This window comes from Schistocerca americana, chromosome 4 (genome assembly GCF_021461395.2).
Source record: "Schistocerca americana isolate TAMUIC-IGC-003095 chromosome 4, iqSchAmer2.1, whole genome shotgun sequence".
Taxonomy (NCBI): Eukaryota; Metazoa; Arthropoda; class Insecta; order Orthoptera; family Acrididae; genus Schistocerca; species Schistocerca americana.
The window spans coordinates 387,613,154-387,901,511 of NC_060122.1; the positions used below are offsets into that span (position 1 = coordinate 387,613,154).

Consider the following 288,358-nt stretch of genomic DNA (forward strand, 5'->3'; position numbering starts at 1 on the left):
TGATGCAAGGTAAAATGATATACATAATTTATGTGTTGCAGTTTGCCTTCTGCTCTTCTATTGCGAAATAAGAGGAAACTAGATTTTGTAAGTTGGCTGACTGTCAATCGCCCCAGTAAGAAAAATAATTGTTCATCTATTCTGCTATCCCACAAAACTCTATTAGTGTTAAATGCTATGGTGAAAGCAATATTAAACTTTCTGATAGCAGAGTTATTCTGGTTTGAAGGATATCTTCATGGTGTACAACGTACCATATTCTAAAATGATTGAAAATTTTAACCATCACTCCATATGTCTAAAACTGATGACTTATTGTCAGTGACAATGACCATGGAAACCTGCATTCAAATTCATTGTTTAATTATCCAGAGAATTCTTTGCAAATGAACTTTTACATATTGAACAAGAAATAACTTTTGTTTGAGAATATCTTGTTATAGCTTAGTTGATGCTGCATATCTCAGCACAGCAACTTTGTGTTGTGTTGTATATCCATTGTGACATGGGGTGTTGCGATTCAGTTTGATTTTGGTATCTGTCCTTGTACATCAGTCTGCCAGGTTAATCGCTAGAAATGAGTTTCTGTTTGCAGCATGTGAAGTTTTCCAGCTACTGCTTTTTACTTAAAGAAATTTACACGGTGTAAGAACTTGTGATACACTGTGGTAATCCCAAAGTATACATTTAGCTAGTACTGCATAATCATTACCGTAATAGAATACTATGGCAATCAGATGTTAGCGACATTTCTCTTCACAGGACATCCACAACTGTTATTCATTATCAGTGATAAAACTGGCTACAGTTGTAAAAATTATTTATTTCTAAAAAGGAAAGCACTATCCGATTTCAGGACACATGTCTCATCTTTAGGTGCATCTGCAAAATTCTTAAACAGTTTTGAAATCAAATTAGAAGTGTACATTTTATTGTATGGATATTCTTATTGTGATCAATAGTGCTCTAACTTAGCTGCTTCTGCTTAATTGCTGGTAGGCTATAAGTGCTTTATTGGTTTCCTTCCATTTGTGTTATTGTTCCACAACTTTGTGTATGTGCAAATTAGTGGCAATTTGAGACTGTACTCTCTAAGCATTGTGTATGAATTCTTTTATTCTTCAGTGACCCCATTTGTTGGTTTTGCAATCTATACACGAGCAGATAATATTTAATTAATGCCTCGTTGGTATATGAGAGAAGTTAGCTTCACAGCAGCAGATTAGAGTTTATGGTTTCTTAGTCCTGTTCTGGGCTGGTACATTAATCTAAATTTTGCCCATGAGATGGCGTGAGCAGTCCGTTACTAATACACAGCCGCTTCCACTGGCATTTCAACTTTGGGTTGTGCTCCAGACTAGTCTGATGTGTGTCTATGAAGCATTGGTGAGTCTCAAATGTTACTCAGGGGATTGCATTGTTTTTCTCACATACCTGCAGGTACACATTCTATAGAAACCCTTTTTGGACGTTTCAGTGTTTGAAACTCAGCCCACCTGTCTTCATGTGGATGCATGTCAGGCCCCTAATTCTGGACCATTGTAAGTTTCGTAATGGGACATTTAGGATGACAGGTCGATAATTCTTCATAGTGTTGATATTGTACAGAAGCCAACCACAAATTTGTTTTAGGTTATTTTATTCAAAAAGTACCATTACCTGTTTCTCACTTTTCAAAATTCATCATCAGACGGCTTTTTCATGCTTACATCAAAAGAAATTATACATTCACTTCCTGTGAGGTTCCCTACGATAAAAAATAATTCATAATTACTAATGTGTAACTACAATGGTTGCGCTAATATTTGTGTTGGAATGCAACATGCTTGAATGTTCATCTGCCACATTGTTTTTCAGTTTTATTGCAATGAAACAAATTCACAAGGATGTTTGTGTTTTCGCAGTCACAAACATTGGTCTGCATTGTAAACCGCTTTCGTTCGATTACAAAATAAATTTTCAATGTACACCACAGAAATTGATTTGCAACATACGGAAACAAATACACAGTTCACAAGATAAATCAAAACATGTGAAGCACACTGAAAATTCTCTTGTGATCGAACGAAAGTGTTTACAATGTAGTGTAGGTTTTGGAACTATGGAAATACAAAAATCCTTGAGAACGTATTTCATTGCAATAAGAATGCAAAAACAAATGTGCCAGATGTACATTTCATGTAAATTACATTCCAACACAAATTTAAGGCCATCATTTTGATTACACATTCGTAAATGTGAATTATTGTTTATCCTAGGGCAACCAACTGGAAGCAAATGAATAATTTGTTTTGATGAAAGCACCAACAGTTTTTTCATATAACAGCCGCAGTCTCCAACCATGTCTTTATTTGACAAAATTACAATTCTCTCCATACCTTATTCTAGGTAACGGAGATTTCCGCTCTTCTAATTGGAAATCTTTGCCCTTTTATGTATGTCTTCCTCTGTGAGGGGTTTTCTGGCAGACCTAAGATTGATGAGGATATCCTGTTTCATGTCTTCTACCAGGGATGCACTACTTTAACATTCTGTAAACTATTTTAACTTAAGTTATACATTCTTTCTTGAGTCAAATTGTAGTGTCGGTATAGAGTTTTTTCGATGAGTTTCTGTTTGTTTTGTTTACCTATGATTATCTTAACCAGGTGCATAGGTATTATTATTCATTTTAAAAATTTTGTAGATGCACCTGGAGATGGGACTTATGTCCTGAAAGTGGGTATGCTTTCCTTTTTAGAAATAAATACTTTTTACAACTATAGCGGAATTTATGATCGACAAATTGTTACTGAGACTGACATATATAATTCGGTTTACTTACTTGAGTGTAGATACACATAATTAAAATGTTAAGTACGTTACTGAATGGATTTAAAAAAGCCAAATTAAATTCTAATCGTTAGATGACACCTATAGTTTACATATTGATACCAGGAAATATGTAAACACTCCCCTTATTGTTCGCATATAACAAGTTTTTAGCAACCTTATATCCACTTTTCATCTTTCCTTTGAACACTGTTGTGCGATTTCACAAACTTAAAAAAAAAAGGTTTGGTATGCAACTAAGTTAATGAAATTTAATTTCACTGAGAATTGTCAGCCTAATTTACATATATATATTCGTCTATTAGTTGTTGTTGCAGTAATGAAAGTAATAATACTTTTCAATTGTTGCAATGTTATCGAAGTTTGAAAATAATGTCATAAGGTTTTGGTGCAAGATTAATGCCCTCAACATTAGAGTGCTTCAGTCCAGTACCATTAGCAGGAACAAGACGAAATTTTTGCAAGACTCCAGCAAACATCTGGAATAAACAAAACTTTGCCAATTGCTCCCCCAAACACCGACGTCGACCTGAAAGTCAAATTGAAGCTGTCAGATATCAGTTACAATTTATGTTACCATTACTTATTCAATTAGCAACAACTCACCAAGACCAAATGGTAAGAATGCATCATCCTCTCTAAGCTTTCCAGTTTCAGTAATGAAACGTTCTGGTCGATACACTTCAGGATCGCCCCAGTGGTCTTTATCCATATGCAATGACCAAATGTTTGTCAGGACAACTGTATTCTGCATATAAAAAAATGCATCAGTTACTTCATGTTAACATCTCTAAATTTAGAAAGCATAAGAAATAGTTCTATTCTGGTACACTTTAGAGATAGCACTATTATTTTTATTGATCTTATTTCTCAGGTTGTAAGTAGCAACATACATGAAATGGTTTGATCTTAGGAATTTCTATTTGCAATATGCATTGCGATAATGGTAATAAAACACAGAGGATTTGCCATCACTCTTGTCATATTTTTGTAGATTTCCTGCTTTTGTCAAATTTACTTACTGTATTAAAAAGATTAATGTTTCAACTCCATGAAACCGTGGGATTCTTCTTTTTCGTGGCTTGCGTGCTATTTCTTCACCATTTGGACATGTTAATTACTGGAATTTGCAGTGTTACTAGAAGAGGGTGGCTCAATGTCCATTCAGTCCCATAGCTTTCCCGCCTAGTACGTAACTTGTGCAACCAACCTTTGTGTCTATTGTTATCCCAAGTGTACAATAAATGCTTCTAAATGTTTGTGAATCGCATAGGTGACTACCAGTCCGGTTTTCACTTACCAGGAAGGTACTTGGGCTCGAACAAATAGATCTGTATGAACGTTTGGTTACAGGACCATTATGTACCTCTGAATGTGCTAGTGGGTGTAGTTTTTCTGCGAAACTCTGCAGTCATGCTATAGATATCACTGTAGATGTAATTCTAGACGCCATACGCAATGCAGTAATCTTAACTATAAATGTAAATGGCGAATGTCAATAAAATGCTCCGAGCAATACGAATGACTGCAAAACGCACAGTGAAAAAATGCTAGTTGATCGCATGGAGTATTTGCACATTCTATAATACCAGTGTTGAACGCCACGTCAATGACACTTTTGAAGTTGTTCACTGGTTCACCAATATCGTAGCCAGCGTTCTGCCACGCGTAACGAAGCATTGGTCTGTATACTCCCGCAGATAACTGATTGTAAATGACAGAATGCATATTCATGATAAAGAATCTGTGGTGCAATTTCGGCTGCATTTTACTGGAACGTAGTTTAATGAAGTCTGTTATTCTCTTGGCGTATATTTTATATGTTGCTGCTGTTGTGGTCTTCAGTCCTGAGACTGGTTTGATGCAGCTCTCCACGCTACTATATCCTGTGCAAGCTTCTTCATCTCCCAGTACCTACTGAAGCCTACATCCTCTGAATCTGCTTAGTGTATTCATCTCTTGGTCTCCCTCTACGATTTTTACCCTCCACGCTGCCCTCCAATACTAAATTGGTGATCCCTTGATGCCTCAGAACATGTCCCACCAACCGATCCCTTCTTCTAGTCAAGTTGTGCCACAAACTCCTCTTCTCCCCAATCCTATTCAATACCTCCTCGTAAGTTATGTGATCTATCCATCTAATTTCAGCATTCTTCTGTAGCACCACATTTCGAAAGCTTCTGTTCTCTTCTTGGCTGGTTCAAATGGCTCTGAGCACTATGGGACTTAACAGCTGTGGTCATCAGTCCCCTAGAACTTAGAACTACTTAACCTAATTAACCTAAGGACATCACACACATCCATGCCCGAGGCAGGATTCGAACCTTCGACCGTAGCAGTCACACGGTTCCGGACTGCGCGCCTAGAAGCTCGAGACCACCGCGCCCGGCTTTCTCTTCTTGTCTAAACTATTTATCGTCCATGTTTCACTTCCATACATGGCTACACTCCATTCAAATACTATCAGAAACGACTTCCTGACACTTAAATCTATACTCGATGTTAACAAATTTCTCTTCTTCAGAAATGCTTTCCTTGCCATTGCCAGTCTACATTTTATATCCTCTCTACTTCGACCATCATCAGTTATTTTGCTCCCCAAATAGCAAAACTCCTTTACTACTTTAAGTGTCTCATTTCCTAATCTAATTCCCTCAGCATCACCCGACTTAATTCGACTACATTCCATTATCCTCGTTTTGCTTTTGTTGATGTTCATCTTATATCCTCCTTTCAAGACACTGCCTATTCCGTTCAACTGCTCTTCCAAGTCCTTTGCTGTCTCTGACAGAATTACAGTGTCATCAGTGAACCTCTAAGTTTTATGTTTTATATTTTATGTTGCCTGAAGAAATACACATCCAGAGGTTGTGCATATTTTGTAGTTTTAGGCGGAATGATTGTTAAATCTACATGTTTTCCGCCAGATGCTTCCAGTAGTACTCGTTCATCCTTATGTCCAGACCAGGAGTCACAATGTACTAATGACTTTCTCGACAAATGTGGATTCTAAACTGACAGAAAAAACGTCTTCAGATGTTGTTTCGACATCTTCCCACTCACACTTGCATCGACGACGACATTTGGAGGGCACCGCGTTTCTATTTCTGGGAAACAAATACAGAGTTTGTCTGCCAATCGTCCGTCCATTGATATAGCAACATCGATCGTGTAACTACGTGTTGCACAGTTAACTGATTGCAATATCGCGACAGTTTTACTCTCCCCTTTCATGGATAGTGTTCTGTCACAAGAAAGTTCATAGTTGAACTGACTCTGATCACAGTTCCATACAGAACTAATATCGATGTTTTCTCTCGTGATATGCTCATTAACGTGAGCATCAAATGCTTGAGCTCTTTCAATCAGCTCTTCTTCGTCATCCTTATCTTTTCGTGCTTGGAGCATAGTGATACGGCGTAATGTTATCCTAAACTCCCTTTTCAAATTAGTAATAAATCCTATTGAAGCTGTAAAGTTTGTACACCCGAGATTTCTGGCTACGTCCAAAGCCCAATGTTGTAAATGCCAATAATGAACGGCGGAACCAAATTCTCGCGCTTCATCGAATTTCGCCATTACACGCTCCTTGATGGTCTTGAACAGCAGTGTACGATTTCCTTTGAAAACTGTATTTCCTTCTCTTTTCTTTGCCACGTAATCCTGTATGTTTTTAATATTGCTTTTAGACTTCAGTTTAGGGTATCTGTTCAGTAGCTTGTCGTACGTGTCGAAACCTCTTACGTAATAATCATCGTACATGTTCTCCAGTGTGTTGTCATCAAACGCCGTGATGATACTTGCAACTTTAACCTTCTTCCTGGGAGACGGTTGGTGTTCACTGTCACTGCTTCCATCGCCTCTTCCCGCACTTGCCGTAGCACTACCGTTTGCAATGAGTTGTTCGTCGTTATCATCCCTATCATCATCATTATGTGTTAGTGTTACAACAGTATCTGTTTCTAACTTATACTCATATTTCTACACTATAAGAGATACCAGAAAACACGCGAATGATTTGTCTTCTACACGAATACCATCTTTAAGAAGAAGGGTCCTTCGTAACTTCGTCTCAACCAATCGCAATACATTAGCAGGATTGATTACCAATCGCCGAGCCAATACACAAATATAGTCACAAAACGCAACTTCAGAGGCACACTGCACCGTCCCTACTGGTCCCGACTGGCGTACCGGCAGGTCTTTGTGCAATGCGGCATGGCATACGCAAAGGCCTCTAACGGACGACTGCAGAGTTTTGCAGATGCTGGAGTATCACTAGTGCAATAAGAGACCTTTACATTATTTCTCACACGATTTTGGTGTATTTATGTTTGTTCGAGCCCAAGTACTTTCCTGGTTAGTTGGATGTGGGAAACCACCTAAAAGTCACATCCAAACTGGCTGGCACACTGGCCCTTGGCGTTAATCTGCATGCTGGCTTCGATCTGGGGCCGAATCCTGGGAGCGAATATCCAGACGTGACGCCTAAGAAACCACAGTAATATAGTAAAAGTCATAAAAGTATTTGTAAATAATAACATCAATAAAATAAGACTGGACACTTTGCTGACGAACTAGTTGCTATGCAGCAGTGAACTATTGATAATGATTACCTTAACATGCATATGAGCTTGTTTCTGACGGACCATACTCTTTAAATATGCAATGCTAACCTGTTTCTTGAATAGAAACCTGTGGAACAATTCTGACATATGAGCTTGGAACTTCAATAGTGGCATTACACTTATTTACAACATATAAAAAACAGATACAAGTTTCAAAGTTTTAGTGTCCTTCGGATTAGTATCCAGTATTGTGTACAACCCCTTACCAGCGATGTGTTAGTCGTAAGATACCCTTAGTACAGCCGGTTGTGTTGATAGTGCGAGTGGAGCGGTCTATTACCCGAAGAATATCTGTAACGGTTCTAAAGCGAATGCTTTCTTCAATCTGGTTATCAAGTTGAAGTCACAAGGGATTAAGTCCAGAGAATGCGGTGGATGGTACAGCTCTTCCCTGCTCAATCGACAATACAAATTAGTCACAACTTGTGCCTCACCATTGTCATGCAAAATGAAGTCTGGGTACAGCAGCAAGCGTCGACGCTTCTTTCTCTAAAGCTGTTATTTTTTGTGACACAGCCTAGGCCATGACTCCAGCTTGAACTCTAAGCTGAAGGAGAATTTCATGGTATTCGCTTGAGAATCGTCAGAGATTCTTCGAGTAATAGACAGCTCCACTCACATTAGCAACACAACTGGTGCTGCTAAGGATTTCCTACAACTTCCACATTGGTGACGACGGATTATACATAACGACGGTGACTATTTTGAAGTTCAGTAAAACTTTCAAACATTTATTTTGCGTCTCCTCAATGCGTATAGTGAGTCAGTCAGAGGGAAAGGTACATACTTTGAGTGGTGTTAGAATAAGTCATTCTGGACAAAAAGTGTCCTCTGAACATATGTCCTGTTCTTAACAGTTTCAGGAGAAACTAATGAAAACAATGGGGAATAGAACAAATGCAGATGCCGGTTAATGAGACATTTTGATATAATGTTATGTTTAATTGTGTATATTTACGCACAAAAGATGTTAAAAATGTCCACTGTCAACTACAACACATTTTGCAAATCTTGTAGGAAGCAACTTTCATACTGATATGAGCTCGTTCATGAAGTCCATTATTTGAACACATGCACGTAAAATACTAACGAAGAGTTCAATGAGTAAAGAATGTCTTGGCCATTGTTTGCGTCGAAATATCTGCAATTGGAGATGCATCAGCCCAACTGGTGTACAAGTCAGTTGCTGTGAAGATACATCGGAAGACAATTGATGGAAGCAGTGGGCTCGCTAAATCAATGTGTGTGTGTGTGTGGAAAAAGAGGTTCGGATTCAGAAAAATGACCTATGAAAAGTAAAAACAACGCTATGTGGCCTTTTGTCGCTTTGGTTGTTTTTACATGTGAGCGTCGGTGAAGGACATGACATGCGGCTAACACCCACGATTTTCAAACTGCTGTATCTTGGACGTAGTTAAGAAAAGCGCATACGTTCATTTAAAGTTTTTTGTTCGGAATCACTAGCACTATCACCCTCAAAGCATATGCCTTTCCTCCTGACTCACGCCGTATAAAGTGAAGTCGCCTGCTCGCTTCCTTCTAAACGGTTCAAATGGCTCAGAGCACTATGAGACTCAACTGCTGAGGTCGTTAGTCCCCTAGAACTCAGAACTAGTTAAACCTAACTAACCTAAGGACATCACAAACATCCATGCCCGAGGCAGGATTCGAACCTGCGACCGTAGCGGTCTTGCGGTTCCAGACTGCAGCGCCTTTAACCGCTTCCTTCTATATATGAAGGCTAATCACAGGAAGTGGCGTACGGCTTTTGATCTAGGTTTGACTACTCGATAAACCGATTCATCAAGAAGGTATCTGTATACAATTTATAAATATTTCGTAGAAATTGACTGAATTATGTGAATTAAAGTATCTCGCCATTGCGAAAACGATGACGATGCCAAATCCACCTAGCGATCAGCCGTCACAACTCGAGGGAAAAGCAGTGACTCGAGAAAGCAGCAAGCGCAAATAAATATGTATATGGCGTTGTGTCCTAGCACCAGATTCTGCAGCTAGTTGCCGAAAAGTTGTGGGATCGAATCCCAGTATGAGCACTTTTTACTTTGCGCTTAAACCTGTCATTCACCCGTCAAGGAAGTGGGGATACAGCACAATTAGACTGTGGTTCGGATTCCACAGTTCATAGTAGCTCCCCTTTCCTTGTTTGGTTTATATAAACGAAATTTTGCAGCATCGCAGCCGAGACTCAACTTTCAGCTACCGGTATCTGCTTTCCTTCAATCAAGCATGTGATTACGATTCTTCGGATGGAGGGGCGAAAAAGTCTGCCGTAAAGCGTCTGCGACACAAAATTGCTGCAATGAGTTTCAACAATGAATCTGTCCATACTAAGCTTTACAACAGGAGTGCCATCAGGCACTACACATCTACATCAAGTGCGTTTTTCTGTTTTCTTTTTAATTTTATTTGAGTTTTGGTATTCGAACATGATCCACTCAGCCAACACATTATATCCTACAAATCTTCTCTGCCACATATGAATTTAAATCTCTTGCTCTTATCTCAAAGGTAGCCAGAACCACCTAGGGAATTGCAAGGCTGTGATCACGTGCTCAGTGTAGTAGTAGATACATTGCAGTTTGTAAGGCTCGAGCTACTCCAGCTATAGATGCAGGCATCTCTCTGTAACAAATGTTTATACCATGATAACCATACAGCCTTTAGTTTTCTCGACTAGTTTGGAGGTTGGAGTATTTTGTCAGGAATATACACTACTGGCCATTAAAATTGCTACACCACGAAGATGACGTGCTACAGACGCAAAATTTAACCAACAAGAAGAAGATGCCGTGATATGCAAATGATTAGCTTTTCAGAGCATTCACACAAGGTTGGCGCCGGTGGCGACACCTACAACGTGCTGACATAAGGAAAGTTTCCAACCGATTTCTCATACACAAACAGCAGTTGACCGGCGTCGCCTGGTGCAACGTTGTTGTGATGCCTCGTGTAAGGAGGAGAAATGCGTACCATCACGTTTCCGACTTTGATAAAGGTCAGATTGTAGCCTATCGCGATTGCAGTTTATCGTATCGCGACACTGCTGCTCGCGTTGGTCGAGATCCAATGACTGTTAGCAGAATATGGAATCGGTGGGTTCAAGAGGGTAATACGGAACGCCGTGCTAGATCCCAACGGCCTCGTATCACTAGCAGTCGAGATGACAGGCATCTTATTCGCATGGCTGTAACGGATCGTCCAGCCACGCCTCGATCCCTGAGTCAAAAAGTGGGGGCGTTTGCAAGTCAACAACCATCTGCACGAACAGTTCGACGACGTTGGCAGCAGCATGGACTATCAGCTCGAAGACCATGGCTGCGGTTAGCCTTGAAGCTGCATCACAGACAGGAGCGCCTGCGATTGTGTACTCAACGATAAACCTGAGTGCACGAATGGCAAAACGTCATTTTTTCAGATGAATCCAGGTTCTGTTTACAGCATCATGATGGTTGCATCTGTGTTTAGCAACATCGCGGTGAACGCACATTGGAAGCGTGTATTCGTCATCGCCATACTGGCGTATCACCTGGCGTGATGGTATGGGGTGCCATTGGTTACACGTCTCGGTCACCTCTTGTTCGCATTGACGGCACTTTGAACGGTGGACGTTACATTTGACATGTGTTACAACCCGTAGCTCTACCCTTCATTCCATCCCTGCAAAATCCTACATTTCAGCAGGTTAATGCACGACCGCTGATTGCAGGTCCTGTACGGGCCTTTCTGGATACAAAAAATATTCGACTGCTGTCCTGGTCAGCATATTCTCCAGATCTCTCACCAATTGAAAACGTCTGGTCAATGGTGGCTGAGCAACTGGCTCTTGATGAACTGTGGTGTCGTGTTGAAGCTGCATGGGCAGCTGTACCTGTACACGCCATCCAAGCTCTGTTTGACTCAATACCCAGGCGTATCAAGGCCGTTATTACGGCCAGAGGTGGTTGTTCTGGGTACTGATTTCTCAGGATCTACGCACCCAAATTGCGTGAAAATGTAATCACATGTCAGTTCTAGTATAATATGTTTGTCCACTGAATACCCGTTTATCATCTGCATTTCTTCTCGATGTAGCAATTTTAATGGCCAGTAGCGTACATTAATATCTTTGTGTACAGCTGCTCTCTGTTTTAAAGGACCCCCACCTCCATACTCGTCGAGAAAACTGCAGACTGCATGGGTATCGTGGTATAAACGTACTGTACATTACAGGTAGATGCCTTCATCTGTGTCTCAAGCCTTATGAACCGCAGTGTATCTTTAACTACACTGATCACATGACCATTGACTTCAAATTCTCTAGTTCGATCTGCCTACCTGTGAGTTACATTGGATGCCTTGCTTCTATGCCTGATTTATACCTGTGTTAATGCTACAATGGTTATAATGTGGAATCTTGGCATGTATTGTCATGACAGGATGAGGTGTTCCCTATTACCAGAATGCCGCTGTTCCACTTCAGACAATCTAGGTTCGGAATACTAATCTGAATAGGTAGATAACTATGGTGTCACCGCCAGACACCACACTTGCTAAGTGGTAGCCTTTAAATCGGCCGCGGTCCATTAGTATACGTCGGACCCGCGTGTCGCCACTGTCAGTAATTGCAGACCGAGCGCCACCACACGGCAGGTCTAGAGAGACGTACTAGCACTCGCCCCAGTTGTACAGCCGACTTTGCAAGGAACGGTTCACTGACAACTACGCTCTCATTTGCCGAGACGATAGTTAGCATAGCCTTCAGCTACATTTGCTACGACCTAGCAAGGCGCCGTATTCAATTGATATTGAGATTCTATTAATGTATCATCAAGAGCGATGTTCTACAAATGTGGATTAAAGTTAAGTATTCCAGAAGCTACGTACTTTTCTTTATAGCATTCATTACGTATCCTGTTTCAGACCTCACGCCAGCCTGCGTGAGTTTAAGCGCGTGCCTTTCGGCTTCCTCTCATTGTGTCTAGGCTGTCTTGTCTAGACACAACAATAACCTGCTGTGTATAGCCCCAGTACAAACTGATTTTCGCTGATGTCAGCTTAACACTTTCCTGAGAGGGATCTAACTATTGCAGCAGCTGTGTGTAGATGACTTTCAGAGGCATGTATTCTGTATAAGTGTCATTATATATTGTAACAAGTAAAACGGCTTCTGACATCAAATGTAACAACTACAACGGCTTATGACACTAAATGTAACATTTGTGTCACTAAATGTGACACTTCTGTCACTCAATGTAACTGTGTTTTCTCTTTTGATGCTGTCAATTGTCAGGATGAGCATTCTAAAGCATTCTGTCAGGGTGAAAATATTAAATAAATTAACTTTTCTCTCTTAACAACATGTGGGCAGGGTGGGTTCTTCCTTGGCTCGGGTATGAGGTCGAATGAAACATCATTCTTACATAAGTTAACTTTTATTGAAAGTTTCGTACAACTGTATCTTACTGGGACGTTCTGGTTCGGAGAGCGGCAGCCGTGTCGTTTGCGTAGCCTTCTGCTGCGACAGCGGCGGCGGCGGCGGCGGCGGCGTCTGATTACGCGTAGCGGTGTGTATCTCGTGTCGCCGTCTCGCCCAGCTGACCGGAGACGCGCAGCGCGAGGTGGCCCGTTTAATTATTGCGAGCGACGTCGTGCATCGGATGGTGATACCTTGAATGTGGCGTCCCAGTGTTTCTCTTCTCTAAGCGGCCGCGTGTGTTGTGCGTCGACCAGCGGAGCGGCGCGGCGGTGGAAGGCCAGTGTCCCGAACTCGAACCACGGACTCCCGCTTGCCAGTCTTCGGCTGTCAGGTCTTCATCCCAGCTCACAGGTAACTACTGATGTGAGGCCGTCTCCTTCCCGTCCTCACGAGTCACCCGGGTATGTAAAAACCAGACTTCCAATACCTTTTAACTTCTGTCTTCTGGCGCCGCGGCTGCTGCTTGCTATTCCATTACAGCGGCGGACTTGGTGCGTCTGTGCATGATGCAGTCTCTTCTTGCATGACGGTCTTCAGCACCGAAACTGACTGAAAACTACTGCTACTCTTCTTTTCTTCCTTCGTCTCTCGTCTTCGTCTCCGTCTGTCTTCATCTGTCTTCAATTGTCTTCCTCTGTCGGGCCCACCGCGTCTCGCGTATTTATTCACTTCAGTTCACTGGGGGTGAACGACTTCACGGCCATTGCCTCTTCTGTCACGTTGAAAAGCTTCTCGAAGAATCTTCTTGACCTCGGTCATTGGCTCTTGGAATGTAGGCGGGGGCCTCTGATCGCATGTGACGACTGAGAAACACGTGAGCCGGTCATTGCTTCTTCCGTCACGTTGAAAGGCTTCTCGAAGAATCTTCTTAACGTCGGTCATTGCCTCTTGGAATGTAGGCGAGGGCCTTTGCTCACGCGACAACTTAGAAACACGTGAGCCGGTCGGGCGATGCCCTGACGGCTGAATCGACAGCGCCCGCTTATGTGGAACTCGCTGACTCCACGGTCATTGTTTCTTCTGTTCTGCCCGCTGAATGCCAGTATGTAACTCTCTAAACTAAACCAAGTTTTCCATTTATATTCTAATTTCTTAGTTCACTTTGATTTCACTAATTTATTTACTTAATTAACACTCAACAATATATTATTTAGTGGCTAGCGAGCATCTATCTGCACCTTATGGTTTTAATGTTAAACGCAGTTATCGTGTTATGCTACTCGTTTTAGTGTGTGTTAGCGGTGTATTTGTGGTAAAACATCGAACAGTGCTACAACATTGCACTGTGCTATTTGTTACTCATTTCATGTCTTCCCTCATGTATCTTAGAATGGAGATATGGAGTATTTGGAGAAAAAAAAGGCCGGAAATGTTATGAATAGCGATGGAAGGAGTGTGTGCTTATAGAAAATAGATCATATCATGTCTATGTTACACATCATTTTAATACAAGCTGCGTGTGTTGTGTAACATTTAAAGCACTGGACGTTGGTCATATAACGGTGCATTTACGGACAATATACTGTGTCAGGAATTAGGCGTTAGGCATTAAGCATCAGGCATTATGTTTTAGGTATCAGGGGTTAGGTGTCAAATGTTAGGCGTTAGCTGTTAAGTGTGTTGTGCTTAGTGCGAGTGCGAAGGCTGAATGTGACCATATGAAACTGCATGTGGTCGGCTGTGGTGTAGTTGCTTCTGCAAAGTATCATCACATAGTCCGCCAATAAATAAATTGCCCTCTTATAAACAAAACTGTATTTTTCATTTAAAGAGTAGAAGACTTCAACAGAAGCGCTGGGGGCCCTCTGGCGTTCAAGTCTGCAGTAAATGCTATGCAGCTGCAGCTGCTAACCATGAGTCCTGCCTGCTCTTCGGTTGCAGCAGAAAGTGCAACCACGCACAATGCCAAGTCTACAGTTAAAGGTTCTCAGCCTTGGCTGATACCAAGAGGAGTCTTGCAGCACTGGCGCTGTGCACTGTCAATCCGGATCACAACAGTTGCAGAACAATGGATAACAGAGTCATGGTCATGGGAGTGAGCGTAGCTTCTCGTCACACCATGTGTGTTATTTCCACAGAAATACACCATACGTTTCTGCGTGATAACATTGTTCTGTTCTTCATGACAGCTATTGGTCACACCTGAATAAGTGATATCCACAGAAATTCACGTGTCAGTATGCATTCTGAGAAAAAGATGATATCCTTGCTGCACAGTCCCCTTGCATGCGCCCTATAAATAGTGGGGCACCCGAAAGAGAGATTATTATAAAAGTGTATAGCCACATGCTGACAAGAATTCGTCGGTGCTAGGACTGGCTCTCTGAGACTCCCTGCAAAGCATATGACGTTACTGGTAGATGTGTGGTTCCCTGTTATAAAGGCTGCTATTGTGGATATGTGAGACAAAATGGTTTTCCTCCCCTCAAAGAGACTATGAGGTACTGATGTATTTGGAAACACACATTAACAAACAATCTTTATGTCACCACTGGTATATGCTACTATTGAGTTGTAAGGTGGTAGGTTCTTTACAGTGTTCTTAGAGGATGAGCATTAACAAAACCGACAAACTTCAGGGACAGACTCCGAACGGAAAAGTGAAGAAAAAATGTCCTATGAACATTTGTCCAGAAATGCGCCATTGCCATGATAGGAGGAGCTGACAAGTGAAATTTCCTGTGATCATGTGCTGTTTAGTCCTTGTGGGTTGCAGGCTGTATAACAGATGCAGCGTACTGTAAGCAGCGCAAATGGTCTGGTATTTATATTGGGAATAAGCTGAGATGGTGTTTGCATATGGCCAAGCAGATGGAATTGGTCGAGAGGCAGCACGGCTATACCAAAACAAGTATCCTCACAGACATAAACCACATCACACAACATTCGAAGCCATTTTTGCGAGTTTGTGTGAAAATGAGTCCTTTCAGCAGACGATGCTAGGTGGCAGACTGTGCATACACCAGATCTGGAGGATTGCGTTCTGCAGGATATTGAAATAAACCTTAGTATAAGTACAAGGCAAGTGGCCTGCCCACACATTCGTCTCTCTGAAAGGACCAATGATCACACGAACGCCCAAAAAAGGCTTTAAATGTTGTCTGATGTGGTTGGTTTCTGTGAGCGTATTAGTTCTGGTATAGCCGTGCTGCCTATCGACTGTATATTAAAAAATGGAGAAATATTGCTCCTCACAATACTGTCAGTGGGGGAGTCTGACTGTCGCGATTTGGCACTCTTTCATAAACAAATCGCAGAGTTTACCATTAAATTATTCTGTTACATTACTATTAATCCCCACTTTTTGTGGAATATGCTATCAACGGATTCATTTACTATCCTGTCTCAGGACACTGCATTATGAATCTATATTAGCAGAACCAGCCTGATTTGGTGGGCCTATAAAGCTTCCTAGGTGGAGAGTGATGTGCACTTGGGCACTTGGAGGTGATATCTTTCATATACAGTGACACATAGGGATATGTTATATGATGACACAATTGGAGTTGAGTGTTTAATTTGAATGACCTCCAGTTTTATAGTAAACCCTATATTATACATTTATATGTCAAATCATAAGAGCAGGAATGAACAAAGTTATTGTTAACCTACTTATAGAGTTTATAAAGCATCCAGACATGCAGCTACAGAAAACTTTTACACCTCCCTTGGCTAAAGAACGTGGTAATACTAGGCTGGAGACCACTACAGAATGGATCATGTGTTTGATCCCTTTGTAAGACTGTTATTGGAGACCCTAACATGTACGATATGGTTGAGGACTTGATGTTGTGTGTGTATTGCAGCTGAGGCGGCGTCAAGGTTTGGTAGAATTTCTGATATAATTTCTGTTTATGACCCACTAAATTTTAGAACCCAAATAATTCTGAATCTACATTTACATATCTGTACGTTACAGCCAATAACCTCTCTTCGATATGGGTTTCGGAATTGAGTTATATTGACGCATTAGATGTAGCAGTATTTAAGTTTTGGAGCTTATTTGGGCTTGAAAAGTGTGAAACATCTCATAATAAATGATAAGTATTTTACTTTATCTCAGAGGTATTAACTCTGAGATTATCTCTGGAAATGTCGCATCTCTTACTGTTACCACTTTTGGTCGAGTGTTTATAAACTGTTCCTTTTGTTCTGTAGTGTAACGGCTATATTGTAATAAAGCAATTTATTTCTTCCTTCTATTGGTAGACAATTGTATTGTATTTAGATACTCCTACAACGTAAATAGTACATTTTTCCAGCACATTTTAGAATATTGTGCCATCATAGACGTCGAGATACTCGATGCAAACATCACACATTTTGTGTTGCTGAAACATTTTGCAGAATTTTTGGAATATTGTGACTTCATACTTGCAGAAAATAATACAGCCTACAAAGCTTTCAGAGACCCTCGCCACCATGGATCTGACTGCAAATTGCTGTTATTATACGTAGTTTTTAGTAAACGTTGTTTCATCTAGAATAATAGCAATAACTGGCAATCAATAGCATCAATTATATTTTTTTAGTGAATAACATGATGCATTATCTTTGTCCCTCCTAAACTGGTGCTTGCGAACAATTTTAATACGGAAATATTTAATCTGGGGGTTTAACATGATTTACATCAAAAATAGGTCTAATTAGTTACACTCAGGCTGTGAGTTTTTTTACATGTTTGCTTGCTTAGCATAGTGTTTAGCTAACACACATTTTCCTGCAGTTGTAAGTTTGGTCAGGTTACTTTTATGACACAGAATCCTTAGGCTTGCCTTCTAAAATGTCAGTTGTTAAGTATGGATATCTAGCATTGGAGTACACAATTTTCGGCACTAAATGGTCAAATATGTGCGTATATGGAATTAACTTGCACTTTCTTTCACATTGACATATTTTCGCAATATTGTGTACATTAATTGTGTTTCATGTACTGGACCTCAATTGGGCTCTGGATAATTTGTGTAAACATCGCACTTTGTTCACTCCCTATGTAATTTGCAGACATTTTAGAATATTTCAACATCTTAGATATTGAAAATAATTAATTTTCGACTCTGTTGCGTTTTAACAGTTGAAACTTCTGTTGGTGATAGTGAAAACTACCTATTGTACAAAACAACGAACTATCCACATTTATACAGTTCTGCCACCTACTGGTGGCAGTATTAACCTCAAAGAAATTGTGCTTCAAAGATTGAACTGTGCTATATTGTCGCAGTGTAGCCACCTGCTGGTGACAAGAGAAACTGCGATGTGATACACGACTTGATTTTTTTTTGCATTTCCATTATTTATGGGATAGAATTAAAGATGAAACTCATTTTAACAAACCTGAATTCCTAATTTATTACTTGTATTTTATAAGCAAATGTTGTTTTTTAATTATTTATAGAGAAGTATGCTATCTAATCATTCCAATTTTCCATGGCGAATAATATACAGCTTCTCATGAATTTTACTAATGTGACTCATGAGCCAGGAATTTTGGAAGACAATAATGGAAACCTTGTTGACAAAATTTTTCTGTACTTTAGGCAATTCAGATTCCTTATCATATCTGGCTGTCACATAGGTACAGGGCACGAGGCAGAGGGGAGGGGGCAGGTTGTGGAGGTCTCCCCCTTCCCTCCCACTACATGCCATTCACACATAGCTAGATGTGCTTCTACTGAAGTCTTGATTCCTGGTATGGGCTTGGAGATAAGGTACTGTTGATGCTGATACGACACAATTACCAGTCCCATACCCCCTCCCCTTCTCCACCCCCTCTCCTTCTTGGCCTTGGTGTGTAGTTACCTTCAAGATGAGGAAGTGCTGGTGCTGCTGTAAGCGGAATATTACATATATAATTGCCTCAGCTGTCTGATTGATGCTGACTAAGCGATTTTTTGCCAGAATGGCCAGTGCCCTACTTATCCCCCTCCTCCCTCTCCATGATTCACTTTACCTGAAATTGATCGAGTGAATCCGAAATGCTGCATAAAGTGGTTATTTTGTACACAGATCTTCATCGAATACTCTCACCTGAGTGTGGCCAGTGAAACAATTAGTCAAGGGTCAGTTCACTATTTGGGACATAGCTTCAAAACGCTTTCAGTATAAACTCGTGAATGTAATAGATATTCTCAGAAAACACAAAATGTCGTCTATGTACGATAATACACATCTTTGGGTGTTCCATTGTAACTCTGGAATGCCTGAAACGATTTGAAACAGTCTTGGTACATGTGTGAATTATTATACGGGAAGAAGTACTAATGGACTTGGAACACATAGCGAAATAGTATACACTACCACAGTCAAAACAACGAAACGATAGGATCAAAGCAAAGTACCTACACAAAGTACACGACGTGAATGTGGATGTATACAAAAATGTAAACGAGAAAATATTGTATGTAATCCCAGTGTAGTGTGCTAGAAATTAAACAAACGCCTGTGGATAGAAGATCACGTGAAAATAATGCGGGAGACAAAACTGACCGCTGATGATGCTTTATATAAAGTTCAGAATGTCTTGTACAAATAAGACTTTATAGACAAGACAGTGCAGCTCTCACATTAGTTGCAATGAATTTGTACGAGATTTTGCTTTTTAATTTGTATACTGTGTATAACTTTAATTTATAGGTCTTAAATAGAATAAATTTATTTACACACTGTGAGCATATTTAATTCAGTTTGCTAAGGTGTGCTGCAACATGTCGTGAAAATAAACTTAAAAATGTGATCCTGCAAGAAGCCGATCTCTGTTAATTATTACTTTCTGCGAGCATAGGAACACAACGTAAAACCAAGGAGATTGTCACTATGAAAAAAAGGTTTTTATCATGTGTTGTTTGGGTGTGGTAATGCTGCCTCCTTGTCCTTGCGAGAATGCTTTTGTAATTCTTTTAAAAAGGTTTGCTAGACAAACGAAAAAGGCCTTCAATGACTTTTGGGTGTTCTTCTAGGCGTAATTGCAGAAAGGGATCTCCTGCAAATGGCTGAAATATCACTTAGTACGATGATTCGTGTAATCCTCCTTGGCACAATACCTAGGAACAACGGGTCAGGCTTTTATTTTGCATGGAACGGATACATACAAGAAAAATCAAATGAGCCAAATCAGTTACTTAGTATCCTCACACTCGGATCCAAAGTATCAAGATACTTAATGCAGGTCAAAAACCACTTTCTCCATCATAGGCTGTACAATTTATTATGAAAGCTGAACTATGTCATCAACATTCGTTTAGTATATAACCCAGTTTCGTTTCTTGACCATGTTGAAGTGTAGCTGTAACAATCAACAACAATAAACGTCAGTGTTTTATATTACACCCGCATTTGAAATCGCAGCAGACCGAGACTGGCTAATGTGCAAAACAAATACTGCAATAAAAGTTCATTTTGTTCTGAGAAACTAAATACCCAGCGATGGATCGACAACATGGTTCCAACCTTCAAATCAGTTACACTGATCAGCCAAAACATTATAACCATCTACCTGATAGCCAGTATGTTCATCTTTGGCACAGATAACAGCAACGACGCCTCGTGGCTTGGAAACACTGAGGCCTTGGTAAGTCGCTGGAGGGAGTTGGTACCACATCTGCACACACACACAAGTCACCTAATTCCCGTTAATTCCAGGGAGGGAGGGGGGGGGGGCGATGAACTCTAACGCCATCTTCAATCACATCCCAGATGTGTTTGATCGGGTTCAAATCTGTTGAGCAAGGGGGGATGGGGTCAACACATAAATTGGAACTCGCCCCTGTGTTCCTCGAAAAACCCAATCATACTCTTGGCCTTGTGACATGGCGTATTGTCTTGTTGAGAAATGCAACTATTGTCAGGTAACATGATTGTTATAAAGGGGTGTACGTAGTCTGCAACAAGTGTACGTTACTCATTGGCCCTATTGGCGCCTTGCACGAGCTCCACTGGACCTATGTGTACCTATGTGAATATTCCCCAGAACATAATGGAGCCGCCGCCAGCTTGTCTCTGTCCTGCAGGACAGGTGTCAAGGAGCTGTTCCCATGGGAGTCGACGAATTAGTGCCCTCCCATTGGCATGATGAAGAAGGTATCGAGATTTGTCAGATCATGGAAAGCTCTGCCACTGTGTCGACATCCAGCGCCAATGGTCACGAAGTGGCCGAGCGGTTCTAGGAGCTAGAGTCTGGAGCCGCGCGAACGCTACGGTCGCAGGTTCGACTCCTGCCTTGGGCATGGATGTGTGTGATGTCCTTAGGTTAGTTAGGTTTAATAGTTCATCCGACATCTTTGACGTGGGGTGGTTGTCCAGCCACGCGACGTCTGGTCTTGGTTACACCTAGATTTAGCCACGTGTTGAAGACACTCATCACAGCATTCCTCGAACACCCGACAAGTCGAGCAGTTCCCGAAATGCTCGTGCCGAGCCTGCGGACCATGATAAGCTGTCCTCAGTCAAATTCAGATAAATCATATGCCTTCCCCATTATACACATGGCAGCATGCTCACTAATACTACATGCACAGTGCGTGTGTCCGACTAGCAGTCATCCCTCACCACGTGACGATGCTATCGTCGGGTTTGTATCGATAGTAGGTCGGTAGTCATAATGTTCTGGCTGACCAGTGTATATTTTAAGAGAAATCGAATGGTAATTCGTTACTTGATTACCGTATGAACTACTTCTATCTCTTTCAGCTCACCAATTCTACTTTTCTTAGCACACTTCGTTCCGCTGTTTGCTACTAATGTATCATTAATAGCTTCTTTGGTTTGTGTTCTTGCGGCATTACGTTTTAGGTAGATCTGAGCTCCATTTGAGGTTGAAAGAAGGTGTTAATTTGTTATAATCTCTGTTTGTGCCCCTGCTCTGTGTGCTGTGACAAATGAAGTACATGAAAAAGAAACCTTGTTACTTCTTTGAGAAGGACTATAGGAATATAGTTATTATGACAACATGTTTACTCCAATTCAGTTTCTATCTTTCGCTACTCTACGACGTCAGGGTAACTTGCGAGTGTAGAACACATATGTGTCGCATCTCAGTTAGTTGTCAACGCGTGAGCTGCCAACGCAAGGACACCTGCTCATTAAATGCCGCCCATAGCTTCTGAAGATGGCCTTTGAAGGCCGAAACCTGATGTGATTGTATCACAAGAAAGTGATTGTGTCAAAAAAAAAAAAAAAAAAATACGGTACAATAAGTAAATTACCATCCCCGCAAACGAGATGTCGTTTTGCCCAAGATGTTGATCATCGCCGTAACCCTGTAATACAGTCAACGCTAGACTATCGTTGGCTAGCCAGACCATATACGTCTACTGAAACAGATGTCACAATAACTATCTGAACGTAAAAAGTCAACTATTGAAATCCTGGAATTTTGTATGGAAGAAATTGATACTCTGAGAAAATTTCTCAGCAATAAGATTTTCACCCATGTTTGCGTTATATTTTTTTCAATGCGACACATTGTTATACTAACCTTTGGAAGTTTACAGCCGTGTAGGGTGGTGTCTTCTAGCACCCGTCGAATTCCACGTGTTGGTATGACGTAACACATTCTCTGTGATTCCATAATAGCAGCTCTGGTGTAAACCAATCTACAAATAACAAATGTTCCTGTTATTATTTCATAGACATTGATTTTCATACAACACTTTTATGTGAATTATATAAAACATGTGACAATGGTCAAGGTCTTGTTTATTTATGAATCATATTCACATAAATTCTTCTTATAAAAGAATGTATCGAAACGTTGTTTTAAAAATGCCAGAGCGGAAATGATTCAAACTTCAGGACGATTACGTCTCTTAGTTTGCGTTCTCGTTTGAGTCGTACACATCAAAAGAATAACACTACTCTCAAAACGCATATTCGTCATGGCCTGAAACGAAAGTAATGATACTCAGTCTGCAATATTCGATTCTGTTGACCGATATTGCTTCATCAAAGATGATAAAACATGGTTCCTACTTTCGATCCTCGCATGGATGCAGAAATGACAGAATGATGCATTACATTTTGTATCAAAAATTCGGAAGAACAAGCACCTCTTTCAGCAATAGCCTACTGTAGGTCGCTGAAACAATGCAACACTCCGCGTAACAGAATATGACCCATAAGTGACACAGACTTTGCAATATGTCATTATCCTAAAAAACGACAATAAGTCACGTGAATAGGGACAGATGGGCAAGTTTTTATTAATACGTGCTATATTGAGTGGAAATGACAGTTACAGTTTTTCTCATTATCTGAAATCAAGCAATGACTTTAAGAACAAAATGAATTCTCGTATTGCTTTTACACAAGTAATAAATAGTACAATCAATCTCATTTCACTGAAATTCCTAATATTAATGCAATGGTTATCGATTTCACAAATGAGCAGATGAAACATTTTGACAGTTCTTTTCATAAGCAACAAAATTACACTTTTTCAGTGAATATCTGTTCTTGATGCGCTGTCTTGTAGTTCACCGCTTCCACAGGGATAGGAGACAAAATGTCATTTGCCAGGCAGCATTACTTTTCTGGTAAATTCATCAACAATACGTCTGAACTATTTTGTTAGGTTTTTACACAAAATGAAATCCAGTTATATCCATAAGTCCGGTTTTTACACAAAATTAACGCTTATAGTTTTTGGCTTTTGCCATTTACACTGATACTGATACGCAAAGCAAGCAATTAATTGAATATTTACATTAAAAGATGCTGCTGGTGGAACGTTACTAGTGCACTGAAAAACAAGAACCGGTTTTGTAGGTATAATTAATAGCCGATATTCATCTTTACCTGTGAGTCAAGATCAACTGAAAGTGTTCTTACTGCTGTAAGGAGTCGTGGCTGGCAGAGCAACAAGCAAGGATTCTCAGACGATTTAGTGATAGTAATACTTGGCAAAATTGGTATTACCGTTAAAACAATGGTCCTGATCATTGTGCAAAACTGCTTCAGAAAACAGTATCTAAGCGTCAGTCCCAAGAAAACTGATGTAGTTGTAGTTACGAGAGAAGTCCAGGAGTTTGAAACTGCTTGGCATAGATTTTTAGAAACATTCAGATTTGAAGAGCTACTAGTGCTAATTGCACTGCCATTGTAAAAACTATGATGTGCTTGCTTACTTCATCCAGTTTCTTTCATTCTGTATTTGGCTAGCAAACGGAACAAAATGATGAAGTGCCACTTTCGCAAAATTTCATTATGTTCTAGTATGTCAAGTTCATGTATCTTGAACAGAAAAAACAAAGGTAGCTTGTCCATTATATTCAACGATGATGTTTTCTGGGCAAAATATGCCAGCAAGTACTAGACAAATGTCGGTTTTTAATGTGAAAAACCCTTTGAAAAATTAGTTATCTCAGCTTTGTGGGACGTTTTTCTTCAGCTTAATGAACATGTTTCACATGGCCATCCCCTCAATAGCCACATTTCTCATTTGAGAAAAGCTGTACTTAGTGAGTATTTCAAAACAAGACTGCGTTACGGAGTAAGACTCCACAGTGAGAAGCTACACAATGCTCAGATAAGGAGTTTCTACACAAAAATAATTATATTCAAAAACTAAGGATTATATTCTTGTTTTTAAAATGGAATTATATACATATGTGGTGACACCCACAGGCACAGATGTCAAGTCACCTATAGCTGAACTATAATTTTGTGTCTGGTTGTGTGAAGTAAAATACTAAATTTTGCTACCATTGTTTAAATTCTCTTGTATATCTGTTGCTAGCAAATGGTAAATTAACGCCTTATGCTGGTTTCACCATGTAACACATAATTGCAGTTTCCAAGATTTGTTTTCCTTAAAACTGTGTTATGATTTAAATTTTTAAGCTGACTGAACTTCTTTTCCTCCCTCCCCCATTACACAGTAATCCATAGCAAAGAATTACTTTAAATAAAGTTGATTCTGAAAGATTTGTGATAAGTGGTATAGTAATAAATTTCCACAGTGCAACATTATAAGTTCTGTTTAAATGATGGTGCTTCTATTATTACCATCAATTCTTTCATTTTCCTGTTGCTTTCATTGTTGTCCAGAGGAATCTGTTGAACTTTTGTGTGGCAGGCCAGGAAAAGTTTCAGTCACCAGAAATCTTTTCTCTCTAACAGTCTAGCAAAATAGGCAGCTGCCTTTATTCTCTAACATATATCTTATGGCCTCCTACATATCATCAAGAAGCTAATGCATTTTTGTGTGAAATTCAGAATGATCGTGTTAAATAGAGCCTGTTTACCTAAGAACGAATTACCTTATGAGGCAGGGAATTCAAAGTAAACAAAGTGTTTATTCACCCAAAGTGAACAGCAAGATTATCGTGTAAAGTACATAAACATCAATTGTGTACAATGCTTTCTACAGCTCTTGGATTTCTTCACTCGTTTCGCAATACATGTGCTCTGAATAGTTTTTGTTAGGGATGATAAAAACAAGTTTCAGGTGAACTGCGATGTACGCTATCACAATACAAGATATTCAAAATAATTTTCATATTATAAGACGGTTGTTTGTGTTGTTACCCCCAGATGATAATTACACGAAATATTTGTCAGGATTCGTAAGCAGTGGGTCCCTGAGGTATAGAATACGTGAACACCGAGAAGTAAGTTTAAACAGATTATTCACAAAAGACTGACCATAAAACACGCACACTACACGTACCCGTCATCACTGTGTCTGACATTCTAACACCGGCTAATTACAGTCGTATCGAAAGGCTCTATGGTGAGCTAAGAAAAGAGACATATTCACGCGCGAGGCCGCGCTAGTTATACGGCGCGCTGCGGATGGCGGCCAGTGGCTTACTCTCTTGTGGCGCACTGCATCCGGACGCACGTCTACTGACCAAGCAAATTGTCAGCATTCCAAGATAGGTCGGCTGTCGAGCGCTAGTTACATACTGTATGGCTACGTGCAAATCTGTAGACCCTTACATCACTCTCCCCAGAGAAAAAGAGCGACCATAGGTGACTCAAAACGACCTCCTGGGCGTTATGAATTTATTTCGCCATTCATGGCATCAGAAGACATTGCAACATGTATTTTATTTACAGACACAGTAACTTTCGGTACTGAGAAGCGAGCTTTCAGGATGACAATTTCATACAAGACAAATGCTGTTGACAAAATACAAATTAATAAAAGCAAAAAAACACAGTACTGACAATCAAGTATGTGTTAACATTAGTGGATGAATCAAAGGAGTTAATTCTATTTGCTGCTTCAATGAAGTTTAACTCATTATTGGAAGAAATTACATTTTCATGGATATCCTTAATTACATTATTGTCTTCAGAAAAACTTGATAAGGAATGCTCTCCATATGTTAACATGTATCAATATTTGTAATAAGCAGATAAAATTCTCAGTAATGGCAAATGTACAGTTGCATGAAATGTAGTTGGCAATACACTAGGCATATCAAATAGTTCACATGATAAATCACAATGTGTGGCATTCAAGATTAATCCACTATTATTCTTTTTGAGTGTAAAGGGTAGCTCAGGTGTATCATAATTTTTACATGTAAATGTGACATCAAGGGTGGAGTTAAATGAGAAAACTATACCCTCAGAACATCATTTAAGAAATTGATGATAAAAATGTGTTAAAATTCTAGGGCAATCATCTCTTAGCGGATGATTCATAAATAAGTCTTTCTCACAGCTGTGCACTCTACTACCTAAGAATACTGCCGATTCAGAGCAAATTAACTTATGACTACGTTTTTACATATGCAAATCGTTTTCATTTAGGGACACAAAATATCCTCGATCCTTGCTGATCAGTAGATAATCATTTAGTATGTACTTTACACAAATACCTGCCTGTCTCCGTTTCACAGGGTAAGTATAAATCTTATACATTTCAAATCTTATCCAACACAGAATTTGCAAGTGTGATGCACCTATTGAACTTAATCAAAAACGAGTGCTGCATAGATAACAGTTTTTATCATTAGTGGCCATAAGCCAACTCTATTAATTTTAATAAATGATACAGCAAATTTAAATTTGAAAATTTTTTATTTACTAGCAAGTGTCTGAAATCTTATTTATAACGCAGTAAATGATGATAATTTTATTTTTTTCTAGATATCGACTCTGACATTGTCTGTAGAGATATGCCAACACTCTGTTACAACCCTTGCTCGTCTCATCACTGTGTATAAGTAAAGCATGTCGTTCTGCATTTTAAGTGATATATCGCAATAAAACAACTTCTTCCTTCCTCAAATTGAATATCCTCTACCATCCCTCATTCCTGATATGGTGTTTTCTCATTTTTTTGTCATTTGGCTATATTGTATGTGTGTAAGAATGCATAGTGTTATGACGATACGAAATAATTAAACCTTGTTTTGTGTGTGGTGTAATTTCAGTAGATGATGGTGTTATTTAATAGTTGATTATAGGAAATACACTCTATAAGCCTTTTAGAGGGCTGTGACACCATAGTTCTGATTGGTAAATATTGCAAACTGCAGCAAGAATTTTTAGTGCACATGTAACCTCTAATAGGCCTGCATCATTTGCAATAAAAGCAGTAATTGTCATCGATTGTGTGTTTTTATAGTGATACATTACCTTTATCCCTTCTAAAATGGTGCTTGAGATCAATTTAGATATGTGTGTAATTCATTTGAGGGTGTATTGTGACTTATATCAAAAGTAGGCTTAATTAATTACACTCAGATTGTCTATTTGTTCGTATACTTCCGTGATTAGGATAGTACTGTAGCTACCACGTATTTTCTGAGGTTACAAACATGGTCAGGATAATTTTCGGTATCGACCACTTGGGTGTAACTTCTAGAAAGTCAACTGCTAGTTGATCACATTCTTTGTAAGTACCCTTTGGGTATGGAAATAGCATTGGAGTACTTAATTTAGAGTTGACAACCCCGTTCTAGGCACTATTGTGATAACTATGTGTGTATGTGGAAAATAATGTTACGTTATCTTACACAAATGATGCACTTTTTTGTGTTTCAGTTGTATTTTTGCAGCTAGTTAGACTTCTAAGGAATGTTGCAACACCTGACAAGCATCATAAATGTAAAAAAAGAAATTAATTTGAGACTCTGTTGTGTGGTGCAAGGATAGTTTATGTAGTGTTTTCAGCGGTGCTGTCATCTGTCAGTGACAGTAAGCAACTTGTGGTCCTCAGATCCAAGTTTAAATGCTTTACCAGTGCAGCCATCTGTTAGTGACAGTAAGTAATGGAAACATCAATTAGCTGTTTTATTTCGAGTTCTCAGGATTTGGGGAATGGAATTTAAAGTAACACTCTTCCTCACAAACTAAGTAGTACTAATTTGTTAATTACATTCAATTAACAAACGTTGGTTTTTAAACTACATATTACTAATTGGTTAATTACATTGAATAAGCAAACATTGGTTTTTAATTATTTATGGAGAATTTGTTGTGTACTCCTAGCAATATTTCGTAGTGAATGATATATAGATTTGAACGAAATTTAGTGATACGGTTTGTAAGCTAGTCCATTAAAGATTTTTTGAAGTCAGTAATGCAAACACAGCTCATTATTTTATGCAATTCAGATACTTTGATGTATTTTTTGGTAATTATTTTGAATATTTTTGAGCACATCCTGGATGAGGATAAACTGTAACTGACCCTTTCATTTTAATCGTATCTAAAATACTGTTTGGAGGAGGAGAAGGGTAGTGTGTGAGGTATTTCTCTTACAAATAGTTGAGGTCATTTTGATGCTTCTGAGCACAGCTCAGATGGGGCTGCGTTGTAATTGCTCTAAATGCAGGAAAGCAAAACGAAGTGTGTGACACATTTTTGGCAAATAATTCAGATCATTTGGATACTTCTGAGCACAGTGCAGATGGGACTTCAATGTAACTGGATCTTTCGTTTTAATGATGATTTATTCCAATGTGAAGCATCATTTTAATACAATGCTGATTAAAAACAGAGTTGTGTATGTGTACATAAGTATATTTGCTTTTATAGCGAATTAATGGAACTTGACGCCTTTTTCACATTCCATTTTAACACTACAGTGTGACTGTTTGGAGATAGGTAGTAGGGAAGTACCATAGAAAGTAAACAATTGCTCTGTATCGAAATAATGTTGCTTGATTTTTATCCCAGAAATGATGAATATTTTTGACTTTCAAGAACATTTGTTTACATGATTTTTTTTACTGCATATCTGACACAATTTTTAATGCTATGCTCTGATTGGTTGCAAAGAGGTGGGGGAGGGGTGTAAAGCACAAGAGACATAGTAGAAATTTTGTGGATTCGTTGGTGTTACGGAAGAGGGGAAGGGGAATGGATATGGCTTAAAATGTCTTTTGGAAATAATATAACTGGACGCCATTTTATACATATTTTAATAATATGCTCTTATTGGTTCCAAAGAGGAGGAGCTGTGGTATAAAGAACGATTGGTTTATTTCTATCATCCTGGACTTTGTTCATTTCAATACTGCGTTATGATTGGTTAGAATAGGAGAATAGAGGTGAACTGGAGACAGTTTATAATTTCCCACCAATAAAATTGGGCTCTTTCCTCCATGTTGGATTTTTGATTTGTTATTTCATTTTTAATACTGTGCTATGATTGGTTGATGATAGGGAGAGGGAGAAGAGACCATGACTTTCCACTGATAGTGGCATGACGTTTTAGTTTATTACTTCCTTACTACTAACTCTTTTCACAAAACATTTTTCGGACAGAATCCACCTATGTCAGTGAATGTATAATCAATATTAAATCATTGTACAACATGTAGTTCTTGGCATGTGATGTGATTGTGATTAAGATATGTGAAAACTCACTGATAGAGAGTAGTGGGGCTACGCCAGTTCTAGGTAGACATGAATGGTTATACCATTACTGCTCCCATTTACAGGTTGCATACAAAATAGTCTCGAGGGTAACAGAGATTTGAGTTTCTGTGTGTCATAAACTTACTGACTAATTTAAAAATTTACAATGCTGTAATAATTGGTTCAGTAAGATATATAATCTTGTGTTAAAGGTTTGATGCAGTGAGTCAAGTATTATAATTTGAAACTGTATATATGTCTTGGGACAATGTATTTCACCGCATACTAGTATCCAGACTATATTCATTGAGTATTAGAGAAAGAAAGCACTTATGCATTTGCAACAAATTTTATATAAAAGTTGAAACCTTCCATTTCTTTTTCTAGCTGACACTTCTCACCAGATGATGAAAGGAAAAACGTTTATTGTGTACAACATTTTCGCTGTTCATGAAGTAAAACTACCATATCAGGCATGATGTTTTAGTTTATTACTTCCTTACTACTAACTCTTTTCACAAAACATTTTTCGGACAGTATCCACCAATGTCAGTGAATGTATGATCAATATTATATCATTGTACAACACATAGTTCTCGGGATGTGATGTCATTGTGATTAAGAGATGTGAAAAACCAGTCTTTGCTGACTATACAGGTATACTGGCCATGTGAACCTATAGAGATATTGTCCAAAAAAACCTCACCTACCTTAACAGCACCAGGGAACTTAACCTTGACCATTCACTAAGCTGAATGTTGGCAGCTCAGGAGGGTCACATCACTCCAGAACAATTGTTGCAGCACGCAAAACAGTACCAGGATGGTAAATGTCAAGAAATCGTGACTTTGAGCACGGCACTTCCTAGTGCTGTGGTGACTCCGATTTAGATGTGCCTAGTTCTCACGTATTTGAAATGACAGGCCATGCAGAAAGGTGACTTCAACCTAATTCCAAATCCTATAGACTGGATGCCACAAACAACGAATGAAAGGGAAATTTATGAAGTCATGGATGAGCACACTAATTTGCATAGTGGTTAAGCGTATCCAGTTTAGTTTTAGGCACTAGTTTTATGGATTACGAGTGGATGTAATTACAGTAGAGTTCTTGGGCTGGGATAAGACCCAGAGGACAGGGTCTTCTCAGTATGGGAGGGCAGTGTAGCAGTGTACCGCCACAACTCAGTATTTGGTCAGAAAATTGTTAATCTTAAACAAATAGTAAGAAAAAGTAGAATGTAAGCATCACGGTGCACTGCTTCAACAGTTGTGGGTCATTTGCTGAAAATGTGGCGCCATGTGTGTTACAGTAACAGATGTGTCAGTGGACTGCACAGAGAGGATACCAGAGCTTAGTGGTAAATGGCATTGCACCATTATAACGGTGTAAGCAAGTGAAGTGGTGTCACCACATGAGGTCACATCTCCTGTTTTGGAAACATGACTAAGTGCTGGGTTTTAACAAAACAAATTGGCAGAAGCATTTAAATTAGTCTTGATCTTAAGGCAGGGATCGCTCGTTATTGCCAGAAACCAGCAGTGCCTCTATGACAATAGAACAATGCCAGACAGCAAGACGAGTAGGCTCCACGATCTGCAGCCATTGGTTCGAGACCAGGCTGTGCTTTCTGTTTGTATTAAGTCCTTCACGGGACTTGGTGTCACAGTCGTGCCGATCTCCTGTCCACACCTCCTACCTCCTATGCTGAGTTTCTTGTGGATCTCGACGCAACAACACCAGCTACCAGCGGACAGCTATCCGAGGCAGAAATTTGTACCACATGCACAGCCACCTTCCTGTTTCATCGCAGTGACACGAGCAAGTTTACAAGTAGTGTATGCACTGTCACCGTGGTCGCCTGCAGAGCAGAGGACCCATCGCAGCAAAAGTCAGTGTGCTACTGATGTCAACGTTTGTGGTCTACATGCAAAAAATCCCGTTGGGCTAGGATGTGGTGTAGAGATCAAGTGTAGTTTAATTCCTTTTTGTTTTGTTTTAGCCTGTAGTGTGTGCAGTATCCTTGTTTTCAAGTAGAACGGCGGATGGGGTTTACACAAGTGTCAGAAACACGAGAAGCAACACTGAATGAAACAGTAGAAGATTTGAGTGGACAGATATCCGCGTTCTTACAAATTACAACGCAACAGGGCAACATAATGAAGCATTGCATAGGCGAAAAGAGCAATGGGTAGCCGTTGGGAGCCAATGACTCCCCGATTCAGGAACAAATAACACCCGGTTGAGTGTACCTACCGATTCCATCGATACAGAGGTAGGCAAACGAGTATGTATCTGTCTTTATTGGTAATGTAAAAACTGCTACAAAATTGGGAAAATCGTCGGAAGAAACATAATCGAACATGGCCAAATTAAGGTTCCTGGATGACGCAATGGCGTACGTAATGTAGCACGAGACCCTCAGTAAGGCCCAAACATGTGATGAACTGGCTAACGGTGTAACACAGCGCTATCGGAAACAGAACAGCGCGACTTTCTTTAGGGAAAAGCCCAACGGACTATCGAAGAAGCACGGCAAATCAGTGGAATCATTCTCTGACAGGATTAGGAAAGTGAACTCGCAAACGTATGAACTAACGCAGAACACAGAAGCCGATAGAATGATAGCGTGTTTCTAAGAGGTATTCTTGCTGATATGTCAAGGCCGGTCAGAAGGGAGAACCCAAGTGTCTTATTTGCTGCCATTAGGATTGCTACACAATTAGAGGAGGAGAGAGTGATCGTGGTGCGTTTTCTTCTGAAGCGAAGTGTTTTAAATAAGGGCGCACGGGCCACATCAGGAAACAATGTCGTCAGCCTCAATGTAATGAATGTGGGGAGGAGGGTCAGAAAGCTCGTGCTTGTCAGAAGAAAGCACGGGATAAGCAGCGTCCTAATAATCGGTCGTTAAACGGGAATGGAGTGCCTCATTCGTCGGACGGCAGTCCCAATTGAGCACGAGATTGCAGAAACGTATGCAGAGACAGAGCGTTGATTCCTAGGCAAAGTAAGTAGGTGATAATCACCTGAAATGATTGAGAACAACGCTGTACAGTTTTAACATGGGAAAAAGCCTTTTCGAGAGCTTGTAGATTACTGTTTCGTGTTGGCGAGGGGTAGTGTGCGGCCCTGAGACTCTACTTTCTTGTTAGACCTCACGCAAATTTTGACATTTTGAAGCGAAGAACTCAACTTGATGAGACATGTTTTTCCTCTAGGGGCAATAGCTACAAGTGTTACACTGTCGCAAGGTTCACTGATCATGAAGGACACAGATTCTAAACATCAATTCGTTGGACTACGATACTGGAAGGTACAGGGGAGTTGATCTGGGTGAGCTTAGGTATGGACCTACCTAAGGATTTATTGTATGTTGAAGAACCTTGGGAAAATAATGAATAATTAGGTAAGTCACACTATTTTCTAGGCAGAAGTATAGAACACATCAGTGACGTAGACGGAGGTTTTATGATTCCAATCAGTCTTGATAAATTTGGTATGGACGAAGTGAGTCTGCAAAGGGTTTACTAACTGCTAATCTAGATGTTTTGAAGAAAGATGACATAGATAGGTCAAGTGAGGACCTCTGCCGCAAGTAAACCATCTGCATTAGCTGAGAAAGTGAAACGCTTACAGGGGGATGATAGAGAAGCAAAGGAAGGTTCATTACTGCAGTTCATGGATGTGTTTGATCCGAATGGTCAGTTAGCTGCAACGGCACTCACGCAACAGAGAATACCATCGTGGAATAATGTTCCACTGCGCAAGAATCTATATCAAGTTCCAAAGTGTATGCAACCAGTAATAGATGATTTATCGACCAGCAGCTAGCTCATGGTATTATTGAGTATAGTGGTAGTCCCTGAGGGCACCCGTAATTTTAGTCTTGAAAAAGTCACCAGATGACCCCAAAAGACAAAGATTTAACTGTGACTGCTGATACCTCAACACATGAAAGATAATCAATGCATATCAAATACCAAACAGGGACTCTCGATAACTTGGTTGGGTCAGTGTAACTATTTCGCCACAATAGATTCAAAGAGTGGGTATCATCAGACCGAAGTCTGATCTATCTGTGTGACATAATAGTGTTTTCAAAGGACGTGGGAGAGCATGAACAGTGGTTGGAGGAGGTATTTAAAAGACTGAGAACAGCTCAACTAACGCTAAGTATCGACAAATATAATTTTGCAGCAACGGAGTTAAATTATCTTGGGCTTATAACTAGCAAGGAAGGTACGAAAACAATTCCACCCTCGGTCTCAGCAGATCAGGAAAGGAAATGACTAGTAGTGGTACAGGATACACTCTGCCACGCAGTGTGCAGTGGAGTGCGGAATATCTATGTACATGCAGATGAAGAATTTTTCGCCACAGAAGATAGTTAAAAAGTTGTCGAGTTTCATCAGCCTCTTTAATAATTATCATCGATGCATAAACGACTTTGCTGAAACTGAGATCTCTCGACTGTTTACTATAGAGAGGTGCAAATTTGAATGGTCTACTGAATGCCAGTACTTTAATGTGTGGAATGATATTGGACCCAGATCTAATATTCCCCGACTTTGAAAAAGGATTTATTCTGTTTTGTGATGCAAGCAATTTGGCTCTGGAGGTTGTCCTGGGAGAGAATACTGTCAAAGAGCTTCCTGTAGCATGTACATCCAGACACTTGAACAAAGTAGAGCAACGTTATTCTACAAATGAGAAGGAGATGCAGGCAGTAATCTATGGTAGTATGCACTTCCACTGCTATTTATATGGGCAAAAATTTATGGTCGTGTTGCGTCAAACTGCTCTTACATGGTTATTACAACTGCAGGACTCTTGAAGTGGATTACCACACATTGTATGTTTTACCACCATACAGCGAGACCTTCAAATGTTGGTGCGGATTACTGTACATACCAGTACCTCTAATACCCAGTAGCATGTTCTCTTGTATTAATGCATGCCTGTATTCGTCAAGGCATACTATCCACAACTCCATCAAGGCACTGTTGGTCCCGACTGTCCCACACCTCAATGGCGATTCGGTATAGATCCCTCAGAGTGGTTGGTGGGTCACGTCATCCATAAACAGCCCTTTGCAATCTATACCAGGCATGTACGATAGCGTTCATGACTGGAGAACATGCTGGCCACTCTAGTCGAGCGATGTTGTTATCCAGAAGGAAGTCATTCACAAGATGTGCACGATGGGAGGGCGAATTGTCGTCCATGAAGACGAATGATTCGCCAATGTGCTGCCGATGTGGTTGCATTGTCGCTCGGAGGATGGCATACACGTGTGTTACAGCCGTTACGGCGCCTTCCATGACCACCAGCGGCGTACGTTGGCCCAACATAATGCCACCCGAAAACGTCAGGGAACCTTGCTGCACTCACTGGACGGTGTGTTTAAGGGCGTTCAGCCTGACTGGGTTGCCTCCGAACACGTCTCCAACGATTTTCTGGTTGAAGCCATATGCGACACTCATTGGTGAAGAGATCGTGATGCCAGTCCTGAGCGGTCCTTTCGGCACGCTGTTGGGCCCATCTGTACCGCGCTGCATGGTGTCGTGGTTGCAAAGATGGACCTCGCCATGGACGTTCGGAGTGAAGTTGCGCATCGTGCAGCCTACTGCGCACAGTGAGTCATAACACGACGTTCTGTGGCTGCAGGAAAAGCATTATTCAACATGGTGGCGTTGCTGTCAGGGTTCATCCGAGCCACAATTAGTAGGTAGCGGTCTTCCACCTCAGTAACAGCCCTTGGGCGGCCTGAGCGATGCATGTCATCGACAGTTCCTGTCTCTCTGTACCTCCTCTATGCCCGATCAACATTTCTCTGGTTCACTCCGAGACTTCTGAACACTTCCCTTGTTGAGAGCCCTTCCTAGCACAAAGCAGCAATGCGTACGCGACTGAATCGCGGTTTTCACCGTCTAGGTATGGTTGAACTACAGACGAGCTGTGTACCTCCTTCCTGGTGGCATAACTGGAACTGATCGGTTGTCGGACCCCCTCCATTTAATAGGTGCTTCTCATGCTTGGTTGTTTTTCTTTGAGAGGGTTTAGTGACATTTCTGAACAGTCAAAGGGACGGTGTCTGTGGACCGAGCGAGGTGGCGCAGTGGTTAGCACACTGGACTCGCATTCGGGAGGACGACGGTTCAATCCCGTCTCCAGCCATCCTGATTTAGGTTTTGCGTGATTTCCCTAAATCGTTTCAGGCAAATGCCGGGATGGTTCCTTTGAAAGGGCACGGCCGATTTCCTTCCCAATCCTTCCCTAACCTGAGCTTGCGCTCCGTCTCTAATGACCTCGATGTCGACGGGACGTTAAACACTAACCACCACCACCACCACGGTGTCTGTGACACAATATCCACAGTTCATGTCTACCTTCAGGAGTTCTGGGAACCAGGGTGATGCAAAACTTTTTTTGATACTTGTAGTATCTCTTCACCGGTCACTGAGGTTCAGTTCTCATCACCAAAGACAAATCTTCTCCAGTCACTGAGATTCCTGGCCGAAGCTGTGTCTGTTGGCGCCCTGTACAATGGTAGGATACCTGAAACGAAGGAGAGCTTCTGTAAAAGTTTGGAAGGTAGGAGACGAGGTACTGGCAGAAGTAAAGCTGTGAGTACCGGGCGTGAGTCGTGCTTCGGTAGCTCAGTTGGTAGAGCACTTGCCCGCGAAAGGCAAAGGTCCCGAGTTCGAGTCTCGGTCGGGCACACAGTTTTAATCTGCCAGGAAGTTTCATATCAGCGCACACTCCGCTGCAGAGTGAAAATCTCATTCTGGAAAATCTCATTCTGGTAGGATACCTACCTGACTGTCGCCGACCATACTGCATGACAGCCAGAAGCGATGGTCTGCCCTGCCAGTTCATTTCATAGCAGAACCCCTTCGGTTGTCATCCGTGGCACAGTGACACGTCGACGATATTCTGTTAATTTTGGTTGTCTTTCATGGCAAGCCATCCTGGGCTTATATTTCAGCAGGATAAGGTCCACTGGATGAGGCGAGGGTTTGTATTGCTTGTCTTAGCTCTTCCAAATCCTATCTTGACCAATAAGGTCGTCGGACCTCTGCCCAACTGAGAACGTTTGGAGCATTATGGCCATGTATCTCAAAGCAGCTCGAGATTTTGACAATCTAAAGCACCAGTTTGACAAAATTCGGCACGATATCCCTCAACAGAACATCCAACAACTCTGTCAATCCATGCCAAGCCGAACAACTGCTTGCATAAGAGCCAGAGGTGGGCCAACGCATTGCTGAGTTGCTCAGTTTGTAAAGTTCCTTCTCATGAATAACTCCCCAGTTTGTGTGAAACTGTAATCAGTTGTTTGTCTGTGGAAGTTCATCATACCTACCGATTTCTGTTCCTCGTATATATATACGAGGGCTGTTTTTTTTTTCAACCTCCGATCGTCCATCTACACAAGTAAGAGGTAAGGAGGGGCCGGACCTGTGCGTCATGCGATTGCGCAGCTGCCCCACCACAACCTCTGCCATTTTCAGCTGCAGTTTGTCAGTTGTAGCCGAGCTACGTCCTTGTAAACATGGCCACTACGCTCGATGCTCCCGCCAAATGTGAGTTACGAAGTGTTGTCCGTTCCCTGCAAGCAGAAGGATGTAGTGCTGCGGAAATCCATCGCAGAATGAGCAACGTGTATGGTAACAACGTTACAAGTGGAATGATGGTAGTGTTCGGGAATGGTGTCGAAAATTTAAAGAGGGACGAACAGACGTCCATGATGAAGGTGGACAAGGTCGCAAGTCTGTCGCCACTGTAGGCCTCATTGAGCATGTTGATCAGGCGGTGAGATGCAAACGATGGTGTACAATTAGCGAACTGTCTGATGAATTTCCAGACATTTCAAGATCTGCTTTGTACACAATTGTGACTCAAGACCTAGGTTATCGGAAATTGTGTGCACATTGAATCCCAAAAATGCTGAGTACCGACCACAAAACGCAAAGGATGGCGTCAGCATTATCGTTCCACACACGTTATGCCAATGAGGGAAACGTTTTTTTGAAGTTGATTGTTACTGGTGATGAAACGTGGGTCCTCTATGACAATCCTGGAACAAAGGAACAATCAAAGCAGTGGATGCACACAGCTTCCCGAAGCAAGCCCAAAAAGTTTAAACATTCACACTGACGAAAATAAAAACAATGGCCACTGTGTTTTGGGACCATAAAGGAGTGCTGCTGGTGGACTTTATGGAGCAAGCTACGACGATAACCAAGGAAGTTTATTCTGAAACTTTACGTCATCTCCGCAGAGCCATTCAAAACAAACGCAGAGGAATGCTTTCGTCTGGCGTTGTTTTGATCCATGACAACGCCCGACCACACAGTGCCAACATCACAAAAGACCTCCTCAAAAAGTTTAAATGGGAAGTTTTTGAACATCCACCATACAGCCCAGACCTAGCACCAAGTGATTATCACCTGTTCCGATACACCCTTCGTCAAGTTCGGATACTGATGCTAGCAACTTCATAGTTGACATTGTCTATCGGTTTCTGTATTGGGTGTGGATCTGTTTCACAGGTCTTGCTCTTCAAGTGTCCCCAGAGGAAAAAATCACATGTTGTTCTATCCGGTGAATTTGGAGGCCATAAATATTTGTTGACAGTTCGTTTTTAAGTGAAGACATTATAGACTCGTTCCAGTGATACCTAGATGCGTGGCACGTTGCCCCATATTGCTGGAATAAGCAGTATTGTCATTCATGTTCAGTGAGTTAGGCATAAAATGTACCAACAATTTAGCGCATGCACCAACTCCCCTTCCCTTCCTCCCCCTCCCCCAGAATGCAGGCAACTGCCTCCCGTGACGTCACGAGGACGGTACTATGGGCAGGCGTAGAACTGGAACTCATAAATCATGGTCCAAAACCTCTGTAGATTTACTACTTTCACCGATTCCAGTTGTGATACGTTGATGTCATGTTGTGAAGTGCGACAGAATACACGAGCAGCTTTTTTCAGACATTACTTCATTACAGATTACCACACCATCCATAAAAAGTCTGATGTTAATGTTAACGTCGTATACAAAGCTATTGGTATTCAACATTAACAGGAAGGGTCACAACACACTTCCCTGGAGTACACCCGAAGCGGTTTTTTTTAGGTTAGAGGGTCTCAGGGAACCACAGAAGGGAAGTCCGTCTAAAAGTGGGCAGGTAAAACACAGTAAGGTAGTTGTAGAAACGAACGGTATTGTAGTTGTAAATTGTCGTAGCTGTATTGGGAAAGAACCAGAGCTCCAATCCCTAATAGAAAGCACTGAAGCTCAAATAGTCGTAGGTACAGAGAGCTGGCTAAAGCCGGAAATAAGTTCAGCCGAAATTTTTTCAAACGATCTGACAGTGTTCAGAAAGGATAGATTAAATACAGTTGCTGGTGGAGTATTTATTGCTGTCAGAGGCAGTTTGCCTCGTAGCGAAATTGAAGTAGATAGTTCGTGTGAAATACTATGGGTAGAGGTTATACCTGACAATCGGAATAAACTATAATTGGATCCGTTTTACCGACCCCCCGACTCATCAGATATAATTACTGAACAGTTCAAAGAAAACTTGAGTCTCATTTCAAATAAGTACCCTGCTCATACAATTACAGTCGGTGATGACTAAAAAAAATGGTTCAAATGGCTCTCACCACTATGGGACTTGACATCTATGGTCATCAGTCCCCTAGAACTATGAACTACTTAAACCTAACTAACCTAAGGACATCACACAACACCCAGTCATCGCGAGGGAGGGAAAATCCCTGACCCCGCCGGGAATCGAACCCGGGAACCCGGGCGCGGGAAGCGAGAACGCTACCGCACGACCACGAGCTGCGGAAGTGGTGACTTCAGTCTACCGTCGACATGCTGGAAAAATTATGCGTTCAAAGCCGGCGGCAGGCATAAAACGTCATCGAAATTGTACTGAATGCTTTTTCAGAAAATTATTTTGAACAATTAGTTCATGAGCCCACTCGAAGCGTAAATGGTTGCGAAAGCATACTTGACCTTTTAGCAACAAATAATCCTGGACAAATAGTGAGTATTGTGACGAATACAGGATTAGCGACCACAGGGCAGTTGCTGCTAGGCCGAATACCATAACACCTACTGCAATCAAAAAGAAACGCGAAGTACATCTATTCAAGAAAACTGATAAAAATGCTCTTAACGCCTTTTTAAGGGACAATCTTCACTCCTTCCGATTTGATCATGTAAGTGTAGAAAAGTTGTGGAACGTTTTCAAAGAGATAGAATCGACAGCAATAGAGACATATATACCACATAAATTAATAAGTGATGGTACTGATCCCCCATGGTACACAAAACGGGTCAGATCGTTGTTGCAGAAGCAACGAAAAAAGCATGCCAAATTTAAAAGAACGCAAAATCCCCAAGATTGGCAAAGTTTTACAGAAGTTCGAAATATGGCGCGTACCTCAATGCGAGAGGCTTTTAATAATTTCCACAACGAAATTCTGTCTCGAAATCCCGATGAGATTATGGTCATATAGAAAGCACACCAGTGGCAAGACGCAATCAATACCTTCACTGCGCGATAACAACAGTGAAGTCACTGATTACAGTGCCACTAAAGCACAGTAATTAAACGCGGTTTTCCGAAACTCATTCACCAAAGAAGTCGAAGTAAATATTCCTGAATTCCAATCAAAAACAACTGCCAAGATGCGAAACATTGAAGTAAATATCCTCGGTGTAACGAAGCAGCTTAAATCACTTAATAAAGGCAAGGCCTCCGGTCCAGATTGGTTACCAGTCAGTTTCCTCTCGGAGTATGCTGATAAAATAGCTCCATATTTAGCAGTTATATACAACCACTCGCTCACAGAAAAATCCGTACCTAAAGACTGGAAAATTGCTCAAGTCACACCAATACCCAAAAAGGGAAGTAGGACTAATCCGCTGAATTACAGGCCTATATCACTAACGTCGATTTGCAGTAGGGTTTTGGAACATATACTGTATTCGAACATTATGAAGTACCTCGAAGAAAACGATATATTGACACATAGTCAGCACGGTTTCAGAAAAAATCGTTCTTGTGAAACACAACTAGCTCTTTATATTCTTGAAGTAATAAGTGCTATCGACAGGGGATGCCAAATTGATTCCATATTTTTAGATTTTCAGAAGGCTTTCGACACCGTTCCTCACAAGCGTCTTCTAACCAAACTACTTGCCTACGGAGTATCGCCTCAGTTGTGCGACTGGATTCGTTATTTCCTGTCAGAAATGTATGGAGTATTCGTAGTAATGGACGGAAAGTCATCGCGTATAACAGAAGTAATATCCAGCGTTCCCCAAGGAATTGTTATAGGCCCTCTATTGTTCCTCATCTATATTAACGACATACGAGACAATCTAAGTAGCCGTCTTAGATTGTTTACAGATGATGCTTTCATTTACCGTCTTGTAAAGTAATCAGATGATCAAAACGAATTGCAAAATGATTTAGATAAGATATCTGTATGGTGCGGAAAGTGGAAATTGACAATGAATAAGGAAAATGTGAAGTTATTACATGAGTACTAAAAGAAATCAGCTAAATTTCGATTACGCGATAAGTCACACAAATCTGAAGGCTGTAAATTCAACTAAATGCTTAGGGATTACAATTACAAATAACCTAACTTTGAACGATCACATAGATAATATTGTGGGTATAGCAAACCAAAGACTGCGATTTATTGGCAGAACACTTAGAAGGTACAACAGGTCTACTAAAGAAACTGCTTACACCACGCTTGTCCGCCATATTCCGGAGTATTGCTGTGCAGTGTGGGATCCGCTTCAGATGGGACTGAAGGATGACATCGAAAAAGTACAAAGAAGGGCAGCTCGTTTTGTATTATCGCGAAATAGGGGAGATAGTGTTACAGACAAGATACATGAATTGGAATGGCAATCATTAAAACAAAGGCGTTTTTTGTTGCGACGGGGTCTTCTCACGAAATTTCAATCACCAGTTTTCTCCTCCGATTGTGAAAACATTATGTTGGCATCCACCTACATAGAGAGAATTGATCACCACGATAAAATAAGAGAAATCAGGGCTCGCACAGAAATATTTAAGTGCTCGTTTTTCCAGTGTGCCGTTCGAGAATGGAACGATAGAGAGACAGCTTGAAGGTGGTTCATTGAACCCTCTGCCAGGCACTTTATTGTGAATAGCAGAGTAATCACGTAGATGTGGATGTAGATCTGTCGACGACTCTCCATTCGAGATAATATGTTTTGTCCTCACTACCGAGGAATCCTCAACCTCTCGTGACACCTCATACGATCGTACTTTCGATAATAAGTGTATGTGTAGTGTTGAATCGAATCCTTTATGGAAATGAAGAAATGCTGTTTCTACCTAACTGCCTTGGTTAAAAGTTTCAGTATGTCACGTGAGAATAGTGCGAGTTAGGTTTCGTACTACCGATAGTTTCGGAATCCGTACTATATGGAACGGAGGAGTCATTGTGTTGGAGGTACCTCGGAATATGTTTTAAGATTCTACAACAGACGGATGTCAAGGGTATTGGACAGTAGTTGTTTTGTGGACCGCTTCCGGTACCCTTTTGGCTCGTGTGCCGGCCTGTACTTTTTTCCATCCACAGTTAAATTGCAGTAGTACTCCTGGAATTTCCTTTGTAAAAAGAAAACAAAATATATTTTAAAACGAATTTCATTATATCTGCTCTTGCTTCGTTGTACTCAGTTTCGATTCCCGTGTCGTAAATGGGCGTCTGGACACTAACTCTGATGTCAGTGATAGCTTTTATATACGACAAGAATTTCTGTGTGTTTTGCGAGACAACTTTCGAAACGTTTCTGCTACGGTACTCATTGAAGGCTTTACTCGTTGCCTTTACGGCAGCCAAACGATTTTCATTTAGCATTTCTCTGTCTATGGTCCTATACTTTGTTTCAGAGCTGTTGGCCAGTTGTTACTGTTTCTTCTATGCTCCTTTACAGAGACTGAATAACACAGAATATCATTCCCATCACGAACTCGTTTACTAGGTGCTTGACCAACTATTTGTCTAAAGGTAAGTCCAAGCTCTTCTATATGTTCCCGCCCAGAGTTTCTTCTTCAGATATGACACTATTGCCTGATTATCTAATTTTCTGAACAAGCACTTCTTTCTGCTTGTTTTAGTAGACTTTTGTCCTTGGATAATTATCTTCACTGGAACCCCTTAATGGTCACTACTACTAGTTTCAACGCGGAAGCCCTCAAACAGATTAAGTCTATTTGTTACCATCGAATTCAATATAATTCGATCCAACTTTGCAGAATGTTAGGGGTGAGGTCCTACTAGTGATAGACATTTTGAATCTAGGACTTACGTAAGGTATTCAGTCTACTCCTCACACACATATTTACACATCTATTAAAATTAGGCACGTGCAGGTGCTACCCAGCTCAGTATTTTGTTTTTTAGCGTAGTGGCTGTCAGCAAGTCATAGCCGGTAGATGACTGCTTACATCCTCTTCTCGCCATTGCTGCAAGACATGCTCCATTCGGTACTTCCACGCTACTGCCCGCCCACATGTTGCCAACATTGTCCCAACTATGCAGCACAAGTTTCGTTTGGAATCCCTTACACATCTTCCATAAAGTTCAAGCCTCACTCGCCGCCCAAACCCCCTCCCCCCTCTTCCCCACCCCATGCAATTTACATGTTTTTGGAGCCCTGAAGGAAGACATTCGTGGCCATCGATCTGCTTCCTGTGAAGACGTAAACGCCTGGGTACAATTATAGTTCTGTAGACAACCGCAAACACTTTTCCTGACGATATTAACCATCTTGTCTCACAGTGAGATAAATGTATTAACAGTTATAGTGATTGCTTTTTAAATAGTAAACAGTTAAGATAACATTTTCCCGTTGGTTTCGTTTTTCATTTGACTGCCCCTTGTACAGGGTGAATCAGCTGCCCCTTCTGACTGGGGTTATGCAATCTACAATGCCCTCAAATACCGTCCGCAAGATTTTTATATTTTCTCGCTCGCCAAGTGCGAAATATTAGCCCTAAATAAAAAATGAACAGGACGTTTTTGTAAGAAATTTAATGTAGTTGAATTTTGTACTGGGATACGTTTTCCCTGGAGGTTGTAGTTCTCGAATTATTCCAGAAAAACGAAAGAGAGTTACCCTCAAACGCTTTTTTCTTGATTAACTCCAAAACCGTAGCCTCCAGCGAAAACTACATTAAATTTCCAGCAGAAATGTTCTGTTCATGTTTTACTGTAGGACTAATAGCTTGTGCCTAGCAAGTGAGAGAATGTGAGAATCTTGCACGTGATATTCGAAGGCGTTGTGGGTTAAATAAAATGATCGATAGAGACAGCTGAATCATTCTCGATAATGGAACAAAACAGGAGAACAATGGTACTGATTGCAGACAATAGAAATTTGAGATAATATACGAAAATGAATTTTTTAACAGGTAACTGTACAGATAAAGCAAAATATACAACAAAGACGTTATAAATTTGAAAACAAATGATTGAAAAGCAAGACGACGTTTTGAAATTAAATTTGTAAATGGTCAATACTAGCTAATTAGTTTCACAGCTTAAACAAAGTATATGATAATATTAGTGTCTGATAAATTGTGAAGTAAATCAATTCTAGATATTAGGACTAATTGTTTAGATATACCACAAAATTACGAATGGTTTGCAGTTACCAAGTTTTAAAAATGTTCTCTTATACTTTCAGCAGTGTATAAACGATCTAATTACCTGTCTTTGTCCTCAAGAGTTGGAAGTTTATCATTACCAACTGCTTCTTTTATCTCTTTGTACACTCGTTCCTGGACATCAGGATACCGTAACATCATAAGAAAAGCAAATCGAAGAGAGTTGCTTGTCGTTTCTGAGCCAGCGACAAACATGTCATATAACAGCATGAGAAGCTGGTTCTCTGGAAAACAAAGAACAATACACCAAACTGGTCTTGAAGAGCTTATGTAACTAAACTAAAACACTGTGAAATGAAAGCAGAAAACTGATAAAACGAACACAGACTGGTCAAAAGTGCACGTATTTGCACGTCTGCTAAAATGAGGCACATTCGAGTACTCTATAGCTACAACTACATTGGTACATTGTTGGAGACATTGCTGCTCAATCCTATCTCAATCCTTGAAAGTGGTCATCCAGGTAGTATTCTGTGATGACGCACTGTTAGTTTCAGTTGTTCCTTCAGACGGTTTGTTCTGTCATGGTCATTGCATTTGAATTGCAATATCTGACAAGGATTTATGACTTCTTCTCGTAGATTACTCTAAAAGTTTATTCTTAGAGTTTATCACTAAGGATGTGGTTTCATTTAGCCCTGTTCTGACGTTTTTACTTCACAGTATCATAGATCTGAGTATATGTACGTTATATATCTCTCATGAGATGCTTAACCTTCTATCCCTCCCTGATCCTGCCAGTTCGATCTCACTCATTTTCCCGCTTTACATTTTGACATAGAAAATCAGTTAATCATATTATCTCATTATTTGTTTACCCGGCTTTGCTCGAAACATGTTCAAAAGTGCACCTTCTGGAAGATTAAAATTGTATGCCAGCCTGGAAATCGAACCAAAGACCGTTGTCTTTTGCAGATAATCACTCTACCTACCAAGCTCTCCAAGCGCAGGTTTTCGTAGCTTCACAGTTGCCGGTACCTTTCTCCTCTTTACAAACTTCGCAGCAGGATTAACACTCCTGGAGGAAAAGACTTTCAGAGAAATGTCTTAGCTACAGCCTATAGTAGAGTCGGTGTAAGAAGCTCCCTGACACAATGGGCTGGGCATGGGTGCTTTGTGTGTCTACCTCAAACAGTCACGTAATGCGATTTTTTGAAGGTCTGTATGGCTACGTCTCAGTGTTACTGCGGCTCAACAGACAGCTATTGTTTTGCCTGCAGCTTTTAGCGCTTTACAGTCGAAAGTTGACAACAGTGCTGCCATCTGTCAGGGATCATCTTATTCCATCTGGACTATAGGCGTTTATTTCCAGAGTGAATGTAGCTCAGTCAGCAGAAGACCCGCTCACAAAAGGCACACCTCCAAAGTTGGAGTTTAATCTGAGTAAGTTTCAAATCATTGAACATTCTACTGCAGCATGAAAATTCATTCTGGGAACAATTAAGAGTGTTTCTGAGGTCTTTGGTTGCTGCAGTGGTGAGCGGCAAGTGAGCTGGGTCTTTATTGGAAAAGGTGAGTAATTTTCTCCACTGATGAAATATAGTCTGCGATTTCATCAATGGAAGGAAAGTTGAAGGTAAATGTCCTGTTGATGTAATTAGTGACAGAGCACATGCTTGGGCGGCTAAGAATGTGGGAATTATTGATAACCTGATTGAAAGTATGAACTATTTAGAGGAACAACGGAGAATTTTGACATTTCATTTACACAATATGAATCCACTGTATCTCCCACAGTGTCATCTCACATTGGCGACTATATTATGTGTGAAAGAACTGTTTGCGCAGTCCAAGTTGAGACTCAGTGCTCTAGCTGATGGGAACGACGGTAAACTGGAAATGACTTTATGGACGTTCCCATCAGCCACTGTGCCGAGTATCAGCTTGGAATGCATGAATAGTAGTGCACCAAACGATAAAAATTACATAATTTCAAAACTTATAGGGAACGTTGAACGCTGTCACAGCTACTTCCGTGAAAACGCCAAATGTATAGAGTAGATCGAAATTAAATCATTTTCAACTGCCAGCTACAGCTAATATTTGGTTCCCCACCACCATATTGGAAATATCAAATGGGGCTCATGGGTTTGGGAAGCCGAGGTGCCTGAATCGTCAGGGTTGAGCTTATGTTGCCTGTATTTGCCGCAAAACTTCACGTTGTTAATGGGTTTAGGTACAGTACAATTTTGGCAAACACTTTTGGAATACAGTGATCAATAGATTAATATATTTTGACTAAAGTTCAGTCTTGATCACACCATTTATGTTTCAATGACATAGGCAACCGGTTTCGGTTATTTTTACATAACCATCATCAGACCCATGGCTCCCTTAGGATGGTAGGCGGAGCTCTCCTCAGCTGCTACATCAGTTGACTTCGTAGCAGCTGAGGAGAGCTCCGCCTACCATCCTAAGGGAGCCATGGGTCTGATGATGGTTATGTAAAAATAACCGAAACCGGTTACCTATGTCATTGAAACATAAATGGTGTGATCAAGACTGAACTTTAGTCAAAATATTAGGTACAGTAGTTTATCAATCATTCTCTTTGGTATTTTGTGGAATGTACAGTCACGATTGATATTTGTGATTCTGGTTGTACTTTTCCCCTGTATTTGTGACATTTGAAGAAAATCAGGATATTTACACTTTTTCAAATTTAAAGCTTCATATTGTGTAATACACTCCTGGAGCGCAGGGGAGTTGTAATAAATAGAATCATCCTCAAAATAATGCTTGGATTACTCACAATGGATAATAAATCTGTGAGACAATATCCCATTTCTGTTAAATCTATGGAGCCAAAAATCGTGGGTTCAGGGTGGGCATGCTCAGCTATGCAAAAAATTTATGGATCAACTGGTTAATGGTTTTTTCTAGTATCATATTAAATACTGAAGGATGTAGAAGATTAAACATGTGAGTAGTATGCAAACAACTGCAGTTATTTAGCGTAATTCAAAATAAGTGTCAGTGTAAATGTTTGGACAATAACAGTGGCACACAGCAGACTGCTGCACATGATGCGTTTGAAGTAATTTATCTGGAAAAATAACTAGTCACCATCTGCACATTATCAACTAGAACACGTCATGATCCATTATTTAATTAGCTATGATGATAAGGAGAAAGAAACCTGATGTGATGAATGGATGACTGTAGGTGACGATTAGTAGTTTGTAGCCGAACTATAAACAAAATAAATTATAAACTCGATCATTATCTGAAGAATTTATTACATGACAATATATGGGGATACTACCAGATGGAATAATACTGCTGTATAAGAATGTAAGAGAGAGGCAAAGGTGTCTTACAATACATAAACATCTATGCACAGTCTCCCCCTCCCCCCTCTGACATTACAGACATGTTCCCATCCCCTCCAACTACTCCTCACTCGCCAGACCACATGAATCCAGCATCAGTAGGATTGTGCTAAGATGTGTAAGTATGCTTAATCAGCAAGCTCTCAGGCGCCTGGAGATTTGTTCTAAATTTAAGATGTGTAACCAACAGTGACATCACGATTAGAATGGCCGACATCTGCATATTCACAATGAAGCAATCTCAAAGGATGTCCTATTTTACTGAGTCAATGTAAATGTGTGTGCACTTCCTCAGACAAGCTGAGACTGGTTGACAGTTGCACACACACACACACACACACACACACACACACACACACACACACACACGCACACACATTTAAGGTTTTATAATTTCATTGGGGCTAGATTTTGTTAAATAATACACACATTTCTATTTATTTATTTATTTTATTTTGTTGTATTTTTTTAATCAGCTTGTGCAATGTGCACTGTCAGCTTATGGTGTTATAGTATCATTTGAGATCTAGTAGCTGACCCCAACTCTTAACATATGGCACACACACTGTCAAGGATGTAGTGTTATAATAGAGTTGTAAGATCCAGCAGCTGACACCTACTTTCAAATCATGACACATACACTGGGTGGTGTTAGAATACTACTTCATTTCCTGATGCCTATTTTTTGTTTAAACTGTCACTTCCTTGTCTACTTATCAATGACGTTTCCACTGTGTGACAGTATATGTTGGCGTTATCCTCAGAGGATGGCATACATTTTGTACATGGGGGAACTTGTTACTATTTTAGTGTAACGTGGTGATTTAGGGAGCAATTTGTTACAGTCTCATTTAATGCTCATCTGTAACTGAATATAAAATGGGAACCATTTGCTACAATTTCGTTGTATAATGATGATGTATGGGGAAAAGTATTACGTAGTCTCCACTAAGTAATAGCATAACTTAGCATTACCAGCCACAAACCATGGACCTTGCCGTTGGTGGGGAGGCTTGCTTGCCTCAAAGATACTGATAGCCATACCGTATGTGCAATCACAATGGAGGAGTATTTGTTGGGAGGCCAGACAAACGTGTGGTTCCTGAAGAGGGACAGCAGCCTTTTCAGTAGTTGCCAGGGCAACACTCTTAATGATTGAATGACCTAGGCTTGTAACATCAACTAAAATGGCCTTGCTGTGCTGATATTGTGAATGGCTGAAAGAAAGGGGAAACTACAGCTGTATATTTTTCTCGAGAATGCAGCCCTGCTGTATGATTAAATGACAATGGCATCCTCTTGGGTAAAATATTCTGTAGATGAAACAGTCCCCCATCCAGATCTCCGGAGTGAGAACTACTCAAGAGGATGTTGTCATCAGGAAAAATAAAACCACCTAATCGGGCAGGTAGCATAGAAAATTTAAAAAGGGGAATGGATAGGTTGAAGTTATGTGTACTGGGAGTTAGTGAAGTTCGGTGGTAGGAGGAACAAGACTTCTGGTCATGTGAACAGACTGTTACAAATACAAAATCGAATAGAGGTAATGCAGGAGTAGGTTTAAGAATGAATAAGAAAATAGGAATGCAAGTAAGCTACTATGAACAGCTTAGTGAACGCATTATTGACGCCAAGATAGACACAAAATCAACACTTACCCCACCAGTGCATGTTTATATGCCAGCTAGCTCCACAAATGATGAAGAGATTGAAGAAATGTTTCATGCACAACAGATCATTCCACGAAAGACCATTACCCAATGACTGGAAAGTTGCGCAGGTCACACCAATATTCAAGAAAGGCAGTAGGAGTAATCCGCCAAATTACAGGTCCATGTCATTAACGTTAAATGCGCAACGGGATTTTGGAACATTGGTACGTTTGAACATTACGAATTACCTCGAAAAGAACGGTCTATTGACACACAGTCAACACGGATTTAGTAAACGTCGTTCTCGTGAAACACAACTAGCTCTTTACTTATACAAAGTGTTGAGAGCTCGACAAATGTTTTCAAATTGCATCAGTATTTCTAAATTTCCAGAACGCTTTTGATACCGTTCCTCACAAGCAGCTTGGAATCAGAATGCTTGCTTGAGGAATATTGTCTCAGTTATGTGATTACATTCGTGATTTCCTGTGAGAGGTCACAGTTCATAGCACTGACGGAAAGTCATCGAGTAAAACAGAAGTGATAACTAGCGTTCCCCAAGATAATGTTATAGGCCCTTTGCCGTTCCGTATCTACATAAACGATTTAGGTGGCTACCTGAGCAGCCGACTTCGGTTATTTGCAGATGATGCTATCGTTTATGGTCTAGTGAAGTCATCAGAACATCGAAACCAATTGCAAAACGGTTTAATTAAGATATTTGCATGGCGCGAAAATTGGCAATTGACACTAAATAACGAAATGAGTGAGTTCATCCACTTGAGTGCTAAAACGAAACCGTTAAACTTCGTTTACACGATAAATCTATCAAATCTAAAGGACATAAACTCTACTAAATACCTAGGAATTACAATGACAAACAACAGAAACTGGGAAGATCACATAGAAAATATTATAGAAAATATTGTGGGTAAGGTGAACCAAAGACTGAATTGTATTGGCAGAACACGTAGAAGATGCAATAAATATACTAAAGAGACTGCCTACAATACGCTTGCCCGCCCTCTTTAGGGGCACTGCTATGTGGTGTGGGAAACTCACAGATAGGATTGATAGGGTATGTCGAGAAAGTTCAAAGAAGGGCAGAATTAGAGAGAGAGTTTCACGCAAATGATGCAGGATTTGGGGCGGATATCAATAAAAGAAAGAGGTTTCTCGTTGCGACAGGATCTTCTCACGAAATCGCAATCGCCACATTTCTTCTCCGAATGCGAAAATATTTTATTGACGCCAGCTTATTAGGGAGAAACCATCATCATATTAAAATAAGGGAAGTCAGAGCTCACACGGAAAGATATAGGTGTTCGTTTTTTCAAAATGGTTCAATGGCTCTGAGCACTATGGGACTTAACTTCTGAGGTCATCAGTCCCCAAGAACTTAGAACTACTTAAACCTAACTAACCTAAGGACATCACACACATCGATACCCGAGGCAGGATTCGAACCTGCGACCGGCCGGCGTGTTGGTTTTTTCCGTGCGCTGTTAGAGAGTGGAATAACAGAGAATTGAGGTAAAGGTATTTAACTGTGCTTTGTAGAGCAGCCATGTAGATGCAAATGTAGGTGCAGACATGATCCAGATAGTTAACGAAGACGAAAATTCAAATGTGATGGTCGACTGGAATTCGATAGCAGGAAAAGACAGAGAAGGAAAAATGGTAAATGAAAATTGACTGAGGGGGAATGAATGAAAGAGGAAGTCATCTGGTACAATTTTGCACAGAGCATAATTTAATCATCGCTAATACTTCGTTTAAGAATCACGAAAGAAAGTTGTACACATGGAAAGACCTGGAGACACTGGAAGGTTTCGGAATGATTATATAATGGTAAGGCAGATACTTCGGGACCAGATTTTAAATTTTAAGACATTTTCAGGTGCAGATATGGACTCTGACCACAATTTATTGGTTATGAACCATAGAATAAAACTGAAGAAATTGCAAAAAGTTAGGAAATTAAGGAGATGGGACATAGATACGTTGAAAAAAAGCGATCGTTGAGAATTTCAGAGAGAGTATTAGGCAATGGTTGAGAAATACAGGAGGAAGGAATACAGCAGAAGCGGAATTGGTAGCATTAAGATATAAAATAGTGGCGGCAGCAGTGGATGAAGTAGGTGAAAAGACAAGGCCTAGTAGAAACCCTTGGATAACATAGGAAATATTGAATTTAATTGATGAAAGGAGAAAATAAAAAAATGCAGCAAATGAAGCAGGTGAAAGGGTATACAAAATTATAATTAATGAATTGATGGGGACGTAGATGTATACCGCCCACAGGAAAATTAAAGAAGCCTTTGGGGAAAAGAGAAGCAGCTTTACGAATATCATGAGCTCAGATGGAAAACCAGTCCCAAGCAAAACAGGGAAAGCTGAAATATTGAAGGAGTATATAAAGGGTTTTTACAAGGGAGGTCAGCTTGAAGGGAATATTAGAGAAATGGAAGAGGATATAGATGAAGATGGAGATATCATAGTGTGAGAATAATTTGACAAAGCACTGAAAGTCAAGTCAAAACAACGCCCCAGGAGTAGACATTCTGTCAGAAACAAGTCGTAAGGGAAACAGGGAAAGCTGAAGTATTGAAGAAGTATATAAAGGGCCTATACAAGGCAGATGAGCTTGAAGGTAATAGTATAGAAATGGAAGAGGATGTAGATGAAGAAGGGATGGGAGATATGATAATTTGAGAACAATTTCACATCAGGGACTGTTTGGCTGCTCCCGGCGGAAGTTGGAGTCCTCCCTCGGGCATGGGTGTGTGTGTTTGTCCTTAGGATAATTTAGGTTAAGTAGTGTGTAAGCTTAGGGACTGATCACCTTAGCAGTTAAGTCCCATAAGAAAAAAATAATAATAATTTGAAAGAGCAATGAAAGACATAAGTCGACACGAGGCACCAGGCGCAGGCATTCCGTCAGAGCTACAGATAGCCTTGGGAGAACCATTCATGACAAAACTCTCCAATTGGTGTGCAAGATGTATAATACTGGTGAGAAATCCTCATACTTCAAGAACAATGTAATAATTCCAATTCCAAAGAAAGCAGTTTCTGAGAGGAGTGAAAATTTTCGAACTGTCAGTTGAATAAGTCGTAAATGGAAAACGCTAACATGAATTCCTTACAGAAGAATGGAAAACTAGTAGAACCGGGTCTCGGTGAAGGCCAGTTTAAAGTTCGGAGAAATGCTTTCACATGAGGCAATACTGACCGTACGACTTATCTTAGAAGATAGGTCACGGAAAGAGAAACCTACATTTATAGCATTTGTAGACTTAGAGAAAGCTTTTGACGATGTAGACTGGAATATGCTCATTGATATTCTAATGTTATTAGCGGTAAAATACGGGGAGCGAAAGGTTAGTCACAACTTGTATAGAAACCAGACGACATTATAAGAGTCGACGGTCATGGACAGGAAGCAGTGGTTGAGAAGGGAGCGAGACAATTTTGAAGCCTACACCGATGTTATTCAGTCAGTGCACTGAGAAGGCAAGTAAAGGAAACCAAAGAAAAATTTGGAGTAGGAATTAAAGTCCAGCAAGAAGAAATAAAAACTTTGAGGTTTGCCAATGATACTGTAATTCTGTCAGAGACAGCAAAGGATATGGAAGACCAGTTGAGCGGAATGGACATTTTCTTGAAATGACGATGTAAGCTTAACGTCAGCAAAAGTAAAGCAAGAATAATGGAATTAGTCGAATTAAGTCAGGTGATGGCGAGGAAATTAGATTAGGAAATGAGACACTGAAAATAGCAGCTGCGTTTTGCTATTTGGATAGCAAAGTAACTGATGACAGGTAAAGTATAGAGGATATAAAATGCAGACTGGCAATGGCAAGAAAAGCGTTTTTAAAGAAGAGAGATTTGTTAACATCAAATACAGGCCGGCCGGTGTGGCCGAGCGGTTGTAGGCGCTTCAGTCTGGAACCACGAGATCGTTAAGGTCGCAGGTTCGAATCCTGCTTCGGTTATGGATGTATGTGATGTCCTTAGGTTAGTTAGGTTTAAGTGGTTCTAAGTTCTAGGGGACTTATGACCTAAGATGTTGAGTCCCATAGTGCTCAGAGCCATCAAATACAGACTGAAATGCTAGAAAGTATTTTCTGAAGGTATTTGTCTAGATTGTAGGCATGTACACTAGTGAAGCATGGACGATAAACAGTTTAGACACGAAGAGAATATAAGCTTTTGCAATGTGGTGCTACAGAAGAATGCTGAAGATTAGGCGGGTAAACCACGTAGCTAATGAGGAGGTACTGATCAGAACTGAGGAGACAAGAACTTTGTGGCACAACTTGAGTAAAAGAAGGGATAGATAATAGGACACATTCTGAGACATCAAGAGATCACCAACTTAGCATTGGAGGGAAGTGTGGAATGGGGGTAAAAATCTTAGAGGGAGACCAATAGATACATACAATAAGCGGATTCGGAAGGCTGTAGCTCGTAGTAGTTATTCATAGATGAAGAGGCGTGCAAAGGACAGAGTAGCGTGGTGGGCTGCATCAAACCAGTCTCCGGAGAAAACCAGCACCATCTAACAAAACCACCACTTGCAAAGTAGATTAGAAATCAAATTAATAATGTTGCTCACACAGCATATGTTTGCTTTATCGGGCAACAACAAAGTTATTGACTGTGGATGGTATCGTCAGAATGGAAATAATGAGGTCACTGTAAGAAAGTCATTAATTTGGCATTTATCTTGAAGGGATTATCACATAGATTTCGTCGAAGTCGTTACGGCTCATCTTGTTGATTCTAGGATGATTCCACTTCGACAGCTAGAAGGTCTAGATCTGTATTTTAGCAATATTTGAAGACCTAACAAATGCGTTTTACAGGAAATTCTTAATGATCAAACAATCCCAGATCAGAACAATAGTATGGTAGAAGTAATTTTTGACTTGGTGTTCACGATCCACATTTTTATTAAACTTCTTGCAAATTCAAATATACCTCTTCTCAATTGTCACATCATCAAGAAAACAGTTTTGTATCAATCTTTATACATTTGATTTCTACTTTAACCAAACACAAGACTTGACTGTTCTTTTACTAAGCGAAATAACAACTTAACTTCTGCCAAAGTGAAACAAAGACTGCTCAGTGCGCATTCGCGCCAAAACGGTTACAAGTAAGTCGAAGATAATGACAGTCTCACAGAAATGAATAAACACAAGAACCATATCACTGTAGTATATCGATACATCGGAGTACCTATACATTAATAAAACCAAATGTGAACATTGTCACAAAAATATGTCTGTTACTTCGCAGAAAAGTAGTACGATATTACTGGTTTCGAAAACTGGGGTTGGAGTGCCGTAATGGTCACGTAAATAAAGAACCACTACAACCACCACCACCACCACAACAACAACAACAACAACAACAGCATTACCAGGAGAAGATGACAAACAAATCGTACTCCAAGTAAAAGTTAACACACTATCATGGAGGCACTATAATCTTTGGGTGACTTTGAAAAGTAGCTGAAAGTGGAAACTTGAAAACATAGCAACTCTTCTGTCTTTCCTATGTGTATATGATTCTGTTTCATCAAAGAACCGTGTTTTTTGGACTGTGTGACAGCATAAGGCAGTCCTAACCAAGTGCAGTTTAGCGTGAAAGTTAGACCGGTAGTGTCATTACACGAGCTCGTCTTTTTCACTGCTGTAGAACAATTCAGTTGCAACTGTAATGTCACGATTGAATTGTACTCGAAATCCTTGCGTAATAATGTAGACAGTTTTATTTTGGTACAATGAAGAATTTTTGCTGACGAGTCTGTGTATCAGGTTACTGCTGACACAGGATATTTCTAAAAATGGTTATATGGCTCTGAGCACTATGGAACTCAACATCTTAGGTCATAAGTCCCCTAGAACTTAGAACCACTTAAACCTAACTAACCTAAGGACATCACACACACCCATGCCCGAGGCAGGATTCGAACCTGCGACCGTAGCAGCCCCGCGGTTCCGGATATTTCTCTTTCAGGCCCATAGACGTAGCATAAACAGTCACACTTGCGGAGTTTCTCGTCCACGATCTTCAGAATCTTTTGCAATCGCTCTGACGTGTTAAACTGAATGTAGTCTCAGAATTCGGGCACAGAGGTCACTCGTGGCCGCAGAAAGATATACCAGTACGGCGAGTAGCTTGTGCTGTGGGGACGCATGCCTGCCAGGTACGCTACATCAGTGTCTATGTTTTGCCGCTGTGCGGAGGAGAGCAATGTGCTGAGACATGTAATTGGCCTCCATGCACGAGGATGTTGGTTCGGCCCTTTTTGTGCATTTCGGTAACGGGCTATATGGTGAAGTGACTAAGGTCTGTATTCCAGCAATGTTCTGCCAATGATACCATTTCCTTTTACCGCAGGACATGGCCGCAACCATCGTCACGGACATGGAGAAACGACGTAATTTTCCGTCAAGAGTGTGACAACCAAAGAAATCTAAGTCATCAGATATTGGTACAGCTACAGCATTTCTCGCCGCAGCAGAGCTAAATCCGCGGAGTAATGCAATAGCAGTCATTTCTAGAAATGCGTAATGAATTAAAAGTCTGTCGCTAGATTCCAGGAGGCGGCAAGTATCAAGACTACTTGACTACCTCTCGGACGCCTGAGGGCATAGGCGAAAAGTCCGAAAGCACTGCGTGTCATGCAGCACGGCGATGAAAGACTAGATACAAATTTTTATTCACTCAGCCCTCTTTCATTACAGTGCAACACAAATCTCATATGGCAGGAAAGTTACCACTCACCAGTAAAAGTTGTATTTTCATTTTGTGGCCGCAGCAGAGCTAAATCTGCGGAGTAATGCAATAGCAGTCATTTCTAGAAATGCGTAATGAATTAAAAGTCTGTCGCTAGATTCCAGGAGGCGGCAAGTATCAAGACTACTTGACTACCTCTCGGACGCCTGAGGGCATAGGCGAAAAGTCCGAAAGCACTGCATGTCATGCAGCACGGCGATGAAAAACTAGATACAACTTTTTATTCACTCAGCCCTCTTTTATTACAGTGCAACACAAATCTCATATTGCAGGAAAATTATCACTCTCCAGTAAAAGTTGTATTTTCATTTTGTGGCCGCAGCAGAGCTAAATCTGCGGAGTAATGCAATAGCAGTCATTTCTAGAAATGCGTAATGAATTAAAAGTCTGTCACTAGATTCCAGGAGGCGGCAAGTATCAAGACTACTTGACTACCTCTCGGACGCCTGAGGGCATAGGCGAAAAGTCCGAAAGCACTGCATGTCATTTAGCACGGCGATGAAAGACTAGATACAACTTTTTATTCACTCAGCCCTCTTTTATTACAGTGCAACACAAATCTCATATCGCAGGAAAGTTATCACTCACCAGTAAAAGTTGTATTTTCATTTTGTGGCTGCAGCAGAGCTAAATCTGAGGAGTAATGCAATAGCAGTCATTTCTAGAAATGCGTAATGAATTAAATGTCTGTCGCTAGATTCCAGGAGGCGGCAAGTATCAAGACTACTTGACTACCTCTCGGACGCCTGAGGGCATAGGCGAAAAGTCCGAAAGCACTGCATGTCATTTAGCACGGCGATGAAAGACTAGATACAACTTTTTATTCACTCAGCCCTCTTTTATTACAGTGCAACACAAATCTCATATCGCAGGAAAGTTATCACTCACCAGTAAAAGTTGTATTTTCATTTTGTGGCCGCAGCAGAGCTAAATCTGAGGAGTAATGCAATAGTAGTCATTTCTAGAAATGCGTAATGAATTAAAAGTCTGTCGCTAGATTCCAGGAGGCGGCAAGTATCAAGACTACTTGACTACCTCTCGGACGCCTGAGGGCATAGGCGAAAAGTCCGAAAGCACTGCATGTCATTTAGCACGGCGATGAAAGACTAGATACAACTTTTTATTCACTCAGCCCTCTTTTATTACAGTGCAACAAAAAATCTCATATCGCAGGAAAGTTATCACTCACCAGTAAAAGTTGTATTTTCATTTTGTGGCCGCAGCAGAGCTAAATCTACGGAGTATTGGGATAGCAGTCATTTCTAGAAACGCGTAATGAATTAAAAGCCTGTCGCTAGATTCCAGGAGGCGGCAAGTATCAAGACTACTTGACTACCTCTCGGACGCCTGAGGGCATAGTCGAAAAATCCGAAAGGACTGTGTGTCATGAAGCACGGCGATGAAAGACTAGATACAACTTTTTATTCACTCAGCCCTCTTTTATTACAGTGCAACACAAATCTCATATCGCAGGAAAGTTACCACTCACCAGTAAAAGTTGTATTTTCATTTTGTGTCCGCGGCAGAGCTAAATCTACGGAGTAATGCAATAGCAGTCACTTCTAGAAATGCGTAACGAATTAAAAGTCTGTCACTAGATTCCAGGAGGCGGCAAGTATCAAGACTACTTGACTACCTCTCGGACGCCTGAGGGCATAGGCGAAAAGTCCGAAAGCACTGCATGTCATGCAGCACGGCGATGAAGGACTAGATACAACTTTTTATTCACTCAGCCCTCTTTTATTACAGTGCAACACAAATCTCATATTGCAGGAAAGTTATCACTCTCCAGTAAAAGTTGTATTTTCATTTTGTGGCCGCAGCAAAGCTAAATCTGCGGAGTAATGCAATAGCAGTCATTTCTAGAAATGCGTAATGAATTAAAAGTCTGTCACTAGATTCCAGGAGGCGGCAAGTATCAAGACTACTTGACTACCTCTCGGACGCCTGAGGGCATAGGCGAAAAGTCCGAAAGCACTGCATGTCATTTAGCACGGCGATGAAAGACTAGATACAACTTTTTATTCACTCAGCCCTCTTTTATTACAGTGCAACACAAATCTCATATCGCAGGAAAGTTATCACTCACCAGTAAAAGTTGTATTTTCATTTTGTGGCTGCAGCAGAGCTAAATCTGAGGAGTAATGCAATAGCAGTCATTTCTAGAAATGCGTAATGAATTAAAAGTCTGTCGCTAGATTCCAGGAGGCGGCAAGTATCAAGACTACTTGACTACCTCTCGGACGCCTGAGGGCATAGGCGAAAAGTCCGAAAGCACTGCATGTGATTTAGCACGGCGATGAAAGACTAGATACAACTTTTTATTCACTCAGCCCTCTTTTATTACAGTGCAACACAAATCTCATATCGCAGGAAAGTTATCACTCACCAGTAAAACTTGTATTTTCATTTTGTGGCTGCAGCAGAGCTAAATCTGAGGAGTAATGCAATAGCAGTCATTTCTAGAAATGCGTAATGAATTAAAAGTCTGTCGCTAGATTCCAGGAGGCGGCAAGTATCAAGACTACTTGACTACCTCTCGGACGCCTGAGGGCATAGGCGAAAAGACCGAAAGCACTGCATGTCATGCAGCACGGCGATGAAGGACTAGATACAAATTTTTATTCACTCAGCCCTCTTTTATTACAGTGCAACACAAATCTCATATCGCAGGAAAGTTATCACTCACCAGTAAAAGTTGTATTTTCATTTTGTGGCTGCAGCAGAGCTAAATCTGAGGAGTAATGCAATAGCAGTCATTTCTAGGAATGCGTAATGAATTAAAAGTCTGTCACTAGATTCCAGGAGGCGGCAAGTATCAAGACTACTTGACTACCTCTCGGACGCCTGAGGGCATAGGCGAAAAGTCCGAAAGCACTGCATGTCATTTAGCACGGCGATGAAAGACTAGATACAACTTTTTATTCACTCAGCCCTCTTTTATTACAGTGCAACACAAATCTCATATCGCAGGAAAGTTATCACTCACCAGTAAAAGTTGTATTTTCATTTTGTGGCTGCAGCAGAGCTAAATCTGAGGAGTAATGCAATAGTAGTCATTTCTAGAAATGCGTAATGAATTAAAAGTCTGTCGCTAGATTCCAGGAGGCGGCAACTATCAAGACTACTTGACTACCTCTCGGACGCCTGAGGGCATAGGCGAAAAGTCCGAAAGCACTGCATGTCATTTAGTACGGCGATGAAAGACTAGATACAACTTTTTATTCACTCAGCCCTCTTTTATTACAGTGCAACAAAAAATCTCATATCGCAGGAAAGTTATCACTCACCAGTAAAAGTTGTATTTTCATTTTGTGGCCGCAGCAGAGCTAAATCTACGGAGTAATGGGATAGCAGTCATTTCTAGAAATGCGTAATGAATTAAAAGCCTGTCGCTAGATTCCAGGAGGCGGCAACTATCAAGACTACTTGACTACCTCTCGGACGCCTGAGGGCATAGTCGAAAAATCCGAAAGGACTGTGTGTCATGCAGCACGGCGATGAAAGACTAGATACAACTTTTTATTCACTCAGCCCTCTTTTATTACAGTGCAACACAAATCTCATATCGCAGGAAAGTTATCACTCACCAGTAAAAGTTGTATTTTCATTTTGTGGCCGCAGCAGAGCTAAATCTGAGGAGTAATGCAATAGTAGTCATTTCTAGAAATGCGTAATGAATTAAAAGTCTGTCGCTAGATTCCAGGAGGCGGCAACTATCAAGACTACTTGACTACCTCTCGGACGCCTGAGGGCATAGGCGAAAAGTCCGAAAGCACTGCATGTCATTTAGTACGGCGATGAAAGACTAGATACAACTTTTTATTCACTCAGCCCTCTTTTATTACAGTGCAACACAAATCTCATATCGCAGGAAAGTTATCACTCACCAGTAAAACTTGTATTTTCATTTTGTGGCTGCAGCAGAGCTAAATCTGAGGAGTAATGCAATAGCAGTCATTTCTAGAAATGCGTAATGAATTAAAAGTCTGTCGCTAGATTCCAGGAGGCGGCAAGTATCAAGACTACTTGACTACCTCTCGGACGCCTGAGGGCATAGGCGAAAAGTCCGAAAGCACTGCATGTCATGCAGCACGGCGATGAAGGACTAGATACAAATTTTTATTCACTCAGCCCTCTTTTATTACAGTGCAACACAAATCTCATATCGCAGGAAAGTTATCACTCACCAGTAAAAGTTGTATTTTCATTTTGTGGCTGCAGCAGAGCTAAATCTGAGGAGTAATGCAATAGCAGTCATTTCTAGAAATGCGTAATGAATTAAAAGTCTGTCACTAGATTCCAGGAGGCGGCAAGTATCAAGACTACTTGACTACCTCTCGGACGCCTGAGGGCATAGGCGAAAAGTCCGAAAGCACTGCATGTCATTTAGCACGGCGATGAAAGACTAGATACAACTTTTTATTCACTCAGCCCTCTCTTATTACAGTGCAACAAAAAATCTCATATCGCAGGAAAGTTATCACTCACCAGTAAAAGTTGTATTTTCATTTTGTGGCCGCAGCAGAGCTAAATCTACGGAGTAATGGGATAGCAGTCATTTCTAGAAATGCGTAATGAATTAAAAGCCTGTCGCTAGATTCCAGGAGGCGGCAAGTATCAAGACTACTTGACTACCTCTCGGACGCCTGAGGGCATAGTCGAAAAATCCGAAAGGACTGTGTGTCATGCAGCACGGCGATGAAAGACTAGATACAACTTTTTATTCACTCAGCCCTCTTTTATTACAGTGCAACACAAATCTCATATCGCAGGAAAGTTATCACTCACCAGTAAAAGTTGTATTTTCATTTTGTGGCCGCGGCAGAGCTAAATCTACGGAGTAATGCAATAGCAGTCATTTCTAGAAATGCGTAACGAATTAAAAGTCTGTCGCTAGATTCCAGGAGGCGGCAAGTATCAAGACTACTTGACTACCTCTCGGACGCCTGAGGGCATAGGCGAAAAGTCCGAAAGCACTGCATGTCATTTAGCACGGCGATGAAAGACTAGATACAACTTTTTATTCACTCAGCCCTCTTTTATTACAGTGCAACACAAATCTCATATCGCGGGAAAGTTATCACTCACCAGTAAAAGTTGTATTTTTATTTTGTGGCCGCAGCAGAGCTAAATCTGAGGAGTAATGCAATAGTAGTCATTTCTAGAAATGCGTAATGAATTAAAAGTCTGTCGCTAGATTCCAGGAGGCGGCAACTATCAAGACTACTTGACTACCTCTCGGACGCCTGAGGGCATAGGCGAAAAGTCCGAAAGCACTGCATGTCATTTAGTACGGCGATGAAAGACTAGATACAACTTTTTATTCACTCAGCCCTCTTTTATTACAGTGCAACAAAAAATCTCATATCGCAGGAAAGTTATCACTCACCAGTAAAAGTTGTATTTTCATTTTGTGGCCGCAGCAGAGCTAAATCTACGGAGTAATGGGATAGCAGTCATTTCTAAAAATGCGTAATGAATTAAAAGCCTGTCGCTACATTCCAGGAGGCGGCAACTATCAAGACTACTTGACTACCTCTCGGACGCCTGAGGGCATAGTCGAAAAATCCGAAAGGACTGTGTGTCATGCAGCACGGCGATGAAAGACTAGATACAACTTTTTATTCACTCAGCCCTCTTTTATTACAGTGCAACACAAATCTCATATCGCAGGAAAGTTATCACTCACCAGTAAAAGTTGTATTTTCATTTTGTGGCCGCAGCAGAGCTAAATCTGAGGAGTAATGCAATAGTAGTCATTTCTAGAAACGCGTAATGAATTAAAAGTCTGTCGCTAGATTCCAGGAGGCGGCAACTATCAAGACTACTTGACTACCTCTCGGACGCCTGAGGGCATAGGCGAAAAGTCCGAAAGCACTGCATGTCATTTAGTACGGCGATGAAAGACTAGATACAACTTTTTATTCACTCAGCCCTCTTTTATTACAGTGCAACACAAATCTCATATCGCAGGAAAGTTATCACTCACCAGTAAAACTTGTATTTTCATTTTGTGGCTGCAGCAGAGCTAAATCTGAGGAGTAATGCAATAGCAGTCATTTCTAGAAATGCGTAATGAATTAAAAGTCTGTCGCTAGATTCCAGGAGGCGGCAAGTATCAAGACTACTTGACTACCTCTCGGACGCCTGAAGGCATAGGCGAAAAGTCCGAAAGCACTGCATGTCATTTAGCACGGCGATGAAAGACTAGATACAAATATTTATTCACTCAGCCCTCTTTCATTACAGTGCAACACAAATCTCATATTGCAGGAAAGTTATCACTCACCAGTAAAAGTTGTATTTTCATTTTGTGGCCGCAGCAGAGCTAAATCTGCGGAGTAATGCAATAGCAGTCATTTCTAGAAATGCGTAATGAATTAAAAGTCTGTCGCTAGATTCCAGGAGGCGGCAAGTATCATGACTACTTGACTACCTCTCGGACGCCTGAGGGCATAGGCGAAAAGTCCGAAAGCACTGCATGTCATGCAGCACGGCGATGAAAGACTAGATACAACTTTTTATTCACTCAGCCCTCTTTTATTACAGTGCAACACAAATCTCATATCGCAGGAAAGTTATCACTCACCAGTAAAAGTTGTATTTTCATTTTGTGGCCGCAGCAGAGCTAAATCTACGGAGTAATGCAATAGCAGTCATTTCTAGAAATGCGTAACGAATTAAAAGTCTGTCACTAGATTCCAGGAGGCGGCAAGTATCAAGACTACTTGACTACCTCTCGGACGCCTGAGGGCATAGGCGAAAAGTCCGAAAGCACTGCATGTCATTTAGCACGGCGATGAAAGACTAGATACAACTTTTTATTCACTCAGCCCTCTTTTATTACAGTGCAACACAAATCTCATATTGCAGGAAAGTTATCACTCTCCAGTAAAAGTTGTATTTTCATTTTGTGGCCGCAGCAGAGCTAAATCTGCGGAGTAATGCAATAGAAGTCATTTCTAGAAATGCGTAATGAATTAAAAGTCTGTCACTAGATTCCAGGAGGCGGCAAGTATCAAGACTACTTGACTACCTCTCGGACGCCTGAGGGCATAGGCGAAAAGTCCGAAAGCACTGCATGTCATGCAGCACGGCGATGAAGGACTAGATACAACTTTTTATTCACTCAGCCCTCTTTTATTACAGTGCAACACAAATCTCATATTGCAGGAAAGTTATCACTCTCCAGTAAAAGTTGTATTTTCATTTTGTGGCCGCAGCAGAGCTAAATCTGCGGAGTAATGCAATAGCAGTCATTTCTAGAAATGCGTAATGAATTAAAAGTCTGTCACTAGATTCCAGGAGGCGGCAAGTATCAAGACTACTTGACTACCTCTCGGACGCCTGAGGGCATAGGCGAAAAGTCCGAAAGCACTGCATGTCATGCAGCACGGCGATGAAGGACTAGATACAACTTTTTATTCACTCAGCCCTCTTTTATTACAGTGCAACACAAATCTCATATTGCAGGAAAGTTATCACTCTCCAGTAAAAGTTGTATTTTCATTTTGTGGCCGCAGCAGAGCTAAATCTGCGGAGTAATGCAATAGCAGTCATTTCTAGAAATGCGTAATGAATTAAAAGTCTGTCACTAGATTCCAGGAGGCGGCAAGTATCAAGACTACTTGACTACCTCTCGGACGCCTGAGGGCATAGGCGAAAAGTCCGAAAGCACTGCATGTCATGCAGCACGGCGATGAAGGACTAGATACAACTTTTTATTCACTCAGCCCTCTTTTATTACAGTGCAACACAAATCTCATATTGCAGGAAAGTTATCACTCTCCAGTAAAAGTTGTATTTTCATTTTGTGGCCGCAGCAGAGCTAAATCTGCGGAGTAATGCAATAGCAGTCATTTCTAGAAATGCGTAATGAATTAAAAGTCTGCCACTAGATTCCAGGAGGCGGCAAGTATCAAGACTACTTGACTACCTCTCGGACGCCTGAGGGCATAGGCGAAAAGTCCGAAAGCACTGCATGTCATGCAGCACGGCGATGAAGGACTAGATACAACTTTTTATTCACTCAGCCCTCTTTTATTACAGTGCAACACAAATCTCATATTGCAGGAAAGTTATCACTCTCCAGTAAAAGTTGTATTTTCATTTTGTGGCCGCAGCAGAGCTAAATCTGCGGAGTAATGCAATAGCAGTCATTTCTAGAAATGCGTAATGAATTAAAAGTCTGTCACTAGATTCCAGGAGGCGGCAAGTATCAAGACTACTTGACTACCTCTCGGACGCCTGAGGGCATAGGCGAAAAGTCCGAAAGCACTGCATGTCATTTAGCACGGCGATGAAAGACTAGATACAACTTTTTATTCACTCAGCCCTCTTTTATTACAGTGCAACACAAATCTCATATTGCAGGAAAGTTATCACTCTCCAGTAAAAGTTGTATTTTCATTTTGTGGCCGCAGCAGAGCTAAATCTGCGGAGTAATGCAATAGCAGTCATTTCTAGAAATGCGTAATGAATTAAAAGTCTGTCACTAGATTCCAGGAGGCGGCAAGTATCAAGACTACTTGACTACCTCTCGGACGCCTGAGGGCATAGGCGAAAAGTCCGAAAGCACTGCATGTCATTTAGCACGGCGATGAAAGACTAGATACAACTTTTTATTCACTCAGCCCTCTTTTATTACAGTGCAACACAAATCTCATATCGCAGGAAAGTTATCACTCACCAGTAAAAGATGTATTTTCATTTTGTGGCCGCAGCAGAGCTAAATCTGAGGAGTAATGCAATAGTAGTCATTTCTAGAAATGCGTAATGAATTAAAAGCCTGTCGCTAGATTCCAGGAGGCGGCAAGTATCAAGACTACTTGACTACCTCTCGGACGCCTGAGGGCATAGTCGAAAAATCCGAAAGGACTGTGTGTCATGCAGCACGGCGGTGAAAGGCTAGATACAACTTTTTATTCACTCAGCCCTCTTTTATTACAGTGCAACACAAATCCCATATCGCAGGAAATTTATCACTCACCAGTAAAAGTTGTATTTTCATTTTGTGGCCGCAGCAGAGCTAAATCTGCGGAGTAATGCAATAGCAGTCATTTCTAGAAATGCGTAATGAATTAAAAGTCTGTCGCTAGATTCCAGGAGGCGGCAAGTATCAAGACTACTTGACTACCTCTTGGACGCCTGAGGGCATAGGCGATAAGTCCGAAAGCACTGCATGTCATGCAGCATGGCGATGAAAGACTAGATACAACTTTTTATTCACTCAGCCCTCTTTTATTACAGTGCAACACAAATCTCATATCGCAGGAAAGTTATCACTCACCAGTAAAAGTTGTATTTTCTTTTTGTGGCCGCAGCAGATCTAAATCTACGGAGTAATGCAATAGCAGTCATTTCTAGAAATGCGTAATGAATTAAAAGCCTGTCGCTAGATTCCAGGAGGCGGCATGTATCAAGACTACTTGACTACCTCTCGGACGCCTGAGGGCATAGGCGAAAAGTCCGAAAGCACTGCATGTCATGCAGCACGGCGATGAAAGACTAGATACAACTTTTTATTCACTCAGCCCTCTTTTATTACAGTGCAACACAAATCTCATATCGCAGGAAAGTTATCACTCACCAGTAAAAGTTGTATTTTCATTTTGTGGCCGCAGCAGATCTAAATCTGAGGAGTAATGCAATAGCAGTCATTTCCAGAAATGCGTAATGAATTAAAAGTCTGTCACTAGATTCCAGGAGGCGGCAAGTATCAAGACCACTTGACTACCTTTCGGACGCCTGAGGGCATAGGCGAAAAGTCCGAAAGCACTGCATGTCATTCAGCACGGCGATGAAAGACTAGATACAACTTTTTATTCACTCAGCCCTCTTTTATTACAGTGCAACACAAATCTCATATCGCAGGAAAGTTATCACTCACCAGTAAAAGTTGTATTTTCATTTTGTGGCCGCAGCAGAGCTAAATCTGCGGAGTAATGCAATAGCAGTCATTTCTAGAAATGCGTAATGAATTAAAAGTCTGCCACTAGATTCCAGGAGGCGGCAAGTATCAAGACTACTTGACTACCTCTCGGACGCCTGAGGGCATAGGCGAAAAGTCCGAAAGCACTGCATGTCATTTAGCACGGCGATGAAAGACTAGATACAACTTTTTATTCACTCAGCCCTCTTTTATTACAGTGCAACACAAATCTCATATCGCAGGTAAGTTATCACTCACCAGTAAAAGTTGTATTTCCATTTTGTGCCCGCGGCAAAGCTAAATCTGCGGAGTAATGCAATAGCAGTCATTTCTCGAAATGCGTAATGAATTAAAAGTCTGTCACTAGATTCCAGGAGGCAGCAAGTATCAAGACTACTTGACTACCTCTCGGACGCCTGAGGGCATAGGCGAAAAGTCCGAAAGCAGTGCATGTCGTTTAGCACGGCGATGAAAGGCTAGATGCAACTTTTTATTCACTCAGCCCTCTTTTATTACAGTGCAACACTAATCTCATATCGCAGGAAAGTTATCACACACCAGTAAAAGTTGTATTTTCATTTTGTGGCCGCAGCAGAGCTAAATCTGAGGAGTAATGCAATAGCAGTCATTTCTAGAAATGCGTAATGAATTAAAAGTCTGTCGCTAGGTTCCAGGAGGCGGCAAGTATCAAGACTACTCGACTACCTCTCGGACGCCTGAGGGCATAGGCGAAAAGTCCGAAAGCACTGCATGTCATTTAGCACGGCGATGAAAGACTAGATACAACTTTTTATTCACTCAGCCCTCTTTTATTACAGTGCAACACAAATCCCATATCGCAGGAAAGTTATCACTCACCAGTAAAAAGTTGTATTTTCATTTTGTGGCCGCAGCAGAGCTAAATCTGCGGAGTAATGCAATAGCAGTCATTTCTAGAAATGCGTAATGAATTAAAAGTCTGTCGCTAGATTCCAGGAGGCGGCAAGTATCAAGACTACTTGACTGCCTCTTGGACGCCTGAGGGCATAGGCGAAAAGCCCGAAAGCACTGCGTGTCATGCAGCACGGCGATGAAAGACTAGATACAACTTTTTATTCACTCAGCCCTCTTTTATTACAGTGCAACACAAATCTCATATCGCAGGAAAGTTATCACTCACCAGTAAAAGTTGTATTTTCATTTTGTGGCCGCAGCAGATATAAATCTACGGAGTAATGCAATAGCAGTCATTTCGAGAAATGCGTAATGAATTAAAAGCCTGTCGCTAGATTCCAGGAGGCGGCAAGTATCAAGACTACTTGACTACCTCTCGGACGCCTGAGGGAATAGGCGAGAAGTCCGAGAGCACTGCGTGTCATTTAGCACAGCGATGAAAGACTAGATGCAACTTTTTATTCACTCAGCCCTCTTTTATTACAGTGCAACACAAATCTCATATCGCAGGAAAGTTATCACACACCAGTAAAAGTTGTATTTTCATTTTGTGGCCGCAGCAGAGCTAAATCTGAGGAGTAATGCAATAGCAGTCATTTCTAGAAATGCGTAATGAATTAAAAGTCTGACGCTAGTTTCCAGGAGGCGGCAAGTATCAAGACTATTTGACTACCTCTTGGACGCCTGAGGGCATAGGCGAAAAGTCCGAAAGCACTGCATGTCATTTAGCACGGCGATGAAAGAATAGATACAACTTTTCTTTCACTCAGCCCTCTTTTATTACAGTGCAACACAAATCCCATATCGCAGGAAAGTTATCACTCACCAGTAAAAAGTTGTATTTTCATTTTGTGGCCGCAGCAGAGCTAAATCTGCGGAGTAATGCAATAGCAGCCATTTCTAGAAATGCGTAATGAATTAAAAGCCTGTCGCTAGATTCCAGGAGGCGGCAAGTATCAAGACTACTGGACTACCTCTCGGACGCCTGAGGGCATAGGCGAAAAGTCCGAAAGCACTGCATGTCATTTAGCACGGCGATGAAAGACTAGATACAACTTTTTATTCACTCAGCCTTCTTTTGTTACAGTGCAACACAAATCTCATATCGCAGGAAAGTTATCACTCACCAGTAAAAGTTGTATTTTCATTTTTGGCCGCAGCAGAGCTAAATCTGCGGAGTAATGCAATAGCAGTCATTTCTAGAAACGAGTAATGAATTAAAAGTCTGTCGCTAGATTCCAGGAGGCGGCAAGTATCAAGACTACTTGACTGCCTCTTGGACGCCTGAGGGCATAGGCGAAAAGTCCGAGAGCACTGCGTGTCATGCAGCACGGCGATGAAAGACTAGATACAACTTTTTATTCACTCAGCCCTCTTTTATTACAGTGCAACACAAATCTCATATCGCAGGAAAGTTATCACTCACCAGTAAAAATTGTATTTTCATTTTGTGGCCGCAGCAGATCTAAATCTACGGAATAATGCAATAGCAGTCATTTCTAGAAATGCGTAATGAATTAAAAGCCTGTCGCTAGATTCCAGGAGGCGGCAAGTATCAAGACTACTTGACTACCTCTCGGACGCCTGAGGGAATAGGCGAGAAGTCCGAGAGCACTGCGTGTCATGCAGCACGGCGATGAAAGACTAGATACAACTTTTTAATTACTCAGCCCTCTTTTATTACAGAGCAACACAAATCCCATATCGCAGGAAAGTTATCACTCACCAGTAAAAGTTGTATTTTCATTTTGTGGTCGCGGCAGAGCTAAATCTGCGGAGTAATGCAATAGCAGTCATTTCTAGAAATGCGTAATGAATTAAAAGTCTGTCGCTAGATTCCAGGAGGCGGCAAGTATCACGACTACTTGACTACATCTCGGACGCCTGAGGGCATAGGCGAAAAGTCCGAAAGCACTGCGTGTCATGCAGCACGGCGATGAAAGACTAGATACAACTTTTTATTCACTCAGCCCTCTTTTATTACAGTGCAACACAAATCTCATATCGCAGGAAAGTTATCACTCACCAGTAAAAGTTGTATTTTCATTTTGTGGCCGCAGCAGAGCTAAATCTGAGGAGTAATACAATAGCAGTCATTTCTAGAAATGCGTAAAGCATTAAAAGTCTGTCGCTAGATTCCAGGAGGCGGCAAGTATCAAGACTATTTGACTACCTCTCGGACGCCTGAGGGCATAGGCGAAAAGTCCGAAAGCACTGCATGTCATTTAGCACGGCGATGAAAGACTAGATACAACTTTTTATTCACTCAGCCCTCTTTTATTACAGTGCAACACAAATCTCATATCGCAGGAAAGTTATCTCTCACCATTAAAAATTGTATTTTCATTTTGTGGCCGCAGCAGAGCTAAATCTGCGGAGTAATGCAATAGCAGTCATTTCTAGAAATGCGTAATGAATTAAAAGCCTGTCGCTAGATTCCAGGAGGCGGCAAGCATCAAGACTACTTGACTACCTCTCGGACGCCTGAGGGCATAGGCGAAAAGTCCGAAAGCACTGCATGTCATTTAGCACGGCGATTAAAGACTAGATACAACTTTTTATTCACTCAGCCCTCTTTTATTACAGTGCAACACAAATCCCATATCGCAGGAAAGTTGTCACTCAGCAGTAAAAAGTTGTATTTTCATTTTGTGGCCGCAGCAGAGCTAAATCTGCGGAGTAATGGAATAGCAGTCATTTCTAGAAATGCGTAATGAATTAAAAGCCTGTCGCTAGATTCCAGGAGGCAGCAAGTATCAAGACTACTTGACTACCTCTCGGACGCCTGAGGGCAAAGGCGAAAAGTCCGAGAGCACTGCGTGTTTTGCAGCACGGCGATGAGAGACTAGATACAACTTTTTAATTACTCAGCCCTCTTTTATTACAGAGCAACACAAATCTCATATCGCAGGAAAGTTATCACTCACCAGTAAAAGTTGTATTATCATTTTGTGGCCGCAGCAGAGCTAAATCTGAGGAGTAATGCAATAGCAATCATTTCGAGAAATGCGTAATGAATTAAAAGCCTGTCGCTAGATTCCAGGAGGCGGCAAGTATCAAGACTACTTGACTACCTCTCGGACGCCTGAGGGCATAGGCGAAAAGTCCGAAAGCACTGCGTGTCATGCAGCCCTCTTTTATTACAGTGCAACTCAAATCTCATATCGCAGGAAAGTTATCACTCACCAGTAAAAGTTGTATTTTCATTTTGTGGCCGCAGCAGAGCTAAATCTGAGGAGTAATACAATAGCAGTCATTTCTAGAAATGCGTAAAGCATTAAAAGCCTGTCGCTAGATTCCAGGAGGCGGCAAGTATCAAGACTATTTGACTACCTCTCGGACGCCTGAGGGCATAGGCGAAAAGTCCGAAAGCACTGCATGTCATTTAGCACGGCGATGAAAGACTAGATACAACTTTTTATTCACTCAGCCCTCTTTTATTACAGTGCAACACAAATCTCATATCGCAGGAAAGTTATCTCTCACCATTAAAAATTGTATTTTCATTTTGTGGCCGCAGCAGAGCTAAATCTGCGGAGTAATGCAATAGCAGTCATTTCTAGAAATGCGTAATGAATTAAAAGCCTGTCGCTAGATTCCAGGAGGCGGCAAGCATCAAGACTACTTGACTACCTCTCGGACGCCTGAGGGCATAGGCGAAAAGTCCGAAAGCACTGCATGTCATTTAGCACGGCGATTAAAGACTAGATACAACTTTTTATTCACTCAGCCCTCTTTTATTACAGTGCAACACAAATCCCATATCGCAGGAAAGTTGTCACTCAGCAGTAAAAAGTTGTATTTTCATTTTGTGGCCGCAGCAGAGCTAAATCTGCGGAGTAATGGAATAGCAGTCATTTCTAGAAATGCGTAATGAATTAAAATCCTGTCGCTAGATTCCAGGAGGCGGCAAGTATCAAGACTACTTGACTACCTCTCGGACGCCTGAGGGCAAAGGCGAAAAGTCCGAAAGCACTGCATGTCATGCAGCACGGCGATGAAAGACTAGATACAACTTTTTATTCACTCAGCCCTCTTTTATTACAGTGCAACACAAATCTCATATCGCAGGAAAGTTATCACTCACCAGTAAAAGTTGTATTTTCATTTTGTGGCCGCAGCAGAGCTAAATCTGCGGAGTAATGCAATAGCAGTCATTTCTAGAAATGCGTAATGAATTAAAAGTCTGTCACTAGATTCCAGGAGGCGGCAAGTATCAAGACTACTTGACTACCTCTCGGACGCCTGAGGGCATAGGCGAAAAGTCCGAAAGCACTGCATGTCATTTAGCACGGCGATGAAAGACTGGATACAACTTTTTATTCACTCAGCCCTCTTTTATTACAGTGCAACACAAATCTCATATCGCAGGAGAGTTATCACACACCAGTAAAAGTTGTATTTTCATTTTGTGGCCGCAGCAGATTTAAGTCTACGGAGTAATGCAATAGCAGTCATTTCTAGAAATGCGTAATGAATTAAAAGTCTGTCGCTAGATTCCAGGAGGCGGCAAGTATCAAGACTACTTGACTACCTCTCGGACGCCTGAGGGAATAGGCGAAAAGTCCGAGAGCACTGCGTGTTTTGCAGCACGGCGATGAGAGACTAGATACAACTTTTTAATTACTCGGCCCTCTTTTATTACAGAGCAACACAAATCTCATATCGCAGGAAAGTTATCACTCACCAGTAAAAGTTGTATTATCATTTTGTGGCCGCAGCAGAGCTAAATCTGAGGAGTAATGCAATAGCAATCATTTCGAGAAATGCGTAATGAATTAAAAGCCTGTCGCTAGATTCCAGGAGGCGGCAAGTATCAAGACTACTTGACTACCTCTCGGACGCCTGAGGGCATAGGCGAAAAGTCCGAAAGCACTGCGTGTCATGCAGCCCTCTTTTATTACAGTGCAACTCAAATCTCATATCGCAGGAAAGTTATCACTCACCAATAAAAGTTGTATTTTCATTTTGTGGCCGCAGCAGAGCTAAATCTGCGGAGTAATGCAATAGCAGTCATTTCTAGAAATGCGTAATGAATTAAAAGTCTGTCGCTAGATTCCAGGAGGCGGCATGTATCAAGACTACTTGACTACCTCTCGGACGCCTGAGGGCATAGGCGAAAAGTCCGAAAGCACTGCATGTCATGCAGCACGGCGATGAAAGACTAGATACAACTTTTTATTCACTCAGCCCTCTTTTATTACAGTGCAACACAAATCTCATATCGCAGGAAAGTTATCACTCACCAGTAAAAGTTGTATTTTCATTTTGTGGCCGCGGCAGAGCTAAATCTGCGGAGTAATGCAATAGCAGTCATTTCTAGAAATGCGTAATGAATTAAAAGTCTGTCTCTAGATTCCAGGAGGCGGCAAGTATCAAGACTACTTGACTACCTCTCGGACGCCTGAGGGCATAGGCGAAAAGTCCGAAAGCACTGCATGTCATGCAGCACGGCGATGAAAGACTAGATACAACTTTTTATTCACTCAGCCCTCTTTTATTACAGTGCAACACAAATCTCATATCGCAGGAAAGTTATCACTCACCAGTAAAAGTTGTATTTTCATTTTGTGGCCGCAGCAGAGCTAAATCTGCGGAGTAATGCAATAGCAGTCATTTCTAGAAATGCGTAATGAATTAAAAGTCTGCCACTAGATTCCAGGAGGCGGCAAGTATCAAGACTACTTGACTACCTCTCGGACGCCTGAGGGCATAGGCGAAAAGTCCGAAAGCACTGCATGTCATTTAGCACGGCGATGAAAGACTAGATACAACTTTTTATTCACTCAGCCCTCTTTTATTACAGTGCAACACAAATCTCATATCGCAGGAAAGTTATCACACACCAGTAAAAGTTGTATTTTCATTTTGTGGCCGCAGCAGATCTAAATCTGAGGAGTAATGCAATAGCAGTCATTTCTAGAAATGCATAATGAATTAAAAGTCTGTCGCTAGATTCCAGGAGGCGGCAAGTATCAAGACTATTTGACTACCTCTCGGAAGCCTGAGGGCATAGGCGAAAAGTCCGAAAGCACTGCATGTCATTTAGCACGGCGATGAAAGACTAGATACAACTTTTTATTCACTCAGCCCTCTTTTATTACAGTGCAACACAAATCTCATGTCGCAGGAAAGTTATCACTCACCAGTAAAAGTTGTATTTTCATTTTGTGGCCGCAGCAGAGCTAATTGTGAGGAGTAATGCAATAGCAGTCATTTCTAGAAATGCGTAATGAATTAAAAGTCTGTCGCTAGATTCCAGGAGGCGGCAAGTATCAAGACTACTGGACTACCTCTCGGACGCCTGAGGGCATAGGCGAAAAGTCCGAAAGCACTGCGTGTCATGCAGCACGGCGATGAAAGACTAGATACAACTTTTTATTCACTCAGCCCTCTTTTATTACAGTGCAACACAAATCTCATATCGCAGGAAAGTTATCACTCACCAGTAAAAGTTGTATTTTCATTTTGTGGCCGCAGCAGAGCTAAATCTGATTAGTAATGCAATAGCAGTCATTTCTAGAAATGCGTAATGAATTAAAAGCCTGTCGCTAGATTCCAGGAGGCGGCAAAAATCAAGACTACTTGACTACCTCTCGGATGCCTGAGGGCATAGGCGAAAGGTCCGAAAGCACTGCGTGTCATGCAGCACGGCGATGAAAGACTAGATACAACTTTTTATTCACTCAGCCCTCTTTTATTACAGTGCAACACAAATCTCATATCGCAGGAAAGTTATCACTCACCAGTAAAAGTTGTATTTTCATTTTGTGGCCGCAGCAGAGCTAAATCTGCGGAGTAATGCAATAGGAGTCATTTCTAGTAATGCATAATGAATTAAAAGTCTGTCGCTAGATTCCAGGAGGTGGCAAGTATCAAGACTACTTGACTACCTCTCGGACGCCTGAGGGCATAGGCGAAAAGTCCGAAAGCACTGTGTGTCATTTAGCACGGCGATGAAAGACTAGATACAACTTTTTATTCACTCAGCCCTCTTTTACTACAGTGCAACACAAATGTCATATCGCAGGATAGTTATCACTAGACCTGTAAAAGGTTTATTTTCATTTTGTGGCCGCAGCAGAGCTAAATCTACGGAGTAATGCAATAGCAGTCATTTCTAGAAATGCGTAATGAATTAAAAGCCTGTCGCTAGATTCCAGGAGGCGGCAAGTATCAAGACTACTTGACTACCTCTCGGTCGCCTGAGGGCATAGTCGAAAAGTCTGAAAGCACTGTGTGTCATTTAGCACGGCGATGAAAGACTAGATACAACTTTTTATTCACTCAGCCCTCTTTTATTACAGTGCAACACAAATCCCATATCGCAGGAAAGTTATCTCTCACCAGTAAAAATTGTATTTTCATTTTGTGGCCGCAGCAGAGCTAAATCTGCGGAGTAATGCAATAGCAGTCATTTCTAGAAATGCGTAATGAATTAAAAGCCTGTCGCTAGATTCCAGGAGGCGGCAAGCATCAAGACTACTTGACTACCTCTCGGACGCCTGAGGGCATAGGCGAAAAGTCCGAAAGCACTGCATGTCATTTAGCACGGCGATGAAAGACTAGATACAACTTTTTATTCACTCTGCCCTCTTTTATTACAGTGCAACACAAATCCCATATCGCAGGAAAGTTATCACTCAGCAGTAAAAAGTTGTATTTTCATTTTGTGGCCGCAGCAGAGCTAAATCTGCGGAGTAATGGAATAGCAGTCATTTCTAGAAATGCGTAATGAATTAAAAGCCTGTCGCTAGATTCCAGGAGGCGGCAAGTATCAAGACTACTTGACTACCTATCGGACACCTGAGGGTTTAGGCGAAAAGTCCGAAAGCACTGCATGTCATTTAGCACGGCGATGAAAGACTAGATACAACTTTTTATTCACTCAGCCCTCTTTTATTACAGTGCAACACAAATCTCATATCGCAGGAAAGTTATCACTCACCAGTAAAAGTTGTATTTTCATTTTGTGGCCGCAGCAGATCTAAGTCTACGGAGTAATGCAATAGCAGTAATTTCTAGAAATGCGTAATGAATTAAAAGTCTGTCGCTAGATTCCAGGAGGCGGCAAGTATCAAGACTACTTGACTACCTCTCGGACGCCTGAGGGAATAGGCGAAAAGTCCGAGAGCACTGCGTGTTTTGCAGCACGGCGATGAAAGACTAGATACAACTTTTTAATTACTCAGCCCTCTTTTATTACAGAGCAACACAAATCTCATATCGCAGGAAAGTTATCACTCACCAGTAAAAGTTGTATTATCATTTTGTGGCCGCAGCAGAGCTAAATCTGAGGAGTAATGCAATAGCAATCATTTCTAGAAATGCGTAATGAATTAAAAGCCAGTCGCTAGATTCCAGGAGGCGGCAAGTATCAAGACTACTTGACTACCTCTCGGACGCCTGAGGGCATAGGCGAAAAGTCCGAAAGCACTGCATGTCATGCAGCCCTCTTTTATTACAGTGCAACTCAAATCTCATATCGCAGGAAAGTTATCACTCACCAGTAAAAGTTGTATTTTCATTTTGTGGCCCTAGCAGAGCTAAATCTGCGGAGTAATGCAATAGCAGTCATTTCTAGAAATGCGTAATGAATTAAAAGTCTGTCGCTAGATTCCAGGAGGCGGCATGTATCAAGACTACTTGACTACCTCTCGGACGCCTGAGGGCATAGGCGAAAAGTCCGAAAGCACTGCATGTCATGCAGCACGGCGATGAAAGACTAGATACAACTTTTTATTCACTCAGCCCTCTTTTATTACAGTGCAACACAAATCTCATATCGCAGGAAAGTTACCACTCACCAGTAAAAGTTGTATTTTCATTTTGTGGCCGCGGCAGAGCTAAATCTGCGGAGTAATGCAATAGCAGTCATTTCTAGAAATGCGTAATGAATTAAAAGTCTGTCTCTAGATTCCAGGAGGCGGCAAGTATCAAGACTACTTGACTACCTCTCGGACGCCTGAGGGCATAGGCGAAAAGTCCGAAAGCACTGCGTGTCATGCAGCACTGCGATGAAAGACTAGATACAACTTTTTATTCACTCAGCCCTCTTTTATTACAGTGCAACACAAATCTCATATCGCAGGAAAGTTATCACTCACCAGTAAAAGTTGTATTTTCATTTTGTGGCCGCAGCAGAGCTAAATCTGAAGAGTTATGCAATAGCAGTCATTTCTAGAAATGCGTAATGAATTAAAAGTCTGCCACTAGATTCCAGGAGGCGGCAAGTATCAAGACTACTTGACTACCTCTCGGACGCCTGAGGGCAAAGGCGAAAAGTCCGAAAGCACTGCATGTCATGCAGCATGGCGATGAAAGACTAGATACAACTTTTTATTCACTCAGCCCTCTTTTATTACAGTGCAACACAAATCTCATATCGCAGGAAAGTTATCACTCACCAGTAAAAGTTGTATTTTCATTTTGTGGCCGCAGCAGAGCTAAATCTGCGGAGTAATGCAATAGCAGTCATTTCTAGAAATGCGTAATGAATTAAAAGTCTGTCACTAGATTCCAGGAGGCGGCAAGTATCAAGACTACTTGACTACCTCTCGGACGCCTGAGGGCATAGGCGAAAAGTCCGAAAGCACTGCATGTCATTTAGCACGGCGATGAAAGACTGGATACAACTTTTTATTCACTCAGCCTTCTTTTATTACAGTGCAACACAAATCTCATATCGCAGGAAAGTTATCACACACCAGTAAAAGTTGTATTTTCATTTTGTGGCCGCAGCAGATCTAAATCTGAGGAGTAATGCAATAGCAGTCATTTCTAGAAATGCATAATGAATTAAAAGTCTGTCGCTAGATTCCAGGAGGCGGCAAGTATCAAGACTATTTGACTACCTCTCGGACGCCTGAGGGCATAGGCGACAAGTCCGAAAGCACTGCATGTCATTTAGCACGGCGATGAAAGGCTGGATACAACTTTTTATTCACTCAGCCCTCTCTTATTACAGTGCAACACAAATGTCATATCGCAGGTTAGTTATCACTCACCAGTAAAAGTTATATTTTCATTTTGTGGCCGCAGCAGAGCTAAATCTACGGAGTAATGCAATAGCAGTCATTTCTAGAAATGCGTAATGAATTAGAAGCCTGTCGCTAGATTCTAGGAGGCGGCAAGTATCAAGACTACTCGACTACCTCTCGGACGCCTGAGGGCATAGGCGAAAAGTCCGAAAGCACTGCGTGTCATGCAGCACGGCGATGAAAGACTAGATACAACTTTTTATTCACTCAGCCCTCTTTTATTACAGTGCAACACAAATCTCATATCGCAGGAAAGTTATCACTCACCAGTAAAAGTTGTATTATCATTTTGTGGCCGCAGCAGAGCTAAATCTGCGGAGTAATGCAATAGCAGTCATTTCTAGAAATGCGTAATGAATTAAAAGTCTGTCGCTAGATTCCAGGAGGCGGCAAGTATCAAGACTACTTGACTACCTCTCGGTCGCCTGAGGGCATAGTCGAAAAGTCTGAAAGCACTGTGTGTCATTTAGCACGGCGATGAAAGACTAGATACAACTTTTTATTCACTGAGCCCTCTTTTATTACAGTGCAACAGAAATCCCATATCGCAGGAAAGTTATCACTCACCAGTAAAAGTTGTATTTTCATTTTGTGGCCACAGCAGAGCTAAATCTGCGGAGTAATGCAATAGCAGTCATTTCTAGAAATGCGTAATGAATTAAAAGCCTGTCGCTAGATTCCAGGAGGCGGCAAGTATCAAGACTACTTGACTACCTCTCGGACGCCTGAGAGCATAGGCGAAAAGTCCGAAAGCACTGCATGTCATTTAGCACGGCGATGAAAGACTAGATACAACTTTTTATTCACTCAGCCCTCTTTTATTACAGTGCAACACAAATCTCATATCGCAGGAAAGTTATCACTCACCAGTAAAAGTTGTATTTTCATTTTGTGGCCGCAGCAGAGCTAAATCTGCGGAGTAATGCAATAGCAGTCATTTCTAGAAATGCGTAATGAATTAAAAGTCTGTCGCTAGATTCCAGGAGGCGGCAACTATCAAGACTACTTGACTGCCTCTTGGACGCCTGAGGGCATTGGCGAAAAGTCCGAAAGCACTGCGTGTCATGCAGCACGGCGATGAAAGACTAGATACAACTTTTTATTCACTCAGCCCTCTTTTATTACAGTGCAACACAAATCCCATATCGCAGGAAAGTTATCACTCACCAGTAAAAGTTGTATTATCATTTTGTGGCCGCAGCAGAGCTAAATCTGCGGAGTAAAGCAATAGCAATCATTTCTAGAAATGCGTAATGAATTAAAAGTCTGTCGCTAGATTCCAGGAGGCGGCAACTATCAAGACTACTTGACTACCTCTCGGACGCCTGAGGGCATAGGCGAAAAGTCCGAAAGCACTGCATGTCATTTAGCACGGCGATGAAAGACTAGATACAACTTTTTATTCACTCAGACCTCTTTTATTACAGTGCAACACAAATCTCATATCGCAGGAAAGTTATCACTCACCAGTAAAAGTTGTATTTTCATTTTGTGGCCGCAGCAGAGCTAAATCTGCGGAGTAATGCAATAGCAGTCATTTCTAGAAATGCGTAATGAATTAAAAGTCTGTCGCTAGATTCCAGGAGGCGGCAAGTATCAAGACTACTTGACTGCCTCTTGGACGCCTGAGGGCATAGGCGAAAAGTCCGAAAGCACTGCGTGTCATGCAGCACGGCGATGAAAGACTAGATACAACTTTTTATTCACTCAGCCCTCTTTTATTACAGTGCAACACAAATCCCATATCGCAGGAAAGTTATCACTCACCAGTAAAAGTTGTATTATCATTTTGTGGCCGCAGCAGAGCTAAATCTGCGGAGTAAAGCAATAGCAATCATTTCTAGAAATGCGTAATGAATTAAAAGTCTGTCGCTAGATTCCAGGAGGCGGCAACTATCAAGACTACTTGACTATCTCTCGGACGCCTGAGGGCATAGGCGAAAAGTCCGAAAGCACTGCATGTCATTTAGCACGGCGATGAAAGACTAGATACAACTTTTTATTCACTCAGCCCTCTTTTATTACAGTGCAACACAAATCTCATATCGCAGGAAAGTTATCACTCACCAGTAAAAGTTGTATTTTCATTTTGTGGCCGCAGCAGAGCTAAATCTGCGGAGTAATGCAATAGCAGTCATTTCTAGAAATGCGTAATGAATTAAAAGTCTGTCGCTAGATTCCAGGAGGCGGCAAGTATCAAGACTACTTGACTGCCTCTTGGACGCCTGAGGGCATAGGCGAAAAGTCCGAAAGCACTGCGTGTCATGCAGCACGGCGATGAAAGACTAGATACAACTTTTTATTCACTCAGCCCTCTTTTATTACAGTGCAACACAAATCCCATATCGCAGGAAAGTTATCACTCACCAGTAAAAGTTGTATTATCATTTTGTGGCCGCAGCAGAGCTAAATCTGCGGAGTAAAGCAATAGCAATCATTTCTAGAAATGCGTAATGAATTAAAAGCCTGTCGCTAGATTCCAGGAGGCGGCAAGTATCAAGACTACCTGACTACCTCTCGGACGCCTAAGGGCATAGGCGAAAAGTCCGAAAGCACTGCGTGTCATGCAGCACGGCGATGAAAGGCTAGATACAACTTTTTAATTACTCAGCCCTCTTTTATTACAGTACAACACAAATCTCATATCGCAGGAAAGTTATCACTCACCAGTAAAAGTTGTATTTTCATTTTGCTGCTCTTCTGCTTTCGCCATTTCATAGACAAATGCATCTATGAGATCTCTCCTTTTCCCTGGCGTATATGTTGCCTTATGGTCTTCGATAATTGTCTGAAAAAGAAAAAGGTTTTTGTTATAACACTGAGAAGAAATTGTAACCTAAAAGTATATCCAGACCAATAAGAACAAGAGAGATAATAAAAGAAAATGTTGTTTCAAATAAAGCAAACAGGCAATAACAGCCTAGTATTTTAGAGGCCACAAAAACTAAGCAGCCCATTATTTTATCACTCATTAAGATGGAAGAGCCAGTCATAGCCATTAAAACGGAACAGCCAACCAATATGTAGCCACTTGTTCAAAAGTATCCGAATGGCCTTAATTCTGCGCCGTATTCAGAAGTATCCGAATGACCTGTATTATTTATAAAAAGATAATGCCTTATTGGTGTAATTTTCAGTATTTCCACGACAAAAATATGTAAACAAACTTGCACACTGAAACGCGAGCACACACACACACACACACACACACACATATATATATATATATATATATATATATATATATATATATATATATATGTAGACAGGGTGAGTCACCTAACGTTACCGCTGGATATATTTCGTAAACCACTGACGAACCGATTCCACAGACCGAACGTGAGGAGAGGGGCTAATGTAATTGTTTAATACAAACCATAAAAAAATGCACGGAAGTATGTCTTTAACACAAACCTACGTTTTTTTAAAATGGAACCACGTTAGTTTTGTTAGCACATCTGAACATGAAAACAAATACGTAATCAGTGCCGTTTGTTGCATTGTAAAATGTTAATTACATCCGGAGACATGGTAACCTAAAATTGACGCTTGAAACCTCCGTCTTTCAGTTGCGTGTTGTAACAAACACGGGCCACGGTCGACGAGCAGCATCTGCAGGGACATGTTTACGATGACGACCGTGTTTACGAGTGTGGCTGTAGTGCACTGTTGTGGTTTGGTCTAGGTGTCGCAGTGTCCGCATGTAGCGCTTGCTGCTATTGTTATTCTGCATTCGTCTCCGCACGCAGACCAATTGTAGTACACCTTGTTATCAGACGTCTGTGATAGTGTAGTGTTGTAGGAACTGTGACCATAGTGTATTCGAACTCTGAAAAGGCGGAGATGATACTCATCTACGGCGAGTGTCGGCGAAATGCAGCTGAAGCCTGCAGGGTGTATACAGAACGGTACCCGGACAGAGAGCATCCAACGTGCCACACATTGCAAAACATCTACCGCCAACTGTATGCAGCAGGTATGGTCGTAGCACGCAAACGGGTCCGTAACAGGCCCGTCACAGGAGTAGCGGGTGCAGTTGGTGTGATAGCTGCTGCTGCCATGAACCCACACATGAGTACACGGGACATTGCGAGAGCCGGTGGACTGAGTCAAAGTAGTGTCATGCGCATAACCGCTTTCACCCGTTTCATGTGTCGCTACATGAGCAATTACATGGTGATGACTTTAATCATCGAGTGCAATTCTGTCAATGGGCATTAACAGAGAATGCGTTGCAGTTCTACCTGTTTACCGATGAAGCGGGTTTCACAAACCACGGGGCAGTGAATCTACGGAACATGTATTACTGTTCCGTGGACAATCCTCGCTGGCTCAGACAGGTAGAGCGACAGCGACCGTGGACTGTAAATGTATGGTGCGGAATCATTGGCGACCACCTCATTGGTCCTCACTTCATTGCAGGGGCCCAAACAGCTGCAACATACATCGCGTTTCTACAGAATGATCTGCCAACGTTGCTCGAAAATGTCCCACTGGAAACGCGTCGACGTATGTGGTATCAGCATGATGGTGCACCTGCACATTCCGCAATTAACACTAGGCTGACTCTTTACAGGATGTTCGACGGGCGTTTCATAGGACGTGGAGGACGCATAAATTGGCCAGCCCGTTCTCCCGATCTTAAACCTCTGGACTTCTTTCTGTGGGGTACGTTAAAGGACAATGAGTACCGTGATGTGCCTACAACCCCAGAGGATATGAAACAACGTATTGTGGCAGCCTGCGGCGACATTACACCAGATGTACTGCGGCGTGTACGACATTCATTACGCCACAGATTGCAATTGTGTGCAGCAAATGATGGCCACCACATCGAACATCTATCGGCCTGACATGTCGGGACACACTCTATTCCACTCCGTAATTGAAAACGGAAACCACGTGTACCTCACCCCTCATGGTAATGTACATGTGCGTCAGTGAAAAAGACCAATAAAAAGGTGTTAGCATGTGGACGTAATGTGCTGTTCCAGTCTCTTCTGTACCTAAGGTCCATCACCGTTCCCTTTGGATCCCTACGTAATTCGATGCTCTCCGATACACACGATCGAACAGCGGAGAAGTGGTACTCAAGCGTCAACTTTAGGTTACAATATCTCCGGATGTAATTAACATTTTACAATGCAACAAACTGCACTGATTACGTATTTGTTTATATGTTCAGATGTGCTAACAAAACTAACGGGGTTCCATTTAAAAAAAAGCTAGGTTCGTGTTAAAAAACATACTTCCGTGCATTTTTTATGGTCTGTATTAACCAATTACACCAGCCCCTCTCCTCACGTTCGGTCTGTGGAAACGATTTGTCAGTATTTGATGTGGTTTACGAAATATATCCAGCAGTAATGTTAGGTGACTCACCCTATATACAGGGTGTTTCAAAAATGACCGGTATATTTGAAACGGCAATAAAAACTAAACGAGCAGCGATAGGAATACACCGTTTGTTGCAATATGCTTCGGACAACAGTACATTTTCAGGCGGACAAACTTTCGAAATTACAGTAGTTACAATTTTCAACAACAGATGGCGCTGCAAGTGATGTGAAAGAGATAGAAGACAACGCAGTCTGTGGGTGCGCCATTCTGTACGTCGTCTTTCTGCTGTAAGCGTGTGCTGTTCACAACGTGCAAGTGTGCTGTAGACAACATGGTTTATTCCTTAGAACAGAGGATTTTTCTGGTGTTGGAATTCCACCACCTAGAACACAGTGTTGTTGCAACAAGACGAAGTTTTCAACGGAGGTTTAATGTAACCAAAGGACCGAAAAGCGATACAATAAAGGATCTGTTTGAAAAATTTTAACGGACTGGGAACGTGACGGATGAACGTGCTGGAAAGGTAGGGCGACCGCGTACGGCAACCACAGAGGGCAACGCGCAGCTAGTGCAGCAGGTGATCCAACAGCGGCCTCGGGTTTCCGTTCGCCGTGTTGCAGCTGCAGTCCAAATGACGCCAACGTCCACGTATCGTCTCATGCGCCAGAGTTTACACCTCTATCCATACAAAATTCAAACGCGGCAACCCCTCAGCGCCGCTACCATTGCTGCACGAGAGACATTCGCTTACGATGTAGTGCACAGGGTTGATTACGGCGATATGCATGTGGGCAGCATTTGGTTTACTGACGAAGCTTATTTTTACCTGGACGGCTTCGTCAATAAACAGAACTGGCGCATATGGGGAACCGAAAAGCCCCATGTTGCAGTCCCATCGTCCCTGCATCCTCAAAAAGTACTGGTCTGGGCCGCCATTTCTTCCAAAGGAATCATTGGCCCATTTTTCAGATCCGAAACGATTACTGCATCACGCTATCTGGACATTCTTCGTGAATTTGTGGCGGTACAAACTGCCTTAGACGACACTGCGAACACCTCGTGGTTTATGCAAGATGGTGCCCGGCCACATCGCACGGCCGACGTCTTTAATTTCCTGAATGAATATTTCGATGATCGCGTGATTGCTTTGGGCTATCCGAAACATACAGGAGGCGGCGTCGATTGGCCTCCCTATTCGCCAGACATGAACCCCTGTGACTTCTTTCTGTGGGGACACTTGAAAGACCAGGTGTACCGCCAGAATCCAGAAACAATTGAACAGCTGAAGCAGTACATCTCATCTGCATGTGAAGCCATTCCGCCAGACACGTTGTCAAAGATTTCGGGTAATTTCATTCAGAGACTACGCCATATTATTGCTACGCATGGTGGACATTTGGAAAATATCGTACTACAGAGTTTCCCAGACCGCAGCGCCATCTGTTGTTGAAAATTGTAACTACTGTAATTTCGAAAGTTTGTCTGCCTGAAAATGTACTGTTGTCCCAAGCATATTGCAACAAACGGTGTATTTCTATCGCTGCTCGTTTAGTTTCCATTTCCGTTTCAAATATACCGGTCATTTTTGAAACACCCTGTATATACAAACGGGTGCTTGCAATGGCTACATCAAGTGTCACAATGTTGCATGGAAAAATTCTAAATCGTTAGCAGTTAGTATTACTATTAATTAAGTCCATAAATATTTTTGTTATAGACAAATGCAGTAATTGCAATAAAGTTCTTAAAACCTAATGTGATTATGTGGGATATTAGGAAGACTATTTTAAATTATAAAACTGATTGTTTGGTTGCATAAAAATTATTATAGGCTGAGACCGAATGGGCACTGACAATTTATTCAAGATTCTTCGTAGATTTATTTTATGAGTTTCTCGTACTTTCTAACCTGTATTTTGGTATATCCAGATTTGCTTTATTTCTGGAATCAAAATGGCGAATTTATTCCCAGACTCCACGTTGTTATTGCCTTTGATGTAAACTCCGCAAACATATAGACACAGTAATCTCAACTTTGAAAAAAGAGGTGACAGTGCTCCATAGGACACTCCTCGCACATTACACAAATATCTTCTTCTACTTTTTAAAATGTAAGGTCTTCTGTCAACATTTCATTTGTAGGGTTCATGAATTCTGCTGTTACTAGCGACGCATATATAGATGTATACACTAAGTATAAGGTAGGAGCCGGCCGAGGTGGTCTCGCGGTTAAGGCGCTCAGTCCGGAACCGCGCGACTGCTACGGTCGCAGGTTCGAATCCTGCCTCGGGCATGGATGTGTGTGATGTCCTTAGGTTAGTTAGGTTTAAGTAGTTCTAAGTTCTAGGGGACTGATGACCACAGAAGTTAAGTCCCATAGTGCTCAGAGCCATTTGCACCATTTGTAAGGTAGGTGTAAGGGTATAAGTGCAAATATTTTTACATGCGGTGCCTTAACATGTACACAAATCAGTCTGCTTATTGTTCCTTCTCTGTATCGAAGTCATCCAAAAAAAAAATCACAAACTCTAGGGCCAGATGTTTTCTGCAGAGTCATTGCTAGACCACTATGCAGACTACGGCTGTCAGCATAGACTAACCGTTTTCCGTCAACGTGTCCACATTTCAACACATGACGTGCAGCCAGGAGAAAGTAAACATTAATGGCTTGATCTGCCACACATATTTGGAGGTACTAACCAACCTAAAAACATACAGCTTGTAATAGCTATAATTATAGCTTGTAATAGCTACCATTATTATTCTGTAAATCACGTAAATACTGATGTAATGTTGTTCCGTACACCGCACTCAGTCACCAGTAGAAATAGCTAAGTAACTGCGCTTATACTGGTTACACCCTTGTATATTTGTGAAGCACTGCTAGCACATGAAAATTTTGTCAAAAAATAAGCAACTTTTGTACTGCTTCCTGTTGAAAGCTGGCAACAGAGGGTTTTCTCTCTTGGTACAAAATGTAGCAGGCTTACTGAAAAAAGTTCGACGTCAGTGAACTTGTATGCAAAGGTATTTCGACACTGGGAAAACTGACCGATCGTAAGTGCCAGTAGTTTCTTTCTCCTCAGATTACATTCTCTAGTGCCTCATACGAGGGTAATCCTAAAAGTAGGGTCTCCTATTTTTTATAAGTGCATAGACCTGTTTATTTCTACAATGGTTTACATCAGTTTACAGCTTGAACATTTAGCTATTTTAGACATAATAACCATTTCTGTCGATGCATTTTTGTAGACGCTGTGGCAGTTTTTGTACGTTCATGTCATACCAGCTCGCCGCCATGCTGTTCAGAAAGTTATGAATCGCTTTCCGGCCAAATGTTCTTTTAACCTAGGGAACAAGTGATAGTCACTGGGCGCCAAGTCAGGACTGTAGGGCGGGTGGGTGATTATAATCCGCTGAAACTGTTGCAGGAGAGCAACGGCTTGCCGAGCGATGTTTGGGCGAGCTTTGTCATGGAGAATGTGTACGCCCTTGCTCAACATTTGTCTTCTCCGGTTCCGAATTGCCCGTTTGAGTTTTTTCAGAGGCTCACAGTACCTGCCAGCGTTAATTGTGGTCCCACCGATTCAGCTCCGACAACGAGGTGAAAGAAGAGGTTCATAGCTTTCTGAACAGCATGGCGGCGAGCTAGTATGACATGGGCATACAAAAACTGTCACAGCGTCTAAAAACAAAATGCATCGACAGAAATGGTGATTATGTCGGTATATACTGATTGGAGCACTGAGCGACAAAGTGTAGAGACCTCAAAAGGAACTACCTCGAATAATAAGTTATTTTTAACTTACAAATACTATCTTTCGCTGTCAGGCTGAGAAATTTTTCTGCTGAAACCAGTTGTGCATATGTATACTTAAATTTAGTGAGCCTTGACTTGTAGTGCTTACCATAAAATATGCGCGCGCCATCTCGTTGAACTTGATGAGTGCGTTGTATCCCGTTGCCTCGGGCTGGATGAATCGCAGCCACGGCATGGCGCTGAGTTTGCCTCCAGCCATGTCGAAGGCGCGCGAACGAGTTTCTACTAGATTGAGCAGCGTCTGCAGGCGCTGGTCGCCGCGGGGGAAGCGGTATCCTGCACAGTTCGACGGCCAAACCTCAGCCCACCTTGTACTCAGCCTTCATAGCAGTACTGTTTTCACGTTTTGTTTGTAGAGCTGAGGAGAACGTGTGCTCCTTTTATGTTCCTACGTAAAACGTCATTGGTAGAGTTAGGGAGTGTACTTTACACGTTGAAGAACTAGCTGTACCCAGCCATACTTTGTGGTTGCTGAGTCTGCTTAAATGAAAACAAAGAAACGAGAAAGTATCGCCGCGAATATGCTCAATCCCGTTGGTAGTGACCACCTCCTCATGCTTCTCACCCCCATCTTCTCAACCTGTGGCCCTCCGCATGCCCCCCACCCATGTCCCTCGAAGTTCATCCATGACTACCGCTGCCCCGACTGAGATACCGACCGGGACTCCATTGCCTCACAGGTCGAAAGCCACCCACTTACCTTTCACCATCCGGCTGACATCACCCATGCCTCTTTCTTCCTCCAGAAGACCATCACTCCCGCTGTGTAGGCTCACGCTCCTACCAAATTCATCCACCCTCACCACCCTACACTTTCCCCATATGCCATCCTCCTTCTTCATGAGCCCCGGAGGCTCTACTGCTCTTTCCTCCGCACCCGTGAATGGGATACACTCCTCCGCCACTGGCAATGACAACGACACACCATGAACCTCCTTAAAGCAAAGAAACACAGGACTGGCGCCAGACATGTACAAGCCTCAACTCCACCCACCCTCTCAACTCCTGGACGTACTGGTCAGCCTCCCACTGCCTTACTGGTAGCCATCCCACTCCACATTACCCTCTTCTCCATGACAACTGCCCCATCCATGACAATCTCAATATGACTAGTCATTTTGCTTCCCTCCTAACCGAGATCTTCTCCATTCCTGATGATCCTCATTTTCATTACTCACTCTTCCCCACCATCCTTGAATGCACTGATACCTCTGTCCCACTGCTCGCCCCCAGTTTCCAGCACTTGGATCAGTTACCCCTCTCAGACATAAACACACCCATCATTGCACATGGCATCACACTCATCCTCCACTCCAAACGCAACACTGCCCCTGGTCACTAGAGTGTCACATGCTGCCACCTCGAGGAATCCCCTCAACCGTTCCTGGCTACCCTTGATACTGTGTACAACGTCCTCCTCTCCACTGTCATCTACCCCAACCCGTGGAAGACTTCCCATGTCCTGCTGTTCTTTAAGTGCAATAAAGCCCCTCTGACACCTCTTTCTATCATCTCATCTGCTCACCTCCATGTTCAGTAAGATATTCAAATCCATCCTCTCCCATTGTATTCATATCCAACGTAACCTGCACCACCCCCTTACCCACTGTGGCTTCTGGCCCTCCTTGTCAGCTGACGACCAGCTCCTTAACCTTAACAGTCTTCTTCCCCTCCAACTTCCGTCACTCCGCTATCTTTGTTTCCCTCGACTCCAGAACGCCTGCGACCGTGTCTGGCATCCTGGGCTCCTCTTCAAACTCAAGACATATGCTCTCCCTATCAATTTCGTCTATCTCGTTGCTTCCTTCCTCTCCCATCGTCCCTCCTATGTCACTATCCACAATTCCAACTCCCATACTTTCTATTCCACTGCTGATGTGCCCCAAGGCTCCATCCCTTCCCCTCTCTTCTATCTCCTGTAGACTGCTGATATACCCAACTGCCCCCACCCCCTCCCCCACCTATTTCTCTCCTCCAATTTGCTGATGACACCACCTTTCTGGCTCTTTATCCTACCTTTCAACAGTCCCAATGTACCCTCCAAACTCATCTTGACCAGTTCAACACTTGGTGCAACCAGTGTTCCTTTGTATCAACCCCTCCAAGAACCGGGTAATCATCATAGGCCACACCACTCGCTCCTTCTGTGTCCATCATCTCTACCTAACCATTTATGGTTGTCCTATTCACTACACTCTCACCCTAAAACACCTAGGCCTCACTCTTGACCGCCACTTCACCTGGACTCTCCATCTCCTTATGATACAACACACAGCTCACAATGGACTCTGCCTCCTGAAACTCCTGTCCAGCTGGACATAGGGACTGCATCCTTCCACCATCCTTCACACCTCCAAATCCTGTACCCACCACATCTTTTACCGGCTGGAGTGGCCGAGCGGTTCTAGGCGCTACAGTCTGGAATCGCGCGACCGCTACGGTCGCAGGTTCGAATCCTGCCTTGGGCATGGATGTGTGTGATGTCCTTAGGTTACTTAGGTTTAAGTAGTTCTAAGTTTTAGGGGACTGATGACCTCAGAAGTTAAGTCCCATAGTGCTCAGAGCCATTTGAACCAAGCCACATCCTTTGTTATGCCAGTTATGCCTGGATTTCGCCGTTCCCAGATTCTATAAGGCTCTCCACCTTGCCTTCTACATCCACCTTCCGACCCCATGTGCATCCTCTACGACATCATCCCCTTCCCCCACCTTCTTCTTTTCCTTGAACACTTCTGCACCCTGTGTATCATCTGCTGACACCGTACCCCCCACCCCCTGGTGTCCCCCTTCCTCTCAAGCCCCAGCCTGTTGCCATGCCTTTACCATTGTGTCCCACCCTCTCCATCTGCACATCCTCCACCTCTGTTGCGGGTTGATATTTGTAATTATAGACACTCTGGAAATATTGATTATCCTTGAATTAATGTTTTGTATTCCATGATGTACGTTCCTTAGAGAGAAATATAATTAATGTTGTATTGGAATCAAGGTGTTGTGTGTCCGTAATATTTTGGTGTCGAAACACGGGAAGAAATTGCGATTTCATGCGTGATTTCAACAATTAACGGCTTACTTCACGCTGTAGGAAACAAGAGACGACGTCGGACCGCATCACAAGCTAAGTTCATTCCAATATAATATGATCGCATGAGCTGGTTGCTTCAAACAATTTTTGCGGCTTTGTATTGCAAGCCTGAAACTTGCACTCAGAGTAGCTAGTTTTGTTAAAAGGTTTTCCTTCACTTACGTTTGCGCATACGCTGCTTGTTAAACGTTTAAGCTATTCACAAGCGCACTCCTAAACAATCTTACAACAGCCGTCTTTAGTAAGACATAATGCAGGACGAATCAGAGATAGAGTTAGCAAACTTCAAAAGAAAGCGAACTAGGGAGAGGACTAATGCTACGCGGTTTCTGCGGCTGTTGATGCTCTTACCATAGAAAGCCCGTTTGATGATTTTGAACATTACAGGGAACGTCTTCAAGAAACTCTAGAGAAGCTCGTTTCATTAGATGACGCTATTCATAATATATAGACAAAGTCAACGCGCTATAAAGAGGGCTACAAAAGCAACTGATTACAAGCTTTCAGCCACAACGTCGCAGATGAATATCACGTCACCACCAGTGCTCACACAACCAGCTGTGTTCCACTCTGTCAAGCTACCAGCAATTAAGCTTGAGTCATTTTGTGGGGATGTCGAAATGTGGTCCCGCTTCTGGGAACAATTTGAATCGACCATTGATAAAGACCCATCCCTTTCTACAGTAAACAAACATGTTTTCCTACGAGGGTATCTGTCAGGCGAACCGAAGTTGGCCAGCCGGAGTGGCCGTGCGGTTCTAGGCGCTACAGTCTGGAGCCTAGCGACCGCTATGGTTGCAGGTTCGAATCCTGCCTCGGGCATGGATGTGTGTGATGTCCTTAGGTTAGTTAGGTTTAATTAGTTCTAAGTTCTAGGCGACTGATGACCTCGGAAGTTAAGTCGCATAGTACTCAGAGCCATTTTTGAACCGAAGTTGCTAGTAGATGGAATACTTATAACGGCTAACACGTACGCAGAAACAAAGAAAATTTTATTGAATAGATACGGAGATAGCAATCGCATTATACAGGCGCACCTCGGTTATTTGGATGCGCTAAAGCCTGCACAGTCAGCGACACCTGAAACGCTGAACAGTACATTCCTGGAATGTAACCGTCGTATTCAAGCACTGCGTGCCTTAGGAGAAGACGTCGTGGCATACGGTAAAATTCTCACTCAGAAAATTCTGCGTGCATTTCCCGCTGAAATGTGCCAGAAATGGGTCATTCATGCTAGAAGAACCGAAGTAGCGGAAGGAGATGTACTGAAACTACTTAACTTTTTGGAAGAAGAAGTTCGTGGTGCTCTCACTGCACAAAAGATTCGTACAGAATATCAGTCATCTCCTTGCTTCAGGCCCACTGCAGCAGCGCTTCACAAAAATTCAATGCAAGCGAAAAATCCCCGTAAGCCTAAACGAGAACATCGCCATTCTCTCATGCAGTGAAACATCTTGTAGTAACATCGGTAGAACATAACGTAGGAAATCAGCATACATTGCACCATTTAGATTGCCATCGATAAAGTGGGGGCCAATTATCCTTCCTCCCATAATGCCGCACCATACATCAACCCGCCAAGGTCGCTGATGATCCACTCGTCGCAGCCATCGTGGATTTTCCGTCGCCCAGTTGTGCATATTATGCCGGTTTACGTTACCGCTGTTGGTCAATGACGCTTCGTTGCTAAATAGAGCGCGTGCAAATATCTGTCGTCGTCCGCAATTTCTCTTGTGCCCAGTGCAGAACTGTACACGACGTTCAAAGTCGGCGCCATGCAATTCCTGGTGCATAGAAATATGGTACGGGAGCAATCGATGTTGATGTAGCATTCTCAACACCAACGTTTTTGAGATTCCCGATTCTCGCGCAACTTGTCTGCTACTAATGTGCGGATTATCCGCGACAGCAGTTAAAACACCTACTTGTGCATTATCATTTGTTGCAGGTCGTGGTTGACGTTCCACATGTGGCTGAACACTTCCTTAAATAACATAACTATCCGGCGAACGGTCCGGACACTTGGATTATGTCGTCCAGGATACCGAGCACCATACATAGCACACGCCCGTTGGGCATTTTGATGACAATAACCACACATCAACACGATATCGACCTTTTCCGCAATTGGTAAACGGTCCATTTTAACACTGGTAATGTATCACGAAGCAAATACCGTCCGTACTGGCGGAATGTTACGTCATACAACGCACTTCTACGTTTGTGACTATTACAGCACCATCTATCACAAAGCGAAAAAAGTGGTCCAACTAAAACATTCATATTTCTTTACGTATTACACGAATATGTAATAAAAATGGGGGTTCCTATTTTTAAAAAAACGCAGTTGATATCCGTTTGACCTATGGTAGCACCATCTAGCGGGCCAACCATAGCGGTATCCTGTTTCGCCCTTCAAGCTAGACGAGTTCGATCTTTGTAGTTTTTTCGTTTGATGCATATTTCGTGAGATATTTGGCCCAGTAACTATCAATGGACCACCCTGTATATATACACTCCTGGAAATTGAAATAAGAACACCGTGAATTCATTGTCCCAGGAAGGGGAAACTTTATTGACACATTCCTGGGGTCAGATACATCACATGATCACACTGACAGAACCACAGGCACATAGACACAGGCAACAGAGCATGCACAATGTCGGCACTAGTACAGTGTATATCCACCTTTCGCAGCAATGCAGGCTGCTATTCTCCCATGGAGACGATCGTAGAGATGCTGGATGTAGTCCTGTGGAACGGCTTGCCATGCCATTTCCACCTGGCGCCTCAGTTGGACCAGCGTTCGTGCTGGACGTGCAGACCGCGTGAGACGACGCTTCATCCAGTCCCAAACATGCTCAATGGGGGACAGATCCGGAGATCTTGCTGGCCAGGGTAGTTGACTTACACCTTCTAGAGCAAGTTGGGTGGCACGGGATACATGCGGACGTGCATTGTCCTGTTGGAACAGCAAGTTCCCTTGCCGGTCTAGGAATGGTAGAACGATGGGTTCGATGACGGTTTGGATGTACCGTGCACTATTCAGTGTCCCCTCGACGATCACCAGTGGTGTACGGCCAGTGTAGGAGATCGCTTCCCACACCATGATGCCGGGTGTTGGCCCTGTGTGCCTCGGTCGTATGCAGTCCTGATTGTGGCGCTCACGTGCAAGGCGCCAAACACGCATACGACCATCATTGGCACCAAGGCAGAAGCGACTCTCATCGCTGAAGACGACACGTCTCCATTCGTCCCTCCATTCACGCCTGTCGCGGCACCACTGGAGGCGGGCTGCACGATGTTGGGGCGTGAGCGGAAGACGGCCTAACGGTGTGCGGGACCGTAGCCCAGCTTCATGGAGACGGTTGCGAATGGTCCTCGCCGATACCCCAGGAGCAACAGTGTCCCTAATTTGCTGGGAAGTGGCGGTGCGGTCCCCTACGGCACTGCGTAGGATCCTACGGTCTTGGCGTGCATCCGTGCGTCGCTGCGGTCCGGTCCCAGGTCGACGGGCACGTGCACCTTCCGCCGACCACTGGCGACAACATCGATGTACTGTGGAGACCTCACGCCCCACGTGTTGAGCAATTCGGCGGTACGTCCACCCGGCCTCCCGCATGCCCACTATACGCCCTCGCTCAAAGTCCGTCAACTGCACATACGGTTCACGTCCACGCTGTCGCGGCATGCTACCAGTGTTAAAGACTGCGATGGAGCTTCGTATGCCACGGCAAACTGGCTGACACTGACGGCGGCGGTGCACAAATGCTGCGCAGCTAGCGCCATTCGACGGCCAACACCGCGGTTCCTGGTGTGTCCGCTGTGCCGTGCGTGTGATCATTGCTTGTACAGCCCTCTCGCAGTGTCCGGAGCAAGTATGGTGGGTCTGACACACCGGTGTCAATGTGTTCTTTTTTCCATTTCCAGGAGTGTAGAAACAAGCCTGTATTAGAATGCAGTTTTGTGTGAAAATTTCAGATCAATCAGTCAAGAACTTTTGGTGATTCGTGATTTTGAACAAATAGAATATTTTTTTAAACTGCAATTTAATACAGCACTGAAGATGTTTCTCGCATCCTAGCGTCCAAAGCCTCCTGTGTTCTCAATATTCCCTCTCAAAATTCCTCTGGCAAATAGCTCTTCTGACTCCCTCTTCACATGATGTTTTCAGGCATCCTAATCTCCTTCTCTAAGTCGAAATCCCTTCCATCATCTTCTTAGGCCTTCTGTCCTCACCAAAGCAGTATACGTGGCTAAAGCTTTTCAAGATATTTACTTTGATTATATTCATTACTTTGGTGCTCTGGTTAATCCTCTTATCAATGCCTTCGTTTTTAATTTTATATCGTATAGCGGCTGGGGTGGATGAAATTAAGTCAGAACTCATCAAATACAGTGGAATGTCAGGTCTTAAATGGCTACACAGGATAATTGAAATGGCCTGGGAGTTGGGACAGGTTCCATCAGACTGGACAAAAGCAGTAATCACACCAATCTTTAAACATGGAAACAGAAAAGATTGTAACAACTACAGAGGTATCTCTTTAATCAGCGTTGTGGGTAAAATCTTCTCAGGTATTGTTGAAAGGAAAGTGCGAGTATTAGTTGAGGACCAATTGGATGAAAATCAGTGTGGGTTTAGGCCTCTTAGAGGTTGTCAGGACCAGATCTTTAGCTTACGGCAAATAATGGAGAAGTGTTATGAGTGGAACAGGGAATTGTATCTATGCTTTATAGATCTAGAAAAGGCATATGACCGGGTTCCTAGGAGGAAGTTATTGTCTGTTCTACAAGATTATGGAATAGGAGGCAAACTTTTGCAAGCAATTAAAGGTCTTTACATGGATAGTCAGGCAGCAGTTAGAGTTGACGGTAAATTGAGTTCATGGTTCAGAGTAGTTTCAGGGGTAAGACAAGGCTGCAACCTGTCTCCACAGTTGTTCATATTATTTATGGATCGTATGTTGAAAACAATAGACTGGCTGGGTGAGATTAGGATATGTGAACACAAAATAAGCAGTCTTGCATATCCGAATGACTTAGTTGTGATGGCAGATTCGATTGAAAGTTTGCAAAGTAATATTTCAGAGCTAGATCAGAAATGTAAGGACCGTGGTATGAAGATTAGCATCTCCAAAACGAATGTAATGTCAGTGGGAAAGAAATATAAACGGATTGAGTGCCAAATAGGAGGAACAAAGTTAGAACAGGTGGACGGTTTCAAGTACTTAGGATGCATATTCTCACAGAATGGCAACATAGTGAAAGAACTGCAAGCGAGGTGTAGCAAAGCTAATGCAGTGAGCGCTCAGCTACGATCTACTCTCTTCTGCAAGAAGGAAGTCAGTTCCAAGACTAAGTTATCTGTGCACCGTTCAATCTTTCGACCAACTTTGTTGTATGGGAGCGAAAGCTGGGTGGATTCAGGTTACCTTATCAACAAGGTTGAGGTTACGGATATGAAAGTAGCTAGGATGATTGCAGGTACTAGTAGATGGGATCAATGGCAGAAGGGTGTCCACAATGAGGAAATCAAAGAAAAACTGGGAATGAACTCTATAGATGTAGCAGTCAGGGCGAACAGGCTTAGACGGTGGGGTCATGTTACACGCAGGGGAGAAGCAAGGTTACCCAAGAGACTCATGGATTTAGCAGTAGATGGTAGGAGGAGTCGGGGCAGACCGAGGAGAAGGGTCCTGGATTCGGTTAAGAATGATTTTGAAGTAATAGGTTTAACATCAGAAGAGGCACCAATGTTAGCACTGAATAGGGGATCATGGAGGAACTGTATAAGGGGGGCTATGCCCCAGACTGAACGCTGAAAGGCATAATCAGTCTTAAATGATGATGATGATGATGATGATCGTAGTGTCAACCTACAGCAATATCTCCGAAATCCCATCTCCATTCACCAGAAGTTCCTCCTAATTCTACCAGTTATTTTCCTTGTTTCTACTCCACCCATTGCTATTCTTTCTACAACAGTTTTAAATATCCTAATCTTCGTTTCTGATCTAATACGTATGGTTCTCGAGACGGAGATATTTTTTTTTTTTTTTATAATGTCAGAGCGGCAGTTTGAGCAAAATGAATGTACATGATTAGCTCATGCCTATGTAGAGAATTTAAAATAAGTCTAAACAAATATCAGCAAGCGTGAGCCTCCGCCGAACACCACCAGAAGTATAGACTAATTCTGAGTGCGGATCCCTTATGTAGACGGTAGGTGGAAAACTGCAGATTGGCTAGTCTGCATTCATAGCTGTCCGCAAATATTTTAGCAAGAGGGGCCCAGATTCCAAAACAGCCATTCTAATTACCTGATTCAGTGCGAAGAACACATCATGCACCAGTAAATATGTCTGACATGAGATACACAAAATACATTATCTACGACGTCTGATAGTTACCTAGTCGTCATTTGCTGAAGGTAGATTATATTTTTTTAACAACCTGCAATTAAGAGTCATGTAAGTTAATCCAGTTTATCAAACGAGTTAGGAAATAAAGATAGAAAGTGTTCACAAAAGTTATTTTTATTCGCATACGAATAATAAAAATTCGATTGTCGTGTTGTCCCCTTGTGAGTTACTACGGGTAAAGGCTATACTCGACAACCGAAATAAATTATTAGTTCCTTTTGCCGATTCCCTGACTCAGACAACGCAATCGCTGGAAAGTTCAGGGGATATTTAAGCCTTATTTCCCGTAGGTACCTGACTCACGGTATTGTCGTTGATGGGAACTTCAATCATCCGTCGATTTGTTGGCGAAAAGATACTTTTATAGTCGGTGGTAGGTGTGAAACAACGTCCGACATTATACTGCAAGCTGTCTCCTAAATTACACTGACATATTAATTTAGGAGTAGAGACGAAGTGTAAACAATTGCAATGGCACACGAGGCATACTAGTGACAAACAATTCTGAGGAACTAGAGAGCTACATAACGGATAAAGGAATTAATGAACACAAGATCGTGGTAACGAGAAGGAATACTGAACCATCCAAATCCACCAAAAATGAATGAAAAACATATATATCTGTTTAAAAAATCAGAGACAGATTGGTGCTTTCCCAGAGTCAGTCACCATTTCTTCCACACTAATTATATAAGCGTGGACAAATATTGGGTCAACTTCAATGAAATAGTATTGACGGCAGTTGAGAGTTTAATATCAAATAAATTAATAACAGACAGAACAGATCCCTCTTAGTAAGCAGAACGGGTCAGGGTGCTGTTACAGAAGCAACCACTTTTATAAGATCGCACCATCTCCATGATTCACAACCGTTTACAGAAGCTGGAAACAGTGAAAAATTCATTACGAGGTGCCTTTAACAATGTTCTATAACGAAATATTGCATCAAAAACTTGCAAAAAATTCAAAGATTTTTCTGGTTGTATGGAAAGTACACCAGCAACATGACGTATTTACTACCTTCGTTGTGTAATAGCAGTGGTAATGTAGCCCACAAGAACTTCACTAAACCGCAGTTACCAAACACAGCTTTCCATGATATGGACAGGTGAGGCGGTTATACGTTATACAGAGGTGTGGAAGTGAGATTTGTGTGTTGCAGAAGCCGGCCGATGTGACCGAGCGGTTCTAGACACTTCAGTCTGGAACAGCGCGACCGCTACGGTCGCAGGTTCGAATCCTGCCACGGGCATGGATGAGTGTGATGTCCTTAGGTTAGTTAGGTTTAAGTAGTTCTAAGTTCTAGAGGACTGATGACCTCAGATGTTACGTCCCATAGCGCACAGAGCCGTTTGTGTTGGAATAATGTGTGGACTGGATTTGGATGTTACGATGGTACTGATAGACGTGTTATGCGAGAGATCGGTAGTGGCTCATATACAGGGAAAGTGTGGGCAATGAAGTTGTTGTAATGAGGAAACGATATAGTGTGAAATAAAAAATAAATAAAACTTCTTAGCAACAAACCTGATAGCTCACGCTTGAAAATTGCTGACCAGAACACAGAAAAAAATGGGAAATTGCTTTAAGACCCATTTAGTTGCAGAAAAACATACCACGGAAAAATTAATTACCATCTCTGTAGTGAAAGCAAAGAAATACACGTATAAAATTTCTTACCTTGGAGGAACATCAGTTTTTAAAGTGGAATAATGAGTTTTAAGCTGTGTTAAAAATTGGCTTGAAGTCCAGAAACGGATTACATTATCGACAAAATTCATGAGGGAATGAAATAAGCGGAAGATCAAGATTATTTTGCGTTTAGGTCCCATAGATGATGTCATTAGAGATGGAACACAAGCTCGAGTAGGGGAAAAGGGGGGAGAGAGGGGGATGAATATCAGCCAAGCCTTTTAAAAGGAGTCATCCCGATATTTGCCTTGAGTGATTTAGCTCAACCATGAAATAAGTAAACCAGGATAACGAGATGGAGATTTTGCAATTTTCTAACATCGCAACTTCCGTTTGTAGTACAACATGATCACCTCCCAGCACCCAATAGGATTCCTTTTTTATTTTTTTATTTTATTTTATTTATTTCTTTAGAGTCATTAGTCATGCAAATGTTTTGTTACGGTGTGCCACGAATTCCTTTCCTGTGTCATCCTTTTCGTCTCAAAGTGCCAATTGCAAATTACAGCCTCAATTATTTACTGGATGTATTCCAATCTCTATCTTTCTCTACAGTTTTTACCCTCTACAGTTTCCTCTGGTACCATGGAAGGTATTCCCTGATGTCTTAACACATATCCTACCACTCTACCCTTCTTCTTGTCCGTGTTTTCCTTATATTCCTTTCCTCTCCGATTCAGTGGAGAACCTAAACATGCTTTATCTTATCAGTTTGTAGCACCATACTGTAATGCTTGGAAATGGACTTAAAAATTTCTCTACAAAATCATGGCTTATGAATACTGCAATGCACAATGATAATTGTGAATTTTATCATTTTTCCCAAACATGGACTGTAGTTCTATGAAAATCAAAGGACGAATATAACTGGTCTAGAATCAGTGAGTGAACTCTACAGTGTCTTTGATGGTTGATGAAAATCTACCATTGCGTTTTTCCCTTCGCTATCTTGACGATAACTAGTTTGGACAAGAAGAGAATAGAAGCTTTTGAAATGTGGTGCTACAGAAGAATGCTGAAGATAAGGTGGGTAGATCACGTAACTAATGAGGAGGTACTGAATAGGATTGGGGAGAAGAGAAGTTTGTGGCACAACTTGAATAGAAGAAGGGATCGGTTGGTAGGACATGTTTTGAGGCATCAAGGGATCACAAATTTAGCATTGGAGGGCAGCGTGGAGGGTAAAAATCGTAGAGGGAGACCAAGAGATCAATACACTAAGCAGATTCAGAAGGATGTAGGTTGCAGTAGGTACTGGGAGATGAAGAAGCTTGCACAAGATAGAGTAGCATGGAGAGCTGCATCAAACCAGTCTCAGGACTGAAGACCACAACAACAACAACATCTTGAGCGAAGTATGTAAGCATCTGTTTTTATCCAATAGTATAATTTCATTAGTTGAATAATAATTATTTCGTATAACAATTTGTTTTATTCCAAGGAGTATGACACAGCACCCTCTTGATAAATGTTGACAAGAACTCTTTGTAGCTCATCAATATTTGGTAGCATTACGCTGACTAGAACATTCGATCTGACGGCGATAGCCACAGATCGAATCTTCTTAAAGTATAAATCTTGTTCAATCAGTAACTTTACTTTTTATTCAACAGATAATAATCTGATCTTTTCTAAGTTAATGTCCGTTCAACGCTGCAGTTTAAATTTCCCGCTTGTAGTCAATTATTGACGTACTGACAAGTTAGTATTTTACGCCTGGGCAGGCGTAGCCGGATAAATAGCATACAGTGTTTTCATTCTAACTTCCTATGAAAATAATCATTTGAAGAATCATTTTAAATTTTAGCTGTTCTGTATCTAACTAAAGCCGAATTAGATTAGCACACTGGACTCGCATTCGGGAGGACGACGGTTCAATCCCGTCTCCGGCCATCCTGATTTAGGTTTTCCGTGATTTCCCTAAATCGCTTCAGGCAAATGCCGGGATGATTCCTTTGAAAGGGCACGGCCGATTTCCTTCCCCATCCTTCCCTCACCCGAGCTTGCGCTCCGTCTCTAATGACCTCATTGTCGACGGGACGTTAAACACTAATATCCTCCTCCTTCTCCGAATTAGATACTTTGAACTTATGCAACGGTACTGCTAATTATAACGTTTCCGCCCTCCCATATTTTAAATACAAACACGTTACTTGAAAAGTTTGTTTCCTTAGTCTCCTTCTTCCGAAAACGTTACTGGTGGATCCTAGCGCAGGACTCGATCCACATAGGTAACTTCATGTAATTAAGCGTGTATAAAATTTTATCTTGTCTTAGTACTAAAACATGCTCTCGTTTTTCATGCTCTGCGACTCTAACCATTGTCAGGGATGTGATTCACAGTATTATTGCAAGAATTGAGAGACTAAAAAGCTGAGCAACTGGCATATTTTTGACGATTGTTAAGAGTTTGACTCGAACAGAAAATTTATCTGGCTAAAACGTCGCGGCTCAGAGCGATGGTAAAAATAACTACTAGTATGGATTTTCTTTGCTGTTCGCGTGTGGCGCTTTACCCGTCAGGAGAAAGCGCTAGGGAAATAATTTGTCAGTGCCCACATTGACTGTGTACAAAATTTTAATATTTCAAAATTTATATGTTTGTTTTTCACAATGTGGCGGAAATAGTAATGTGTGGAGAGTGTTCACAGATATTCTTGCTGTGTCCAGCTATAGAGAATATTTCAGTTGTTGATTTTCATGTTAATAGTGGAGTAAACGTGTGTGAAATTGCTGACATACCAAACACGTAAGCTGAAGTGATAAATATTTGTGTACTGGTGTTGTGCTTATGAGTACGATAAGGATGCACAGGCAGCTTATAGCAGTGATGTTTTAAGTGTCAAATGCTGATAATTTTGACGCAACAGATGGCGAATCCGCCGTAGATAGAAACGATAACGCGAACGTTACCGTAGATGGATGTGAATCACTCGCGGATAGCAATCACGTTGCAATCGCAACAACAGATCTCAGATCTGATTTTAGCTGAAGGTATTTCGAAGACTGGACAGTATTCTCCTTTTGTAATTCTCATAGGAATGACGAGACAACATTCGCATCAGATTAGACAGCAGTCGCATCACGTAAGACAGCAGATGGATCATTTCCGAATGAAAGTAAGCAGCAGCTCAATAATTTCAGAAATGAAAATAGACAGCAGTTGGACCATTTTGAAACCGAAATCTCCACATGTTTGTATTCTCAATTGAAACAAATAAAAGCTGAGCTAACCGAACTCGTAAATAACAAGGTTACTGAACACGTAAGTTCTGAACTTGCTCCATTAACAGCCGCGCAGAAATACACAGCATCTCAGTTAGCGGAAACTGTCAACGAACAACAGACTACGTCAGCACAAATGACGACGTTAACGCCAGAAGTTGTCAGGCTCACCGTCACGCAACATGCAGTAGAAACTGATATGTGGAATTTCCAAGTTGCTCGCCGTGAAGTTCCAGAAACAGTCAAAAAACTTTCCGAAGAGGTGACTATGAAACAAACCGAACAAGAATCGATGAAAACTAATATTCAAGAATGTAGCGACGTGCTAGAACGGCTTTCTGCTAATCAAGAACAAAAATTCAATGAATTCTTGAAGCAGAAAGAAAAACAACTCGACGAGGTAGTAACTTCAGAGGTAAAGTAAGCTGCACGCAATTCTGTTGATGGGATACCGTAGAACAGACAGAAGCACAGAAGTCACTCAGGGCGGGTCTCTGTCAGATAAGGGAAACTCTAAATAAAGAGATACGGGAATGGAGAGATATAATTATTACACAATTCAATAATTTACAAAAGAAATTATCTGGGGTTAGAGAAATAGGTAATTACTGTCCCAGTTTAGTAAACAAAATGTCGAATTTAAATGATCGTGCGATACCAAGTAAGTGTTCCCAAGGAGAAGAGCAGACGATTTAAGTCTGGTGCTTGTTTTCCTGCATATCATATGCGGGCAGAGCCAACACTGTCTACTTTGCTACGGGAAGAAACTCTTTTAAAGATTCGACAATCACAAATTTTCATGTATTTTACATCCTGCAGTGTTCATACGATCGTTTCGAGTTATTTTACCAAATTAAAGGTCAGAGCGACAGAAAATACACCAGGTGGCAGCACTTATTCAAGGTGATGGGACACTCTGGGCAACTGAAGCTACTGAATATTGTAAAACATTTGAACGGTTACAGCTAGGTTTCCTTGTTACATACTGGTGGCAAGGTATTCAGGAACGATTGCGTCAACAGGTGTTCAATCCTGAGAGGTACAGTAGAAAGAATGGTAATTTGCGGAAATATTTTGAGATGTTTCATATCCAACACGTAAAAATGACGATAGACCACCTTTCCCAAAAGTGAATGGTGGCAAAATTCAAATCCTCCTCGACTTATCCAGGGAATCCTAGTAAAAGACGTAGATCTGGCACTGGATTTCAACCAAGATACTGCAAAACTGAGGGCGGTTCATAGTACAGCTGTAGTAACAATGATAATTATGATCAAACTGTGGTCCTTCTGGAGGGAGTCCACGATGCAACAACAATAATAATAGTAATGTTAACCCTGTTGATAACTCAGCGACATTAACGATTACAGTCAGCACCATACAACTCCCCATGAACGTAATTGAAGTGGCTGAGAAGTCACGTCCTCAGGTGAGTAATGTGACAAACTAAGGTCGATCACGTCTTGCCCTCATATGTTGGCCGAGGAATGTAGTGAGGGCGAAATTCTTAAATAACTTCACCTTTTGCACTGCAGTGATGATACCAATATGAGACAAGAATTATTGGAAGTATATAATAACAGTGCAAACAAACCCAAAAATAATGAGCAAGCAAATATCATAACAGTGGTAGGCAATATTCCCTACAGTTGTGTTTTCAATACAGGTGCAGTTGACAGTGTGATTTCCCAGCACTTATTTGAACAAATAAATAACAGTAATGAAGCCCCTAAGTATCCAGTACAGAACTGTCGAGTTGTTGGTACTCTTGGCAGCAGGTCACAACCTGTCAAGTGGCAAGCATGGATCAAAGTAGAACTGGGAAATGGAGGAACTGAATCCCATTCCCTGAAATGGAGAAACTGATTACCAGCTGCATTTTTGGGCTTGATTTTCATAGAGAAAGGGGTGCGAAGACTGACCTATCTTCGTACAAATGCTACCTGTTGGCTAAGGACCAAGAAATATTAATAGATCTTATATGTATTGATATTATTGATATATATTGATATATTTATGTTATTCGATCTGTATATTGAGCAAGCAATAAAGGAAACAAAAGAAAAGTTCGGAGTAGGTATCAAAATCCATGGAGAAGAAATAAAAACTTTGAGGTTCCCCGATGACATTGTAATTCTGTCAGAGACAGCAAAGGACTTGGAAGATCAGTTGAACGGAATGGATGGTGTCTTGAAAGGAGGATATAAGATGAACATCAACAAAAGCAAAACGAGGATAATGGAATGTAGTCGAAATAAGTCGGATGCTGTTGAGGGAATTAGATTAGGAAATGAAACACTTAAAGTAGTAAAAGAGTTTTGCTATTTGGGGATCAAAATAACTGATGATAGTCGAAGTAGAGAGGATACAAAATGTAGACTGGCAATGGCAAGGAAAGCGTTTCTGAAGAAGAAAAATTTGTTAACACCGAGTATAGATTTAAATGTCAGGAAGTCGTTTCTTAAAGTATTTGTATGGAGTGTAGCCATGTATGGAAGTGAAACGTGGACGATAAATAGTTTAGACAAGAAGAGAATAGAAGCTTTCGAAATGTGGTGCTACAGAAGAACGCTGAAGATGAGATGGGTATATCACATTACTAATGAGGAGGTATTGAATCGAATTGGGGAGAAGAGGAGCTTGTGGCACAACTTGACTAGAAGAAGGGATCGGTTGGTAGGACACGTTCTGAGACATCGAGGGATCACCAATTTAGTATTGGAGGGCAGCGTGGAGGGTAAAAATCGTAGAGGGAGACCAAGAGATGAATACACTAAGCAGATTCAGAAGGATGTAGGCTGCAGTAGGTACTGGGAGATGAAGAAGCTTGCACAGGATAGAGTAGCATGGAGAGCTGCATCAAACCAGTCTCAGGACTGAAGACCACAACAACAACATGTATTGAGGATTTACATGGGACGTATAGTCAAAGAATAAAGATTAAATTTGTAAAAATTGAAATTTTATCACGTGGGGATATACCTGGTAGCAGCTAAGAGGAAGAGGACATTAAGTATCACGAAAACTTGTGTATCATGTGGATGTAATTCCATACTAGACCTATTGCAAAAAGAGACTACTCCATTCCTTGGTAAAACATGAAGAAGTGGCACTTATTATATCTGGATCCGTATGAAACCATTCGAAAATCAGACGGTAACAGCTACCTCCTGGATTTACTGAAAACCAAGAAAATATAAAGACTATATCTCTTTGAGAATCTTAAGAGATATTACTCTTAATATAGTGTTAAGCAATCAATTCTTACTTATTTAGTGATCCACGGTCCATTCTCATCAGAATTGTGATAAAAATTACTTTATGTCACAGTGTCTTTGCTTGTGGTAGGCAGTTTATGTTTGAAACTAAATATTTGAGGGTAAAAGCGTCACAGGCGAATTGGTGCATGCTCTACAGGATACCAAGATGAAGCTATTCATCCCTTCCGCCAGCACAGCCCATGATAAATACTGCATAAATTATATGGAAACCTGCCGTAAAATATACCGATTAAACTGATGAGTTTGATGATCATTAATGTCTTCCTTGAAGCAGATGTAATAGATAAAAATAAATCAGCACTGATCGCTACACACACACACGCACACACACACACACACACACACATATATATATATATATATATATATATATATATATATATATGTGTGTGTGTGTGTGTGTGTGTGTGTGTGTGGACTTAAGTTTAAATATTGTCAGTGTTTAGGATTTTGCTTGCTGCTTGGTCACAAGAGTAAAGACAGTAAACAAGAAAGATGCTGAACAGTAAACAATTTGGGCTAGTTGATAAGGATGAGTGAAGCAGGACACTGTAAACGTGCTAAACGGAAAGTAACGGATGAGTAGTAGACAAGTAATGTTAGACTGACATGAGATGAAGTTGTTACTGCAGATGTGAGAATTGCTTGAATAATATTTTTCGTCCTGATATGTCACTGAGAGTGGTATCTATAGTGGTGATTACAGTGCACTACACTTTTGCCATGCCCTGTGATTGACATAAGCAGATGTTGGTGAAGCCCAGCGTAGTTAAAGTTATTATTGGCAGACTGTTTTCGGAGAGCTCCAGCAAGAATAATTCAAGCGTCACAGCCAGCCTGCTTGGGCAGACTGACAATACACCATGTAACCCGAACTATGCACAAATATGGAGAAGCACGCATGTTAGCATGAAATGAACATTTCTTAATACATAATAAGAGCAGCGAAGTTAAAGTGATTGTTGGCAGACTGTTTTCAGAGAGCTCCAGGAACAATAATTCCGTCTTCACAGCCAACCCGCTGGGGACGGGCTCACAATATACCATATAATTTGAACTATGTACATGTCTTGATGAGAATGCATGTTAGCATCATAGTGAACTCTTCTTAATGCTTAATTATATGTGTGATGCAGTCAAAAATATTAACAACTAAAATCCTCACGCTGTTATACCAGGTATTACATAAAATGATGATGTCATGTGTTGTATCCATGGGACTTAATGCGATAGCACGTGTCCTCTCTCAGATCAAAATATGTTGTGAGAATGATTCTACATGTATTAATGACCTTGTGTAATTTTACATGGACTCTACGGCTGATTACGAGCGGTGACGGCGACTTGTCATGATCTGTATAGTTGTGCTGAGTCGAGATGAGTTATCAGTGGGAGGAAAACCCGTCGTATCCCAGGGTATGTGCAATTGGTTGAAATGGCTCTGAGCACTATGGAACTTAGCACTACTTAAACCTAACTAACCTAAGGACATCACACACATCCATGCCCGAGGCAGGATTCGAAGCTGCGATCGTAGCGGTCGCGCGGTTCCAGACTGTAGCGCCTAGAACCGCTCGGCCACCCCGGCCGGCTATGTGCAAATTGCTGAGCCTTTACTCGCACGACTTCGGCCGTCAATTTCCACGGCGCACTGCTCCAAGTGAGTGTCCTCCTGCTCCTCTGATTTGCGTGAGGAGCCTTCCGTTCAATGCAGCCCATTTCATAAATGTGAATTGTTGAAATTAATATGTTAAAATTATGTACTCATAACTGCACATACTAGAGCAGAAACTATTATAGGATCGTTAAAATCACACAGATTTTTGAGGAAATTCTGTGAACGCTCAATTGTAATGTCAGTTTAATTTGTTTGTTCAACAAAATGTTAAAAATCTGTGGTAAATGTGGTTTTGCATAACCGTTTTACTAAAGTAAATAACTTAACATTGATTTCCAGAATGTTCTGATAAGAAACAGGCATATGAGATAAATTAATATGACTTTACCTTTACCAAAGTAAACTGATGAATGTGTAACAAATGAAATTAGCAGTATCATATCTGGAAGAGATTTTATTGCTCTACAAAAAAGAAATTATTAATATACCTATCTTTATTGGTAAAGGCCGAATATGTGTACTGTGTAAAACCAGGCCAAACTTCTCTGATATCTGTCTGTTGTTTTTATGATAAACACACTAACTTACCTTACGTAATCTAATAATTGGTACGAATAAATTCTTACTTGGAAACAGAAACCAGCTAACAGGATAAAACCAACGTGAATTTTGCAAATAATTTTGGATCTCAAAGGTATTAACTTATAAAACCGAGCTACAATTACAGTGTCGGTATAGTGTTATACATGACATTACCTAAGATGTAACGGTCTATGCCTCTACATAAAACTTAAGTACTAATATTTGTAGATAGTTTTGAGCAACCCATCGGCAAATAAGAGTAACTGTTCGTAGTAAAAGTGTACTATGTCTTATGGTAAATTTTATGCCCTCAAAAACTAACAAACTAACACAGAAGTGATGGTATGCGTAATGGTATATTCAGTTGGCGTTTCACAATGTGATTATGAAGGAGTTATCAAATAGTGACTTGTACAGTGACAGTAATACAACTAGACACAGGTTAATGGCAGCACAGAAGACACTAAGATCGTGCGTTGCCCCTGCCATTCAGAGGGCTATGTAACGCCTAGAAATGTACTTGGGCATATCTCTACAACATCATAGGTTATGAATACTGTATTGGACAGTGATAATTATTAGTTTCATCACTTTTCCCAAACATGAATTGTAATTCTATGAAATTCAAAGGAATAATTTATTGATGTAGTATCAATGAACGCTATCGTATCTATGGCTGATATACCGACTATTATTCTCTTCCCTTCGGTATCTTCAGCCAAGCATGTAAGCATCTGTTTTAATCCACAAGTGTAATTCCATAAGTTGAATAATGATTAATTCATATAATAGCTTGTTTTATTCCGAAGAGTACACAACATCCTCTTGATAAATGTTAAAAAGACTTTCTTTGTAGCTCATCAGTGTCTGGTAGAATTACGTTGACTAGAACATTCGGTCAGACGACAACAGCCACAGATAGAATCTTCATGAACTATAAACCTTGTTAAAAAAGTAACTTTACTTTTTACGCAGAAGATAATAATCAGATCTTTTCGAAGTCAATGTTCATACAGCATGGCAGTTTAAATTTCTCTCACGTAGTGAATTATTGTCGTTCTGCCAAGTATGTTTCTTACGCCTGGGCGGGTATAGCTGGATAGAAAGTACACAGAGTCTTCATTCGAACTTCCCATGAAATTAATCAGTTGAGGAGTCATTTTAAATTTTAGTTATTTTGTGTCTAACTGAAGCCAAAGTAGGTACTTTGAAGTTACGTAACGGGACTGCCAATTACAACGTTTCCACCCTCCCATGTCTTACTTACAAATTCAACCGTTACTTAAAGAAAAGTTTGTTTCCCCATTCACCTAGTTATGGAAACGTTATACTACCTCAAATGCTTTGATTTTCTTCTGTTCGGCTTTCCTCACAGTCCAAGTTTCACTAATGCTGAACTCCAAACGCGTACTGTCAGAAATTTCTTCCTCAAATTAAAGCCTGTTTATGACACTAGCAGACTTCTCTTGGCCAGAAACGTCTTTTTTCCAGAGGTAGTCTGCTTTTGATGTCCTTTTTGCTAGGTTCATCGTGTGTTATTTTACTCCCTAGGTAGAAGAATTCCTTAACTTCGTCTACTCCCTGATCCACATTCGCTGTTCTCATTTCTGCTACTTCTCGTTGCTTTCGTATTTCTTCGATTTACTGTCAACCCGTATTCTGTATTCATTTAACAGTTCTTTCCATTTAACACATACTGTAATTCTTCTTCACTTACACTGAGGATAGCAATGCCATCAGTGAATCTTATCATTGACACAGGCTTATTCGTAAATAGCTCCACGGTTTCAGAAGACCACTGTGCAAAAAACTAAAAGACATACAGAAAATAGATGCATATCAGTGGATACAGCATCTCTGCAAACTCTTAACTCACATCACAGATGCACAAAATGGGCGCTACTTGTGACATTGCAAACGTAATATTTGTACGGAATTCATTGAAGTCGCTGCTGCTACCCGCGAAGGCGCTGCGCCAGCGGAATTGATTTGAAAACTTGTTCACTGTGCTGCGGACACAGGCCAATTTGACGCGACGGTACAGAGTGGATTATATGTCCCCATGTTCTGAACTGTTGCCCAATAGCTGCACGCTCTGCAACTACGCCACGGCGCGTATTACGAAAGGAAAGTTTAAGGGATGCTCTACACAGTCATATGTTTCATTTTTCTGTGTCATTTGTTTTCGTGCAGGCTTCTTCCGAAACCCCGCAGATGCCGATGAATAAACCTGTATGTACACTGAAGTGAAATAAGTAATGGGTAGCTATATGCAGATATATGCACATGGGATATTCCAATCCGGAAATCGATAGGGAATTCAATATACCGAGATCCAGAGTGTCAAGAGTGTGCTGAGAGTACCAAATTTCAGGCATTATCGCTCACCATGAACAACGCAGTAGCCGACGGCCTTCGCTTAACGACCGAGAGCAGCGGCGTTTGCATGGAGTTGTCAGTGCTAGCGGACAACCAACACTGTGTGAAATAATCGCAGAAATCAATGTGGGATGTATGAGGAACGTATCCATTAGTACAATGCGGGAAAATGCTGTATTAGAGAGCTATGGCAGCAGACGAACGAAGCGAGTGCATTTGTTAACAGCACGACATCGCTTGTAGCGCACTTCCTGGGCCTGTGACCATTTCGGTTGGACCCTAGAGACTGGAAAACCTTGGCCTGGTCAGTTGAGTCATGATTTCAGTTGGTAAGAGGTGGTGTGGTAGGGTTAGAGTGTGACGCAGGCCTCACGAAGGCAAGGACCCAAGTTGTCAAGAAGGACAAGTTGGTGGTGGCTCCAGAATGGTGTGGGCTGTTTTTACATGGAATGGGCTGGGTCCTCTGGTTCAACTGAACGGATCATTGACTGGAAATAGTTACGTCCGGCTACGTGATGACCTTTCTGAGCCATTCATGGACTTTATGTTCAGAAACAACGATGGAATCTTAATAGGTGACAATGCACCATGTCACCCGTCCACAGTTGTTTACGATTAGAAAGAGTATTCTCGACAGTTTGAGCGAATGATTTGGTCATCCATCAGACATTCATAGGACGTAATCGAGAGGTCAGCTCGTTCACTAATTCCTGCCCCGCCAATGTTTTTGCAGTTACAGTCCGGCTGTAGAGGCAGTAGGGGTGAATATTTCTGCTAGGGACTTAAAACGAGTTGTTGAGTCCATGCCACGTCGACCACTAAGCCAGGTAAAAGGAGATCGGACACGATATTAGGAGGTATCTCATGACTTTAGTCACCTCAGTAGACTCTAAGTAGCAGTACTTGAATGGTTGGGTGTACTCACCAGCGCAGAATTGGAGAATGACGTTGAGCACGGAGGGCGGCAGCAGGTTCTTGAGCTGTGTCGGCCTCCCACAGCTGTCGCTCAGTTCTTCCAGCAGGGCGCGAACCTCCTCCTCCACTTGAGCCTGCATGGCTGCCCCATTGAATCCCAACGAACGCAGGTGACGCATTGCGAAAGCGCGCTGTTCCTGCCACAGCTTGCCGTCAACCAACGAAATACCTGCGCAGCCAAACCATTTCTCCATCAGCTCATTGTTGCACGCTCAACCCAACCCGACATACACATAAGGAGAAAGAAAGGAAGGAATATTCGGGCACATCGTCGTGTCAACGACGAGGTCACTCGAGACAGAGCACAAACTCGGACTGGGGAAGAAGTCTAACCTGTCATTTTCAAAGTAACCATCTCGGTTATCGGTTAATGATCTTACTGAGGATGGAAACTCCTGCTGATTTTCCTTTATATTTGCGATTTGAGTTTGCGTTTTCATCTCCGTCTTCTCCAAAACGTAACGTATATCTTTTTCCTGTTTAACCAAATGTGTTCGACACTCTGGGTCATTCTCTGTAGTTCTTGATTTATTTCCGTAAAAATATTTCATAAAGTTCCCGGTTATTTTTCTGTGTTAGGCCAAAAAACTATAAGATGCGCATTTTGTATGTTGTTTTGACTACTCAGCTGAAACTACTTTAATATCGACATGATATGCACAGATCGACTTGCTTTACACTGTTTTATGGCTTGGCAGTATGTCAACAGCAAAGTAATCGGAAGAATTTGCTTAAAGACTTATCAGTTTAGGTTTCATACTACATGGATTATTTTGCACGATAGGTCGTAATGATGTCAAACGAATCATTTCACATTCCCATAGCAAATTAAACCGCACATATAGTTACGGTCTTAATGTTACGAAACTTTTAGTCTCCCCCTCCACAAAAAAAGAAGTGATATGCAGATTCTGTAAGCTAGTAATAGAAAGTCTTCCACAGAATAAGAATTGTCAAGGGAAAACTTTCTCAGTTTGTTTTCAAATTTTACTTTGCTGTATGTCCGACAATTTATATCACTGCGAAAGCGATCAAAACTTTTTGTTGCAGACTTGTGAAGCCCTTTTAAAGATAACCTTAATGTGAAGTGAAGAATGTCATTTTTCCTTCTGGTATTGTAATTATATACATCATTGTTACTTTAGAGCTGTAGTCGATTATTTAGAATGAACTTCATAAAGTACTGAATTTTCTATGAAGCAGTAGTCCAGTCTTCGAAAGAAGCACTTGAGCTACGAACTCACGACATGCAGAAACATATGGCCCCAGTATACCACTATCTATTGTTTCTCAGAGGTGCATTTGGGTTCAAAAATGGCTCTGAGCACTATGGGACTCAACTGCTGAGGTCATTAGTCCCCTAGAACTTATAACTAGTTAAACCTAACTAACCTAAGGACATCACAAATATCCATGCCCGAGGCAGGATTCGAACCTGCGACCGTAGCGGTCTTGCGGTTCCAGACTGCAGCGCCTTTAACCGCACGGCCACTTCGGCCGGCGGTGCATTTGGGGTCTGGAGATGGTATAACGAATTGCCGAAACTTTTAGCAAAAATAAAATAACATCTCAATTGCAAAACTGTTTCATTATTAAATATTTGACTAGCCGCTGTCCGATGTCCACAACGGATCAAGAGAGACAGCGCTATTTCTCCATTTGCTACATACTCACCTGTTTTGCGGGTTCGGGACAGTCCGTGGAGTGTGAGAACAAAGTGTCAGGGCTCTTCCCACTGGCGCTAACCTGTAAATTGGCCGGCTCAGATTTTACGATCTTGGTGGGAGCGAAGTTTGCTGTTATAATTCGCTCATTGGAGAGACATTCGTGCCAGGCCCTACGATTACCAGTAGTGTCAGGGAGAGAGCACCTCAGCGAAGTATAGGAGGAAAGTTGAGGGAGATTCGAAAGGACACTCTTGGTTCAGAATTCATTCAGTTAAGACACTTTTGTTCTAAGTTTGGAACAATCAGAACTCCTTGAACTGGAGCCGGTGCCTCATTTTGCACTGGATTCTGCGCTCTGGGATTTAGCCGAATTTCGCTGAAGGGGCTTGGATGCACGGTGCACTGTCACGAATATTACGCGAGTGCTGTGTAAGATGGCAGCGCGCTGGTGGGAATGACGGTGAGTATTCTAAGAGGTTGGTTACGTCAAATAGGCAGACTTCACGTCGTCGATCATCTGAGATGTACGAGAGGCAGGGGAATCACTCACACAATCTCACACGGTCTTCTTGTGTAACTGGTCAGGTGTTCAATCAGGTTGTTATACGGGGCGTTCAAAAAGTCTCTTCGCAGTGCCGTATGATTGTTATCCGCGCGTGCCGTATGCCGCAGTGAATATACCGAAATGAAACTCAGTGAAATACAAGTTATTAATTTACTGAATATTCATTTTTACTTACAGATTTCCACATTAAATGTTGAAAGTGTCCCCCATGTTGTTGAATACACAATTCAATTCGTCTAATCATGTTTTCAAAGACAATATGTAACATTTCTTTTGTAACAGAAGCAGTGAAAGTGGATATTGCAGTTTTCAATTCATCGATGGATTTTGGACGGTTTTTATAGACAGTTGTTTTTGCTGCACCCTACAAGAAAAAGTCAGGTGGTGTTAGGTCAGGCGATCGTGGAGGCCAAAGTCCCTGTGAAATTATGCTATCACCAAAAACATCAGCGAGCAGTGACATTGAAACGCGAGCTGTATGCGCGCTTGCACCATCTTGTTGAAAATAACCGTTCAGTATTTCATTTAACAAAAGTTCTCCTATGAATGGGTACAGAATATCACTGCATTATCGTTGTGCGTTTATTGTTTCGCTGAAAAGTATGGGACCCACAATCCGACGTCTATAAATTGCAATCCAAACTCTTATTTTCACAGAATGAAGTGGTTCCTCATGAATACACAATGGATTTGCAGTACTCCACATACCAGAATTTTGCGAGTTCATGTACCCGGATAAATGAAACCACGCCTCATCAGTGAAAAACGTTTCATTAAGAATATCCCTTCCATTTTGTTGAACGAAATTTTTGAACCATTGACAATAATGCAGTCTCCTGCCATGATCAGTATTTTTCAGTTCTTGCGCGACTGTCACTTTGTATGGGAAAAGTTCTAATTTTTTCTTACAGCTATGTGGGCCGTTCCGACACTAACATTGATTTCCTGGGAGAGTTTTCTTGCTGACTTGTTCGAACTCATGGACATTTTATCGGAAATGTCGAGTAGTTTATCCTCAGACAAAACGCTAGGACTACCACTTCTCGGTGCATCTGTCACTGAACCTGTACCTCGAAATTTGTTAATCAAATCTCGCACAGTATCACGATGTGGGAATGTTGTCTCCGGGAAAACTGAATTAAATGTTTGACGAACTGAAACTATGTATTTACCGCCAGCTTTGACACTTTTTCGACTAAGAACACGCGTTCTTCAATGGTTAGCATTTTAACAGTGACAAAAACGAAACAAACGAACAAAGGAACTAAACTTAAACGTTCACGTCAACACATAACGACACACACCAACGATACTACCGACGCTGACTGATATAAACGAAACAGTGGAATGTTGGGAGAGTCCACCTGGGAAGTAACCCAGGCAAGCGAACAATAATAGGACGGGCGCGGCTAACAGTCATACGACACTGCGGAGAGACTTTTTGAACACCCCGCACAAATGAAATGCAACCCGTGATCTTTTAAGTTCCGTAAGGTCGCCGTGCTTCATATCTGCGGTGACAGGGGATACGACGTTCGTAAGTAGCCTCGTTGGGAAGTTGACGTGTGTTACGTCTCAGCCTGCAATTTGCTGTACTTGGGAGAGTTCACAGCATTCGTCTACAAATACATACACACACACACACACACACACACACACACACAAAACACCGTTTCACGTAATCTGTTCATCGGTTTTGTTTTGTCCAGTATGGAGCTAATTATGAATGTTGGATTGACTTTTTGTGCTGCATGTAATGGGCGAGAAATTACAGGATTTTTGTGTGAATGTATTTGGTATGTGTGTGTGTGTGTGTGCGTGTTTGTGTGAGAAAGAGAGAGAGAGAGAGAGAGAGAGAGAGAGAAGGTAGTTGAGAAACAAGTGTTTTTGGATAATCGAGGATGTTTGATGTACTGTATTCTATTTGAGAAAGTACAGTTGTACAGTTAGTTAAGTGCTGAAAATAGCATTTCGTTGCGTAGTGTTGTGTATACCGTGCGGTAGTTCCCTATTGTAAGGTTTGAGTAGAACCTGATCTCATGGTCCTCAGGGAAAGCCATAGGTTCGGCTTATGCCTTATTCGATTTAGGGAAATCAGAATAGCAGGACGGGGATTTGAACCCCATTCCTCCCCACGGTAAATCCACGGTCTTGTACATACACCGAGTCAGCTTGGACGTTTCTGTTTATGAATAAGTAATTGTTAGTATGACTTTGCGTGAACGCAAACCAGAATGCTGGAAATTTGTACTCGATTCCCTCGGTTGTATCGTCAAGGGGGTAAATGTATATAAAGTCTTTGGTATCAAATTAAGAAGGAAATGAGAAGTAGTAATACGCTCTTCATTAAAACTTTCCCGGATATGTGACCATGATGAGCTGTTATATAGATCAATGTTTTGACCAAACCAACAGGTGGCCTTCCTCAGAGTGATGTAAATGCACCACCCACCTGAAGACTGATGTCAATATTGGCAAAACTTTAATCAATACAATAACATGCTGACGTGTTGATGTCGACGCAGTACTTTCACCAAAGATGACAATGTTGCATAACGCTAGGTTAACAATGATCAGCTACTCCCCAAAATGTAGATAACGTTTGACCAGAATGAAATCTGAAAAAATATGTGAATTTAGCGAGGAACCAAAGAAATTCCAGTCTGCATGAATCGTTCGGTTATCGATCTTCCACAGGAACTCAATCCTTTTCTCTAGTGTAGTGCTACACACGGAGCAGATGATCTGGAGCTAGTTGTTTCGCGCCATTTCGTTTTGAAACTGCGACCTGCTCAGCTTGAGCAGGCAGTGTAAGAAGTTCATGTGCTTCCGAGGGATTAGAAATGAAGAGAAGAAAATAACTGCTTCAAATCTACTGCTATCTTTGGACTATACGAGAACAAAACGTCAAAATTAATAACAGTGTGTTAAATTACTGTCACAAATCGCTGTAGAATATCTATTCATTTTTTACCACTATTTTTTGGTTACATTTGTGGACACTTGGAGAGAGAGCTCCATGCGCACCTACAGGTTCAGGTGGAACAGGTATGCTCTCAGGTCTGACTTGTCAGCAGAGGGCAGTCTGTGAATCTCATTAGGTCAAGCATGTCTCCCTGGGGTGTTGAGCAACCTTCGCAGAGGCCAAGCTCAGGCCAGCTTCGCTGCTTTTGTTTTAATACGGCCGACCGCTACCTATGTGCTGGACAGTGTATGCCGTGCCCCTTCTCATCCCCTTCTGATGATTTGAACACAAAATTTTTGAATTTCTGTGCTAACTTCGAAGGCCCTGGCACCGCGGTTAACGTAGAAACGTCTCTTCCGCTTCGTTCAAAAAATTCGATTTATCCAATGAGACTGCTTTATGTCACTTAGCGCACGAAACCTACCGGCAGACCAATCAAGGTAACTGTACTTCAGCCTAGTGCCAACGTGGCAGTGGTAAAATGGGCCATTGTAAGCAAAAATTGAAAATTTGCTTTTCTTTGTCCAATTTTTTGTTAATTTTGATATATTTCTGGTCCGTCACATTGGCGATAGTTTGGAGTCGTCCTCTCTACGTTTAATTTTTGAAAGGTTAAAAGATAGGCAGGAATAAGAAACATTTTGACGTTGGGGGGGGGGGGGGGGAGGGGGGGGGGGACAGTTTGTCAGAGATGTCGGAAGATTCACGCCATCTGATCTGGGGCGGTTTGACACACTTCACTGATATTGACGAGATGTAAGTTTTCACAGTCGGCTGCAGAGTGATCTGTAATCTGGTTAGCTCGATTCTCATATGTTTCAGGTATGCAACCTGAGTTGCTGATTTAATTCTGATTTGTATTTTGTTTCTTTATTTGGTATTCGTGAGCTGCACAAATAGGGATATGCAGTCGTCCATTTAATTTGATACTACCCACAGTGGTAAAGTTACTTTTATTAATGTAGTTTTGTAATTACATTATTTGTATTCTTTGATAACTTTTGATGAAACTTTCTGATACTTAAGCGTTAATGAAATTCTGTTCAAGCTAGACTTGACCTCTGTGTCAAGATCCTCCGTTCAACATCACTAGGACATTGTTTTTAGAGCGAATTGTGTAAAAAGAGAGCAGAATATGTGTTTGAACATGATGAGACTGTTAGAAAAGCATGGACAGGTGTGAAGACCACGCTTTAGCTTAAAGTCACAGGAACATTGTCGTGGAAAAAATGGCTCTGAGCACTATGGGACTTAACATGTGAGGTCATCAGTCCCCTAGACTTAGAACTACTGAAACCTAACTAACCTAAGGACATCACACACATCCATGCCCGAGGCAGTCGCGCGGTTCCAGACTGAAGCGCCTAGAACCGCTCGGTCACTGCAGCCGACCATCGTCGTGGAAATTAGGCAAAACAGATTAATACAAATTAAATATATCAAATGAAACTATTTGATTCCAGAGCATTTTATAAATTCTGAAACATCTATCATGTACAAATGCAGACTGAAGCGACGAATGAAAATTTGTACCAAGGACAGGATTGAAACCAGCGTCGCCCGCTCACTGGGCAGATGCGTTGACCACTACGCCACCCTGGCACAGTGGCTTTCTGCAACTGCACGATCTACCCTAGCACGCCTCCGTCCTCAGTCCAAATTCCAACTCATGCTTTAGCCACTTTATACTCCCCCTAAAAACGAACAGCATTGCAGAGACTCCCCAGCTTTATTGTAATAGCACCTCAGACTTAAAAGACTCTGGATCCATACAGTTCCATTTGGTTAAAACTTTGGCGCCTGCGGTTCAGACAAGATCCCCCGTTAGCTCGATACTGATGTGCTGTTCCAGTACAGTCGGACAGCTTCTACAATGCTGTTCGAATATAGAGGGAATACCAAGTGGGCTGAAGCATGAATGGGAATTTGAATTGAGGAGGGACCCTTGCTACGGTAGTCCATGCAGTTCAGCAAAGGCACTGTGGCAGGGAGCCGAAGCGGTTAGCGCACCTGTCCAGTGAGCAGGAGGCATGGGTTCGAAGCGACACTGATACAAATTCTAATTATTCGCTTCGGCCTGCATGTTTTTGTTCCTAACATAAGGCATGACCCTGTCGAATTGTATTAAAGGAAAACACGTTACTGGCACTCAACTTACAGTGATTCATAAATAATTGTCATTTCCATACAAAGAAGAAGAAACATTTTAATCCTTTACTTTTTGAAACAAGTGGTACACGTCTGATAATTTTGACGTAACAAAGTAGTGTGTCCTCCTCCTGAAGGGTGGTTTGAACATCGCATTGCCTTACTAGTCCTGGTCCTGTAGCCTCTGGTCGTGTTGCTCTTGTCTTCCTCTGACCCCAGAACTAACAGATCCAGTTTAACGTAGACTCCGTACCGTAGAGCATCTTGGCATTTTCACATAAATAAATCAATGCCAAACGTGAAATAAGCGATAAGTGACAGGAAAAACACACGACAGGTTGAGATCTAACCTCAGATCTTTACATTTAACGTCATACACTTATCCACTGAGTCACTTTATTTTTTGTTTTCCTTTCTTAACTGTGACCACCCCGATATACCTATTTGTCTTTATTTATGTATCCCAGATGCTGTTAGGGTGGTGTTGGTTTTAGTCTCAGTGCGTATCCTTACAGTGAAGTCGAACGTGAGATTGATTGCGTCACTTGCAACTTCTTGCAGCGTTGCTGAATTACATTTACGGCGGTGCAACTCACCTCTTCGCTGCCCCAAGTTGCGAAGGTACGCAAAGAAGTTTTGGGGCCGTCCTTCAAATTCGGGTCGCGTGAGCACTTCGCGTATCAGGTCCTTGGTGGAGACGATGACGGTCAAGTCGCCGCCCAGACGAAGGCCCACCAGGGGAGACCCATACTTCTGGGCGAGGTACGCGTATGCCTCGTGCTGCGATCCGAACTTTTCGCCCAGACGGCGGATGCCCCAATAGTTGCCCACCACTGGAAGCCATGTTGGACCTGGAGAGAAAACCAGACAGATGTATACACGAAGGCTTTTCTAGCTAAGCAGTCGTCTACGTTATACTACTATTTTCTTGTTAGTAGAGGGACTTTGTTCAAATTATCGCCGCAATATTAAATACTACGTTCAAACATGTATTCAAGACTGAGGCTCCTACAACTGCCCCGGCCGCGGTGGTCTAGCGGTTCTAGGCGCTCAGTCCGGAACCACGCGACTGCTACAGTCGCAGGTTCGAATCCTGCCTCGGGCATGGATGTGTGTGATGTCCTTAGGTTAGTTAGGTTTAAGTAGTTCTAAGTTCTAGGGGACTGATGACCACAGCTGTTAAGTCCCATAGTGCTCAGAGCGATTTGAACCATTTGAACAACTGCATGATGGTCGCGGAAACACAAAAATGTACACTCGAAGAAAAAAAATGACAGGACGAATGAGTCATCCAAATGGGACGAATACCGGTAGATGTGGCGTACATGTACAAAAAAATGATTATCATTATTGAAAAACTGGATGATGTACTCAAGAGAAGGATCTTCACATACTAAGCAAGTCAATAACGCGTTAGGTCTCCTTTGGCCCTCATGCAAGACGTTACTCGGTTAGCACTGAGTGACAAAGTTGTTGGATGACTTCTTTATGGATTTCGTGCCAAAGTCTGTCTATTTGGGGTTAAATCATGAAAATCCCGAGAAGTCTGTAGAGCTCTGTTGACAATGCTCCAAATGTTCTCAGTGGGGTGAGAGATGAGTTGACCTTGCTGGCCAAGGTAGGGTTTGACAAGCAAGAAGACAAGGAACAGACACTCTCGCAGTGTGCAGGCTGATTACCTTTCTGAAATGCATGCCCGGTATGGCTTGCCATGGAGAACAACAAAACGGAGTGTAGAATATCGCCGACCTACCGCTGTGCTGTAAGAGAGCCGTGGATGACGACCTAAGGTGTCCTGCTACGAAAATAAATGGCGTTCCAGACTGTCGGGCCGTGTGGCGCACGACTGTCAGGTTGGTAGGCCACCACTGCCAGTGTCTTCTCCAGACCCGTCTTCGTTGGTTACTGGGGTTCAGTTCGAAGCGGGAGACATCACTGAAAAAATTCTACTACACTCAATTAGGTTCCATGCTAAAGACTTGACTAGAGACACCTCGGACGGTGGTGGAATATCAACCTGACTGTCACCTGCCATATGGCCTGATAGCCAGAAGTGATGGTCCGGGGTGCTATTACTGTTTCATTGCCTTTAGTGGCGAACCATCCTTACATTTCAGCAACATAATGTCCGCTCACATACGACGGGAGTTTCTGCTGCTTCTCTTCGTGCTTGCCAAACCCTACATTGGCCACCAATGTCGACGGATCTCTCCCCGATTGAGAGTGCTTCGAGCATTATGGGCAGGGCACTCCAACCAGCTCGGGATTTTGACGACATAATTCGCCGGTTGGACAGAATTTGGCACGATATCCCTCAGCAGGACATTAAACAACTGTAAATAAATGCCAAGCAGAAAACTGCTTGTGTAAGGGCCAGAGGTTGACCAAAGCCTTGACTTTCTCAATTTGCGAAGCTTTTTCTCTTGAATAAATCATCCAATTCTTCTGACACTGTAATAATTTGTTTGTCTTTACACCAACATTATATCTATTGATTTGCGTTCCACTCGCATAATTCTTTTGTGGAGCGTGTTTTTTTATATTCTTTACTTTTATATTCTTTATTTTTATACACTTTTTCATAGAAAGTATGAAAGTAAGATAAGTGTTCTCGGTACTCCAAATCAATAATGCTCCTCAAAATAAAGAAATTACCGGGCACTGATGGGATTCCTATTAGGTCTTACAGGGAATATTATGTGAAATAACCCCTTCGCTAATTGATATTAATCGGGATTCTCTCGGTGTACTAGTGAAAGAGCAAAATTCAGTTGTACTGAAGGACAAGAGAAGGTATACACAGTATTGCAGACCAATATCAGTAATGTCCCTCTGTTTTACGAATTTATATTGTATTCTAAATACTAATAATATAAACTACCTTGAGGAAAGGAAATTATCCTGAAAGAAAATGCAGATAACCGGAAAAAACACTCGTCTGAAACACAATTGGGAAAAGCCGCAAGTGAATAGGTACAGTCCATTGAGTTTTTTTAATTTTATTTTACACGTCAAGTTCCTCAGAACCAAATTGTGGAGCAAATTCCCAAGGTTATGGAACATGTCAGTACTTGCCATTACAACATAAAAGTGAAACAGGTAAAATAAAATGTCTATGAACCCAAAAAAAGACAAGTAATGAATTTATGTAAACGCAATAAACAATATAACACAGGAATCACTTTAATTTTTCAAGCAACTCCTCGACAGAATAGAAGAAGTGACCTATGAGGATTACTGCTAAAATTTCTGAATTCTTATCGTAGCTTATTGAAAATGGATGCATCAGTATACTGCACACATTTCTGCACAAGAGTGAAGGGAAGTGCGATCCAAACGCCGAATGGATTTCTGCGTAGTATTAACTGAGTAAAAGCTGCTAATTCTTGGGTACAAGCTGATATTATTAACAAGAAACGACAGTAAAGAATAGATATATTGAGAGGTCAATGTCAGAATATCCAGACTAGTGAACAGGGGTCGACAGGAGGTTGGCGAACTTAACACCAGTTATTGGCCGAACCGCCCGTTTCTGAGCCAAAAATATCCTTTGAGAATGGGAAGAGTTATCCATAAACATAAAACCAAACGTCATAAGCGAATGAAAATAAGCAAAAGTAGACAAATTTTCGTGTAGAACTGTCAACAGCCGTTCGACACTATACTATACCATCAATTGCAACTAAGATACGTTCATGAGGGGATGGCGTCGCAAATAAATGATTGGCTCGAAGAATATTTGACTAATAGAACCTAGTACGTTATACTGAACTATGCAGATAAGTAAATAAAGTTCCGAGTTCAGGCCCTAGACTTGCGAATCGGCCCCGATCGTCCCCAGTGTCGTCCTCTGTCAGTGGAGTCATCGGATGCGCTATGGACGGACATGTGGTTAGCACAACGCTTTCCGGGTCGTTGTCAGGTTTCTTGGCTTATAATTGCTAGTAATCCGTCGAGTATGTCCTCAGGTGGACTCACGAGGTTGAGTGAACTCTGTACCAGTCCTCTCACTGACGAAAAATCACTGGCAGCGCTGCGAAACGAACCCGGGTACTCAGCAGGGTAGCCAGCCGTCATGACCACTCAGATGCGGAGGTGGATGTACTGAATTACGAATAGACAAAAAAAGGAAGCATTGGTGTGCACGAAGGTGGCGTAAAGGGGATTCGTAAACACGCCAGACAAAACCCACTCGCCCTTAGGAGACATCACTTTAATACCGCGTAACACCGCCTGTGGCATTGACAATGACTTCATTTCGAGAAGAAGAAGAGTCCACAAGTGTCTTCAGGTATACCACATCCAGTTGGAGTCAGTTACTGACAATAAGATTCTGTAGCGCGATCACATTTTGGGTGCTGAGACGGTCTCTGTCGATTTCAAAGAGGTTACCACTGTCGCGCGAATTCTGCCTAGGTGGAGGGAGGCCTACGCGAAGCCTTCAAGAGCGGTAGAAGAGACGTTCCCTTGGAATTTGACTTCCGGTTCGCACGTGTGAGGTTGCGGGAATTATGTCCGCAGTCGGCTCTTTTACTGCCAGCTCACTTTGTAAGAAGAGCTCCCGATATAACCCAAGATACAAGAGTCATGCCGATGAAATCATATGGGCTTGTCGCTGTGTGCTCTTGCAGTAAAAAAGCAGAGTTATGCCTCAGAGATTAGGCGGAGCGTGGAAGTAAATACTAGATTCCAGCCGGGCGAGTGCGGCCTGGTGAAGTGTTGTTCTGTGCTGTCGGAATCGCACGTTCGCCGCACAACGGAAAGAGGTGTCACTCCTCTGAAATTTCCACCTGGCTCCGCGGTGGATGGAAAGCTATGTGGGAACCAGAACCAAGGAGTTCTTACCTAAATGGATTTCATGGTGAACATCCGTTCTTGTAATCTCACGGGAAGGAGTACGTGATGCCTGTTTACTAGTAACTTTCAGTGGCGCCTCTAGGGCGGGTTGGTTAAATAGCGAGAACTGAGTTTTGTACTTTGAGTGCGTTTCTTAAGGGGCCGTTACCTTTGTTCTTGTAAAGTGCCTTAAAGCTACATCATTGTAATGTTTAGGTGTCAAATTTCGAATCTATTACTCAGTACTTCATGTAGAAAGCGAAATTTTATTGTGTGATCATCTTTAATAGTTTATTTGTCCCGTTTGGACTTTATCTTAATTAAGTACTCTTATTATTTTAATAAACATTAACCAAGGTAGTTTCACCCACTGTTTTCATGTTTAGGCAATTGGTAAAACAAAACAAAAGTCGTTAAGTTCGCTCGAGCATTAACCGCATTTAAATAAGCATTAACCTCATTTAAATAACTGATGTTCTGTAAAACTTTTATCTATGCAAGAGTGTACACGAATTTCTCTTTCTGTTTTAGATTAATTGCTGTTTTAAGGTTGTTCCAATGTTACCTGCCCAAGGGGCAGCTACTGTCGGCATGATGTTTAAAGGGATTATCGTACCTCCTTGTGTGTAATGTGTATATTGATTTGAATTGCAGAATGGCTCAAATGGTTCAAATGGCTCTGAGCACTATGGGACTCAACTGCTGTGGTCATTAGTCCCCTAGAACTTAGAACTACTTAAACTTAACTAACCTAAGGACATCACACACACCCATGCCCGAGGCAGGATTCGAACCTGCGACCGTAGCAGCAGCGCGGCTCCGGACTGGAGCGCCTAGAACCGCACGGCCACCGCGGCCGGCGAATTGCAGAATATTTTGATATTTCGTATAAATCTTTAACTATAGTAACATGTCAGTTTTTAATATTTACGACCTGTGGGGATCAGTTATATTCTAAATTTGAACGTAAATTGTCCTTCCTACTCTCCTTGTACTACTTCTCCCTTTTGTTTACAGTATGCACGTGATGTTTAAATACTTGTTACATGACATTTACCTATGAGACTTCAAGTTGTAAAGTTTTTGGTCGATGAGGTGGACTATGCAGGTGTATTGATTGTTACATTTTACTCGCAGTCTCAGACGTTCCCTTCTTTTCCCTGCCTGAACAGAGCATGTAACTCATATGAAAAGAAATTTATCGGTCGGCAAAATTATTTTGTGAAACCGAAATAACGAAAACTAATTTTACACATCTGGCTAGATATTGCGCACACAAATATTTTGCATGTTCTTATAATGAATCGCCCTCCTCTAACATTACCTTTTTTTGTATAGAGATGACCGGTACCATGTATAAGATCGATTCTTACATGCGTTAAAATTATCTCAGCTGTTTCATTAAAAAGAATCCATATGATTTTGAATACGATGTATTATATTTCAGGCTACAATGTATAAAAAAAATATTTATATTACAATGGGGATGTACTAACAGTTAAAGTTACTCTTCTTTTAAAAATATTTGAAATTACATAATTTGTGGTATAATTAAAATTCATATAATTAATTGTACAATCTAAGTCAAATTATTAAATTTAATTCTAGATTGATTTACAAAATAATGATATATTTTAGCGAAGATTCCTCTTTGGTAAAGAAAGTTTGTAAACTCTTTTGCTTTGTAAATTCTTCGGAATAATGTGAGTACCGTAGAATGCAGATAGTGGCGGGCATGCCTCTGATGGAAGTACACGTTTTCAAAGTTTGTCACCAACAGTGAAATTATGGTTTCTTTCGAATTTGGAAAATGCAAAAATGGTGTGCTGTCGAAAGATGTGACAAAGAACAAATTTCAAGACTAATACAGGAAAAACTTTCATCAGTTATTTAGTCATCAAGAACCTACAAAATCGAAATTTCAGCTGCAACAATGTACCACTAGTCAAGACTTTGAGCCGTCGACAACAACAAAGAGATAATGAAGATAAGTAGAAAGTTGTTGTTATTGTGGTCTTCAGTCCTGAGACTGGTTTGATGCAGCTCTCCATGCTACTCTATCCTGTGGAAGCTTCTTCATCTCCTAGTACCTACTGCAACCTACATCCTTCTCAATCTATTTAGTGTATTCATCTCTTGGTCTCCCTCTACGATTTTTACCCTCTATGCTTCCCTCCAATACTAAATTGGTGATCCCTTGATGCCTGAGAACATGTCCCACCAACCGATCCCTTCTTCTAGTCAAGTTGTGCCACAAACTTCTATTCTCCCCAATCCTATTCAATACCTCCTCATTAATTATATGATATACCCATCTTATCTTCAGCATTCTTCTGTAGCACCACATTACGAAAGCTTCTATTCTCTTCTTGTCCAACAGGGAGGGAAAGGCTATTTACAATTTGTACAGAAACCAGATGGCAGTTATAAGAGTCGAGGAACATGAAAGGGAAGCAGTGGTTGGGAAGAGACTGAGACAGGGTTGTAGCCTCTCCCCGATGTTATTCAATCTGTATATTGAGCGAGCAGTGAAGGAAACAAAAGAAAAATTCGGAGCAGGTATTAAAATCCATGGAAAAGAAATAAAAACTTTGAGGTTCGCCGATGACATTGTAATTCTGTCAGAGACAGGAAAGGACTTGGAAGAGCAGTTGAACGGAATGGATAGTGTCTTGAAAGGAGGATATAAGATGAACATCAACAAAAGTAAAACGAGGATAATGGAATGTAGTCGAATTAAGTCGGGTGATGATGAGGGAATTAGATTAAGAAACGAGGCACTTAAAGTAGTAAAGGAGTTTTGCTATTTGGGGAGCAAAATAGCTGATGATGGTCGAAGTAGAGAGGATATAAAATGTAGACTGGCAATGGCAAGGAAAGCGTTTCTGAAAAATTTGTTAACATCGAGTATAGATGTAAGTGTCAGGAAGTTGTTAACATCGAGTATAGATGTAAGTGTCAGGAAGTTGTTTCTGAAAGTATTTGTATGGAGCGTAGCCATGTACGGAAGTGAAACATGGACGATAACTAGTTTGGACAAGAAGTAGAAAGTTATTCTTTTGTATATCTTACGCCTCTCGAATCTTTCAAAATTTGTGCAAAGAATGAGAATTTTAGTAGTGATGTGTGAGAGGGTAAGATTACATGCTTCAGTGCTACAAAATGGAGTTCCCAGAATCGTTCGATGATAACGGATGCGCTTTACATCAAATTTCTCCTTGCTACGTCACTTTATATACTATTTTTTCGCCTCAAACCTGATTTTCGTGCGTATTTCACGTGTACAAGTAGGGTAACTTTGAGCCTCTTATCTCAGAAACTGTTAAAGATGCATTAAAAAAATTTAATGTTTGTTCGAGATGGGTTGTTTGGAACAGATCGTATAAATTTCAGACATTTCTGTGCATAGCCGTCTTGGAATCTTCAGCTGGGCTTTGGCCCACAGATTACGGTGACAATAAAGTAAAAAAAAAAAAAAAACTAATTTGGGGGATCTCCGAGGAACCGCCCAGGAGCTACTTGTGTCTCCGTAAGTCCCATCAGCCTATTTGCATATTCACATATTGATACTGCCACACAGGTGCTGGTAGTCTTTCAGCAGAATTACGTCTTTTATTATGTAACTTACTTAGTTGTTGGTTAATAACGGCCACTTACTTAATATTATGCTACATTTACTTTTCAAGTATTTAATTGGTTTTTTACTGACCAGTCACGGCCATCCTTGCTTAACAAAAAATTGCATATTTATACATCGATACCGCCAGGTAATCACGGTCGTTCTCTCATAAAAATTACAGCCTAGATTCCGTCGAAATTACTGGCCTGTTTAACATTTTGCGCACCGGCCACTTTCTAAAGAACTGGTGTTATTAAAGGTTCCGGCCGTTGCTATTCTTAGGCCGAAGGAGATTTTTTGTGTTTTACAACTAACAGAATCTGGTCAGCTGGGCTTAAGCTGGCCCTGACAATCTTGCCTAACGATAACTACTTTAAATTTATCTTGTTCGTTTTGTTGTTGGTCAGCTATGGCCGTCTGGGGACAAGGAAAATTTTTGACGAAAATAATTTGGAATATCCTTGTGGAAATATAACTGAGCCTGCTCTCTCTGGAATTAGTGCTCCCAAATCCTTTTTATTAAAGGATTAATTGTTCCGGATTTTGCTTGAGACAGATTTAATGCAAGTACTGATTTAATAGAAATGTTTTGTATTTTCTACCACAAAAATTTTAATTGGTACTGTTTTCTGGAATTAATAGTGTTTATCTCATTGGTTTTTGGGAAGAAAAGTTTTTAGTTATGTCTTTTCCCGTATTGTTCAAGTACCGATGTACGCGCTGTTTGCTTTAAAGTCAAAATATATTTTGAGATGAGCTAAGTGGCCTGACACTCAGGGAGTACGGTGTGAAAGCAAACCAGTTGCAAGGTTAAGTACCACTCATCACCTCACACTTTGTAACTTTCAATCAAATCATGAGCATTTACGTGTAGCCTTGTGAACACGGCTGTAGTCATTTTGGAAGTGTCTACAGCATACGGTCCGTGTAGATTTAAATGAAAAACAAAATATCACGTAATGGAAAAAATAGTTTCCCTGTCCAGTCCCTCACTCTCTCTAGCTCCCGTCTCCTTCCCGCCTCCCGTTTCATTTCGCCTCTTTCCCTCCAGTTCACTCATCTCTCTCCCTCTTCCCCCCTCCCCCCTCCTCACGCCATTTACATTTTCAACTCCATCACTACTCCTTCATTTCTCTTACACATTAATTAAATACATAGTAATATAATTAAACGAAATAACGCAATTGAAACGAATTGCACAATCAAAGAACAGTTTTAAATAAAAATAATCTATTGGCGAGCTACACAAATCTTAACCATATATATCTCGCCAGAAAGATAGAAAGTAATATTAGTAGTGCTACACTGTGCTATGTTTAACGCAAATAATGTACAGTTGTGCAGAGCAGTGTGGGAGTAGGCCAGTACCAACAGTGCCAATCGAAGAAATAATTAAAAAACAAGCAATCAGGCGACTTTTCCTGATGTGAGTGAAAACTAAGTTTGAAACATTGAAACTAAAAACCAACATCTTTTGTAAAGAACTGTTTTCCAGTCTATAAAGGCAGTCGAATCGTAAATCTCTCATTATAGTCCACTGATGTTTCATTTCAATGAAACAAAAACACGCTTTTTCATGTTGTTGCAAAGATGGTATCAATATTGTTGAAAATAACCGCAAACAGCTGTTGTATGTTCCTTTAATAGCACTACCGGTTGCACAACTTTAAAGTTTCATCTTCAGTACATCTAAATAAAAAGAATTAATGCATGGGGAATTAAAAATATAAGAAAATTAAATATTTTATTAGAAACGGCAAGAATCTTGAGAGAAGATAGTATAACGTGATATACAACGTACGTAATTGACGAAAGCAAATTTCAACACAGAAGTCAACCTACTTATTTTCAGATCACTTACAGGAAAAAGTTGAGTGCATTTGACGTCTCATAATTACCAGTCATTCCAATAAATTCATTGAAATGGTGACGAAAATCAAATTTAGAAACAGGTGGAATGAAGAAGACGGCCATGAAAGATGGTCAGCTCTAAGAGAAGAATAATAAAGTCGTGAAACGAGGAAAAGGAACTTAAAATATGAAATATGAACGGCGATATTCGTCTCTATTTCGACGAATCTATTGGAACGTGAGTGGTAATGATGGGATGTCCAATGCTCTCAACTTTTCCTTATAAGTGATCTGAATGTAACTTGACTAATACTTTTACAGTTGCTTTTGCCACTTACGTGTTTCGTGTACAACGTTATACTGTCTTCTCCCTAGATTTTTCCATTTCTAAAAAATTATATTTTTTAGTTTCCCCACATGATATTCTCCTTCATTTAGATGTACCTAAAGATGCAATTCTAACGGTGAGAAACCGGTAGCAGGCTACTGTTAAAGTATCATATAACAGGCGACTGCCGTTTATTTTCATAAACGCATCCATTCCATTGCAAATGCCCGTATTATAAAGTCTTCTGCAATCCAAATTCCCTCAGTAACAACTGTCCCATTTCCATCTCGTTTGAGCCATGTAATACGTGTAGCTTTATGTGCTGCTCTGACGAATGATCTTTTGCTTGACACTACATTCTAAATGTAAGTTGTCTGCTGTTCCCTTCACATTGTCAGCTCGGAAACTTGTTTCAAAAGGATTTGCATTCACTGAGAGTGACTGTTCCTTGAGGAGACGTTGGACAGACAGCATTGATACACCAAAAATCAGGCAACTTCATTTACTACAGCTTCTTCCAGCCATTCTGTCTCGGCACCACGTCAACTCGTCTTGCTATACTAATTCCAGACAATCGAATGGCACTACCACGAGTTACTTCACCGGTGCAGGGTCACCTGACCGTCCTCAAATCAGTTCCAAAGAGACCAGTCTGCTCTTCTGCGGAGCTGTCTGTTTTCTAAGGTGAGCTTGTCACACGGTATAAGAACTCTTCGATTGTTCGCTGGCGATGCCGTTGTCCACGGGGAAGTAACGTCACTGAACGATCGGAAGAAACTAGAGAATAAATTAGGCACAGTTTTCGCTTGGTGTGCTGAATTTGACATCTCCTTAAATGTGGATAAACGAAAGTCAATTACACATAATTAATTAATTCAAATTTCACATTATCTCAAAGATCAACTTTCTGCATCTCCATTAATGTTTATCAATTGCTGCAGTAATTTCGTTTTTCAAATTTTTAAAAATAGATGTGGCACTAAAGTTGAATCGTCCCCTTTGAAAAATTATGAATGACAGTGCTGTAAAAACTCTTACGTTATTTAATACCGAAACAGCTGAGTAATACACAACGTACTCGGGCAGTTCTCTCTTTACTTATTCTGATCATCACTAAACTGACACACAATATTTTTTGCGCAACACAGTCTGACTTTCAATAATTCCTACAAAAGAATGGCCCTGACTAACAATAACCTATACCTTTCATGAATCACTTACCTCACAAAAATCTTCAAAGTTGGCTCTGAGCACTATGCGACTTAACTTCTAAGGTCATCAGTCGCCTAGAACTTCGAACTAATTAAACCTAACTAACCTAAGGACATAACACACATCCACGCCCGAGGCAGGATTCGAACCTGCGACCGTAGCGGTCGCTCGGTTCCAGACTGTAGCGCTCAGAACCGCACGGCCACTACGGCCGGCCAAAAATCTTCGTTAGTCGATCTACCGCAATACAGCGAGCGCCAATACTGCCAGCTAAATAAAAGATTCTAACTACTGAAGGCGCTAACTACTGATAGGCATAGTTAGCAAATGAAAGATTTTGATAGAGAACAAACAACGTATTTACCTTCATAGCGTTCAAAAGTCATTATATAATTTTGTGACATCCGATTAAACAAAGTTCTTTTTTCTGACGGACACACGTCCAGATCGTCAGCTCAAAACTCTGGCGGCTCCCCTCCAACTGCACAACGCTATGCGCTGTTCACATCCAACTGCCCAACACTACACAAGCGAATATTCCAACAATGAGGCCAACCAGCCACAGACTGCACACAGCGCAGTCAGCGAGTCGTGTGAAGTTAGCACCCCTTCTTCGAGAAATATACATTTTTTTCACAGTTCTTGTTAGATGTGCCATAGTTCTAGAGTTCTTTGCACAAAATTTCAATAGTTCTGCAAAATGTAACGAAGGAAACAACAGTACTCGAAAAAATTTTCGTATCGAAAACATTCTCTGACAATTTCCGCAAAATGTAAATAAGTACAAGAGTTCTGAGCACACTTCCGAACAGAGCTGCAAGAGTTCTTTCGAAAATCCAAGTAACATTTTTTTGTGCAGCTGATAGTTTACGAGATAATTGCAATTTAAGGAGAAAATCTTTTCACTTACTGTGAAGTTGGCACCCTTTTTTTCAGAAATGTATACTTTTTCAGATTTCTTGATAGATATGCCATAGTTCTAGAGTTCTTTGTGCAAAATTTGAATAGTTCTGCAGAATTTAGCGACGAAAACAATATTCGAAAAAATTTTCGTATCGAAAACATTATTCGTCAATTTTCGCAAATTGTAAATAAGTACAACAGTTCTGAGCACAGTTCTGAACAGAACTCCAAGAGATCTATCGAAAACCCAAGTAACATTTTTTTGTGCAGTTAATAGATTACGAGATAATTGCAATTTAAGGAGAAAATCTTTTCACTTACTGTGAAGTTGGCACCCTTTTTTTCAGAAATGTATACTTTTTTCAGATTTCTTGATAGATATGCCATAGTTCTAGAGTTCTTTGTACAAAATTTGAATAGTTCTGCAGAATTTAGCGACGAAAACAATATTGGAAAAAAATTTTCGTATCGAAAACATTCTTCGTCAATTTTCGCAAATTGTAAATAAGTACAACAGTTCTGAGCACAGTTCTGAACAGAACCCCAAGAGCTCTATCGAAAATCCTAATAACATTTTTCTACGGCGATAATAGTTTGTGATAAATTGATTTAATGTGGGACACACTTTCTCTACAGAAAATATAAATATATTCGTACAACAGTTCTGATGACAGTTCTGGACAGCACGTGAAGAGTTCTATCGAAATTCCTAGTAGAATTTTTTAGTGCAGGTAATAGTTTAAGAGGTAATTGCATAAGTGCTCCTAATGTGAAGCTGGCACCCTTTTTTTCAGAAATATATATTGTTTTCAGAGTTCTTGACAGATAAGTCATAGTTATAGAGTTCTCTGTACAAAATTTCAGTAGTTATGCAGAATTTAGCGAAGAAAACAACATTGTATAACATAGCTGATTCAGGAACCCTTTCCTTCTGATACAATTCTTACTGTTGCCACAATAAATCACTTGTGCATAGATTCCAACTGTACTGATCATTACAAAAATACAACCATTGACCAGCGGCGCACATTTCTTGCAGTGTTGTACAAAGCATTCGGCTTATCCGCTGTGAAAATACCACACTTAACGCTATTTTAAAATTTACGGTGGATGACTCCCGTTTATCTACAATGTCAGCATCTATCGAATTATCTTCATGCAAACGTGATGCCTGGGTCACTCACTTCCCCTTTTTAGGTACGGAGGAAACTAGAGTTCAGTCTTGTGGATGCCAAAAAAGGAAATGTGGGCAACCCTTCTTTTACTGATAGCAAACTCTAGAGAAATCTCCACGCTTGTTTTTCTTCATCATGCCAACAAAATAAAAATTCTCCCTTCATAGCTCTATTATCATTCCAGTACTAGTAAACCAGTTGTCCGCTTTCACATTTCGACCTGACTGATATATAGGTTTACACAGTCACAGAACAACATCAAAATGTTTATTGCTCAGTTGGTAAATCCTTCTGGTTGCAACACAGCGTATATTTCCAAATTGTACAGGTAAAATACTTAAGAATCCACACTTAAGAATCCACACTCGTTCGTTTTGATTGATACATATTGGCGAAAACTGTACCTTCCACAGAATCCTTCCAGCTCTTTGTCTACTGTAACATTTTCTCCAAGGGTGTAAGATTTGTGGTAGTTGCGTACAAACACAGTAAATATTTCCCGAATAGCTGTTAGCTTGTCTAATTGTCTCCTTTCATCACGAATAGCGCGACTGTAAAATCTAAGGCTCTCCAGAATAAATTTGAAACGTTTTATGTTCATTTGCGAGATGAAATTTTTCAATGCCATCACCATCAGTTCCACACAGATCTTCCAGGCTTTATCTGTTACTTTTGTTAACAACAATTACAAACAAGAGACTGATGAAGGCTTTCAATTCAATATCATCTATTGATTTTACCCCTCTCTCACGCTGAAATGAGGCTCTGATGCTCTCAAAATTCTGATTGGAATACAAAACTACAATAGACAAATATCGTTATCTATGAGGTAATTACAGCATCACAAATGCTGCTTTGGCTGCACCTATTGGTACAGGTAAATTTCGAATAATATTATGCTCTTCGAACAATATGCTTTGGATTTCTTCAACATTATCTAGTACTTCCCACTTACAATAATAAAATTCCTATAAAATAACGCAACCAGGCGCAGTGTATTAATCTGAAATTTGACGTTCAGACAGCGGACACTGACTATTAAACAGTTCAAACAGAATTTAAGTGCAGTTTACATTCTGGATTAGCTTTGTACTACTTATTACGTTGATAAACAAATAAATTAATCGCTGAAATGAAATACGAAAGGGCACAGTGGATAAAAACGAGCAATCGGCTCATATCTCATCAAGAGAGCATTAGCGTCGATACTGAATCATACAACAATGAAAGGCACACATGAAGTGTATATTTTTAGAATCAGGAAGAACCAGATGAATTTTATTACGTAAAACAGTAATTGTTTTGAGCTCTCATGACATCCAGGACCCACTAACAGGTAAAAATATGCCCAGGACCCTCATGGATGAAAGTTATGTGGCAACATCACCAGCCGCTAGGATACATAAAAACATGTGCTGTGTGTAACGAATAAATTTGAAATTGCTGTCGTTGATATTGTTGCAAACACTTGTTCTAGTTAGAAAGGAAGTGTGGAAGTTTGATGAGTTACACTACAGCGAGAGTTAAAAGTCTTTACAATGTATAGAAATGTAAGTATATTTACTGAATCTATCGTACAAACGAACAAAGTAGTATGTTTAAATTCTAATTCAATACATGAATGATAGAGGTGTTATTATGTTGAGGGGATACAGTATTAAAGTTAATAAGAAGTTCGAAATTTGTAAATAAGAACCTCGTTTATTTGGTCCTCAGTAATCCGGATTTCCGGTTTATCCGGATTCATAATTTGTGTCCCTTGGTATTTTTCTCTTTTTTTCTTATAACACGAAGACGTGTAGTCGGTGAGGTAGATAGGCTGCTTATCACTAGGCCGGTAATTTAGTCTAATACTGAGTGATAAGGAACTCGGAGTGTGTGAATGACATTGTTTCTCAAGTATTGTACATTAATATAACGGTGTATTGATGCCCATCAAGTAAGTTGCATAGTAACCACGCCAACACCACTCCACCACAGCTCATTGCACCTCTGGTGCGATTCTCGACAGGTGTGACACCATCTGGTTAGTGGCGCGTGTGGATGTATCTGCTCTCTCAGCCATCTGTTTGTTTTGCACTGACGAGCCTTCTCTCCTTGAATCATCTAAGCGTGCACATCCCACGCTTCCACCTACAGTTACTACAGTCAGTCTTAAGAAGGTGTACTGGCATTTGTATAGTGCTGAACATTTAGACTTTTTGTATTTAGTAGAATATACATCCGGGTTTTCGATTTTCGGTTTTCCAAAATAAAAGTGAGAATTTACGATCGTACTCATAGCTGTACTCCCAGCAGTACTTCATCTCCTGCGTTCCCAATTTCGTAGAAGTTGTCCTACGAAAATTGCAGAAGAAGCACTCCTGGACGAAAGGATATTGTGAAGATATTCTTTCGTCACAGCCTGGGGTTAGAGACCCGGTCCGGCACACAGTTTTTATCTGCCAGTAAGTTTCACATCGGCGCACATCCACTGCAGAGTGAACACACAATCTATTTCATAATCTACTGGCACCATAAAAATGTTATGAGGGTTTTTAAAAAAAACTCTTTCGGTGCTATCCAGAACTGTCAGCAAAAGGGTTGTGCCAATTTATTATAATGTAGACCAAGTGGCTCTCTCGAAAATGCTATTATCTCATTAACTGTTATCCCCACAAAAAATGTTATTACAGTTGTCGGTGGAACTCTTAGGGTCGTATTAAGAAATGCCATCAGATCTCTTGTACGAATTTATTACTTTTACATGACAAAAGTGAGTCCCACATTAATTATCTCATATAATGTCATCGTCACAAATAATGTTATTGTAGTTTTTGGTAGAACTCTGTGGGTGATATTCAGAACTGTCATCAGAACTATTCTACGAATTTTGATATATTAGATAAAGTGAGTATCAGATTAAAACAATTATTGTATAAACTATTATCGCCACAAAAATGTTCTTATCATTTTCATTGCAACTATTCCGGTGCTATCCAGAACTGTCAACAGAACTGTTATACAAATTTATTTTTTCCAAACTGACAAATAATTTTTTACCAGACCAAAATTTTGCCGAGTTATTGTTTTCTTCCCGAAATTCTGTAGAACTATTCGTGTTTTGAGCAGGGAAATCTAGAACTATTGCATATATATCAATAACTGTGAAAAAAAATTATATTTATCGTAAAAGGGGTTCAAACTGCACGGGAAATGCTCATAAGCATTCCTTAATAAAGGCAGTTACTACGTAAACAATTACCTGCACAGAATATGTTACTAGTATTTTCGATAGAACTCTTACAATGCTATCCAGAGCTGGCATCAGAGCATACGAACAGACATAATTTTTTTTTTTTGAGAAAGTGTGCCCCACAATTAATCAATTACCATACAAACTATTATAAACACAAAAAATGTTATTATGATTATCGATAGAAGTCTTGAGGTGTTAACCAGAACTGTTCATCAAAACTGTTGAACGAATTTACTTTTTCTGTGGAGAAAGTGGGTCTAACATCAAAGCAGTTACCGTATAAACTATCATCGCCACAAAAAGATATTATTAGGATTTTCGATAGAGCTCTTGGTGTTCTGTTCAGAACTGTTGTACGAATTTACTTTTTGCGAAAATTGACAAAGAATGTATTCGATACGAAAAATTTTTCGAGTATTGTTTTTTTCGCTAAATTCTGCAGGACTATTCAAATTTTGTACAAATAACTCTAGAACTATGACATTTCTATCAAGAACTCTGAAAAAATATATATTTCTGAAGAAAAGGATTCCAACTTCACAGTAAGTGAAGAGGTTCCCTCCTTAAATTGCAATTATCTCGTAACGTGTTAGCTGCACAAAAAATTATAATTAGGATATTCGATAGAACTATTGGGGTTCTGTTCAGAACTGCCCTCAGAACTGTTGTCCGAATTTACTTTTTGCGAAAATTAATAACGAATGTTTGCTATACGAAATTTTTTTCGAGTATTGTTGTTTTCTTCGTTAAATTCTGCAGAACTATTCAAATTTTGTACAAAGAACTCTAGAACTATGCCATATCTATCAAGAACTCTGAAAAAAATATATATTTCTGAAAAAAATGGTGCCAACTTCACAGTAAGTGGAAAGATTTTCTCATTAAAATGCAATTATCTCGTAAAATATTAGCTGCAGTAAAAAATGTTACTTGGATTTTCGAAAGAACTCTTGAAGCTCTGTTCAGAACTGTGCTCAGAACTCTTGTACTTATTTACATTTTGCGGAAATTGCCAAAGAATGTTTTCGATACGAAAATTGTTTTCTTCGCTAATTTCTGCAGAACTATTGAAATTTTGTACAGAGAACTCTATAACTATGACTTATCTATCAAGAGCTCTGAAAAAAATATATATTTCTGATAAAAAGGGTGCCAGCTTCACAGTAGGAGCTCTTATGGAATTCTTAATTAAGTTGCTATTACCTCTTAAACTACTACCGGCACAAAAAAATTTCACTTGGATTTTCGATAGAACTCTTCACGTGGTGTCCAGAACTGTCATCAGAACTGTTGTACGAATATATTTATATTTTCCGTAAAGAAAGTGTCCCATATTAAATCAATTTATCTCAAACCATTATCGCCATAGAAAAATGTTGTTGGGATTTTCGATAGAGCTCTTGGGGTTCTGTTCAGAACTGTCCTCAGAACTGTTGTACAAGTTTAATTTTGCGAAAATTGACAAAAAATGTTTTCGATACGAAAATTTTTTCGAATATTGTTGTTTTCTTCGCTAAATTCTGCAGAACTATTGAAATTTTGTACAAAGAACTCTAGAACTATGCCATATCTATCAAGAACTCTGAAAAAAAATATATATTTCTGAAAAAAAGGGTGCCAGCTTCACAGTAAGTGAAAAGATTTTCTCATTAAAATGCAATTATTTTGTAAACTATTAGCTGCACAAAAAAATGTTACTAGGATTTTCGAAAGAACTCTTGGAGCTCTGTTCAGAACTGTGCTCAGAACTCTTGTACTTATTTACATTTTGCGGAAATTGCCAAAGAACGTTTTCAATATGAAAATTTTTTCGAGTGTTGTTGTTTTCGTCGCTAAAATCTGCAGAACTATTGAAATATTGTACAAAGAACTCTAGAACTATGCTACATCTATCAAGAACTGTGAAAAAAATGTATATTTCTTGAAAAAGGGGTGCTAACTTCACACGACTCAGTCAGCGACCTTCATACAGAACACTACGTGGTGTTACCAACATAAAAACCTGAACAGCCTACTTACAAAGTCTCCTCACTACAACGTCTCTGCTTTTTGTCTTGCATCCTTCTTCGAGTAAGGACGCAATTCTTTGTTGCTTGCAACTTAAGTGAAAATAATGATACTAAAGTTCACTTACGCTTGTATTTAGTAGGCATTTTGTTCAATTCCCTTTACTAATGATGTGTATAGACTTTATTTACCTTGCTGCTGTTCAACTACACTCTACGACACGCACCCCTAGCCGGCCGCTGTGGCCGAGTGGTTCGAGGCGCTTCAGTCCGGAACCACGCGGCTGCTACGGTCGCAGGTTCGAATCCTGCCTCGGGCATGGATGTGTGTGATGTCCTTAGGTTAGTTAGGTTTACGTATTTCTAAGTCTAGGGGACTGATGACCTCAGATGTTAAGTTCCATAGTGCTTAGAGCCCCTTGAACCATTTTTTTGAACACACACACACACACACACACACACACACACACACACACACACACACACACCGCCCCCCTCCCCCCCCCCCCAAGAAAAACACGACTAACCACGAAGCCATCACCCAAATGAGATGTAAATCGACAGATGTGATGTATATATACAGATAAGAAAACCGACTAAAGTTTCAGAAAAATTGGACGATTTATTCAAGAGAATAGCTTCTCAAAATCGGAAAGTCAGTAACGCATTGGTCCACTTCTGGCCCTTACGCAAGTTGTTATTCGGCTATCCACTGATTGATAGTTATTGGATGTCCCCCTAAGGGATATCGTGCCAAATCCTGTCCAACTGATGCATCATTTCGTTAAAATCACAAGCTAGTTGGAGGGCCCCGCCAATAAAGCTCCAGAAATTCTCAATTTGACGAGATTCGGCGACTCTCGTTGACTAAAGTAGGGTTTGGCAAACACAAAGGCAAACAATAGAAACTCTCGCCATATGCGGGCGGGCATTATCTTGCTGATACGTAAGTCCATGATAGCTTGCCATGGAGGGCAACAAAACGGGGCGTAGAATATCGTCGATGCGGCTCTGTGCCTTAAGGGCGCCGCGGTTCTACATCTACATCCATACTCCGCAAGCCACCTGAAGGTGTGTGGCGGACAATCAAAGGAGTCGTTCTATGTAAAGAAATGACATCTCAGACCATCCCTCTTGGCTGTAGCGCCATATAGCGGTAGGCAATAGAGTTGGTATCCCAACGCTGTTTGGGGCGTCTCCAGACACGTCTTCGCTGATGATCGGGGCTCAGTTCGAAGTGGGACTCATCACTGAAGACAATTCTACTGCAGTTAGGGAGATTCCAGGCCGAACGTGCCCGGCACCACTGCAAACGGGCTTGTTGATGCAGAGAGGTCCCTGTTAGCCTGAGCATGGGGAGCAATGAGTTCAGCCCCTTTCTGTGAGCCGCCTGTTAATGATCCTTGTTCCAACTAAACCACCAGTTGCAGGTCGGATCGATGATAATGATGAATCCGGGGCTCTGAGTGCCTCATTGACAATTGATCGATCCTTAACGTTCTGTCTTCGCTCTAGGTCCACCGCTTCCTTCTTCGCGCTTGGACGATGTCTTCTCGGCCCTCTCTCCACGAGAACATTTTAGTTAGTTTGTGTAATGGGCACTGTCTTTTTAGCCATCGCCATTTGTTAAGTGGTGCTTCCCCTACCACTATGTGCTCATTGCCCTCAACATCTGACGGTTCGCTATTTCTTGACGGAAGCCCATTTTCAGCCACTTACATACTCATTTATGTTTGCCCTCTGCGTTACCGACCGTTTAGCGAACGACGTGCGGTCTGTAGACAGCGTTTTTATCCGTCGTAACAATATGGCGAAGAACAGTTAAACTTTAGTTCACGACCTCAGCTTCTCTAAGGCGTGTTTTATGGTCCTTTCCCCAAGCCCCCTTTTTTAGCTGTCCTTCCTTCCGCCGGACGGGGTGGCCGAGCGGTTCTAGGCGCTACAGTCTGGAAACGCACGACCTCTACAGTCGCAGGTTCGAATCCTGCCTCGGGAATGGATGTGTGTGATGTCCTTAGGTTAGTTAGGTTTAAGTAGTTCTAAGTTCTAAGGGAGCGATGACCTCAGATGTTAAGTCCCATAGTGCTCAGAGCCATTTGATTTTTTTTGTCCTTCCTTCTGTCAGTTGGGCTTAACGAATAGCCGTCTTTAACTTATTTTTTCTCTTCGTGTTCTACGGTTCTGACATGGGTGCGTATGACCCTAGCTGTTTTTGCACTCTAAAACAAAACAAAAGAGTCGTTGAATAGTGGCATCGCTCCTATCCAAAAAGCCGAGCCATTCGCCCATTACTCCAGCACGCTTCTTTGAGCCCAACTGCATGTCTCGTCACAAATGCTGACATCTGTGTATATTGTGTGCACTTATGTCTGTAAGGCACAGTTAGTGTCCAGCTGTGTTTACCGTATGAAATTCCTACAGATATTATGCCCTAGTATCGACATATCCTTTGTTGACCATCCTTAGAAGCTAAGCGATGAAATCGCGCTGCACCGTCACACTTCATCCGTCGGCTGCCAAAGTTTACAATTTTGCATTTTGCGTCGATACCAGTATGAATTTATTACACACTGCTTTTAATGGTATACATTACAATAACCAATCTCAAAGACAAACCAACACTAAATATCACCATATCACAGCTAACAGAAGAAATATGCGAGGTGCCATATGTAGGAAAATGGTCACATAAAGTAGTAAACTTTTTTCAGGAACAAATGTCAGAATCAGTTTTTACACAAATAACAAAGCCGTCCACAGTATTAAAGATAGTGTAGCTGAAAGTGAACATTAAAATACAGATTCTCTTTATATAAAAAGTAGCATATTTTTTTACAACATTCAATATAGTCTAATTAAACAGTCACTACTGCACTTATTTAATAATTATACACAGGACTTAACTCATTCGAGCTAACCAATTTCAATTTTTTCTGTCTAGTGAAGTAGAAGCTTAAACCAGAGATAGTAATTTCAGAACCAGTAAGTAAAATCTAGCTTTGGCCGTAGATATAATTTCCGATGCAAACAAAGATGTCAGTCGGCAACATGGCGGATTCTGTGCCGTTTATGTGCAATTTACAGGACAGGAAGAGGAAGAGGTCAGTGTTTAATGTCCCGCCGACAACGAGGTCATTAGAGGCGGAACACAAGCTCAGATTAGGGAAGGATGAACAAGGAAATCGCCCGTGCCTTTTCAAAGGAACCAACCACGGATTTACCTGTACCGATTTAGGGAATACACGAATATCTATATCAGGATGGCTGGACGCGGGTTTGAACCGCCACCCTCCCGAATACGAGTCGAGTGTGTTAACCTGAAGACTCTGTCTAATTCTCGCCTTTCACTATATCTGAATATCTCGTCGCGTCTGTCAGGGGATTCCTGGGAGTGGGTGGACGGTGCTACGTGGTCGCTTTCGGGCTGGAAGCGGCAGAAGGCCGAGGCGCGTCAAACTTCTGCGTTCCATCGCCTCACACGCCAATCATCGCAAGAACGTAAGCCATATAGACGTGCTATGTTTAATTTCACAGATAAACAACTGAGTGACGATGCGATATCGGTGTTGGAAAAGGGACTAAATTTTGTGCCCACTCCAAAGACCTTGCCTATTAAGGATTTTATCAGTGCTATTGAGCAAGGTGCCTCGAAACTTCCGAGTGAGACTGGTGAAGAAATAAGGCGAGAGGCTTGCAGGGCCGTAACCCGGATGCCAGCACCAAAGCCGGCCGGTGTGGCCGTGCGGTTCTAGGCGCTTCAGTCTGGAACCGCGTGACCGCTACGGTCGCAGGTTCGGATCCTACCTCGGGCATGGATGTGTGTGATGTCCATAGGTTAGTTAGGTTTAAGTAGCTCTAAGTTCTAGGGGACTGATGACCACAGATGTTAAGTTCCATAGTGCTCAGAGCCATTTGAACCATTTTTTGAACCAGCACCAAAGCAGAACACAAACACTGAAGAAAGGAAAGCTCTCTGTTCCTTAAGAGAAGACTCAGAAATTGTGAATTTACCTACTGATAATGGAAATGCTACTGTTCTTTTGCCTGCAACATCCTATTTCGGCAAGATGACGGATTTACTGCAGGACTCAGCGTATCGCCGTCTCCAGACGGATCCAACAGACGAAGTACAATGGAAGTCATCCGCGCTCGTCACGTCCAGCCAGTTTCCTGAACATCTTAAAAAGAGCTAGAGAGTACAAGCTCCAGTTCTACTACGACTTTGTGGGCTGTCTAAGATCTATAAGGAAGGGATTCCTCTTCGCCCCATTGTTAGCAGTATAGGAGCCCCAACATATCACCTGGCGAAACATCTGGCTTCTCTCCTAAGCCCAGTGGTAGCAAAATGTGAACATCACATTCGAAACTCAGAAGATTTTATAAAACGACCGAAGACTTTGCGTCTCGAACCAGCTGACATTTTAGTGAGTTTCGATGTGGTCTCTTTGTTCACACGAATGCCCTTGGTGCATTCATTACAACTTATAGGAACTAAGTTGCAGGAGGGTATCTTACATCTATTCAAACATGTGCTTACCTCGACTTACTTTTTATTTAACGAACAGTATTTTGAGCAGACTGACGGTGTTGCTATAGGTAGCCCTTTGCGTCCCATAGTAGCTAATCTTTTTATGGATGACTTCGAGGAAAAAGCACTTCAGTCAGCTGTGCTGAAACCTAAATGTTTCTGGAGATGTGTGGCCAACACTTTTGTAGTTTAGCCACATGGAGCAGCAACGCTTCCTGAATTTCTGGAACACCTTAACTCCCTCCATTTGCTTCACTGTGGAAGTGGAGAAAAATGGAAATCTCCTGTTTCTTGAGGTCTTGGTCTATAGAAAAGAAGATGGTTCCTTGGGTCACAGTGTATTCCACAAACCAACTCACACTGACCTATATCAACGAGCTACGAACTGTGATCACCCATCTCAACGAAGTGGCGTGTCGCGGACTCTCGTTCATAGGGCTAGAATTATCTCTGATGCAGGGAGCGTATCAGCAGAGCTTGGCTATCTGCTCTCTGTATTTGAACAAAAGGGATACTCTGAAAAACAGATCCGTAGTGCATTTAAACGTGCACGCACTAAAGTTCAAAAACAGCCAGAAGAGACAGAGAACTCCAAGAGGATGGTTTTTCTACCCTATGTTGGTGGCGTGCGCTTTAAGATTGGTAGGCTGTTCAAAAAACATCAAATAAAATGTGTCTTCCACCGTCCAGCGCATGTGCAGACTATGCTGGATTCTGTTAAAGACGACCCAGGTCTAAGGAGACCAGAGATATATAAAATCCCGTGCCAGTGTGGGAAAACATACTGTGGCCAGACGTGTCGCAATGTTAAGGATAGATGTGCTGAACATGGACGTCACACTAGACTGGGTCAGCCAGAAAAGTCTGCTGTGGCTGAATACCGTCTTGACACGGGACAGAGCATGAATTACGGAGAGGCAGAGATCCTTTCGTCCGCTTCCATGTACTGGGACTCCATCATTAAAGAAGCAGTCGAAATTCGTGTAAGTAATGACCTCATCAATAGAGACACGGGATTTCAACTCAGCAAGGCATGGGAACCAGCACTGGCGGCATTAAGGCATCGTCGGCTGCAGTCGAACGAATCCGAACCAACATGGAAGGAGGATCAAAGTCCGGAAATTTAAACTGGGCCCCAAAACTCTACCCGCACGCGCGCTTGGCGGCTATTTGCCGCCGCGCTTGTCGCGCGTCGCGAGTCACAAGCCAGTAGCCCGATGTACAGCAGGGGGCACTGGATGTCGCCTTGCTCTATAATTCGTCTTTGATGACGTTGTAGCCTTAACCCTTGGCGCCTGCGCTCTTCCATCGACTCAGCGTATATATTGGCGAGCCACTGCAGCAACACATCTCCATTTACTGTGTTTTTATGTCCCCCTTTTTATCCCCATTTCTGTGTAAGCGTCTCCCCTTCTGTATTTTGTAAATCCATTGGCCTTATGAGCGGTGGACTGTGCCACTGCCAGCCCTCCATGGGCAGGGGAATGAAATTACAATAAAGAAAGGAAAAAAAACAGCAATACGTCAGTAAGCACCTGAAGATGACGAACAGCAGTCTCGTCGAAATACTGTGCAGCTTCCACAACATTATCCGACGCGACGCCCGCGAACCATTGAAGCAGTTATTACTTCGGTAAAGTCTCAAACACACACAATTGGTATAAATGTCAAATGGTTCAAATGGCTCTAAGCACTATGGGACTTAACATGTATGGTCGCCAGTCCCCTAGAACTTAGAACTACTGAAACCTAACTAACCCATCACACAACACCCAGTCATCACGAGGCAGAGAAAATCCCTGACCCCGCCGAGAATCGAACCCGGGAACCCGGGCGCGGGAAGCGAGAACGCTACCGCACGACCACGAGCTGCGGACGGTATAAATGTCCATCAATAGCTGTCCTTATCCTTTTGACCACGTAATGTATATGCAAATGTCTTGGTTGCACTCGGAATGCACCTTTCATCGGCGCTACCTAATTGTTCGAGGAAAAGTGACTTCCTGTTTTCAAAAGAATGAAAAATTATCTCCAGAGTACTGCTTTGCTGCGTAGACTTATCGCATTATCTTTATTGCAAATTAAAAGTGAAGCTGTAAACAGAGTTAATTGTGGTGACTTAGTCTATGACTTAGGCGAAAAGAAATCTCGGAAAGATTAATATGTATGATGTTAGCTTCTAAAGGTAATTATGTGATATTACAATCATTATTTCCATATAAAATACGTTTACTTCTTTTCTTCCTTTGAACTCGTGTGCCACAAATAATTAGAAAAATAAATGAAATCACTGCTCCATGCCGTATAGAGACAGTGGGGCAATATGTTGAACACGTTATTGAAGTCTAGGGAAACGCGACTGACATGCTAACCTGCATGTAATATTTGGAATATATTGTTTACGGAAAAAGTTAATTATGTTTCTCTAGAATGGTGTTTGCCGAACCCATACCGCTTCTTTGAGAGGCCCTTCGTCCTCTCTAGGAGGAGCACAGTGTTCGACATTAGAAGATATTCAAGGTTTCTTCGACAGATACAAGTTAAGGGAAATAGTCTGTAAATTCGTATATCTGTCTGTTACCTTCTTGGACTATTTCCTGTCCAGATGTCATACATGAAGACTGATAACTTGTAGCAGTTACGCAGAAATATGCACAGTCGGTTACTTGGTCAACAATATAATTTAAACGAGCCCGCGAGGGTAATGAAAGAAAAACGACCTTTGTAAACGTTACGCTAACACTAATTACGTTGACAATTCAATCTAAACTTAACCCTTACAAGCACATTAGTTTCGTAGCAAGGAGACCCGCCGAATGCAACGATGTAATTGTTAATTTTAGGGTGTTAAAATTCGCAAAATTGCCTGGTAAAATTTACACAACCGTAAATTTTATAGTTTTTAAGTGTTCGACAAACTTGGTGGCATAATAAGGCCAGTCAATGAAGACGAAGAAAGGGCGAATGTGAAGAATAATTCGTGCAGTCGCTAGTTTTTGTACAGTAGTAGGAGGTAGCGCCACGAACAACATAATAGAAATTGTGACTGGTCGGAGCTGAGTGTGGCAGTCGGGATGCGTTTGAACATTGATTTTGTACGTTTTTCGTGAGCAACTCGGGAAGCCTCTAGCGAAGACGTATACCAATACAGAATTAACTACGTTAAATTTCCTTCAAAAAGGTCGTGTTTATTCTTTTCTGTAGGACTAATGGTTTGCGCGTAGCGAGCGAGGGGATATGGAAAATCTGGCGCGTTGCTCATGAAGGGCAAGTAGAATATTGCCGGTTACATCCAATGGCAGCGATAGGGGCAGCTGAATCACCTTGTACATTAGGAGACGGCGCCTTACCTGGTGGATATCCCGGAGGGCGTCTCAGCTGCCTCCAGAGCCAGGTGACCACGGCGGTCGCAGCGAGCAGCAGAGGCAACGCCAGAGGGAACATTTCTTATCGTGTCTGGCCGCTGGCCGGGCAGGAACTAACAGACACCGCGTCTTCCGACAGACAACCTGTATGTCGAGAGCTGCCACGAAGGGGAGGGGAGATCAGCTCGGACCAGCCCAGCTGCTGTTCGGCAGGCCGACGCTGGTAACGCGCCTCCTCGCTGATAGCAAGGACACATTGCTTGTTCCTTCTTCTTCCCCATATTTGTCAGCTTCGGACTACTGCGTGGATCACGTCTAAAATTTCTCATTGTTCATTTGCTGCCTTTCAGTTGCTACACCTATAGTGTGTTCTCTGCGCTCCATCCAATAATATGTGCTAGAAAAAAAGTAGAAAATGCTAGCGTGTTTCAGACAAGTTGTTATGTGGTCTTGAGTGAGAAAACTGGTTTTCTGCGGCGCTCCACGCTAGTATATCGTGTGCAAGCCTCTTCATTTCTACATACATGTTGCAATGTGCATCACTTTTAATCTGCTTACTGTATTCAAACCTTCGTTTCACTCTAAAATCTCAACATCCTCTCTCCCCTCTCCTCTTCCCGCACTTCAACACTTCTCTATATTACCAAAATAACGATTCTTTGACGCCCCCCAGAATGTATCCTATAAAACGATCTCTCCTTTGTGTCACAATCTTATTTTCTCGTTCTGCTCAACACCTACCCATTAGTTATAGAAAGGTTGCTATCACTGGCGCGGCTCCATCGTTGGACCAGGTCGATTTCTCTGTGCATAGGCACATTCTACTAGTCATTGAGTGTATGTCACCAAATATTCGCCGTCTTAGTGGTGGATTGTTACACAAAGACACAAAGCAACAGTGAAATATGCTGAGATTTTTGCTACATCCTTCTACACTGAAGAGCCAAAAGTATCTGGTACACCTGTCTAATATCCTGTAGGGCTCCCGAGAGCTGCCGCAACACGACGTGGCATGGACTCGACTATTGTCTGAAGTAGTGCTGGAGGGACTTGACACCATCAGTCCTGCAGGGCTGTCCGCAGATTCGTAAGAGTACAAGCTGGTGGAAGACTCTCCTGAAGAGCAAGTTGCAAGGCATCCCAGATATGCTCAATAATGTTCATGTCAGGGGAGGTTGGGGGCCAGCGGAAATGTTTGAACTCAGAAGAGTGTTCCTGGAGCCACTCTGTATCAATTCTGGACGTGTGGAGTATCGCGTTGTCCTACTGAAATTGCCCAAGCACGTCGGAATGCACACTGGACATGAATGGATGCAGGTGATCAGACAGGATGCGTACGTACGTGTCACCTGTCATAGTCGTATCCATACGTATCACGGTCCCTTATCACTCCACCGCACGCGCCCCACACCACTACAGAGCCTCCACCAGCTTGAACCGTCCCCTGCTCACATGCAGGGTCCATGGATTATTGGGGTTGTCTCCATACCCGTACACGTCCATCCACTCGATACAATGTGTAACGAGACTCGTCCGACCAGGCAACATGTTTCCCGTCATGAACAGTCCAATGTCGGCTTTGGCGAGCCCAGGCGAAGCGTAAAGCTTTGTGTCACGCGGTCATCAAATGTGAACGAGTGGGCTTTCGGCTCCAAAAGCCCATATCGATGATATATGGTTAATGGTTCGCACGCTGACACTTGTTGATGACTCAGGATTGAATTCTGCAGCAATCTGCGGAATGGGTGAACTTCTCTCACGATAAACGATTCTCTTCAGTCGTCGTTTGTCCCATTCTTGCAGGATCTTTATACAGCCTCAGAGATGTCGGAGATTTAATTTTTTATCGGATTGCTAATATCCACGGTACACTGGTGGAATGGTCGTACGGGAAAATCCTCACCTCATCGCTACCTCGGAGATGCTGTGTCCCATCGCTCGTGCGCCAACTATAACACCACTTTCAAACTCACTTGATAACCCGCCATTGTAGCACCAATAACCGATCTAACAACTGCGTCAGGCACTTCTTGTCTTACATAGACGTTTCCGACCGAAGCACCGTATTCTGCCTGTTTACATACCTCTGTATTTAAGTACGCATGCATATACCAATTTCGTTGGCGCTTCACTGTAATTATCTTGTAATAAGGACTGAAACGTCGCAGTGATACGGTAATAGTGATTAAATGTCCGTAGTCATCATTATAGAAGATGAGCAGTTCACACGATTTTGTCATATTTACAATATAAAGTTACGTGCTGTGGACAATGACCAGGTGTTGTTAAGAGATGCAATGAGAGTTGCCTTGCATGACACACCCCGAATTTTGTACAATCTTAGGCCTAAGTAGGTCACTATAAATAAAATTTCACAAATGGTCTTCATTACATGTTTTCTGATGGTATGTAAGTGTCCTGAAATCAGTCATATATGTGTGTGTGTTTCTTTTTTTACATTCGAAGACGGCATTTCTCCTTTCAGCCTCCATGGTTTCGAATACAACTTATTCGGTTTGGGATGCCAACACAAGATTCCTAACAATAACAAATATGACATGTATTGACATTTTTTAGATGTGTGTACTACACTGACGGAAAAAAATCGCAGCACCAAAAAATAATTAATGTACAGTAATGAAATTCGGGAATAAATTTGTCAAAGTAACATATGCAATTGATGAACACTGAAAGATCACAAGTTAATGTGAGCGCAAGAAAAGCTATTGCAAGTGTGAAATGTTGGTACATGTTGGGTTAGAACAGCTGTATGTAGATGAGAGTTGTTCTGTTGGGAAACACCTAATGAAAGGTGTTCATAAATGGGATCACAGCTGGTCGAATCACCAGACTGACGTGCAAATTTATAGTCAGGGCGCGTGGGATAACATGCAAGTGCTCCTGTTGTCCTACGAAATCGCACTCCAGACCGTAATTCCACGCGTAGTTCCAGTGCTTCTAGCACGCAGACAGGGTTTTTACAGGCCCTCAAATGGCCTCCTCCTAACCACACCGCCATCACTGGCACTGAGGCAGATCCAGCTTCAATCAGAAACCACAACAAACGTCCCCCATGCTCTCCAACAAGCTCTCGCTTGACGGCCCAGAAGTCGAAAATGACGGTGGTTTGGGGTTAGTGGAATGCACCTGAATGCCGTTTGGTTCGGTGCTCTCCTTCAAATAACCGATTCGTAACTGTGGTGCCAACTGCCACTCAAATTGCTGCCGCTAGATGCAGTAAGATACGCCAGAGCCATAGACGAACTATGACTTACCCTCTTGGTAGCGCCAAGTGGCCGTCCGGAGCTCAGCCTTCTTGCGACCATGTACGAGGGTTAGAACTTTATTAGTGGAAACTATTTATTTACAGCTCGTACAAAATAGATACGTGTTTCAAAGTTTTACTGACCTTCACAGTACTCACCAGCATTGTGCATAACCCGTTGCCAGCGATGTGGAAGCCGTAGGACACTCTTAGCAGTGCCAGTTGTGTTGACAATTCGAGCGGCGTGGTCTATTGCCCGACGAATTTGTAGCAGTTCCGAAGCGAATGCCGTGACGTGTTTCCTTCAGCTTAGAAATCGATCTGAACTGACGAGGGCTTAAGTCAGAGAAGTGCAGTAGGTGGTATAGCACTTAGCAGCCCCATTAGTCAAACAAATCAGTAACAGCTTGCACTGTACGTGCTTGAGCACTGTCCTGCAAAATGATGGTCAGGTACTTCAGAAAGTGTCATCACTTCTAAGCTGGTCGTAGGTTGTGTTCCAAAAATGAACAGCATAGAGACAGAAGTGATGACACTTTCTGCAGGACCTGGCCATCATTTTGCGGGACAATGCTCAAACACGTACAGTGGAAGATGTTTGATTGATGGAGCTGCTAAGTGCTATACGACCTACTGAACTCCCCTGACTTCAGCCCTCGTGAGTTCAACTCGATTTCTAAATTGAAGGAAACACTTCACGGCATTCGCTTCAGAACTGCTACAAATTGCCGGCCGGAGTGACCGGGTGCTTCTAGGCGCTACAGTCTGGAACCGCGTGACCGCTAGGGTCGCAGGTTCGAATCCTGCCTCGGGCATGGATGTGTGTGATGTCCTTATGGTTAGTTAGGTTTAAGTAGTTCTAAGTTCTAGGGGACTGATGACCTCTGAAGTTAAGTCCCATAGTGCTCAGATCCATTTTTGCTACAAATTCGTCGGGCAATAGGCCGCGCCGCTCGAACTTTCAACACAACCGGCACTGCTAAGAGCATCCTACGACTTCCACATCGCTGTCAATGGATTATACACAGTGCTGGTGACTGCTTCGAAGGTCAGTAAAACTTTGAAAGTCGTATCTGTTTTGTAAGAGCTGTAAATAAATAGTTGGCACTGTTGAAATTCCAACCCTGTATTCTCGTGATCACTGCTGCCACCAATCATGTACACTGGCTACATACCCGCCAAGTCCTTCTGCAGTAAAGCAAATAGAACATCGAGCTTCCCGTAGGCCTTTTACACCACCTCCTTCATTCAGTGAGTTGTTGATAAAGGTATCTTTGTCGCCTTAAAGGTATTCTTGAATAATACCAGCTCACCACGTCCCATATCAAAGGTAACTGACGCTCTCACCGTTACAGCGTGTATTTAAGGCAAATCTGATTTGCGTCCTCATAGTGGCGCTACTAACACCACTCTTATGTGACTAGCGCGGTATTTGAATAGGCATCATCTTTCAGAGTGCAGCATTTTGCCACATTGTGTCTCGCTATTATTCCCACATTACATTATGAGCTGCAGTGTACAGAGCGAAGCTGCACCAGTAGCCGGTAGTCGGTAGCTATCCTCGCACCACGCGACACCAGATGGTATCGTAGTGCGGGAACACGAGCTTTCGAGAGGCTCCTATGCTGGAGCAGAGGGGAATAATAGTTCTGACAGGGCTCCAAGCCACATTTTTTTTTGGTCATCAGTCTTCTGGCTGGTTTGATGGGGCCCGCCACGAATTCTTCTCCTGTGCTAACCTCTTCAGCTCAGAGTAGCACTTGCAACCTACGTCCTCAACTATTTGCTGGTTGTAGTCCAATCTCTGTCCTTCTCTACAGTTGTTGCCCGCTACAGCTCCCTCTAGTACCACGGAAGTCATTCCCTGATGTCTTAACACGTGTCCTCTCATCCTGTCCCTTCTCCTTATCAGTGTCTTCCACATATTTCTTTCCTCTCCGATTCTTCACAGAACCTCCTCATTCCTTACTTTATCAGTCCACCTAATTTTGAACATTCGTCAGTAGCACAACATCTCAAATCCTTCGATTCTCTTCTGTTCCGGTTTTCCTACAATCCATATTTGACTACCATATAACGCTGTACTCCAGACGTACATTCTCAGAAATTTCTTCCTCAAATTAAGGTGAATATTTGATATTAGTAGACTTCTCTTGGCCAGGAATGCCCTTTTTGCCATTGCTAGTCTGCTTTTGATGTCCTTCTTTCTTCGTTCGTCACTGGTTATTTTACTGCCTAGGTAGCAGAATTCCTTAACTTCCTCTACTTCGTGACCATGAATCCCGATGGGAAGTTTCTCGCTGTTCTCATTTCTGCTTCTTCTCATTAGCTTTGTGTTTCTTCGATTTACTCTCAATCCATACTCTGTACTCATTAGACTGTTCATTCCATTCAGCAGATCGTGTAATTGTTCTTCACTTTCACTCAGGATAGCAATGTCATCAGCGAACCGTATCATTGATATCCTTTCACCTTGAATTTTAATTCCACTCCTGAACCTTTCTTTTATTTCCATCATTTCTTCCTCGATGTACAGATTGAACAGTAGGGGTGAAAGGCTACATCCTTGTCTTACACCGTTTTTTACTACGAGCTCTTCGTTCTTGGTCGTCCGCTTCTATTATTCCCTCTTGGCTGTTGTACATATTGTACATGACCTTTGTCTCCCTATAGCTTACCCCTACTTTTATCAGAATTTCGACCATCTTGCACCATTTTACATTGTCAATTGCTTTCCCAGGTTGACATATCCTATGAACGTGTTTTGATTTTTCTTTCGTCTTGCTTTCATTATTAACCACAACGTCAGAATTTCCTCTCTCGTGCCTTTACCTTTCCTGAAGCCAAAATGATCGTCATCTAGCGTATCCTCAATTTTCCTTTCCATTCTTCTGTATAGTATCGTTGTAAGTAACTTGAATGCACGAGCTGTTAAGCTCATTGTGCGGTAATTCTCTTGCTTGTCAGCTCTTGCCGTCTTCGGAATTGTGTAGATAATGTTCTTTCCGAAAGTCAGATGGTATGTCGCCAGACTCATACATTCTACACACCAACGTGAATAGTCGTTTTGCTGCCACTTCCCACAATGATTTTAGAAATTCTGATGGAATGTTATCCATCCCTTCTGCCTTATTTGATCTTAAGTCCTCCAAAGCTCTTTCAAATTCTGATTCTGACACTGGAGCCCCTATCTCTTCTAAATCGAATCCTGTTTCTTCTTCTATCACATCAGATAAATCTTCCTCCTCACAGAGGCTTTCAGTGTTTCACCTATCCGCTCTCTCCTCTGTATTTAACAGTGGAAGTCCCATTGCACTCTTAATGTAATTACCCTTGCTTCTAATGTCACCGAAGGTTGTTTTGTCTTTCCTGTATGCTTAGTATGTCCTTCCAACAGTCAATTCTTTTTCGATGTCTTCACGTTTTTCGTGCAGCCATTTCGTCTCAGTTTCCCTGCACTTCCTATTTATTTCATTCCTCAGCGACTTGTATTTCTGTATTCCTGAGTATCCCGGAACATTTTTGTACTTCTTCCTTTCATCGATCAATTGAAGTATTTCTTCTGTTACCCATGGTTTCTTCGCAGTTACCTTCTTTGTACCTATGTTTTCCTTCCCAACTTCTGTGATGGCCCTTTTAAGAGATGTCCATGCCTCTTCAAGAGTACTGCCTACTGAGCTATTCCTTACTGCTGTATCATAGATACAGATAGAGAACTTCAACCGTATCTCGTCATTGCTTAGTTCCTCCGTATCCCACTTCTTAGCGTATTGATTCTTCCTGACTAATGTCTGAAACTTCAGCCTACTCTCCAACACTGCTCTATTGCGATCTGAGACTATATCTGCTCCAGGGAGTGCCTTACAATCCAGTATCTGATTTCAGAATCTCTGGCTGACCATGATGTACTCTAACTGAAATCTTCCCGTATCGCCCGGCCTTTTCCAAGTATACCTCCTCCTCTTGTGATTCTTGAACAGAGTATACGGTATTACCAGCTGAAAGTTGTTAGAGAACTCACTTAGTCTTTCCCCTGTCTCATTCTTTGACCAAGCCCACATTCTCCTGTAACCTTTTCTTCTACTCCTTCCCCTACAACTGTATTCCAGTTGCGGCGTGGCGTGGATTTTGAATTTCCTTGTGCAGTACGCCAATTTAGAAATTTACCTACCTCAGAACGGCGTCTGCTCGATGTGCCTTCACTCGGCAACGTAGATACTTACAAAGAGGATGAAAAATCAGATTTGATAAAAAAAAAGCACCATGTAATATCTACAATTACTGAGGCCGCCAACTCTAGTAATGAAATAAAGTTCTGTAGAAAAACTGTCAATAAAAAATTAATCGGGCGGTGAGATAATGGATTGGCTTCTGCAAAATAATGTCTGAAATTTCCACACAAAAATGTTTATTTGTTCTTATAGCCAAAGAAACAGTACTGTTCTGTCCACATTTAAACTATTGGTCATTTTCGTCAAGTTCACAATTCATACAATCATTTCACACGCACAGCAGCCAGAAATCTGTCCAAATCCGACCCGAGTTAAACAACGTTTCCACATTCATTAAATCCACCATTAACATTAGTTATTACATTAGGTCCTTCTGCTGGATTTCAAAAAAGAAACTGCTCGCCAAAAAAGCTCAGTGGTTGAATTCTGAAACATGCCACTCAGATACTACGAAGGCCAAATTTTCACACGCGAATATCTTTCTAACAACACAGCTCCAAAACTTCCAAACTTCACAAAACTGTCCGTAACTACATCAGTGTTAGTCACGACATGTATCAAACACGAGGAACTCAATATTCCTTCATTTTACACATTATTTTGACTCGCAGCAGTAACATGACCGGCTACGTTCAAAGCTGGCGATAGACTCCCTTCTTGCAACCTCCCTCCCAGTATAACTGTCAGGAACGAGCGGGAACCGTCTCAATTCTGATTGGCTAACCATACTCGCTGCCAGTCAGAATAATCGCTCATGATCATACTCGCGCCAAAACTGGCCTGCACCAGTCCTTAGATACAGATGTATCTACGTCATTCTGATATACAAATATTAAAGTAATGTTTAATAAACGAAAATGAAAACGCAATAAATCTGGAAATATCCTTCAGATACAGATACTACTCCAGCTGACTTTCTGGCTGCTCTATTACAATAGCAATCACACCTAGACATACGCCATCGGCAAAGCGGGTAATTTCCTATGAACATTTTCCCACAACAGACTTGCGTAACTCTTGCAGGTTACTTAAGACGGTATATAATGCAACATTAAAATTTGATGAATGTCCCACGTACACAGTCTCCTTCACTGACATAAACTCCCACAACAGTCTTAGACACCAATAATAATTTTGTCTGATTTTTATATTACTAAAACGAAAAAAATAAAAGGTTTAATATGAAAATCTCAATTAATTAATTCTGCACCCTGCGAGTTCTGTTTATGTTTTCATATAATACCAAAGGATAAACTATTATATTTCCTAACTGAATTTAGTTTCCTAAGTGTCGGTTTCTTACTTTTTTAGCAATTTCTTCTATCTCTGAAAGTGTGATTGTTATGAAGCTGAAATTTGGATACAATCTTCTCCTGAATGTCAAAAGGTAGTGTACCGATTTTCAAAATGATTGAATCATATTTAGTATCATTTATTTAGGTTCTTATAGGTGGTGAATGTACGGTCGCTAAGAAGTGACACAGAAGCCGTTCTCACGCTGCCTCCATAGTAGCAGGTGTACATGACTCATTGGCGAAGACCCAAGTGGCGGTTTATTTCACAGCCTCCGGCTCCAATACTGCGGGCTGTATAGCAACGAATGCTATCGCGCATTAACTCGTGACGTTACACAGTACCCCATGACTATTCGATTTTCATCCCCCTGTACATACTGTAGTACCCTTTCAATATCCTCATACACTTTCTCTATCTCGTCAGCTTGCGATGTCGGCATGTACACCTGAACCATCGTTGTCGGTGTTAGTTTGCTATCGATTCTGATAAGAACAACCCTGTCACTGAACTGTTCACAGTAACATACTCTCTGCCCTACGTTCCTATTCATAACAAATCCTATTCCAGTTATACCATTTTCTGTTGCTGTTGATATTACCCTATACTCATCTGACCAGAAATCCTTGTCTTCTTTCCACTTCACTTCACTGACCCCTACTGCACCTAGATTGAGCCTTTGCATTTCCCTTTTCAGATTTTCTGGTTTCCCTACCACGTTCAAGCTTCTGACATTCCACGTTACAACGTTATCCTTTCGTTGATTATTCAGTCTTCTTCTCATGGTAACCTCCCCGCTGGCAGTCCTCTCCCGGAGATCCGAATGGGGGACTATTCCGGAATCTTTTGCCAGTGGAAAGATCATCATAACGCTTTCTCTATTCCAGGCCACATGTCCTGTGGGTACACGTTACGCGTCTTTAATGCAGTGGTTTCCACTGCCTTCTGCATCCTCATGTCTTTGCTCATTGCTGATTCTTCCGCCTTTAGGGGCAGTTTCATACCCCTAGGACAAGAGAGTGCCCTGGACCTCTGTCAGCTCCTCCGCCCTCTTTGACAAGGCCATTGGCAGAATGAGGGTGACTTCTTATGCCGGAAGTCTTCGGCTGCCGATGCTATTTATCAAAATTCAAGCAGCGGCGTTATTCGAACCCGGGACCGAAGACGTTTTGATTATGAATTAAACATGCTATCCCCTTTTTTGTATTTTGTTCGTTATTGTTCATTGTGTTTGGTCGTAGCGGACGTCACATGACATTTGTTAAAGTTAGTCGTTTATCCCTTTACTTAGTTTTTTTTGTTACAGAGAGCAGCCAGCTCCCTGACAGAGCACGCTGAGCTACCGTGCCGGCGTCCTCTAGACCACGCACATCGCTCGCAATTTGCTTTCGCAGGTTACTATTAAATTTCAACTTCCGACCATACCGGTGGTCTTGCTTGTACTGAGAACGATCATTTCATAATTTCAACAATTTTAATAATTTTTATGAGGAAAGGTAGATGTTCTAATTAAAGTAAACTTCCATAAGATATTGAGATAGACCAATCAGAAGCAAGCAGGAAGAGACAGGCGTGAAACGGTGGCTAAGCTTCTGCAGGAGTCGCGATCTGAGCTGAAAGGTGCGCTGTAACTGATAGTATAGAGTGACACTGAAGTGTTTCGTGTGGTATTACCGGAAGATATATAAACTAAATGCTAAAGCATACTGAGTGCAATGGGACTGTTGTTCATGGTGTTCAGAAAATATTTCACGTTAAAAAATTTACTTTTACTGTCTCTGTGCGTCTGCAGACTGTTCAGAGCAATGTCTGAATGAATTTAGAGAGGAATTTGCGACATCCTAAGTCAGTGTCTGTGCCTTTACTTCTGCCGGATCCTAATTTAGAATTTTATATTGTACCACTGTTCGTCCTTACAGCAATCAATGTAGGAGCAACGAACTCGCGACCCTCTGAGAAGAAGAATCCCCCAAGTGAGCTAAAACACCACTAAATAATCAGTGACGATACAAGGAGCAAATGCAGAACAGTGTTAGGGACTTAAATTTCAAATGGCTCTGAGCACTATGGGACTTATCATCTGAGGTCATCAGTCCCCTAGAACTTAGAACTACTTAAACCTAACTAACCTGAGGACATCACACACATCCATGCCCGAGGCTGGATTCGAACCTGCGACCGTAGCGGTCGCGCGATTCCAGACTGTAGCGCCTAGAACCGCACGGCCTCTGCGGCCGGCCCACAAATTGTACCCAATCAATATCGGACCTGTTCGATTTCGTAGGCTAGCTCAAACACGGTGGAACTCGAAACACTGAAATCCAAGAAGGCCTTAGGGATCCATCTCATCTGCCATGTGAAATCACTTGTACAATAAAACATGTATAGTTAGACTACCAAGTTAATGTTAAGAATCATTTGTTACTTATTCATTTATGTAGTCATTGTGTTGTTCTTTATTTGTTCGCATTTGCACTCTTTTGAGGTGATTTGTTATTTTGATTAACAAATAAGGTCTTCTCCTGTGACATCTGATCAATGAGTTTTGCGTTTGTAGTTTTCTGACGAGCATTTTCTCTTTGAGAATTTACCGCAAATTTGTGACATACTTGTAACCTCTCATGTTTCACAGATAGAAATTTGTTTCTTGGATAGTAGTGTGTCGATTTCTCGGCGGAAAAATCTCGGCTTCATGACAAAACCGGTTGAATCAACACTTGAACATTACTGTATTAGTAGCTTGTCACGCCACAGAAAGGTTATGTCTTAGAACAACGTGAAAATTGCATTTTTGTTGGTTCAGAAATAATTGCGCAAGTTTTGGAGACACAGTTATTCTCAGAATTCATCTTAGAATGTAGTTAATGGTTCTGTTTCTTCCGTAGATATTGTGTGCATGGCGGGTGGGGAGTATGCACGGTCTGTTCCACCATTCGTATTGAGGAGGCGATAGTGGTGCCACAGAAGTTGATTTGTGATCCGATAGTGGACCTCATTGTGATTTGGATCATGTCACCCATACCAGTGGGAGTATCTTGCGAGATGGACCTGGGTTCTCCACGCCAGAGGCGTGTTCACGTTCGAGTATGGTCATTTTTCTCGCTATGGTTCGATTAGGGTTATCATCAGTGAAGCGATGTATTCTCGTTGATTGTTTTCGAGTGTGGTTACACTTGTGGATAATCGCGTATGGTGCGATATTTTTCGCTGGTGGTACTTTCTAGTCTGTGGTTATCGCTTATGAATGACCATCAGCATTGCGATGATGTTTGTCTTGAGGTATTTCGACTGTGGATTATCAGCGCCAGAGATGCGTCATTGGCAAAGTCTTGCGTTACAGTGGCGTGAGAGACTTAAAATATGTTTCTATTTGTTGTTGTTGTTGTGGTCGTCCTGAGACTGGTTTGATGCAGCTCTCCATGCTACTCTATCCTGTGCAAGCTTCTTCATCTCCCAGTACCTACTGCAACCTACATCCTTCTGAATCTGTTTAGTGTATTCATCTCTTGGTCTCCCTCTACAATTTTTACCCTCCACGCTTCCCTCCAATACTAAATTGGTGATCCCTTGATGCCTCAGAACATGACCTACCAACCAATCCCTTCTTCTAGTCAAGTTGTGCCACAAACTTCTCTTCTCCCCAATCCTATTCAATACCTCCTCATTAGTTTGTGATCTACCCATCTAATCTTGCCAATTTATTCTATTAGGTTAAAGATAATCTTTTAAGGGGCAACATCATTTTTAGACGCGATCTATGGTACAAGGTCACTCTCACCTAAAATCTAAGACTGCCAACAGAGCACACGCAACAAATACGCTAATATTCAAACCATCTTTTGAAAGTGATTCGTGTATTTATTTTGTTTCTTGAACTCACTAAAAACACTTTTGAAAAGTTTCTTCGACGAACAACTTCAACTAAAGTGTGCTTAAAGGAAGAAGGCATTAACATTAGTCTCTCATCATGTGGTGTTTTACATATAAGTGAACATTAATTGGAATCTGGACCTCCCGCTATCCTATATCCAGATAGATGTGGTAGTAGCAGTTGTGAAGTAATCACAAATTCGGACCCAGGCATGTGGATAATGTGTTAACATCCTTCACATAAATAAAATTGTACAGAAAGGCCCTGCTAAAACTCCAAGCTTTGAATATCCCTCAAATTGGAACAGAAGAGAGTATTGAACTCTTTTTTACATAAGAACTTTACCAAATGCAGAGAAAAGGGATCATAAATGGCTTGTGTATTCGAAATCTACACAGAAAGTCTTTTGTTTTCGTTATAAACTTTTAGGATATTCTTGAAATAAGCTGTCAATTGCTGGTCTCTTTGAATGGGTTCATTTAGGAAATCGGTTTCAAGGGCATGAACAATCATTTAAGCACATAAACTGTACAAAAAATGGATAGAATGTGAGATACGTTAGAAATAAAGAAGTGGTATTGATCAAATTGACCTCAGATTACTGCAAAGAGAGAAGGAACATTGGCGTATGGTTCTAGAAAAAAATATTCTCAACGTCAGGTGCTTAGCTCAACATAAAATCGCCTTAAGGGAAACCACTGACAATCTTAATCAAGAAAATAATGGTAATTTTCTTGATTTGATCGAAGTTATAGTAGAAACTGACCGTTTTGCAGGAATTTTTGAGACAGGTAAAAACCCAAGAAATTCATGTCAATTATCTTGGGGAAAACATTCAAAATGAACTCATAAATTTGCTTGCCAACGAAGTAAAAAACACCATTGTTAACTTTGTAAGAGAAATTATTTTTCCATCATACTTGATTTTACACGTGGTCCAAGTCACAATGAACAAATGACACCGATTGCTAGGTTCGTAAATTTATTAGAAGACGCAGTGACTTTAGAACACTTCCTCAACTTTCTGAACGTCACTTCAACAATAGGAGAAAATCCAGTCATAGTCTTAATCTTGTGTTAACAGATTTGTCAAAATCTACAGCAAAAGCACTTGCGTATTTTCCTGTAATTCAAAGAATATGCATTCTTTTCGGTGCATCAATTCAGAGGTGGGAAATGTTATTGAACAGGGTACAAACTTTCACAGCGAAGTAGCTTTCAGATACTCGATGGAACAGTAGGGTGGAGAGTGTCAAAGCTACTAGCTACCAGACAACAGCAGTCAGAGATGTCCGTCTTGAAGTGAGCAACAGCACTGTTCAATCCAAAAGAAATAGCGAAGCTGTGAATGAACTAGAGTCGATGTCTGGTTTGTGGGGCTCTCAACTGTGCGGTCATCAGCGCCCCTACGAAGTCCCAGTTTTTACACGATCGAATTTTTTACACAGTCCAATCTAGCCACAGTCACGAATGATGACAGTGATGATGATGAAATGATGAGGACAACACAAATACCCAGTCCCCGGGCAGAAAAAATCCCCAATCCGCTGGGAATTGAGCCCGGGAACCCATGATCAAGATGCAACAACGCTAGCCACTAGACCACGAGCTGTGGACATCTTCGAGTTTATCGTAGGCGTCGCTATCTGGTATGATCTTCTCTTTGCCATCAACGCATCAAGTAAGGCACTTCAAGCAAAAAACATGGGTATGGCCGCGCGATGTAGCTGCGTGGTCTGGGGCACCTTGCGAAGGTTCGTGCAGCTTCCCCCGTAGGAGGTACGAGTCCTCCATCCAGCATGGGTGCGCGTGTTGTCCTTAGCGTAAGTTAGAATAAGTAGTGTGTAAGCCAAGAGACTGATGACCTCAGCAGTTTGGTCCCACAGCAACTTACCACCACCATGGGCATGAAAGTAGGAACTAAATCCCTTGAAAGTCTAGTTTATTGAGAATCTCCGTGAAGAAGATTTTGTTAATGCGAAGGTAACAGCGATAGAGATAGCTGAATGTTCACATATTGAACCAAAATTTGGAGAAAAGAGAGCTGGCAAGAAGGCGACGCAGTTTAATTATGAGGGTGACAACATGGTTTTCAGAGCCCAACTTTCAGAAGAGAAATGCAAAATCGTTTTTTTCTATCCTGTGGTTGAGACAGTGTTGAAAAATTTGAAAGAAATGTTTGGCCAACGAGCTAAGTATTCCGAAATATCCGGCTTTTTATTTTCTCCAGAAAGTTTAAAATACGTGCAGGGCGAAGAACTGAAAATGCTATGTAAAAACCTTGAGAAAGGGCTAAACGTAAATACAAATGTTGAATATTCAAAAGGCATTGTTGCATCAGACATTTTGACAGAAATTAAAGTGTTCAAGGCAGTGGTGTCTAAGGATGTAAAAACTCCCGTGTTAGTATTGAAACAGTTGAATGACTTTGTAAACGAATTTCACAATACTTATATTACCCAAAGAATTTTGAAAACGTTGTCAGTGACTGTCGTCCCCCGCTGAAACGAGCTTTTCTCGTTTAAAGATCATCAAGAATTATTTCAGAAGCAGCATCTCACAAGAATTGCTGTCTTCTCTTAGAATGCTGTCAGTGGAACATGACTTGGTTCCAGAACTGAATTTTGAAGGTATTATTGATGCATCTGGTTGTAAGGAAAGCAAGGAAAAAATATATTGTGTAAAGTGTGTTAAGCAGATAATCCTTAGTGTTTATATTGTGCAGCTCATTTAATTTCTTGTAAATATTGAGCACAATCAAGTTACGAAAACATTTAAACGTATATCCTGAGCAACACTTGTGAACCTTACTTGATTTTGAATTTCATTAAATGGGAAGGATTCCCATAGCTTTGTTAGTTTTTACTATTAATATTTTAGTAATTATCACAGGTCAACAAAAAATTTTTTGAAAAACTTTTTTTACTTCGATAGCTGATCTTTACAGATTTTTATTAGCTGAATCCAAATCTAGCCTTAGTTCTTTTGTATCGCCCATAGTTTTCTAGCAATACGCTTTTTACTATATAGTAGAAAATTTCTATGCTATACGGTAAATGGGGAAATTAATGAAATGCTTTGTTACAACATAAACATGGTTTGTATTTACAGTAAGCTACTTAAAACAATGATATGTGTTAATAGAGGTTTCACTTGTCAGCTGGAATTGGTTTGTATTTTCTTTCTCTTTTTTCTTTGCAGCTTCTTGTATAGCTTTTTCTATAATGAGTCGCTTGCTGAACTTCTCAGTGAAGTGACCAACATCAGTCTCCCATTATGTTTGTGTTCCAGTGGCCTTGGTAGCGTTTTTCCCTCACTTTAATGTCCTGGTGAAAACGCTCTCCTTGCTCCTCACTAACATCGCCCATATTGGCCGGGAAGTAATCAAGGTGACTGTTCAAAAAGTGAAATTTCACGCTCATTAAACAGTCTAGCCTAAATTTTTAAACTTCTTTAACATTGTAGCTATAATAAAAAAATGATGGGTCTTCTTCATGTCGTAAAAACTTTGTAACGACTTGCCTGAATGATCCCCATGTTTCTCTCTCATTTAAGGTCATTGTGGATTCAAAGTTAACATCAAACATGAATTATCTAATGTCAGGTCCGATAAGGACGCCTTTTTTTAGTTTAGCTTCTGAAAGGTGTGGAAACGTTTAGCAGAGATACATGGTCCATCTTTAGGCAAAGCCTTTGCAAACTGTTTCAGTAGGCTCAACTTTTTTTTTGTAATCTGCCCTCTGCTCTCGCTTTTGATGCTCTCTCTCTCTATACATGTCTATGCTGGTTCCAACTGCCAATAAGTTCTTTTCTTTTAATCTAGAACCAAGCAATTCAGCTTTTACTTTCGTTAATCCCATATCCCTAACCAAATCGTTAAGCTCGGTCTGAGTAAACAATTTGAGCTGTAGACTTTCTGTATTACAATGGAATTCATCGTCATCTGCTTCATCTCAATCACATGGTACATCAGAAAATACTTCTGTTGGGATAGAATTTAAATCATCTGGTGGTTCAGGAACTGGCAAATCTACACCATGCCCAACTGGTCGGATGGTGGATGGAAGGTTACGGTAGCTTATTACCTTCATGTTTTTCGAATTATGACCAGTATCAACAACGCAAAAGTAGCAATCATTGGAATGATTTCCTAGCTCCATCAACATCATACGAACAGAAAATCTAAAGGCATTTTTCTACTTTTAGGTCCATTTTCTCAGATCTTTAACACACACATAACATACCTTATGCAGCGCCTAAGATTTATCTTGATCACCAAGTTTAGACCCAAAGTATGATAGATAAACCTTTTTCATGAAGTCTGTAATGTTTCTTTGGTGTTTTTAATCACAAATTCACCAAAAATATAACAAAAACTGTCAGCAGACTTTTTCCAACCACGGTTAGACATTGTATTGAGAACATGTACTGGAAACAGGAAAGTGAGGTTAGGTTGACAGTAAATAAAACGCCATCTCTTAACACAAAAATAGAATCGACCTTTTTTGCCAGCAAATGTTTATTGGCAGTGCTGTCAACGTCATCTACATTCATTACACATCCTTTTTAAATTGTTTTAACTGTATGAAAGGTGTTAAATTCTTTAAAAATCGCTTAATTTAATAAATTTTACTGTAAAACGTGAAGAAATGGTGGGTGATACAGATTTTTAAGTATCATATTTGGATTTCTCACCCTAAGAAACATAAGAATAAGGTATTTTCAGCAAAAAAGTTTTTCCATTGTTGGCCTGTGTAATCAGCATTGGCAGCCGAAGACTTCCGGCATAAGAAGTCAGCCTGATTCTGCCAACGGCCTTGTCAAAGAGGGCGGAGGAGTGGATAGAGGTTCAGGGCACTCTTTTGTCCTAGGGGTGGGAAATTGCCCCTAAAGGCGGAAGAATCAGTAATGATCAACGACATGAGGATGCAGAAGACAATGGAAACCACTGCATTAAAGACACGTAACGTGTATCCACAGGACATGTGGCCTGTAATTGATGAAGTATCATGATGATCTCTCCATTGGAAAAAGATTCCGGAATAGTCCCCCATTCCGATCTCCGGGAGGGGACTGCCAAGGGGGAGGTTACCATGAGAAAAAGATTGAATAATCAACGAAAGGATAACGTTCTACGAGTCGGGGCGTGGAATGTCAGAAGCTTGAACGTGGTAGGGAAACTAGAAAATCTGAAAAGGGAAATGCAAAGGCTCAATCTAGTTATAGTAGGGGTCAGTGAAGTGAAGTGGAAGGAAGACAAGGATTTCTGGTCAGATGAGTATTGGGTAATATCAACAGCAGCAGAAAATGGTGTAACAGGTGTAGGATTCGTTATGAATAGGAAGGTAGGGCAGAGGGTGTGTTACTGTGAATAGTTCAGTGACCGCGTTGTTCTAACCAGAATCGACAGCAGACCAACACCGACAACGATAGTTCAGGTATACATGCCCACGTCGCAAGCTGAAGATGAACAGATAGAGAAAGTGTATGAGGAAATTGAAAGGGTAATGCAGTATGTAAAGGGGGATGAAAATCTAATAGTCATGGGCGACTGGAATGCAGTTGTAGGGGAAGGAGTAGAATAAAAGGTTACAGGAGAATATGGGCTTGGGGCAAGGAATGAAAGAGGAGAAAGACTAATTGAGTTCTGTAACAAGTTTCAGCTAGTAATAGCGAATACCCTGTTCAAGAATCACAAGAGGAGGAGGTATACTTGGAAAAAGCCGGGAGATACGGGAAGATTTCAGTTAGATTACATCATGGTCAGACAGAGATTCCGAAATCAGATACTGGATTGTAAGGCGCACCCAGGAGCAGATATAGACTCAGATCACAATATACTAGTGATGAAGAGTAGGCTGAAGTTCAAGACATTAGTCAGGAAGAATCAATACGCAAAGAAGTGGGATACGGAAGTACTAAGGAATGACGAGATACGTTTGAAGTTCCCTAACGCTATAGATACAGCAATAAGGAGTAGCGCAGTAGGCAGTACAGTTACAGAGGAGTGGACATCTCTAAAAAGGGCCATCACAGAAGTTGGGAAGAAAAACATAGGTACAAAGAAGGTAGCAGCGAAGAAACCATGGGTAACAGAAGAAATACTGATTGATGGAAGGAGGAAGTACAAACATGTTCCGGGAAAATCAGGAATGCAGAAATACAAGTCGCTGAGGAATGAAATAAATAGGAAGTGCAGGGAAGCTAAGACGAAATGGCTGCAGGAAAAATGTGAAGACATCGAAAAAGATATGATTGTCGGAAGGACAGACTCAGCATACAGGAAAGTCAAAACAACCACTGGTGACATTAAAAGCAACGGTGGTAACATTAAGAGTGCAACGGGAATTCCACTGTTAAATGCAGAGGAGAGCGCAGATAGGTGGAAAGAATACACTGAAAGCCTCTATGAGGGTGAAGATTTGTCTGATGTGATAGAAGAAGAAACAGGAGTCGATTTAGAAGAGATAGGGGATCCAGTATTAGAATCGGAATTTAAAAGAGCTTTGGAGGACTTACGGTCAAATAAGGCAGAAGGGATAGATAACATTCCATCAGAATTTCTAAAATCATTGGGGGAAGTGGCAACAAAACGACTATTCACGTTGGTGTGTAGAATATATGAGTCTGGCGACATACCATCTGACTTTCGGAAAAGCAACATCCACACAATTCCGAAGATGGGAAGAGCTGACAAGTGCGAGAATTATCGCACAATCAGCTTAACAGCTCATGCATCGAAGCTGCTTACAAGAATAATATACAGAAGAATGGAAAAGAAAATTGAGAATGCGCTAGGTGACAATCAGTTTGGCGTTAGGAAAAGTAAAGGGACGGGAGAGGCAATTCTGACGTTACAGCTAATAATGGAAGCAAGGCTAAAGAAAAATCAAGACACTTTCATAGGATTTGTCGACCTGGAAAAAGCGTTCGACATTATAAAATGGTGCAAGCTGTTCGAGATTCTGAAATAAATAGGGGTAAGCTATAGGGAGAGACGGGTCATATACAATATGTACAACAACCCAAAGGGAATAATAAGAGTGGACGATCAAGAACGAAGTGCTCGTATTAAGAAGGGTGTAAGACAAGGCTGTAGCCTTTCGCCCCTACTCTTCAATCTGTACATCGAGGAAGCAATGATGGAAATAAAAGAAAGGTTCAGGAGTGGAATTAAAATACAAGGTGAAAGGATATCAATGATACGATTCGCTGATGACATTGCTATCCTGAGTGAAAGTGAAGAAGAATTAAATGATCTGCTGAACAGAATGAACAGTCTAATGAGTACACAGTATAGTTTGAGAGTAAATCGGAGAAAGACGAAGATAATGAGAAGTAGTAGAAATGAGAACAGCGAGAAACTTAACATCAGGATTGATGGTCACGAAGTCAATGAAGTTAAGGAATTCTGCTACCTAGGCAGTGAAATAACCAATGACGGACGGAACAAGGAGGACATCAAAAGCGGACTGGCTATGGCAAAACAGGCGTTTCTGGCCAAGAGAAGTCTACTAATATCAAATACCGGCCTTAATTTGAGGAAGAAATTTCTGAGGATGTACGTCTGGAGTACAGCATTGTATGGTAGTGAAACATGGACTGTGGGAAAACCGGAACGGAAGAGAATCGAAGCATTTGAGATGTGGTGCTAAAGACGAATGTTGAAAATTAGGGGGACTGATAAGATAAGGAATGAGGAGGTACTACGCAGAATCGGAGAGGAAAGGAATATGTGGAAAACACTGATAAGGAGAAGGGACAGGATGATAGGACATCTGCTAAGACATGAGGGAATGACTTCCATGGTACTAGAGGGAGCTGTAGAGGGCAAAAACTGTAGAGGAAGACAGAGATTGGAATACGCCAAGCAAACAATTGAGGACATAGGTTGCAAGTGCTACTCTGAGCTCTGAGATGAAGAGGTTAGCACAGGAAAGGAATTCGTGGCGGGCCGCATCAAACCAGTCAGTAGACTGATGACCAAAAAAAAAAAAAAAAAAAAAAAAAAGAATGCTGTGTTTACATGGAATGGACTGGATCCTCTGGTCCAACTGCATCATCGATCATTGACTGCAAATGGTTACGTGCAGCTACTTGAAGACCATCTGCAGTCATTTATGGACTTCATGTTCCCAAACAACGATGGAATTTTTATGGATGACGAAATGCCCTGTCACAGGGCCACAGTAGTTCGTGACTGGTTTTAAGAACATTATGGACAGTTCGAGTGAATGATTTAGGCACCCAGATTGTCCGAGATGAATCCCTTCGAACATTTATGGGACATAATCGAAAGAGTAGTTCGTGCACAAAATCCTACACCAGCAACACTGTCGTGATTGTGGATGGCTGCAGAGGCAGCATGGCTCTCCATCTATGCAGGGGACTTCCAGCGACTTGTTGAGCCGAGGTTCTACACTATGCTGGCCAAAAGAAAGACCGAAGCGATGTTTCAAGGCGTCTCACGACTTTTGTCTCCTCAGTGTACGAACATTTAATAAAATGATGCAATTTGCTTTATTATTCATGGTATTTCCTGATCCTTACTTGTATTCAACTGTTATTTTACTTGTATCGTTACTATCATATTGGATTTTGTGCTCAGTTCCTGTACTTGCAGAAAATAATTATGAATGAAGGATGTAGCTACCTTTTTGCAAGTAAAAACATTATTGTTTTGCTTCAACACCTAAACATTTTTCACCACAGTTGTGGCACTTCAAGTGTTTTTTTTTCTTTCTTTTATTTTTTTGAAATGCATACATCCAGTTTATACTTGTGTCAGGAAATACATTACGTCAGCGTTTGTTGATATTTAAATTACATATGAACCTTAACTTTTATTTTACATTGCGTGTATACTGTGGGTGCCAACCAAAATCATAAGTGGCTTTCTGAATAACATATTCCTTAATCACTCTGAAAACAAAATCTTTGAAGAAATAATAAAACTAAAATAGTAGAAAGCAATATAATGGAACCACTTTAGTGATAATACAATTTGCTTGATAGATCGAACACATGACTGCATACTACAGTTATAAGACACATCAATACTACTCACCCAAAAACACAGTTCATCCTTGAAACTGAAACAGACATAAATATAAATTTCCTAGACGTCACAAAAGAAAAACAGGAAACATAGTTCTCACGATACAGAAAACCTACATCAACCAGTACAGTTACTCACAACAGGGCAAACTATATGACAGTCTATAAGCATGCTAGCTTCAGCTATATCCTACACAGATTGAACAGAATTCCAATAGACAAAACAGCTACATACAAGAACTAAACACAGTCAGGCAGACTGGCACAGAAAATGCGTGCAATGTAAACACTTGTCGAACTATCCATGAAATAAAAACGAAACTAACACCAAACACATAAAACAATATTACAACACAACACGCCAGCAACAACCACACAACAGAAAACACTCCAGGCACACAAGATGAAGAAACCACAAGAAAACAAGAAAACGTGGCTCACCCTGACATTTGAGTGTGGCATACAAACCAAGCAACACATTGCAGAAAATATTTAAAATACCCAGCATCACCACAGATCACTTCAACAAAGCATGCATACGCATCAGCTAATCTTGAAAGATTGTGATGCAGTACACATTAGACAGACACTGAAATTTCACAATGATATACTCAGAACATTTAAGAGCACTAAGGAGTGACAACGTACATTCCACATTGCAGACTACCTTTTTAAAAATAACCATCACAATTATTGCATAGAAACAGACCTCCAAATCCTAAAATGCAGTAATCATCTGTACAATTGTTTAACAATAGAACCATGTTACCACATCTAAAAAGTTACCACACAGGGCTAAAAAGTTACCTGTGACCATTCAGTACTATGTAACAAAACATTATTCAACACTCTAAACGAACTACCAGACCAAACAAATAAAACACACTCCGCATACACACACACACACACACACACACACACACACACACACACACACAAATGAATACAAACGGAACAGATACAACGTTCGCAGATGTCAAACCACAACAAAAGAAATGGCTATTGGAAGTGCATCGGAATCATAAATTTGTGTCCAAGCCACAGCAACATAGGAAGGGCAGTATTCATAAACGCATGGGACAAAAGTGAGAAACACTGTCTAAATACGAAATAAAATTCATTAATAAAAAAACTATATCAAATAGTTCTCCATACCTCAGCTTCACAAAATTTTTACCTATATCAACAAGTGAGTTCAACTACACTAAAATAACAAAAACAGTTTGACATCCGTAAAATAAGCTGTCACAGCTTAGGACTAGCAAAATAATATTATGCAATGGTAAGACGAAAAATGGACATATACCACAATTTTACCTGAACATACATTTAAAGACTGGATTATAAACAAAAATTAAGTGCACAGTATCGTAGCATCCCTTTTGTTTGCAGATGACGTGGTTTACTAATTTAGGCTGATGGCTGATTTCATGTGGCAGCTACAGGACACACTCATTGTAAAAAAGGGTAAAGTTTATAAATATTTCAAATAACAACAAAATCCTATGTGACATATTCCGTAACCTAAGCATAATCTGGATGTAGGTATTTCAGAAACACAAAAGAAAAAGAAACCACTGATGATACTGTAAGTGTGATGAAACATGTTTGGGTGTTAAAGCAAAACAATAATTTGTATACTTGTGAAAACGTGGACCTCATCGTTAATTCATTATTTAACCTTGCTATTTATTCATGAGAATACTGCTCTAATTCTACTGATACCTCATTAGTGAAGTATAAATATGCTGATGGACAAGGTTTACTTCATTTGTAATCTGGCAGCTAAGTTTATACAGGGTGTTACAAAAAGGTATGGCCAAATTTTCAGGAAACCTTCCTCACACACAAAAAAAGAAAAGATGTTATGTGGACATGTGTCCGGAAACGCTTAATTTCTATGTTAGAGCTCATTTTAGTTTGTTCTTCCACCTACGCTCAATGGAGCATGTTATCATGATTTCATACGGGATACTCTACCTGTGCTGTTAGAACATGTGCCTTTACAAGTACGACACAACATGTGGTTCATGCACGATGGAGGTCCTGCACATTTCAGTCGAAGTGTTCGTACGCTTCTCAACAACATATTCGGTGACCAATGGATTGGTAGAGGCGAACCAATTCCATGGCCTCCACGCTCTCCTGACCTCAACCCTCTTGACTTTCATTTATGGGGGCATTTGAAAGCTCTTGTCTACCAAACCCCGGTACCAAATGTAGAGACTCTTCGTGCTCGTATTGTGGACGGCTGTGTTACAATACGCCATTCTCCAGGGCTGCATCAGTGCATCAGGGATTCCATGAGATGGAGGGTGGATGCATGTATCCTCGCTAACGGAGGACATTTTGAACATGTCCTGTAGCAAAGTGTTTGAAGTCACGCTGGTACGTTCTGTTACTGTGTGTTTCCATTCCATGATGAATGTGATTTGAAGAGAAGTAATAAAATGAGCTCTAACATGGGAAGTAAGCATTTCCGGACACATGTCCACATAACATACTTTCTTTATTTGTGTGTGAGGAATGTTTCCTGAAAGTTTGGCCGTACCTTTTTGTAACACCCTGTATATGAATAATAAGTACTTACATTGTTATACAGTATTCTCAAAATTTGACACTTTTTTTCTTTTTATAGTATTACCTACATGTGTGTAAGAGAGAATATAGATGTTTTGTATGAAATATGTAGAGGACTTTACCTTATTATAGGTATTCCAAGAAGATATTCATGTCTTTGTAAAAAAAAAAACTGCAGTTTCTCATCCATCCCATTGACTTACTAATATTTTCCCCATAGTGGACACCATGTTTATCATTCAAATTTATGAAAATCAGCATAGTTTGTCATACACACCTTTCTCAAAAGTTTGTAATGTTTTGAAAGGAATTTTTTTTAAATCTTACCTTACTATTTACTGAAGTAATAAGGACGAAGATAATACGGTTTTAGAAGCTTTTGTTGTTGTGGTATACTCGAAACCACACAGGCATGTGCAATGCCACTACACATTTCTCACACTCATATCATGTCTCACTCTTCTTCCTTGCATTCCACACTACACTGTTTCTGAAGGATGTTTTTCTTGATAGGACTCTGTGTATAAATCTAACAAACTTTGCTCAGTTTGTTGCTTGCATTATAACAGGGGGAAATTACTGGTTGGACCATCCATATCTAGTGTAGTCTGGTCTTTTGTGTCCTCAGCCAGTTGCATTCTCATCTGATTGCAACAAAATTGTTTTCCTATCACTTTGTTCTGTAGAACATATGAACGTAAAAGTCCAGTGTGTATCAGGTAATGAAAAATTTTCTGATATGCATTGGCATATCTCCTCATGAGAGGGAAAGATGGTAGCTGTTGGTGATGTCTCTCAAGTGCATTCGTTGAATTATTGTCCTGTGTAACTGTTTGGTACTTCTGGACTGGTGTTTTTGTTTTTCTATCGGTGTTTCCTGTTGCTATCGTACTGACATCTGTATGCATAGTGAACGTAATATTTACATCTTTTTTATCCATCCACTTCAGAGCGAAGGGCTTGTGTGAAAATAACACAAGCATCTCTCCTTTTTTTTAGCTTCGATTTTTGCAGCTGATCTAACATATTTCACTATGTGGACCTAACTGTCCCTAATGCATTTGTTGTCATTTCATTGAGCCTTGCCAACACTAATTGGTGAGGTGTACTAGTTGGCAACATATACTGTACGACCATTGTACAAATAGGGTTGCATGAGGCCCATAACAACAACTTCAGTAATCGGAATTTCTTAGTTCCTTGGTTCAGGTTTTTTCCTTGTATAAATATCAAATCCTGAGCAATTACTAACTATTTGACGTAAGAACTTTATTCCAAAACTTGAATTTTTATGGGGGATTGCATTCGATGTAGCAGAGTCTACCTCTTAATTTCACGAGGCATTCATCAATTACAATTGCAATGTCTTCTTCAGGATAATAGAAGACTTTGCAAGTCTTGTTTGAGATGGCTAGTAATAGGTTGCAACTTGTCCAGACGGTTTTCAGAATCGGAGTTTCCATTAACTACAAAATGAAGGAACATAGAAATATATAAAAATATTCTATATGGCATTATGTCAGAAAAGAAAGGAGTATGAACTAATTTTTTATGGACTGATATGACAGAATTTTGGCTTCTTCACTGTGCCATAAGAATACATAAAGGAAGTTGTACTTCGGTTTCATCATAAGTAGTAGGAAACCAAGCAATGTTTGATTTAGAAGTAGAATATTTTTATAACAATCTGTTGCTGCTAATTTAATTGTTTCTGCTGCTACATACTCCCATAAAGACATATGAACCATTTTTCTGTACATATCTAAGGGGATTAGTTGTTGATGGATTTGTCTTTGAACCCTAGGGCTGATTCCACTAGAACTACAAATTGAAGTTTTGGAAGATTCATCCTGATTTATTCCCCATTTCCATTTTTCTACCATGTGGCCTTTAGCAAGATTGGCACCTGTTGCTGCAAAGTCACTGTCACTGTCTGTTTCATTTGGTTTACTGTCATTAGTATCATTTACCTCACTGTCTTCATTATCAGGACTATCAGAAGTATAACTTTCAGAAACAGCACTGACAGTTTTATTCAACAGACTTTCGATTTTCTCATCTGAGAAAAACTTTACCCCATGGCATTTCTCGCTATTACACAGCAGGTGAAAAACCCTGAAAATGATTGCTTATAGGTCGAAAAATATCAAAAGAATTCGAGCGTGTTATACAACACTGAACAGATTGATTTCTCAGCTTTCCAATGGTATATGACGTGTTATTCTATCTACTGAAGATAAGAGGAAACACTAAGAGCTCAGCCCATCTCACAGCTAGAAGTGCAATAACAGACATGAAACCTGCAGCCAGCTGTATAAATCACAGGGTTAATGACTGATAAAAAAAAATGTTTTATTCCAATGAATCCTGTGGCCTCTAAACTTAGGGCTCAGCCAAAGATTTACAAAAAAGGCATTCCTGTAAGACCAACTTTAAATACCACTGATAGTCTTAAGTGTTACCTCAGTTAGAAATTACACCAGATGATTAACGAAAACTATTTTTCCTCAATAACTTGAAGTTAAAGAATACATGTAAGTACACTGATACCATCAAAAATGTGTTGAGTACATTCTTGATGGAGCCAGATTTTTCTCCTTAGATGATACAAATCTTTATGAAAATGTACCAGTAAGCAAAACTACTGAATTAGAAAGAAATTAATTTCACATAAAAGTATTCCCATTATTATGATTATTCACCTCGGAGAGAGTCTTAATATCTTACTATTTCACAACTACTTTACAAGCAACCACATGGGTTGGTCATGGGTTGTTGTCTAGCAGGTACTCCAGCTAACGTTTTCACGGATTTTGTATAGTAATGAAAAATAATGTATAATGACTGTATAATAATGAACAATGGTTCAGATGTAGTAGATATATCACAAAAGAATGTAAATGACAATAACTTTGATAAATGGCAATAATGCTGCACACACAAAATTTATACAGCATGTTGAGTAACATACATTCAAACCTAAAGTTTACAATATAAATTGAAGAAGATGGGAATATTAACTTCCTTGACTTCACAGTTTCCAGAAAGCATAATAAAGATTCCTTCAATGTTTTTAGAAAACCTATGTACCCTATTATAAGTCTCTAAAGTTTGTGTTATGTGTAGCCCAGGCCATTAGTATACGCATAGTTTTGGTTAGAGGGTCCCGGGCAAACAAGGGCTTCAGCCACAAAGGGTGCAGGCCGAACACAGGAAGAATGTAGATACAGGAACCATAGGTGTAACACATGTAAACTGTCGTAGCTGTGTTGGGAAAGTACCAGATCTCCAGGCGCTAATAGAAAACACTGATGCTCAAATCGTTATAAGCACTAAAAGCTGGCTAAAGTCGGATATAAGCTAAGCTGAAATTTTTGCAAATAACCTAACGGTGTTCCGAAAGGATAGGCTAAACAGAGTTAATGGTGGCGTGTTTGTTGCAGTTGGAAGTAGTTTATCTTGTGGCGAAGTTGAAGTAGATAGTTCTTGTGAGTGAGTATGGGCAGAGGTCATTGTTGGCAACCGGAAGAAAATAATTGGATCCTTTTACCGACCTCCCAATTCAGAAGATAGAGTTGACGAAAGGTTCAAAGAAAACTTGAGTTTGCTTTCAAACTCGTACCCGACTCCCACGATTATAGTTGGTGGTGACTTTAACTTACCTTCGATATGTTGGCGAAAATACATGTTTAATTCCGGAGGAATGCATAAAACATCATTTGAAATTGAACTAAACGCATTCTCTGAAACTTATTTCGAACATTTAGTTCATTAGCCCACGCGAATAGTAAACGGTTGTGAAAACACACTTGATCTCTTAGCAACAAATAATCCTGAGTTGATAACGAGCATCAAAACGGGCAAAGGGATTAGTGAACAAAGGGTTGTAGTAGTGAGACTAAATATTGTAACCCCCAAATCTTACAAAAATAAACGAAAAATATACCTATTAAAAAAAAAAAAAAAAAAAAAAAAAAAAAAAAAAAAAAAAAAAAAAAAAAAACCAGATAAAAGTTCAGTTGACGCCTTCCTGAGAGACAATCTCCACTTCTTACAAATTAATGATATAAACATAGATCAGATGCGCCTTTAATTCAGAGAAATAGGATCAGCTGCAATTGAGAGATTTATACAAAATAAATTAACAAACGACGGAGCTGATCCTCCTCCGTACACTAAACGGGTCACAACACTGTTGCAGAAACAACGAAACAAGATGTCAAATTTAAACAGACGCAAAATCACCAAAATTGGCGATCTTTTATAGAAGCTCGAAATTTAGTGCGGACTTCAATGCGAGACGTCTATAACAGTTTCCACAACGAAACTTTGTCTCGAAATCTGACGAAATCCAAAGAGATTCTGGTCGTATGTGAAGCATGTTAGTGGCAAGAAACGATCAGTGCCTTCTCTGCACGATAGCAATGGTGGTACTATCGAAGACAGTGCTGCCAAAGCAGAATTACTAAGCACAGCCTTCCTAGATGCCTTCACAAAAGACGACAAAGCAAATATTCCAGAATTCGAATCAAGAACAGCTGCGAACATGTGTAACGTATAAGTAAATATCCTCAGAGTAGTGAAGCAGCTTAAATCACTTAATAAAAGCAGGTCTTCTGGTCCAGAATGTATACCAATTAGGTTCCCTTCGGAGTATGCTGATGGATTAGCTCCGTACATGACAATCATATAAAGCCGTTTGCTCGACGAAAAATCCGTACGCAAAGACTGAAAAGTTGCACAGGTCACACCAATATTCAAGAAAGGTATTAGGAATAATCCACTTAATTACGGGCCCATAGAATTAACGTCGATACACAGCAGGATTCTGGAACATATATTGTGTTCGAACATTATGAATTTCCTCGACGAAAACGGTCTATTGACAAATAGTCGACATGAGTTTACAAAACATCGTTCTTGTGAAACAACTAGCTCTTTATTCGAATGAAACGTTGAGTGCTCTTGACAAGGGATTTCAGATCGAGTCCGTATTTCTTCATTTACAGAAGGCTTTTGACACTGTACCACACAAGCAGCTTGTACTGAAATTGCTTGCTTACGGAATATCGTCCCAGTTACGTGACTCGATTTGCGACTTCCTGTCATTAGTAATCGACGGAAAGTCATCGAGTAAAACAAAAGTGATTTCTGGCGTTCCCCAAGGTAGTGTCGTAGGCCCATTGCTGTTCCTTGTCTATATAAACGATTTGGGAGACAATCTGAGCAGCCGTCTTAGGTTGCTTAGGTTGTTTGCAGATGACGCCGTCGTTTATCGACTAACAGTCATCAGAAGATCAAAACAAATAGCAAAAATATTTATAAAAGATATCTGAATGGTGCAAAAACTGGCAGTTGACCCTAAATAACGATAAGTGTGAGGTCATCCCCACGAGTGCTAAAAGGAACTCAAACTTCGGTTACACAATGAATCAGTCTAATCTAAAAGCTGTGAATTCAACTAAATACCGAGGTATTACAACTAAAAACGACCTAAATTGGAAGGAACACACAGAAAATGTTGTGGGGGAAGGCTAACCAAAGACTGCGTTTTACTGGCGGGACACCTAGAAAATTTAACAGATCTACTAAGGGAAAGGCGTCTTCCATTTCGGCGGAATCTTCTCACCAACTTCCTATCACCAACTTTCTTCTCCAAATGCGAAAATATTTTGTTGACACCGACCTACATGCGGAGAAGCAATCACCACTATAAAATAGGGAAAATCAGAGCTCGTACTGAAAGATATAGGTGTTCGTTCTTTCCGCATTCTATACGAGATTGAAATAACAGAATTGTGAACGTGGTTCGATGAACCCTCTGTCAGGTACTTAAATGTGATTTGCAGAGTATCAATGTATATGTAGATTTAATTTTTGTGATCAGTTATACCAAAGGTTTATGTCATCTGTGGCGTAGTGTCGATTCAGTTACATCAACGTTTTATGTCATCTGCATCACAGGATTTACATCTGTAACCTGAGGCCTAGGTCTGTTGCATTTATGTTTTATTGGTGACCAGTAATCCATGTCTATATTGTATACTATTGTCTTTGCTTGTATGATTACTTGCAATACTTATGGTACAGATTTACGTTTTATAATCTGTTATACTTAATGTTTACATCTTGTACATCAACTGCAGCCTGAGGCCTAAGTTTTCGCTGCATGTTTTATTGTTCACCTGTAATTATTTTAGCTTATACAATTTTGCTAATATGTTTCATTGTTCTTGTAATTATAAAAATCACATTGTCTTACATAAACAGTGTTAAACCTCCAGAATGAGGCAGAAGTAAAGCTGTGAGTACCGGGCGTGAGTCGTGCTTCGGTAGCTCAGATGGTAGAGCACTTGCCCGCGAAAGGCAAAGGTCCCGAGTTCGAGTCTCGGTCGGGCACACAGTTTTAAACTGCCAGGAAGTTTCAGTGTTAAACCTGTTTCTATCATTCGATGATTATGTTACTTTGAACTTGTAACCTTGATTTTACAATGTATATCCACTGATTCTTAATCAAAATATAGATCTACATTATTTACTTAAGTTTATAATTGTCTTTTGTATTATATAAAACATAGCATTCAACCACACTTAGAAAGACAACCAGTGTCTTTAACATGCATGCTGAAAAATGGGTTTCAATATGATTATTAATTTGTCCTATATACAAGTCAGTACTACTAGTAATTTTTATTTATTGACTGTGTTTCGTATTGGTTCAATGATAAATTACGTGTAATAGCGACCGGATGATGTAACTTATTGTCACTATACAGTATGGTCGTTATGAATGCTTTGCGATAAGATTACCCTTGATATTGCATCATAAATATGGAATTACGTCATTGCATCAGTTGGGTGACAAGTTCACTCACTGTAAATGATACTTACAAATGTCTTTTATATGCCCTTTGTGTAAGGGATAGTAAAATGAAGTTAAGACAAATGATAGGAAAGTAAGTAAATTTCAAAAATTATCGCTATGACTATTAATACATTTGTCGCACTGAGGGACAAGATGGTCAATGTTTTCATGGAAAACGTTTGCTGTCATCTACACACCTATAATTGTGCCCAGCATGCACATCATCATCTGAAGTAAATGGATAGTCACAGAAGTTTTTCTACTGGACTCCAGAAATATCGAAATGTCATGAGGAGAGATTGTGACTGTGCCAAGACTGTAACGGGCTTTCAAATGAAATTTTTGCAGCGTAGCTAGAAAACTTTGCAACATGTACGAACAAAGGATTCATGGTGATTGATTTGCTTCAGATGAAGAGGTACACGTCTGGGCAAAAATCATGGTTCTGTAAGCCACAGCAAACATTTTTCCAGGGATCCATTGAACACCTCGTGGCACAGCAGGAAAACTGTAATAACCTTCGGATATTTTACTCTAGTGATTTTAGGTTGTATGTCTATAATGGCTTTTACCTGTAAGTTCTCAGCAGTTTAAGCATCTTGTTATGTACTGGATTTTTCCTGCTTGTTATTTATGACATAGCCAAATTATGTGTATTTTACATATCACTATGTAACTGTTGTAGCTGGTATGCTGAGAAGACATTTTAGATCAGTACGCACTTTTTACGCATGTGATCTACTTCTTCATAAAAACTGACTAGGATTTAATGTTTGCAGTGTAATTCTTACTTTGTCATCTGAATAGCTGTAGAATCTGTTCTTACTACTGTAGGATCAACGTAAGACAAGTTGTGGTGACAATTTATGTACACAATACTCTTAGGTCATAAATCAAAGATGTAACTGAGTACTGTTGCAATGGTTTTGTTTTATATAGAAATTTTGGATATGGGACAGAGAGGTTAAGCTTCGATAGGTAATAGTGGGCGCGGAGGGGGGGGGGCGTAGGGGTGGCTTCTTAACTTTTGCATTGCTAATCACTTTTCAAGAAATATGAGATCAGTTACGATCTTAAATACGAGCTTAACTGTTTCCCTCATCATGAGCTCAGCTTCATATTCCCTCCCAGACAAAATACCGCTAAATACATGTAATATTACCGGAGAAAAAAACATTAACGACTTTTACCTGTCGACACCTCTCTGCAGTACGATCTGAATAGTTTGACATATTCTCTGTAGACATTATGTGCTCTGCTTTTCTGTAATATTTTAGTTTATTTTTGTGTATTGTTATTGACACTGCACATTTCATTTAGTAACCATTTGGTATTTTTCTTTCCGCATTTCATTTGTGATTTTTGTGTTATTTTGTCTTTCAAATTTTTTTTCCTTTGCTACAATAATGGTCAAACTGCGTACGACCACTAACAGTAAATCGCTATGTTCTAGTGCTACAAGAACTGTTTCTGAGCAAAATTCAGGTACTGACAGTAATTTAATTTCCAAAATTTCTACTTGCAATTTAGTCACGAACATTAGTGCAATAATGCAGCAAGCGCCTGCATCCACTCCCCTCCCCCCCACCCCCCACCCCCCCCCCCCCCCCAAAAAAAAAAAAGTTAATTTTCAGTACAGTTATGCAACCGATTACTGATTACAACATTTTTGTCAATGCCGACATTAAGTTGTCTCAGGACAGCTCAAACAGATTTTAGACAAAAAATAAATAAAAATAAAAAAGAAACCAAGAAGGATGTGACAAACGACTCAAACACACTTTTATATGGGTTTGCACACTGTTAATGTGCAAATCGAAGAGAGAGCAAATGACCAGTCAGATTGAAAATATCAAGTCACAGAACGACAGACGGTAGTTGGCGAAAAATCACAAAACATTACAGACGTTCACGAAGAGGCCAAAACTTTATTGATTACCATGATGAATAAGAAAGTTCGAAACGTTTTGATCACTTAGGTCCACCTAAAGACGCAACTGCAGTCCCAACAGATCAAGCACATTCAAGCCGACGTGCATATGTTAAAGAGCAATTTCTCACAGCACAATCTGAAATTGAGGACGTAGCCAATAACGTTGCACAAATTGATATACATACTAAAGTCAATTCCAACTCAACAGAACCGGCAAATTTTGGAGAATTTGGTGGATTAAAAATGTGCAAAACCTGACGAAAATCAATCAACTGAGAACGACAGACTTAAGCAGAAGATATGCAACATAAATTCTGAGATTGCAAACATTAACAGGATGCTTGCTTCTAATTTTTTGTACAACCATTTTCCAAACTTGTTCGACGATATACACGCCTCACAGCAACATCAAAAATTAGGCCCATCAAACGTGAGAGTGGCTTTTAACATCAGCTACTCTCAACTTGATTTCAACAGACCAGTATATGGTAATTGACCGAAACGTGACGGCTTTGGCTCCAAACTCTTCATCTCAATTCCTAAGTTCAAAGTTTTACGGAATAGTGCAAATGATTTACACCCATACGATTAGATGCGTCAATTTACTTATTCCTTACCATCTCAACGGCTGGTAAGTTGATAAGTGGAATTAATATGTAGCCATTTACGAGGCGAACTAGACATTAAAATGCCACCAATTGCACGACAGGCTGGAAGAATTTCGAAACGATTTTCTAGATACATATTGGTCACACAACACAACTTAAGGTCAAGCATAAGCTTCATAGTTTACCACATTTCTATGGGTCACAATTTGCTACCATTACACATTTTTTCAATACGTGGTACAGTAAAACCAAAGCTTAACGGATTCGTGCAGTCCATCCGAGCTTATACAATTTTGTATTTCAAAACTGCCGAAATCTTTACGCACTCCTTTACCTACTTATCACCAAAAATGTAAAAAATGCTTTTCAGGATGTCTTACAGCTTCTCGAACTTAATGATTTGCATGATTCACAGTGAATAAATTTTTCTTCATGTAATTATCAAAACTGACTTCATAGCCGTAACTGGAGACAGCAAAATTCTGTTTACAATTCTGATCATCGCCATGTTAACAATGGCATAATTACAATCATCAGAATCTCTGTGATGACCAGTTTTCAGGTAACATGGGCCAAGACTGGAATCATGAGAACTATCAGGATCAGCAGGCTCCCCAGCGATCTTTTTCACAGCAGAATAGTTTTTGCAACAATTTTAGGAACAGAAACAGCAACTGGCCAAGTAACATACAACAACCGTAACATCGCGAATAGTACAACAGACAGCAAAATTGTAATCACCAAAACAGGGGTAGTTTAACTGTAGGAAAAATTATGACGGATGATAATTATGGCAATCACCATAATTTCGCCTTAAATGAACGATCTCGTTTCCATCCACCACAACAATATTCCAACTGTTCTGAACCACAAGCTTTTCACTGAATTCTCTTTTTTCCCTTGGTGATTACCAACACTTGTTTTTCTATTTCTTCTGATGTTTAGTACTTGTTTAGGTTCGCAGTTTTCCTAGCAGAATGTCTTTAACCATTTTGCATTTTTTTCTGTGATATCTTTAAGTATCATCAATACATTTATAACACAATGTCATTTTAAGTATGTTTTCTATAAAACGACCAACTATGCTTTTGTACTGTTTCTTGCACTTATATGATACCACTTTACTGTTGCAGGTTACCATACGTTATTAATAAGACACTGAATTTAGTTTTTCCTGTGCACAATATAATTCAGTGTCAACGGATAAGAGAGATGTACAAGGATGTATGAAAATCAATAATTACCGGTACCGTTGTGGACCATAAAGAAGAAAGGAATAACTGCAGGCAGTTTTTGACTACGTTGGTGATGAGTTACAGTGGTTTTAGCCCTTTTGTGTTGAACTGTTATGAAATATGAAGAGAAGTCTATATTTTCTGGTGATTAATTGCACTAGGATGGTGACATTTGATTACTTGCAATACATAATAGTTGACTATGGATGACGGAGTTTTCGTCCGATAATGGCTCATATGTGCTCGATTGGAGACAGGTCTGGTGATCGAGCACGCCAAAGCAACTTGTGGACACACTGTAGAGCATTTTGGGTACAAGAGTGGCGTGTGGGCAAGCGTTATCCTGTTGGCAAAATGTCCGCTGGAATGATGTTCCTGAATAGCAGCACAACAGGTCGAATCGCCCGAGTGACAAATTTGCAGTCAGGGTTCGTTGGATAAGTACGAGAGTGCTCCAGCTGTCACACGAAACCGCATCCAGACCTGAACTTCAGGTGTAAGTCTAATGTGTTCAGCACGCAGACAGAGTCCAAGCTATAGAGCGTCTGGCTTGAAGCTGTCTTTGAAGTAAACTATTTTTTATACATTTCAGTGGGTCACTATGGTGTAAACTGCTGCTCAAATTGCTGCTTCAGATATAGTACTAAGCGCCAGAGCCATACGCCTAACACGCTAGTCTTCGCTGACCGTAGGTGCGTCCGTCCAGATGCCGGTCTTCTTGCGACCGTACAGTCTCGTGACCACAGCCGTCAGCAATCCTGTGCAGTGGCTACATTTCTGCCAAGTCTTTCTGTAATACTGCAGAAGGAACATCGAGCTAGTTGTAGCCCTATTTCACGATCCAGTTCGAACTCAATGAGGTGGTGTTAATAGTGTATCTGTCGCCTTAAAGACATTCTTGACTAACAGCAACTCACCACGTCCAGTTCCTAAGGTAGCTAACGCTCACGACCGTTACAGCGTGTCCTGTGAGTAAACCTGATTTGCGTCCTCTTAGTGGGGCTACTAGCGCCACTCTTGTGCGACTGGCGCTAAATGTGTAGAGACATTTTTCAGGTGTAGAAACACGACTAGCAACTCAACCTTCGCATACGTCTCACAAATCTATTTTTTTTTTCGTCAGTGCAGGCATATATTTTCCCTGGGGAGAATTTTTACCCACTAAATTCATCAATGAGTGCGTTCACCAGGCAACGAAATAACGCCAGTGGGCCGTCACTGCCATAGTGTCGGCTCCCACACAATACACCACCTTGAGATGGGATAAAGTATGCCACCACGAGCCGTTACCGGGAACACCTCACCTCAGGCTTCCAGTGATTTTTTGGCTAGCTAATTGGAAGAATGAATTTCAGTGTTGTTGATTATTCCAGTTAAACCGAGATTCAGAAGTATCCACTGTGTGCTTCAGATCACTTGCATTCTGAAGATCATACTTTTCATGGCAAGAATCTACTTTTAATATTAACTACTAGCGGTCTCAGGGTGAAATGGTTCCCTATTGGCTGTGCGGTATCACAATGTTTCAGTCCTGATGGTAAAAGCTGTACTGTGACTACCGCTTTTAGGAAGACGCTTGGTTGATTCAGACATTTGTCAGATAGCTACCAGGCTCTTGGCTCGGACTCTTCTAGCGATCTCTACTCGCAGCGTCACAAAATGGCTGTCGCACACAATCTGCAACTACACCCGCTGCGACAAATAAATCGTTAAATTAAAACTGTTTCCCCGTCATTGAAACTTCTTGTGTGGTCGATCTTTTGCTTCGAGCAAGAAGTAAACGTTGCAAACATGTTTACTGGGTTCATCCAATAACAAATCATTGCCAATTGCTGCTCAGATTGCTGCTTCAGATACAGTAATACGCGCCAGAGCCATACGCCGAACACGATAGTGTTATGTCAGTATTTATGGGAGCAATCTGAGAAAAAACTTATCAAAAAAAACTTCTCAGCTTATGCTCTATTACATGAATGCCAAACAGCAGTCTTGACGAATTGGTGGGAAATAATAGGTCCGTGAATAATATATTACACGATGTAGAGAAAGTAAATACCACCAAAGAATGTTTGTTAGGGACTAAGTGAAGAATAGTATGATAAACTATTCTTTTTTCATGCATCGACCTAACTTCTTGTGATACATAGTAAGTAAAGATATTAGCAACCTATTTAATGTAGTAATATACAATATTACTGATTCGCATTAATGTTTAATTATATTACTGGTTTGTCAGATCGAACATATCACTCCCACTTGCGGAAGACTGTGACAAAGCTGACCGGAAATTCACTGTAAAATTTCTGGAACGATCCATACCCTGCGAATGCAGATTTAGAATATAACTTTGATCATGCGTGTAGTAATTTTGACCAGGAGCTAGTTCATAATGACGAGATGGTTCTGGATGAACTGGTTGCGAATCGAAATATCTTGCGCTCTGCATGATGTTTAAAATCACAATTTTTGCGTAATGTTTTGGCTATGCATTTAGTTCTCCTAACATTGGAACCAACATTAGTGCAAAATTTATATCTTCATTGTGGGTTTTCACAGTGTATGATGAAAGGATGAGGTGCGGCCCCCCTACTACGTACCCTCCGACTCAACATTGCAATATTGCAAAGTTTTGGCTGATTTCGTTGTCTAGGGGCTGGGATACATAGTTGCCACATTACAAGGCAAATACTGCTGAGTCTACAGTATACAATATGAACAGACACATGAATGGAATGGTTGAAGGTTCTGATCACTCAGAAACTGCGAATTTTGAACGTAATATAGACATTGTAACAGTATCAGACGCCAGGTGTGGCGTAAGACACCAAATGTAGTGGATGGGTTCCAGGAGGTGCCATATTAAAACTCTGCAAGAACTTTCCAAACGATTTATTCGTTTCCACTACAGTGCTTCAATCACCTCGGTGCACAGCACAGGCCCTGCAATGCTGATGCCGCTGCCCCAGTGACCCGTGCGAAGCAACGCTGTGTCGTGCCGGCCTTTTTCACCAGCTGCCGTTCAGATTACGTCAGGGTGGCTGCGCCAGCAGCTGACTCAGTGACCACTGTTCTCGTCTCCGCGGTGCTCCGCTGGGAGCCGTAGTCTGGCCCCATTGCTTTTTCCTTGGCTGGTGTAGCTGGGAATGCGGCGACAATGACCGCCCGCAATCCGAACCTGTGGCCTCGTCTCTAGAGTCTCCGGCGTGTGTCGGGAGCCGAGATGACTGCCCGCAGTAGCGAGCTGAAGAGTGGCCCGCTCTGGCTGGCTGCAGACCCCGCGTCGGCCTCAGACGGTCGAACCAACTACCCTCCGTCGAGTGGGACGTTGTCGCCCAATCTGTTGCTGCATGTATCCCGGTGGAGTGACACGGCTCACCGTCCAGGAGAGCTGCCACACTTTAATGATTCTCGTTAGATAACAACGCCTCTTTATACTGGGCTGCGCGCCTCTGGTTCGCTAACGCATCGCTTCGCGTCACATACGCACCACACCCTCGTTGCGCCAGTGGGCCTCTTCTGTTTATACCTTGCGCCATGCGAACCGCTGCGTTTACTCTTTTCAGCGGTTCGACGGCCCTGTGGCCTCCATTCCACTTCGCAACGGCGGGTCAGCGTAACTTACTGCAATCCAACCCGCACTTTGCTGTAAGTTGTGCTCAGAATATCGCACAAAACTAACTTCCCCTATCCTAAACGGTGGTGCCGCTACTACATTTATAAGTGAAAGAATGCAATTTAATAGAATCTGCATGTTCTATCCTAACGACTCTAAATGAATACAACATTGGTAGTACTTTTGACAATGCGGTGTATTTCTGGCAACCACTTATTGGTGTTAATGGTCCTGCAATTAAATAAAATATAAGTTAACAGGGAAAAAAAGGATTCCTACTGCACATAATTAGTTATGAACGACAACGTAGCTCACGAAATATTCACTTCTAAACACACACTACGTGTTCACTGTAGAAGCCACAGAAATCTCACGAGTGCACAGGTCGGCACTCTTAAGTATTTCTATCTCTCGCGAACACGCGCAAACCGCTCCACATTCTCCGATTCTCTCCCAAGACCGTGCTTCCCTCGCGCCGTACCGTCCCGGCACTTCCCGTGTCCTGTGCCGTACTCTCCCTCCACTCACTTCGGTAGTTTTGCCTTCCTTAGTAACGAGCGCTGTGATTGGCTAGAGCGCTCCCTCCATGTCTCCAAGCAAATTTACACTCACAAACGTATTGAAACACATTCGAAATAACGGATTTACATTTAAATAACTTGAAATTAAATAAATATTTCTACGGTTGGACCATAAACACGCTCTAACACACATAATTAAATACATAAATCAAACATATATGCAAGGAATAGAAATAGAAGGTAGACCGTAGCCTAATGCCTCTGTGCTTTCTAAAACACAGTAAATATGTAACCACTTTCTTCATGAATAGTATATCTCGGATATAAACAAAGACGAATAAATGTATTTATAAGCGTGCTGCTAACATTGTTTCGTGTCACTGGAGTACCTACGGGCTGACGCCATCTGTAGTAATCAGCCACTTTGACCTCCAATAACTCACGTACTATTCAAGTTACATGCCTGTAATTTATATTAATTTAGGTTTACACGTCGATCGAGGAAATCTGAAGAACCGTTTAGATTTTGGAAATTCGTTGCTAGGTTTTACTTCTATAATTTACCGTCAGATACTAGCCTATATACTAATATATTGAAAATTGATTACACCATCAGAATCGTCAAGCAAATAATAGTAATGTACATGTTTCTTTTTACGGTATCACGAGTCATCTGGCTACTATTAATTTCTATACAAACTCTGAAATATCTGCCATTAAGGTTTCACAAAGTCCGCCATCTTTGGCACTCTTGGCATAGAAATCTCCGACACAAAGCACCGTCCTCATCACCAAGAAATTCCCAGCCACGCCACGCTTGGACCCCGGCTAACGTTCGGCACCACGTGGTCCAGCGACTGTGCGGCATCACGCGGTCGTTAACGAGCCACGGGTTTGACGAGCGTCGTGTGCGGCCTCACCAACTCCGAACAGAGTATTTCCAGGGCGCCACAACTCGCCCCTTACCTCGTATCACTGACTTCGTAGCTCTGTTTCGCTTTTAATATGTCCAATAATGATGCTTCATATGACGTTACAGTATTATGCTTTTTTTCTTTTTGCTGGGCAGTAAAGATGTGGTCTGTTGGTCAACAGAACTGGTATTGGCATATTGATCATGATGGGTGTATTTACCTCAATAAGCCCTTGTTCTTGATTTTCATTGCGGGAAACGCTGCTGCTACTTTCTATACACTTTAGAACTGGCACCAAAATAACTGAATTGAAATCCTTTCTTCGGTTTTTTCTCTCTTTTTCCCTGATACTGTTTTCTGTTGACTCTTAGAAAGCAGTTCTTTAAATTTGTCCACTTTTTCCGACCCTCTGTTCTTGAACCAATAGTAAAATATTAATTGTAATTATTATGTCTATGAAAAACTTAATATTTTAACTATTCGATTTTGTAAGCTGATTTGCGGCTTTATTTCCAGGTACCTTGCAAAAAAAAAAAGTTTTAATGTAATGCCCTTTTAGTAGCTTTTGGGTGCCAATACTACTGGAAGCCTTGCAACATACTTGTGTACAATTTTGGAAACGTGTACAATCACTTCATACATCTGCCAAAATCGGAGAGGGTTGGGGGGCTATTGCGACATTATTTTATCGAAGGATCAATTTGCTTAACTGCGTTGGTGCAATTTACGGCAAACGCATCAGACTGCAGAAGCCTTTTATCTCTCGACCTCTGTTTTTCCAGTTATTTGTATTTTCAATTGTATTGCTTGCTATAGCTGACACTGACTACTGCTTCACAGGAACTGTTGAAGGGTCTTAGGTGATACAAACATCCCGAAGACTTCAGCACTTGGTGATAAGTGAAATGCGGCTAACGTAAATATCCCTCGAGCAAAATCTATGCTTGATGATGAAACTGGGAAGCCAATACCTTTTGTCATCGTTGGTGATGAAGCACTTTCTCAGTTAAAACATAATGAGCCCCTGATCTAGAAAGAACTTGTCCACGAAACAAAGTGTGCAATTACAGAATAAGCCGTGGTCGAAGGTTGTTTGAATGCCCCTTTTGGCATTTGGACAATGGTGCATCTGATGCCGTCCCTCGGATGTACAAAGTTAGCAGACGAAATTGTAAAATCATGTTTATTGCACAACAGTCAGGAGGAAAGATGGAGTACGCGTTGGAAATTAATGCTTTGGATGTCTATAGTTTAACAGGAATTAACACTTCATATTCTCCCTAATTTTGCTGTTCCTGAAGTTGTATCTCTCAGCAGATTTCATATTTTTATACACAAAAATTAACGCAGAATTGCCCGAGATATAAATAAATCCTGGTCAGCGTAGTAATGATCAAGTCTGCATAAAATCGAAACACAAGCCTAGCACACTATTGTCTTTCTAGCGATGTTCTTTGTTTTTTCCATTGCAGAATACAATTTTTTGCTACGACAGTGATAAACCATTGATTGAGCAATAGCCGCGCGTTTATCAGCTTCACTAAAAAAGGAACTTTTTCACTTTCAACTCTTCACATGTTAACTAAGTAACCACCTGAGAATAGCGAAAGTTAAGACTGATGTTCTCTCTGAAGTACTTAGCATAACATTTATAGCTAAGTCCTGATTCAGGACGTTTCTCCGGTAACATATAATGCCAATCTGTAGCGAGAAAGATGTACTGATGTACTGGAAAGGAGTCTGTGGTCATGTACTGGTTTCCACCGTTCTGGGGAAAGCGCTTTTATTTTTCTAAACGTCTCGTATCTTGAGATTTACCTTTAAGAAAAAGGCTCTGTAACCTTCGTACTCTTTTTCCCATTTATTTGCAGTAAGTGAGGAAAGCTTTTCTGCAGACTTCAATACGTCTAGCATTAACTGTCACAAGAAAACGTAACCGGTACAGTTGTTTTACGATGAGATTGTGTCCTGGTGATATTAATCTAATTACACATTTACATTTAACAAGACTAGAAAAGATGTCTTTTCGTCGTCTGTATTGTAATTTTACAATTTTGTGAGCGTACTAAGTTGTTCCTTCTCTGAAATCCTGTTAAAGCATCATCTTCGGCTCCCAAAAGAAATTAGGACAAACGTTAGTGTGATTGTATGAATAATAAACTCACATTTTCTTAAGTTCTATTGTAACATACCCGCGAAGCTCCCGGGTTGCTTGATGCTTGTTGCATTTCTAGAATAATTACACGTTTGAAAACATTACATTTATTTTCATTACTACTCCTCTACCCTCTTGCTTTTTCGGCATCTGAAGCTTGTAGTAGAAATCCCCTCCATTTTGACGAACTGTAGGTACAGGAACTACTACTAGGAGCGTTTATTATAGAAAAGGCTTTATTACACGAATCAAGACCTTAAAGTGAAGCCTGGAACGATTTTGGCACTGACTCCATTATGATGGGTGGAATGAAGTCTATTCTATACAAAAATATGCTATTTCTTTGTACTTGTAGCAAGCATTACAGATACTTTAACAATGCGCTATAGTCCAGACGTCACCGTATTTTTTTTATGGGATGCTAAGACCATCTTAATAGGCTTAAGCTCCAATTTGTTCAGTGCGTAACGTGACATTTCTGTTACACCGTACAATTTCACCTGAGTAATGACATGTTTTAATTTTTGCTGTAAGATTTTTATCTTAAGATTTTAACTTAATAGGTATGACGATAGAACTTAGTACCCAAATTTGTGTGCAACTTTCGTAATTGCTTCCAAATAATTTTATTTGGTAAAAAATTTCGTAATACAGATTTGTAAATTTTGCCAAACACTTCACGAACTTGCGACACCCGAGTTTCTGAATGTTTTCGAAACATTAAAAGCAACTTATTTTATGTATCAAATAGATGTTATGGATTATGTATCACTTGTTTACAGGGCATGAATGAAAAGCCTTAAACTTAGAAATAAAGTCAATAACACTGAGTTAACTGTATGAGCTATGTAAAAATGCTTACATAAAAATTGAGATTAAGCCTTTACGCTTTTAGCGTACCACAAAAAAATGATTATCTTATACCAATATTTTTTTACAATTTTCAGCTTTAAACGTTAGATCAATTTGAAATACTGATAGCTGCAGTTTTACACAATGAAACTTCCATAGCTGAAGTATTTCATCGTTATCAATTACTCAGTAACTGCATTTAATGATACAGGTTCTTGACTTAACTCATTCAAGCTAACGTAGGTACCAGTAACTAAGCCTAGAAGACCAATAATGACTATAATCACGTGCAAGCCCATTCGCGACCATACCGTCGGTTCTCTTATGTTCTGAGATATTTCCTCCCAGTATGTGATGGCATGAATAATCGTTGGGAGTATAAGCCCGAGCATTGACAGGCACACTGCGCCAACCAGTGAAATTGCTGGACCCAGTCTCGGTACTATAAGTGGCAAACAGACTGAAACAAAAATGCGAATATTAGGTTTTCAATTCAGTTCCACCCAGTAACTGGGTATTAATATTTGGGAAACTATTCTTCCTAAATGCGAACAGGAATATTACAGAGACAGATCACTATAAAATATCGTTTGACAATTCCATCTCGAATAGCTAACTATTTTGTCATTACATTGAAGAAAACTGAAGCACAATTGAAACTTTAGTTACCGTCTCCAGAGTATAGGGTAAGAGTGAGTGGTTGTTGGAGTTAGAGAGACCCAACTGTGAAGTCATCAGTTTTTTCATCCTTTATGTATCGAACCAGCATTAATCCTCGGAAGGAGGATACAAAAGGCAAATCCTGAGAAGCCTAACTGTAAGCAAGATACAATAAGGCAGAGATAAAAATCTAGGAGAAGTAGTTGGGGAGTGAGAAGAGTAAGGTGGGAGAGCCTCTATACCCAGAAGACATTTGGAAGTACCCAGAGCATGGTATGAAGGGAGAGACGCACCCTCTGCCACACAGCAGCGCCACCTCACAGTCTATTACCCAAAGGGAATGAGCAGCACAGAAAAGATGAAAGTTTAGGAACGATAAAACATTAAAAACTGCTAATACAAAACAAGGGAAATAAAAATGCAGGAAGGGTGGAGGCCAGGCCTGACCTCCAAGCAGAGGCCGCCATAGGACTCCTGGGCCAGAGCAAGCAAGTGTTGCCCCTCCAACCCCTAAGGGGGTCAATGAAGCCAAAGTGCTGTATCTTACAGATACCAGAAACCACCTTCACAGACCGAACGTAAACCCAGGTCAGCCACTTCTGCATCTTCCAGTAGCACCAGATGTAGCGTGTAAGGAAGGTTGAGAGATCGCCGAAAAGCAGCCAAATTTGGGCAGCCTAGTAGGATGCGGGCCACTGTCAGGCAGGAAACACACCTGCAGTAAGGTAGAAGCGCGAAGGGAAGACTGCCACATGATAATGGTGTCTTTTTTTGCCCTCTGTTGGGTCCAGAACGAACTGTTTTGAGTTCCAGACATCCAACAAACTGAGTAGAGTCGACGAAATGTCGATTTCTGGGTGCCTTCCATTTCTGGAATTGGCATCCTGGTATCTAACTTTGCCAAACGGTCTCCTTGTTCATTCCTGTTGCAAATTGGACCCCACAGTGGTGAATATGGTCCAGTGATCACTATGTTGAGGGCGATTCCGAATCCATAATCAAGAAGGCACAGGTTCTGGCTTCATAAAGCGGTAGAAGGGTGTTATTGAGGCAACGAAGAGTGTTAATGCAACCAGCACCTTTGCTTAAGATGGTGAAGAAGGGGAAGCCACGTCAGCCAGTTATCAAAGACCAGATCCAAAAATCGTTAAGTCTCCATCACATTGAGCAATTTGCAGTCCAGGTAAAGTTCTGGTTATGGATGGACAGTATGATGGTGACAAGGGTATGACCCGAATCTTTGCGGTGGAACACTGAAACCCACGGATGAGCATCCCTGAGTGGCTTTGAAATGGCACTCTGCAGCCTGCTTCCAGTAACACCTACACTAAAGCAGCGATAATAAAAGCAAAACTCGTCAACATACAAGGAAGGTGTGTTACTGAGGACCTCACAGCAGCTGCAAGACCGTTGATGGCCATTAAAAAGAGAGGGAGACCTAATACAGAGCCCTATTGCACCCAATTCTCTTGGCTATGAGGGTGTTACTGTAGGAAGCACCACTCTAACCACGTAAGCACTGTGCGACAGGACGTTTTACACAAAAATTGGAAGCAGTGAAAGGTCTGTTGTATTCCTTTCATGTTAATTTCTGAAATCTGTTTTCATTTACGGCATAAATTCCTCTTCTAAATTTACTGTGGCGTTTCTATCTGGGAGGAGACTGAGCAGTGAAACGTGTTACTTTTACACATGAACAAGAACGATCTGTCACAATACTACACTTTAAAACACAGCTTATATGTAATTCATGTCACACAGTCTCATACGGAACCTACATCCGCTTTCTTTTGTATGCTGTATATGATAAGATACTGTCATCCCCCTTCCCTTCCGTGTGAGAGGATGAATGAGCAAATTTATTTCTAGTTGCATGCTTGAGGGTAGCAGACAAGCCTGTCTGCTAGGTAATAGTAGGACCAACGTCGGAACAGGTAGCTACGCTTTCTAAAAGCAGAGAGGTTTCTATTCTTAGTATGGTCCTGTCCATCCCTTGTCATGTTGGTATAGGAAGCTGCCTCTCTGGTCACTTCTGTTTGTATTTGTGAGCCACCCTCAGGAAGGGACCACGTCAGTCTGTCCGCGGCGAGCGTCTGAAGTGGCAAGATCTCCGGCTAAGCGCGTGTCTTAAGTCCGTAGGACAAGGGATTTCTTAAGATCAGCCTAACTGAAAATTTGATCACCTTTATTTCAGGTTTAGTTCTAAAATATCTAATGTTATCTTAAACTGTAACGCAGTTTAATTCGAGTGTGAAGTTCAGAATATATTCCGGTAGTTGCTTTGTCACTACTTTGTGAGTAAAGTGGAACCACGTGTTGATCAGTAACTCTAAGTTCATTAATCTTAAATGCGAATGTGCGTGAGATTATAACTTCTCGTCTTGATAATATTTTTCAATATAGCAACTTTTCTTTATGTTCAACCCACGTGGGGTGTACTTTGTGATACCAGTACCACATGCTTATACAATTGTTTGACCCATCAGTTTAATAGTAAGACGAGAGTAACCAGTTCGAGGTTTCTTCTTTTGTAAATTGCTTTTCGATCTAACTTATTTTAATGATCAAAATTATTGTGGAGTTACACTCTTTGTGTAAACCAAGTTGACCACGTGATGCATGTGGTGTAATCATCAAAGTAGCCCTAAGCTATTCTTTTCGGGAAGATTTCACAGAGTTAGTATGAATTTAGTATACCAGTGTGTGGTAATTACATGACGGACAGGATTGTGCTACGAACGTAACTTCTTTGGGTGAAAATTGAATCGGTTGGTTGTGGTTAATTTCCTCTTGCATATGTTTCAACGTTCTTCATGTGTTATTTTATGAATGCAGTGTTGTATGCAGTCTCCCAATCTTGGCTCCATATTTGATGTGTTCCGTAAGATTACAATCTCACATTTTCACAATCCTAAATAAGGCACCAGTTTAGTTATGAATCAAGTTTAAGATGCTGAAATTTCAATGATTAATGTTAAAATAAATTTCCAAATATAAACTGATTTATTTCTTTTTATTTAAATTCTCTTATATATATATATATATATATATATCACCGGTTGTCGTATGACTATTAAAAGATTATAATTAATGTTAGTCTGGTTGGGAATTTGGTAAGCTAGATTGGATACCTGGTGAAACAGTTGCGCAATAATGCAAGGTTAACTTCACCAGACAGCTCACAGCTTTTAACCCGCTTTTATTGACCATCAGAACCGTAATCAGAACAAATTAAAGCAATAACATTACAGCAGGTCCTCTAAAGCCGAGTCATGTAAGGTAGCTAAGCTTTTTGTAGGTTGAACACAGCAACATGGTATTTAAGTCTATAAAAAGCTGTCTCGACTTCAGACAAATCAAATTATAAGACGTGGAACAGCATTGGTGGAAACCGCCCTGGGACAAAGCTAGGTCTTGAGGCTCAAGAAGCCAAAACTGGCGTCGGCTCACCATACGTTCAAGTAACTTACAGATAACATTCGTAAAACTAATTGGGCGATAGCCGCCCATCTCTAGGGGATGCTTACCCAGTTTCAATACCAGGACGATGGTGTTTTCTCGCCACTGAAATGGGAACTCATTCTCTCCAGATACAATTGAAGATGGTAAGGAGATAACGCTGACAGTCCGTTAATGGACATGGTGTGGCCCTGGGGCTGCATCATAACAAAAGGCTAGGGCACTGAAGAATTCTTATTCGCTGAATGGAGCTAATAGAACTCCAGGTAGCATGTAGTGAAAGGTAAGTGCAATCGCTACATCCTCTGTTCAAGGACACAAGAGGAAGGTAGATAGTTCTCAGACACAGATACCTGAGCGTAATATAGAGCAGAATGTTTGGGTACAGCATCTAGGTCAGTGAAAATAGCACCATTCAACGAAATATAGCTGCAGATGACTGGTATCCATAAAGGTCTGATCATTCAGACCTGCAATGGATGTTACATGACCCAAAGGCTGAAAAGTCCCATTCCCAACGTTCTTGCTTCCATTGTTTTATTCATTGGCGGACCTGGGCCTGTGGCTACTTAAAGGCAATTAGGCGCCCATTCAATGGATGACACTTAGGGCGTTTGAGAGCCTGCCTACAATCCCTAATGGCCTCTGCAAATTCTGAAGTCTACCAAGGTACTACCGTCTCTTCCTATGAGGTGATCGTAATAGGGGATAGCTAAGCCGACTGCTGATAGAATGGCTGCTCTTGCATTCTGGGCAGCCTCAGTAATGCTTCCATTCAGCGGAGAACTCAGAACGACATTGGAGTTTAAAGCATCGCAGTCGGCATTTTGAAGAGCCTATGTAGATGGGGATCTAGGGAGTGATGCTGAGGGAGGGACAGGACAATTGGGAACTGGTCGTAACCAACAGGTCTTATGGACGCTCCAGTGGATGGATGGGAGAGGACCAGAGTTGCAAATAGAAGGATCAATGGCCGAGTAAGTTACATGTGCCACACTGCAGTGTGTGGAGGCACCAGTGTTCAAGAGACAGAGGTCGAGCTCTGCGAGCAAGTTTTTGATGTCTACCGCAGCCAGTGATTGTGTTTACACCCCACAAGGGGTTATGGGCTTTGAAGTAGCCCAAGACTAGCAGAAGTTGGGATGGGCGCTTTGGGGAGCTGAGGAAGCAATGAAGACTATGTTCTGCGATGCTCCACCATTAAACCTTACAGATGATAAAGTCCTGAAATACCCTTACCCAAACAGCCACAGCCTCTGAAGTTGTATTAAGGGGCGAGTTCGCTATATATGCAGAATTTAGTATGTATGTGAAAACTCCACCTGATACTATAAAATAAAAACCCAACACGTTACCATCATCAGCAGTATTCTTAAAATATCCTCAGTAACCATAAAGGGCATTGGTCTATGTTGCTAGAAACAAAGTTTCCTGAAGGGAAATGCAAAAAGGAGGCGGAGCAGCTTAAATGTCATAGCTCAGCCAGGTGATGGAAAAACCGCTTCAGTTCCATACAGAAACGTGCTGTCTGTATATCTTGAGGGCGTGAAGATTCCAAGGAGGCTAGTTATGTCCCAGGGTCACCTGCTGTCACTGGTTGAGACGGTATGTTATCAGCAGAGACAGGTTCAAGCATGTGAGCTGCGATATGGAGCCTCAGGGGCCACCTGGGTCGCTGCCATGGCCACAGAAGCAGAAAGTCTGGAGCCTTGTGGTGTAATTTATCTTGGAACGTTTCGTCTTATCTTTAGGGTGTTCTGTTGACTAGGAGGGCTTCCCCGAATTAGTTTCAGAGATTGACGATAGTGAAGCCCTATGACCAGCAGCCTGTGCAGCCACTGGCTGGTATCCAGTTGCAGACCAGGCGAAAGCTTTTAGGGGAGTGATCCGAGGGACCCTTTTTCTGGGATGGGAAGCCACATGTGGGTGATGTGTTTCCAGCTAGCAGATCGAGATCAGCGTCCCATGTGGGTGGGAAGCTATTGGTCATTGCCTCCAAAGTGGGTTTGGGGGATGTAGCAGGAGGAAAGCCAAATATCACTGGGACATGCATAGTCTAGCAGCTCTAAGCGCTCGCTGTAGGAGCTGTAACAGGCGAGAGTACTGTCTGCAAAGAGGTGGACACCGTCATAGTTGTGTGTCATTGTCATGTGTGCAGGTTGTAGACAATTTTTCTTGGTGTTTGGTATGTCAGTAACACCCGAGTCTCATATTTATCTTATACTTTTCTCTATTGAAGACATTGCAGTCTGGTGACTAGGGAGAATGGTGCTCTCGCTAACAGATGCAGACAGGGGGAAGATCACAAGAAACGTTTTCATGGAAGGGTCGTCCACAATCTCTAACCATTGGGCTGGCGTCTAACACGAAGACATGTGCTCAAATTTCACACATTTAAAGCACTGCAGGGGTGAGGGGGACAGTTTTATATCAGATCGATATTCTATCACGTTTACCTTTTAGGCAACGAATCAGTGTCAAAGACGAAGATGAAGGCCCTAGTAATAACCCTAGTGTCCTTTGGTCTCTACAGACAAGTGTACATCCCTTTGATGTTAACCAGCACATAACAAGAACGCAACGCCTATGAATGGGCAGGGATACTGTTTCAATCAAAATTGACCCACTCTTCATTTTGGAGATGACTGCAACTTCCCCAAAGTACTGTATAGTCTCTACAAAGGATGAATGTTTTGCAGCCAAAAAGGAATCCCCATCCATTCTTGTACAGACCAGGTATTTGGCAGAGTTTATCCTCTAATTGTTGTTTAGCCTGACCTTCCTCTCACAGCATAGCCAGGTGAAGACATTTTAGTGTCTTATTTGTCTGCACTGAACAAGTTCTTTCCTTATCAAAGGACTGCAGGGGCTGTATGTCCACCAGGTGAGAAAGCTTCCTCCGACTCACACCAGTCATCTGCAGTGATGTTTCCCATTCAGAACGAGGGCTCCCCATATGGGCGCCACCCAGCTACAGCAATGGCTGGGTGACCAATAATCAATTGCTCACAGTCGCAGTGCGCAAGTCATGATGTGCACATATTCCTTGGAATATACAGGGAGGTTTCACAGCTTAGGTACCAACAGTGTCATCTCTGCAATGTCTGGGGCAACAACCGTGAACGATCTTTACGATCCCCCTGGCTAGGGCGGATTTTGGGCGTACTGCCTTACTGGAAAGTAAGTGTCCGAAGATGAAAAGGCACAAAGGTGGAACAGACACCACATTCAGCAACCATCCCTGCATGATCTACACTTCTGAAAAATTTGGTAAAGTCATGCCACATCAAATACAACAATGAGGTCCATACATTTATTAATCCAAAGCTGTAGAAAGTGCTGCGAGTGAAATAAAAATAAGGTCCTAAATTGAATACCACATCCCAGCGAGATCTATGCCAGGAGGACCGTCTGATGGGAAGACAGAGGAGAAACGGGATAGTGGATGTATAGGCTTGCTGTATAGAAAGGGAATTAGTGCTTCAATGGCTGTGACCCTGTTGTAATCAAGCACATTCTCAGCAGAGTTCTGACCCCATTTGCAGGAGAGCTTGGGGAGGGAGAAAAGAGGTGGGAGTGGTATTCTTGCAAATATGTAGGGATTGTGAGCTAAGTAGTAGAAAACATTACATGTCTCAGCTACAACCTGCAAGCTACCTTAAGGTGTGTGAATGAGGGTACTTCGGATGTTCTATCTAGTCCATCTGTCCTATCCTGTTCCTTTTACGAAGGCTGCACTGAATAACCATTACAGTACACCGTTAATGAACTTTCGTGTACACGATGCGTAAGAGGATTATTGAGAACTGTCAAGTGTAACACCCCAAGAAACCCAAAAACCCAAATAAGAATGTCATGATTATTTAAAGTAGGGAACCTTGTTATCCTGACAGGTACGACAAATTTGACAATATAACACCTTAAAGTTTTGATGAACACCAGTTTCAATAATTACTGAGTATTTAATTATATAAAGGTAGAAAGAAGGGTTATTTGTAATTAGCTCAAATATCTCAGTAATAACTGTAAATCAGTACGATGAAAGTTAACTCCAACGTAATGTCTGTCAGAGATAACATTTATGAGAGAGAGAGAGAGAGAGAGAGAGAGAGAGAGAGAGAGAGAGAGAGAGAGAGAGAGAGAGAGAGAGAGAGAGAGAGAGCGCACCGTCACAAAAGGTTGGCGCCGGTGGCGACACCTACAACGTGCTGACATGAGGAAAGTTCCAACCGATTTATCATTTCCTGGTGAAACGTCGTTGTGACGCCTCGTGTAAGGACGTGAAATGCCTACCATCACGTTTCCGACTTTGATGAAGGTCGGATTGTAGACTATCGCCATTACGGTTTATCTTATCGCCACATTGCTGCTCGCGTTGGTCCAGATCCAATGACTGTCAGCAGAATATGGAATCTGAGTTCAGGAGGGTAATACGGAACGCCGTGCTGGGTTCCAGGCCTCGGATCACTACCAGTCGAGATGACAGCATCTTATCCCGCATGGCTGTAACGGATCGTGCAGTCACGTCTCGATCCCTGGGTCAACAGATGGGGACGTTTGTAAGACAACCATGTACACGAACAGTTAGACGACATTTGCAGTAGAATGCACTATCAACTCTGAGACCATGGCTGCGGTTACCCTTAACGCTGCATCACAAACCGGAGCGCCTACGATGGTGTACTCAACGACGAACCTGGGTGCACGAATGGCGAAACGTCATTTTTACGGATGAATCCTGGTTCTGTTTACGGTGAACGCACAATGGAAGCGTGTATTCGTCATCGCCATACTGGTGTATCACCCGGCGTGATGGTATGGGGTGCCATTTGTTACTCATCTCTGTGACCACCTGTTCGCATTGCCGGCACTTTGAACAGTGGACGTTACATATCAGATGTGTTACGGCCCGTTGTTCTACCCTTCATTCGAGCCCTGAGAAACCCTACATTTCAGCAGGATAATGCACGACTGCACGTTGCAGGTCCTGTACGGACCTTTCTGGATACAGAACATGTTCGACTGCTGCCCTGGCCAGCACATTCTCCAGATCCCTCACCAACTGAGAACATTGGGTCAATGGTGGCCGAGCAACTGGCTCGACACAACACGCGAGTCACTAATCTTGATGAACTGTGGTATCGTGTTGAAGCTTCGTGGGCAGCTGTACCTGTACACGCCATTCTTGCTCTGACAATGTCCAGGCGTATCAAGGCCGTTATTACGGCCAGAGGTGGTGGTTCTGGATACTGACGTCTCAGGACCCATGCTTCCAAACTGCGTGAAAATGTAATCTCATGTCAGTTCTAGTATAATATATTTGTACAATGAATACCCGTTTATCATCTGCATTTCTTCTTGGTGTAGCAATTTTAATGGCCAGTAGTGTAGTACTACAATCTCCAAATGAGATTGAAATTTCCGTTCACATTTAGAGTAGAACTGCCAAAACGATGCTCCAGCAAATCAGGTTTATTCAAATCGGTACCAACAGGGCTGATGGCATGGGGGTTTTGTGTTTATAACTTTCCAATTCACCGTTTGCTTTAGCTTCAAGCGCTCACAGAATAGCTGCTTTTATGAGTTGGCGCATAATATTCTGGGAAATAATTCTTCGATGTATATACGTCCGAATTCCGTAATTTTTTTCGACTGTCATCCTGTGGTTTCCCCCTTACACATTGGGGAATAACTTTAATTGTACCAGAGGGAACTGTGGAGAGTGGACACTGTAGAGGAGGACAGAGATTGAAATATATCCAACAAATAACTGAGGAAGTAGATTGCAAGTGCTACTCTGATATGTAACGTTTGGCAGACGAGAGGAATTGGTAGCGCGCCTCATCAAACCAGTCAGATGACTAATGACTCAACATTTTTGGGCAGTGTGTAGGTTGGCTAATATCTTTTAGTGCGAAGGGAACAAGCAAGGCATAAATGTTTGCTTTCTCCTGGTCACCAGATCAGGCATCAAAGTGTGGACACGTAACAGTTCATAATGACAGGCATTGTCAACTTCACAGGGAAATTATGACCGTGTAGGAAACATCAGGTTTTAAATTATTGTTTATTGTTTGCGCGCGAGTGCAAAGACGCATATAAAAGAGGGAAGAACACTGAAGTTCGTAAATACTGCAGTACTAATTACCACAATAGCTGTATCTATACGCTTTACATCCCCGTATACGTGAAAGAATTATTTCTAATTCATGAAAATTAAATTTTGAGACATTTTCTCAAATATAGTACTTCTAATTAAGTTAAGCAACATCACATCCACTTCATATTAATCTTTTCGTTTTTACAGCACAAATTTATGTGTGTGGTTCTAGTAGATTTGTCATATAAAACGCCGGAAAGATTAGTTCAACTTTTAGACGATTTCAGTTCAGCCAAGTTGCAGTAGAGGATATGGAGTACATGAAATTATTACATTTACAGATGAATTGCAGAAGTGGTTGTGAGGTACCAGGTATCGACCCATTCTGGCACGCACGTATCAGTATGTGGAGCAGCCTCCACATGCGGCAATGCAGGCGCTGGCCGACATCCAGTCGATCGTACATATGCGCAATACTGTCCTGGTATACGTTATTCCACGCCTGCTCGACCTATTCACGTAGTCTAAGAGCTGTTGGTTGACGAGTCGTACGATTGACTGCTCGTCCAGCCATAACCCACACACGCTTCCTTGGAGACAAGTCCGGAGATGGCGCCGGCCACGGAAATTGCTGCACGTCCTGAAGAGCGCATCGAGCTCCACAGGCAGTGCGTGGGCCAACATTATCCTGTTGGAACAGCGCATCACCTTCCTGTTGAAGGAACGACAAAAGAACATGTCTAGTATCATTCCGTGTGGACCGAGCGCTGATTAGCGTCCCCTTCAGAACCACCAAAGGTGAGCGAGAGTTTTAACTTTTTTCTTTGACAAATGCACACTAACAGACCGCGCTCACCAGGTCTACGCCGTAAGCTCAAACGACCATCACTTGCGTTCAGGCAAAATTTGCTTTCATCACTGAAGGCCACAGCGCGCCATTTACCAAGTGATCCTCTGATGGTACTAGCCGGGTCGTGCACTGGATGCTGTGGTGTGAGTGGAAGACTCACTGGAGATGTGTATGCCCGTAGTCCCACTGCTAATAATCACCTCGCAATAGTTCGCATTGCCACGTCTGGTGAACACAGGCCCTCTTACCTGTGGTAGCTGTACGATCTGCCACTGCTGCCCTTACAGTACAACAATCCTGGCAGGTGTGTGCGGCATGGGCATCTAGAATCTCGTCTACGGATGTGAACGTTCCGAAGACCACTGATACCAGTATCTGTGCAGAACTGAAACGACACGTCCAGCTGGTGTGACAATTCTCCGAAAGGCCCATCTCGCTACTCGGAAGGCCACACTTTGACCTCGCCCAGTTGGCTATACGAAGCGCGAGTGCGTTTCTGTAGACTGGTTGTCTGCTTGCACCACAGAGTTCCTTCTGACTGAGCATTGCCTATTTAAGGGCAGAGAGAAATCGTGGTCTGGTAGCTACGTCATTACACTATTGGTGGACGACGTTGAAACCAGTATCAGGGCCACTACTCCCCCCCCCCCTCCCCCGCCCAATTGGCAGAAGCCGTCATCTGACCAAAATCGACATCGTCTGTGCAAGTGTACTAACTTTTTCCGACAGCGTAGTATTTTAACTGCTAGTTTTCAACCTCTTAGAAATACACTGTTTGGTTGATTTTCATTTCTAAGCTCCATACTTATTTCGCGTGAAGTCTGTAGAAGTAAGCAGTTTTATACTTCTAGCAACGTCTTGCCCCTTAGAACGTCTTCGGCATCTGACGAGGTTGAACTGGGAATCATCACTCTCACTCAATAAGCGAACATGTGACCAAGGGTTTGGGAAGTACCTCGCGAGGCAGAACACTTCCAGGGGCCTCTTGCAGTGAATTTCAGTATGGTATCTCTCCTGCGATTAGTTTTAAGTGCTCGTCTTAATTGAAACACCTCTATGCACACTCATTTGTATTTTGACTGTTCGGCAATATCAGTCTTGTAGTAACAGTTTCTCCCTGTTTCTACATCTACATTCATACTCCGCAATCCACCATACGGTGCGTGGCGGAGGGTACCTCGTACCTAAACTAGCATCTTCTCTCCCTGTTCCACTCCCAAACAGAACGAGGGAAAAATGACTGCCTATATGCCTCTGTACGAGCCCTAATCTCTTATCTTTATGGCCTTTCCGCGAAATGTAAGTTGGCGGCAGTAAAATTGTACTGCAGTCAGCCTCAAATGCAGATTGTCTAAATTTCTGCAGTAGCGATTCACGAAAAGAACGCCTCCTTTCCTTTAGAGACTCCCACCCGAGTTCCTGAAGCATTTCCGTAATACTAGCGAATTAAAGGTAAAAATTCCTGTACCTCGTTACGGCTTTCTAAAATTATTTATCTATACTTAACAGCATCGCTTAATCTCTCAAAGCTTTCGTCGTTAACTCACCGTATTATATGGTCGTAAAATTATACTGTTTTCAGCAATATTCCCTCGGAATACACTCTAATACAGTTTTACGAAGCCGATGTCACACGGACCGTGCTTTCGAACGTCAACTATGGGCGTGGCCAGTTCAACGTGCTTCTGAACGCTGAGATACGACGCCACTTGTTCGTACGGTACGTGTGTCTACGTGTTGTACGCTAGCGCAGGGCGCTCCAGATGCACTTTTCGTCCTTATGTGGATCGCAAATCACATTTTATGAAATGGCCGGGGGTAAAATTCCTACGTTAGCCCAATTATAAAGCACATTTCCTGCCTTATCCATATGCTGGTCATGTATTTCTGTCTGTAGCAGACATAAATAAAACCAATGTACGTTTTCCAGTCAGTAAGAACATCGGCTTAAAGTTCCATTAGAAACACTGCGATACAATTTTGCAATAGTTATTCACATAAGGTAAAAATTATTTTATCTTTCTCACTTTTTAGTAAAGCCCTAAGGTCATTCTTACTTTATCATTGTTCCTTTTCAGTAGCAGACTCTTCAGAACGCGTGAAACAAATCCCGAAACAAGAATACACGAAATATCTTGTGCAAGTAATGCAAGCCAAACACTAGGTAGAGCAAACTAGTATTTACCTAACATCGAATTTATAGAATCTATTTTGTTAAACTAATAGTAAAGTATCAAAATCCATTCGAAAACACGAAAGTTACTAAAAAACATTTGAATCCAATAAGACGCGAACCAGCAACACACCACCTCTTACTTTACCATTCTGCATATCCATTCATTCATTACGCTGCATTGAGCATGAAAGACACGACCGTACTTATCGTCTTACCGTTTTCTGAAAGCTTTATGGTAAGTATGTTTTTAACATTTAATCATAACCATTTGTTCGAACAAACCTTTTTATGGTGCCTCAATGTGACGTTGCCTTCAAACTGCGTGCTTCCGTAAAACGCAAATTACAGCAATTCTTTAACGGCCAATATGACGATTCCCGTCTTATTGCAACCAATCACATAATTAACAACGGGTTTTTGAGAGATCCTAAATTCTCTGGTGTCTATAAACGCGAAATAGACATATTGGCTGTAACTGAAATCCCATACAACCTAACGTTGTGTGTGAAATCTTATGGGACTTAAATTGTAATGTCATCAGTGCTTAAGCTTACACACTACTTGACCTAAATTATCCTAAGGACACGCACCCACCCGAGGGAGGACTAACCTCCGCCGGGACCAGCCGCACAGTCTATGACTGCAGCGCCTAAGACCGCTTGGCTAATCCCGCGCGGCGTCTACATTCAAACACGCCTTCAGAATGTAGGACATACTGAATACCCAAACGTGAATTTTTCACGGTATGACGTCAGACACTCGGCACGCTCAATGTTCGAACGCACAGTCCGTTTGCAGACAGTTTAAGATATCCCCGTTAATAATAATGTTTTTATCTCTCTGCTAGAATTTTGATATTTAGGTTAATGTACGCACCCGCACTTGGTAACCAAATACCATTCTACTGCATGCTTGAGTGGCCTTACCTGTGGCCAACATGAGGAGTACTTTGAAGAGGAACCTGGGTGCTTGACCGACCTCTTCGCGCCTTCCGGCGCAGTGCGTAAAGCGCTGTAGTGACCCCACACGGAAACAAGACTGTATTATCACGTTCATCCATTTCCATAGGATCTCTTCCGGGACGTAAAACTGCAGCGGGTACGTCAGAAATATTGCCAGCGTCACCGTTTTTCTCACCCACAACGCCAGGCTGCAAAGGAAAGGCGTCATCAGCGGCGTATACGCAGAAGAATCAGCTATTGTTGATAAGCTCTAAGTTTGATTTTACCACTACTATTTCTTCCTTATTTCTGAATTTTGTGACTACCGTGCTGTATCCATACTAGCGACAGTTTACTGAAAGTAGCTGAAAATCCAATAGAAATAGCCAAGTCTAATCTGTATTGTACATACTATTTTCAATTTTCGTCCCCAAAATCGCCCTCAGTTGCGTGTGTAATATTCATGGAGCTACTACAACCTGTAAGATTATTAAATGCTTAAATATAAGGATGAAGGTCTGAAGATTGATTTCATGACTGTATTAAAAATGTTTTAGAAGTTTTTCACAATTGACATGCTTGGTGTTTTTACATGTGCCCTGCTGTTTAAGCTACCTTCACGGGATCATGTCAGATGTGATTTGGACCTTAGGGCGTTTCAACACTGACGGAAAAAATCAACACCAAAAAATAACTTAGAGTAATGAAATTTCGGAAATATATTTGTCTAGGTGGCATATTCAAGTGATTATCATTCCAAGATCACAGGTTACTGTAAGCGCGACATAAACCATCGCGAATGTGAAATACTGCTACATTAAAAACGGGCGTAACCGTCAAAGTTGAATACAAACAGGCAAAGGGCATGCATTGTTTGCACAGAAGCAGGATTTCGGTTTGTTGATTGGAGTTCCACGCTTATTGCACCTGATCTGTCAATACAGGGACGGTTAATGTTGGTTGTGGAGACGGACCATGTGATGGAGAAGACCAATGCAACAGTCTACGCTGCAGAGCATGTTGGGTTATGACAGCGGTCTGTGGGAAAGCGTTGTCCTGTAACACCCCAAGGAATACTATTGTTGAATGGCAGCACGACAGGTCGGATCTCCAGATTCACATAGAGTTTTGCCCTCAGGACGTATAGGATAATCACGACAGTGCTCTTTCTGTCGTTCGAAATCCAGACTAGAGCTCCAGGTTTATGTCCAGTGTATCTAGCATGCGAACAGGTTGGTTGGAGGTTCTCAATTTTCTCCTCAAAAGCAACACACTGCCATCGCGGCACCGAGGCACCGCCAGTTTTCACCTGAAAACACAACAGACCACACTGCCCTCCAAATAGCTCTAGCTTTACAGCACTGACGTCGCAAATGGAGGTGGTTATGGGTCACTGGGGTGCCCGCTACAGGGCGTCTGGCTCTGAGCTGTCCTTGACGTAACCCATTTGTAACAGTTCCTTTTGTCAGCGTGGTGCCACTGCTGTTCGAATTCCTGATTCAGATGCTGTACGATGTGCCGCAGCCATACGCTGAACATGGTCTTCCCTCTCAGTAGTGCCATGTGGCCGTCTGGAGCCCAGTCTTCTTGGGACCCTACATTCCTGTGGCCACAGATGCCAGCTGTCAGATGTCATGTACAGTGGCCACATTCCTGCCAAGTCCTTCTGCATTATCGCAGAAGGAACATTCAGCTTGCAATAGCCCTATTGTTGCATATTTGAGAAATGCCATGTCTGGAAGCCGACAGAACAGCAGCCAGAACGAATAAGTTTCTAGAAAGTACTTAGAGTACGAACGAGACGCCACAGGAAGGGTGTTGGTTTGGGAGCTGGCTGCGAATGTTACACAGACTTACAAGGTATCACATGAGCTCTTGTGTCTAGCAGCGAGGCGCGGCAGTGCGTTGCCAGTGACCATATATAGTTATACACGACGCCCCGCAGGGCAGTGTCTAAGCACGAACGTGAAGAGGGGGCGTGGCGTGCTGCACAGTAAAAAGGTGGAGGCAGCGTAGCCCATGAGAGTGTTCAGTGCAGACTTGTCCAGGATGGATGTCCGTGTAGGTCAGGCCCGGCTCCTGGACAAAGTATTCGCTCTGGCTCTGCTCGCAAGCATACTTAGCTGCGTACCGCCATGAGATTCTACAATCAGAAGTACTGTACTTTCATTCAAGTCAGTATCCAATTTTTGTCGAGACGAGCAATTAAAGGTCGTAGCTATTCAGGTCTTGTCTTTGTTCGATTATTTCCCCAGGGAGTTCCATAACTCTTTGAAACTCCCAGTTAGCCGTCTCCACGTTGGCTGACTGGGCTTTTTTGAGTGTCATTGAGCGTCTGAACCGCTTGCTGGACGCGACACTATTGCACGACCTCGTTCAGATTCAATGGGGTGTTCTTGATGACGTCTCTGTTGCCTTTAAGGCATTCTGAACTAGCATCAGCTCACCACGTCCAATCTCAAAGGTAACTAATGCTCACGACCGTTACGTGTATTTAAAGCGAACTATGTTTTTCTTCAGCGGAGTTCCTAGCTCTAAATCCGAAACACGCCTACCAACTTTAGATTATGTCGCTCAACCCATCGGTGTTTTTTTTTCGCTATCATTGGTTTCAAGACCATTTTCACTAGAATGGAAACCTAAGCGGAATAAATATTCATGTTATGACGTTATCTGACTGAAACCTCTTAACACTACTTAAACTCCTTTTTTGCGCTACAATAGTTATCAGAATGCATTCAGATAGTGAAGATTATCACTATTTAGTCGACAGCGATGAAAATAGGTTTTAAGTAGTTTTGCACTTCATGCAAAAATTATAAATCCGTCTTAAAGATGGAAGAGCTTTTCGTGGTTTGTGTCTTTCAGGTACTGTCGGACTATGCAATTTCATTTTGCACGATTCTTTGCCGCCGGAGAACAATTTAGGAGGTGTGTTTAATATGAAACACTGTTCAGCCCATTTAAGTTTTAGCGTGAGTACACCGGGGAAATGCAGACAAATTGGTAGACTAGTTCAAATCCCGAAGTTAGTCCATGTTCTCTCTTAACAGTATCAAGACTCCTGGAACTGCCGCTGGTTGTAAGTTTGATTAACTTAATACTTTCCAATTAATCCTGCTAGTGTTCTAATAGCTTACAATGGTGTCTTCTATATATCTTGGATTCAGTGCCGAAGAAAATACAGAAAATTGTAATGCAACGTAAAATTATGAACTTGTTGCGGAATCACAGGCAAGATGTTAGGCTAAGTGGTTTGCAATATGTTGCCTCGTTATCTAGCTTTCAAATTAGACCTGCGCTAGACATGTTGCGTCAGTAGTGGAATACCACATATTGTTACTGCATTTTCTCTTTGGACCACTAAAACTTTAGCTTTTCTCCAATTGTTATGTTTCAGTAGGTATACACCATGCACGCCCCGACCCTCTTCGAACTGAAATCTACGAAGCTTAAGAAGATTTACTCACGTGTTATTTGGTGGAAGGTTCAGTGTGATGCTTCCTTTCGTTTTCTCGCCGTATGCCAAGTAACCCAAGGAGCCCATCAGAATGTACAGGATAGTAATTATGGCCATAGCAAAATTCAGAACGCCACAGCCTTTCAGGAAATTAGTAGGATCCTTCATCAGATTTTCGAGCGTCAATACCTGTCAACAACGAGCAGTTAGTCACCTCTAAACATAACACTATTATCAAGTAAGTTTAGGCTTCCATCACTTTCTATACTAACTTTGATGATGGAGATTTCTCTAGCTGTGGAAACTAGACTACAGTTTTGAATGTAATTACAGAAAAAAGTGGTGTTACGATGTTCCAAGTAGTCCACCAGTGGATAGCTCACTGTTTTACGCATTGGTATTTTTCTTAGCGAATACTTAAACAGGAACCAGAAAATAGTGCTATGTATTTGTCATGACTAGCTTGCCAGCCTGCTCTATGGCCTGAAATGACTAGCTTGCCAGCCTGCTCTATGGCCTGAAATGACTAGCTTGCCAGCCTGCTCTATGGCCTGAAATGGACGCGTGGATACCTTTAATTTCCCGAATAACTGAAAATTTTCTTGAGAAAAAGCAACGTATATGTTCTGTTCGTTAAATTAAGGAACATCTGTCTTTCGCGTGTCTGATCCAGCTTATAGGATTGGAGACATACAGGCATCTCACACGATTCTGATCATTTAATGATGCGGTGAATTTAGCTTAATTACTTTTTTATAGATCAGATTGTTTCAAGTGGGAGAACTGTTTACGCAATGAAAACTACATGCATGCAGAGCACTCAGCCCGCTAGAAGTAAAGTTTCCACACAATTTACATGAAAATGGGAACTTTGAAGTAATCTTCGTTGGTTGGTTGGTTGATTGGAGTTGAAGGGACCAAATATCAAGGTCATCAGTCCCTTTTTCAAAGGTGGTCCATTCGGATGGATTTACGTATCAGAAGGGTCATAACGATAAATGGTAAAAGGCTAAAAAACGTAAAAGTGGAATCGTGTTGTCAATGGTGAAAAAAAGGAGGGAAGTCAGCCAGTGGGCAACCCCAAGGTTATGCTAGAGGCAGGAAATATCCCACCTTTGATGCAGTACACTGAAGACCACCTGCTATTCAAAAGCGTTCAACCGCTAGAACATAAAAGTGCGTAATGTAAAAGGAGACTAACCAAATTTAAAAAACGATAGAAACAGTAAAAAGGAGAGAAGGAAAGATCTTGGCCAGGGAGGGGAGTCAGGAATCTCCCAACAGCTTTTGAAGCAAACTCGGTATTGGCTAAATCAATATTCATATTTAACGGCTGCTGTGGTGTTACTAACCATTACTGATTCTTCAGCTGTATTGGCATTGACTTCCGTCTCTTTATACGGTGACCGCGTGACCTATAGTTGGTACTTTTAAGTGTTTCCTTTCTTCATGTCCACGGGGCTTCCATAGAACCTGATTAAGTTTCCCACTCGCAGCTGCGGGCAGAGTATGAAGTACTGAGATAACGATTATGGCAGTCTGAACAGTTACATCATTCTAGTATGGTTTCACAAGCACACACCTCAGTTTTTCAAGTTCCTCTGACAGCGGGAGCCTTGCCTGCACTCTCGGATTATACATCTATCTTATTAAAACCAGTTCTAACACTCTAAACTTTTAGCATTGTGTGTGTGGCGACAGATTTATGTATGGAGACTTGGTTCTCTAATGGCGGTAATACAGGAGAAATTTTTTAGACACGTAGTCAAGTAGTTTTTACTATTCATATTATGCGATGCTGAGGTTAATGTTTCGCAAAGGAATACAAAAATGGATGTGATTTGTGAGAATAGCGACACGAAGTACAAATATTTATGTACGGGGAATTGGAAATGTAGGACTCGGCATGTGCTTTAGGTTACAGTGTTTAGCCATTACAGACTAAATTTACGAGGCAGTTTCTTTCCTGTTACACATGTGAACGAGCATACAAGAACGAAGCCCTATTACATTGTCTAGACTAACAGTTGAACTGATCCATATTATATGAAGCCCGGGACTGCCTAATCACGGGCTACTTCCAATGTGTATGTCTGCTGCGTAGCCTTCAAGGAAGCGTTTGATGACTTCACAAGACTGAGGTCTCACATAGCTTAAGTTACTGGTTTTTTTTTCTTATCTTTCACCCTATTACAACAGAATTTTAAGAGGAGCAACTTACGTTTTATCAAGAAAGCTCGGTCAGCGAACGACACTGATTTGCTACTGGTGGTCGCATTTAATATGAAAATTGAGATGTAATAGTTTGCACTACTTTAAACAAAGGCTTTCGCGAGGCTACTTTGGAAAACCAAGGATTATCACTCAAATCAGTTCCGCTGCTACGGTTACAACAGTACACTAATTTATGCAGTCTTTAGATTTGAACAGAAGCTGCTAAATTATTGACTGATTACATACATACCATAATTGAAAATAGTCGTCAAAATCGAGACTACTTACCACGCCTATTCCTTCGAGTGCAAAGACGGCGGTCCCAAAGAAAAGCGGTATTCTATCCCAACCAGCCCAAGCTTCGACTGTAACGTTATATATTGTTACATTCGACCATGTATCCGTTTTCCTGTAGTATTCCAGTGATGCAGCTTGGTCAATGTATATTTGGTAACAGATGATGCCTAGACACATCACCACGCCAACAACCATTGTTATATTTGCAATAGAAGAGACGATGCTGAGGCTACTCAGGTTTGGTATAGCAACCAGAACCATTAGAACCAGCGCCAGATGCAGAAAATAATCAATTGAACTCGACTCATTTTCTTTGCAGGACACGTCGATGAGCTGTAAAGTAAGTTTTAGTTATTGTTTACGCTACATGAAATGCTTAAAACATTTAGTTTTGTTTCAAACAGTGTGGTTTTATTAGGAACTTACTGTATGCTAGCATGATGCGTCTAACTTGTTTTAGAAATCCCATTTCCTTTTATATCAGCCCTATTTTTCTGGGATCTTCGGGGAAATGTCAGTCCTCAGCGGATTTGGTATACTTATTTGAAGGCCATTAAATTTTTCCATTGTTATAATTTCGTAATTTATAACGTTATAGACTTCATAACTGAAAAGTTATATCGTACCGACAGTCATGTCTCACAGAACAATGAGCAAATGCAAATGACTAGGGCAGTGTTAAGGTAGCTTCATTTATCAGTAGTGCTCTAACACTTAACTTTTAGTGAGATTAGACACTTCCTCAAAACAAATTAGGAAATTCCTATAACCAATAGCCCGTTAATGAAAATTAAAAATTAGTTTCAGTCGTCCAGTGAGTTCGCGTGAGTTGAGTATTACATAAAATCAGTTTTTTTTTTTTTTTTGTGGTTTTAGGGCGCAAAACTTCTATGGTCATTAGCGCCCAGCCCGTGACGTAGAAAAAAGGAAAAAAACGAAATTTAAAATCAGCAGCAATGGGAACAAAGTCATAAAATTTGAGAAACTAAAGGCAGAAGGAATGCTTAAAAATCCACTATAGAAAGGGGTTGGTTGTCCCCCAAAAAAAGGGCTTCAAATGACTGACGTCATTTCACTGTCACTAATAAACTGTAGAACGCGGTCAGCTGAGCGCGTGTCATCTGCTAAAATCGACGATAGATCAGGCGATAGCTGTAGACGGGAGCGTAACGGATTAAAATAGGGGCATTCAATTAAAAGGTGTCTGACCGTCCACGGCTGAGAGCAGTGGGGACAGAGTGGGGGAGGATCACCGCTTAAAAGATGTCGATGAGTAAAAAGACAGTGCCCTATCCGGAGTCTAGCTAAAATTACCTCCTCCCGACGACGCGTTCGGGAGGAAGAGGTCCATGCGCAAGGAAGGGTTTTCACTTCCCGCAATTTATTATGGGGAAGTGTTGACCAATGCGCATGCCATAAATGAGCAACTTGGCGACATAAACCGCTCCGTAGATCGGTAAACGGAAGAGACTGAATAGCTGGCCGAGGAAGAGAGACTGCAGCCTTGGCCGCTATATCGGCCGCCTCATTTCCACAGATACCAGCGTGTCCCGGGAGCCAGAGGAACGCCACTGAGACGCCCCCCAGGTGGAGCAAGCGCAGACAGTCCTGAATCCGGTGGACCAGAGGGTGCACAGGGTAAAGAGCTTGGAGACTTAAGAGAGAGCTGAGAGAATCTGAGCAGATTACGTACTGTATCCGCTGATGGCGGCGGATGTAGTGGACAGCCTGGAGAATACCGTAAAGCTCCGCAGTATAAACCGAACACTGGTCGGGAAGCCGAAATCGATTTGGGGTGTCGCCAACAATATAGGCACTCCCTACACCTAACGATGTTTTTCGAGCCATCGGTGTAAATAAATGTGGCTTCCGTCATTTGTGCACATAGAGCAGCAAATGCCCGACGGTAAACAAGTGTAGGGGTACCATCCTTGGGAAATTGACATAGGTCTCTGAGCAAGTCGATCTGGGGACGGAGCCAAGGCGGTGCTGTACCCCAAGTTGTCAAGAAGGTTTTAGGAAAGCGGAAGGAAAGAGAATGGAGCAGTTGACGGAAGCGGACTCCCGGGGGTAGTAGGGAGGAGGAGCGGCCTGCATACCCGACATCAAAGGAGGCGTCGAAAAAAAGGTCATGGGCTGGATTAGCAGGCATGGAAGACAGATGGCTAGCATAACGACTCAGAAGGACTGCCCGCCGATTGGATAGCGGAGGTTCAGCAGTCTCAGCATAAAGGCTTTCCACAGGGCTGGTGTAAAAAGCTCCAGACACTAAACGTAATCCACGGTGGTGGATAGAGTCGAGACGCCGAAGAATAGACGGCCGAGCAGAAGAGTAGACTATGCTTCCATAATCCAATTTCGAGCGCACTAAGGCGCGATAGAGGCGGAGGAGGACCACTCGGTCCGCTCCCCAGGAGGTACCATTCAGGACACGGAGGGTGTTAAGGGAACGCAGACAGCGAGCCGAAAGATAGGAAACGTGGGAGGACCAGCACAGTTTTCTGTCAAACATAAGACCCAAGAATTTAGCGACGTCGGAAAACGGAAGGTTGACAGGACCTAGATGTAAGGAGGGCGGAAGAAACTCCTTACGTCGCCAAAAATTAACACAAACGGTCTTACTGGGTGAGAAACGGAAGCCGGTTTCGATGCTCCACGAGTGGAGGCGATCGAGACATCCTTGAAGACGTCTTTCAAGAAGGCTGGTCCGTTGAGAGCTGTAGTAGATCGCAAAATCGTCCACAAAGAGGGAGCCCGAGACATCAGGAAGGAGACAATCCATAATTGGATTAATGGCGATGGCAAACAGTACAACACTCAGCACGGAGCCCTGGGGTACCCCGTTTTCTTGGGAGAAAGTACGGGAGAGAGTAGTGTTCACCCGCACCCTAAATGTGCGCTCTGCCATAAATTCGCGAAGAAAAAGGGGCAGCCGGCCTCGAAAGCCCCAAGAGAACAGTGTGCGGAGGATGCCTGTCCTCCAACAGGTATCGTATGCTCTCTCCAGATCAAAAAATATTGCTACCGTTTGGCGTTTCCGGAGGAAATTGTTCATGATATAAGTGGAGAGAGCAACAAGATGGTCAACGGCAGAACGATGTTGTCGGAATCCGCATTGGGCTGGTGTTAAAAGACTGCGGGATTCCAGCCACCAAGCTAAACGGTAATTCACCATACGCTCCAAAACCTTAAAGACACTACTCGTGAGAGAAATGGGGCGATAGCTAGAGGGGAGATGTTTGTCCTTTCCAGGTTTCAGAACGGGAACGACAATAGCTTCCCGCCATCGCCTGGGAAAGGTACTGTCGGTCCAAATTCCATTGTAAAGGCGAAGGAGGAAACGCAGGCTATGGGTTGATAAATGCAGCAACATTTGGACATGGATACCATCCGGTCCTGGGGCGGAGGAGCGAGAAGAAGAGAGTGCATGTTGGAGTTCGCGCATGGAGAAAACAGTATTGTAGCTTTCGCGATTTTGAGAGGAGAAAGCAAGATGTCGCACTTCCGCTGCACGTTTCTTCGGGAGAAACGCTGGCGGGTAATTTGAAGAGCTCGAAATCTCAGCAAAGTGCTGACCCAATGAGTTAGAAATTGCGACGGGGTCCACTAAGGTATCATGCGCGACAGTGAGCCCAGAGACCGGGGAGAAACTAGGCGCGCCTGAGAACCGTCGAAGCCGACTCCAAACTTCCGAGGAGGGAGTGAAGGTGTTAAATGAGCTAATAAAGAATTGCCAGCTTGTCTTCTTGCTATCGCGGATGACGCGACGGTATCGCGCACGGAGCTGCTTATATCGGATACAGTTGGCCAAAGTTGGATGGTGACGGAAAATGCGAAGAGCACGTCGCCGCTCACGTAGTGCGTCACGGCATGCCTCGTTCCACCAAGGAACTGGGGGGGCGCCGGGGCAATTCGGAGGTGCGTGGTATTGAACGTTCCGCAGCTGTGAGAATAACGTCGGTAAAATGTGTGACCTCATCGTCGACGCTGGGAAAGCGACGGTCATCGAATGTCGCTAGAGACGAAAAAAGTGTCCAATCGGCTTGGGCAAACTTCCAGCGTCGCGAGCGCATATACGGCAGTTGAGGCTGCAGTCGAAGAACACATGGAAAGTGGTCACTTGAGTGTGTATCATCAAGGGCGAACCATTCGAAGCGCCGAGCTAGCGGAACAGTACCGACCGCAAGGTCCAAATGAGATAAATTTGCCGTGGAGGCAGACAAAAATGTGGGGACCCCAGTGTTGAGGCAGACTAGATCCGCTTGGTGGAAGACGTCTAGCAATAGTAAGCCACGTGGACAAGGATGTGGAGATCCCCAAAGCGGGTGGTGGGCATTGAAGTCCCCAACCAGCAAATAGGGGGTGGAAGCTGATCAAGAAGATGAAGGAGATCAGCTCGTGCCAGTGGTGTAGACGATGGAATGTATACCGTACATAGAGAGAACGTGTATCCAGAAAGGGAAAGATGGACGGCGACAGCTTGGAAGGAACTGTTTAAGGGGATTGGGGGATAATGGAGAGTATCATGGAGAAGAATCACGAGTCCTCCATGTGCTGGAGTGCCTTCAACAGAGGGGAGGTCATATCGGACGGACTGAAAATGAGGGAGAACAAAGCGGTCATGGGGACGCAGCTTTGTTTCCTGAAGACAGAAGATGACCGGCGAGTAGGATCGTAAGAGGATCGACAATTCATCCCGATTGGCGCGAATGCCGCGGATATTCCAGTGGATAATGGACATAGGGTGAACAGAAAATGGAGAAACGTGACCAAGGGTGCTGTCAACTCAACGACTGCTCAGAGCTTGCGACCGACAGCATGGAATGGCATTCAGTCGAAGGCAGAAGATCCTGATCCATAGGTTGGTCAGGAGCAGCTCCTGCCACCAACTATCGGCCAGTTGACCGGCCACCAGCAGTGCGCCTCGGCGACACAGAAGATGGCCGAGGGCGATTTCCGCCAGGTGGTGCTGTAGTTGGGATACGCCTTGGCGGAGAAGGAGAGGAACTGTGTTTCTTCGTAGCCTTCTTGGAGGTATGATGTTTAGATGAAGGAGGAACTGATGGTTGTGAAGTTGCAGTACGTAAAAACTCTTCACGAGAATGCTCTTTTTTCGAAGACTTGGCGTCTGACTTTTGGGCTCGAGATTTAGCAGAACCCGACGAAGGGTGAGCCATAGAGTTTGCAGGCGAAAGTGGTGAGGTTGAACGGGCGATATTTGCGCTGGCCGATCTGACGACCGTGGTACTAAATGTGAGGTCGCAAGTCTGCGTGGCCGCCTCCTTTGTTGGCCGAGGAGAAGCAAGGACAGTGCTGTATTTTCCTTTCTGAGGCACGGTGGGCTGTCGACTGGCGAGTAACTTTCGAGCAGCAAAGGTCAACACCTTTTCCTTCACTCTTATTTCCTGGATGAGCTTTTCATCCTTAAAAACGGGGCAATCTCGAGAGGAAGCAGCGTGGTCACCCATACAGTTGATGCAGTGAGGGGATGGAGGTGGACAAGCACCCTCATGGGCATCCTTGCCACACGTAACACATTTGGCCGGATTGGAACAGGACTGGCTGGTGTGATTGAACCGCTGACATCGATAGCAACGCGTAGGGTTTGGGACATAAGGGCGAACGGAAATTATCTCATAGCCTGCTTTGATTTTTGATGGGAGTTGAACTTTGTCAAATGTCAAGAAGACAGTGCGGGTTGGAATGATGTTCCAGTCAACCCTTTTCATAACCCGATGAACAGCGGTGACGCCCTGGTCAGACAGGTAGTGCTGAATTTCTTCGTCAGACAATCCATCGAGGGAGCGTGTATAAACGACTCCACGCGAGGAATTTAAGGTACGGTGCGGTTCCACCCGGACAGGGAAGGTGCTGAGCAGAGAAGTACGCAGCAATTTTTGAGCCTGGAGGGCACTGTGTGTTTCTAACAACAGGGTACCATTCCGTAATCTGGAACAAGACTTTACAGGACCCGCAATTGCGTCGACACCTTTCTGAATAATGAAAGGGTTGACCGTGGAAAAGTCGTGACCTTCGTCAGACCGAGAAACAACAAGGAACTGTGGCAACGATGGAAGAACCGTCTGTGGCTGAGACTCAGTGAACTTACGTTTGTGAGCAGACATAGTGGAAGGTGAGGAAACCATTGCGGAAGAATCCCCCATGATTACCGGCGTCTCCTATGGCGCGCTCCTCCCTTGTGGGGGCCCTCACCGAGGGCACACCCGCCTTAGGTGATTGTTCACACCTCAGGTCACACCTCCCGACAAACGGACGGAGGGACCAATCGGCACTTTCGGAAGGTATCAGCTCGGGTAATCACCCCTCCCTGGGCCTGGCCGTTACCAGGGGGTACGTACGTGTCCTACCTGTCTACCCGGGGCGGGGAATTACGCGTTACCCCGTCACCGGCTACGCATGGAAGTGCGTGGGTCGGCCTTCAGACACGCACAGGGAGGAAAAAAAGAGAAAGGGAAAGGAAAGAAAAGGGGGTCTCAAACGCCGCAGCGGAGAAAAGGGCAAGGAGAAGAGGGAAGGAAAAGAGAAGGACAGAGGAAGGACGAGGACTTGCAAGTGTAAAAGCAAGGAATTTGGAACAGTTTCGAGCGTCCGTCTTCGGACGTAGGCACAAACCATACTCCCAGAGGGGGAGAAAGGGAAGGAAAGAGACAGAGGTGAGGGGGGGGCGAAGATGGGGGATGGGGAGGGATGCGGAAAGGGAAGGGAAGGTATGCAGCCCGGAAAGGAAGGAGGGCCACATTAGCTCGGGGTCCCGTGCTCACTACGCACGTGTCCACAAAACAATTGTGGACCCCCTGGGGGGTCAGTTATGGTTGCTTGGCCTTTAAGAACCATTAAATGTATTGTAGAAACTGATTGCCTAGCAGTCATTGCTACTCCAGTTTTCTTAAAATGCTTAACTTAGCCCCACAGTAATATTCTCATCCTGTCTTGAGTAAATATCATCCGCTAGAGACCATATTTGTTGACCATCTGCAACACGTGGTCTATCATTGATTCCACTGATATTTAAGAATTTCCACGCTTGCACTAATTACTAGGATTTTGTAGTCTCTGCTTCTTAAGAAGTTGTGCTGAATCAGATATTCTAGTTAGTTTCATTTTTTATAGATGAAACATTTTGCTTTAGCATTGCCTCTGTTTCTAGAAATTTTTGTTACTATCTTCTTCTCCCATACGGAAACCTACTGCTTTTGTGCCACTTATTTTTGAGTGAAATTATTTGTTCCTTAATAGTTCACATTTAAGTCTTAGGGCTTGTTTGGTCATTACGATTTTTGTGATATTAGGCTGTTAGTTACTTCATGGTGCAGACAGTTCCCATACCAGTTTAGTCTCTTGATTTTCTTCGTTCTCAGACGCCATTCAGGTTTGGACATTTACGGGCTCATCGTTTTATCTGTATTTACATCTCAATGTTACAATGACCAAAAGAGCTTCCCATTTAATAAACTTTCACGCAAAATCCTTACGATTAGCAGCGTTCAACCTGCTTGAAGAGAGGAAACCCAAACTTCACCACCCCCATCCTTCAGATTACTTTACTGTACCCAAGTCCAGCACGTCGATATTCTATCACAGACACTAGTTTACTCAGATAGGTTTCAAAGTTTTCGTTGAGTAATAATAGGGACTTTGTCAAGTACTTCAAAATTTTGTTACATTTGCTTATTAAAATCCTTTGAAGTTCCCATTAAATTGTTACGAAACTTTTGATAGCTCTTAAGTTATTTCATGATAGGGAAACCTGAAGGCAATTTGCAGGATTACTTCACAATGAATTTTTCTCAGGAGCGAAGCCTATCATTATGCGAAGAGTCATCATTCAACCAATGAGACTGGGATGATACCACGACCAGAACGAAATGTTAGCTTTAGTCCTCGGTTTCCTAGTTAAATAGATTAACGTAGCTAATTACTATGGCTACAAGTGCTGAGTGTTTTGGGGGGAATGATGGGGCTGTTGAGCATAGACTGCTGCTGATCATTTCAGTCAAATTGTTTAGAAGTACTTTGCTTCTCTCGTTAACCATCCCTCCTTCAACGCTCCCAAACGGCTATTCATTTTTATGCTAACACTAACAACAGATACAAGACCTGTACTTTCTTGCTAAAAAGACTTATCTGAACAGGTATCTCTTGACTATCTACTTGTCTACTCACCTGTTTTAAGTTTTCTTTAACAAACAGCACGTAGACACTGCAAACTCCTATCATGTAAACCAGTAAGACGACTTCCGTGAAACCTCTGGAAAATGACAAATTTTTAATCAAACTTCTGCTCTGATTTGCTATTTCTAAGTTTTAATTTATGTTTTGAGACTACGAGTAAATACTAACAAATCGTTACGAACAAGCTAATTGCTGTTCAAATGGACAGGTTTGTCTTGGATCGTACGCAGCGGAACTGAATTAGCTGGAACTCAAATTGAGTGGAAAGATTGAGTTATCCAGTACTTCAGTTTCTTTCTGCTTTGTTTTAGGGCACAAAAAAACAACTGAGATCAAACACCCAGGTCATGACCATAGAACATCAATAAAGTCAAGTGACTATATGTCAAGCCCAGTCGCCGGACGGAAAGAGCTAAAAGCAAGGACTTCCCCTTTGAGAAAGGTCCACGAAGCACGCTGTAGAGACAACGGAGGCCCCAAACCAAAAATTTAATGTCTTTCGCCATATTGCTACGACGTATAAAAAGTAGAACGCTATCGGTAGCCCGTCCCTCGTAATCTAAAACTACCGATAACACACTGGAAAGTAAGAGATTAAAAAAAGGGCATTCAATCAGGAAATGGCGAACCGTCAAAGGTTGATAATGAGCACGAAGTGGTGAAAGGATCACCACGGAACAAATGGCGCTGGCTAAAATGACAGTGCCCAATACGCAACCTAACTAAAATGATGTCCTCGCTACGAGACGGCCGAGACAGAGGCTGGCTAAGCCGTCGGGACCGGTTTCATTTCCATAAGCTTGTTCCTGTTAGGATAAGACAAGTGGTGACGCCAAAGTGACGTCTGCCCACAGACGGCCACACAGAGATCATTCGAAGCATTGGAAGACCTTTAGCAGGCCGAGGTAGGAGGACTGCAGCCTTGGCAGCAGCCTCATTTCGCGTCGGACCGACGTGACCGGCAACTCACATTAACATCACGGTGACTCCCTTAACAGAGAGCAAGTGGAAGCCTTCTTGGACCCACTGCACTAAGGCATCGACTGTGTGCTGCACACACAGGCTCTGAAGAGCACAGAGAATCTGAGCGTGTGACAATTAAAAAGCCTGTATCTCGGGATGTACTAGCTGGTCTGATAGAGGGCGAAAAGCTCTGCTATAAAAATCGAGCAGTGTTCTGGAAGCCGATACCGAAAATGGTCGACGCCAAAGACATAGGCACACCCGACGCTACAGTCCGCCTTTGTGCCATCAGTGTACACGAAGGTGCTGTCGCTAATTTGACCGCGAAGGTAGAGAAACTGACAGCTATGGATCGAATTCGTAGCAGTGTCTTTGGGAAGCGAATGAGGTCCAAGATGAACACGGGCTGCCGCACGAGGCCAAGGCGGTGAAGGGATCACACCCACTACTTCATGGTGGCACATCTGCCGTGGATTTTTCGTAGATAATTCCAACTACTGTCACCGTACATTTATTTTCATTACAAAACCTTAATAAACACGTCAGCGATTTCAGCCTCGGGAGCCAAATCTTTCCGAGGTACTTCGCTTTAAATGTAGGTATATTTCAATTTAGTATTTTAACAGCTGAGTTCACGTACCTGGCAAATGGAGCAATTCTCCGCAGGACGGGTGACCTCGAGGTCTTGCAAGCTGCAGCAGCAGTGTCGGCGTATTCCAAGGCTGGAACCATTAGTCTTCTTCTGAGCGTACGGGAAGACAGCACCTATTTAACAAAAGGTTCTGTTGCCTAGTTGGTGTTCGCAATTCCACTAATAGCCGTAATTTTACTGTGAAGTAAATGTGCTAGTGCACTAATATTTTGCAACACTACCGAAAAAGAACGCTTAACATTCAATCCGGTTATTTTCGATTACCCCCTATGGCACTTTAATCATTTTAATCTTTAGTTGTTCACTCTTCTCGTATGAAGTGGTTGCGCCTAAAATAACCAACCTTTTGACGTTTTATTTGATTGACATTTAAGTTTTCCCGTTGCGGTATTAACATTTTAGTCTATGGACTAGGTCATAATTTCTTACAAGTTGGTTTTATTTCTTTTTCAACTAAGGATGACAGTTATCGCTGAAATAACCGGTTTACGACTATGTTTTATTCCACCTTAGTTTAACTTGACTTAAAACCGCTCAAAATAACCGGTTTCTGAAATAAACGATTTTCGGTTTTTATTCCATTATTTCCTGTGTCAGACCTGGGAGTCTCAGTTTCAAGATAGACTCAAATTTAAATAGGTAGGTAGAAGTACACAGTCCCTCGACTGATCACTGCTTTTCTCTAGAAGTGACAAGTGGTTCAGTACAGCAAAAAAGAATCCCCACTTTATACCTACTGTTGGTAATTTTATGAAACTGCTCAAAAATAATGTATTCGGTGATCATACCACTATTTGGGCATTATTAATAGTCGACGCTAAAGGGTGAAAGCTGAGATGGTGATAATTTCTCCGTATTCAAGGGCTACAAGCAGATTATGGCATTTTATGTTGACACAGGTAGCAGATCAGATACTTTTTGTTTTTATTGTAACCTATGGAAGAATTAAGTTTGTAATTGATTACTGTTACGGTAATTCCTTTCTCTTATTTTGCAGAAATGAGACAAATCGAATACGTTAAACCAAATAACGCATCGTACTTCATTGCTATGCCACTTCATAGAAGTATTTCCAGACTAGCGTTTGTGCCATTCAGAAATACAGTGGATATCCCGCGAAGACAGCGAGACACTACCATTTAAACCAGGAGGGCGTTAGCTCTTTAGCACTGCGCTGTCACGTGTACATTAAGCCACATCGCTTCGCAAGAGGGACATTGTCTCATCAATGCGGTACCAATTCTTATGCCATTGTGTTGCTCGTTTAGAGTGTCAGGACAGTTAATAAAACAAAAACACTGATCGGTTTTCGTATTTTCATATTCCAAACCAAGGCAAATTTTAAGAATTACACCTTTATTTTAAGAAAGGTTTATTTAGAAACGAAAAATTTTTGCGCTGCTGTTATGGTTAAATGACATTCCGGTTTTCTGCTCTTATTAGTAAAACAAAACCTATTAAAACCGAGACCGAACAAACACCAAAAAATATCAGCTATTCAGAACTAAAATACCAGTGTCGGTTTTAAAAAGTTCATCCCTATTTCCAACAGGAGGCCTTACAACCTGAAGTCGCCTACTGTACAATCAGATTCGAATGAGATCTAATTTTATGGTGATACTGAAAGGCGGCTCTTTATTTGCTATTATAGTTCTGCTTATGTCATGGGCCACAAACAGAATTTAGTTCGTAAGTTTTACAAATTTTCTCAAGCCTTCTAGTATCACTTTAACAGCCTTTGTAATTATATATTTTAGAGAGGTTAGCTTTACTTCGTCAGTGTAGAATCAGAGTGGACAAATAGCAACTGTGTGGTGACGCTTGGCTTAGAACTGACGGAACGCTGGTCTGCCCTGGAGTGGAGGCAGCATTATTTGGAGCAATTTTTTGTAATATTCTATTTAAAGAGAGATGGTAAGCAGAAGGCTTGTAATACTGGATCAATGAGAAGAGGTAATGTTTGGAGATAACATGGCTTATTATGTTTATAATTACTCAGTACACTGATTGTTATGGCAGTGGTTATGGTTTGGATTTTCTTTAAGTTCCTTTTGTAATTAGGTTCCATGGTTCTTTCACTGCAGTGACAGATCCTAAAGACATTTTGCTAATTAGTTGATGTGTGAGAAGTGTGGAAAGCTATTATTGCTATGACTTAACGAAGCTCAGTTAAAACTTGAAGTGTCGATAGAGTTATTTCCTTGTCGATGAGATTAGTTCATTTGCGTTCATGGTTTTATTTGACTCTACACTCTCATTGTACAACACGAGTTGTGTGCTGAGTGACATTTGAGTACTCATGAAATTCCGTCTCCTATTGCATATCGAGGAAACGGTGAGTAAAACTTAATTGACAGCCGGCTCATTATTTTATAAACAAGGTTGCAGAGCAGGCGAGAGGCCCATTACTCAGGTAAGCCATTAGTGGTGTTATGACGGTAAGTACATATTCAGAGTCAAGCACAGTATTTGTCAAAATGCATTTATGACAAGAATATCAGCATACCTTCAGAGATTTAATGCGAGTAAAATTTTTTTTGTGTGTGCCACATTGTGATTTCAAACAGATTTAACGAAGTCCGATGTGTTTTATTCAGTGATAATCTATTGTGTAGTTACGATTATAGTTCCGGTACCGCAATTTCTAAACAAATCGGCTACATTCGGGGTCAACCTTTAACACAATCATTTTGTGTCAGACTCAAATAGCGTAATAAATTTTTTTGAGAACAGATGCCTTTCTCGCAGTTCTATTGTTTGATCGACCGATTGATCTGGATTTAATTTTCAGTCAATCCCTGTTCCTCAGCATTATAAAATTCACAATCTAACTTCACAATTTTGAGTATTAAAACACGGTGATACTTTTACCCTATTTTGGCTGTCACTTCTTGCGCTCTCCATCAACACTTCCAAGTACTTCTTTGCCTAGTAATCTACTTTAGGCAATTTTATGATCGCAGTCGGATTTTAGGACCCTATACTTCTTGCATACAGTGCAGACAGAATCCTATGTTAACAGAAATTCAGAAGCATACGTACCAGTAGATGGATGCAGTAGACACAGACAACTGCTATAGCTGCAAACAAGGGAAGTCCTATCAAACCAGCGTTGCGTATAGCCATCGGCATAGCAAGTATGCCCGTTCCCATGGAGGCTTTCGTAAGATTCGTGAAAACCATCCAGTTCCTAAAAGAAACGATCATTTTAATCCACACCAAATACGCTACCAGGAGTGTTTAAAGCTTCATGTGTTTCTAACAATCTGTTATAATGGTTATTTCGTCGACGAACACAAATGGTTTAATATTTTAAATATTAAAAACCCTTTTGTAAGATCTTCCTTGTTGGGAGGTGAATTTCGCGTTACTTTACTGCAGCTAACGTAAGGAGCTGAATTCTTTGATTATAGAACCGAAGTTTTGATTCTGGGCAGGTATAATATTGGGTATTCTCTGCGCTTAACTTCATAGCTGTTACAGTGGTATAGGTACATTGGCATCAGTGCTTTAATGGCAGTAATTACGAAAGCTGTTACGACATGAGTCGTTCTACACGATACATACAGAACCTAATATCTGTATTAACTTTGAAATATCTAAAATTCATCCTGAATGCGAATAGTATTAAATTACTTCACAGTAAGGCATACTCACGACAAGTCCGGATTATTCGAAGCATTACTGGGCAGGAGCATCGCTTCCTCATTCTCCGTCTCTGAAGTGCTGCAAATGTTTTCGGATCTGCAGAGAAAATAAAAGGACTTTTTTAATCCCTTGACAAGAGTAACTTATCAAATAGCGATAGTAATTGCTCGTTTGCTCACCAAACTTCATTCGCTAACTCAGCTTTGTGTTATGAAACAAGTAGAGTTTGATCACCTGTCAGTACGACTAAGTTTTACTACATTTTGCATTGCACATGCATAATCTCTGAAGTTTGTGCGATACTGTACAGAAGACGAGAGTTATATACACACCAAAAATGTTTTGCATCACCTCGGTTCCGAGAGTTCCAGAAAATTGGAATAGAAATCAACAAACATCATTTCCGCACTTTATTGCTCATGAAAACCATACATTGCATGTTTTACCACCATACAGCATGACGTTCAGAGGTGGTGGTCCAGATCGCTGTACATACCGGTATCTTTAATACCAAGTAGCACGCACTCTTGCACATTTTTTTTTTGTGGTTTTAGGGCGCACAACTTCAACGGTCATTAGCGCCCAGACTACGATAAGAATGCACCGCGAGTCACAAGTTTAAAACAGCAACGAAACGGAAAACACGATAAAAGACAGACTGACAGGCATAGGATTAAAAAAAGAAAACAGCATAATCAAATGTCCTTTGAGAGGGTTGTCAAATTGATAAAATGAAGAACGCGAGCAGCTGCTCGTGGGTCATCCGCTAAAATGGCTTCTACAGTACATGGCAGGCCAAAATCAAGACGCAGGGTGTTAAAATCCGGACAGGACGTTAAAATGTGGCGGACCGTCAGCAATTGCCCACATGGGCAGAACGGCGCCGGCGCAGCCGTCAGCAGATGGCGATGGCTGAACCGGCAGTGTCCAATTCGTAAACGGGCCAAAACTACCTCCTCCCGCCGAGAAGGGCGTGAGGAGGACGTCCAAGCAACGGGAAGAGGTTTCAAGGCCCGAAGCTTGTTGTCTGTAAGTGCAGCCCAATCGGCATGCCACAGCGACAAAATGCGCCGACAAATGACCCTGCTACAATCTGACGAAGGGACACAACAAGAAGCTGTACGAGGCTGGAGGACCGCAGCCTTGGCCGTGGCATCTGCAGCTTCGTTCCCGACATGGCCAGGAACCCACATAAAGCTAACCGGAGAACCGACGTCCACCAGCTGCTGAAGAGAGCGTTGGATCCGGTGCACGAAAGGGTGAACCGGGTACGGATCACTGAGGCTCTTGATAGCGCTCAGGGAATCGGAGCAGATGACATATGAAGAATGTCGGTGGCGGCAGATGTAAAAAACAGCCTGGTAGAGCCCAAAGAGCTCAGCTGTGAAGACCGAACAATGGCCATGGAGCCGGTATTTGAAACTTAGTGCCCCGACAATAAAAGAACACCCGACCCCGTCATTGGTCTTAGAGCCATCTGTATAAATGAAGGTCATATTAATGAACTTCGAACGAAGTTCGACAAAACGGGAGTGGTAGACTGAACCGGGGTTAACCTCCTTCGGGAGCGAGCAGAGGTCAAGGTGGACGCCGACCTGAGCCTGGAGCCAAGGTGGCGTGTGGCTCTCGCCCACTCGAAGGGTTGCAGGGAGTGAAAAATTAAGGTGTTGAAGGAGGCGACGAAAGCGAACTCCAGGGGGTAGCAGGGCAGAGACATACAACCCGTATTGACTGTCAAGGAAGTCATCAAAAACGAACGATAAGACGGGTGGTCGGGCATTGCCAGTAGCCGACAGGCATACCGACAAAGCAGCATATAGCGCCGGCAGGTAAGTGGCAATTCACCAGCGTCAGCATGAAGACTCTCGACGGGACTAGTATAAAACGCTCCGATCGCAAGTCGTAAACCCCGATGTTGTATGGAGTTGAGGCGGCGTAAGATGGATGGCCGTGCAGAGGAGTATACGAAGCTTCCATAATCCAGCTTGGAGCGGACGATCGACCGATATAGGCGGAGTAGGACGGTTCGATCCGCTCTCCACGACATACCACTGAGAACACGGAGGACATTTAGAGAACGGGTACAACGGGCAGCCAAATATGACACATGTGGAGACCAACAAAGTTTCCTGTCAAATGTAAGACCTAAAAATTTAGTTGTCTCCACGAATGGGAGAGCAACGGGACCGAGTCGTAAGGACGGTGGGAGAAACTCTTTGTAGCGCCAGAAGTTAATACAGACCGTCTTCTCGGCAGAAAAACGGAAGCCATTGGCGACACTCCAGGAATAAAGACGGTCAAGAGAACGCTGAAGACAGCGCTCCAGGACACGTGTACGCTGCGCGCTGCAATAGGTGGTAAAATCGTCCACGAAAAGGGAGCCTGATACATCAGCTGGGAGGCAATCCATTATTGGATTGATCGCTATGGCGAAGAGAGCGACGCTCAAAACTGAGCCCTGTGGCACCCCATTCTCCTGGTGAAAGGTGTGACAGGACAGAACCCACACGTACCCTGAACTGTCGATCCATTAAAAAGGAACGAATAAAAAGAGGGAGGCGACCGCGAAGACCCCATGTATGCATGGTGCGGAGAATGCCCGCCCTCCAACAGGTGTCGTAAGCCTTCTCCAAATCAAAGAACACAGCCGCGGTCGGGCGCTTCCGCAAGAAGTTATTCATAATGAAGGTCGACAAGGTAACCAGATGGTCAACAGCAGAGCGGCGCCTACGATATCCACATTGTACATTGGTAAGTAGGCGTCGAGACTCGAGCAGCCAAACCAAACGAGAGTTAACCATTCGCTCCATCACTTTACAGACACAGCTGGTAAGCGAGATGGGTCGATAACTGGAAGGCAAGTGCTTGTCCTTCCCCGGTTTAGGAATCGGGACAACAATAGACTCGCGCCAGCATGCGGGAACATGTCCCTCAGTCCAGATGCGATTGGAAGTACGAAGAAGAAAACCTTTACCCGCAGGAGAAAGGTTCTTCAGCATCTGAATATGAATAGAATCAGGCCCTGGAGCGGAGGACCGTGACCGGGCAAGTGCGTTTTCGAGTTCCCGCGTGGTGAATGGGGCATTATAACTTTCACGATTCGAGGAGCGGAAGTTAGGTGGCCTAGCCTCTTCTGCCTGTTTGCGGGGGAGGAAGGCAGGGTGGTAATGAGCGTAGCTCGAAACCTCTGCGAAAAAGCGGCCGAAGGCATTGGAGACATCCTCCAGGGCCACAAGGACGTCATTCGCGACCATCAAGCCAGAAACTGGTGAGTGGACCTTAATGCCAGATAGCCGGCGCAGGCTACCCCAGACAATAGAAGGAGTAAAACTGTTGAAGGTGCTTGTGAAAGCAGCCCAGCTGGCTTTCTTGCTTTCTTTAATAATACGATGACACTGTGCACGTAATCGTTTGTAAGTGATACAATTCGCCACTGTAGGGTGGCGTTTAAAGGTGCGTAAAGCACGTCGACGAGCACGTAAAGCGTCTCTACATGCTGCGGTCCACCAGGGGACCGGTACGCGACGTGGAGAAGAAGTAGGGTGATGGATGGAATATTCAGCAGCAGTGAGAATGACTTCCGTGAGGTGTGCGACCTGACGATCGCAGCTTGTGAAGGTTTGATCCCGAAAGGTCGCCCTGGAAGAGAAGAGCCCCAGTCTGCTTTGGAGACGTTCCAACTAGATGAGCACGGGGAGGGGGTATGCTGCAGGAGATGGATAACACAGGGGAAGTGGTCGCTCGAATATGTATCAGAAAGTGCATACCACTCAAACCGGCGTGCAAGTTGGGTAGTACATATAGAGAGGTCTAAATGGGAATAGGTGTGAGATGTGTCCGATAGAAAAGTAGGGGCGCCAGTATTGAGGCAGACAAGATTGAGCTGGTTGAAAAGGTCTGCTAACAGGGAGCCCTCGGGCAGGATGCCGGAGAGCCCCAAAGGGGATGGTGGGCATTGAAGTCTCCAGTTAACAAAAATGGGGCAGGTAGCTGAGCAATAAGCTGCATCATGTCTGCCCTGGTAACGGCAGATGACGATGGAGTGTAGACGGTACAAATGGAAAATGTAAAAGTGGGGAGAGTAATGCGGATGGCAACTGCCTGCAGGCCGGTGTGCAATGTGATGGGATCGTAGTAAATATCATCCCGGACCAGCAACATAACCCCTCCATGAGCCGGAATACCTACCACAGGGGGTAGGTCAAAACGCACAGAGGTGTAGTGTGCCAAGGCAATTTGATCGCATGGGCGTTTCCTGGAGGGCTACGACGAGCGGACAGTGCAAGCGGAGCAGCAACTTCAAGTCCTCTCGGTTGGAGCGAATGCTGCGAATATTCCAGTGAATAAGTGCCATCGTAAGAAGAAAAGGAAGATGAAAGAAGGGGTCACCCCGAAGGCCGCTGAGGGCCCGGCTTCGAGCGAGCACTGCCGCCGCTATCAGTAGGCGGACAGTCATCGTCCATTGGGTCTATAGGTTCATCGGCCATCTTGGTAAGATGGCCGGGAGGGGGAGCTTCCTCCGCCGGTGAACGGCCAGATGTTCGGCTACCAGCGGTGCGGCCAGGCGAAACGGATGACGGCCTGGGGCGGCAACCGCTGGGTGGCGCAGGAGAAGAAATGCGCCGTGGTGGGGAAGGAGAACTGTGCTTCCTATGAGCCTTCTTGGAAGGTCGTTTGGTGGAAGTACCGGTCGAAGGCTGGGAGGTCGAAGTACGTAGGAAGTCTGCACGGGACGGTTCCTTCTTGAAGGCCCGTGCATCTGACTTCTGGGTCTTCGTCTTAGCAGAAGCTGATGAAGGGGCTGGTGTCTGTGGGGTGATGGGAGGAAGAGGAGACGTCGACCGCGCGATCTTAGCACTGGCCGAACGGACTACCATGGTGCTGAAGGTCAGATCGCATGTCTGGGTTGCCACCTCCCTGGTAGTCCGAGGAGAGGCGAGGACAGTACTGTATTTCCCCGCTGGGAGCAGCGTGGGCTTCCTACTAGCCAATAGCTCGCGAGCAGCCGAGGTGGACACTTTCTCTTTGACCCGAATTTCTTGGATACAGCGTTCTTCCTTATAGACAGGACAGTCGCGGGAGGATGCGGCATGGTCACCCTGACAGTTCACACAATGAGGAGACGGAGATGGACAGTCACCCTCATGGGCACCCCTGCCACAAGTGACACATTTAGCCGCATTGGAACAAGACTGTCGAGTGTGATTGAAACGCTGACACTGGTATCAGCGCGTAGGTGTCGGGACATAGGGGCGAACAGAAATAATCTTGTAGCCCGCCTTGATGCGCGATGGCAGCTTAACACTATCAAAGGTCAAGAAAAGTGTCTGGGTCGGTACAAGGTCATTGTTGACCTTTTTCATGACCCTATGGACAGCTGTCACGCCCTGCTCAGCGAGGAAAGATTGAATCTCCTCGCCAGTCAATCCGTCGAGGGAGCTAGTATAGACCACACCACGAGACGAATTCAAAGTTCGGTGAGCCTCCACCCGGACAGGGAACGTGTACAGGAGTGTGGCCCGAAGCAGTTTTTGTGCCTGAAAGGCGCGCTCAGTTTCTAGTAATAAGGTACCGTTACGCAACCTGGTACAAGATTTGACAGAACCGGCTATGGCATCTACGCCCTTCTGAATAACGGAAGGGTTGACAGAGGAAAAATCCTTTCCGTCCTCAGAGCGAGAAACGACGAGGAACTGTGGGGCAGGCGGTAGTACTTTTGTCACTGGTGGCTGGTCAAGTTTCCGTTTTTGGGCAGAAGTCGAGAGAGATGGAGTGAAATCCATTGCGGAGGAATCCCCCATGATTGCCAGCGTCTCCGATGGCGCGCTCCTTCCTTGTGGGGACCCTGTCAGGGCACTCCCGCCTTAGGTGAATGTTTACACCTCAGGTCACACCTCACGAGAAACAGACGGAGGGACCAATCGGCATGGTCAGAAGGTATCAGCTCAGGCAATCGCCCCTCCCTGGGCCTGGCCTTTACCAGGGGGTACGTGCGTGCCTTACATGTCTACCCAGGGCAGGGAATTACGCGTTACCCCGTCACCGGCTACGCGTGCGAACGCGTGGGTCGGCCTTCAGGCGCGCACAGGGAGGAAGGAAGAAGAGGAAATAGAAGAGAGAGAGAGAGAGAGAGAGAGAGAGAGAGAGAGAGAGAGAGAGAGAGAGAGAGGGGGGGGGGGGGGGGAGAGAGGACAGACTGTCTCAAACGCCGAGGCGGAGACCAGAGAAGGCAAGGAGAAGAAGGCAATGAGAAAGCAACGAGAAAAAGGCAATGAGAAGGCAAGGAGAAGAAGGCAAGGGAAAGAGTAAGGAAGACAGTGAGGTGGAGAAGAGCAAAGAAAGGAGCCAACGAAAGGAAGGAAGAAAGAAACGAAAAGTGAAAAAGCAAAATGACCGCAAATAGAGGTCGTGGAACCGTCCGTCTCCGCACGCAGGCGCTAACTACCCCCTTGAGGAGGAGGGACTCCTTTTAGTCGCCTCTTACGACAGGCAGGAATACCTCGGGTCTATTCTAATCCCCGGACCCGCAGGGGGGGACTCTTGCACTGATACATCCCTGTATTCCATACTATTCACAACTTTATCAAGGCACTGTTGGTCCAGATTGTCCCATTCCTCAATGGCGATTCGGCGTAGATCCTCAGAGTGGTTTGTGGGTCACGTCGTCCATAGCTAGCCCTTTTCAATCTATCCCAGGCATGTTCGACAGGGTTCACATCTGGAGAACATGCTGGCCATTGTAGTCGAGCGATGTCGTTATCGTGAAGGAAGTCATTCATTCACAAGATGTGCACGGAGGGGGCACGAACTGTCGTCCGTGAAGACTAATGCCTCGCCAATATGCTGCCGATATGGTTACACTATCAGTCTGAGGATCGCATTCACGTCTCGTACAGCCATTACGGCGCTTTCTATGACCACTAGCGGCGTACATGGGCCCCACGTAATGCCACCCCAAAACATCAGGAAACCTCCACCTTGCTGCACTCGCTGGACAATGTGTCTAAGGAGTTCACCCTGACCGGGTTGCCTGCAAACACGTCTCCGACGATTGTCTGGTTGAAGGCATATGTGACATCGGTGAAGAGAACATGCCAATCCTGAGCAGTTCATTCGGCATAATGTTCGGCCCATCTGTACCGCGCTGCGTGGTATCGTGGTTGCGAAGATGGACCTCGCCATGGACGTCGGGAGTGAAGTTGCGCATCATGCAGCCTATTGCGCACAGTTTGAGTCTTAACACGACGTCCTGTGCCTGCACAAAAACCATCTTTCAACATGGTTGCGTTGCTGTTAGGGTTCCTCTGAGCCATAATCCGTAGGTACCGGCCATCCACTGCAGTGTTAGCTCTTGGGCGGCCTGACCGAGGCATGTCATCAACGGTTCCTGTCTATGTTCTCCATGTCCGAAGATCACTTTGGTTCACTCCGAGACGCCTGGTCACTTCCCTTTTTGAGAGCCCTTCCTGGCACAAAGTAACAATGCCGACGCTCTCTAACAGTGGTACTGACCGTCTATGTATTGTTGAACTACAGAAAACACGAGCTGTGTATTTCCTCCTCGGTGGAATGACTGGAACTGACCAGCTGTCGGACCCTCTCCGTCTAATAGGCGCTGCTCACGCATGGTTGTTTGTACCTTTGGACGGGTGTAGTGACATCTCTGAACAGTCAAACTGTGTGTGATACAATATCCACATTCGACGTCTATATTCAGGAGTTCTGGCAACCGGGGTGATGCAGAACTCTTTTTGATGTGTGTATTTGTACTTACGCATTTCACACCTACACTCAAGAGCCAAAGAAACTGGTACACTTGCCTAATATCGTGTACGGCCTCCGTGGGAACGTACAAGTGGCGCAACATTACGTGGAATCGACGCGACTAATGTCTGAAGTTGGGCTGAAGGGAATTGACACCATGAATCCTGCAGGGCTGTCCATAAATCCCTGAGAGTACAAGGGGGTGGAGATCTCTTCTGAACAGAATGTTGCAAGGCATCACACACATGCTCAATGATGTTCAGTCTGTGGAGTTTAGTACCAGCGGAAATCTTTAAATTTAGAAGAGTGTTCCTGGAGCTGCTCTATCAATTTTGGACGTTGGGGTGTCCCATTGTCCTGCTGTAATTGCCCAAGTCCGTCGGAATTCACAATGGACATAAATGGATTCAGGTGATCAGACAGGATGTTTACGTACATGTCACCTGTCACAGTCGTATCTAGACATGTCAGGTGTCCCACATCACTCCATATGCACACGCCCACACCATTACAGAGCCTACACAAACTGTTGTAATGCAAGGTCCATGGATTCATTCATCGCTAAAATTTCGAACGAGACTCGTCCGACTAGTCAACATGTTTCCTGTCATCAACAATCCAGTATCGGTGCTGGCGGTCCCAGGCGAGGCGTAAAGCTTTGTGCCGTGCAGTCGTCAAAGCTACATGAGTGGGCCTTCTGCTCCGAAAGCCCATATCGATGTTTCGTTGAATGGTTCGCACGCTGTTTTTTATGGCCCAGCACTGAAATCTAGCAGTTTTAGGAAGGGTTGCACTTCTGTGATGCTGAACGATTCAGTCGTTGTTGGTCCCGTTCTCGCAGATTTCTTCCGGCTGCAGCGACGTAAGAGATTTGATGTTTTACCGGATTCCTGATATTCACGGTGCACTCAAATGGTCGTACGGAATGCTCCCCACTTCATCGCTACCTCGGAGATGCTGACTAACACCACTTCCAAACTCTAATCTTGATAACCTGCCACTGTAGCACCAGTAACAGATCTAGCAATTGCGCCAGACACTTTCCTTATACAGGCGCTGCCGACCGCAGCGCGTTATTCAATCTTTTTTGTTTTTGTTTTGGTTTTTAGGGCGCAAAACTGCTACAGTCATTAGTGCCCGGTCCGTGACATAGGAAACAGTAAAAAACGAAAATGGAAGCCAGCAGCAATGGGAAAGAAACAAAAAATTGGAGAAACCAAAAGCAGAAGGAAAGCTTAAAAATCCAACACAGAAAGGGGTTGGTTGTCGCCCAAAAAAGCTTCAAATGACTGACATCTCACTGGCACTAATAAACTCGAGAACGCGATCGGCCGAGCGCGTGTCATCTACTCAAATGGACGATATATCAGGCGACAGCTGTAGACGGGCGCGTAACGGAGCAAAATAGGGGCACTCCATTAAAAGGTGTCTTACCGTCCACAGCTGAGAGCAGTGGGGACAGAGTGGGGGAGGATCGCCGCTTAAAAGATGTCTATGGCTAGAAAGACAGTGCCCTATCCGGAGTCTAGTTAAAATTACCTCCTCCCGACGACGCGTTCGGGAGGAAGAGGTCCAAGAACAGGAAAGAGCTTTCACGTCCCGCAATTTATTATGGGGAAGTGTCGACCAATGTGCGTACCATAAAAGAACAACACTACGACATAAAACGCTCCGAAGATCGGCGAAGGGAATCGATCGAATTGCTGGCCGAAGAAGAGAGACTGCAGCCTTGGCCGCTATATCGGCCGCCTTATTTCCAGATACCAACATGTCCTGGGAGCCAGAGGAACGCCACCGAGACGCCCCCCAGGTGGAGCAAGCGCAGAAAGTCCTGAATCCGGTGGACCAGAGGGTGGACAGGGTAGAGACCTTGGAGACTGAGGACAGAGCTGAGAGAATCTGAACAGATAACATACTGTATCCGCTGATGGCGGCGGATGTATTTGACAGCCTGGAGAATACCGTAAAGCTCCGCAGTATACACCGAACACTGGTCGGGAAGCCGAAATCGATTTGGGGTGTCGCCAACAATATAGGCACTCCCTACACCTAACGATGTTTTCGAGCCATCAGTGTAAATAAATGTGGCTTCCTTCATTTGTGCACATAGAGCAGCAAATGCCCGACGATAAACAAGTGAAGGGGTACCATCCTTGGGAAACTGACAAAGGTCACGGAGCAGGCAGATCCGGGGACGGAGCCAAGGCGGTGCTGTACCCCCAGTTGTCAAGAAGGTTTTAGGAAAGCGGAAGGAAAGAGAATGGAGCAGTTGACGGAAGCGGACTCCAGGTGGTAGATGGGAGGAAGGGCGGCCTGCATACCCTACATCCAAGGAGGCGTCGAAAAAAAATATCATGGGCTGGATTAGCAGGCAAGGAAGACAGATGGCTAGCATAACGACTCCGAAGGACTGCTCGCCGATTGGACAGCGGAGGTTCAGTAGTCTCAGCATAAAGGCTTTCCACAGGGTGCTGTAAAAAGCGCCAGACACTAAACAATCCACGGTGGTGGAGAGTATCGAGACGCCAAAGAATAGACGGCCGAGCAGAGGAGTAGACTATGCTTCCATAGTCCAATTTCGAGCTCACTAAGGCGCGATAGAGGCGGAGAAGGACCACTCGGTCCGCTCCCCAGGAGGTACCATTCAGGACACTGAGGGTGTTGAGGGATCGCAGACAGCGAGCCGAAAGATAGGAAACGTGGGAGGACCAGCACAGTTTTCTGTCGAACATAAGACCCAAGGATTTAGCGACGGCCGAAAACGGAAGGTTGACAGGTGCTAGATGTAAGGAGGGTGGAAGAAACTCTTTACGTCGCCAAAAATTAACACAAATGGTGTTACTGGGAGAAAAACGGAAGCCCGTTTCGATGCTCCAAGAGTGGAAGCGATCGAGACATCCTTGAAGACGTCGTTCAACAAGGCTGGTCCGTTGAGAGCTGTAGTAGATCGCAAAATCGTCCACAAAGAGGGATCCCGAGACATCAGTTTTTTTTTTTTTTTTTTTTTGTAGGGTTTAAGGGCGCTCAACTGCTGAGGTCATTAGCGCCCAGTCCCTGGTGTTAGAGCACAAGGAACCTGCTAAAACTCAAGGGGGGGGGGGGGGGGGGACATCAAAAGGACCTGACAAAGATGCAGATGAAATAAGTAAAAAGGTTAAATGTCTTTGGTCAAGCCAGTTAAAGTTATAAAACGCAGAAGACGAGCAGCTGCTCGAGCGTCATCAGCTAAAACATCCGGTAAGGTAGATGGCAGGGACAGGACAACACGAAATTGACTAAAACGGGGACACGACAATAAAACATGGCGCACCGTTAATGCCTGACCACAAGGGCACTGCGGGGCTGGGTCACCAGAGAGCAGGTAGCGGTGGCTAAACCGGCAATGCCCAATCCGCAACCTGGTCAGAAGGACCTCCTCGCGCCGAGATGGTCGGGAGGAAGTTGTCCAAGCAGTTGGGAGCGGTTTTACTGCCTGGAGCTTGTTTCCTTGGAGGGATGACCAAGCATCCCACCACAAGGACACAAGCCTCTTACATACATCCCCACAAACGTCAGATGACGGGACACAATGGGAGGCTGGCCGAGGCTGGAGGACTGCAGCCTTGGCTGCAGCATCCGCAGCCTCATTCCCAGGCACTCCTACATGTCCGGGGACCCACAGAAAGCTGACAGAACCGCCATTATCAGCGAAACAATGGAGGGACTGCTGTATTCGTTGAATCAAGGGATGGACCGGATAGGGAGCCCCAAGGCTCTGAAGAGCACTGAGTGAGTCAGTGCAGAGGACATACGATGAATGGCGGTGGCGGCGGGCATACTGAATGGCCAGATGGAGGGCAAAAAGCTCGGCCGTAAAGCTGGAACATTGGTCAAGGAGCCGGTATTTAAAGGTGGCGGTCCCGACGACAAAGGCACAGCCGACACCATCGTCAGTTTTGGAGCCATCGGTGTAAATAAAGGTGTGACCAGCAAGTCGAGCACGAAGTTCGACAAACCGTGAGCAATACACTGCAGCCGGAGTACCCTCCTTCGGGAGTGAGCTGAGGTCGAGATAAATACGAACCGGAGCCTGGAGCCAAGGTGGTGTCGGGCTCTCACCCTCTCTGAAGGTGGTAGGGAGGGCAAAATCCAATTGTCGAAGCAGGCGACGGAAGCGGACTCCGGGGGGCAGCAGGGCAGACACATATAACCCGTACTGACGGTCGAGAGAATCGGCGAAGAAGGACTTGTAAGAGGGGTGTTCGGGCATAGACAACAGCCGGCAGGCATACCGACACAGCAGTATGTCGCGCCGGTAGGTCAACGGTAACTCGGCAGCTTCAGCGTAAAGACTCTCGACAGGACTAGTGTAGAAGGCTCCGGTCGCAAGACGTATCCCCCGATGGTGGATGGAGTTGAGCCGGCGTAAGAGGGATGGCCGAGCGGACGAGTAGACGAAGCTCCCATAATCCAGCTTCGATCGGACTATGGACCGATACAAGCGAAGCAGGACAGTGCGATCCGCTCCCCAAGATGAACCGCTAAGAACTCTGAGGACATTAAGGGAACGTGTACAACGGGCCGCCAAATAAGAGACATGTGGAGACCAACACAGTTTCCGGTCCAACGTGAGCCCTAGAAACTTAGTTGTGTCCACGAATGGAAGAACAACGGGACCGAGATGTAAGGATGGCGGAAGGAACGCTTTATATCGCCAAAAGTTGATACAAACCGTCTTCTCTTCAGAGAACCGGAAGCCATTTGCCACGCTCCATGAGTAGAGGCTGTCTAGACAACGCTGGAGGCAGCGCTCCAGGAGGCATGTTCTCTGGGCACTGCAGTAGATCGCGAAGTCATCGACAAAGAGAGAGCCTGAGACATTAGGTGGAATGCAATCCATAATTGGATTGATCGCGATGGCAAAAAGGGCTACGCTCAAGACGGAGCCCTGAGGCACTCCGTTCTCCTGGAGGAAGACGTTGGACAATACAGAACCCACACGTACCCTAAACTTTCGATCCGTTAAAAAGGAATCAATAAAAAGGGGCAGACGACCGCGTAGGCCCCACTTGTGCATAGTGCGGAGGATACCTCCTCTCCAACAGGTATCATAAGCCTTCTCCAAGTCGAAGAACACGGCTACCGTTTGGCGCCTTCGCAAAAAGTTGTTCATGATGAATGTCGACAAGGTCACAAGGTGGTCAACAGCGGAGCGGCGGCGACGAAAGCCGCATTGGACATTAGTAAGTAGTCGTCGAGATTCAAGAATCCAAACTAACCGAGCATTAACCATGCGCTCCATCACCTTACAGACACAGCTTGTAAGAGAAATGGGGCGGTAACTAGAAGGAAGGCGTCTATCCTTCCCGGGTTTGGGTATAGGAACAACAACGGCGTCACGCCAACGCATGGGGACCCGACCTTCGGTCCAGACGCGATTGTAGGTACGAAGAAGGAAGCTTTTGCCCGCCGGAGAAAGGTGTGCCAGCATCTGAACGTGAATGGCATCTGGCCCCGGAGCAGAGGACCGGGACAGTGCAAGCGCACGTTCGAGTTCCCGCATAGTAAAGGGGGCATTGTAAGTCTCCAGATTCAGCGAGTGGAAGGAAGGTCGCCGAGCCTCGTCTGCCTCTTTCCTGGGAAGGAAGGCAGGATGGTAATGAGCGGAGCTTGAAACCTCCGCGAAAAAGCGGCCAAAGGCGTTGGAGACAGCCACAGGATCAACAAGGACCTCATTACCTGAGGTCAGGCCAGGTACTGAGGAGTGGGCCTTAATGCCCGACAGCCGGCGCAGGCTACCCCAAACAACGGAAGAGGGAGTAAAACTGGTAAAGGAGCTCGTGAAAGAGGCCCAGCAAGCTTTTTTGCTGTCTTTGATGACTCTACGGCATTGCGCTCGGAGTCGTTTGTATTCAATACAATTCGCCAACGTAGGATGGCGGCGAAAGGTGCGTAAAGCACGTCGTCGAGCACGGATAGCGTCCCTACAAGCCTCGTTCCACCAGGGGACGGAAACGCGACGTGAAGAAGAAGAAGTAGTAGTAGTAGTACGAGGTATGGAACGTTCGGCAGCATTGATAATAACAGCCGTGAGGTATTCGACCTGACTGTCACAACTGGAAAAATCGCGGTCCGGAAAGGTCGCCAGGGAGGAGTAAAGTCCCCAGTCAGCTTTCAGTATGTTCCAGCGCGAAGGACGTGGGGATGGGGTGTGGTGCAGGAGACGAACGACACAGGGGAAGTGGTCGCTCGAATAGGTGTCAGAAAGGACATACCACTCGAACCGACGGGCAAGAGTGGTAGAACAGATCGAGAGGTCCAAGTGGGAGTAGGTATGAGTAGAGTCCGAGAGGAAAGTCGGGGCGCCGGTATTGAGGCAGACAAGATTGAGATGGTTGAAGACATCCGCCAAGAGTGAGCCTCTTTGACAGGATGCAGGAGAGCCCCAAAGGGGATGATGGGCATTGAAGTCGCCAAACAATAAGAACGGCGGGGGAAGCTGATCGATCAGGTGCATCATGTCAGCCCGACTAACAGCAGATGACGGTGGAGTGTAGACGGTACAAACTGAAAAAGTAAAAGCAGAAAGAGTAATGCGGATAGCTATTGCTTGGAGTGGGGTGGTCAATGGGATGGGATGGTAATAGACATCGTCCCGAACGAGCAACATGACCCCACCATGAGCTGGGATACCGTCCACAGGGGCGAGGTCATACCGCTCCGAGGTATAGTGGGAAAAGGCAATACGGTCAGTCGGGCGCAACTTGGTTTCCTGGAGACCAAGGACGAGCGGACAGTGCAGGCGGAGGAGCAGTTGTAATTCCTCCCGATTAGATCGAATACCTCTTATGTTCCAATGAAACAACGCCATTGCTAGTCAAAAAGTTGGGGGAACGAGACGGGGAAGAGCTGGTCACCTCGATGGCCGCGGAGGGCCAGGTTGCGAGGCAACAATGCTACAACTGACGGCAGGCGGATCCGGTTCCATCGACTCGTCGCCAGCTGCGGCCGCTGTCCCTGATTGTGTAGGAGGGGCCGCATCATTTGCCGACAAAAGGCCGGCGGAACGCCTGGCAGCAGAGCGTCCCGGCGAAACTGAGGACGGCCGGGAGCAGCGACTCACGGATGAAGCGTCAGATGAAACGCGCCGGGGTGGAGAGGGGGATAGAGATTTCTTCTTGGAGGCCTTCTTGGAAGGCCGAGGAGGCACAGGGATGGTGGGCTGGACCCGAAGAAGGTCCTCACGCGCGGGGTCCGTTTTGGAACGCCGGACCTCGGAAGCTGGGGTCCGGAACGTTTCCCCGATGGACGCCTGAGAAGAGGATCGCTTCTCAGGTGGCGTGGGGGGAGGAGGAGGAGGAAGGGTGGCCCCTGGGGCAGGGGGGGTGGGGGCCGCGGGGGAGGAGGAGTTGGAAGGGAGGGATTTGGGAGGCGGAGGCAGAGCCCCCTGACGGGCAGAGGAGGCGGAGGGGGGACAGGATAGAGGTGAGGATACAGCGGAAGGAGTGGACACAACTGAGGCAAACGAAGTGGCCAGTGACACGGGATGAAGGCGGTCATACTTCTTCCTGGCCTCAGAATAAGAGAGCCGATCCAAAGTTTTGATTTCTTGTATCTTTTTCTCCTTCTGATAGGCGGGGCAGTCTGGGGACCTAGGCGAGTGGACGCCAGGACAATTAGGGCACCGAGGTGGTGGGGTGCAAGTATGTTCCTCACGAAGAGGACGTCCACAGTCGCCACAAAGGGGCTCAGCCTCACACCGGGACGACATGTGCCCAAAGCGCAAACACCTAAAACAGCGCATAGGAGGCGGGACGTAAGGTCGCACGTCGCACCGGTAGCACATCACCTTTTCCTTCTCCGGGAGAACGTCCCCCTCGAAGGCGAGGATAAAGGCCCCGGTGTCGATGCGACGGTCTTTGGGGCCGCGCTGGACTCGCCGGACGAAATGCACGCCGCGGCGCTCCAGGTTGGCCCTGAGCTCCTCATCAGATTGTAGCAGGAGGTCACGATGAAAAATAACCCCCTGCGTCCTATTTAGTGCCAGATGTGGGACAATGGAGACTGGGATGTCCCCTAGGCAGTCGCACGCCTGGAGTGCCGCCGATTGTGTGGCAGAGGTGGTCTTGATAAGAACGGACCCTGATCGCATCTTGCTGAGAGCCTCGATTTCCCCGAAGACGTCCTCAATGTGTTGAACAAAGAACATGGGCTTGGAGGTGGCGAACGTCCCCCCATCTGTTCGAGAACATACCAAATAGCGGGGGAAGTACTTCGCCCCAAGCCGGCGGGCCTGTCCCTCCTCCCATGGAGTGGCCAAGGGGGAAAGGGCAGGAGAACCAGAACTAGAAACGGTACCTTTTCTTTTGGAAGACTCGGCCGCAGAGCGACCTGATACGTGTTGACGTTTCATGTGCGAAACGTCCGCCCCGATACCACCCACTCCGACCAGGGGCTCTCCCCACGGGCGCCACCCAGCCGCAGCAAGGGCCACCTGGCAGGATGACCATTGCCGGGACTCCTGATGCCCCAAGGAGACGGGCATCTACTCCTTGGCCAACGTGGGGAGGGTGCAGCTCAGGTATCGGCAGTACGATCCCTGTGTTGTCAGGGGGCTACAACCTAGAGGGTACATGACGACCCCACCACAACGGGCTGGCTACCGTGCTGGATTTCTGGTGCCATGGAAAGTCCATCATGATCGCTGGTGCAGATGGAGATGCACTATGGGCGTAACTTGGACAACCCATCAGGCGTTTAGGCCCAATTTGAGGAATAATGGGTATGGTGACAACGCCGGTGCAATGCTGAGTGTCAAGGTCTTAGTGCACTTAGGACCAGTGGTACACCATGTAAGGTGTCCTTCCCCAAAAGGCTCGTACTTCTGTAGAATTTTGAAAAATGGAGGTCAAACCCCAAGGGGGACCATCACATTAAGGCCAAAACATTTGAGACTCCTTTTAGTCGCCTCTTACGACAGGCAGGAATACCGCGGGCCTATTCTTGCCCCCGAACCCACAGGGGGGCCGAGACATCAGGAAGGAGACAATCCGTAATTGGATTTATGGCAATGGCAAACAGTACAACACTTTGCACAGAACCCTGGGGTACCCCGTTTTCTTGGGAGAAAGTACGGGAGAGAGTAGTGTTCACCTGCACTCTAAATGTGCGCTCTGCCATAAATTCGCGAAGAAAAAGGGGCAGCCGACCTCTAAAGCCCCAAGAGAACAGTGTGCCGAGGATGCCCGTCCTCGAACAGGTATCGTATGCTCTCCAGATCAAAAAATATTGCTGCAGTTTGGCGTTTCCAGAGAATTTTCCATGATATAAGTGGAGAGAGCAACATGATGGTCAACCGCAGAACGATGCTTTCGGAAACCGCACTGGGTAGGTGTTAGACTGCGGGACTCCAGCCACCAAGCTAAACGGCAATTCACCATACGCTCCAAAACCTTACATACACTACTCGTGAGAGAAATGGGGCGATAGCTAGAGGGGAGATGTTTGTCCTTTCCAGGTTTCCCGCCATCGTCTGGGACAAGTACTGTCGGTCCAAATTCGATTATAAAGGCGAAGGAGGTAACGCAGACTATGGGTTGATAAATGCAGCAACATTTGGATGTGGATACCATCCGGTCCTGGGGCGGAGGAGCGAGAAGAAGAGTGCATGTTGGAGTTCCCGCATGGAGAAAACAGTATTATAGCTTTCGCGTTATTCTGTCTGTTTACGTATCTATTTGAATATGCATGCCTGTACCAGTTTCTTTGGAGCTTCAGTGTAAAATAGGTGTCACTAGATATGCCAACGGCCTTAGCACTTAAGATCTGCGCAGTAAACACCCGAAGTAGAGTTCAGGTGGTTAGCGCTCTGGAAACACCAAGAGTTACTCGTGTATGGTTTTATGACTATTTTACAACCTCTTAATTTATCAACTTCTGTGTCTGCAAAGACCGCTACATGGTTGCGTTACACTCTTGTTTACGCGCATCAACAAAATTTATCTTACTGTAGTTTTCCGAAAGCTTTAAAATTTGTATTGGATCACGAAAAGCGAGGGCGTTACGTAAATTTAAAATAATAACAGCATTTTCAGCTGTATACGATGCATTACACCCGCGGTACATTTCTTGTAGCTACTAATTTCAGATTACCGTATGTTTTTGGACACTAAATCAAATTACTGCAAAAAGAACATTTAGTCTAGCAAAACTTGCATATAATACAAAGAAAAAGTGAATAAACAAGCAAGAATAAACCTTCTGGGAACTATCCTATCTTAATTTATACGAAATTTAGTGTAGCTTGAGTAATACTTAACATTTAAAGCAGCTAAATGTGAAAGATTTTTATGTATCTTTGAGGGTATTTTCTCTGGCGAGAAATTTCATTTTGCTAGTGCCTCGGAGTTGCTTTACGGAGCTAGATTACGATGCGTGATTGCCACACTTAACGTTATTCTTTCCAAAGTAGACAGTGAAGAAGGAGAAGCCATCCAATGATAATAGAATATTTTTAACTACAGTAAAAACCAAGCTTATGGTTATTTCAACTTTGGAAGCTTTTGGTTCCTGCTTGGAGATATACAAACTAAAGATAGAGAAATCATCTTGAGTTTGAATTAACTGCCCTATGATACTTCTGAGGATGTAGAGTAATTTTAACTGTTCAGGAACTTAATTGATGTTAACAACCATACCAAGCCGCTCCCTCCTCCTCTCCCCCCCCCCCCACCCCCCACCCTTCTCCAAATAATGTAACTTTTAAATATTGCTGCTTTTCAGGCTTCAGCACAAAAAATAATTTACAGCAACCAATGAAGTAGTAGAATTACATAACGGTTTCCCACACTGCCACTGCCGAAGGAAGTATCCGTGAGTTTATACAAGAGTTTAATAGTGAGGGGATGTATTGGGGTAGGAGGGGAAACTCTCCTGTTTCTCCAGTTAGAACGACGTATTTTCTAAGATTGTACTATGACTACTTCAGCTATGCATTAGTATCTGGGGACTACATTTAAAGCTTGGAGGGAAATCAGCAAAGAACTGACTTTCCTGTGAACACTCACCGTCCGGGCACCGATTCCCCGAAGGTTCCGTATCCCTGGAGCGTTGGACTGGCATAGCCCGTCTCCGTTACTGCATCGCTGCCTCTGTCAAAGCAAGATTGGTAATGTTCACAAGGGAAAACTCAGACGTAACATTTTGATAGGTTAATTTTAACATAATGTGATTGTACATTAATTGGTGAAACCATATTTGAATTTCATGGACTTTACATTAATAAAACTGCTTCCAAACCACTTTCAGTCATTAAACGTCTACAATGCGATTTAACATTTCATAAATGTCTTCCACAGTAACGCTAATTTCAAAGCTACCTATCAAGCTATTGCGTGCGGCAGAGATTGGAAGTCCATAGATTTGTCTGAACAATAGCTATTTATTGGAGTGTTTTAGTTATTTCCGAAAATTTAGACAATTCTCTTATAATTATGTACGAGAAAAATTACATCTATGGAGGAATGTATTGTTTAAATTAAGTTTCAGTTTACACACACGTGACAAAAGTGATGGGATAACGAGATGTACACGTACAGATGGCGATAGTATCGCGTACGCAAGGTGTAAAAGGGCAGCTCATTGCCGAAGTTGTCATTTGTACTCAGGTGATGCACGTGAAACGGTTTCCAACGTGATAATGGCTGCACGATGGAAATTATAGAATCAGAACGCGGAATGGTAGTTGGAGCTAAATGCACAGGACATTCCTTTTGAATACCAAATTTCAGGCATTACCTCTCACCACGGGCAACGCAGTGGACGACGGCTTTCACTGAACGACCGAGAGCAGCTGCGTTTGCATAAATTTGTCAGTGCTAACAGACAAGCAACACTGCCTGAAACAACCGCAGAAATTAATGTGGGGCGTACGATTAACCTATCCGTTAGCACAGTGCTGCGAAATTTGGCGTTAGTAGGCTATGGTAACAGACGACACACGTGAGTGCGTTTACTAACAGCATATGGCCTGCAGCGCCTCTCCCAGCCACGAGACCAGATCATTTGGACCCTAGACGACTGGAAACCATGGCCTGGTTAGACGAGTCCCGATACAGTTGGTGAGAGATGATGGTAGGATTCGAGTGAGGCGCAAATCCTACGAAGCCATAGAACCAAATTGTCAACGAAGCACTGTGTAACCTGATGGTGGCTTCATAGTAGTATAGGCTGTGTTTACATCGAATGGATTGGGTTCTCCGTTACAGCTGAACCAGTCATTGAATGGAAATAGTTATGTTCGGCTACTTTGAGGCCATTTACAGCCATCCGTGGACTTCGTCTATCCTAACAACGACGCAATTTTGATGGATGAAAATGCGCCTTGTTACCGGGCTACAGTTACCCGCGACTGGTTTTATTAACTTTCTGGAAAATTCGAGCGAATTATTTGGCCATCCAGATCGCCCGACGTGAATCCTATCTAACATTTATAGGACATAATTGAGGGGTCAGTTAATGCACGAAATTCTGCAACGGTAACACTTTCGTAATGATTGGCGGATAGAGACATCATAGCTCAGTAGTATTAGGTTGGTTGGTTTGTTTGGAGAGTGAAGGGACTAAACTGCGTCTCAATATTTCTGAAGGGAACTTTTAATGACTTGTTTAGCCACGTCACGTAGAACTGCTGAACTACATTGAGCAGGATGAGATCCGATACGATATTGGGAGGTATCCCAATCCTCTTGTATGCCTACTCTACCGTTAAGTTTAACATTTCAATTTGGAACGTATGAAGGAAAATTACTGTTAGTGTGAGTTTCTAACTCAACCGTCAACAATTATTTGGCCACGAAGTACTTATCGACATTAACATATTTTAGCAGTACAAATTTGTTAGTTGAAAGTCGGCCTTCATATGCCAGATTCTGTTTAAAGAAATTTATGTTTCCAAGTTGAAAATTTCATGTCTTACTGCATGGTTTGCCTGTTACCATGTCAGTAATTACGTGTTACCTTGTGAAAACACAGACTCACTGTTTTTGTTGCGCCTCCGGTGCTGTGCTGACGTTACCACTGGTCTCTCTTCCATTGATGATGTCTAATTCATGTGTCACTTCAGCCACATCGACGGGCGGGCTGTCACATTTCACCGCTAGCGTTTCTTTTGCCGAAGCAGTGTCCCTGTAACCAAGTTTAGAATAAGGGATCTGAAACTGTAGCATTGTCTTTCAGAGCATTAGAGTGTTCACGACCAATGACAGGGGGCTTGCACTGTACAGTTTGGATCCTGTCGAAAAGCTAAGGTCTTAAGCTCTCTATTGATAAGCGCAGATCTTAAGTTTTATCTTCTAAACCCCATTCGAAGCTACCGCACTAACTTTTTCTGCCTGCGAGGCAGGTTTTGGACCGTGATAGGATTACATGAGGTGTAACTATGGCGAAATCATCTCCATTTTTCCCATTTCATGAAAAATCTTTGCTGCTTATTGGTATCTTCAACACCAGCCGACAGCAGCAATTCTACAGACAGTCATACTAGGATACATGCATTTCACTTTCTGAGCAAATTACCAACATATTTTAAAAAACTAAGTTAAATACAGATTTCTATTTTCCTTCTCCTTGGAAGTAATACATTAACTCGTTCTAATTTTCATATGACGAAGTAGCGTTTTTCGCAATTTTACTTGTATCCGTTTACGAACGTTTAGGCTATAAAATTATGTCTTAGATGTCAGGGTTGTTTTCTATTTCGCTAATTTAAGGATTGCGGGACGTATTAAGTGCAGTACGCAAAACCACGCAATAACCTGGCGTGCAGGTCGTATGCCTCCAAAGGCCTCTGCGGCTCACCAACGACAGAGGAAGCTGTCTGTATCTGTTTCTCTTCACTGCCAGTGCTTAAAATAATTCAGACGGGATTCGCATATTTGCTTTTCAGAGGTAACTATCAGCAATAGTAACAGTTGCATTTTCACTACAGATTGAGGGATAGGCATATTACGTTAGTGACATATTCGAAACTAATTTCCAGGAAGACTATCTTGGAATTGCTAGAGATAACGTAATTGAAGGAAGGTTTGTTAATGGTACCAATAAGTGAAGGGACTTCCCCAGGTCTAGCTCCGCTGCAGAAGATTCCAGAAAGAGAACGGTGTTGATTGTCTTAATATAAAGGTTTGCCGATGACTTAACAGAGACAGCAAAGGACTTTGAAGCAGTTTAGTGCTAAGCACATGTTCTTGAAAAGGAGATATGCGATGAACATCAGCAAAAGCAAAACAAGGACAATGGAATGTTGTAATTAAACCAGATGATGCCGAGGGAATCAGATTAGGAAACGAGACAAATAAGTTGACGGGTTTTGCTATTTTGGCAGAAAAATACCTGATGGTTTAAGCAGACTGGCAATGGCAAGGAAAGTCTCAAGAAGAGAAATTTAACATCGAATATACATTCAAATGTTAGTCTTTTCTGAAGGCATTTGTCGTGAGTGTAGCCACGTATAGAAGTGCAACATTGACGAACAGTTTAGACAAGAGAATAGATGTTTTTGAAGTGTGGTTCTACAGGCAAGCTCTGATTAGATAGGTAGGTAGCGGAACCAGTGAGGTACTGAATAGAATTGGGGAAAAAACTTGTGGCACAACTTAACTAAGAAGTGATCAGTCCAATTTAGTATTGGAGGGAATTGTGAATGGATTAAAACATCTTAGAGGGAGACCAAAAGATGAATACAGTAAGCAAATTAACTTGGCCCCCATACCCCGATAGTCTTATGTGTTTCCCATCCATAGTAGCTCTGCACCTTTGAGGCGGTTTGTCAGCGTTTACTAGTAAAACAATCCAGGTGTCTGGGTGCTTTGTAAACCAGTGGATAACAGGAAACAAATTTTATGTAAATAATCCTTATTGCAATTCAACGTGAACAAATAAGTGAGTCGGATTGCAGGAGTACTGCTTCGTCGTGGCTAGAGCGCCTGCGTGGTACTCTTGACTAAAGAAGGTTTCGAAGGTTGCCGTATTTATCTGGAGATGATGCTTGCAGGGGACAGTAGCAATGGGAGTATTACCAGACTAGGCTTCGGACTGCAGACGGGAATGCCACGAATTAATTTCAGCGTATGGAAACTTACAGAAGAGGGGACTTGGGTAGAATAATCTGCTGTCAGTGCTTCGTTGTAACTGCGATTGAAGTCATGTGACTAATATCAGTTAATGAATATGTGAAGCAGCTTTACATTTTCATAGGCAAGGTAAGTGAAAAAATGCAATATTCTACAGCATTTGAAACGAATGTTACTGTACTTAAACCCTACGGCAAACATGCCGACCCATTTTGCCCTTCGTTTTAATTGACTACAGGAGTTAAGGTACTGAAATGGTGCAGCTTATCTACCAAAAATTTTAATTTCATTTCTTCCACTTTTCATAAACACGTAGACAAAATTTTGTTCGTCTTTGGGGATTAACTTGCGTTATTGCACATTTAGGGATTGTTAAATTGAGCACTTTGAACTTAAATGATATTCTCTTTTCCGCGATCATTCTGTGCTGCGCTACTAGCCACTATTTAGTCCCACTAAAGGACAGAGTCTTGTATGATCTAAGAGAATTAGCAAATTTCCGGTATGCTATAAATTCGTCAAGGGCGCCTATACGACTGTTCGTGAAGAAAGAGGGAGGGGGAGGGCGACGTCTGGTGGTATGGAGTATTTTTATTATTTCCGAAGAGGAATGGCGATTATTAGGTAGCCATGAAGTTCCACTTCCGAATCATTTCTCATTTTCTTGAAAGGAAAGCACTTGAGGGCACTCATTTCCTTTCCCTGTGATCGGGGAGGGGGGGGGGGGGGGTGGGGGAGGGGGGGGGCAGAAGCGGGCTGGTGAATCACGTCCAGTAATTTCCACGAATTAAGATAACAGTCCAGACTGCAGGATTCTGTATCGTCTTTGGAGTGGAGCTGAACTTTCCTTTTGTACGGACTACAGACAAACACCAGTACTCACACGGTGGTATGTTTACTCGGTAGGTATCAGATAATTCATACAGTTTGTAAGATGTGTTGCATAAACTCCATAACCTTAACACAGCACAGGAGAGGATATTTGTTTTACTGTTTATTTGTATTATTGATTTTTTGCATTGAAGTAACAGGTTGTGTCGACAGCGCATGTGTAAGCATGACCACTAGCACTGTGCGTTATTTCTTTTGCTGCTTGTGGCCGCTGCTCGTGCTCTTCCGCTTGACACGTGCTCTATCTGATGCTGTAATTTCTCTCTGTATCTAGTGTGATATTCGTAAGAGTTGCTTTTGTCTAAATTATTTATTAGTGCATTACTATAAATTTACGGGAAGTGTTACTAAGTCACAGGTATTGTACCACATTAACTTCTGTCCTGAATCTTTTGGCACATGATTTTTTATCGCAGTGGACAGCTTTTAATGGTCAATTTTCTGGCGTCTTCAGTCAGTCCTCACGCTGCAAACGCACACATTCCACTGGGTACTCCATACTGGTGTGCCCTGAATGCATTTGCAGCCTCATGACAGAACGCCAGGAGTGAACATTAAAAGCTGTCCACTATAGCGAAAAGATTATGCGCCACAGGGTTAACATTTTGTTTAATAAACACTTCCTCACTGTTTGGCAGTAGATCACTGTCGTTTCAAACCTTTCCGTGATTTCTTAGCTTTAGTAATGTCCTCTGGAGTGGCTGTTTTTCGTGCCTTCTGACGCATCCTGTACACTTCCATTCCTCTCCTCACTGCCGAAGACTTTCGAAGCTGGCACAGGTACCGCTTCACTGGCGTGGCTGAAATTCATTTCCCATTGGAAAACTAAGTCTTTTAGTGATGGATTCTCAGTTGAGATTTACTACATTTTTGTATTAGCATCAGAACACCAAAATCTTAGAACCGGTAAACAAGACACTTAAGTCAATCATGGACAACAAGAAACCATCCGGAAGCTACGGAAGAAGGAATAGTAGCAGACGTTAATAATTAGGACTTTAGCCAAGCTCCTTGGTGAAGAAAGCACGGAATTACATGTTGCGGATAAGTAGTTTTGGAAGACTGAAGATACCGCTACGAACAAATATTCCTAAGGAAATGTATTTTCGATTATCGGAAGTACAAGGTGGAAGAATGAAGGCTTACTGGCGACACCTTGTGTCGTTTTCAAATAACGAAGTTTACCTTTAGTTTACTTCAGGTAGAACTCATGCAAGAGATTGAAATAGTATAAACAGGCGAACTCATCATCTTGAGGTTGAAGCTCTTTCGACCGTGTTTGCCTTAACAATACATACTGTATGTTCTTTGATGGGGTCCGCCTTTAGCCCTTTACCATACCATGTGGTAGAAAGGTACGAATACATAATTTTGTGTTCATCAAAAATCTGTAATTACCGTTTAAAAACTAATATTTACATGGATACTAACACTAAAGAACATTTTGTTTAACAACCATAAAATAAAAGCCCACTGATGCTGCAAGTGCAGTGAAACATGTTTGGGACAAAAGGAAAAAAACTGTCTTTTGCTAATGGCGCACCCCATGCAAAAACATATGTAATGTTAACTTAATTCCAAAACACTGAAGAGCCAGATCATCTGCTCTTGTCAGCAGCCTTACGCAAAGTTAGGTTGCCACAGCGTCTTTAGCAGTTTCACAGAAAGAGTCTTTAGCTGCTTCGTCCCAGCATTGAAGTAGACAAAATGAAAAACCGAAACGAGCTAGAAGTCCAAAACGTTCATTACAAATATTTTGGAAATTAAGCTGCAAACTGCCGTAACCGACATAAAAGCTCTCTGTTTCCAAGTGTTATGAACTGTGTCCTAGGCATATGTGAGTGATAAACGTGAACTTTTACGTTTTAATATATCGAAACACCGTCAGTTTTCTTTCCAGCAGTCACAGTATTGTTTTTTCACACATGAGCGTAATCTTTTGCCTTCTTTGTCAAGTGGCATTTTACTCGTTTTTCATACTGAGCTCAAGCCATGTAACAAGCTCTTAGGTTACGTCAGATTGTTCTAATCTAATTGGGACGTCATTGCAGAATCAAAAGTAAATATGAGGTACACAACAAGTTCGTGCTATTCAGCTTCTCAAACAGCCCATCAATTCTGCGAAAATAAATTGTAGGGACGTAGCCGAAAGCCTTTTGGTGCGAAGTGAAGCCTACAACAATAACAACCTTCGTTATGTGTAGTACACTTGGACGATTCTTGTCACCTTAGCTAGTCGGCCGCGCCAAGGGAATTATCGCTTTCGAGCGAAAGCTCAGAAACTCACAGGTCCATGTTTACAAATTCAAATTCTTAATAATCTATTCGGAGGGGGGGAGGGGGGCGCGGAGAAGGGAGGGGGGGAAGAGGAAAAATAATGCGGATGTGTAACAGCTTTAATAAAACTACGAAGCTGTCAGCTCCATGCCAACATCGCAGACCTAAAGTCGCAAACTCTTGATTTCCTCATTTTATGAACTAATTGTGAGCGAATCCATATAACTTTACACAAGGTGATTTGTAATATAAGGTTTCAGTTCGCTGCCTAGGACCCCACTTAATTTCGGCCACGAGTCATCGGCAAACAAAGTCACGTAGAGAACCATCTGATAGCTGTCGGCCCAAGAAAACTCTACAAAACAAGTTTTCAGTTGCGTACAACAAAAACACTACAATATTTTGCACACATCGGCGCATTCTACTATTTAGCTACTTACAAGGAAGCAGGATGTCCCTGTGCAGCACAGTTATGGAGATTAATTTTCTATGAAACTGCCCGATGTCTTGAGGGCAAGAACTGAATTAACCACCCACGTTTTACGTAATTCACTAAATTGATATTGGAATACGCATCAACTAAGCTACATATTTTAGAGCACTTATCTACTTCAGTAGTCTCCGTCCTCCGGCCACTGGTTGAATGTATTTGTAGTGCCAATACGAAGTGGCCATCTTCTGGTAAGAAGCTATTCAACGTTCACAGTTCCACGCCAACACGTCCTCATTCATCCCGGAGTTGATACGGAATGAACTTCACATAATTTCGCAAGAGAAAAGGAGGAGCAGCTGGAGCTAATTTATTAAATTTGTCAGTCGCTTTGTCTTTTAGAGCTTTATACATTACATAAAATCATCATTGATTGTGGCAATTTGAAAATAGACATTCTATTCGGCTGGGTTTTGAAATATTTTATTTACATTACTTGTTGCGGATACTATATTCTCAAATGCATCTACAGTAACATGTGGAGACGTAGTCCAAACAGCATACCATCTATATTCGGACACAGCACTGCCGTCAGCCGTCACCTCGCAATATTTACTACGAATCATACTATATGTGTTTGTGCATGAATGCATGGAAAAAAATTTAATAAAATTATAACCACGCATCCACATCTGTTACTATAGATACACTTGAGAATAGACGATGACCTAAACCAAAAGTGCGATTAGAATTTCAAAAACAGACTGCGGAATGTCATTTTTCAAGCTTATTGAAGCTGTAGGGCCCACTCAGAAAAAAATGTGTGGCAGTAACAAACAAGAAAAGACTATTTCCAGCGGTTTTCTTTTATTTAAGAATAATGCAAGCTATGGAAATCTCAGTTTACGGGAAATCAAATTTCGTTACATTTTATTAACATGCAAACTTACTGCACGTCCTATTGTTCCTTCGCCCTTAAATTTTGATCTATACAGGACCTGCTACTAAAAGCGCGACTGGTAATCTTTACGAGTGTCTTCATGAGTGCATAAAATAGACTTCAGATTTGAAAATCGCTTAATTTCCTTACCGGTTTCTATCTACGTTATTTAAGTTCGTCAGAAACATTGTGATTTGTCTCAAATAAGTCAATTTACAACCAAGTAAATATTTTGAACTAAAATGCTCACCTAGAAGTGTAAGTATTCTCAGTGGCTAACCGACAATACTTGAAAAATCTTTAGTTTGCAAATTTTATGGTTTCTTTCCTCCTTTCATACTAAATTGTTGCAAAGTATTTCGACCTATTGAAATCTCATACGCTCAACTACAGTACTTACGTGTTTGGCGAAGATACAGCAGAAGCTTCTTCACTAAGTGAACCGGAAGCCGGTTCAGGTTCCCTCGCATCAGACATGGAGATCGGCTCGGATTGTGCAGGCTGCTGCGACAGAAATGACCGGTTCAGCTGGCGCGCCTCTGATGTCTGTTTCTGAAACGACCGTTTTTAGTTTATGCACATACAATCACAGTACGTTTCAAAAGTGACTACTTAAGCTAAGTATTACAGATGTAAACAAATATTTGCTTTCATCTCCTACATCCACTCTACTAATGAACAGGCTGCGGACTATCGTTACAGCTACGATTTTCATTCTTCAATGAGTGTCATTTAAACACGCCATCAGTGGCGATCGTACTACTGAAGTTAGAGGCAACCGCCTTTTGGAGGACGCCATGCTGAATAACCACTCATGATAGCTCACTATAATATTTCCTAGAAAATGGATATTCAAACCTGACAGAGCAGAGCACGAGAGACTAAGCCACACCCCGTATGTTCATTATCCGTTGCACATTTTTACGCAATTTGAGCGAACAAAATGGACGTGTGAACGTCAATTAAATAAAGGGTGGCTAAACCTGAAGGAGTACTCTTACATCTAAGGCAGTTTCGAAGAGCAAAATCACTGCTTTGACCGGTATTGAGATCACACACAAAGCAATTAAAAAGTATACTACACGAGGTGCGCACAATCACCAATACTCCTCCCAACGCACATCGTGACACTGTCTCCTTAGCTGTCTAACGCACGGACGCTGCTACGCCACACACTGTGCGGTTGTTCACAACTCATGGGGAATCCGATGTCTTACTTTCCAAAGAGACGAGCAGATGTCACTACCTGATTATGTGTGACGACGCCACTAGTCGTAATATGCATGATATTTGCTGCTGCTGTTAAATAACACATATACGCGTTACTCTATTGATCTATGAGGCATCCGTATTATTTCGTATACTAATCACTATCACTTTTTTAAACCATATTATATGGAGTAGTTGTCGTTCTAACGGCAAGTAAAGCCCCCTGCACACACACATATCAATTCATCGATCGACCGACCAATTTTGTGGCAGTCTACATACGTCCCGACCGACTGCATTCAGGGGCTACAGCACCGCCCTGTTGTTGTTATTTGTTTACCGTAAGTTCATTGTGTTTATGTTCTACGAGATCCTGCTTGGTTTTGCACAGAAACAAAAAACGGCGATTTGCCTTGGCTGTTTTAGGGGTAACAAGGTTTGAAATAAAAATCCGAGAGAAACCTGTAGGCAAAGAAGTAGCTAATTCAAGGAAAGAAATTTACCCACGTTCTGTTATTTAAGCAGCTGGGAGCCGATTATGTAATTATCTAATGTAATTATCTAATTATCTACGTAAATATCTAACGACGGATGAATCGTTCGTTTCGGAGCTGCTGAAATCATCAAACCATTCTTAACGAGAAAGAATACAGTAATTCAGAGGATCTAAGCTGCGAGGAGAGGCTGTTAGCTACGTTACGTTTCTAGCTAGTGGCAGAAGTTAAGGGAACCTCAAACTCAGTGCTATTGTATCCCCACAATTATTAACTAAAATTATTCCTAAAACCTGCAACGTGATTTGTAATTGACTGAGGAAATACGTCAAGATAAAGCAAAATAAACAAAGACGTCCATGTAAACGTTATTAATTTATTTATGTGCGTAGCGTGAAAGCTGAACTGTAAGTTTAAGAAACTCGTTTCAGATTCGAAGAAAAAAGACTGCACATGGTGATGGCGCACATTATCTAACAAAAACAACAACGGATACATAAGAAATGTAGCATTAAGCAACTTTTAGACTGAAAAAAAGATTGCTTACGTGGCTCTTGATAAGAAGGCTTAGATGTTGGCTGGGATAAAGGTGTGAAACTACTTACACCATGGAAGGACAGACTTCTGCAAAAATTCTGTGATCACTTAACAGTGAGAGTGTCATTGGAATTTAAAAATTTTACGTCAGTTAAGTTATATCTGAAATAGCCGTGATTGAGTCCGTAATGTAACACACTTTCCAAGCCTGTAAATATTAAAAACTAAATGTTTCTGAACAAATAAATGCAGTAATAAAATAAAAGCTAATGTGTAAGTGAAGAGATGACCTCAACGACTGCAAAACGTGGTTTGTTAGAACTAATACTTTTAAAAATGCTTTGTACATGGCCTCCGGAACTCTTTTCTTGTCAAATACTTTGTCCTGGACTAACTCACAGCACTAACCTCTTAGGAGTCTCCATGTGAACGTACACTCTACCACAGCATTTACATTTCATTGCGGATACAGCCATTAGGCCGAGTCAGTCATTCAGTGCTATACTTTCCTTTCTTCCCGTGGACAATGCTGGTGTGGTAAGATAAGCAACGGCAAGAGTAGCTCTAATGGTCATTTTGATACCAGGGTGAATGATGCACGCCTGGGTTACTTATGTGGAAAAAGCAAGAACTGTGTTTTGACGAATTTATAGTTCACCACATTTGTGAAATATTTATTTAGAGTACAAACTGCTCTATGATAATAAGCTGTGTTATTAACTTGCAATGCGAAGGAGGGAAACGACATGTGGATAAAACTGAGAATGGTCCGGCCAGTTCATACTACTTCACGTTGCAGAGAATAGGTGTTTCGTGTAGAAAAGAAGCAAAACGAGTGTTGAAAGAAGAGACTTTCAGATATGATTTGAAATTTATTTGCGGACTGTGAATTCTTTACCTGCTGTATCAGGTGTATACTACCTACTAGTGACATATGATAAATTGTTCTCGACCGGCATTCGAACCCAGATTTCCTGCTTATCGCGGTCGTCTTAACCACTTGGCTATCCGTAAGCGGGAAATACGGGTTCGATTCTCAAAAAAAAAAAAACTCTGAGCACTTTGGGACTCAACTTCTGAGGTCATCAGTCCCCTAGAACTTAGAACTACTTAAACCTAACCAACCTAAGGCCATCACACACATCCATGCCCGAGGCAGGGTTCGAACCTGCGACCGTAGTGGTCTCGCGGTTCCAGACTGTAGCGCCTAGAACAGCACGGCCACTCCGACCGGCAGGTTCGATTCCCAGTCCGGCACAAATTTTCATATGTCACTAGTAGATAGTATACAGGGTGAAAAGTATTTAAACAGACAAACTCTGGGAGGTTGTAGGGGAGATCAAAACAAATATTTTTCCCTAATGTTATTTTTTTCTATGAGGATTATTTAAACTGGTGGAGGCCGTATTACGCTCTTCAGTTGTCAGAGGTCGTATTACGATCTTCAGTTGCTAGAGGGCGTATTACGCTCTTCAGTTGTAGGCAACTGCTGTCCATTAGTGTAGTAGTGTATTGTCTCTGTTTACTAATGAAGCGATACACCTGGAGTGAGTACACTGATATGGTTGGTGCGTACTACGTAGCGCACCACAACGGACGAGCTGTACAGCGGGTTTATCAACAATAATATCCTAATCGCCATATCCCGGGAATCCTTCAATCAGCACTCGTGCAATTGCGTGTAACATAGGGACGATTCAGATGAATGTAAGAACAGTCCTTCGAGTGCAATTGTTACGTCCATTTCACTTACTGCGTGTCCACAACCTGGAACCAGTTGATTATCCACCCAGAGCACAGTTTTCGCAGTGGTATCTGCAACAGTGTGAAATGCATCCTACATTTCCATCCTCTGTGCTGTTTACCAATGAAGCAACGTTCGGGCGTAATGGAGTCTTCAACATGCACAATTCGCATGTTTGGAGTGAGGATAACCCACAGGCCACAGTTACTAGCGCTCCTCAAGTGCGGTTCTTTGTTAATGTGTGGGTTGGTGTTTTTGGGGACTGTTTAATTGGGCAGTATCAGCTACCTAGGCCATTAAATGGCAGGCACTATTACATTATTCTCCCCAGAGCGTTGCCAGAATTACTGAAAGACGTCCCGCTCCCTACAAGACAACGCATGTGGTTCCAACATGACGGGGCACCGGCACATTTCAGTCGTCGTCTGCGTCAATTCCTGGACCGACGGTTCCCAGAAGCGTGGACTGGCAGAGGTGGTCCTGTACCATGGCCTGCTCGATCCTCAGATAAGTCCCCTCTGGACTCTTTTGTGTGGAGAGAGATGCGCAACCTTGTTTACGCAACTCCTGTGGCATCAGAAGAGGATCTGGTTGCCCGGATAGTAGCAGGAGCAGGAACAATTCAGGATACTCCTGGGGTTTTTGCTCGTGTCAGATAGAACATGATCCGACAGGTAACCTTTGTTTACATATCAATGGAGGCATTTTTCAAAATCTACTGTAATTGAAATTGGGTTGTATTAATGTGTTGTCTCTTGGTCATAAAAAAAGGAAAAGTGTTTATTGGTTTAATTAATTCGACGCCAGAGAAATCTTCCTCTACCGGTTTAAATACTCCTCGTAGGAAAAAATGGCATTAGGGAAAAATTTTTGTTTTGATGTCACCTACAACCTCCCCGAGTTGTCGGTTTAAATACTTTTCACCCTGTATACCTGATGCAGCTGATCTCAAAGTATTCGCAGTCAGCGAATAAATTTCGATTTATTTCATACAGCTGTGTATCTCATATTTAAAAAATGAAACGCCTGAAAGGCAACAGAACAGCACCTAGAACGAATAAGTTTTCTAAAAAGTACTCAGAGAGCAAATGTGGTGTCACAGAAAGGGCGTTGGTTTAGGTGTTGGCTGGAAATATTACGTAGACTCATGAGGTATCATTTGAGCTCACACGGAGAGCTGTGAATCATGGCAGTGCGTTGCTGGTGACCACAAGTGGGCACAGGAGACCCCGCAGCGCGGAGGCCAGAAACGCCAGTGTGGAAGAGGTGGCTTGACGTACCGCACGGTATGAAGGCAGAGGTGGCGGGCAGTTCAGTACAGATAGCGGTCCGCGGGGGACGTCTATGTACGTCAGACATGGGGCCAGGACTTGTAGTATTAATTCTCGCTCTGCTCAAGTTCATACTTAGCCACGTACCTCCCTTCATGGGATTTTGCAATAACGGGCAGTGTACTTTTTATTCAAGTCATTAACCAATGCTTTATCAGATGAGCAATAAAAGATTGTAGTTATTCAAGTCTTGTCTTTTCCAGTAGGCTATGTCCACATTAGCTGACTGGAATGACCTTCTCCAGTCTCCAATGTCATTGAGCGTCTAGATCGATCGCCTGGACGCGACATGGGAATTTTTTTTATGGTACCAAGTGCGTAGGGTTAGGACGTGGGATTAGCGTGCAGTTATCACGCCCCGAGTTTCAGGGATGTTTGGACGGTCGAATCTGCTCAACTCGATTTCACGACGGAGTAGCATTGGTAACCCCTTTTACGTTACTTTAATAACCCGTACGCAGGCCAGTGGCACAGCCAGGAGCCAGAACAGAAAAGGTAGAGAGTTCCTCTCTCACTTTTGAGGAGAAGAAGATGGCGCTTGAAGAAAGAAGGAAAGGGAAGGACTATTCCAACAGCAAATGGCGCCTGGGGGGCAAGGAGGACATCCCGGAAGACATCTAGGGGCAGTGCAGCCTCAGTAGCAGCGGAAGGATGGCGCAAGGAGCCAAGAAGGACATCCCGGAAAGCGGCGAGGGGTGGCCAATGGTAGCGCGGGGAAACGGACGATGGCGCTAGCTTAGCCGGCAGCCACGGCACGGGTCGCAGTGCAGAGGCAGTGGCAGTTGGCAGATTGCGGCGCAGGCCGCAGACTGCACGGGAGTAGCCACAGAGTCTAACATAACAGCCACGACACTTACAAGGGAACCTCCCCATCGCAGCCCCTTCAGATTTAGTTATAAGTTGGCACAGTGGATAGGCCTTGAAAAACTGAACACAGGTCAATCGAGAAAACCGGAAGAAGTTGTGTGGCACTATGAAAAACATAAACAAAATATACAAACTGAGTAGTCCATGTGCAAGATATGCAACATCAAAGACAGTGTGAGCTCAGGAGCGCCGTGGTCCCGTGGTTAGCGTGAGCAGGTGCGGAACGAGAGGTCCTTGGTTCAAATCTTCACTCCAGTGAAAAGTTTATTTTTTTTTTTCAGTTTATGTGACAAACTCTTATGTTTTCATCACTTTTTTGGGAGTGATTATCACATCACTAAGAAAACCTAAATCGGGCAAGGTAGAAGAATCATTTTACCCATTCGCCAAGTGTACAAGTTAGGTGGGTCGACAACATATTCCTGTCATGTGACGCACATGCCGTCACCAGTGTCGTATAGAATATATCAGACGTGTTTTCCTGTGGAGGAATCGGTTGACCTATGACTTAGCGATCAAATGTTTTCGGTTCCCATTGGAGAGGCACGTCCTTTCGTCTACTAATCGCACGGTTTTGCGGTGCGGTCGCAAAACACAGACACTAAACTTATTACAGTGAACAGAGACGTCAATGAACGAACGGACAGATCATAACTTTGCGAAAATGAGGAAAGTAAACATTTCACTCGAGGGAAGACTTGAACCACGGACCTCGCGTCCCGCAGCTGCTCACACTAACCACGGGACCAGGACGCTCCTGAGCTCACACTGTCCTTGATGTTGCCTATCTTGCGCATAGACTACTCAGTTTGTATATTTTGCTTATTTTTTTCATAGTTCCACACAACTTCTTCCTGTTTTCTCGATTGATCTGTGTTCAGTTTCCCAAGGCCTATCCACTGTGCCAACTTATAGCTAAATCTGAAGGGGGTGCGATGGGGAGGTTCCCTTGTTAGCCTCGATTTTGTTGCCTGCCGCACCAGCAGCGCCCCAAGCGGCCAGTAACTTAAACTGTGAGTTCGGCGCGATCGTGAAAGCGAATAGTGATTGTTTATTCTGATTTCTACAATGGTTTTTACAAGCTGGAGCGTTTTTAGCGCAATAAATTGCAGCAACAACAGGAAGAAGACACCACAACTGTCTTTTTTACGTTTCCTAAGGATCCTGAGAGCATCATGTTACTAAACTGTATCGTCAGGATTCACTTGCAAACTACATGTGTATTAATGATTAATGTTTCGTTTTAGGAACAGAAAATGGTTAGTTAGTAGCAGACTAGAAGACCTTATGAAAAAAGACCCTTTTTACCTGTATAATAATATTAAGTTTTGTTCGATACATTTCGAACAAAACCAGTTCGTGAACGCAGACAATAATAAACTCGTGTAGAATGCAGTACCCACAAATAAGCCACCTCAACTGACGATGAAGAGGAAACTTCCACAAAGATTCGACAATCCATCTAAAGCTGTAAAACAGTCCTATGACACAGAAGTAGCCAGTTCAACTCTCCATGTATCAGTGCCAAATTCGTGTGAATCGTCAACACAGACATGCTTCGACGATGAAGTGGTTAGATTAAGTGGAGTTATTCGTGTCTTACAAAAGCGTTTGATATGTATTTCATTCACTTCTGTTGTTAGTCACTTAATTTTCCTTGCTTCCTTCGTGTGATGACATTATTTTGTTAGCACCTTGTTCACTGACAGATTGTTTGAAAATTATTCAGATATTTAGTTTTGCGTGAAGTGTAATGTAATCAGCACATTATAATGTTTTCAACATATTTCTCCATTTGGCACTTGCTTGTCCCACTTAGAATAATATAAAGATGAAGGTCGTACTTGTGGCAACAGGTGACAACAAATTACAAACACAGTAGGCCTACAGAACGATAAATGAGCTGTCGATCGCTTTTGCATGTAGAGGTACATGTCTGTGCTTCTTACGTGTTAATCTGTGTGTTTATATCCTTTTGATATCAATGTGGTAAACTGCAGTTCTATCCAGTGTCACAAGGGTTTCTTCATGAATGTGTTGTATCTTGCCACTCGATTCACGGTTTTTGTCCATACTTGCGCTTATTTGAGAATCATTTTTAGAAACATATATGCCTTCTGATACTACAAAAACTCTTAGAGGAAAGAAAATAGCTCAAATATTTCGTAAATTACGCAGGAAGTGGATGCAAAACAAACATTATGCTTACGACACGTCTGACGTTCATCTTACTCGCCGCTTGGAGCGCTAGTGTCGGTCCATCTGTCAAACAGTAACAACTTTTACAGCAGTTATTTTTTTTATTGTTATTTATTTATTTATTTTGCAGTTTTCATTCCCACCCCTGAGGGGGTGGGCGGGCTACTTGAGTGCTTGCATTACCCTTTTCAGCCTTTTGCTGTACAAGTACATTCGTTTATTTATTAATTGAATATCTCTTGCAAAAGTGCATTTGGTCATATTGACAGCATTGAGTATACAAAAATATAAAATATACCAAGGTACAAAATTATAAATAATACAATAACACAAAATTTAAAATAAGTACAAAAAATTATTACATAAAGTAAGGTATATTAAAAATAAGTTAGAAATTGAGGTTTAAATATTACAGATTTTAAGTCATATTGAAATATAGTGTATATTTTATATATTATACAATATTTTCCTTTATGATTATTCGGTAAATTCTCTTTGAATACTTTAGTGTATATAGAGGTTGTAGCATACGATAATAGTACAGTAATTTTGATGTGTATGCTACTTTTAATGTTTAATTTGTTATTTCTATACTACTTTTTAAGTGTAACTTGGGGCAGAGCGTTTCTAGGCACTAAAGTCTGTAACCACACGACCGCAATGGTCGCAGGTTCGAATCCTGCCTCGGGCATGGATGTGTGTGATGTCCTTAGGTTAGTTAGGTTTAAGTAGTTCTAAGTTTAGGGGACTGATGACCTCAGAAGTAAAGTCCCATAGTGCTCAGAGCCATTTGAACCATTTTTTTGTAACTTGGGTCTACAGTTCGTGTGTGTGTTTTTGTGTTTGTGTTTGTGTGTGTGTGTGTGTGTGTGTGTGTGTGTGTGCGTGTGCACGCGGGCGCGTGCGTGTGTGCGTGTGTGTGTGTGTGTGTGTGTGTGTGTGTGTGTGTGTGTGTGTGTGTGTATTCTGGGGTTAGTTTCTGTGTCTTTGGGTCAGGTGTGGAGGAAGTGGGATGCCTTGTGTTAGTGGTTCCATAATGGGGGCGAGGTCTGGGTATTCTTGGCTGGTGTTGTGTGCCACTGTACGCGCTGGTTGGGTATATTTAAATTTTGGTCGTCTGTTCACTCGTGGTCTTGTTGTCAAAATGTCTCCCATGTCTGGGAGTTTCGTTAATATGTGTCTCCCGTAGTTTGCTCCGAGTTTGGTCAGTCTGTTTTGTAGCGGCTCCACGCCTGTGATGTCATATACGTCGTCACTGGGCGTGAGCCTTAGCAGTCTACAGATGCTGCGTAAAAATCGTCTTTCGGTCGAGTAAAGTCGTTCTGCTACCGGTTTGTGGAAGCCTCCTAGGGGGGCTGCTGCTTATTCTATTACTGGTCTAATGTACGTCTTGTAGGTGTGGATCGCCGTGTGGTCGTCACATCCATGGAATCGTCCTTGTACTTGTCTGATTAGGCATTGTCTTTTTCTCGTCTATTTTAGCAGGTAAATAAGGTGTGTTTTCCAGTTTAAGTACACTCCTAGGTACCTAGCAGTGTCGTTAAGTCTTAGTGGTGTGTCCCACAGCGTCAGTTGTATGTCATTTGTATTTTGTTGTCGTTTTTTGGTCAGGTGTCTGTGTCTGAATAAAACCATTTGGGTTTTGGTTGGATTTGGTCGGATTCTCCATTTTGTCATCCAGTTTTCTGGTCTTTGTTGGTAGGTCTGTGTCGCGGCGCGCGGTTAACACACTGTGTGAGGGCAGCCAGCAGTGCAGCCAGATGCACCAGGACACAGGCGGCGGCGTGAGACAGCGAAAGGCAGACATCAGCAGCGGCGACGGTGGCGATGAAGAACGGCGGCACATGGGCAACTCTTTGCAGCAGATGGCGCACAAAAGTGACCGCAGCAGTGAGAATTCCAATGGTAAGTTAAAAGACAGCAGGAATGTCACGAGACGAAGATAATGTTTCCAGCGCAGGCTCTGATGCGCCTGATTCACACACTAGGCAATTTGTTAGTTTGCTAGATGTGCTAAAATTAATACCGCAATAGTTTGATGACACTAGGAACACTCTAAATGAGTTTCTTGACCATTGTGATCTTGCCTTTGAACTTATAGACCCAGAGCAGCATGATACCCATTTCAAATTTCTTAAAACAAAACTTGTGGGCTCAGCAGGTAGAAAGTTATCAGTCAGAGATAGAAGCGCCAGTTGGCGACATGTGCGTGTCATATTAGTAGAAAACTATGCTAGTAAAAGGACACTTGACTTCTACACATGTCGGACGTTTGTAGGTCGGCAGGAATGTGGGAAACGTGTGGCTCAGTGGAGCTCGAGGATTGATACGATCCAGTATTATTTCAGGGAACCAATCAGAGGTACCATGCCAGACTCAGAACTAGAAGGCAGATTGCTCCATTCAGCCAAGCAGTGTTTATCCAACAGATTTATGATGACCGGATAAAGACAGCCGGCCACAGTGGCCGAGCGGTTGTGGGCGCTTCAGTTCGAACCGCGCTGCTGCTACGGTCACAGGTTCGAATTCTGCCTCGGGCATGGATGTGTGTCATGTCCTTAGGTTAGTTAGGTTTAAGTAGTTCTAAGTCTAGGGGACTGATGACCTCAGATGTTAAGTCCCATAGTGCTTAGAGCCATTTGAACCATTTCGATAAAGACAATGGTGCGTGCGTGAGGTGAGCAGTTAACGTTAGCAGAACTGTAGAGATAGCGCTGACAGAGGACAGTGCAATTGCCTCGGTCCGAGAAAAAATGATCGTCTGAGGCCGTGTTGTAGTGCCGTGGACCGAGAAGAAAGCCACCAAGTGTTTGATGTGGGGGAAACCAGGGCATTTAGCGCGAGAGTGTCGTGCAGATAAAAGAAAAGGCAGGGAAACAGACAAATCACAAGTTGTGAGTTGCTCAAAATGTAATTCGCAAAGTCATAGAGTCCCATGTGTGCATCTGAAATCCGTGACTTAAGTTAAATGCTAACGAAATAGTCCTTACATGATAGAATTCCTACAAAGCGTTCGCCGCGCACAGAATGCAGAAAACTGAGTAACGGCGTAAGAAAGCAGTCACCTTACGTCATAACTGGAAAGATATTAACATATGAATGAGAAAGTAAAAATGTGTTTTACAGGTGAGAGTGTCAGAACGGGATTACTAATTGCCTGAAATTTCTCGTGAATAGCAATTTGCAGATAAGCCTAGTTAGGAGAAGTATTTTGAGAAATGACAGGAAGTATAGTACAGCCAAACGTATTAGGATTTGGGGAATCGCTAATACGGTTGCCAGGACAGAGAGAACTGTAACTCTCGAAATACCAACGAGGAACAGAATGCAAGTGAGACATCGTTTCCACAGCATGGGGAAGGATGTGGATCTTCCATTTGATGGGGTAGTGGGCAGAGACTTTTTCAAAGAACATGGAGTCGTAATCAGTTCTGCCGCAGGAAGCCTGTGGATCTGCAAGGAACGTATCAGATGAAGGCAGAGGAAGTGTGTGAGCTCTGCTCAATGTAAGTTGGTATTAGAACTTGGAAACTTGCTAATACGGTTGTACAGGTACAGAAAATACAAGGCTCTTCCACAGAAATCTCAGACACGAAGCGAAATGCGTGTAAGGAAATGAAGACGAAGTCACAGGGTGAGCTCCGCATAGTACATTCAAAGAAAATAGAAGGGTCTTGTGAATGATGCTTAAGCGCAAAGGGAGAAACATGAGAAGAGGCGAGAGCGAATAGTGACAAAAAGTCATTAACTATCGGAACACAGCAGAGACAGGTAACAGGTAATCCAGAGATGAGCGAAGAAGCACAAGCAAATTGTTTCATCATTAACAATAAGACCCTTGGAGGAACGGATGTGTCAAATAAAAATAGAAGCGAATGGAATGAGAGAGGCTATCTTTCCGAAACAGGATATCACCAAGGGTGTGTGCTTACCTGAGGTATTAATAAAAGCAGAATCAAGAGAATGCCTAATGAGTGTTCTGAGCGCTACAGATGTGAATGTCTCTGTAGCAGACTGCCCATGAGTGGCAGCAGAAGCAGTTCCGCAGCAGACATTGTTGCGGCAATCATTCAGTGTGAATTGTCTCAGTAAAAATAAACCACAGCTGAAATCTAGAATAAGTGTAGTAAAGGAGAACAGTCGTACAAGTCATCTGAATGTGAAGATACGGCAGCAATCATAGCTATGCACCATGTACAGCAATGTTTTCTGTTTGTCTGGTGACTTATTATCTTACACAGGTAGTATCGAGCACTAAATTAAACTGCTATCAGAAACAAAAGATTTGGTGATATGTTTGTGACGCTACAGAATAACGAAAGCACAAAAGGAGATGGCTCTGAGCACTATGGGACTTAACCTCTGAGGTCATCAGTCCCCTAGAACTTAGAATTCCTAATCCTAACTAACCTAAGGACATCACACACATCCACGTCCGAGACAGGATTCGAACCTGCGCCCGTAGCGGTCTCGCGGTTCACACAAAAGGAGATGCTCCAGCAGGAAATTGAAAAGATGTCAGAGGATAACATTATAGTATCAAGTAAAAGTGGTTCGAATTTTCCCTTGATTGTAATTCCGAAAAAGACGAATACAAGTGGTAAGCAAAAATGGCGAATAGCGGAGGACTATAGGCGACTTAATGAGCTCTCCCTAAATCCAGTGTAACCATTGCGAAGAATAGACGAAATTGTTGACGGTCTAGGAAAGGGAAAGTACATCTCGATCCTCGACTTAGCGTTATCACGTCTTCTGAGATGGACAGTATCGAGAAAAGACGGATTTCAGTACGCCATACTGCCATTACAAGTACACACGAATACCCATGGGTCTTAAAACACAGCTCCTAGTACATTTCAGAAGTTAATGAACACCATTTTGACAAGGCTACAAGGTGACAAATTGTTCATCTGTTTGGAGGAAGTTGTAATATTTGGCTCTTCTTTAGGCGCAAACTGCGACGCGTATAACACGTGTGACGTGACACGACACTGCATATTGCGACGCGTACACTATACTTCGCACGCGCCGATTGGCGACACTCTGCGCTGACAGAACCGAAGCGCGCGCAACCTGTTATCTTCCTCAAACGATTTTACAGAAACTATTCTCTGAAAATATTTGATTTTTGCCTTACTTGTAACGTTATATGTCAGCTTCGTGGTGAAGTGCCAATGATCCCGCTAATGACAATTCTTATTGTGATGTACACATTTTAGTAAGGCACTACGCAAAGCTCAAAAAGTTTGCAACGAAAATTAGGGGTCGCTATGATTTTGCGTTTGGTGCGTATTACACCATATGTTGCTGCGTATGAAATTTAGCTAACATGTTGAATTTTTGTTTAGACTTAGGAGGAGGTCTCTATCTGCCTTTGATCTCGAGAAAATGGATCCCATGTAGCGCGCTCACTTCCGATCTCACGCCCGCGGGAATGAAACACTGGCAACATCTTTCATATCTCCTAAACCGCTCGAGACATCGAAACGAAAGTTTGGAGAATGATAGCACACAAGGAGGAGAGTGTTTTGCCAGTTCTTAAACACACGGAACTTTCTTATCTATATATCAGTACTTATATTTCCCTTTTTATTTATTTCACTCCAGTGACTGTATTTTTTTAAGAGTTATCGACAGCCAACGAAACAAGAGCTTACTAGTATGAAAATAAACATGAAATTTCTTCTTTTATGTTCCTGCAAACCGACACTATGAGGTTTTCCGTAAGCTATTGAGCTCTGTCTCAATAGCTGCTGTGAGATGAGTTTGGCAAATTACACTGTGACAAAGAAAGTACTATTAAACCAGTCACAAAGAGAAATGTGGCCGTTACTCACAAACGGTGATGATTCTTCGAATGAGAAAAGGTTAACAACTCACACAAAAATGGTAGAGCACTTGCCCGCGAAAGGCAAAGGTCCCGAGTTCGAGCCTTGGTCCGTCACACAGTTTTAATCTGCCAGGAGGTTTCACACAAAAATAGATTGCCAACTCTGTTGGAATTTTGGTGGAATCCCCGTAACCCATCATATTTTTAGCACTGAGCAACTGGAATGGAAACTTACCAAAGAATTTTATTCCTTCTCTTGATCTGAGCAGTATTAAAATAATGACGAGCGTTCCTCCAGGCGGAATGATAGGCACATGCCAGATACTGGTTACTCATCTACGGTTTGCCAAACTGACAGTGTGTGATCGCGAATAAAATAGTTGTTATTGAGAAAAATAAACAATTATTCTGTCGCACAACACTGACTATATTGTCAGCAGCGGTGGATAATGGGCGCGACAGGAACGCACAAGCTAGCCATGTGTGCCTCGTGAGTTGGAATTCGAAAAACATTGTCATGAAAGTAGATTTGCTTTTGTCAGCAGTACAAAATGTGTGAAATCTTATGGGACTTAACTGCTAAGGTCATCCGTCCCTAAGCTTACACACTACTTAACCTAAAGCATCCTAAGGACAAACACACACACCCATGCCCGAGGGAGGACTCGAACCTCCGCCGGAACCAGCCGCACAGTCCATGACTGCAGCGCCTTGACCTCGCGGCTAATCCTGCGCGGCGTCAGCAGCACGTTTCAACAAATTAAATATATCTGACCATAACACTCTTTTAGGATATTCCTACTTTCGTAATTATACCGACCATTTCCTTCATTTGTGTAGCCTGTTGTATAATTAGTTTATTAATACTGATAATGTGCATGCGTCAATTGAAATGCTTTTTCTCATCACGGCGAACCAATTAAAACATTGTTATTTGTGACTGTTTCTAGCTTTCAGTGGAAATGTGATGTTCTCATGCATGTAGTACAGTGTGTCGTATTACATTATTACATCCATATCCAAGTAATCACAGTGAGACTTCTATACTTCAGATCTTGGACGCTTTTTACCAGGAGCACAAAGGGATCACACCTGTGGAAATTATCCTTTTCTAAATTTTTGTAACAGATCGTACAGATAAGCCAACATACTAGGCAGCGAAGAGATAAGCTTGTTTTACTTTCTTGCCTTGATTCTTAATCACATGATTTTATAATATTCCTTGCTTCCTTATTCACTACCCTTTGCCCCTTCTTGCGATCTGAAAACATCGCGGAGCCATATGATACAATTCCAGTGGCCAATGGCTCATCAGTTACTGTAGCATGCACTTTTCTTGACAGAAGAAAAACAAAACAAAACTATACAGATATAAATAACAGAAAAGTATAATGTAGTAACGAAGAAAGCTGGAGCGTTTAAATGGGGAAAACCTTAACACTACCCAAAGGCAATAAAACTTAGTACACAGTAAGGCAAAATTTATCGTATGGGCAATACTACCACTGCTCATATGCGCCGTTCCGATGTGAGCATATGGCCGGGCTACTTTTCCGCTCCCCGCCTCAAATTTCCCACTGTGCTAGCGTGGCACGCGCGACGCGCGGCGCGAGAAACTGTGCCGCAACCACAACGCCGTGCGACCTGGCGCAGGCGCGTGTCGCGTCCCAGTCGCGTCGCGTCGCAATTTGCCCGGTGGTCCCATTTGAACCTGCGAAGTTACAAAAATGTGCGCTGCGCTGCGTCGCGCCACACGCACTATACGTGTCTCAATTTGCGCCTAGCCATAGAGGAACATAATGTGCAGCTGGCGGAGGTATTCAAAAGGCTTAGACTCTACAATTAAAAATTACGACTGTACAAGTACGACTTTTTGCGAAAGGAAGTATGCTGTTTGGGTCATATTTTATGGCCCAGGGCTTGAGGCCCGATCCACAGAAGGTGTTAAAAGATTTTCCACAACCGAAAACAATGAAGCGATTAAAGTCGTTTTTAGGCCTTGTGGGATACTAGTGGTGTTTTGCTAGCAACTTCAGCAAAATCGCGAAGCTGCTTCATGAATTATTAAAGAAAGAAGGGATGTCGAGCAACAGTCTGATCAGTCCACCTATACTACACTACCTGGTCTATGAAAAGGACTTCATAATTACCACTGACGCTAGCCAGACAATTATTGGAGCTGTTTTAAGTCAGGGAAAAATCGGAAGTCACACCTGTCACATATGCCTTGAGGACGCCGAACAAGGCAGAAAGTGGTTACAGTATGACTGAGACGGATATGTTGGCCATTTGTTGGTCAGTGAAATATTTCAAATCATATGTATTTGGAAGAAACTTCCTGATATGTAGTGACTATAAACCCCTAAGCTGGGTAGTAGTATATCATATCCGTCACCCACAGTGATAAAATTTAGGTTAAAGCTGGAGGAATACGACTATCAGGTCCCATTAAAGTGTGGCAGACGAAATCAAGTCGCCAAAGCAGTCTCGTGTGTGAGAGAGGCCAGGGCAGCTAGTGCGCGAAGGTGACAGCAGCGTATTTCAGAACACGATGGAAATGGAAGCTGTGACACGTGTCAAGGACCCACCGGCAGGCGCTGACAGCAGGGCTGTTGGTGCACACGAGCAGGCAGCAGGCATGGCCGACAAGGACTCGGGTCACAAAACAGTTCGTCCGAGAACGGTAAGAGATATTATTCAGGGATGTGAAAACTACATCAAAGAAATAGAAAAGTATATCCAGATACAAGAAACAGCTCAGTCGGGAAAGACTGAAGTCATCCGAGAACAGAAAGAGAAATTATTCAGGAATGTGAAAACTACAACAAAGAAATAGAAAAGTATACCCAGAAACAAGAAACAGCTGAGTCGGAAAAGACTGAAGAAATAAGTGCGACTGAAAAAGCCACAATATTAAACGAGTTTCACGATTCTCCCACTGGTGACCACCAGTGCACGGAACAAACCGTTGAGACAATAAAGAAGTACTGAGTACGGAATGGTATGAAGGAAGATATAGAAGAATATAACCCGAAATGCTTAAGTTGTCAAAAGGATAAGCTCACTAGGAAACACAGAAAGATGCTTCTAGATATCACGAAGACGCCTAAATACGTTTCTGAAAGATGTGACATTGACATAGTAGTCCTTTAAACCAGACAGACCAAGGGAGAAAGTATGTCCTTACGTTTCAGGATGCGCTAGCGAAGTTTGTGGTAGCTGAACGCTTTGAAAGGCAAGATGCCAACACAATAGCGAAGGTGCTGGTTGAGAATGTTATACGGAGGTTTGGCCATCTCCACGTTAGCTGACTGGGCGGACCTTCTCGTCTCCAATGTCACTGAGCGTCTAGACCGCTCGCTGGACATGATATGTGGATCGTCAACAAGGTATGTACTTTCAGACAAGCAATTAAGTCTTACGTTTCGTTTGCTTACCTTAATTTTGTAGTCCTAGAAAAGATGCAAAGAGCAATAGACGCATCAGAATAGACGACCAGGAAAGTGAAAAAAGTGAGCCAGAGAAAGTTATATTGGTACAAAAATTATTCGGTTTGAAGAACAGCAGATGTAATAACTTTCATGCTGGTTAATAATTTTTGTTGTGGTCTTTTTGACGGTTTTGGTGACTGGTATGTGGTAGCTTGTTTTCGTTGTTCATCACGATGATTTGTTACACGACTGTAGTACAGCCTTAAAATAAGACGTACCAAATGGGAAAAATAAGTCTGGCCTAGATAAAGTTTATTGGGCTTAGCACACAATAGACTTTAAGAATGTGTGGTACTCTCCTGTAACCTGTCTTACAGTTGAACGTTATGAATCGAAAAGTTAAACTAAATTGTAATCGAGGTTAGCTGTTCAAACCTTCATTATAGCCATTTTCCAGAACTGCTACAAATTCGTCGGGCAATAGACCGCTCCGCTCGAACTGTCAACACAACTGGCACTGCTAAGAGTGTCCTACGACTTCCACATCACTGCCAACGGGTTACACATAATGCTGGTGACTAGTTTGAAGGTCAGTAAAACTTTGAAACACGTATCTGTTTTGTACGAGCTGTAAATAAATAGTTGCCACTATTAAAGTTGCAACCCTCGTACTTGTACAGCTATTTTTTGTGCAAACCTACTTTTTAAATGAAGCAATGCCTACTGATATTAAGAAACTAAAAGTAGGGTAAAGTAGAATAGCAGTAGGGTTTGTTGAAGGATTATAGTGTGCATCACTTACGAGATATCGTATCTGAAAAGTTTCCCCACAGATACTTGTACAATACCTGTGGTAGCACAGACTAAATAACACCACAAGTGCATACACTAATTATGTGGCTTGTGACAAGTAACGAGACAGTTGACCATCACAGGTGGTATTCAAAATGATCAGCGGCAGCGGAAATACACGTTTCCAGTCTGGTATGGAACGACTGCTGCACACGTGCTAGCATTTCAGCGGAGGTGTCCTAGCAGGTTGCATGTCATCGGGCGTAGTTGGTAGACAGCGTCTTTCTGCTTTCCCCGCAGAAAAAAGTCTAAAGGCGTCACATCAGGGGAACGGTTCGGCCAAGATTTCTCTGCATCCAATCCAACGGTTTGGAAACAATTCATGAAGGCATTCTGCAGTAAATCGTGCACTATAAGCTGGGCATCCGTCTTGTTGGTACCACAGGTTCCTCCTGCTCTGCAGAGGAACGTCTTCTAGCATCCATGGAAGATTGTCTGTTACTAGGCTGCGATACTTGTGCCCGTTCAGTGTTCCGTCTATGAAACACGGACCTATGAGCTGAAGGTTTACTGTCCTATACCAAACGCATACACTCCACGGGCGCAGACATTTCACCGACGAAGCCAACGCAGATTGCCAACAGACTAAAAGTGCGTGCTTCGGCGGTTTACCTGGCTGTGATTGGTAATCGTCGCTTCATCGCTGAACAATATACGTGATACATCTCGAGTATCCTGTCTTAATCCACATGTACAGAAGTTAACACGATTCCCATAGTTGGTTCTATGCAGCACTTGATGGAGAGAGAGGGATGCGATAGCGATGGAACCTTTGACGTTTGCAGCAAGAACATTGATTTCTCCTCTTCTGTCGTCACTTGTTTCCTTCAGTAGCGTTTTCTAGGTGTTACACTGCCACATTTCCATATTTTCTGTGATTCGTGGTTCTCTTAAGCCTTTCTCCGTTTCCTTAAACCAGTTTGGATCAGTTGTTTTGTTGCGGAAGTAGTCAAAAAATTTTTAATCAATTTGGATTCATTCTGAGGATGTGGCCATAAAACTAAATTCTTATTTTCCTTATTGTGTCCGAGTTTTTCGCTAGTTTGGTAAAGAGTTTTATTTCTGGGATGGATCAGTTGGTTATTAAGGAATCGGGGGCCAAGGATTTTTCTTAATATCTTCCTTTCTTTGATATCCGCCCTGTCAACTGGGCCACGGCTGATGAGGGACAGTATTTCGGCAGCATGCAGGGCCTTCGGTTTGATTACTGCGTTTCATCACTTATTTTTGCTTTCAATGAGAGCGACTTCTTATTACGTGTTTTTAGTGAGCTGAAAACTAGTTCAGCTTCGCTTCTTCTTCTAGACTCTATTGCCTTGCTCTCTAGGACATTCCAGTCGATCCACTCTCCAAGATATTTAAATTCTTTAACGATATCTATTTTTATTCTCCAACTTTAATATGTCTGGGTGGGATTTTTACGTTTGTCACTATTTTTGCCTTTTGGAAGGAGACTTTGAGACCAATTTTTTGCTGCTTGTTTTTGTAGTTCGCAGGTCTGTTCTTTGGCTTCTTCCCAGGGCCACTTCATCTGCAAAGGTCAGACAATTGATTTTGAGAGCTTTGTTCTTTTTTTTTCCTAGTCGGATTTCACTATAGGCCTCCATGTTCCACTCAATGACTACTTTCTCAATGCGCAATTAAATAGCAATAGGGAAAGTCCATCTCCTTGCTGTCCATCAGTTTTTATCTCAAAAGGGTTGGAGAGTTGTCCCACGAATTTCACCATTTCATCATAATATATTATAAACCTAAATTTCCTGTATGGTCAATAGTGATAAAACAGCAAAGCTAAATTAACACCCTAACGTAACTGTAGTTTATACGTGCTGAATCTTGCAAGCGTTGGAATGGATCTTATAGAATGATCATATATAAAATGCATGCCCAAAGGAACTTTGCGTCATAATGAGAATAACACAAGCACTGTAATATTGTATTTAGGAGCATATCTCCATGTTAAGAGAAAGAATATCACTGTAATGTTTAATGTTTCATTTTTTATTCTGAAAACAGTTTGACAAATATGATTCATTAGAGGTTAATGCAAATAATTTTTTCCGTTTGCTTTTTGATTGCGAAACTGTTACTCTCAAACTTGGATGGATTGTCAATAACAAAATTCCACAAGTGAATAAATATATTTTGAGAGTGTGGTTAATATTCCCAGCTGTTTGAACAGATGACTGTGAGATGTACATATCTGAGCCCCACAGACATTTCTAATTAATTTCATTTGTGCAATGAATGCTTTTTGCCCAACTCAGAAGTTATCCCAGAACATTATCCCATAATACATCACTGACTGAAAATACACAAAATATGTTTACTGTCTTCTGTATCCCTAAAATTGCTAATTATTCTTATGGCAACAGTAGCTGAAATTAAATGTATCAGCTGACCCACTATATGGTTTAGCTACTTAGTTTTCATCAAGTAGCACACCTAAGGACTTACAGATTTCTACCCTGTTCACTTTGTGTCATTACTGTGCTGGGGTTAGCTGTCGGCAGCACACCGGTCGGCAAAGATGTAGTGCGAAGATCGATGGTAGGCTCTGGATCAAGCGCGACTATTACGAGAGGCGCCAGAGACAGTCTCGAAAGCAATACGCCGCCAACGCCCTCTCGGCAGCAAGTATTTAGACCGCCACCGCTGACCAAAGAGCCTCACTAACTCACACTGCAGTTTGGCGTCTGTCAGTATATTCGCAGTTCATGTCACATGCTACGACAGTCCATAGCGACCAAATCGAGACTAGCAGCGAGAATAAAGTTTATAATAGCAAGATTATCGATATTGTCTGCAAGAGGAGCATTATAGATGAGCTTGTACCACAACACATGGACTCTAATAAAGTTAAGTAGCAGCTGTCTGTTCATGTAAATAGAGAACCTTGTTAATCCATGTGTGCATTTGCGTTGTAGAAAGTGGATACCAGCCACCTGTAACAACATCCTCTCCCTTGCTTCCTGTGGTACAAGACTCTACAGTGGCGATGAGGATTGTACAGTTAGTATAATTGGTTAATAGGAGGTGGGAAATTTTTTAACAGTACGAAAATGGGTGAGCTGTTTTTTATTTCATAGTTTAAAGCTAATCTATTTGAGCATAACCAGTCAGTAACTTTCACAAAAACATCATATACCATTTTCTCTACTGATGCTCTTTTCTCGACTTCAAAACTACGTTTTATCACACACAAACAGGATTGCTTCTGACTGGGTGAGGTGGCGAAGTGGTTTGCACACTGAACTCGCATTAGGCGGTTGAAACTCGCGTCTTGCCATGCTGATTTAGGTTTTCCGTGATTTCTCTAAATCGCTTTTGGAAAATGTCGGGATGGTTCCATTGAAAGGGCACAGCCAATTTCCTTCCACATTCGTCCCCGATCCGAGCATGTGCTCCATCTCTAATGATTTCGCTGTCGAAGCGGAGTTAAATGCTAATCCCCTCCTCCTCTCCAATAAAATGGAAAATCAACACAAAACAAGAATACGATAGTAGTGGGTCAGTAATCGAATCTTGTGGAACTCCCATTGTAATTTCTCTCCACACAAATGATGTATCTTTACTCCAGCCTATGGCAACGGGCGACAAACTCCATCTGCGGACCTCTTGCGGTTCGAATCCATTATTAATGCAATCTGCTGTTCCCAGGTGTATTTTATAGTAATACGCATCTGGTGACTAACAGCTGAAGCCAATAATTTCAATAAACGTTAAGAGCTTCTTGAGAGTAGTTTTCCTGCTCAGTAACAAATAAAAATACTAACAGAGACAATAATATTTTAAGTTGTGGTTAGTTTTAATTAACGTTGCTGAATTTTGCCATGAGACAGGTAAAAATGATTCAAATGGCTTTGAGCACTATGGGACTTCTGAGGTCATCAGTCCCCTAGAACTTAGAACTACTTAAATCTAACTAACCTAAGTATATCACACACATCCATGCCCGAGGCAGGAGTCGAACCTGCAACCGTAGCGATCGCACGGTTCCAGACTGTAGCGCCTAGAACCGCACGGCCACCCCGGCCGGCTGAGACAGGTAAAGCTTACTGCTTAGCTCAGGAGGCGGAGGAGCAACCAGCATGACCACTGCGGGGTTAGGGGATGTGAGGAGGCGAATGTTTTATTGTTAGTCCTCCAGTACTGACAACACACAGGTGAGTGCATGCAATAACATAGGTTTTGCCACGGAAGTAACATGGATGCGTAAATGTACATTACAGAAAGTCGCTTTCAAATGCGGTACTTAGCCCTATTTGTAGGAAGGGGCATCAAATGAATTGTGGCTGTTGTAATACAGCACAATGAGTAGAAGATTAACATTCAAAACATTTGTGATCGTGTCTCATATTGTATACAGCGTATTTCATTTAAATGTAAGTACAGTTGCCGCTATTACTCCGTTAATCCGCCGCTGACACAGACGAACAGACAACACAACAACACTTCGTCAGACAATTACAGTGCCTTAGCTTTAGGGTCACTGAGGGGGGCAGCGATTTCAAACAGAACCTGCCGGTTTTTGATGATCAGTAATTTGGCCAAACATGTAGCACCCTTACTATAGACAGTCTATTGGAGGCTCATGAGGTACTGATCTATGCAGGTAACCAGTTAATAGTAAGATCGATACATGTGCGGTCCGAGGTGCTTGCCCATAAAGTCAGCATTAGCTCTTAAGCAAAAAAGTCGGACCACCACTGGCCTCGGTGGTTAAAGTGCTCTACCGACTGAGCTATCCAAGCACTACTCATGACCCACCCTTATAGCTTTACTTCCACCAATGGCGGCCATAATTGTCATGCAATGGGATAAAATCAGGGAATTCTTTCAACACGTTCAATTCAGTGGTAACACTTCGAAAACACGGTAGAGGTGAGCATCAGGTACATCAGTGCTTCCGTCCAAAACCAAAGGCTGAAAAGCCAGATCTCATTCCTGTAGTCCGACTGCGCTTCCATGTCGTTCGCTATTTCTTTAGAACATCTGCAAACTGTTCGCCTTGAGGAAAGAACTATTTCGAAAACAGGAATTTAGCTGGATATAAAATTGTTGCGGTACTTATAAAACATTTTTTCGCAAATTCTCCATCGGAGAAAGGGCGGACTGATTTTGCTATTTAAAGAGCTATCTGATCGTTTTATTGCAGCACCATTAAACAATGCATGATTTTATTCCGGTAAACATTATAAAGATGAGGTAAAATAGAGGAATAAAAACATATAATGTATAGTCTGTAATAGTAGTAATGTAACAAAACTACCTGGGAGTGTACTTTCTTCTTCCCCTCTCCTCTGTTAGCAACAGAAGCTTGGCTCTCATTTTTTCAGGACTGTAGCTGATAACTTGTGTCACGAAGCAGTTAGAAATCTCTCTTCACGTTAAACTACTTAGACGCCGATAATTTTATGTTATAAAACAAAGGGCTGTGTTGTGTTTCAATAAAGTAACGTTCTCACTGTGGTCTCAAGCGTAAGGATTCATCTGATTTTTATTCTCAGGGTCTGAACTTCTCTGTTTTCGTTTCTCTGTTTTCGTCTCACTGCTTGTGTCTTATTATCACTAACGGTACCTTAACCCGTTCTGGGAGCACATTTTTCTGTGTCTATTACAGGTAACTGTTGGTGGTTCAATATCTTGTTATTAATCGCCTGTGCTTTACGAAAAAGACTTTATGGACACCATTTTCCTGAAAATTTGGTTACGATACTATCAGAACTTTTTAGGACCTTTTTCTTATAAAAATTGCGTTGGGAAATAAATTAAAAATTTAAATGATGAGTAGATCCCTTATTCACAAAAGCTTAACAAAAGTTTAATAAATGGATGTTATGGAACACACTGGAACATAGGCTTACATACAGAATGAGAAAAGAATTTGAACAAAAGTTTATTTTTTCCCCATTGTACCGCACAAGCGGCAAGGTCCGTACTCCATGTTTTCTTTAGCAGATGTTCACTTAAATTTGAAAGTCTGAGTTCATCAGAAACGCTAATGTCGTCTGCATTTTTCAAAAGGAATACAGATGAACAACCACGTAGTTTCCTTTACGCGAATCTTGATAGTAATTCTCTTGCTAACTGTAAACAATATGCTAGCTGCTCCCCACTTCTTATGACCTCTATTTGCATTACAAACGCATTCACAGTGATTGCGTCATTTAGAAAATTAAAGAAATGTTTGCTACCATTTAAAAGATAGCCGTCCATCTTCATACCGTTCTCGCTTGTGATCAATGATTCACACCACCCATTATACAGTTGTTCAAACCATGGACTAGCTATGTTGCATATGGAACCAACTCCTCAGTTTCTAGAAACAAATTTTACTACTTTGGAAGATACCGCTGCGAACAGAACTGTTACTATGACTGTTTCGTCGTTTTGTTGCAACAACTGAATCTTTGATCAGCGCCTTGATCTTACCTCGCAAAATGTCACATTTTTCATCATTTCTGTAAAATCTTTTCTACTCATTCTTACTAGCTACAGAATATATTCCATTTTCCAGAACTGGTTTCCATTAGCGAGTGGAAGTGAAATAGCTATCTAGTGCAACAATGCCTACGCTGTTCTTCAAAGGCGAGTACAATTATACTGCAACCCTTTCACCAAGAGAAATATTGACATCACTGTCTCCCCCTTTTCCACACTAGACCTGGAACATCAGTAGATAACCTGTTTTAGCATCAGTAAGGCACCAGATCTTGCATCTCGTTTCTCATGGGCTTCGCGGGGAGATGCGTTTATGCTCGGTCTTCTCTTGAAAGGTGCCATAGCTTTGTTATTGTATATGACTGATTATATACCTCTAAGAAATTACCATTTATAGTGTCATTTAGAGCGTCATTTAGTGGCGTCATTTTAATCAGTTCACGATAACGAGGAGCGTCCTTCCTCACTGTGTTTCAGTTACCGTTGAGGTGAATGTTTTCCAAAAAACAGTTATAACATTTTAGTCATCAATCATCACTAGCGACACTGATTCAACATGCAGGGTATTTGAACGTCAGTAATTCAATTAATGTGACAGTTTGTGGCTGCCTATAATGATGAGCAATGAGCGCTTTGGTTTCAGTCTACCGCGCCCATACATTTCTTCGTTGTTATAGGTTCTTCAGGGCTCAGTCGAAAATAGTTTGTTCAACAAACGTTACCAAGAAAATACTCATATTGATGTTCGTTTTAGAGAATCCTTTGGCAGCGCAAAACTTCACAGACGCAGTGTTTCATCCCAATCAGTTTCAGTGCTCTCACCACCATTACCATCATCACTACCACCACCACCACCACCACCACCACCACCACCATCATCATCATCATCATCATCATCATCATCGTCATCATTCAGAGCTGGAATTTAGAGGGCATTCTTGTCAACTTCACGGGAGAATGTGTAGAGACTGAATATACTCCATGCACTGAAAAATTATCTAGTTTAGGGGGCAGTTGTTTAAAGGTAGCGGTATAATGTGGGTTGATGTTCAGAATATTATGTTCCTCATCTGTCGAAACATTCTCTGACTCAATGTTTGGAATCTGCCTCACCCACCGGAAGCGAAAAAAGATACTGCAGTACGTCTACCTCTCTGCTAAAGTAATTAAGTAATGAGAAATACCTCAACTAAGTGAATATGCCCAAGAGCACCACAATAAACAGAAATGTAAAAAATCCTTCCAAAATAGAAGTTTTATTGCCCATATCGCAGTCTTTTCTGTGAGGTTAACGTTATTTAAGTCTATAACGTTGGGGTCACCATAAAAAAATTGTTAGCGCTTTCTTTTAAGTAACATTTTTAATTTCACACTTTACCTCCGTGTTTTCAATGACCTAGCGGCAATGTACCACATGTAGTGGCTTTATAATTCACATACCCGATGGAATGTAGAACTGAACTAATATATTGTTCGAAATTATGATATTTATAAACTTAGTGACATGTTTGTAACACTTACAGACCTGAAGACGGCAATATATCTTTGCAGGAACTAGTAATCAGGATATGTATCAATTGCGATCAGGGCAATAAAGCTTCTACTTTGGAAGCTTTCTACACTGATATAGAGATCGCTCTCCTTCTTGCAGTGTCAGGTAATTACAAAACAGAAACGCCTTCACTAAAAGTTGGCAATGGTGCTAGACGTAAGGTCATCTTGGACCGTGGGAGCAAATATTTTCACAAACTTAATACTTTCGTCGATATGTTAGAATGGACTAGAATTTTTTTCTTCGTGCGTCAACGTCAAGATTATTGCATAAAATACAAAATAAATTCCGTTGTGTTACCCACAAATGAGAGTGTTCGCAGATAAAGAAAAATGAAACAACACAATAACGACTCTTCCTGCCACCATATTTGAGCTCAACACGCACAAAATACTCCGTCGATTGTAGCCAATGCTACTGCTGGCAGCGGCGGGAATTACACGTGTTTCTCATTCTAATGATATGGCAGCGGCAGTAAAGCCTGGGAATGTTATGAGTGCGGTTGTACGTACCCGGAGGACATTGCTGTACGTGGGAAGTTCTCTTCCCATTGTCCAAAAACACCATTGACAATAACAAAGCGCTGATTTATCGCGTGGGTTTTAAATCGAGCTATTTTATTTTCAGCTACACAGACCTTGCGAACAAAAGAAAACCTCAATTTTTTTCTGACTTTCGTCTGAAGCGTCACTGTCCACTCACAACATTCACATCTTCGCGCCAGAAATATTTTATCAAGTTTGTTGTGACATTTCAGTTGATGGTAGCTTCCGATTTTGACTATAGGCACTACTAAAATAAATAAATACCACGGCATGCAGCGTACAGGCTTGTCAGACAATGATTCGTCTCTTAAAGCAGTCCCAAAATCTAAATGTCTAGGTGTTTAAATACACTACACGATTAAAGTTACAGTCTTAAAACAGCTGAAACCGTTGTAGAAGGAAAGCCATTGCTCAGGATGACTCCAAATTTGAACAGCATACTGTTGACATGGGGGAAACGTCAGGCAAAAAAATTAACGAAAATTTCACCAACAGGTGACGCTGTAAGCGTCCCAACGTAAATGGGTCGTCTGCAAATGACAGGTGAATCGCAAGACGATGGCTTTGATTTGAGCTGCATGTTACACCATTAGTTGTATCACTGTGGGTTAGGTTATCCCATCCTCAAAGGCAAGGTCGTACTATACCAGTGGGGTAAATCGTTTTTTTTTTTTTGTGGTCCTGAGGCTAAACACCACATAAAAAACAAAATTACATAGCTTTTTAATTGTTCTGGGGACCAAAATCCGCATAAAAAGCAATATGACGTCGGTTTCTAATATTGTGGTCGGACTGGCGCAAGAAATATTTAGTGTGCTATCCATCGTTTTGTACCACAAGCTGAAATCGAGAAACAGCATGTTCCATAACAGATCGGACTATCTCAGAAGTCACGTTGAGAATATGTAGGATCAACTTCTTTCTCCCTCTACAATTTTGTACTTCAGGAGAAGATGTCTTTTCAATTTTGTAATCTTTTCTCGGGTTGCTTAGCCAACATCGGACCAGGGCCTGTTTTCATACCACTGAGAGTCTGGAACTTCTGCAGTGCTGCTAGCGCACAGTGGCTGTTCTGGTAAACGTGCTTTGCCAGCAGCGAGTGGTCCCTCAAGGAGACAGTCACTCTGTGCATCTCGGATGTAAACTGAGGAACACCGTGTTACAGGCGTCTGTTGGCTTGCATATGCAAGTTAACTCGGCATGGGTCGCCACAATGAAAGTTATACCATGGTACTGCTTGTATAAAATGATTGAGAATGTAGTAAAACTTAACATAATTGTTTTTTAAAGAAAAACAGACATAAATTATAGTTATTGATTGAATGCTGTAAACAACTAACAGTTGAGTTAAGAGAACAATTGACAAGGATCCTGGGTGACAGGAACTCTGGGCCTAAAAACGTGGATAACGCAATCTGAATTCATCTGACGTTGAGCAGGCTTTGACTGATAATCTACAGACGTTTATGTAGGTGCAGCTGAGACCAAGTGGCGATTGAGATCTGTACGCCCCGACAAGGCCGGAGCAGCAGTATGTTACCCTGTTTGGTTCGTGCGGCGGAGTAACTTGCAGCTGGCGAGATGTGTGCGGCAGAGACGAGGCGTTAAGTGGCACCTTTAAATCGAAAGAAATGAAAAATCTCACAGTCTAGCGATCAATCACACAGGTCTCATTTTACTCTCTACCAGAGCTCTGAAATCATGGTAGATTTTAGTGTGTGACACACCCGTTCGCTGGTCGTAGCAAGGACCAATTTGGCTCACTTATAGACAGAGCGCGCAAGGATACCAAACGTCAAGACTGGTGAACCAAAAACGAATAAGTGTGCCATCGGCAAACGAGTAGTCCGAGACGTTTGAAGTCACACTGTCGGTATAGTAAGAACTTCACCACAGGCTCTCCAGTCTAACTACTTGCAAGTGAAGTCATTCTCAGGACAGGTTCCAAGCACCAACCATACATGCCAGAGCTTCAACCAGAAGATCACTTCCGGATTCCAGACCAAAGTCCAGAACCCGACTGCCTCGCACCTCTTCAGGGAATATTTCGTTTTCCCGCAAAGTGCACGAACGACACCGCCTTCACCACGGCTTGAGCCAATCACAGGACTTTACAGGCGCCAAATCTCTCCTCCTACATGACAGCACAAACTCACATTGAACCAGCGCAAGAGTTAAGAAACCAATGACTCTGAAAAAGAAAAAAAAAATTACTAGTTTATGACTCCACTGTGTGGACACATTCCTTCAGTCCGTCGGCCCCGGCCCAGCCTTTGTCTGGCGCCAATGCAGGTATAGCAGCATTGTCCTGCTGGAGACCTGTCTCGACTAGGGGCTGCTCTCTCTGCCCTGTACAGCTGTGGGCCTGTCCAGCAAGATTTACTGAGAGATAGGCTCGCTGCCAATTGCTTTCAGATTTCAACAAGCAGTTTCTAAAAAACCCATGCTTTTAGTGCCCTACCAGGGTCCATCAATGTCTGCTCAGGCTGTTACCTTTCTAGAGGCTCGCTCAAGGTGCATAAGGTTGTAACAAAATCTTTAATAATTTTCTGTATATGAAAACTAGGTGAGAGAATAACTTGTCCTCTCTCACATATTCTGACGCTTACAGTGCCATGTATTGGTCAAATTTTAGTTAATTTCTATTTGTTTCGTGATGTTTGCCACTGTGTCGTAACATGCTGCTCAAATTTGACGTCATTCTGAGCACTGTTTCCTCTTTCTGTAGCGTTTTGAAACTGGAACTTTAATTATGGACACACTGTACTTGTTGTTCGTGCAGGTAGAGGAGAGGTGGTAAAGAAGTAATTGAGTCAAGTTCCTACAACAAAAACCGTTATAATGTGTGCCATACGACGACGCAATCAAAATGTTTGATCCCCAGCGTATATTCAAAAAAAACCTTTCATCCTGGATAAATGAATAGCATAGTCTTTATTAGTCATTCCTGCACAACAAAACTCACAAAGAAGGGCTACTAGCTGTTGCATAACTGGTATTAAATATTTTCAAATGACGAAATAAGCCAGAGTTATTTCGGCTTTCTGAACTGTTATATGGGGAACCAGTGCTTCTTCCTGAAATTTTAGATGCTGAAACTTAGCTCTTCAATCATTCAGACCTTTTCCTTCTCCTCTTCCCAGGCACAGAAATCACAAGCTTCGATTTTTCAGAGTTCGGAGTCGACATGTGTTCTAACAAGGGTGTGGGGCACGGGTAGAGAAAAAAAAAGGTCTTGCACCCGGGCAATGGGTTACGAGGAGAATGATGTTTAGCTGCGCGGAGTGGCTGAGCGATTAGAGGCTCCATGTCACGGTTTGCACGGCCCCTCCCGCCGGAGCTTCGGGTCCACCCTCAGGCATGGATATGTGTGTTGTTCATAGCAGCAGTTAGTGTAAGTTAGTTGAAGTAGTGTGAAGGCTAGGGACCGATGACCTCAGCAGTTTGGTCCCTTAGGAATTCACACATATTTTAACATTTTGAATGATGTTTACTTATTGGCTCGAAACGCTGCTAAATTCTAGCCATGCGTGCGCTAAGCGCGCATTTAATCATCAGCTGTGACATAAATTACGACACGGAATAGACAATATGTATTCCACGAAAGCACATTATACATATTCTCACGTACAAACACTATCTATGTTCATTGACAGACTCAACACGAGATGTTGCCATGCTTTTAGATAGTTGAGGTTGCTGTCGTTGTATAAAAAAAAAAAAAAAAAAAAAAAAAACAAAAAATGCGATATGTACCGATCACAACTTCGGGACGAAGTTCAGCTTACCTTGGGTACAGTGTACAGACACACACGCACACACACACACACACACACACACACACACACACACACACACATGTACCTTACCAAACGTCCCTCCCCATCGCAACACGTTGATGACCTACTGGATCACCCATTTTCACATACACTGGTGCTGGCGCACCAACAAATTTAATACATGTGTACTATTTTAAATTTACGGTGCTGACTCGGCCCAGTGACTAAAAATAAAATCAATCCCTGGGGGGTACCAGGACGATTTTCCAGTACGTTCCGGCCGAATTAAGCCCTGTTGGGAACAAATATGACACTGCACTTTATTTCCAAGGGCATCTCTGAAATATTCTCAGGTCGAAGATTTCGTCTTTGCAGCCATCAATAGACGCTTAAGGTATTATTAGTATAGCTCTCTTCTGCTTAGGCCAGACGAATAGTACAGACACGAATGAAGTGACAGAACATGCACTGTTTGGCATTGTAGGCCTACCAGATTCCACACACATTAATGGCTGGGAATAGATTGCCGCACCTCTGTATGACTCAGTCTATTGGCCCATTTCGCAAGAGTCCAAACTTGTTATTGCTGTCAGTGCCTCGAGAAGTTTCCAAGTATGTCTACTGATTCCCATTCCTAAGTAATGAGTTCCGAAAACCACACGGAAGTGAGGAATCCTCAAATAAAGTACAGCCTCTTGTGTATCGCACCCATCAGGATCTCGAAGACAGATTACACTAAACACAGCGATACAGGTGCTTTTAAGCTTTCTTCTCGCTCTCCACATGTAAATGGACCGATGAGAAACCCCACTACGCGGTACATTTGTAAGTCCTTTCTGCCACGTACTTCAGTGGTTTATAAGAGGTGAGAAACAAGGGTGTCGTCGGGAATTTCCTAGGCAAGTGTGACAGGATCGCTCTTTTTCTCTATACATAAATTCTGGTTAGACACACTCACGGTTCGTATAGAATCAGTGAGTGTACTGTCCGTGAGTAGAATGGGGAAAGCGTGTGATCTGTATGAGTATGACCGAGGGCTGACTGTGAGGGTGGAAAGTTCAACACGAGCGTTTCGGAAACTGCACGACTTGTCAGGTGTTCAAGGAGTGTTGTGGTGATAATCTTCATCACGTGGCGAAACGAAGGTGAAACCACGTCCACACGTCGTGGGGCTGGGCGGCCATCCCTCACTACAGATGTCGGACTTGTAGGATGCACAGACCGGTAAATGAGGACCAGCCGCGAACTGAGGCGGAACTAATATCAGACTTTAAGGCTGGACAGAGTAAAATTGTGTCTGAAGACACGGCGCACCGAATGCCCCTAGAATGGGCCCCGACAACCGACGACCCATGCACGTGCCGATGTTAACGCCACGACATCGGCAACTACGACTGAAATGGGTACGTGACCATCGGCACTGGATGTTGGCGCAGCGGCAGAGCAGTGCATTGTCTGATGAATGCCGATACCTTCTTCATCACACCGACACGAGGGCGCAAATCCGTCGTCTTTCAGGGGACAGCTCCTTAGCACATGTACTGCGGGACGGAGACAAGCTGGCAGCGATTCCATTATGCTCTGGGGAACATTCACTTGGGCATCCATGGGTCCAAAGGAGCTCATGCAAGGTACTACGACGGTCAAAGAGTCTCGTACACTGATTGCAGACCACGTACACCCCTTCATGTTCCCCGATAGCAGTGGCATTTTTCAGCAAGATAATGCGCCATGTCATAAGGCCAGGAGCGTGATGGAATGGTTCGAGGAACACAGTGGCGAGTTACAATTAATGTGCTGGTCCCCCAGCTCGCCAGATCTGAGCACAACGGAACACATCCGGGATGTGACGTCAGAGCACATCGCCGTCTCCCCGGAATTTAAGGGAAATAGGTGACTTTGTGTGCAGATGTGGTGCCAGCTCCCTCCAGCGACATACCGAGGGCTGATTGTTTCCGTGCCATGACCCATCAACGTCGTTATACGTGTCAAACGTGGACATGCTGGCTATTATATAGATGGTCATAATGTTGTGGCTGATCATTGTATTTGGGCGTAACGTAGCAAGCGGCGTGAAATAGACTGAGGACGTCAGGTTGATAGTAGGAAAGGCGAATGGCCGACTACGTTTTATTTGGAGAATTGTGGGAAAGTGTAACTCATCTCTAAAGGAGACGGGGTAGAACACTAGTGCGACCTTTCCTTGAGCACTGGATGTGTGTTTGGGATCTCCACCATGTTGCGTTAAAGAAAGACTTCGAAACGGTTCAGAGGTGCACTGCTACATTTGTTACTCGTTCGATAAACAGGCAAATGTTACAGAAACGGTTCTTCACTTCTAATGAGAATCCCTGGAGGAAAGACGAAGTACTTTTCACGAAATACTATGGAGAAAATTTAGAAAAATGGCGTTTGAAGCTGACTGCAGAACGATTCTATTGTCTTCAACATGCATTTCGTGTAAAGACCACGAAGATAAGAGAAAATAGGGCTGCTACAGGGCCTTATATACAGTCGTTCTTACCTCGCTGTGTTTGCCACTGGAACAAGAAAGGAAGTGAGTAGTAGTTGTAAGTAGGATCCTCCGCCACGCACCGTACGGTGGCTTGCAGATCGTGTATGTAGCTGTACATGTAGATTAAAGTTATAACAACTCCGATTGTCTTCCTCAGGAATTTGTTTTATAGTGCTTGTTCACGTGTTGTGAATGCATGAGAGGTGGAAGCACAGCACAGCTCACAGAACTTAAGCAGCAGTGGCGAGAGTGAGGACTGTTTTTGACACTTAAAGTGGCGGAAAGTGTCGTGAAGGTGAGCGTCACGAATGCCTACGGACTACCACAGGGCTGTGCGCTTGCCATGTTGTCAGAAAACTGCGATGTCATCACCGCCGCCTGAGAGATCGATCCGCCGCATGCGATTCTCTCGATAAGCGGAAGAGTAGAACGGCTGTGTTAGCCAAAGAGTACACAGCCAGTGACAGTACTTATGCTCGCCGCTAGGCCACTTCATGTGCAGCAGGAGAGTAGTGCAGTGGTGCCAGTCTACAGCTCGTAGCCGCGCTCTGTGGTCAGCCAGCGCCGATGTTAGTCATCGTCTGCAGCTCAGTCATTGCTGCCATCAAGTCTTTGTAGCTCCGTTCCAAGTTAGTCTTCAAATTCACCGGATTCGACATTCAAGATTACGAGAGATTAATTCGTCACTGCAAGATTTGTGACTTGTAAATTATGTCATTCTACAGACGCTTAGTCTAGTCGCGTCTTCTATAATTGTCAACCAATTGATCATGGACTACAGCAAAGTTAAGTAATAAATATTTTCTTATTTTGTACTCCTGCTAATTGATTGTGTTTTCCTGTTGTAGCTACCATGCTGTCTTGGCATAGTAGAACCCACTTTTACACCTCCTTGGCTACCTCATATTTGCCACCTCATGTTGATGGGCTCAATTATGGTGGAAGATCGAGAGCCATCAAAAACATTGACACATTATGATAATGTTATGAATGGGATTTTCTTTTCATCGATTGTAACAGTGGACGAGACGTGGATGCGATTTTCCAGTAATCAGACGAGTCTCCTGCAGTAGCGTTCGCAACGTCCATGGAATCGCGGCGTCAACGTTGCGAAAAATGTGTACGGCTGCAAGGAGATTACGTTGAGAAGTAACCCAAGCTTTCAAGTTTTCGTGCGAATGGTTTGTGAGGCAAAAACTGTGACTTTAAACGCCTACATTTCTATTGTTCTGCTCGAATATCTGCTCTAAGATAATATGGGATGTATCAGATTATCACAAAAATGAAGTGATACAGAACTAAGCCCAGTATCTAAAAACAAAGGGACACATTTTGTTTTCTATTGACTAAAATTGTAGTTGCTCTACCATTCAATGACTTGTCACTTGTCTAAAAAGTCATAAATTCCAATTTAAGAAAGAAAATTATTCAAAGACGAACAATTAATAATTCCTTCTAAAGAGTGCTTGCACAGAAAAATAAGACTTCACGATCGAATATAATTGTGCAGTATGTGTTGGTTCAAATGGCTCTGAGCACTATGGGACTTAACTGCTGAGGTCATCAGTCCCCTAGAACTTAGAACTACTTAAACCTAACTAACCTAAGGACATCACACACATCCATGCCCGAGGCAGGATTCGAGCTTGCGACTGTAGCGGTCGCGCGGTTCCAGACTGTAGCGCCTATAACCGCTTGACCACTCCGGCCGGCCAGTATGTGCTTTTTTAAGTTTTATGTGCCTATTGTTTTTTAAATGCACAATTTGAAATTATCACAGTCTTATGTGTCTTCTGTCACGATACTTCATCGTCACATAACTATCAACGCCGAACTGACGTCGAACAAGAACGCCTTTATTTAATTTCCAGTTTCCGAATACTTGAAGCAGTTTTGAAATATTTTAGCGTTTAAAGTAGTTTTACGTGACGCAACGTTTAGTTTGAAATTATTTAGTGTACTTTAAATTCACGAGGGCATTCTGGAAAGTAAAGAAAGTTTTGGCACAACTAAATAAAAGCGAAAGATATCAACACAAAACTTAATTTGCAAAGTTACTGTACTTCACTTTTCAATGCAATCCCATTACTGTCAAGGCACTTACTGTAACATGGGACCAATTTTTCAATTCCAGTATTGTGACCATCTTCCACCAAAGATCTGAGCCAGGATGTAGCTACTCGTTTGAGACCTTTATCGTTTGCGAACCGTTTTTCATTCAAAAATTTCGCCATTTTCAGGAATGAGTGAAAGTCACTTCGTGCCACCGCAGAGTTGTTATAAGGGTGTCCCAAAATTTCTCACTTGTAACGTCCCAAAATTTCTCACTTAAAACGTTGGAGTTCTTGCTGCATTCGAGCTGAAGCAATACATACGTCACATTTTGTGGGATTTTCGATGGGCGCCGCTGTTCCGAAAGTCGACAGAAAACAAGAGGCGTGACAGCTCGGCAAAAAAACTTGGCTCACACTGAGGCGAAGCAAGGAGCTAACTGGTACGCTTGTTACCGCAGTGCTGGGCGGATCGATGCTGGGTATCGTTCTTCACTTTCTGAACGACCCTCCTAAATCAAATTAAGTGGCTCAAAGTAACGGGAAGGATCGCAGGGTTTGAAGATGTGCCGTGTAGGATGGCTGAATTTTGCACACTACTGTTTTGAAATAACCCAAAATTAAAGGTGAAAGCCTTGCTAAGAAAACTGCTTATTACTAATTTTGTTTGCATCACTGAACTGCATTCATATTTCAAGAACGCTGGAAATAAATGCCCAACTGCATGTTAAGTGAAATGTATTTTCATCTATGTTTTGAAATAACAAAAAGAACATTCATAAAAATAAAAGAGAATTTTAACATGAATTAAAACATTGGGCACAATCTAAAGAGTCGTTTCACACACTTACAACAATGGCTTTGCTATGTGTTTAAAAACTCAAATATTTGCTTCTTTTGAGCACATTCAGAAGTTATTGCCTTTGGATTAAGTACATTTTTTTCCAGTGTGCTTCTAACAGCAATCTTAAATCCGTTAATGTAAGTAATCAGAAAATTTGTCATAGCTAACGCTAATAATTTTCTTTTGATTTGGAGATTCCTAGCTTCCTACTTTGTGTCTTCTGACAGCCTGAAGCGGGTCAGCCCAGGGTTGGGATGATACGTTTCACATTTCATTTTTATTCCACTGCTTTATATAAATCCGAACGATGTCTTTACTTACTCGTAGATAGCGATGTGTTGATGTCGTGGGTAATGTCACTGACTAACTCCAGTGGTTGCCCTGTGGGGCCGTGGATTCTTTCAAAAAGCTCGACTCTGGGAACATTGTTGCACACCTGGGCAATGCAAAATAAAGTGGAGATGCTGAGTCGCAGATAGGCACAACAAAAACAGTCAAACAAGTAAGCTTTCTGCCAAAAAGGCAACCACCAGAATTAGATAACACACACACGCACGCACACACATGTACCCAAATGCAGTCCACACATACACGACACAGTCTCTGGCTGCTGAGGCCAGACTACGAGCCACACTATATCAACCATCTGCACCCAGCTGCTCTATCCTCTCCCCACCCCAGCCTGGTATGCTCGCATAAGCAGCACCCCACCTCTACCGTGCTTTCCCTCCCCCTCTCCGTCCTGGCATCTTCCTTACTCCATCACTCAGATTGCTTCTTCCATTATGCGCTGCTGCTTGAGTCTGGCTTCGGCAGCCAGAGATTGTGGTCATGTGTCTATAAATTGGGTTTTCATGAGCGCGTTTCTGCAAATGTTGTCTAATTCTGATAAAGGTCTTTTTAGCCGAAAGCTTACTTGCTTTACAACCTTTTTGTGGTGCTTATCTGCAACTCAGCATCTCTGCTATATATTATCGTTATTCCATCCTGAATTTTCTGTTGTCTGATTTTGTCTAACAGCTTTTCTTCCAGCCTGTAACCCAGTGCTGTTTTCCTTTGTTACTATTTTCTAATGCATTTCTATACTCAGTATCCATCCTTCTTTCTCTTCTATCCTGTGTTTTACTTGTCACCTTCTAAGCTGCACCACACTCTCTACACACAAGCCACACTGTATCAACCATCTCAGCTGTGTTCAACAGGCTGGCCGGAGTGGCCGAGCGGTTAAAGGCGCTACAGTCTGGAACTGCACGACCGCTACGGTCGCAGGTTCGAATCCTGCCTCGGGCATGGATGTGTGTGATTTCCTTAGGTTAGTTAGGTTTAAGTAGTTCTAAGTTCTAGGGGACTTATGACCACAGCAGTTGAGTCCCATAGTGCTCAGAGCCATTTGAACCATTTTTGTGTTCAACAGATGGCTACAAGACCACGCTGGTTGTTGGTGCAGCATCTCATGTCTCACATTACTACCGCTGATATCTTTAATCCTATCCCTTAAACTCTTCCTGCATCACTCTCGCATACTTTTCATACGTTATTTTCCTTACTTTTCTGCGTCACATGAGCCTGTGCCTCATCCTACCAACCTTTCCCCACCCCCAATCCATCTTCTCTCTTATTCCAGTTCGCACATACTAACTTCACCCATTCTAGTCACATTTGCTGTGGCCCTCTTCACACTTTTCCACTCATAGGCCTGCAACCCACGTTACAATCATTTTATTTTTCTTCTTTGACCTCATTGCGTTTTCACGTCGATTTCAGTTGGTTTTCACCTTGCACTGTCGGCATACTCCCTCAGATTTCATCTTCTTTCCCCATATTTCATCAGTTTCGTCATTTTTGTGGTTTTTCCCACACATTTTAGTGTAGTTTTTAGAATTTTGCCACCCACATTTCTACATCATTTATGTATTTTTTACTTGCTTTTATCTCGTACCTTGTATCCTTGTTCCTTCCATCTGCATCAATACAGAAAAGTTTTCTTATACCTAGCCAGAGCCCAGTTCCACATACTGTTCCTGGTTTGTTTTCTGGCTCATGGAATTCCCCCAAATGGCCTTACCATCAGATTACCTATCTCCAGCTCCTCCCCCAATAACCTCCATCTGTTCAGATTCAGCCAGTCCTTAACCCTCACCAACATAATCCTGCAAAGTCATATCAATCAGGACCAAACCTCCTTGCAACATCTCCTCTTCACCTATAAAATTCTGCTGCTATGCAATCCCAAGTTCCTGGATCCCCCATCACAGACCGAAACTTTTGCCCTCCACGAACTAGAGTAGCATGCACAACACCACCTAAAACCAAATCTCCACCCTGTTCACTTCCTACTCCCATCTTCCACTGGTAATAACTTTCTATTTCCAAAGATCCCCCACATCTTCTCATAGCTGACAAACCCTTCCTTGCAGACTTACTACATTTACCCCACCCTCAGAAACTCTGTCCCACCACCATACAGAATCCAAAGCCTGAACAGACCTGAAACACAATCATGAACCCTTCCTCCACAAGCTTTAGCCCCACAAAACAATTAGTCCTTTCCAAAGACCACACCTTTTGCTCTACTCCCAAATTCAATCATGCAGAACTTGTTAAAAACTATCACTCCTTCTCCTAGTCGCTGCAGTGGAAACACTCTTTTGCCATCAACACTACCAGTCAGATTCAACCAAAGACCAATGTTGAACCCAGCTTGACTCAGTTCACTCCAACCGTGATCAACACCCGCTGCCCCCAAATCACTCCCTGCTAACCTCCAGAATTTCTTAATCTCAAATCTTGCCTCACCATCATTTCTCAAATCGCATAATATGTAAGCTAAAACTGAATTCGCAGGAAGTACCACAATCCACCTTCTAAAAACTGATTCTGACCTTGTAATTCTACCTGCTGACATAGGACCTACCACTCTTGATGCGAACTGCAAGGAGTACCTGGCAGAAGGACTGTGGCAGCTGTCAGATTCATTACTACACGGATCCCATTCCATAAATCAAGAAGGATCACCAATCTCTCCTTATATGCTTAGACTCATCCCAGAACCTCTCCATGGAGTCCATCTCTCTCCTCACCTCTACCACTCCCTGTACTCCTACCTTCTGCATGCTTCCTAAAGTTCGTAAACACAACCACCCAGGATGCCCCATTGTGACCAGTTACTGTACCCTCACTGAGAGAGTTTCTATTCTCAGCTAATTGTACACAACCTACTCTCCTACATTAAAGATACCATTTAGTTCCTCCGACTCTCAACAGTTCCGGTTCCATTACCACTTGGTGCCCCACACATCACTATTGATGCCACCCCCCTTTACACAAACGCTCCTAATGCCCAGGGGCTTACAGCTATCTTTCCCGATACCCTTCAGTTTCTCAAATTACGACTTCCTTCCTAGCCAACATGACCAACTACGTCCTCAGTCACGATTACTTCTCCTTTGAAGGCAACACCTACAGACAAATCCAGGCACAGGTATGGGCACCCACATTGCACCAGCCTACGCTGGTTATTCATGGGCCATCTAGTGGAATCCTTTAAACTACCTAGAATCCTAAACCTATCTCCTGGTTCAAATTCATGGATGACATGTTCGTGATTTGGATCAAGTGTGAGGTCACCCTATCCACATTCCTCCAGAACCTCAACACCTTCTCTCCCATTTGCTTTATCTGGTTCAATTCAACCTAACAAGCCACCTTCCTCGATGTTGGCCTGCACATCAAAGATGGCTCCATCAGTAACACTGTCCATATCAAACCTACTAACTACCTACAATACCTCCACTTTGACAGCTGCCACCCATTCGATACCATAAAGTCACTTTCATACAGCCTAGATACGCATGGCTGTCTCAGCTGCAGTGACGAGCAGTCCCTCTCAAAATATACCAGGAGTCTCACTGAGGCCTACACAGATCATAATTGCCCTCCTAATCTCGTACAAAAACAGATCTCTCGTGCCTTATCCCTCCAGTCACCACCACCGGCCAAAGTCCCACCATCTGGCCACAGAGGAGCATTTCCCTGAGTGTCGGATAGACCATCAGAGACAGAGCACCTCATGTTCCTGCTGCT

At 42.4% G+C, this 288,358-nt stretch overlaps 1 protein-coding gene across 1 annotated transcript; it reads right to left on the reverse strand.

The window, feature by feature from the left end:
• Positions 1-3,108: 3,108 nt before the first annotated feature.
• Positions 3,109-220,713, reverse strand: LOC124613504 (methyl farnesoate epoxidase-like). Its single transcript, XM_047142212.1, has 16 exons — positions 220,649-220,713; positions 220,034-220,181; positions 216,980-217,104; positions 215,368-215,452; positions 207,175-207,516; positions 204,683-204,861; positions 201,198-201,421; positions 187,274-187,486; positions 117,568-117,822; positions 109,577-109,795; positions 86,452-86,639; positions 79,871-79,991; positions 44,543-44,723; positions 22,412-22,529; positions 3,439-3,580; positions 3,109-3,361 (listed from the first exon to the last, which is right to left on the reverse strand). The coding sequence occupies exons 1-16, from the start codon at positions 220,687-220,689 to the stop codon at positions 3,186-3,188; spliced, it is 2,757 nt and encodes a 918-aa protein (XP_046998168.1). The 5' UTR covers positions 220,690-220,713; the 3' UTR covers positions 3,109-3,185.
• Positions 220,714-288,358: the final 67,645 nt, after the last annotated feature.

What these genes read in the sequence shown, in the direction of transcription:
- LOC124613504 (XM_047142212.1), bottom strand. Translation starts at nt 220,689, where the DNA reads ATGCTCCTGCCCAGTAATGCTTCGAATAATCCGGACTTGTC. An exon ending in TCGAATAATCCGGACTTGTC is followed by an intron (nt 220,182 to 220,648) that starts GTGAGTATGCCT and finishes CGTTTCTTTTAG; the next exon opens with GAACTGGATGGTTTTCACGA. An exon ending in ATTCTTACCATTTGGTCTTG is followed by an intron (nt 3,362 to 3,438) that starts GTGAGTTGTTGC and finishes TTTGACTTTCAG; the next exon opens with GTCGACGTCGGTGTTTGGGG.